A 249,699-nucleotide genomic window follows, 5' to 3' on the forward strand; every position below is an offset into this window, starting at 1 on the left:
GTCTTTCACTTGGATCATTCTTGTTCTTGATTTCTCCAGTTACTCCTAACAAACACTGTTTTACTCCAAAAATAGTCTTTACACTCTTTACTTTACATACTTCTTCTAGACTATTAACATAATTTACTCCACTAATGTAAGATCTCCTCCATATGGAATTCCAGCCTTATGGAAAGTCCTCCTCGCATGTGTTTTGTTTTCATGAATAATCCCATCACCCACCTCATCAACTGTATGTTTTTTTTTGTTTTTTTTTCATAAATTCATACATATTTAATTATTTGTTGGGTAGCATAAAAGAATACCACACATGTAGCATTGACAGTTGTCTCCAAATTTTCCTTTCCTTAATCCAGCTTGATGTGTCTCTGTAACTTGGCTTTCTTATGGACCAGAAATGTTTGGTTTTCAGAACATATCACCCCCTGGAGTAATTATCTCCCTGTTGTTCATTATTGGCCATGGTACATAAGCAGGATGATCTACTTTAAGGTGTACATTAAAGGGTTTTAATGCACCAGAGGCAATGAACCTGGTTCCTCTACGTCATGCACTAGAAGCCCAGACCCCAGTCGTGTAGATAGAGCAGAGTAGTGAAGCAGGTCACATGATAACACTTCCATTAACAACCTCTTGTCGAAGGGCTGTTAAGCGAGGCAGACCCCACTCGCTCCACAGTAGCTGCTCAGTGGCCTACAGCTTGCTGTAGTTGTGCTAGTTAGCTCCGAGTGACCAGCTTTGTAAACCAGACAAAACATAACGTGAAGCAACTGTATCACTGGCCTTGGTAAATACAAATATACAAGTGAATACAAAAGAACATAGCTGCTACTGAAAGCTCCACACTTTGTCTGTGTGACATGCTACTGGTTCCACATGCAGGCCTCTTGAGTCCTAATGGCCATTACAACTCCATCTATGTGACTGCAGGCATATTGAAGTCGAGTAAATTGGATGTTCCGGGGTTGACCTCTGCTGCCCTGACCTTCACCCGCTTCTCTGACCAGAAGCTTTAAATCAGCCACCACACCCCATTCACAATGCTAGCCGAAGGTCCATAAGAAAAGCCAGCATGCTCATTCACAAAGCTGGACCACAGGTCCTGAGAAAGGACAACGCTAGCCAGGTCAAAGCAGGCCCATTGTAGGAGCTAGGGCTAATGGCATGGCGAGTACTAAATGTACACATACTGCCATTCAGTTAGAAAGAGCTGGAGAATGGGAGAAAAACAGACAATGGATTTAAGGAGACATGCAACACTACGCCTCCTGAATCAGGATGTAGAATCGCTCCTTTACTCAATCAAGATGTGACGTATTAATTTGCACTCAAGTAGACAGTGATCATTCGCTCAGCAGAAGACCAAAGCATCTCCATGTACTGATGTGTCTAAAGGCATGTTTAGACCAAAAATTCACGACAAGACGCATCGCAATATGTAACTACTTGCAAAAGAATGTAGTCTGAAATATTCTCAAACCTGCCAGTTTACACAAAGACTATGAGACTGCGGGATTTTCATCAGGTCTTTGTTGAACTTCCATTGTCTGAAATGCCGCCATTGTGTTCAAAAGATTGATTTTTCCATTCACCACTTTGCTTTAAACATTGAAACATCTAAATTTTAATTATTTGTGACAAAAAGTATGGCCAACTATTGTCATTCTTTGTTAGTTTACAACATTTTTTGAGCAGCTAAACTGACTTAAGCAGCTGAGCTGATGTTGCTTTCTTTAGATTGAAAGGGGAACAGAGGAGCTGATGGAACAGATCTTCAGTTTCAATACGGCTGATGATGCTTACAACACAGCAACACATTTGTTTGAAAAAAAAAAAAAAAAAGCACAAAAATCAAATCAAATTTTAATATGCCAATGAAAGTGCTGCGCAGCATTTGGAAAAATCACCAGCACTTGTGTTTCCTCATTCTTAGGTTCTTTATTCTTTTCTTTTTTACATTTACACTAACAATACTGTATTCTTAGATGAAGAGAGAGAGATCACATTCAGCTGGTCATTAATTAGGTCTATATAGGAGCATAGGACGAGACAATCTATGAACTTTGACAGATTAAGCTGTCTTTTGTGCATATTACTGAGTTATAATTCTCAGTCATGTTTTCAACTTTAAACTGTGACCTTTAACAACATTTATCAGTGACCGGTTGGAATTACAGCCTCCTCAGCAGAACTTACCTTCTCCTGCACAAATCTCTTAATCATCATGGCCTGTAAGTGACATAAATAGTACAGCCATCTTTTCACACTAGGGAGGAGTAAGTAAGCTAATTAGAGCAGGGATACAACAGAAATGCCTCGTGAAGAGGTAATGTATAAGCGTGTCTCAATTCAGGGGTCATTCCTTTGAAGGTTGCATATGTTCTTGTCACTCAACAAGGCTGTCCCAATCCAAATTGTCACCCATATCCCAACATGACACATTCTCATTGCCAGGTCATCAAATACCACAGCTCATGCCCCTTTCCTGTACTGATATCGATGCCAAAGGTAGCCGTCGGCATCAGGATAAGACACATCAGGTTTTCTCACTTTTATCATGTCTGTGTCACGTGGTTAAGTTTAGGCAACAAAACCACTTGGTTAAGGTTAGGGAGGGGTTAGGTTCAGGCACTAAAACCACTTGATTAAGGATAGGGAAAGGTTATTTAGGCAAGATAATAGAGAATGTACATGGTCTTGGTCATAGACCAAAAGTCTCGCTGGAAACGGGAATCAAATTCTGGTCTCATGCACAGATGTCCTGTGACTTATACGTTCTCGATCCACCTTCCTTTGTCGATGTTCTCTCTCTTCATACTACATCACCACCGCCTGGAGAGGGGGGAACGTAGTGAGAATGGGCTGCCTAAAATCCATTTTGTACAGTTGTCATTTTGGAAAGATACAGGCAGCACTATAGGTGCAATGCTGCTGCATCTTTTCTAAGATGTACAAACAGCCAATATGTTACAATTCCCTTCAGGGTTAGACAGATACATTAGTAGGCCAATACTGGTATTTTTTTTTTAAAACATTTTCTAGTCTATAATTGACTAGTACTACAATGGTTGTCCAAGAGAAACCCTTAACATGTATAACTAAAGGTTGTATTCAAAAAAGTCCTAATTCCAGCACTAACACTAACACCAAGACTATCATTCACCTGCCACTTTCTAGGTCAAGATTTCATCCTTGGATAACCTTTGGGTAACATTTTGTAAGTGAGTGCAACAGTTGTTAGTTGCAGCAGCATCAGCATTTCATACTGTTCCACACAATGTAATATAGAACTTGCTTGAACCCAGTAAAGGTGAATAGCCCAGATTACAGCCAGTGTTGATACAAACATGGCTCAGAAATAAGCAAGTAGCAAATATTCTGCTAATCCTGGATGGCCTTAATGTAAATCCCACAAGGTGACTGGCAACTGATTTTTGGGAAGGTGATGGGTGATGAAGAGGTAATGCAGATTTTTGCTCAATGGCTATTGGTTATCTGGTTTCTACGCGCATACTCTGACTCTGGCTTGTAAACCTGCAGGAGCAAATTGTCGTGGATAAGCTAGAGGAGTGGCAGTAGAAAGAGGCTCCTATATTCACATTTTATTTTACACTTCTGTAAAAAAAAAAAAAAAAAATGACAAACTGAATGCAATTTTGACTATATGAGAGAAAAATAACAAAAACAAAGAGGTTAGATCAAATTTCATGGAGCTAAGCATGAAAGTACATTCACTGTGCGATGGAACAGTGTTTCTTGGCTAATGGCACTGATTCGTTTTTGAGAACACAAAACTCACTCATTTCTCCACTGGCTTTTGTTAATGTCTTAGAAAATTCTTAAACTTGTAGAATATCCTATTTAATTTAAGCAACTTGGGTATGTGTATTTGTGAAAGCATTTGTTTTCACTGACTCCCAGGACAACAAATTCAAGTCTCAACAAAACAGCCGAGACCCAGGAGTATGAATATTCATTGGCCAGCTGAAAGGCTTGATGAGACGAGTAGGGCTTAAATAGACCTGCACCTGTTGAACCTTGATCTGTTTGCGTCAAAATGTCCTGGAAAGATGAACAAGTGGAAGGCTCCGTTTCACAAGGGTGTGTGTGTGTGTGTGTGTGTGTGTGTGTGTGTGCGTGCGTGTGTGAGGACGATCTTTCTAAAAACACAGATCTATAATGGATAACTCATAAGATTAATGAAGGAATGATGAATATTTATTTGAGTCTGAAAGGTTGTTGCATAAAACATGGAGATGAGATGGCACATCAGTGTGTGTGTGTGTGTGTGTGTGTGTGTGTGTGAGAGAGAGAGAGAGAGAGAGAGAGAGAGAGAGAGAAAGAGAGAGAGAGAGAGAGAGGGAGAGAGAGAGAGAGAATGCTTTCTTATGTTTCAATATTAAGAGGACCAAATGCCCTCACAATAAATAGAAAGATGAGATAAAATCATCTAAAGCGATCACATTTTTCCATTCCTCACTTCTTTGACAGCTCCAGCTAGGAATGCAGGTTTACATCACATCCTCCAACCCATATGACCACATAGGTTGTTTGTTCGTAACCCTACCCCTAATCCAACCTAAATTAGTGCCCCCTACCTGCAGCAGGAGATATGCCACAATCCATGGTGCACATGCATCAACATGGTAGCAGTTTGGTTAAGTTTAGGGTAAGGTTGAGATTAAAGTTAGAGGACCTTCGTCGTCATGGTGACAATAATTAACGTGCAGAAACAAACAAAACAAAGGACTAGGAAATGAACACTTAACTTTGTTCATGCAGGGACTGAATTCTGGTCTCCACGCTGAATGTCCTGTGTTGGGGTGACTCGTCCACCACCATCTGCAAAAAATGTGGTTGCTACCCGCTGGAAACATTCTTTCTTTTCATGTTTGGGTTTTAACATATGGAATCAGTGGTACAGTTCAGAGGTACCATGTCTGAAAAACTTTAAACATTATTGGAGTAGCTTCATGTCAGGAACAGTGGCCTGGATCCCAGCTGGGTGGCTGGTTGGGGAGGTGGACGGAGGTGGATTTTTGGGTCCCCCGGCACACTGAAGCATTTTGATATCTTTTTCATACCATTTGCTATATTGAACCAGTCCTAATGTTGAGGCAGTATAAAAGTACCTTCCTCAAGTTTCCTCCTCAAGTTCCTCATGAGGGCAGTTCAGATTGACCTGTCCAGCTGAGTTGAGGCTTTTGTAATCTCTCTGGCCCTAATATTGACGTAGTGATAATTGGTCTGTGGGCTTAATGGGCTTAGCTGACATGACTAGCACTGATAAGTCTGTAGGGGATCAAGGGATTTAATACCCCCCAACACACACACACCCCCACCCCCCTTCTGTCAATATGGAAGCTTACAGCACAGACTTAGCTATCTGATACACAGAAGCCAGCCTATTAGTCTGAACAGATTATGCTATTGTTGTTTAACAAAAAGAAGAAGAGGAAGAAGAAGATGAGCAAGAATAAGAAAAAGAGGGCTAAAATATGTCAACAAGAGGAACATTGTCTGTGATGATTAAGGAAGGGAGGCAGGGTTAGGAAAACTCTTCGTTCTTTCTCTGTGATTCTGTCGTGAACCGTTGTGAGAGAAATTACAGACTATGAGAGGATTAACCCTTTGAAACCCAGGAACCCTTGTATTTTTTCCCCAATTTTTGAGTAAATTTATCATAATTTTCTAAATTTAATTCAATTTAATTTAACTTGATTCACCCCTGAGCCCTTGAAATTCACTTGAAAAGGAGAAAGGAAAATTACTAGAAAATTAGCAAAACTATTACCTGAAATTTTAAATTACAAGAAAACTTTGTTTATAGTTGTGAAATTATATATTTAAACATCAGATCAGTGATGCTTTTTGGGTTTAAATGCTTGTGCAGTGGTTTAATAGTTTGGTAATAGTTTCATAGTTTGGTATATTTAAAACATGATCTTTCAGAACATAATGTAGTGCAGAGTTTAGAGTTTAGAACTGTGATGGTACTGTAAAAAAGCACATAAAAAGCACATTAGTTAAACGTTTGACATTATCATGATGCTGATTTGAAGTCCTTTATTGCACATCGAAGAGCGCCTCCATACATCCAGAGTTACTGAAACCAACTATCAATAGCTCTGAGTATGTCATGTCCATCCATCACTCTGTCCCTCCTGCTTCTGAACAGAGCTTTGTTTGTGGTCCAAGTGTCTCTGTGTCTCCTCTGAGCTGAGTGCCACAATCAAGTAGAAGTCAACAGAGCTGACAGGGAGCGTGCTGGAGGGCAACAGGCCTTGAAAAAGCCACTGGTCTTCAGCCACCTCGACCCTGAAGGACACATTGTGACCCCCTCTGGCTGGTCGCCCACTATTTAAGAACCCCACCACCACCACATATGGACACCCTCAAAGAACTCGGGTGCACACACACACACACACACACACACACACACATTCACATTCACAACCTCCACAACCCAACCATGTGGTTGTTGGCCACCTCCAGCCAGGCCTCAACCTTTTCTTCCCATCCTCGGCCTCCCTCCCTGACCCCTGACCACCCCCACCCCTTTTCCTTCGCATAAACCAGGAGAATTTGGGCTCATAGATCACTGCTGACACGTCCGTAATTGAGCTGGGATAGATAAGGGCCAGCAGCCAGCCATAGCCCAGGTCTCAGGGTCCTGACACCGCTGAAAAGCCCTTAACAAACATTGGGTGTCACCACACAAGATTAGCTTGATTCTGCTGCCTCTTGCTTTTCTGATTTCACTCTTCCTCTGTTGCTCAGTTGCCCTCTTAACCCTTTAACACACATCCAAACCGAGAGGCAGAGGTTGGCAAAATATACCAGCAGATATACGATGTCCACTACAGTGGACAGAAAAAAAATCAGCCACAGGAAAAAAAACCTACATTAAATGGGTTATTGTGGGCAATGACCTGTTAACACACACACACACACACACACACACACAGACACACACACACACACACACACACACACACACACACACACATATGCATGGATCTTATGAGGTGCACCTGATTTTAGGGCATAGGCGTTATTGGCTCAACTCATTTTCAACTCATTTTCTGTCCTGAAAGTGCTACATATAAATTCACGTGGGATTGAGCCACAAATAAAATGGATTTGAGTGCTTATAACAAGTACAAAAGATTGTTTGTTTTACATAATCTTGGAAAAAAAATGTACTTGTTCTTTTAAAGTAAGTTTTTACCACAAATGGACATATCATCTATAAGGTAGACTTCTGTAACTCCTATAATAAACATCATAGTTGTTACTGGGACATAAATGATGTATTTAATGGTAAATGTATATTCATCAGAAATTGCTCTTTAATAGGGTTAAGCCTATTAAGCCATGTGATCTTGACCAGGTGCACACACTTGTGCCATGTTGTCACTGGTGGTTTTTCAATGAGATTGAAAAAACAGCTCAAATTGGTTCATTTCAAGATAGAATCCTTATTTTACCTGTGGTTAGCCGTTTGTGATGGCACCGGGCCTCTCTGTCTATCTCTGAGGCACCATTTCCCACAGTTTAACTGCTCACAAGGCAATGACTGCAGTGAACCTTGGATGGCGACAAAATTTTACCACCACTTCAGAGTCACATCACCATCATGTGAACATGTTTTCCCTTCACACTTTCTGAGGACCAAAATCAAAAGTCAGTAATGGTTAAAAGAGACGACGGCGTATAAAGGAAGGCGGGTTACAAAAAAAAAAAAAAAAAAAAAAAAAAAAAGAACACGTTGTTAGCAGGACGTACAAGCGTGATAAATTTCCATTCGTCTTTTGTCAGTGAATACGTCTGGGCCCATATGCTGGACTACAGAGCTACGTGAAAGCAGTGTTTAAAAAGCCAGGCCTACCACATTAAAGCCTATAACAATCTCTGTTCATGGTAAGTTATCACTCTCAATTAATCACCCCCCACAATAGGATTTCTGATGTGTTCAAGCCCCCTGAAAGCTGCAGGTCAGGCCGAGGGCAGACTGACTCTTAGTTCTCCATTCTCCATCCCCTCTGTCCCCTTTCACTTTATCACATCTCTCAACCCCTCCCGACTCAAGCCCCTTTACATTTTTCTTATTCCCAAAGGTCTATAAAAGAACGAGGAGAGAATCAAGCTTCAGACAATCAAAAACAAACAGAGAGAGATAGATGTAGATGTGGAGAGCTATGGCTTTATATGAAGGAAGGGCCCCTGTAGCCTGCAAGCCTTGCTGACTGACTGACTGGCTGGCTGGCTGGCTGGCTGGCTGGCTGGCTTACTGGGTGAGAGCCTTTCTGCCTGATCAAAACCCCTCCCTGGTCATTCTAGTGGAGCTGTGTCGGCCTGTGAATGGTATTGTATTGTTAGGGCTCTCCCCATTCCTGCACTGCTGAATGGGTTTAACCACTGGTTTAGATTCAGTTACACGGTTTTGGTTGAAAGTGTCCCCCTCCCACCGCTTTGGGCTCCATGGTTCCCTTGGCTGACCTGTTTAGAAGCTGCCGTGGAAATGTCATGTCGCCCCTCCCATGGGCCGGACCCGACATTCACTTTGATAGGTAACAAAAAAATGACTTGGGACGGGATGAAACCAATGCCTTTTTTACAGAATGAATTGCCAATTTATTGTGGGGTGTAACAATGTGGTGGTGGAGGACTTTGAAGTGGAGGATGTGGTGATTCACTGCTTGACCATACATGGGACAGGCATTGATGCTGGAAATGTGGGAAGCTAGTTATGCATGGGTAAAAAAATAGTCTGACAAGCTTTATGGCACAATTTGGAAAAATTGGTAACTTTTATTAATAATATACAACTATAACACATATATACATATTACACATGTACCCTTCAAATCACAGTTTTACTGTATTTTGTTGGGTTAAACTGCACTAAAAAGACAAGACCAGTGATTTTGAATTTTTGAATGTTTGGCCCATTTACTACAGTTTACTCACATTTGACATTTTGGAAATCAGATTTCACAACATCTAATCAAAAGCCCTAAATTTTTAGATATGTTTTTTTTTTTTTGTGGTTGAAACAGGCACCTTATAATGTTCTGTTTTTGTGGCAAACAAAGTCCTCAACATTCAGAAACCACACAGCTGATAATTGGCTGTGGAAAGCAAATGTGTCCTCAGGGGCTATTTTCCCTGGGGGAGGGAGTGTTTCACTTCCCCAGTGCTGCTGCTTTTAGGAAAAGTGATGTGGATGACTTTATTGCGGTGATGGAATACTGGTGTGAAGAAAGTCTGAAGTCTCTGAAAGTTAATTTTCATGTCGTAGTGGAATGAATGGAAACCAACAGCTGGATAAAAATAATACTGGAGTTCTAAAATGTGACTGTTGGCTTTGGAAAAAGTTTAGCAGAAACAAGAGGCACATACATTCTCACTCAAGGGGAATTTTACATCTGTTCGCAGTAATATAAAAGAATATAAATAAGAATAAAGCAAATATGCATATTAATCATAATATAACTGACAGCTATGTGAAATGAAAAGTATTAAACTTTGGTATAAGACAAATCTGAATCGTTGAAATGATGTATACCCTGTGCAAAATAACTCCAGTGGATCGTACTGAGCACGTGGAGAGCATGTTCATCATTGTGACTAAAGGAGGCTTAGTGATGCTGATGATATGTTGCTGCTCCTGCCTCACCACATCACTGTTGTAAAGGGTTCCCCACTAACTGTGGAACTCATGGAATGCCACTGAATCTTTAGAGAGATGTGTTTCAGCCAGGGAACATCAGGCATTTTGACTGATTTTGTGAAGAAGCTGGGGAAAATGTGTTCATAAAAATTATGATTTGAGATGATTTTTCTCCCAACTGCAACTCGAATCCAGACTGGAAAAAAAAAATCAGCAATTCAGGAAGGAGGAACAGTTTTAGGTTATGGAAGCAGTCTGACTTAGCTATTGAAAATCATGCAAAACCTTTTGGAATTTTACATCAGGGCGCTGGTAGAAATCCTCATTGGACCCATAATCACAGTGCAGAATGCACCAGCCTGGTATTATTGCTAATTGCTATATCAATTGATGATGGTGATGACTTCATGTTGCTGTTCTTTCAGAGCCCAGCCCTTTAGGATCTGGTGAGGTTGAGGATGATGATGATGATGATGAGAACCCTGGAGTGCTTCCTCCTCCTTTCCCTCCAGAGAAAGAGAAATAATGGATCCAGACACCTCACACCAGAAAATACAGGGCTAATTCTTTGCAGAACCTTACTGAGGAAATAACAAAATATTTATAACTAATAACAAAAGATAATGCATTTTCCTTAGATACATTGCATTTATTTGTAGCATCCTGCAGGATCTTTTTTAAATTTGCCACTTATTGTAGTATTGGCATGACCCTGACATCTGAGAAAAGACAATAATGTCTTTGAAACCATACTTGACTGTTTTGGATTTCACTCTTAACCATTTGAAACATTAGGAAATTAATTTAATTTCTTTCAAAACATGGGAAAAAGTCAACTAGCAAATTACAAGCAAAGTACCTGAATATTAGCAAAAAATAAAATAATAACAGTAATAATAGTAATAATAATAATAATAATAATAATAATAACAATAACAACAATAATAATAATAATAATAATAAAAACAAATACATTTAAAAAATCATAATATTAAGAAGAAATTATCTTAGCATTAGGGAAAAAATGTAAAAATTACAATAAAAATATATTTGAAAATAGAACTATTTATCAAAAATTAAATTATCATAAAATTAGCACAAAATCTGGAAAATAAAATACAACAAAATTACAAAAAAAGAGAAAAAAATGTACAAAATTGTCAGAATATTACCAAACAATTCCCCAAAATATTTAAAATAAAAAGACATGAACTGAATTGTGTTCAGAGGGTTCAACAAAGGCTAACTGCAGCATCTCAGTCAGCAAGAACGGGACATACTATGTGTATTAGGATGCTAAGATGTTACATTTTTACATACAAATCTTGCATAGGGCAGCTCAGTGGTAATTCAGCTCAAGAAGCATGAACAAGCATACATTAACTCCATCCATTCATCTGTCCACTGACTGTAATGAGCCAATGCAACAAAGTAAAACAGACAGAAGAATGCGGTATGAGGTGAAAACCTTGCTCTGCACCATTGTAGCACTGCTGCCAGTGCTTGGCTGGAGGAGTGGAGGGTAAACCTGAAGCACACAAAACACAGAGGAATGCCAGCTAGGCTCTTTAAAGAAATTCTCTCTATCAATAGCAGCCCATAGAAACACAATGAGGGGTGGGGAGGTGGGACTGATGTGGCTTTTCTTTGCATTTAGCCTCTGTTTGGAATAGAGAAGGCTAAAACAAGAAAATTAACTCCCTCACTCCCTCAGTTGGATGTGTGTCACTAAGAAGGAGGAAGTTTTTTTTCTCATTCAAATTGCAAGATGCACGAGCACAATAGCTGAGTATATCATTCTGTTATAAGTGGTTGGTAGTAATTCAGATCTTTCCCATACCTAATCTGAATCCTAATCTTAAAGGGATAGTCTCCCCATTTTGAAAAGTGTAATAAAGTGTAATATTCCCCTAGCTGTTCTGTAGGACAGTAGTGGTGCTATCTTCGTCTCATTGTTGCTGAGTGCTGGATACTGGCTGGATGCTCCAAATGCTAACTGTTAGCCTCCTGCAATTCAGGTGGACTTCCCCCCAGCTGACAGTCTGAAAAATAACTGCTTTAATTCACTCAAAGAAAGTTTAGCATCACTTTACAGGTGCTGCTCTCCAAAACTAGAATGCATATGTAATTACTGAGTGCACATGGATGTTACGATATGATTAATCTATATAATTTCAACCTGGATGAAGCAGCTCCTTAAACCATAGCCCAGATCCTAACTGTCAACTACCTTAAACCTTTACAGTTACCATAACCTAGACTTAATCCTAATCCTAAAGTAGCTCCACAGCAAAGTGAGGACAAGTCCACATATGCCAACTATATAAGTTAAAAAGACTACAACTTGAACTATTTTCTACAAAGGACTGCAAAACACCCACAAACACATTCAGCCACTATACTCTCCCCAGCCCACATCAATCCCCCCAGTGTGCTGAATAGGACAAGCCTATAATCAATTAGCTGTTCTCTCTTCATGTGGCTGTCAATTAGCCTGGCCAGTGATTGGGGATATGACTGCTTTATTAAGTGAGTCAACTGCCCTCCTCTTCTGGTTATTGCATTAAGTACTTTGTCATTGAACAACTTGTAACTTGATAACAACGGTTTTATTTGACATTTATGAGACAGATACTCCCACTCGTCCAGTGCTCAGCACAGCATGATGGGACCTCAGTAAAAACAATTTTCACTGACTCTTGTCAGATGGTTTCTAAGAATGCTTTGCATTTGTCAGTTATGGTACACGCAGAAAAATAAAGGTGCTAATTAGAACCAAAAAAGGTTCTTCAGAGTGATGCCAAAGAAGAACCATTTTCGGTTCCCCAACGAACCTTTTAGCAAGAGGTTCTTTAAAGAACCACCTACAGAAATGAAACCCCCCAAAGGTGCCTCAAAGAAACATCAAAAACATTTTTAAGACAGTTCCTTTTGGACCCAATTGGTTTAGTTGAGTCTTTAAAAAGAAAAAAAAAAAAAAAAGTAAAAGACTCTTTAAGCATTTGAAATCAAATGATGCATGTTGAAAACCAACATGAACATGTTGTCAGCCGTTTCTCTACATTCCTTTTTCCTTCATTGGGTTCCAGATGAGGTATTAACCCATTTATGCCCAAATTTTTTTCAAAGGTTTCATGCATATAATTATGTCAGTTGAGTCACTAACAATCATGTTATGTATGTATTTTTTCCATTTTGTACTCTGCTTTGAGGAAAATAGCAGTTTCATGACTGGCAACTATAGTTGCCGGTGGGCACATACCTTGTATCAAGGTCTAAACCAGTAAATCAATGGCTGGTAAGCTGCCACTGTATCTCCTCAGTTTGGCTTGAACAATTGATCTAAAACTGTACGTGGATATGAATTATTGGCCCAGGCAGATCGTGATGGGGTCACCCAATGATCATAGGGTTGCCGGTTCGAATCCTGGTTCCTCTAAGCTACATGCTGAACAATGGTCAAATCAAATCATGAAATAAAAAAAAATATTCCAGCAATTTTCTTTATGATAAACAATCTTTATGCTGGAGCTACATGTAAGCTCAAATCTGTTTTAGCACAAAATTGAAGATTAAAATATCAATTTAAAGGTTTAAAACATTAAATAACACTTTGTCCATCCAAAACTGACAAAAAATGTGGGGACAAGTTCGATAAATCAAAGCACCAATTGCAGCAAATGTAAACCAATTACAAGAACTTCATAAAGGGTCATTAACATTTTTTAAAAGTCCATAACAAGTTTAAAAAGCACTTAAAAAGTTAGAAATGATAAAGTGCATGTGAAATAGATAAACATCGTATAAAGCATAAACATTATGAATTGTAGTTCATGTCACAACAGTATGGACTTTTCATTTTTCAAACATGACCCAAAACCTCTAAAAACTGATTTTCCTCTCATGTCACCCATGGATATATACATGATTATTCATTTGGTACCTGATTATTATATGAAAAGTGCTAACATATAGCAGAGGAGGAGATTGGGGGGGGACTGGGGAGAGGTCCTGGGGAGAGTGTGTGTGTGTTAGCTACCAAATGGGGGGATTGGGTCGGGGGGTGGAGGCATTGGTTGGGGTTAGTACTTGTGTATGAAGGGAAAAGCATCTCCAATTGGACAACAGTCTTTTTTTTTTTGCCTCAGTTCAATACTAAAGCAAAGTAGGCTCGATTATGTTAGCAGCGAGCAAGAAAAGGTGTGTGAATGTGTCAAAATCTAGGGACATGTGACTTTTGAACACCAGTGTCCTTATATAGTTAGAAAAGGTAATCTAAGAGGATTAAAATGAGCCATTGTACATCATTCTACAATTTAAAATAAGTAATTCATGAGCAATATTGCAAACAGTGTTTTCCCATGGTAGTTACAAGCTATGTGCCCACCGGCAACTATAGTTGCCGCTTGCACAAATTTGCCCATAAACAAAAAACTATTCATCCCAGGTACAAAATTCTTTTTTGGGGTTATTCAAGAGACTCGTATGATTAAATACATATGTACATATCAAGGTTGAAAACATCATAATTTAAATAAAATGAGCTCTTTCTGGGAGGGTTTGCTGCCGCCATGTTCTCGGGAGGAAGGGGCAGGAAGTCGATGATGTCATTTGACAGGAAGCACTTGCAAACTTATTTTTTTTTCTTAAAACCTTTGTCTAAGTTGTCTAGTATCATATAATTGAAGAAAACTATATGAGTAACATATAGATTTTTTATTTTGAGTAGAAAATGACAGCCATAGACTTCGGCAACTATAGTTGCCGGTGGGCTTAAATGGGTTAAAAATGTCAGCTGTGACGCTGTGGTATTTCTCACTGTCTTCTGAGGGTTTATAGAGCGAGACATTAATCCATTCACTGAGAAAATAATCTACACATTAATCCACAAGGAAAAGCATTGTTAGCCGCTGCCGCCATCAAAAAACTCCAATGAAAAAATGAAGAACCTTTAGAACCACATAAAGTGTGTGAAGATCCATCCCCTAAATGAACAAGTTCTTCAGCTGGTGATGGTCCTCTGTAGAATCAGACAATATTTTGAAGAACCATTTAGGAAGCAGTATTTTTCTGAGAGTGACTTCATATAAAGGTCTCTTCATATAAAGGTCTGACACATGTAAGATCGTTGGAGTGGGTAATGTTGACCCAGGGTCAGTGTGCTATATGTCTCCAATGGCGGACCAATTCATGCCAGTAAAAAACAACAACAACAACAACAACAATAAATAAATAAATAAAAAAATAATGAATGAAAAGTTCCTACTAACATCAGTCCAAACAGTTTCCCTCAAAGACCAAAGACCTGAAAACTATGACTCCTGTTAAAACAAAATGATCCAGGAGCAATGAGGTATAATCCAAATTGTCAGACACCATGAGACTTTTACTAAATATTAAATCATGATTAAGATCTTGAACTTTCATCCTTAAGGGTACATGGCCTGGTATGATATTCAACTCAAAGACTTAAGACTCATAACAAAAACTTAAGACTAATACTTTTAGATATTTAAATGGTTTCTTGGGGCATTTTTATTGGCATTGACTGGGCACATCCTGCTCTCACAGTGGTAGCTAAAAGGAGGGTAAAGTAAGATGTCCATTTCCAGTTATTATTGTAAGGCAAACAACCAGCAGTATGATCAAAAAGCAGTTATATCTTCAGAGATAAGTTGAAGATGTATTGCATATATAGACTATAGACTATAAAACATGTGGACATCAAACTATGTCATCAATAATGTAGAGATAAACAAAAAGGGGGACAAACTATGTCCTGAACAAAGAAAAATTTGAGTGAAAAAAAATGTGAAAAAATTATGTGTATAGCATTTATATATGCCTTTACCCTTTTAAATATATCCTATCCTCATACAACTTATATAAATTGATGTGGATTTCCTATGAATATGTGCTGTAAAATTTCTGTACTCTGTATTTATGCAAATTAAATGGTGGGTCCACTACATACCCAGCAGCAACTGCAAAAACATGTTCAAGCAGCGATTCAGTAAAGGCACATTACATTTATAAAGTTGCTGTGTGTTCTCAGACAGGCGCTGAGTCTCCATAGAAACTGCCTCAAGGTATATTTTACAGCCTGTTGAACCAACTCAGGAGGGTTTCCTACTTCACATGTCTGCCTCCTCTTTCACAGCCATACTCTATTGGTCTGTAAGAACAACACATATACTGTCAGTGCCGACTCTCTGTGTAAAAGTAATTGGTTTCATTGGAAAGTGGATAAATAGCGGTGGCTGGTTGTGGAGGGCGTCCTGCCGAGTTTGACCGCTCTTGGGTTAATCACAGTCGCTCCATCGCTGGAAGTCTTCCCAGTCAGCACTGGCCACCAGCCACTAAAACCACTGACTTAACAGCCTAGTCTGACTGTTAAACTGCAGGGAGAAGAGGGGGAACTGGGGGACTGAGGAAAAATTACACTAGGAGATAGAAGTGCAGATTAAAAGTTTTCTATTGTGGTCTGTCAAACACTGATGTAATGGAGGTTAAGTTGGCTCACCCATTTTGAAAAATGTGATATTATGTCACATCCTCCCCAGCTGTTCTGTAGGACAGTAGTGGTTCTATCTTCCTCTCATTGTTACTGAGTGCTGGATACTGGCTGGATGCTCCAAATGCTAACTGATAGCCTCCTGCCATTGAGCTGGACTTCCCCCCAGCTAACATTCTTAAAATTACTCACAAATTGTTCAGTAAACACATTTCAATGGTAGAACTATTTTATTGTGCAGTCTAAGCTCTCTGTTCAGTTGCAGCAGTGGCTGGTTGATGGCCACCAGGTACGGGAAATACATGTCATACAGGGAATTGGAGGAAAAGAAAAAGCTAGCCACAACATGACCTACCAGCTATCTTTTAGTACTCAGGATAAAGTTATTTTGGTCCTGAAGAAAGCAAACAATAGTAAACTCAGGCAATTTACTTCTGTCTCTGTGCTGGCTACTGCTGCTCTGGTGCAGAGTAGCCAGCACAGAGAGAGGAAGATAGCATCACTACTGTCCTTGTAAGGGGGGTGGGGGGTGGGGTGGGGGGCACTTGCGAACTTGAAACTATGTTAAATCTGTTAATAGCACAGTTTTCAAAATTGGTTGACTACCCCTTTCATATAACGCTTCTAGATATTTAGAGGTAGCTCTGTCCATGTCAGCACAACTGCCAGGGCAATACTAATACTAATGTTTTAACATTTGCTGTGGAGCTGTTGTGGGCTACAGGCGAACTTGAAACTATGTTAAATCTGCGCACAGTCCCACATAGCCTTACTGATGAATACTCCAGACTGTATGGCTGTTTATCAGTCTCCTCCACTGTAATTTTACAAAAAAAAAAAAAAGACCGAGCTGCCGTTTCAATTCCATAAACTAACTATTTTCTGCACGCCGGCTTTTGTTTTTGATTGATTTGACGTCCGCATAATGCTGACTTTCTCCATCCCATCGGCTGACTGAAACGGGCTTTTTGTGCCATTTGACGCTCTCACACACACAGCTGCATTTGTCTTGCAAATCCATCCCCGCTGCGCCGCGTTCAGACGAGGAAAAGAGAGCAGTCGGACATCAGTGAAGTTCAAGCCAGCGAACAAGCGGAGAGGCTGTTCCATAGCAGCCGCTTTTGTCGATATCAAAACGGAGAGCTGGTGAAAAATGATGCATGCTTTTACACCTCTGAATCCTGGCAACTGACAGAGGGAGAAGAAGTGTGTGTGTGTGTGTGTGTGTGTGTGTGTGTGTGTGTGTGTGTGTGTGTGTGTGTGTGTGTGTGTGTGTGTGTAGGGGGGTGACTTCCCCCTCCCCAGAGGCTGAAGTCAGTGTTGGGCAGGAACAAAAGAGCCCCGGACACTTTTAACCCGGGCTGAAACGGGTTGAGTGTCCTCTAGCGCACGACGGGGATCAGCAAGCCCAGATTGTACGGAGATGGATGGAGACGCACACGTACAAACGGCCGTGAATTCAATTAGCATATTTGCAATTTATCACATTTTTTATGAAGTTATTCAAGGACATTTTTAGAGTGCTAAAAAGATAATCGATCATTTTTCAACGGGCCATATGGCCTTTAAGCGTTATTTTGCGCAGTGAGAAAGAGCTTTAAAAAAAAAAAAAAAAAAAAAATTAGAAGAAAGAATGAAAATAGTTCATATTTTGATAGTTGCTGTCGGAAAACTGGTTGTTCCTCCCATTCAAACTTAAAAATAATTAAGCGCATGAATTTAAATGTGAACTAATAGACTAAATTTAGTTACTGGAAGACCACAGCTTTTTTTCTTTTGTCTTTTTTATGCATTTAATTACCGAATAAAATAAAATTTAAACAAAAAACACAACCCGGTGTCCTTCATTTCCATAACTTTTCAAAAGAGCCTCCTCCTGAAAAGACTGTAATATTTCATGACGGGGCACGCAAAAGCTGTGCACAATGCCTCTCATATCCACCCTGCTTTCAGCTCGAACAAAGATCATAGCAAGACGTCTTTATGGCTAATTCAGTCAAAGGCGCATCTCCCGTCCTCCGGTGCGGAGGTCAGCCCGCCGTGTTCAGTCCACCGGGGGGCTTTCAGAAGCCAGAGGCGGCCAGCTGGCTCCGTGACACCGCCACCACACACTCCCACATCCCGGTACAAAACATTCGGTCGGTTCCAAAGCCAAGATGCACCTATAGGGCGAGTTTCATATTTGAATACAAAAAAAAAAAAAAAAAAAAAACTTTCCGTTTTGAGAAAGCTTGGATTGGAGCTAAAAAGCAACATTACCACTGCTCCAGCTAACTTCTTGAGGTGGGTGTTGACGGTCCCACTAGAATAACTAGCAGTAACTACTGGAAATATGCCAAAAAGATAAATCCAAGCCTTTTCCTCGTCATGAATTTCACACAATTTTGAGTTAATGAAACTAATAATAAAATCATAAATTGAGTTTAATTTAACAAAACAAGATTCTCCATGGAATAGGTTTTATTTTTTTCCAAAGGAATAAAAAATTGCAATAGCACTGTATTGCATCAGTGGAGTATAACGTCATTGCGTCATTTCAGCGCCTGCACCCATCGGTGGTGCTTTTCAACATGTTTCACTGGTTTCTAGTAAGCATGCTGGAAAGTAACACCAGTGTATACTGCAAAAAATAAATCCATTTTAACCATGAATAGAAGTAACTACTGATATAATAAGAGAACTACTGTTAATATTGTGCATGTTTAAGTTAATTTTTAAAGGAACACGGTGGCCATCGACATGATGGAGATATCGCAGCCCATCTATGAAATTCATGACACTGGAAGCTAATTCATTTTACCTAAATTATGGCCGAAACAAAACAAAGCTACCTTGGTTTTAGGCTGACTTCTGGCTCACATCACACACCTGAACAGACTGCTCAAAGTCACTCTGTACCAGCGCCCAGACAACCACTCACTGCTGCTTGAATGAGGCCACAGGACTGATTGATATGGTTTTTATGGGATGTAATCTGTCACTGGTGCTCCCATGGGTGACTGAGACAGAGCCCACCGCACGTGCGACTTCTTAGCGCTCAGCCGACGCACGGTTACGCAGTGAGCCGATACCTGAAATACCTTCATTCAGCTTTTACGCACGAAAGCGTAGCACAGACGTTAGGAGTTAATTAAGATTTACTCCTTTTTAGAATAACTACACTGCTGCATTTTTTCCATCCTGCGTTCTCTTTCCTACTTCAGGCGTCCCCTGCCCCCAAAATTTGACAATCCACGTTTGTACTAATCCGTGCTAAAATGAACTTGTATATTTTGACTCGTTAAAACACACTTTTAACGTGAACGAACTGCAAGAGCAAAAAATATTTTGCGATAATGTAGCTCCCTCTGCTCCGGAGGTTTTATAGGGCTGAAAATTACTCCATGCGCACTCACTGCAGTCCAAGTCTACCCATACGTTGCCATGGATATCCATGCGCAAAATGAACAGCCATTTGGAGCAAATCCAAGGCAAAATCTAACTCTTGAAGATTATTTTTTAAAATAAATTGCCCTCAAATGTATGCCAACGTACCACAGAAATGTGTTATTGTCTTCCCATTGCACGGCCACTATTGTTTTCCCCTTTAATCGACCAGATTTTCTGAATGGGAAACCCTGCCCGTGCGCCTCGGAGCCACTTGTTGCCTCGCATAAAGTTGGAGCTTTTGAGAAGTTAAATATCCCGGAAAGAACACAAGTTACCATCTCAAGGGCTTCTCTGGGACAAAAGACTAGCGCCTTAGCACCATATGCTTAATGGCTACAGCCGTCCAGCCATTATTAAAGGCAAAAAGTGGTCCTTTAAAAGTTGGAAAGGCTCCTTTATTTGAGTTAGATGGAGCACTTGCGCACAAAACCAGAAGCGCGCCTCGCCATTGACTCGCCCCTTTTTCTTTCTTTCAGGAGTCTGAAGCGGCCACCGTCATCCCCCGTTTCATTACAGCATAAGCTTTTCATCACCCGGCTTTGTTCTCGGTGAAAGTAATGCTGCGAATCAAAGAGATGACAATATTTTCCATCAGCTTGGAGACCCTGGACAAGAGCCCTCGAGCTTTGGCAAAAATCAGGGCCGGTTATTCATCCTGTCACTACGCACCTGTGGTCCCGCATTCAAAGTATACAAACCTGTCCCTATTAACATTAATTATTCACAAACAACACAAAGGCTGAAATAGAGCAGGTTGAAGTCTGTTTATGGCTCCTAAATGTTTTTTTCCTCTGAAGATGTGCCCAAAGCCTTTTTCTCTCTCTTGCTCGCAACCGAGTGCCCGTCTCTCTCTTTCAGACTTGAGTAGCCCTACAGTTTCATTTCTCAATCGCAGCATCTGCTTAGTCTTACGGATCAAAATATGACACAAAACATACCTAACAGAGGATTTGTTAAATCCCGGTAATGAGTGATCAACGCGGGAAACAATGATTCAGGATGGTAAGAGCCGTATGGTGACGGGGGCACCCAGATAGTTTGCTCTGTTGTGGAGAAAACGCCAGGTGATGACAAGAAAATCACCGTCCCAAGGAAGAGAACACACCAAATCCTCCTCCTTTCTCTCCTTGAAAAATTAGCAGACATAAATTTAATTGGCTTATCAAGGCGCAGCGAAAAGACCTCGCTTTTAATTGGCTAGGGGCGCACAAAACAAACCCAGGGAAATGTTTAGCCTGGCTGGCCCGCACTGCGCTTTCAGCCCGGTGTCACATCATTGAAAATGTGTTTTATTATTGCAAAACGTCATGCTTTACAGTTGCCATATTGTGTGTCGGACAATGGCCGATGGAACATTAAAGACGTGGAAAACGGTGCCAACCCGTCTCGAAGACACTGCGAGGGCCTCTCTCTTTGCTTGCTTTTAGGCAGCTGCTGTCCAGGGATTCAGGCGCAAGGAGAAGAAAAGAGACAAAGTTTGAAATACCAGGTGCATCTCCGGAGTGCAACGACGGAGACCGACACGGACTACGCTATAAAGATGTAATTTAGATCGGGAGACGCTCGCAAAGGCCACGTAGAAGAAAAGGGCGCAAGGGAAGGAGAGGATGAGCACAGCCTGGCTGGCCACCTCCCCTCCCCGCCGCACATCCCCCCTCCGTCTCTCTGGCTGCTGAGCGAGCTGACACCTGTTGATTACACCCAGAGAATACCCAAAACCCCGCATGAGTCCAAATGTGAGCGTCCTGGCGCCGGGATGGACTCACGGTGGCTGAGCTGGAGTCTGGGCTCTACAGCTGGATTCCCGGTGCCACCCCGGAGAACCGGCACCGAGGGAGGGGGTGCTGCAGAATGTGGGAGTGCAGCGATATCAATGACATCTATTAGTCAGTTATTTCCCAGTGAGATAATCTCTGGATCAAGCTTATTTGCAGCGTCTGCGAATCTTGTTTGGCGTCTCTCCCGGTGGCTTAACGCGGATTTGACAGCATTATCAACCGAGGCGATGGGATTAGCCGTCAACTTTCCTTTGATTAATGTATCTGTTAACCGGTCTCCCGGGCTATTAAAACATCACTCCTTCCTCTCCCCGTCTTGATACCGGATTAGACTCATATGGACGTCTTTTCTCTATTATATGATTGTCAGTTTTGGTTTTACCTCTGCAGACACACACTGCTGTCATCAGCTGATGCGTAAAGTTGCCAAGCACTGCAGTTTCCTGCATGCTTTTGAGACATCAAAATAAACCTTCGCCCTGTTAGAAAAGGACAGTTTCAAAGTGTTATGGCTCCGTGCACATGCAAATGCCAGCTCTGCCTTCCCATGCCATGCCATGCCATGCCATACAGCTCCTTATGACTCCTCTATACGCACACACACACACACACACACACACACACACACACACACACACATATATATATATATATATATATATATGATGCCTTTAAAGATGCATCTGCTGGCCACACAAAAATACACTGGTCTGCAGATTATTTAAAAAAAAAAATGATGCAATTTTGCACTTATGAGTAGAAGCCTCTGTGAGCGCTGCATGGGAAGGTGTAAATGCAGAGTAAATCCACTGATTAATTAATTAATTAATTACTTGCAAATATCCAGAGCTGGTTTTCAGTTTTTTATTTGCTGACTTTTTACTGACTTCGGGGAAATCCCCAAACACACACACACACACACACACACACACACACACACACACACACACACACACACACACACACCACGAAAACATCAAAATGACCCCACAAGCTTCTTTGTGGTGATTACGGTGTTAGGTTTTCCATTCTTGTAATGTGTTATTAGTTAGTTTAAATAGAGTGCCATTACTAGGTTTATTTCACGCTTACTTGTTGTCAGCACAAAAAGGAAAAACCCAGTGACATCTAGTGCAATAGATACCAGTAGATACCGCAATGTAAGAGTTTTCATGCTATTGAAAGTTGACTGTCATTAAGCAGACCCCAGTTTCAGGTGATTTTTCTCAAAGGGAACCCTGACAGAAGACGATATTTCGGTTTGTTTTAAATGGTGAGATTAAATTTAAAGAATCACTTATTATTTATTTATTTATTTGTTTGTGGATCATAGCTATGTCTAGCTCTAGTGAAATTAATTTACTGTGGACCCTTGGGAGACAGTCAACGACCCATGGGGGTTCCTGGATCCCACTGCAGTAAAACCACTGCAGTATTGGCTATAAGAGATTACCTCCCTGTTTCAAAATGAAATCGTCAGTATTGAGTTGCATTTACACACTTTGCAGCGCAGGTTGGGCTGCAGCGTTTTTAAGCAGTTGTTTCCAATAATGAGTAAGTTAATAAAGTAACGCTGCATGCAGCAGCAGCAGCACAGTACAGACTGCTCGCTCTTTTCTCTGTCCCTGTGTGTGTGCAGCAGGTAGTGAAAGCAGCGCAGCCTCTCTGTATGGTGAATTGCTGGCCTTTCAGCACAGCGCCAAGCCTTTCTCAACCAAATCACCGCTTGGCATGCTCCTCTAACGTCCAGCGCGCCGGAGAAATAAAGGAAATAAAACCTGTCAGACAGTAAAATGGTCGTCTCCTTTAAAGCCTTGCCAAGCCCGCAGCCGGAGTGACAAGATAGCCGGAGTATTTCAGCCTGTCCCTTCCGCTTGGCTGCGACCGCACCAAAGGATGTTGAGAGGCGTTTTGCGCGGCGCACACAAACCCATCAAGCGGCACAATGGCGTTTAGGTGCGAGATCCTACAATGCTACCACTGTTTTAACCCCCAGCCTCTGCTGTCGCTGCTGCACTCAGTCAGAGGGGAAACATCCCTCCTTGCCAAACACATGAAGATGCTGAGCATTGACGTCCTACCATTTGACTTTCTAATGGCTGTAATAGGATTACATGCTCTTGTCGCGCTGGTAATGAGACGCTAATGCCGGACAGACTCAGAAGACCCATGTGAGGGGGAAACACACCGAAAATAGTAGGCTGTTTGGCACATTCGGATTATGTCTTTAAACGCGGTTACAAAGCAAAATGATGCTGAAATGTTCAAATATAGACCCAAGTTCTCTCTTTTGCCTAATTTGTACAGTATGCCACTATACGCAGTGTCTTCCAAATGCACCGATGTTTGTTTCGTTTAAATTTCATTCCCATAAATATTACGTCGATAAATTCTGTTAAATGCTCTACTTTTGCCAACTTGGTCCAAGACAAGAAAAAAATGCATTTTTGCTGTCGCTGCTACCATACCCATGCAGCTCGTTGGGTTGCAGAGTAATGATAAATAGAAATGTCAATCAACCTACCTGCCATACTACACCTTTTTGTTTTAAAAAAAAAAAAAAATTCCAAACTGTCCATTAAATGCAAAAAAAAAAAAAAAAAAAAAAAAAAGTTCCAAGATGGCTCTTTGCAGCAGTGGCGAGTCAGAGGCAGACTTACTGGTTTTTCGGGCACACTTGGGCATATATGTGGCTGTGTGTTGTGGTGGTGGTATGGGGGGGCTGGACATAGAGGAGGCCAAGGAGACACATGTTGGAGGGATGCCGCTACCACGGGAAAAATCTGGCCCGGGAGCACCTGGCAGCACAGAGCGGCATTCAACAGCCTTCCCCAGTCTGACATCCACCAAACTGCTGCATGGGCGTCTGGCCTTTAAACACCTTCAGCTGTTGTGGGTATACAGTTTATTCTCATTAGCATCTAATTTGCATATTTATGTCATGATATTGTGCTGCGTTAGGACGGAATGAATTGTCATTTCACCCCCTCCCAACTCCCTGTCATTCATTCATTCAGCCTTCTGGGTATGTAGTAAATCTATTATAGGGCTGTTGATTAGGCCCAGTGACCTGGCTTATCCATAGATGATGATATTTGCTCTATATTTAATCATCTAGTCTACCAATTGCATAGACGCAATGTTATGTCGTTTCTAGATATCTCTATTTCTCTGTTAGAACATGCACACTGACATGCTGATGTTTATCCCTTTGCTCCTCCAGGCTTTGAAGAATTTGCACGGCTTATGATTCTTCCATAAGTAAACTATATGAAAAAAATTATGAATTAAAATATCTGATAAATTATAAGTTTTCAGAAGTCCCCCATTTGTCCTTATATGCAAATCAGAGTTGTTGCAGTGATGTAAGTAAACGATATTCATAGATTAATTTCTCCCCTTTCTACTGACATCTTTTTAGAATTTTGTTATAGGATACTCCCATTCTTTTTGATGGTTTGGATGTTTGTTTGTTTTTTTTTGTTTGTTTGTTTGTTTTTTTGTTTGTTTGTTTGTTTTTGCTTTTTTAGCATTACAACAACGATAACAACATCAACAGCAACAACAGTAATAATAATGGTGATGATGATGATGATGATGATAACAATAATAGCATCACCACCTACAACAATAATAATAACGCATATTTCAATCATTGGGAGTTTTTATTTGCAGATTGCATATAAATATAAATCGTTGTACAACAATATAAAAATAGTGTTTACTCTCACATTCATTGCCATTAAATTAAAACATATATTACCAAAATTACGAAGAAAAAAATTAAATACATAGCTTCTACATGATTGCCAGTTGCCTGAATTACAAAAATAAAGAATATCCACGTCATATAAATATTTACAAAATTATTGAGTATCAACGACTACACATAGTGTTCACATTTGTTTTTTGTTTTTTTACAATGCGCGCTTAAGTGCGCATTAACAAACATTAACATAATCCATTATACTTTTCACATTTACAATGTGCGTTTTGCAAGACTAGTCAAAGCAGCGAGACTCGGCTCAGTGTCTGTGCGTCTAGGCCACCAGGCTGAAGGGAGGCTCGTTTTCAATGTCGGTGAGGCCGGCCTTGCTATGAAGTTTGCGGGGGTCCTCCGGCGTCCAGACCTTGGCGGTGCGGATGATGTTCTGCTCCCGGAGCTGTTTTTCATCCGACCAGGACAGAGAGTGCCCCGCCAGGGGGGGCAGGCCGTAGTCCGGGTCGCTTGGGGAGGGAGACCCTGGGTGGAGAGGGAGGGAATGGTGAATTACGATCAGCATCATGTTTATTCAACATCATAAATCATTACACTCTTTTTTTGTTGTTGGTGGTGTATTTTTTCTCTGCATCCACCCCATTGCCACACAGGGCTCAATAAGGTTTCTCCCATTTTTTTTTTTATCATCTTCTGTTGCTATTGCTGTCACTGTAGCTCCTAGTAGAGTCTGGTAAATGATTCTCTGCGCTTCTAATTCTATCACAACTTTCCAGCATCTCCACAATGAGCTGTAATTAGCAGTCAAGGCAGAAAGTAGCTTGTAAATGAACCTACTTGTGCCTCTGTGACAGATGATGACTTTCTTGGGCTGAGTGTGCGCCTCGCTGTTGGAATTCCTGATGGGCAGATCCGACTGCACCAGCTCGGCCAGGAAGTTGATATAGCCGATGGCCAGGCGCAAAGTGTCCACCTTGGAGAGACGCTTCTCGTAGGGCAGGGTGGGGATGTGGGAGCGGAGCCCTTCGAAAGCGTCGTTGATGGACTGCATCCTGCGCCGCTCCCTGACGTTGGCCGCCTGCCTCAGCTGCTGCATCTCCATCTCGGACCTCATCCGCCTCCGCCGCTTCAGTAACGGGCCGCCGTGGTGACCGCCCATCTGAGGGGAGAGTTCCGGCGTGCTGTCAGCGCAGCCGTACGAGAAGGTGGACGACGAGGAGGAGAACGACAAGTTGCCGATGTCGTAGTCCCCATCGTGGGGCGCCGCTCTGCTGCCGCTATCCTTGCTATAATAGTCTTGGAAATGGCTGGTCAGGAAGTCGACGTCCTCGTCCAGAAAGTCATCCGTGTCCAAATGTCCGTCTCTGGAGGACTGGTCCGTAAAAAACTCATCATCGTCGAAATAAGGAGGGGAGGAGAACGAGTCGAGTGCGGAGAAAGGGTCCAAGACACTGTCCATCTTTATGTGCTTCTCTCTCCTGTCGCCAGTAGCCTAACAATGACACCGAGCAGCCGTTGTTCTTTTCTTTTATATTCCTCGCTGCTTGGATGTTGCTTGACGGTCAACAGTTAGTTTTAGTTGAAGAGCCGGCACGCGAGGGTTCTTTATAACAACATCCACAGTCGCGTGCCGGTTGCTAGGAGCGCCAACCAATCAGAGCTCGGTCCGCGAGGCGCACCTCAAGATAATCCGCGTGACGCCCCGCCCCCGTCGGCCAGAGCGCTGCTCGGACCTCTAACCTCCTCCTGAGGCTTCTGCACTAAACTCTGTTCAGAATCTGCCAGGTTTATGTTGTCTTGCGTATGTCCTGGCAAATTTACGCAGTCCTGAAATAGAACCAAACATGCCAAGGCCTTTCTGCGCACCAGAATTTGCCTGATCCTGCAAACAGCACAATATCCCTAAATAGATGTTCAGCTTTGACAGTCGGTTCCGCTGTTTGCGCACCATTTTCTCACAGAAAAAAAAAAATGCACTGCAGTGAGCAGTGTGAACTATACAAAACTACAAAACTGAAAACTGAAATTGAAGAAACTGATGCACTGATTGCATGCTGAAGTAAGGAGAGCATAGCCCACCTCGTCCATCCGGAAACGTGAAATCATATTCTCTCACAGCCTATCTCCTGTGAGAAAAAAAAATCTAAAATTTCCAGAATTTTAAATAGAGTTTGGTTTCTCTTTATAATAGAGGTTACCGTATAACCTAACCAACACATTATAAACAAACATCCTTGTGTGAAAGCACATTTTTTGAGAATCATTTTCCCATTTCAAAAAGCGACATTGTGAAACAGGCTCCTGCAAATAAAACCCGCTCACGATAACTGTTTAATCGCGAAGTTAGATTTAAAAAAAAAGAACAACCATTAACATTTTCAGTCCACAGCCAGCTCGTACCTCATTGTCCAATTATAAAAGTCTTATCACAGGCGGTGAGACTTATATTTCATATCATATTTCTCGATTTAACCTCTCTGCTCTCTATCTGCTGTGGTTTGTCAATTGAAATGTTCCCATTCGCCTATGCACAAACAGGCTTGATGAACTGCAGACACAGACACAAACTGTCAACTTCAACAGACCTTCCTCAATCACCTGCTGACATATCTTGTTTGATTATTTAATAATTTAATAGGCCTATTATCCCACATGCTGCCTTTATGAAAGCTACCTGTTGCTGTCAGGATCTGTCTGCTTGCTGGACACACACACACACATACACACACACACACACACACACACGCACGCACGCACGCACGCACGCACGCACGCACGCACGCACGCACGCACGCACGCACTTGAGTTTTACCTTTAAATGGCACATGGCTTTAAACTCCCAGGGAATCCTAGGCCTATTTAATTTCACAGTGTTATTGTTATAATATTGGTCTATGTCATAATCTTCATCATTAGTAGTAGTAATAGTAGTAACAGCAATAGTATTGATTTTGCTAAGGCTTGATGTGCCTTAAATGTATTTTTCCAAACAAGCACTCTTAAATCAGCTTTATTCACACAACGGGTTTAAAATGCAAAAGCAGTTTGTAGTGAAGTGCTTTACAAAACAGAGGGAAACACACCAAGGAGGATGGAACATCATCTGCTACAATTAAAAGCACCAAATAAGAGCAACAGAGCATAAAATAACATGTCATGACATAATGTAAAGCCAGTGCGTTTACAACACAGTTTTTATGTCTTGAGGGTCAAAGGTTACAACGAGGCTTGACATTCATCTTCTGCTTCGTATTAGTATTAATATTAGTATTTTTTGGTAGAAGTAGTAGTAGTAGTAGGCTACTAACTTTTTTCTTTTCTATCTGGATCTGTAGCACGGAATAGAAAAACAAACAAACGAAAAACAAAAAACAAAATACAAATAAACAGGCCAGCGATGTGATTTCTCCTTGCATATTCTTGCATAATATTAGACGACTTGAAAGCACTGAGCAGTTCTATCATTTTGCAGAATGTGAATGTTGTTGCACGTGGCTCCATCCTGCAGCGCGCACCAGAACATCCTGGCTGGTGATGTGCACAAGAGCCCTTACCTCCACACTCATTTATTTGGCAATAAGTGGGCAGTGCTCCTGCCATAAATACATGCACCAGTAAAGTGGTCGATGCGCCACTTGTGCCAGCCAGTCCGGTTTTATTGGGAGAACTGGTTGACAAATAAAAGCACAGTGGTGGCCCCGGGGCGCGCGCCTCACTGACACCTCACGCGACAAATTAATGCTCCCCGGTACCGGAAAATGCAAAGAAGGCTACCAACCGGTCTGGGGTCTGTAAGTAAGCATCTATTCACTCCTTTCAGAGGACAACTGAAGGGGCTCACTTTGTTCAGCCGAGAAAAAGCTCTTTTTTCAGTGACACAGAGCGTGCATGTGTGTGTGTGTGTGTGTGTGTGTGTGTGTGTGTTGGTGGCGAGATAGAAAGCTGCAGCACGGGCTACGGCCGTGGGAAGGCGGCCACTTGCGTCCCTATAGCCAGTCAATGCAACATGTCGCGTAATAAATGAGGCTTGCGCTGCTGTCGCCATAATAAAGCTGTAGCTGGGAGCCCGCATGCCTCAGAACAGACAGATGATGCGGTGTCCGACACGCACATCGCCAGGCTGGATGGTCCCAACCAGGTGCTGGACAGAGCACCTGTAAAAAAAGAGTTACATCCATCATAGCCTTTAATTATCTTCTTTTTCTCCAGAAATAGCCCGATACTTTAGACAGACTCACTCCTGTGACTTCATTCAAACAAAAAAAGGAAGGTTCTGCTTCAGTGTTTCAAGTTTGACAAAATGTTCCTTATCACTTGAAGTCACAAGATACAAACTCATTACTGCACGACTGCATGAAGCTGATAAGTAGCAGGCCTAACTATATTTACCAGTGTAAAAGTTTGTATGGTAAATGATTACAGAGGCGGTGTATTAGGCCCATAATTATCGCTACAAGACATCTTAATAACACTTGACAGTGGATTCCCTCCTGATGTTATTCCGAGTCTAACAAGGAGCCAAACTCGTCAAAAATTTAGGCTTGAAATCCTTTCTGAAAGTCTGCTTTTATTAAAATAAAATTTGCTTATTGTGATCATTATATTTACCTTGTAGTCAAACTTGCTATTTTTTCTCTTATGGGTTTGCGTATTATTCTTTACGTTCATTATGATTACATTTAAAGTATGTGGTGAAATCTTCCAAGAATTGAATTCTAGAGTAAGTTTTAAATGTTGTGCGTTCTGCAGTATTTTGTACAGAGCCTATAGTCTATATCCATGTCATAATCCATTTTTAAGATTCAAATCTGTTAACACGTCCTGCCCAAAGGCATGTAAGTGTGGATATTTTTAAATATATAGATGGTGATGAATGTATGGCTATAGGCCTACCTGAGGAACAGCCCAGAATCGTTACTGAAAATGCGCTACAAACCTTAAGTGGATTTTTTGTATGCTACTGGTTTAGGCCTGTAGAATTTTCAGGCTTTATAAAGAATTTGTACAGCATTATAGTGATCCTCACCATTCACTGAAAATGTGTGTGTGTGTGTGTGTGTGTGTGTGTGTGTGTGCGTGTGTGTGCGTGTGTGTGTGTGTGTGTGTGTGTGTTTTAGTTTAATATATTTCAGTTATACAACAAATGTGTTTCAGATGTAATAAAGTCATCATCTTTTATACAATTGCACTAAGAGCTTAACTGGCGTCTTTTAGAAATTGACGAAAACTTAAGCAGATCGAATTAATCGATTTAATGCAAATTATATGAGTGACAACTCATCAAGCCGAAATAATCGGCTGCGTATCAAGTATTAGTCAGACACTTGAGACAATTTTAATTCATATTAACCTTGTTGATGTTCATCTACACAAGTCTGATTTTGCTGTATTTTTAGTAATATTTTGTGTTAATTAAACAGGATCAAATTGGTGCAGCTTGTTTTCTAAGCCTTTGTGGGGACTTCTGAGAGATTTTCATTTTTTGCAGAACGGGGAGCTGAAGTGATAAGCAGTCAGTCCTCTGTATTTGTGTGTGTCCTCTCTGGGTTGTGTTGGCCACTCGCCGATTTACTACTAGTTCAAATAAATTCCAACAAAAGACAGCTGCTCTGTCATTCCATAAATGAAGTTTTTCTGAGATGATTGATCTGCGCCTGTGTGTGGTTTGTGTGTGTGCGTTCGTGTTCAAACTCCAGCTGATTGTCAGACTTCACTTAATTTTATCACTAAGGCAACAGCAACGTGTGTGTGTATGCTGCATTGCCATGTAGAAGAAGTGTGTGCGCCCCCAGCCCTCTCAAATACAGATTATAATTCGAACCGTGGGGTTTTTAACGCGCCGTGACCGCGCGCTCCACGTCGTCTCATTGATGAACGTGCTGCCATTCTGAGCGGCCGCCTGCACGAGCGGAGCAAGTGTTTCCGTTCCCATGCAGCCCCTCGGTCTGCAGCATGCAGCAGGCTGGACGGTGGATTAAGTGCACACCGGTCACGGTGCGCGGTGGGGGGTGTAAGGTCTTCAACACCGAGCCTATAAATCCATTTCACTTATGAGAGTTGTGGTGCAAGAAACACACTCTCACACACACCATGCACTCCCGTTTGGAATCAGCTCATCTGTCTTAACTTGCAGGGTAATAAGTGTACATTTGTCATTAAAGCCAAAGAGAATGCAGGTTGTTTATAATGGTAACATTTTACAATATGAATTAAAGTTGCCCTCTATAGTTTTGACATACACTCATCATGCACTTCATCAGCTCCACCTGTCCAGTCTAATGCAGTTCAACGCACCAGCTCTGCCATAAATTCTACCTTTTAACAAAGTTTATACTGTTCAGTTTTTGTTGACAGAGCCAGCTTCTGTACATGCAATTTTTAAAATGAAATTCCCAAATCAAAAAGGAAAAACACATTTTTTTGAAAACTCAAAACCAAACGGAAGCCCATCAAATGCTTTTTGAAGTAGGCCTAAATATGGAAATAGTTTTATAGTAAATATGCATGTAAACTGGTAATCTTTGCCATTTTTACTTCTGAGTGTAAAATGTATCTCTCAGTACTACATATTCCACCTTTAAGCATATGTTAATACTTTAACTACATGAATGACGATGAGTGAAGGCATGATCAAGCATGAATGACGTTCCTACCTGAGCTGACTGTGAGTAATCTTTGTTATATTGTAATAATGCCTTATGAAGTAATTCTGTTGATTAATACCATGAGTTTGGAGTGGGCACTCCACATGTAACTCATGTGGTACGGGGACTTTCCCCACCAAGTAAAGTCACGAGACGAGTCTATGTTTACAAATGATGACAGAATGCATAACTCTGTAAAAGTTGTAACACTCAATCATGTCCTGACTTCACTTGTGGCGGCGCATTCCTGCAGCTCATCAGGTGTGATGGCAACAAAGCCTCCTTTTCAGGTTAACAAGTTTGTTGATGGTCAGAGCGCACATAATCGAGATTTGCTTAAAAGGCTTTTTTTGTTGTTGTTGTTGTTGTTCATTTTATTTTTTAACTTTATGAAATATATCGCAAATATGAGCCATGTCAGCCTGTCGGCCTGTTAATTTCTTCTTTGCCTCAACGCGCTTTAATCTCTGCGTTACATACGTTTCACTTACATTCTACTTCATGTGTTCAAATTCTTGCCTACATGTATTTCCATAACCCAAAGTTGCTTTATTGTTGTATACATTTTGTTTGATGAGAAATTTCTGTTTCTGTTTGCGGCATTTATTTATTTATTTATTTATTTATTTAAGCATTTATTTAAGCATTTATTTAAGCATTTATTTTTGCTGCTATACCTCGATACACTTTAATTTATAGGCTATTCAGTGACTAGACTTACGCCCATATTCAGTATTGTCTTCATAACTTGTGTCAGTTTTATTTGACCTATATTCCTATGAATTTACTTCAACTGTATTGCCCTCAAAACGGTAAACTGGTTTCCCTATTTAAATTGTGTAAACTGGATGTGGGCGGCTGTACCCTTTACTTTCCTGCCTTATTGGCTGTTTCCTCAGTGCTGCTGCTGTAGTGCCTATGAGCTCTTTGGAGGAAAACTGGAAAAGGAAATCCAGAAAGTGAACTACAGCAGACAATTGTGGCGGATTAGGGAGAACTAATCCTCTCACAGCAGCGATTCAGCAGTAATCCCTGTAATCTGTGGCTATAGAGGATTATCCGATTGGATGACTAAAAGACAAATTAAAGTGATTTACTGAACAGTAATTTAACAACTTAATAAGCTGCATCTTCGACCACCACGATAACCTGTGATGCCAGCCGTTTGAAGTTATCATGAGTTACAGCTGGCTGATATTTTACGCAAATGAAAAATGTTGTAGCTTTAAATGTTGGCTAAATTAAATGACTCTGTTGAAATGTAAATTAAATGACTGTGTTGAAAGTCTTGGAGAAAGTATGGATTCATGAAATCCCCAGCCTTAATAACATGGAACGTCAAGGTGTGATTAAGGGGGTCCCAGAGGTTCTTGAGGTGGTTCTAGAGGTTTAGTTTAGTTTGGATTAGTTTATTTCGGCAAGTGTCATTAAAAATGCAACACAGATGATTCCAGAGGCTCTTGAGAAGTTTTCAGAGGGATTACAGAGGTTGTTGAAGTGGTTGTAGAGGTTCTCAAAATGGTTTCAGAGATTCCTGAGGTGGTTCCACAGGTTGTTGAGGTGGATCTAAAGGTTCTTTAAGAGTCTTTAAATGTCCTTGAGGTGGTCCCAGAGGTCCATGAGGTGGTTCCAAGCATGACTGGGTGGTTCCAGGAGTCCTTAAAAGGGCTTCTAGGGTCCTTAAGAGAGTAATAGGTCTACTTAAATTCAGTAATATTTAATTTTAATAGAAATCATTCCATTTAGATAACAGATAATCTCAAGTTCCACTCCACAATTCTACAGCTCAGTGGCTGACTAAATGAACAACCACTAAAATCTGTGGAACCAAAAATCAGATCAAAGTGCTATAGTCTCTGACAGATGACCTGCTCCACCTTTACCCACCTGTTACCTGAACACATGCATGCGCACAGCAATGATAGAGCACACACACATAACCTCCACTTGTCCTCTAACAACCTGCTTCCCTCTGTTTCCCATTCACATAAACACGAAAGCGGGTCACAGGGTGTCAGAGCAGGAGCTGCAGAGCACTGGGGAGCCCTGGGAATCCTGCCACATGCACATGGGACGCAGACAGCACACATAGTAGAGGGACTCTCGCTCTGCAAACTGACACACTAATTGTTCCTGTGGAGAGCTTGCAGGTAAACAGTCATATAACTGAACAATTACACACTATTTAAAAATGTATTACATCCTATACATTTTGCTTATATTTCAGCTAATTGGGTCACTGTAATTATGATTATCAATTTTTGGCTTACAGCAACAGCATGCTTCACATCGGAAACAGGATCCCTTAATTTTTTACACCTTGAAATAAACAGGTTTTGTACATGGATAGATATTTTGAACTACTAGAAAGCAATGAAATACACTTAATTAAAAACTTCAGTTTATGTAATTTTAGAGATCCCTTAGATAATTCTGAAACCAGAGAATCAAAAGTTATTAATTCCTTTTACCTAAAATTGATACATTTTATAATACTATTGATGAATTATCTTTGAAATGTCACTCAAAACATAAACACTTGAATTTCCACCTTAAGTAGAAGATAATATTTTTAGTACATTATATAGGCTATGCCATTTCACCTCTCCCTCAAATGCTATATTAAGAGATATCAAAACAAAGATTGAGATTCGATCCTACCTTAATTTTTCAAGTAATTTTCCTTTAATTAGTCTATGTGAAATGAAGGGGATTAAAATTATAATTGAGAACGTATTAAGGAGTGTGATGTGTTTTCAGTTAAAAACTAAGGGCATAATAAGGGTTTTGTGTTTGGTGGTGAATTCATATTGACAATACACATTAGGTATAACCACAGCATGTTACTGAGGAGCTCCACTGCAGCATTTGGAGGTTCAGTGCCTTGCTCAAGGGTTTTGACCGATTGAATTTGAGCCTGTTCACTTCTTCTCAGTTGCCCCCATGAAGAGACCAAAACAGCACTTGCCCTCCTCCCGCCTCCCCAATTCCCTTTCCCCTAAACATAACAAGCACCAACATCACACTACTGAAGTAAACACTGACAATCATAATCCTCAAAAAGTCCTGGTGGGCTGTCTTGGGTATATTCGATGGAGGGATGGAGGTGGGAGTTGAGGGGTGGGGGGGATTCCTCTGCGGCTGGGTCTAATTGATTCAAGCGTTAATCTGGTGGCTTCCAGACTAATAGCCAGGCTAATATGTGAGGAGACTGGAGAGAGTCCCGCTCTGCCCTGCGGCTGTTGATGGCTGGAGGGAGGATTGGAGGAGATTAGTGGAGATTTCTGTGTCCTGCAGGGCTACAACAACAACAGGACTGACCTGTCTGTCTGGTTAAGCAGCAAGACATGGTTGAGGAGTCCAGGGAGAGTACTGCAGATTCTTCTTAACCACATTTAAAGCAGAATTATGATTTATGAATTTGATAATTTATTTTTAATTGATTCATTGATTTAACAGGGACTAGGTACAGTTAAAAGCATAAATCTGCAAGCCATCTGATGCATTGTACAGTAGTATAGATAAATAGTTGATTTTCATCCCTAGTCCCTGCAAGTGAGCAACCTTTTCTGGTTTTGTAAAGAACCTTTCAGACCATGGTTCTTTAAAGAAACATTTTCCTAAATGGTTCAAAGGTGCATCAGAGCCACACAAACAGCTCTTTGAGGGACCAGCGATAGTTTTTCAAAGAAGAGAGAAGAGAAAAAGTACCTGGAAATAGCAGTTACTTCATCATTTTAAATGATTGTTCATTTTAAAGGAAAATAAAAGTGGCAACTGCAACTGGAAAAGTTCTTCATATGGTACTTTAGGAGATCTATTTCTCTTTCAATTTTTTTTAAAGAACCTTTTTCAAAATAGTTCTTGGCCAAGCCAGTTGCTTCAATTGTTCAATTAGTTATTTTTAAAAGTTTTTTTTTTCTATCAAATGAAAGACTATCTACTAAATAATGTGGCTCTCTAGTAATTAGTGGTTCTTTATGGAACCACAGTCTTTTAAAGAACTAATACAGAACCATTTTTTTCTGTATGTAAGATTTATATCCTGAAATCTCTAAAAAGTTTGGAATTTGAAACATTTTAAAAAGGGGACAATGAATTAGTCCATGAAATGTTTCTAAAATGGTTACCCTTTATGTGGTCAATTTACTTGTAGCCAGCTTTTCAGTACAACTGAAAAAGTGTGGAAATCTGAGGTCATTTTGATATCAGTCTTTTTTTTTTTAACATGTTCAATAAAGAAGAATAATAGAAATAGAAATAGATGATAGAGAGTTCCAATTCATTGTTGCTCATACAGAGAAAGCAATCAAACTAAATTTGGTGAATTTATACAGAAGAACACAATATCTCAAAGCCTAAAATCTTGTCATTGAAGTATTTCAGAGAGAGTTTTCCTTCATATGACTCAGATAGTAGTTTATAAATGTCTCACTGTTTCCAAACGCTCAGTGTTGGGTAGGTCTTTCCTCTGGAAAATCGGAAATAAAAAATAATGCTACACAGAGTGTTTTTACATGTTCTCTTTACACAGCTTCAGCTAGCAATGTGATGTTACTTATGTAGTTCTTCAGCTGTGAAGCAACTGAGATCCTGAAAAAAACTAAAAATTCTAATAGTTTTGACCCAAGAATAGAAGCCTATATTGTCATTCATCATTAAGGCAGCTTTGCTAAATTATGTTAGATACAGGGACTTGGGTTTACTGAAGCTGCATCTTGTGCAATTGTGTTTATTTATCTATTGTATTGTATTATTCACTACATTTGTATCATTTATTTGTTTATTTATTTATTTTTTTTCTGTTTTCAGTATATCTCATTGTATTCTAAAAGCCTGACCAGGGACAAAGACTGCAAATTAGCTGAAGCTAGACGTCTTATATACATCACATTTTCCCTTTTTTGTGGCAGTGTTGTATGTATCGCCCGTCAAATAAATATTAAAAATTAAAAAAATAAATAAATAAAATAAAATAAGCATAAAACCAATGGCTATCTACCCAAAACCAAGACAAAACACTGGTAGTCTAAAAGGGAAATTAGTCAGGTTATTGTGTTGCTAAATGACATATGAATTTAACGGCAAAACACTATGGGGAATTGAAATATTTAACACTTCTCTATGGACCACAGGGTAAGAAGATGACTGATCAATGTAACTGAGAAAGTGAACAACAACTTCCTGGCTGTTGCTTCTTAATCTACCATGTGTCTATAATTGGCAGGCAAAATACATATTCTCACTATCCACTGAAAATCATATAAGTCCAGTTTAGGGTATTTTCATGTTTGAATTTAATTCAAGGATGGGCATGCACCTCTTTAGGTCATGAAAGTTCTACAACCCTTGGGGATATGAAACCTTTCTGAAACAAATTAGATAATCTGCAAAATGGATGGTCACAAAGCTAAAAGCAAGACATTTTCTTCGTTTCTGAAAAGATGACATTCCAGAGATACATGTTTTTCAATGGACAACAACAATATTAAAATTCGGTGTCATTATTTTAAAACAGCCCTTATTGGGGTTGTAAAGTTGGGGATTTGCTCCATAGGCTCCACCTTTATCTTTGTTTAAAGCTGTGAGGTCATTGTAAATTATAGAAGGTGATAAGATGCAGGTGAGATTAGTTCCAACGATTCTGTCACTGAAGTGATTCTGAGCTGAACATATAGGCTCCAACAGGAAATATATACGAGATGATCTCTTTCTGGTAGTTAATAGTTCATTTATAACTTCTTGCCTCTGGAGCACATAGGCCTCTGCAGCAGGCATGAATTCCTCAATACTCAGCACATTGACGCCATCATGTGGCCAAAGTGAAGAATACATTCAAATTCACAATGCGTGCCCATGGCCATCATGCCTTGTAGTCTTCTGTTTCATATAATTTGACAGCTGGGTATCAGTGCCTCAGAGAGAACAATTTCCTAATTCTAGTGCTGAATATGAATGAAGCACATAGTACAGGAACAATATTCTCCAAAAAATAGCAGAATGAATTCACATAGTTCCATGAATTCACATTGTGAGATAAAGTGGACATTGATGTCATTACAATTAACAAAAATAACAAACAAAAAAGCCATTTGAAAATGTCTGTGGGATACTGCCTATGATCATACTGTTTGTTTTTAAAGACTATAGTTTTATGATAATAAATGCATGTATTGGTAGACACAAACATGAGGGCACCAAAGAAGGTAGGATTATATAGGCAGGCACTCACTCTCTCCAGTGGCTCTATTTTGTGCTTTTTTAATTCTAGGGTGGTACAGTTTATTGACTGGTCTCATATGAAGTAAAATAACTTTTAATTCTATGGCCAAGCATTTCATTTTATGTCAAAACTATAAAAACAAACAAAACAAAACGAAACAAAACGAAGGCTTCTGGGTTCTGCATTCCCAAAATTAAATAAAATGTGTTCAAATGTTGATATTATTCAGTTGGATCAATGCCCTGTGAGTGGTGTGAATGCAAATACTCACTTTATCAAGAGAAATTATTAGGAAACATTTGGATTAGAAGATTGGATTTTTGTTATCACATCTGCACTGTAGTTCAGTTTAGGCTACAAGACTTAAGTTTACACAAAAAGCTTTATGCAAATCTGGGTTTTAATCATGTATGAATCAGTTATGATGATTCAACAGTCATTTCTTTTGTCCAAATAAAACAAAATTATCGAGAAAAAAAAATCACACAGGGCTAAAATTAACATTTTATGTATTGTGGCGCTGTAGGGATTTCAGTCACAAAGTCATCAAGAGTTGATGGTTAATTTTATTCTGTGTTCATCAATATGTATGGACATATAATCATCTCTTTACAATACAACAGAAGATCAGAAAAGCATGACAGACCACTTCAACAGAATCCCAAACAATAAAAAAATGAATAAATAATAAATCAATAAATAACATAATAAATAGCAGAAATTAACCAAATACATGTTTTAAACTTAGATATAGGTTCATAAGTAGTAATAATGTGTCTGCATGCTTCATGAAACACCCTCAGCCGTTATCTGTACAAACACAAGAGACTGGTTCCAGGTATGAGTGGAGATTTGGTTGTAATGTACATGATGACTATATGAGGCTACTAGACCGTACTCAAGAAAGGCCTGACATATAAACCAAGGAACTTAGGAAGCACTTCATAGAGACCTCAAAAACACACACACATACACACAGTGCCTGGAGTTATACAGATGTAGGCTATTAACATTCAGAAACGCACACACATGCACACGCACACAGAGTGCTTCTCCCATATGTTAACATACTTATGTATAAACATTGAAACATACATACAAATGTAAAAACACACATTCACATGCGCTCACACAAACACACACACATACATACTGAGTAACAGACCGTCATGACTGGGAGACCCTGATTTTATGGACTACATTTCCCATCTCTTCCTGAGGAAAAAAACACAGAGCCAGCTCAAGCATGTCATTGGTTGGAGTTACACAGGCTTTCAGCAGCATTCCATCCATGGTCCTTCCTGTATTTTCTTCACAAATTTGACATCACAGCGTCCATGTCTGGCCATTCTGCAGTGGCCATTTTGTGTCCCAAACGGGAAAGCTGGTGGTTCTCAACCATGAGCCACTGAGTCCCAAGAATCTGCAGTTTTTCATTCTAACCAAGTGATTTTCAAACTGCAACCCATTGGTGGGTCCCAGCATGGAGATGAGTGGGTCCTGGGAAAGCTGCTCCAATGCATTCTTGTCTCAACAACAGAGTGGAAAAATTTAAGGGATGTAATGTAGTACAATGTAATGTCACTGACATGATGCCCTGCAAAAGTGACTTGAGAATGCAGCCTTGGACCTGATGGTTTTGAGGTCCGCAAATTTGTTCTTTGCTTGCAAACTTCAGCTTTAGTACAGCTGTGAACCCTGGCAACTGAAAAGGCATCTCATTACCAAGTATTTAGCCAATGTAAAAGGAGGGATTTTTTTTCTTGTGGGTCTTGTGATAAACAGTACCTATACATGTGGGTCCTAGCATGAAAAAGTTTGGAAACTCCTGTTCTAGCCAAACACTACAGCAGCTGATTTCTTTAAAACATCTTAAACTGAGGGCAGGAACCCATCAACAACATCTGTAGCATTTGGCTGGAATGACAACCTACAGGTAGTGGGGTCATGATGGACCACAGTTGAGAACCACTGCAGTAAGCATTCATTTGATCTTGGGATACATAATGGGACTCATGGTGCATAAAGACAACTCAGAAGTGAGAATGTTACAGCTGTTCCTGAAAGGGCGAAGAAAGAGGACGGTGTCCAGAGCCTGAAATTGGTCACTGACTGTTCACAATTTGGGTGTCTTCTTCTTTTCCCCCAAGTTCAAACTCTCCTAACCAGATAGCTCCTGTCTTGAACACTGCTCTACTGTTCCTCCCAAACAAACAAAAAGACAAACAGGCAGACAGTAAGCTTGCTACTGGAACACTCAAGATAAGAAATAATAAGATACTGTTGAAACTACATACTCATTCAGCAGTTGTATGGCCCTTTCCTTATGATAAGGGTATTTCAAATTGAGTATGGCTCACTGTCATTGTCACTGTCATCATTTAAACACAGAGGTAATCAGATCCTATACAAAGTTCACCCCCACACGCACAACTAAACTTTACAAAAGAAAAGAAAATACAATATAGTTTCAATATAACACACCATCACCATCATAATCAAAGTATAGTCTCTAGTTGTCCCGTGAGTCCCTATTTTTAATGTCCAGTTATTTTTCTCTGGGTCAATGAATGGCAGTTACAAGTCATGATAAACACTGTCATTATACTGAAAATGGCATTTTCACAGATAAATACCACAGGATGGCTCTCAGAAAATCATCTTGGTCTCAAGATCACTATTTCTCATGTCATGACCTTTTGAATACAAGACCCAGACATTATTGAAATGTCTTGTTACATGATACAACCCATTTTCCATTCCATAGGTTTAAGCTACAGTAGGCATTTGTGTCTTCTTTTTAGCCTAAATCACAAAGTAGGTCACAAAGTATCACAAAGTAACCAACTGAGACACTGTATATTCACCATACTTTATCAAATTGAATTCTGGTCACTGGTGGAAAATATTGTCCACACACAAAGACAAAGACAAACTTGAGAGTGAAATCCAACAGTGTCTCCTAGATAACAGCAAAAGAGCGAGTCCAGAGAAAGCTGGACACACCAGTAATGGCAGAACCTCTTCAACACCTCCACCCCCCCATGTGCTAACAAGACATTTAGTTTACGGATGTCAGCACACAGGACTTTTTGGGTAATTAAGTAATGAAGAAAATTAAAGCAGTCGCCTCTCGCAGTCATTTGGTGCCACCAGTGTGTGAAATTACCTTGTGTAGCTTAAACCGACAAAGCAATGGACCAAAGCTGATATTAGTGGTCAGATGGTTTTAAGGAAAGCCATCAGGGTATCTTTTTATATCACAAAGTAATGAGTTTCTATTGAAGGGATTCCATAGGTGTGATTAAGAATCAGTCAAACATGCAATGTGGTTTAAAGCAGCCTCATATCTAACACTGCCAACACAGGAATGGGTTGGATCAAGCAATTTTCATGTCACAGACCCCTATTTGATATAATTTACTCCCCTGGACCGATAAGGAAATGTTCTTTCTTCGGGATAATTTATAGTGAAAACATTCCTAGTGACATGTTTCTATTCTTCAGCCTGAGACTCCCTAAAACCTTGGCCTGACAAAGTTCTTGTAGTTCCTTGAACTTCTGGTTTTACCAGATGAAGAGAATCTTCAGGTTTCCATCTCCTCTTCCACTCATGCTGCAGAGTATGCTTCCTGAAATATAGAGCTTTTGGAGGCAAGATTCACTCACACTATTGGAGAGAACTATACAAATTATTGGGAACATAAACAAGTTGAGATTCCCTGTTCAAATTCAGATGGACAGCTTGAGTAATCAATGAGAGGATGGTGGGTGTTTCATTAGATTCCCTGTCTTTCCACAATAACCAGGGACCTTCTTCCAGGTTCTTTTTTTACTCTGTACAAGGAAAAAACCTGGAAACAAGGTTACCTGAACAACCCTAGGGGCCAAGCAAGCACCCCCTGTAGGTCCACTGCAGAGACTTACGTTGCAACAAATTATTTTGTAAATAATAAGATCTCACAACATAGTGTCAAGTTCCCTTGATTTTCACATTTGAATTTTTGGTTGACACCCCCAACTTATAACAAAGACACTGGCATTCATAAACTACAAAACTGATAACTGGCTGTGGAAAGCCAACATTTCCCTTGGGACTGTTTTTTGGTGGAGAGACTGTTTCACTGCGTCCAATTTCAAGTCATCAAAGCACAGCAGTGCTGCTGCTTTTAGGACAACTAATGTGAACAACTTTATTATGGTGATGAACACTGGTGTGAAGAAAGTCTGAAGACTCTGAAAGTTCATTTTCATATCATAGTTGAATGAATGGAAATCAATATCTGAATTCAAAAATACGATTGCTTTGGGAAAAAGATGAGCAGAAATGTAAAGTTTATATTTTGTAGATGTTACACTAAACATGCAAAATCACTGGTATGGTCCTTTAATTGTTTGTGAAACAGTGGATAAGTAGAAAGACCTTTAGGGAATTCAAGCACAAAGAGGTCTTGACTCTTTTCCAATAACAAAACTTTATGATCATCATTCTCTGTGGTTTCTGCTGTTACTTTTTGAGGGAATGCATCCAGTGATGCAGCAATCAAATAAAAAACATTAAAATAGTAAGAAAAGCTCAGTTACACCTCCAGTGTAGTCAGGCTATTCTCCTGAAATCTACTCCACAAGTATACTGAGGATCAATACCACATTGCATGTTTGATTCAATCTTAGTCTGATTATATTCTCATATCTTCTATAATAAATCTGTGAGCAGTTAAATAAAGGTCACTATCTCGTGAGTATTGCTTATGCATAAATGTACCCTGTTATTCAGCCAAATCACCTTGATATTCAAGGAGAAGAGACACTCTTAGGATTTTGTGAAAATTACAAACAAGGGAGAAAATGTGTGACCCATGCTTTGGTGGTGAATATACAAACATCCAAAAAAACTTAATTTCCAAACATTATCAGGCATTATGCTTTTTTTTTTTGTTTTTGTTTTTTTTTTTCTTTTCATTTTTCTCATTAACAATATTCTCATAGCTTCTCTGACAGTATTCAGCACTTATTAATTCCCAAGATGGCTTTCTATGTTACACAGGGAGGGTTAAAATTCATAAAACCTTTTTTTTATTTTCATTTTTGTAAAGAGGGATCACCAAAGAAAGGAGGCAGAAAATATTCCATTTGTTTGTTACATAAAGTTTCTGCGTTCCATAGAGAACTGGGATGAAGTGAAAAGACAGGGCGGGAATATGAAAGAGAAGAAACAGTGGTAATGGCATTCCCTTCTTCATTGGGAAGAGACACTGTTTTTATATTACAATGGCCTGCATGGATCCTGCAGTGTTCATATGGCCACAGGACCTGAAATAATTATGTGTGATTGTGTGTATGTGTGCGTGTGTGTGTGTGTGTGTGTGTGTGTGTGTGTGTGTGTGTGAGTAACCCAGTGTGCAAGTATATTCATGATTTCACTGGAGAGGCTTATGAAAGTGTGTACAAGTGTGTATGTGTGTGTTGTGTGCACTGAGTGTATGAACATCCATCAGCCCTGTATGCATCTGACTGTGTGTATAATGTGCCAAGACCAACAATATCCAAGATAATTCACACCTTTAACCTGTACCTATCAGACCAAGACTTATGAGATCTGAACAAACCTCTGAGGTGCCACTGAGAATTTCTATAGACTTACATCACAGATGCAGGAGTGAGAAATATGTAGCAGATGCAGGATAGGCTCAATAGAACCTGTCTCTGCAATAACAGAAAAGGCTCCATTTCATGAGCACAGAATAATTTGGATTTACTGACACAAAGTTTTTTAAATTCTTCATTGCTAGCTCCTGTGGCGAGTCCCCATGGTCTGAGGTCTGGCTGCTAGCCCTTACATACAGAAGTGATTGGAACATACATTGTTTCATGGGTGGGTCAAAAATGACCCGTACTGATTTCAATGTATTTTCAGTAATTTGAGATTTGAGAAACATATTTGGCCTGCATAAGGATGATCTTTCATTTAAAATATGGATGTTTGTGTAACACAAGTATATTTAACTCGTGGATAACAGGTACACTTGCCATCAAAACAAACAAGCATCCCACCTACTATATGGACTTTCAAACTAGTTATGTATTTTGGCAGCAGGTTAGTGGCTGTGCCAAAATCAAAAACACATGTCATAGCAGCCTAAGCATCTATCGCTCTCTTGTTGTTCTATTACATCTATAAAACATTGAATTGAATACCTAGAAACATGAATATTAAATGTTTTCATTGCAAAGATACAGTAAAAAACAAACAAACAAACAAATGCACAAGGGTAAATTCTGACCCATTTATGAGTTAAAATTATGGCTAGTTGGCTACTTCTCAGAAAAAAGTGAAAAGGAGCACATGTGATCAGCAAAAAACAACATTTTACACCACAGCACACACAAATATTTCATCCCTCCACAACAGAATTCAGTTGTGGAACTATGGTCTTAAAAGTGTGTGTGTGTGTGTGTGTGTGTGTGTGTGTGTGTGTGTGTGTGTGTGTGTGTGTGTGTGTGTGTGTGTGTGTGTGTGTGTGTCTAGATTGAGTAGCAAAGTAGGAGAGCCATAGCTCTAGCTACCAGTTATCATTCACTCAGCCGGTGGTTTCATCATGAGCTGTTATTATTCTACCCCTGAAGTAAAGGGGGATACAAAGCTTATCGTCACTGTCACTTCAATAATGTTTAAAAGTGCTTATCCAGTAAAGCATATTCAGGCATTCAATATTCAAATATTCAATTTCAATCCTGTAACAATACATTTGCCCACTACTCTATTAATCCATCTCACTGGGAAGGTGAGAGATACAAAATAGAGATTTTCAAAAGTCAGGGGACACTAGTGGACATAGCACCCTTGACTCAGACCAGTGATACATTTTGGAACTATTCTGGGAGTCAATGCAGAATGCACACGCAGTATTACTACTTACTGGAGTCTGTTACCATATCACAACACCTACCAAGTGGTGGTCTTTCATTTAAAAAAAATGACTGATGCAGAGGCAACAACTTCTGTGCGACCTCTGAGGTCGAACAAGAAGGTCATTGTTTTTCAATAGTGGACCACCTTGGAATGGACTGTCCTGCTTATTACTCAGTGTGTAGACTTGTCTCATACAAATACCAGTGGTAAAAGCGAAGAAATTACAAGGACATTATTGGACTGGGGGAAAGTATCTTGCTCCATTTTTCTCTGTCTGCAGTGGTTGGAGTCAAGTAGTTAATGTAAATGAACAGACATAACATCTTTTTGCCATTGCGTGTTCCCAGTCAGCTACTGAACTGACTTCTGTCTGTACATGGAGCTAGTCTACAACATGCACAGCAGCAAGGCTTTCTTTGGTGAAGCATATTCATCTGGAACAAACAGGTACAGTGACTTGGTCACAGCTTGACAGTGGACTTGACCATAATTGATTATTCTGAAATATTGGGTTGCAGAATGCTTGGATAAACTAACCACAATCAAGTATTAAATACAGCCAAGTAATCTGTAGACTGACCTGTAACAGGCTTCAGTGCATAATAGTACAGCTATGTAGTGCAATACCTAAACAGTTCCAAAATATATTGTGCATCAAAGAATAAGAAATTGCAGATCCAAAAGCATATTGCATTCTGTTGCTGAAGGATGAAATATTCGTGTATGCTTTGTTGTGATTTAAAATGTTTTTGTTTGCTGACCCTATGTACTCCATTTCACTTCTGTCTGACAAGCGGCCGACTAGCAGCAACATTTCAGTCAACATGGACGCACAACAGGAGCTACAATCATGGATCACAAATACTAGTGATGAGGAACTCATGCCACTTAAGAACTGGCTGCTATACATCTGAAGGTGTATCATTTGGACAGAAAATTTTCAATTTTCAATTCTGAAAAGACTGCATATGGCTTTGAATAACTATGCTTAACAGTTTGCACTTTACACAAAACTGACTTAAAGTCAATTTTATTTGTATAGCCAAATATCACTAATTCTCTTTGTAGGGTTGCCACTGCAGTCTGACCAACTGGTGCATTATCCTAAGTGCATGTATCTATGTTAATAAAAGAGGGTCGTACTCAGAAATAAATCATGTCATAGATTTACCGGATCATTTGTCTGACACTACACAAAATGTTTTCAGCCATTCAGCCTTCAGAAGTGCCAATGTATAGCACTTATTTACTTAAATCAGTGCTAAATCAGCCCATAAACTTGATTTTAAGGATCTCCAAAATCTTGGTGGATAAGATAGCGCTCACCAAATAACATTAAATAAGAAAATCCCATTTGTAACTGTGTTTAGTATCCTAAGACCGCACAAGCACATATCAAGATGTTTACAGACCTTATCAAGATCTTAAAAGATCCTTTGGGATCCTATTATGATACTTGCACATCCAGTTAAAGATCTTTCAAGATTGTTGACAGGCTCCTAAGGATCTTTAGGGATTCTATCAATATCTGGAACAAGATCTTAACTGGGAACTTTAAAGATCTTTGAAGATCATGGAAAGATCCAGCGAGCAAGATAGAAGTAAATGCTGTTTTCTTAGGGGTTAGGTCTGTTCTAACAGGGCATGGCCAGATGCTTGCTTGGTGTTGAAGGTACTGATTGCTTGGATATCATTGGTCTCCGAACTTCATGTGCCAATGTGTCAGCAGGTACTTGTGCGTGTGTATCAGTCTTGTGTGCACTACATGTCAACCCTGTGTGTGTCCTTGATAATATCCTCATAGCCTGGTTTGAGCCTCGGGGATGTAGATCTCGATGCTGTCTGCACTCTCGGTAGCTGAGTTTTGTCGTACCGATGCCGCTCGCTTGGCAGCCATCAGGCGCTTCCTGGCTTCCTGCCGCTGTTTCTCTGAGCTCTCCAAAGACCGATCTCTGGCCAGTGGGGGGTGGTGGTGGGGGCCCTTAGGTGGCTTTTTTGGCACTGGAGGTGGGAGCCGCCTCTCCTGGTGGGATTGGACGGTAGGGAGGGAGGGGAGAGTATTTCAGGAGAAAGACAGACAGAAGTGTGTGTGCTCTGTGTGTTGGTGTGTATTTGAGTTTGTGTAAGTGTATATGTGTGTGTGATGTGTACTGCAGCTACCATCATTAATGCAGCAAGTGTACTGGTTACATGTGTGTGGGGGAGGATGAATTATATAAACTGTATCATAATTTTAATATATTTCTTTTATAATTCACTATCTTTTTCACAAGGAACAGATCTCACATTGATTTTTTCTGTCTCAGTAAGTTCTACTGCTACTGATACAGAATGTTGCAACTGTTTGAGGAGTATGTTTATGTAATCCCTGTTTGGTCTATTATTATTTCTACCCGATCTATTCCTCTCTGCTGTGTCCTTTTACTACTGCTGCACTGGCCCAGTTCCCCACAGGGATCATTTAAGTTTTAAATCTTAGTTAACCTGCAGTAATATGTGTGTTTGTGCATGAAATGTGAGCTTTTGGGTGTGTATGTGCATAGCCTTCAATAGACATTTCATTTCTATTTCCATATGTGTACTGTATGCTTATTATGCACAATTCATAACTAAGGTGCAGAGAGATGCAGAGGGTATATTAGTCATCTCTTCTGTCTTCAGTGACACTGACAGTTAACTTTTGCATTTTTGAACACAACAGAGAAAATCACACACGGTGAGTCAGCAGCAGACGACGGAAGGAAGGAAGGAAGCATGGGCGGATGGATGGACAGACAGACATGATGGATCTATGGTGGCCCAGAGGTGTCAAGGCCCCGTGGTGGTGTTGGTGTTGTTGATATGCTGATTGATGCGTGGCTGTTTGCAAAGGCCTTCACTGTCAACACAAAAAAGCACAGGAAAGAAAAAAAAAAAGACAACAAAGAGAGCAAATGAGGAAGCCGTCAGAGTCAGTAGTCAAAATGATGCAAAGCCACAACAGATATTGCTGTTGAGAAGCAGCAATACAGACCCAAGCAAGACAAGAGATTTGAATAATACACTGGTTCCCGGGTCCACTTAAAGTTTGTGGAGGGAAGAGCGCTATACCACCAGATGACCAAAACTGAAAGCCATGCTAGCCAAACTGTACTCCCCGATTGGAAATGTGCCAAAAAGTGTTGGTCAAAATGTAAAGCCTATTTCCTCCTGACATCGTCATGCATATGTAAGTTATACACAAATCTCACTATTTTGCCCCCATAACTGATATTTGTAGGTGAAGCCATGCAGATCAAGACTGTGCCCAATTCATGTTGCAACATGAGCTCTATGTATTGTCACCAGCAAGTCAGGTAAGCAGGGAAAGGGTTTTACATCCTACAATTTCTGATTAGATCAGATAAATTTCCAATTATAAAGGGGCTTCAGGGCACAACAGCGTCAGCGCTAGTGGATTAGTCTTACAGATAAAGCAGTTAACACTTGAAGTTGGTGATGAAGCTATTCACTTGCGCAATGCTCTTTTAGTTTGCTTTTAGTGAATAAGACAAAACCTTTGTGCCCTTAGTGCAGACAGATTTTGAGCATTTCATCCAAAAATGATTTCAGAACCCAAAAAGTTGGTTCCCAGTTAGTACCAAAAAATTGTAGCATTTGAAGTAGGAACCCTGATGACAACAAGAGTAAGTAGGTATTATTCTACAGAGAAAGATGAGACAATGGATAAATTGAAGAGCATGCAATTGTCTACCAAAGAAAAAAACTATTGCTTTAACTATGGACACCTCCTGAATTGAAATAGTAGAATGAAGTACTGGAAAGTAAATTTTATCTTAAAATTGCTGTAGTTGGTTGGAGTGTTGGATTCATTAGGCTTAAATTATGGAATTATATTAAAAAAAAAAAAAAAAAAAAAATTAAAAGATTACAGAGACTCCAAAAAGGACATAGCAAAAGGTGGACATAGCATGATATGGGGGAGTATTTTGAATTCCTCAATGGTGTGCTGGGTCACAGACCAGCAAACCAGCAGACTGGGTCTGAATTCATCCCCAGCAATGTGGAGCCAGTGGTCAGCCATCTGGCGATACACCTGTCCCAATAGTTCCACTCTAAACTGGTGCAAATGCTGGGTAGCGAAACATCACACAAAAAGTGAGGAAATTTGTGTATGGTAGATTATTTATTTGTTGTAACAATGCTTGTTGGCAATAAATCTTATAGTGTTGGAAAGCCTGTTTATTTCCCTTTTAAATGGTGCCACATTTGTAAGGAACATGCATTTGTGGGATGAGCAGCAGAGCTGAGAATGTGGGTTGCGCCCATGAAAAATTTGTCAAATCTTCTCTGCCAGTGCCTAACAACTTATTTTGCTGTTGCTATTGACTCTTGTTTTGAGCTTCTGGTACCCCCAGTGGTCAGCCACCTGGCGATACACCCGTCCCAATAGTTCGACTCCAAACTGGTGAAAATGCTTTGTAGCAAAACATCGCACAAAAAGTAAGGAAATTTGTGTTTGGTAGATTATTTATTTGTGAGCATGGGCCCTGCTACAGTGGTCACTAGGTGTCTGCTCCAAGAATCAGCATGCCACGTTTGACTGATCTGGATAGGGCCCGTGCGATATGGCAACTTCAAGCTGGTGTTCCGCAAAACCAAGTTGCGGCATTATTTGGAGTGAGCCCTAGTACCATCTCCAAAGCGAAGGCCAAGTTCCATATAACAGGGGATGTCAGAGACAGCCGCGAAGTGGGTGTCCCAAGAAGATGACACCCCAAGAAGACCATTTCCTCACCCTGTCAGCACTTATTATCTACAGATTTGCAATCAAGGTTTGCAGGACGATATGGCCGACGGCTCTCTGCCCAGGCAATCTGGAACAGACTGCACACAGCCAATCTCCGGTCTCATAGGGCTGCCAGGAGGCCTGCCATGACTGCCCTTCACTGTCAGGCCCGTTTGTGCTGGTGTCGGCAGCACGTGCACTGGAACCTGAATATGTGGAGGAACGTTATGCACAGCGGTGAGTCCAGATTCTGCCTACAGCATTTGGATCGTAGGGTCAAAGTGTGGAGAAGATGCGGAGAACGCTATGCTGATTGCACCGATAGAATAACATCTTTTGGTGAAGGCAGTGTGATGGTGTGGGGCGGCATCTCCCTCACTGGAAACATGAGGCTTGTCATCACTGGAGGCAATCTCATTGCAGAGAGATATCGAGATGAGATTCTGCAACTAGTGGCAATCCCATATCTCCACAGTCTGGGACCAAACTCTATCCTCCAAGATGACAACGCTCCTCGCCCCCACAGAGCGGGATTTATCAGACTACCTCCAGAATTTGGGAGTGGAGAGGATGGAATGGCTGGCCAGCAGTACTGACCTCGACCCCACTGAACACTTGTGGGATCAGCTTGGGCTGCTCGTGCCAGAGTGACCAACACAACCACATTGGCTGACTTGCGACAAATGCTGGTTGAAGAATGGGATGCCGACCCACAGCAGTGTGTGAGCAGGCTAGTGACCAGCATGAGGAGGAGGTGCCAGGCTGTTGTGCTGTGTATGGTTCTTCCACACGCTACTGAGGCTCCTGTTTGTTAAATGAATGAATTGTTAAATTGCCAATATGTCTTGTCTTCAAACTTCAATCATCCACTCCCCCAAACACCAAACAAGAATCAATGGCAGAATAAGCCGTTTTGCATTGGCAGAGAAGATTTGGCAAATTTTTCATGGGCACAACCCACATACTCAGCTCTGCTGCTCATCCCACAAATGCTTGCTCCTTACAAATGTGGCACCATTTAAAAGCGAACTAATCTGGCTTTCTAACAGTATAAGATTCATTGCCAAGAAGCATTGTTACAAGAAAGAAATAATGTGCCAAACACAAATTTCCTTATTTTTTGTGCGATGTTTAGTTAGCACCTCGGTTCCAAGAATCTCAAACAGAACTTCAGGAAACAGAACTGTTTTGGTCAAAAAGAGGCATTAGTAAATCTGGATTTTACTATGCAATTTGAAATGTTTCTATAATGTGTTGTGCTGACTTTTGAGCATCTTCACAGACACTATCTTCTCGATTTAGGTTAATTTAACTAATACAAGTGACCATAGCTTTCACATGGATTCACCAGGTTTGTCCAGTTCATGTAAAGAGGACATGGTCCTAATATTTTGTTCACTAACTGTAATGCATTCATTCAAATATTCCCATGATTGGCAAGTCACCTGATTTATATGACCAGGCAGTCTGACAGCTTCAAAAGCAGATTCCTCAATAGTAAAGATGAACATACATTAAAGCTCTTGCCCCACAAGATGCAACACCCCGCTCTGAGTGACAATCACAATTTACATTTTAAAGGAAGATGAATCAATCATGCACTGCACATGCTGCTTCAAATTACTGAATTCAGCAAAAGACTTTGCTAAGATGTCAAGCTGTGACATTCAGGGATGTAGTGGAGGGGGGATCCACACGTAGTTTATGTTTATATTGTGATCTTCATATGGTAAATTCATCAAGTACTACCAGGGTTGAACAAGGGAAGCACCTGAGTAATGCTTTTCTGAAAATAAATCTAATTTCTGTGTGTGTTGGTAATTGTGTGTCTTATTATAGTCACTGACTGGAGGTCATAGTTTAATGACCTTTCTATTTATCACTATATCACTGATAGTGTGGCATAATTAATGATATCCAAAAAAATGTTGTACAAAACATAATACAAGAAAAACTGTAAGTACAAAAAGCTATGTGCATATGTTTTTTAAATGGATATTTCATTTGCTGGTATTGTCATTGTTATAACATTTATAGTTTGATTGCTGGTAACTTAAACCTTTTTTTTAGTAGTCTAAAGATGAGAGTTCTCATGGGGGATTCAATTCAGACTGTGGAATGTCTTAAAAATTCAAAATCTAAAATATACAGAATTGTCATAAATTATCTAAACTGTCTAAATTATTAAGAACTGACTGAGAGTGAATGACGAATTACTTATGCAGTCACTGTATTACAGTTTCTTTGGCCTGACTGAAGTATCCAGCCCTTGTAGATCCAGGGTGCTCCACTGCTTAACCCATCATGGAGGTCTGCTGAAGAATCAACTGTGCTCAAATAATGTCATAGTTCATAGAGTAAACTGGCCTGTTTGCAGCCCTACTCTTCACTCCAAAACAGTCTTTTGTAGCTTGTGAGGAGTAAGTAGCCTGAACTGACACAGGTTTTTGACTTTGTCAGCTACCTAGCTAACTGTTAAGCAACAGTCAGGCAATGTAACACACCCTGTGGTGGCCACATTGGATGTGTTTAGCTCCAATGTTGACGGCATTTCTAAGCCTATGCCTTGATTGTTCAATCATGCGTAATTTTTATACCATTCTGGAAGGAGAACCTATCAATTAATCATTTAAACATCTGAATTTATGTTTAGTCAACTTGTTAGCCAGCGAAACTACGAGGCCATCACGGTCATTTTGCAAACAATATTTGCATTTTTGCCACTGTATATAGCTGTTATTAGTTATGGCTAGAAGTTATATGCTAACATTAAATGCTTGGGCAAATTAGTCGAGCCATTGTGCCAGTCAACTGGCAAACAAAATCAAAACCATTGTCCAGATTAACTGGGAAGATTCTTGTCAAGCTCCATCTATTTTAGAGTACAGACAAGGGCTAAAGACAAGACAGTTTACTCTGTCACAGTAACCCAAATTTGAAATTAAAAAACTTATCTATATGAGTATTCTCAATGGATCCACACCCACACTATGGCAATTAAGATCAAATGTTTGAAAAATGGAGAATGCATGTGAAAAATCCTCTTTTTGCTCTAGACTAAAAGACGAGGCAATGTTGACAATGAGACATTGATATAATGAGTTATAATAGTCATTGAGTTCGTGAAGGAGAGTGATTTCACAGCAGCCATGCAGATGTAAGCAACATCTTTTAACACTGCACAATGCGATAGGAGTGTGTACTGTCTGTGCCCTGACAAAACCTACAGTAAATCCATTTTTATTAAATGGAAAGCTAACAATGTATGTATTGTGATGTATGTATGTTGTATTTGACAACAACAACAAAAAGTTGCAAAAAATGTAAAAAAAAACAAAACAAACAAAAAAAAAACACCACCAAAGGAGGCTTTTATTTTTAAATTAGCAAGTGGCTACTTCCTGTCATCAGTTGGTGAATTTCTCTTTCTGTTTGACTGACCCAGAACAGACAGCTAATGGCTTTTTGTTTTACTGTTGTTCAAGGCAGAATGTGTAGGATTATCCTAAAAACAATGTATAGATTTCATATCAAAAATCACATATGGCCCAGTGTGCATTGGTGTGTGTGTCTGCAGAGACCTATAGTGCTAACATTGTCACCAGGTATAGAAAATGCTTCACAATACTGGCAGTAAGATGTTTTAGCTGAAAACACAGTCTTTTAAAATATCAATAATGTTTTCTGATAAGAGTTATTTTAAGTTTTTTTTTTTTTTTTTTTTTTGGAAATATGAGGTTTCCTCAGGTCACTGGCAATATGTATCACATTATTTAACTAATATCACATTAGTTGTGTGCGTGTTAGTATCTGGCAAGAAAAAAACACCACCAAAGGAGGCTTTTATTTTTAAATTAGCAAATGGCTACTTCCTGTCATCAGTTGGTGAATTTCTCTTTCTGTTTGACTGACCCAGAACAGACAGCTAATGGCTTTTTGTTTTACTGTTGTTCAAGGCAGAATGTGTAGGAAAAAGCCTATACCATTGTATTTCTTAGATAAGGTACAAATACAACACAGCCAGCCAATCAGACAGCAGGAATGTGATTAAAAAAAAAAAAAAAAAAAAAAAAAAAAAAAAAACTGGGAAAATAGGAAGCAAGAGTACTCTTGCTTTACAGATAAATGGGGGGTCAACCAGCCGGCCAGGTGGCTTTACTGGGAGCTTATATTTGTGTACCTTTCTCTCCGGGGGGTCCAGGGGTCTCCAGCTGTTGGCTCTGAGCTGGTGAAGCTCGTCAAACTTGAGGCTGATGTTTTCAATGGAGAGCTGAAGCATGTCCCAGAACCCAGCTAGGTCTGAGGCAACTGGACGAGGGTGGGCATTGGGGTTCTAAGTCAGGCAGAGGAAGAGAAGCAGGAGAAGAAGTGATGGTAAATGCAGAGGAGAGGTAAGCCAACTGGAACAGAAAGACTCAGGACAGGACAATTCAAATTTATTGGTACAGAAAGTCAAAAGGAAACTTTGCACGCCTATTCTATGAGATAGGTGCACAGGAGAGCATTGTGTAGGTCAGAAGTTACAAGAACATTCCTACACAGTGTTTACCTTTCAATAATGCATTAATTTTGCAGTGTGTTTGATGCTTGACCTTCAGGCAAATGGTTTGTAAAACAAGCAGAAGCCGTCTAAAAGGAGTAGGGAGTGGTCATAGGCCTACAACCGCTGCCATCCAGTTGGATTTGGAAAATGACCATTTTAACCTTGACACTATGCAATATACCAGTATAGCAAAGACAGTGTGAGGAAACTGGCAGAGGATCTAAAAGTGCTTTGAAATCAAGATTAAAAATCCATTACAAAAGAGCTGAAGATCTCCTAGTTTCCCCATCACTCTGGGACAAATTGAGGACACCATCAAAATCATGAAAACTAGGAAGTCACTGGGCTTTGACTGCATCATTCCAAAAGTTATTAATTTAATTATTTTTATCAATCATACTTATTCTATGTTACATGATTTGGCCTCTGCTACATGTTACAGTTCTACAGAAATGCTAGAAAAAGATGCCACATGCTGTTCAAGTGACTAGCTCTTGTCACTGAAAGGAAACTATTTGCCCATTGCCTGGCAAGGTGCATTCATGACATTTCTGGTACATCACAAACAGGATGGCTTTCATTAAATTAGGTCTAGCATCTGACAATGTGCCTTGTGTGGATCCTTGAGGGTGTGATTCGAGTTCAAGTTCATTCATTTATGTAGCTCTTCACCACAAGCATGTCTCAAAGGCGTTTTATACACAGTGAAATAGTATGTGACCACAACAGCAACCACTAACACTGTGCTCACACGTAGGTATAAGCCCCTGTCCTACTTTGTGCTCATTTAAAATTACATTCTGGGTCTCTTACAATATTTTAGAGAATAGATCACACTATTTACCTTGTGGGTATTTCACAAAGTAGGATTAGCAAGTTCGCCAGATAACTTGGGAAAGTGTTATGAAATATAGTCTGAAATCCTGTTATTAGTGATCATCAACATGCATTACTAAATCAGACTCCTACATTTAATATTCAGGTTTTGTTTTACAGATGCAAACCAGTATCATCGGGATATATATAGCATCATCTTTTCACAGTTATCTGGCTAACAGTCTAATCCTGCTTCGTGAAATACCCCCCAGGTGTCTTGCATCCTCTCTGCCTCTCTCTGCCTGGCTTTGGTTTTAGTGAGGGTGAGGAGGAGGCTGTCAGTGTTGTGCATTAAGCCAACACATGAAATATTCTTGCTGGATCTTGTTCTATCAGTGTATTATATGTTGTGGGGGTGGACGATGATAGGGACCAAGGTGACCTGCATTATAATGAGGCCAAATTTACAAAGAAAATAACAGAACTTATTATGCTCATAGAGCTCAACTCTTTTTTCCTGTTGTTTAGAAAAGATTTAAAATCTGACAAACATTAAAGGAATAATGTGATATTATCCCCCGCACCCCCCACCCCCCACCCCACCCTCAAGCTTTTCTGTAGGACAGTAGTGGCTCTATCTTCCTCTTATTGTTACTGAGTGCTGGATACTGGCTGGATGCTCTAGATGCTAACTGTTAGCCTCCTGCCATTGAGGTGGATGTCCCCCCAGCTAACCACCCTAAAAATAACTAGTATCCAGCACTCATTTACAATAATGGAGGATGATGGAAAGAGGATGTGTCTCTCTTCTGTTGCAGACCCGCCTCTTAATTTAGGTTGATGGAATGGCTATATACTGCTGCAGCTTTAATGAAATATAGCAGAATAATGATGGATTTTTCAGTATTGTATTTTCCAACAATGTCTCCCCAGCTATTTTGGGTTTGGCTGTAGGATCCAGGTGTAGAAGGTGATAAGAGGGACGGGAAACAGAGAGTCAAAAGCTGGTGAAGATACAAGGAAGAGGAAATATGGAGGTGGAAGAAGCAGAGAAGACAGGTGGATTGGGCAGAGAATGTAGGACAAAATGTAAGAGGGAGATAGAGAAAAGGAAGATGTGAAGAGAGTGGAGGAGGAATGACAAAAATGAAAAATGGTGACAGGAAGAAAAAAAATGGAGAGGACAGAAGAGACAAAACATGGTTGAAGGAGATAAAGAGAATATTAGAGGAAATGTGGCTAGAGAAGAAATGTTACACTCTTTCCATTTTAATATTCTCAATTGCTGTTCTCTGGACTGTGTGTAGCACTTCTGTAGGTACACTCAATTTTGATCAAGCAAAACCAATTAGGGACTTGTATGTTCCCAGTGTAAATAAAACTGGTAAGACTTACCAGATTCTCCTCACACAGATCCTTGAACTGTTGAAACTTCTGGGACATCAGAAGCTGAGCACTTCCTACCGCACTCCTCATCTTCCCCAAGACTGCAAGCACACAAATACACTGATTCAGCAGGGGTTCACCTGCAGCTATGTACTCCTGAGGAAAATTTGAGGGTGGTTCAGTGGTTAGGGGAGTACTGTTTGAACCCTGGCCGGCAGTGGTCCTTTCTCTGTGGAGGTTGCATGTTACCCCAATTTTGGGTTGTTTCTGCCATGTGCCTTTCCTCCTACAATCCAGATGAAACTAGTTACTCTCCTCCAAATTTGGAGAATTGGTTTCAAATCCCACTAACACACCATTAATACAGTGTGGTGTTCTAATGATCAACTTCAGATTTTTTTGTGTAATGCCTCATTTACATCTTCATGCTCCTTAGGTTTGAAAGACACCAGAAGTCAATTATTCCAATGGAGGTTGTTTTGGTGGACAGTAATGCATTAACACTTCTAGTAACACCAAAGGTTACTGGATGAAGGACACTTTAGATTTTTCTATGTCTGCATTGTTATAATATTGTCAAAACTGACAAAAAATAACTTTGAATAGAATATTATATGCAAATAAGGCCCGATATTCATCCATCAAGTAGTATGGCACAAAGCATGGTTAAATGCCCAATATGCTGGGAGCATGACAAGGAGCTTTTAGTATTTTTTTCTGACAAGACTGACCTGACATATGTGGGAGGGAGTGAGGGAGGGAGTAATAATGCATTATTAGTGTGTGCAGCAAGGTCTGGGATTAAAGTATGCAGGTATCATTTTTTCCTTCCCTTTGAGGACTGTGACCTACGCACCATGATGCAGTGCCATTTCTGTGAATTAGTGAGTGACTGACAGAGAATGAATGTACATACAACACTGCTGCAAACCCCTTTCACCCCCTTTCTTGTCCCTCTATCTTGTAAATGAATATCTGAATAAAATAATTTCAGAGTAAACCTTCATTACGCTTGTCCTCTGGGCTAAATAGAATAAAAAAAAAACAAAAAAAAACAAACATATTTGCCACATGTCCAAGCCAAACTTTGGCTTTCATGATTTAAAATGTATCAAAGCCAAGTCATGTGTATGTTTGTATCAGCACTGGTTATACTCTACATTACAGCTGGAGTCAGCAATTCTGGAAGAGGATTGCTGATATTTGAAATAAACAAATTCAGCGAGTATCTCCTCACGGACTGCTAGCTGTCTGTTCTATGTGTGCACTGGAAAAAAAAAAAAAAAAAAAAATGTGTTCATCCACAGTGTTCATACACAGTTGTGGCTGTGTATGAACATACACAGTGGCTCAGATCTGGCCACACAACACTATTCCAGCCAATTAGCAACAGGCACAGTGTGAGCGAGGGACCTCCTAATACCAACAATCTTTCTCTAGAATCGCTGAAACGCAACATTTAACTTTTAACACTTAAACCTTCAAGTGTTTAAAAGTTAAATGTTGTGTTTTTACTCAAAAATGTACAGTTATTGCGTTCATGATAGTAGCTACTATATTCCACTGTGTAGAATTGCAGGAAATGTAATGAAAAGTTCCAGATTTCCTTGTGGTATTTGTGTCTTCAAATCAGACCTACATGCTCTTACACAGTGTAGTTTATTGACATAACCAATCACTAAGCCTTTTTTTTAAAAGATATAGATATAATTTAATTACAAATGACATATTTTTCACTCATCACTGCACACTGTGTAAAAATGTTAACTGGGCCTCGTTGTCACAGAGGCGTGAGCAGCACTGTCTTCTTCTTATTTGCAAATCCGTGTTAGATGTGCTGCCCCCCATTTTAATCGCCTCCTTCATTATCGAAGCACAACATACCCCACCCGCTCTCAGGACTACATTCTACTTGAACCACCATGTATATCATCACATTGGGGTAAATCTGCCATTAGCTGCTTTGCACCTTTTACATGGAATATTCTGCAGGATATTCTTAGCTCACTTATGTCGTCATTGTCACATGCTACATGCAACAGGTTTTTTAATCAATCTTATTTCATTTTATTCTTATTTTACTTTATTTTGTTATCCATTTCATTGTATTTTTACTGTATTTTGTAGCCTATTTTGTGTTTCTTATATTATAAGTCTTCAATTATACTTACCTCTAATTTGAACCCTTGCCATCAGTATCATAAAAAATGCCAAATTTTTTTTAGCTAAGAAAAGATGCACACAGGAAGGGATGCAAAATTCCTACAACTGTGAAACTCTGAAGACTTGTAATTTGTTTCGCATGAAAATGGTAAGATACTGAATTCTGGGCCAAAATATCAGCAATTAGTAGCTTCAAAAATCTATATTGATACACATTTAACATTAATATTAGGTTTCAGACAAAACTGTGACTTTCCTATAGGGATATATGAGATTGGAGCCAGGTAACAAATATGACAAACACACACACACACACACACAAACACACACACACACACACACACACACACACACACACACACACACACACACACGGACATACTCTCATCTGGCAGGTCATTTTCCTGTTGGTCGAGCTCCATCTGTCGACACCAGCCCTCCATGCGGTCCGTCTCAGCCTGCAGCAGCTTGAGAAACCAGCGTCCATCTCTGTGACAAACTGACCGCTGCACCACCTACCATTCAACAATTATACAGATTACCTCTCAAACATATAACAATGATGTCCTTTAATTTAACAAAAACTGATGACGTAATAACATTTGAACAAAAATTTGAGTAACTCATAACATTATGACCTTCTGATCATCATAGAGTAGTAAATATCAGGTTATTTACTCAAATTATTGTGAGTGTTACTCCACCTGATTCAACCGTTATAACACCATTGAATGGATGGCCATTTAATTTTACTTCATTTCACTTCAACATGCCTCTGCTGTGCTCTTTATGGAGAAAAGGAAGACTGCATAAGAAAATACTTATGGGGAAATGTGTATCCCTTAAATACTAAATAGGTAGTCCTTGTCAATGAAGACTAAGAGAATAAGAGACCCCAGATGTTGTCTGGGCTCTCTAAGCAAATCAGTGAGTTAGTGACATGACATTACCACCAACACAGAGCTCAAAATTTGGCAATATCTAATTTTCTCTGTAAAGTAAGACAAGCATGGTATTTCCATAATTTAGGTGTTCTGGGAGGAAATTACCCTGGTGTGAATATCTTCTCACTGCTGCAAACTTAGTTTTTACCAACAACACATGCCTCCAGACATGGTAATGTCACTAACATTTGCTCAGACAGCCCACACAACCAATGTGGTCTCTTGCAGAGATTTGCAGAGGGATTGTTGGTCTTGGTGTATGTACAGTTTCTATATTCTATTTTAAGGCCCTTTACATGCCAAAATAACCAAAAAACAGCATTTAAATGATAATTGTAGTCCTATCCGAAATATGTTAGGTTTGCATGTGATTTCTCATAAAAAAAAAAGACTTTTAAAACTGAATTTTTAAACTTAAAATACAACACTATTTGCTTACACTAAAGTGAGTCTAAATGGTCCTCACTTAAATTGTTCATTGACAATTTAGATTTTTGTAACTTTAAGTTATTTTCACATTTAGAAAGATGTACACTAGTTCAAATGCTGTTCCTGGTTTTGAATAGATGCCAGTTTGCACTGTACTCTGTCTTGACCCACTTGGGATCTGATCTAGACTTGAACTTGCAGGTCTTGGAAATTGATTTGGACTCAACTATGGTGGTCTTGATCAGAGCCCTGGTATTCCCATTTAGGATATAGTATAGACAATAAATTGCCACGTACTTCCAAGATGGCAGAGCTGTCGAAGCCAGCCTCTAATGAGTCATCGTTCACACTATCTATCCAGGGGTCCGGTGGGGGGAGAATGGATGGGTCAAAACCTACGTCCTCATAGTCATCTGAAGCACAGGCATGGTAGTGGTTCCCTGAGCCCTGGATGCTGACAGTGGATGTGGCGGCATCACGTGAGTATTGCCGGGAGATGTTACCAGAAGATGGGATGTCCATGTCAGTGTCCGGTGAGTCTAGAGGGGTGTCCAGTAGGTCTGGCAAGTCCAGATCTGCCTGGATTTATTAATTAATTGATTAAATGATTGACAGAATGAGTGATTGCTTGGTCGTGCTACTAAAATCCATCAAGTCCGGCAGGTTTATGATCAGTTAATAGTGACTGATTGATAATGGCCCTTTATTAAAATTCAGATTGGGCAGTCAGTGTTATCCACCTGTGATATGATGGAGGTTCCTTCCTGACCACAGCTACATAATCAGTCTGGACAATCTTCAATGAAGTTACTCTGCACATATTTGCACATATTCTTTATTTACTCAGTTAAAAGTTCAATAATGATGTTTTCTGTCAATTAATTCTTTAATCAAAGGCCAAATGTATTCCGGAGCTTCCTTATCACTGATTATTTGTGGTGAGCCAACCTACCTTACAGAGTTCCTAACCCTCAAAGTATTTCACAACTCTTAGTCTTATTGAAAAGTTGTATTGTCCAGTGGTCTAAATGCACACTACATCACTGAAATTGGCCTTCAAAAACCTATACACGCCAACCCTAACTGACCCAGGTAAGTAGGCACATGATAAAAATACAGTATTCATGAAAATCACTGGAACAAACAAGGCTATTTTAATACGAAGACTAAAAAACAAAACAACAACAGACAGATGAAAACTTACCTGGACTGCTGTTGTCACGCTGTTGGAGCGCTGGAACCGACGATACCTGTCCACAAGGGCAAGACAAACGCACTAAATACCACAGAGCAAAGTTTCTGAGTTTCCATGGTCTCACTTAAAGGATAACTCAACACTAAATCTCAAACGGCAGAAAACCTATGCTACACTGCCCTCTGGGGGTTGAGGTTTTCAGGCATGTTGGACTTGTGGCCATACACAATCAGTAATGTGGCAGTAGGTATTTTTAGCAGCTGTACCTGCAACTTCATCACTGATTGGGTATAGCGAGAAATGCAATTTCTCTGAAAGTTTTAATCTCTAGAGGGCAGTGCAGCAGAAAATTTCTGCTGGTGTCGAGTCACTCTATAAAGGACCAAAGATCAAAATACCAGTGATGCTGCATGTTTATTGTATGTTTCTGCTAATTATTTCCCAAGGCAAGCAGTCGTAAGTATTTTATCCAGCCACTGCATGGCACTCATTCAATTACCATATGAAAATGAACTTTCAGAACCTTCCAGATCCTTCACACCAGTAATTCATCACTGTAATAAAGTCATCCAAATTAGTTTTCCTAAAAGTAGCAGCACTGCTGTGTTTTGATGATTTTGTTAGCTGCAGAGACAGAACATCATAAAGGAGAGTGCTTCATCCAAAAAGTTAAGTTTGAAAAGCAAAGGATTTTGACTATAGGTTGTGAAATCTTTATTACCCCTGCATGATTTGCAAAATGGCTTGCGGTGATGTAAAGTGTGGGTTAACTGTAAGTTCATGGGCCAGTCAAAATCATTGGTGGACCACCTCCATTAAACTGGCACAGAAGTTTGAGGGCTGTTACACACAGTGTAGTACCCGCTTCAATGCTATGCTTAGATACTTGAGCCAGGGAATGTTCAACCAAAGTTCAACCAAGTACAAGTTCCTCATTTGACATGGAGAAATTCATTTTAAGAATGATATGATCACATTACCCGATAGCTAGCTTCTTGGAGACATTGGCATTGCTGTACTTTGGATATATTTTGGAGGTGCTGATTTTTGACCACACTGTCATAACATGGAATTGAATGGAAAGAGCAAAAACACCCCAAAAACTGTTTCTCATGGTTCACTGGCTATGGATCTCATATGGAAGTAGACATGACAAATAATCATATCAAGTATTCTGTTGAAACATGACTTTAAGAGTAAAAGAATGTCCACTTGTCCTCAAAAGAGAAATCTTAAGAGATTATGTGTTGCATCTCTGACTTATCAAGGCCATCCACCCTCACTAGTTTATTAGCCAAGTTTGAAAAGTCCTTTCATACCTCTTATTATATTCATTTCTGGGTTTTTGTTGACTCTAATATTTGGGAGGTGAGGTACACTGAATGAACTTCCACAAAGAACTGTGTGGGAGGCATAAAGAGACATGAAGACAGAGAAAAGGAGGCAAGAAGCTGAAAGGGAAGGGGAAAGAGAGAGAGAGAGAGAGAGAGAGAGAGAGAGAGAGAGAGTGGAGACTGTTGTGTAGGTAGAAGGATAGGCCATGAAAATAGACAGTGTATGAAATATTAAATTCCCATTGCACTAGTCACTTATGCAGCATTTTATGCAATTTGGTGGACGTTTTAATCCTCAGTACCTTCCAGTACTGTGAATGTGTGCATTTTTAGCAGTGGAAGTACTCTGGGAATACTCATTTCTGCTGTGCTTTACACAGTAAACCAGACATACTTTATTTAGCAAGGAAAGATTCAGTTAGCACCCCTGCTTTATTCAGCAACACTCTGCTTTTCATTTACTCGGTTACACCAATTTCCTTCAATGGGCAACCACAGTTTCTTGCTACTGTCCACTGAGTGATTTACTGTTGATTCAGTGCCTTCATTAAGCAGCTAGGGTTGCCTGATATCAAGACTGAACTGTCATTTTGAGCTGTATTTTAGCCAGTTTGCTTACCTTTATCCACCAAAACGCTTTGGTTAAGGCTAGAGAAAGGTTAGATTTAGCCCCCAAACCACTTGGTTAAGATTAGGGAAATATTAGGCTAAGGCATAAAAAACACTTGGTTAAGGTTAGGAAAAAGATTAGATAGAGACAGAGAAAGGTTAGGTTTAGGTATAAAAACCACTTGGTTACAGTGATGCAATGTAACATGTGTAATGTTTGCAACAAATGAATGCCACTGTCGCTTTGTGCTGGACTCTATTAGGGTGAAAGCCAATGTTATGATATGTTATGTTATGTTATAAATTAACAAAATCCAATAGCAAAATCCAATTAAGAATGCAGTTTAGTTGCATGTCAACACAATTTTTAGGAGGCAGGGCTTATCCCAAAGTATTCAAAGCACAAAAGTAGAGTTAAATCCTTTTTCTACCCCTTCCCTCTTATGTGAGATTGTCCCCAGCGTTTTCCTCTAATTTTCACCAATCAATTCTTTTCTCTTGGTTTAGCTGCTTCAGTCGTTCAGTTGCCTCTCTTGGGATACACACAAATACACACCAATGTACACACAAAAGTGCACACATGCATTTACATGCACAAACTTCTTTCCCAATTCTTTGAGTTTGTTCCATGATTGTTTTTTGGTCCTTATTTTATTTGTGCACTTTGCTTTCAAAGTATTTTGAGTCCAGGGCGTTGTTTCCCAATAATAACTTATCTCAGATGAATTTATTTAACTGTGATTCCATGAACATCCTTCAAATTTTCTCCAAAAATAACACTTTATCAAGGAGTTGCAGTGCATTACTGCAGGGCATCATGACAAGTAGCATGCATTCTTATTTTATCAAGGTGACTCACCGTAGAATCACCGGAGGTTTGCAGTGCTGAAACAATGCTAAAAATTGCATTTGCAGCCTAATGTATTTAGAATGGTCTGATGTAGTATTGCAAAAATATATAAGAAGAGAATTATATGTCTATACAAACTACCTGCTAAGGCCGATTTATCATGATTGGTGGCTGGTGCAGCAAAATGCCCTTCTTATTTAATTCCTTGAATAACACATCGTCAGTCGCACTTTTGACCATGGCTTTTCAATTTGACCTGGCACAAACAGTCATGCCAGCTCACATTAACAATCAGGTGTGTGCATTTTGAGCGCACTGAAATCGGCCACCAGGGACTCCTTCAGGGTCTGCGCATAAAGGGTGAGTGTTCTGCTGCTTATCTCAAAGCTGGAGATAAACAAAGTTACAATTTAAACTTATTCAGACACAGTTTCTGAGAAGACCTCTGAGGTGAAGCTTGTCTTGATTAAAACTTTTTCAAAGCTGTTCTCTCTGGTGCTGAAAGCCATGCTGCTTTTCAGACTTCTCAGACATATCCTAAATAGCCAAGCCACAGGTACCCTGACATCACACTCTCACTGGCCCTACATCGTTTCTCATTGACCCCTACATAGTACTTTTGTTAGTACAACATTGGGCTTTTCTGATGTATTCCTTTTTCTGGCAAGCGGTCTCTGTAGTAAAGCTCCGATTGAATGCCTACACTGAACCTAAGCAGGAAAGATACTTTTTCCAGTGATCAGATGATTTATGATCTTAGATCTACAGCCAACATTGGGCTGAAGTATGTGTACTATCTAGTTATTAGCGCCAGTGCATTCATATCTATACAACTGCAGCTGTGCTAATTTACATTGTCAATCTTGGTAAATCCCCTGCTTAACTAAGAAATTGTGGCGATGCAAAATTTGGCAGCCCTGACAGTAATTTGCACCATGCTTAATGCATCAGCCCCAAAGTGAGGCAATGGAAACTGAAGCAAATCCAGAAAAGTGGCTTTTAGGCTAGATGAACTATGTGTCAGTTTACATCAGGTAGACACAAATTTAAAAAAAAAAAAATGTATATATATATATATATATATATATATATATATATATATATATATATATATATATATATATATATTTTTTTTTTTTTTTTTTAAACATTTCAGGGTGCACTCGCAAAAAAAAAAAAGTCAAAGAACATTGCATAAAATTTCTTATACTCTTTGCATGTAGGATGTGCTGTACAAAAAAAGAAATAAATGAACAAGCACATTTAAAACATGTTGAAAAACATGTTGAAATGATGCCTGCGCGTGTATGGGTTTGTTAAGACGATGCACTCTGGTAAGAATTAATCACATATCTATGGTCATATTCAAGAGTGCCTTGACTTGAGAGAATTTTGGGAAACACCATCAAAGTAAAAGGAGCTTCAGAAGATGAACTCTAAGGTCATCTTAGCCTTACAGCACCATATCAATGATTTTGAATGTTTGGTCCATTTACCACAATTTTCCCCACATTTTACATCGCCACAAACCATGCAGAGGTACTAAAGATTTCTCAACATATAATAAAAAGCACATTACTTTCCTGTAAAGAGGCTGTTTCATGTCTTTATCACAGTGATGGAATGCTGGTGAGAAGACTGAAGTCTTGGAAAGTTCATTTCGTATCATAAAGAAATGAATGGAAACCAATGGCTGGATAAAAGGCAGGAAAAATGATATCGGAGTTCTAAAATACAATGAAAGAGATTGACAGAAACAAAAAGTTTATACATTTTGTATGCTTAACATGCAGAATCATTTCTGTGGTACTTTCAGAGCCTTTTGGGAAACAAGACCCACGTATCTTTTTAGTGAAGCATTAAACTTTGTGTCCTGTTTCTGGTTTTGCTCTGGATCTCTATGATTTTTATTCATCCATGACATATAGTGATGTTACTGTTTTGTTGATGGCCCCATATTCATATTCATATCAGTGTTTTCCCACTAATAAAAACAAATGTGACATAGTAACTACAATTCATCAAGATAGCATTACCCTATCTGCCCAGCCATCACAACAACCATTGTGTCTGAGGTAAATCTGAATGGCTTGCGCACCTTGACATGAAATACTGAAATGAATTGGTACTTTGGTTCACCATAAGGGTTTCACTGGAATATAGAGACGAGCTGTGAATAAAAGTGGGTTATGCACTATATAACATGAAATGACAGACTGGGGAGATTATTTACAGACTTCAGTGGCATCAGTGATGTTGTTTCAGAAAATAGCTGTCATATCCTCCACAAACCTACAGTAAATCTTTTTTTTTTTTTCTAGTACCTTCCCTTATTTCTACTCTTCTTAATGCAGGCAAGAGTTTTTCTTCATTTCTTCTTTTCCTCTAACATTTTGTATATATTGTAGAGGGTCTGCACTAAAGAAAACTGCAGGCTGAAAGTCACTCAAACACTTTAATATGTCAGGTAGTTATTACCCCTTCACTTCATCCCAGAGGATAACCTTGGCAGATGAGTGCGTGGGTGTTTGTTTGCGAGCAGAGAGCCAGACAATTACCGGACAAGCAGGAAATGACTCAGCTAGACAAGCTTTGGTTGAATAAAAGTTTGAGGGGTAACATCTGACATGTAACAGTATTTCAGGGACAAGAGCTCTGGATCATATGTAACCAGGTCACAGAAACACTAAAAGACACCTGGTAACTGTGGACTAAATCCTCTATGTCAGATAGATATAGAATGACGAATAATGAACTCTAGAAACCTTTTTTTTTTTTTTTTTCAAAATTGACAAACATTTTAAAAATGGAATCAAATGTAATCTGGTAATGATGCACTGTTAGTGTAAGTATTAGCTTACTAGTGCAGCAAAAGTTAGCAAGTTCAAGTTCATGTTTATTTGGAGCCCAGTCTCACTGTTTACAGTCTCAAAGGGCGTCATATGCACACAGGTAGCAGTACATGATATGTATGCAAGTACCCTACCTCAATTTTGCACATGTCACTTTATCCAGGATATCTGCCCTTGCGGCAGATAGGCTGATTGTGCAAGAATAATAAAGGCAGACATGAACTGTGACAGCTCGTGTTATTTACATTTGTCAGTGGTTGTCAAACTGTGGAGGCCCCATGAGACAAGAGAATAAAATACATTTGGGATTATCTTGGAGGATCCAATTATCTAAATTCCATATTATTCCAGATTATTGCTTTTGATATCTATAATACAAGCAGGGGAAGATTTATTGGAACACTTTCTTGGCCAGTCCAGATCACTCCAGTCTACCTGAGACAGCCTTGCGTATTGTAAGTCTGCAGCCTGGCATGCCCGGAACATTTTTTAGACATGCAGACAATGGTTTAAAGGATCAAATATTTTGAAGGATATTTGATTGATCTCATTTTGATGTCTATGGTAGGCTGCATTTTGGATCTGTTGTACACTATATGGACAAAAGTATTAGACCACCTACATATAATACCCTCAGGAGCTTTTTTGACAACTCAATCTAAATCCATTGCCATTTATATGGAGTTGTCTGCAAGATGTTGGACTGTGTCTGTGGGCATTTTTGCCCATTCTTCCAGGAGAGCATTTGTGAAGTCAGATACTGTTGGACGAGAGGGCCTGGCTCACAACCTCCATTGTAGTTCATCCCAAAAGTGCTGGATAGACCTTGGATGGACCTTGCTTTGTGCATTGGGGTACAGTCATGCTGGAACAGAAAAGGGCCCTCCCCAAACTGTTTCCACAAAGTTGGAAGCAGAGAATTGTCCAAAATGTCTTGGTGAGCTGAAGCATTAAGATTTCCCTTCACTGGAACTAAGGGACCTTGGACAACCCCAGAAAAACAAGCCCATAGCATTATCCCTCCTCCACCAAACTTTACAGTTGGCACAATGCAGTCAGGCAGGGATCGTTCTCCTGGCATTCAACAACCCAGACTCGTCCATCAGACCGCCAGATAGAGAAGAGTGATTGGTCACTCCACAGAACACGTTTCCACTGCTCCAGAGTCCAGTGGCGGCGTGCTTTACACCGCTACATTTGACACTTGTGCTTGATTATATAAAGCTTGCATGTGTCACATGTGAAGGGTAGGTAGGACCCCGATGCAGGAGCCAAGGCAGGTTTCTTCAAAGAACCCAAACTATTTAATAACCAAACTACAAATCATGAGAAGTACAGGGAACACTGAGAATACAAGGAACACTGAGAGCACTAGGAGCACACATGGCAGCAAAAACAATAACTGGACAAAGAACTGAATTGAAACAGGACTTAAATACACTAGGGACTAATTGGGGAAACAAGACATACTTAGAGAAGGGGCTGGAACTCCAGACAGGACAACACAGAGGATAGGATGAGATAAACACTGGGGACAGAACAGAACAATCAGGGATAATCACACGACTCAGGGCATGTGTGGCACTGAGCTGACACAAGACTGGATAACACAGAGGACTGGCTGAGGGACACACTGGGGAAGGAACAGAACAATCAGTGCTGATACACAAGTTAGGACAGGTGTGGGAAGCTGGGTGGGACAAGACTGAGTAACAAGACACAGGTGAAAACACTAATGAGCATGAACAGAACTCAAAGAACAGTCTACAATGTCAAAGTCCACAAACAGAATCCAGGGGGAAACACAAGAGACCAAGAATACACACAAGTGAACAAAGTCCAAAAATAAAGTCCATGGAAGCTCAAAAGACAAAGACAAAAGTCCAAAACCAAAGTCCAAAATACAGAACCCTGACAGCATGGGGCTGCTTGGCCATGGAAACCCATGCCATGAAGCTCCCGGCGCTCAGTTTTTGTGCTGATGTTGATGCCAGAGGAGGTTGGGAGCTCTGCAGTTACTGAGTCAGCAGAGCGTCGGCCACTTTTACACACTATGAGCCTCAGCGCTCGGCGACCCCGCTCTGTAACTTTACGTGGTGCTGCCACCTGGTGGCTGAGTTTCTGTGATTCCTAAATGCTTCCACTTTGCAATAATACCAATACCACAGAAATTTCACGAATTGACCTGTTGCAACAGTGGCATCTTATTACATTACTATTACAGCACCACACTGGAATTCAGTGAGCTCTTTAGAACGAGCCTCTCTTTCACAAATGTTTGTAAAGGCAGACTACATGGCTAGTGGCTTGATTTTATACACCTGAGGCAATGGGACTGTATGAAACACCTGAATTCAATGATTAAGAGGTGTGGCTGAATACTTTTGTCCATATAGTGTATACCTTTCCAGTCAAGGTTATATACTAAATATGATACAGTGAAGTAGGGGGATGTGGAGGGCAGACTGTGGGCTGATGGCAGGCTTCAGCAAAAAATTATTTGGCTTGCGGGTGGGTGCAGTGTCAAATCATGCATGAGTGAGCAGGCCCAGTCTTCAGATAACAGATCCACACAGACGTCTACATTATACTGAATGCTTCTTTCTCACACTTTTTTTGTTTTTTTGAATAGTGATTTTATGATTTAAAGATATTGGAACATTAAATATCAGCTATTGGAAAAATACATGAATCAGTATCACTGTTAAAAAATAATCACTTTTTTCAAAAAAGGTCTTAATAAAATTTTAAAAATCATCTGAACCCTACTTTACAATATGTACTGCAAACGATAATCTTTTCCCTTACCATAGCATGCATTTCCACATAATAAAGATAGTACTTCTCATGCCTGAATGCTGCAAGACGAGTGCTAAGAAAAAGCTGTCTCAGTATTTCCTCTGAACACACAGCAGACTGCATTGGAATGCAAACACTAGATTGCTCTTCTTGCGGTTGACTTCACACCCAAACACAAGGAGAGCAATCTATTGTATGTCCACTGCAGCAGGGAATACACAGAACTGTATATCGGTGAAACTTAACAACCATTAAAGAAATGCATGGCTCAGCACAGGAGGACCCACTCCTCAGGTCAAGACTCAGCAGTTTACCTGCATCTGAAAGAAAAGGGACTCTCCTTCCAGGACTATAAATTCATATTTTCGACAGGGAGGAGAAATGGTTTGAAAGAGGAGTCAAAGAGGTGATATGATTAGATAGAGAGACCATCTCTCAACAGAGGTGGAAGTCTCAGACACCATTTGCCTTCAACCTACAACCTACAAGCTACAACTTCCCAGGAAGCTGAACCATTCACCATTGACTTCCTATGACCTTACTGATCATCATTCACTCATGGAGTCAGGAGACCCCAACGACACTAATGTAGGTCATCACAACAGGAAGAAGCACTAATGAGCCAACGACCTGGATAACACTCCCACACAGGTTAAATACCCACCAGTCTGTCAGAACTAAAGAAGTCCAGTTGGCCTTGATTCAGCTGTATGTGGGTAGAACTAGGAAAAAGAAGGCTGATTTTTCCCCCCACCTGTCTGTGGATAAATGTATTGAGATGGCATTTTTTACCCATTTTTTTTTTCATCTATTCTGATATCAATACAGCGACAGTTAGAGATAGTTGTATCACTAACTGTAGTAGTATCACTGTTTCAGATAAACATGGGAGAGAACAGAAATGACAGATTTAGATAAAAGATTTTTTTCATCACCAGTTGTTCATGCTTACATTTTCAAGGTTTGCTTTGATTCTGGGCAATTTATTCATACTATTTTTTTTTTTTTTTTTTTTTTTTACAACATTTATTAATGTTCATTATTTTTTGAACATGTACTCTTGCTTGGGACTTGGACAGAGGTTTATACATTGCTTTGACAAAAGGAGTTGGGTTTTGATGGGCATGGAGAGAAGGGGCCCTATCTTGTGCCACCCGCTATCCGCTGCCACTACCCGCTACCCGCAAATTGCGGATTTAGGAGCTTCCGCTATCCCTAAACGGTATCTTGCGCCACCCGCTACCCGCTATCCGTTATGCCGACTGCATCATTTGCGCCTGGAGGTGCGTCGTGGGCGTGTTTCATGCGCTATCCCTAAAGTTGCTATCTTGCGCACACACTTTAGGGAAAGCGGATAGCGGGTGGTCAGGACCACCCGCTATCCGCTATCCCTAAAGTTTGGGCTGTTACAAGAGCGCGTCCAGGCGGCTTCAATGCGCGCCCCGACGGAGCCTCGCCACGCACACGGTCGGACTGATACCGGGACGCCGCCTGAATGGACTGAGTATATTACTCATATAGACTGTTTAGAGGAAAGACTGTTTTAATTGGACACTTAGGCCAGCACGTTTTATTGTTTTATCATAAGCCAGTAGCTGTGCTATATTTTTATTTTTAATATTTTATTTGCCCAATCTACCTTGTCAATAAATTAGTTTACACATAGTTCCACCTCTGCCTCTTGTGTGTGTGTGTGTGGTGTGACCTGGGGATTTTACTCAATCAGTACAACCTTGTGACACGTCCACTTGGACACATGTGGCTCCACCTCCCGAATTAACTCGCCTATAATATAATATATAATATGTATATAAAGCCAACTTGCTTTAGCCTCAGTAGAAGCCCTGAGAAAATCTACCTCCCTCTCTCCATCGCGGGTTTAGGATTTAGGATTTAGGATAGCGCATCCTGCCCTTAAAGGCAGTGGCACCTGGCACACTGATTGGTTTAACTGGCGTAACGCCCAAAACACGCCTATTCATAATATAGCGGGTAGCGGAGGTGTTTTGCGGATAGCGGGAGGTGCACAAGATAGCAACTTTTACGGGGGAACGCCTCTTCCTAAATCCTAAATCCGCAAATAGCGGGTTTAGGGAGTCTGGCGCAAGATAGGGCCCATGAAGTCCAGTCTTTATGTTAAAGTTGCCAGAATGCTCTCAAGAGCTGTTCTCTCTCCTTTTCTTTTGTATTTTCCTGTTAACCCTGTGACGATTTAGACATATATGCTTTTCTAAATTCTTTGTCTGCTGAACCACTGTCTGAATTTACACACATTAAGTAACACGGACTTTGTCCAAAATCAGATGCATCGAGCCAAAACCAGGTTGCTGCATAACTGTGTCAAAAGGGGAATTCCTACACATGTAGAAATGCAGCAAATGGTGGTTTAAACCTGAAACTAGATTGTTCTGATCAAAGAAGCAATTCTTAAAGAGGCAACCTGCATCCAATCAAATTCTCAGGTTGTTACTATGTAAATGAGTTAAAAAAAAAAAAAAAAAAGGACAGTAAACAAGTGTCTCACCCTCCTCTGTCATCTTCCACCTGCACACCTATAGATGTGAACTTCAAGGGGTCATCCACATCCTGAGGATCTTCTGGTCCATCCACCTACAGGAGACAGAACATATAATGAAGAGACGGGATAAATCTCTACTATATTTAAGTAATTCATCCATTTATATTTATATATGTATTTTCCATGTATATAATTTATATATACTGCATATATCTACATTTTTTGGTCATTTAATAATGCCTAGATAGCTAACATTTCATGTGTACTATATATATATATATATATATATATATATATGCAAGTGTCAAAGAGATGCAAGGTATAAGAGTTAAGGTTAAGTGTTTTGAGGCTGTTAGCAGTCTATTACAACCAGACACCTTGCCAGTTCTATAATTAATGAGGATCGAAATGAAATCTATTGAGGACTGCTGATTGCCTTAGTGCTTGGAGGATACAGTTTAGCATGTTATCACTGTGTTAAGCCCTGACTGAATAGTCTTTCAATTATTTTGAAAGGCTGCTTTCAAACTGTATTCTATTTAACATTACAAATTACCTGCTTAAAATGGTATACAATGAAGTCAACCGTGTAAACCAAACTCGTACATAATCATAACATAATCTGCTTACTTTCAGTCATTTTTGGATAACTCTATCTTCAAAAACTACAGAATATTAACAAAAAAAATGCTACTTTATATACTCAATGCATCTCTCATACAAAGATGTGGCTGCAAGATTACAAGAATACAGACAAAACATTAAAACTAAAAACAACAAACACAACAACAACAACAACAAAAAATCAATAAAAAATGCTGTTTCTCAGTTGAGATGTCCTTGCTCGAATACTTCTGTATCTCCTCCCTGACTGCATCAGAGTGAAGAGTCCGTGAGAGGGGTGAGAGGAGTCCCGGATGATGCAGTGCCCTCTGCGCGTGCATCTCTGGCTGTAGATCTCCAGCATTGATGATAACGGGACACCAATGATCCTCTCTGCTGTTCTGATCACTCTGCTCAGTCTCTGTCTCTCTTCTGCTCTACTGTTCTTGTACCAGGAAGTGATACAGTAGGTGAGGATGCCCTCGGTGCTGCCACAATACAACACAGTCAGGGCTGACTTGGAGAAGCCTGTCCTCTTCAATTTATGGAGGAGGTGAAGACGCTGTTGTGCTTTCCTGACTACAGCTGTGGTGTTGTCTCTGGAGGTCAGGTCTTCCCTGAGATGGATCCCAAGGAATTTGGTGCTCTGGACTCTCTCAACAACAGAACTGCAGATGATTAGTGGGGGGTGATGGGTAGTCTGAGCCTTGCTAAAGTCGATAATCATCTCCTTTGTTTTTCCTATGTTGAGAGAGAGGTTGTGGGAATTGCACCAAGTCATCAGAGTCTCCACCTCATCCCTATATGCTGACTCATCTCCATTTTTGAGAAGACCAACAACGGTAGTATCATCAGCAAATTTAATTATATGGTTGGTATTATGAGTGGCAGTACAGTCATGTGTCAGCAGAGTGAAGAGCAGTGGACTCAAAACACATCCCTGTGGTGATCCAGTACTCACTGTAATGGTGTTGGATGTTCTGTTGCTGATTTTGACAGTCTGCCTTCTCTCCGTTAGGAAGTCCAAGATCCAGTTGCAGGTGCTAATGCCGACTCCCAGCAACTGCAGTTTCTCAACCAGCTGCTGTGACAAAATTGTATTGAACACCGAGCTGAAATCAACAAGCAGGATTCTAGCGTAGGTGTTCTTATCTACCAGGTGAGTGAGGGTAAGGTGGAGCAGGGTGGATATGGTGTCCTCCATAGACCCTGTATGCCCTGTATGCAAACTGTAGAGGATCAATGCTGACAGGGAGATGGGATTTAATGTGGTCCATCACAAACCACTCAAAGCATTTCATGGCTACTGGAGTTAGGGCAACAGGGTGATAGTCGTTTAGACAGCAGGGATTTGAATTTTTGGGCACTGGAACTATGGTGGCACTCTTGAAGCAGGTGGGCACTACAGCTTGACAGAGGGAGGTATTAAAAATGTCTGTAAAGACATCCTTTAGTTGATCTGCGCAGCTCTTTAGGACACAACCTGGTACATTGTCTGGTCCGGAGGCCTTCCAAGGATTTATCCTCAAGAAGGCCTTCCTAACACTCTCTGCAGGCAGCTGCAGAACCTGGTCAGTGGGTGATGGTATCAGCTTTTGAGCACTCCTGGTGTTGGGGGCCTCGAACCGGCAATAAACCTGTTGAGGTCATCAGGGAGTGATGGGTTGTTACATTGAGCTGTATTGGCTGTAGGTTTGTAGCCCGTTGCTGTCTGAAATCCCTGCCACAGGCTCCTTGTGTCCCTGGTGTTCTCCAAATTCCTCCCATACTGTTTTTTCACCTCTCTGATCCCCCTTATCATCATCCACTCTCATTAGGGAGATCAAAGTTTTTCTATCTTCTTGCGGGAATCCATGTTGGTTGCAATGGAACACATTCAGAGTGGAGGTGAGAGGTTGTAACTTGGAAGTCAGAATATCCAACGGTCATGAAAAGCTCCATAAGAGATAGCCAAAAAACGTGATCTATTGCAGTATTAATGCTGTGTTCCAGATAATTTGGAAGTGGAGATTTTTCCAACCGCCAACTAGGAAACGTGCAATGGAATACCCTCAAGGTACGAGTTACTAATTGTAACCTCAAGGCAAATCCATCTACCCTGACTTCACAAGAAGCAGCAGTCACACAGTCTTCAGCCATGACAATAAAAGATAATATTGTAAAACCTGTTTCTGCATGTAAATTATTGTCAAATGTCCCCAAAGCTATTTGTTAGCTAGTTTGGGTACAACTCATTGCCACAGAGGCAAGAGTTTTTCATGGTCAGCTGTGGTTTTTGTTTGCTTTTGGTGTGGTGCATCTGAACACTTGGAAGCCAGAAATTTTAACAGAGAAATTGTGACCGCCTAGTGACCTTTCCTAGTGCGACTAACATCACTACCACTACCACTGCCTCTATTAACACAGCTATCACTGCTAACACTCTTTCCACAACTAATACTGCTACTACTGCCACCACTATTACTACTGCCACTACTTACAGTAATAATCATTACATCTCAGTAATACAGTCCTGATAAAGTCACAGAATGCTATTGGTCCTTGTCACAGTGCTGCCCACACTCTGGTGTGGGTATGTTGTAATTGCCACATATTATAAATACTTGGCGAGGTATCATGTGTAGGTTGCTCTGATGAAGGCATTTTTGCTGAAATGCGTTGGCATGATGTTGGCCATCAACAAAATGTGGCATAATTGAGGTCCAGTCTTGTCATCTTTTCGAATGAATCATATATCGAACAATTTTTATTTATAGAGTGCCAGCACTCCCATAGTTTTCATGCAATTCTTGAAATAATAACAGCCACATCTGGACAATAAAGTCTAAATAAAGTCACAGAGTGCTGGAAAAGTTGAAAAACAATAGACCATTAGGTGTAATAAAGACCACACTTGCACAGCAGGGCCCATTATGGCCTATTCAACTGAACAGAAATAGCTCCAGTGTAATTAATGGTAATAAATGTGGTTCCCATGGGTAGAGGGCACACACACATACACACATACATAACTCTCCCCTTACATTATAGCATCTTCTCTCTCCTCCTCTACCTGTCTCTCTACCTCCCATCCCATCCCATTCCCACCTTAGTCTCTTCTCATAAATACCTGGATGCCTATGGAGAGACATTTCCCCTTCCTGAGTGCATCCTTCCTGTATTCATCCCGATGGTCTTCAAGCATTGCCCCCCTGTTCAGGACTGAGGAGGCGGGGGTGCTGACTGTGATGGTGCTGTTACTGACGTGCTGACTGGCCGGTCCATGGACCTAAAAAAATATGCAGAGTGCTTTAACGGATAGGTTCAGTATTTTTCTACCTATACTGTAAGAAAATGTTGATTCCCATCATTTATCATTTATAATAATACATAGTGCAACCTCTAATAACTACTGTTCATTACTATGTTTGGAGCTACTTTACAGAATCACCACATGTGTAATCTTCCGCAGTGCACCACTGATATGTCTTTTCAACCAAAACAGTGTAGTTCTTGAACAAATTCCGTTCAGGATTCTTGGAACCAAGGTCCTGGCTCGTGAACCGGCCTGAATTTGCACCAGGCTGGGTTGAAGCCACAGAGGTCTTGCTTGATTGCTGAACACTGACTCAGCTGAATTCAGTACAATTCAGCCCACTGTTGAGAAGTTCATAATACTGGCCCATATTATGCCATCCAGTGCCACTTTTCACCATGTCCTTTTGGAGTGTCTTTACTACTTCAGTTTTTTCCATAACTTGTTGATAATGTAGGCCTGGCAAACCAAGCACTCACCAACTCTAGCGTATTTTTCCCAGTAATTCATTCTACTATTGTCCATATATCCAACTTGAAAGTAACAGTTTTGTTTCTTTGGCAGACCACTGCACCACTGCATAGGCTTCGATTTCATCGTCATCACCACACATCCCTTTGGAATAATACACACCCACTCTTGTTGTCATCATGGTTCAGACTTCAAGTTCTACTATTTTTGTTCCAGCTGGCAACAAACTTTTCAGGTTCTGAACCAATTTGTTTTTGATTGACATGCTGAGAACAGTTCAAAATTATAGCTGCTGCACAGCAATGGTCGGGGCTGGGCAATTTTAGGCAAATTTAGGCAATTCTGAGCAACAAGTGGAGAATAGGAAGATGAAAAAAGGTGGCATTCTAATGTGCATTTTGCATCAGTTGAGGCTTGAACTCACAATTTCTGGCATGAAGGACAATGATCTATCTCACTGAGCTAATTGGCAAGTGTCAATTCATGTTAGGCTTCACAAATTGACTAAGCCAGTCACATGATAGCAGCCGCCTATGCATGGAAAAGCAGATTTCAAACCACTGTGGTAAAAAAAAAAAAAAAAAAAAAAAAAATCAGTCATCAAGAAAGAAATATGAAAATACACATATTGCATCTAGACAGCATGGAGATGTTGATCATTTGTTTTTTAACAATCATTGATTTGCTCCATAAGTGAAAAACTGATGTTTAAGTGTAAAGTGCACAAAAGTTTCTTCAGTATTGGAGCTACATTTTGGTGAAAGTTGCAAAGCTGTAGCACATATGGTTGATTTGTTATGAATTTTCAAAGTTTTGAAATTTAGAGGCTTGCCATAGCGCCACCATCAGGACTACTGGCTTGTGTTTGCAGCTGAGAAAATCTGGCATGGGACTAGACCTTTGTGCAAAATTTGGTGATTTTTCGTGCATGGGAAGTAGGATTTCCTCAGAAGAAAGAAGAAGAAGAAGAAGAACATGCAGGAATACAAGAGGATCCCGGCAGCTTAGGCTGCCCGGCCCCTAATTAGGTTTGCAAACTGGAACACAAATAGTTCCCTGTCAAAAAGACTTTGAAAGAAGTTCATAAAGTTATTGATAGCACATTCAGCACTTTGCGTATGTATTATCTTAATGGTGCAGTTTATACTATTTGAGGTTAAAAAAAAAATAGATATATATTTCAAGGACCATAAAGGCCTATAATAATTTTTTGATTCTAAGAAACTAAAAATGTTCCAAAGCACTGCATGTGCCTACTTTCCTTTTTCCTAGCTGTTTGTAAGCTAGAATTTTGAAGCTTTTAAGCTTTCCCTCTTTCTGCATACCCCAACATTAACCAGATTGCTAGATGGTGCAGTTGCAATGTGTTTCCTGGACAAGTACTTATGAAACAGGCTAACTGCCAAGTGAGACAATGTGTGAATAACTGGTGAAATAGCCAACTACACCTTGGCCAGCATTTGCAAATGCAAGCTTTTTTATGGTGTACGGACAGGCAATAAGTTAGCTGCTATTATTCAAACTAATATACTGTAAGCTAATGCTCATCACACTTACTTTGTTTATCATATGCCCTGACCTATAAACCATGGCATTTCTGACATTAGTTTGCTGCATGTCTTGTCAGTTTTTGTCTGTAATTTCAAAAATTAGATGGAGAATTCTTGTCAGCATGGTTTCTATACTGCTAAATTGCTTACACTGTCACACACTAGTATGAGCTGGGCCAGGTAAGGGGTCGCCTCCTTGGATGGGTGCATTTCCACACCATGTATGTGACAGCTGCTCAACAAGGCTGACTCCATCCAAAATGTCCTCCAACAACAGACCATATATGTAGCCTTCTTAAAGCAGAATTTGGAGGACACAGTGTGTGCTTTGCTGTTCTCTATAAGCCAAAATCCATTTTGTACACTTGTCATTTGGGAAATATACAGTGGCAGCAAGTGTAAGGGAAAGAAAAAAAAAAAACTATATACAAATGTTATACAACGTAAATGCATGTTGCTGTTCATGATGTCAACCATTTTAATTTAGAATAAATGCAAAATTAAAAACTGAAAATTTTCATCTCATATTTTCACTAGCCACCTAAGTTAAGCAGCAAACAGCAAAGTAGTGACTATAATTTCAGTTACATCCTTTTTTTTATGTCAGCCTTTAAAAAGTAATGATAAATAGCTGTTTAATCAAGCATGCTGGGGGAAGCCCTGATAAGTCCACAGCAGTCCTCAGTAGGCCGCCTCAGTTAGTGACCGTTCAGTCGTCCGAAGGCCACACCTTCACAGACCATGTCCTTTGCATGAGGCAGCCCCTAAATTGAGACACAGCCATTATACTGCACATATTTTGACAGCAGATTTGGCTGGCAGTTGGAGCAGGCTGGAGGCTGAAATACCTGGCCGCACATCATTAGAGAGAGGTGACTCAACAAGTGTAAACACTTCCCAATCACCTGGCTCCAGACTGGAATGACATAAAGCATAAAGGCTTTTTCAGAGGTATGTGCTCAGTTTACGAGAGCTATAAGTGAGTAAGTGAACACCGAGTACAGAGCATTAGGAAGTATGTCCATTTTATGTTTTGTGAGCTTCAGACTTCAATATTTGGTTGTGGCTTTACAGTATTTCTGTAACTCAAACAAATGGAAGTTGTGTCCTCTTGCTTCCGTCCTTGCGCTTTATCACAGTGCAATCACGTTTGCCTCTCCAAAATGTTTGGTAATTTGGAGACTTTTTTTTTTTTTTTTACCTTTATAGCTACACACAATTAGCACTTGGAACTGTTTTTTTGTTAAAATATCAGTCAACTTAACATTATTTCTCTTGTATGGTAGCTATGACGGAGGTCCAAAGTCTTCACACCTCACAATAAGGCTTCCCTGACACTTCTTCCCCCAGAACTCACAATTTGCCTGAATACAAAATGAAATTTATTGCACAATAGGGTTGGCAAACATTTTTTTCAGTGGGCAATTTCAAGACAAATTTCACTATTAAGAGTGATCTATGGAGTGCCGCATTGCTCAGTAGGAGGGACATTCTTTTCTTGTGGAAAAAGCCCCCACCCCGACACACCTCTAGGTATTGACATAGATACCAATGTCTCTAATGACAGAGCACTGAATACATATGTACACAGATATATATGTACACAAACACATACACACACACACACACACATATATATATATAAACACATAAACATTCTTGTCTACAATCAACCACATCATGCACAGTGCTGACCTCATTTAGTCGAGATGATGTCAAGGCAGATGCTGAACACGCCAACCAAGCCAACATAAACACACGACCACAAACACACAAACGCACTAACCTGTGCGTTAGCAGCCTCTATGGCAGCTGTCAAGGCCTTCATGCTGTCGATGCTTTCTGTTGAGTTACTGAGCCCTGATTGGATGGTCATGTCACCTCTTGGCCCCTCCCCTTCCATGTATGCATCCTGGTCAATTTTAGAAATTGCGGAACATTGTTGAAAACACCTGGTATTAAGTAAGATCATTTCATCTGCTGTTGCTTGTAAATGATGAGGTTCAGGTGACGACTGAATAGATAAAAAACTGGCAATGAGTGCCCCATGGATGATGCCTTCTTTCTCTGACTCAGACAGTCACAAATATGCCACCCGGTTTTTGTGGTGAGTTGCATTATGGTAGTTCATGTGGCAAGCACAATGCAGAGTGCCATAGAAACAGAAGCAAACTCATGAGCAGTGCTGGATGAATTTACACCCCAAAATTTGCCTGCTTCGATCCACTTCCTCCAAGCAGCAATTCAGACACTGAATATAACAGAAATCTTGTTCATATAGCTGCTGTGTGAATATCAGAAATGAGGAACTGTTGGCTATCACATGACAAGATCTGCTCCCTTATACCTGTAGGTCCTTGTGTTTCAGAGTCATTTATTGTAGTTAATTATATTCTTATACCTAATGAAGATGCACCAGAGATCTCTTGGAAGAAGGCCGAGACTCTAGCACTAAATATGAGCCACCTGAGTTCAGATGGCATTGTTTTCACCTGGAGAAACTGACCAGCCCACAGGAACAAAAGCCTCAGAGTTCAAATGAACAGCCCAACCTTGCTTGATGTGAATGCGCTCTTAAAGGACCTTCCCCAACAGTGGATATGACAAATAAGTCAGGGAGGTGTACATTAAAGTAAGGTTCCAAGTAATGGTTAATTTTATTGTTGATTAATCTATCAATATGTTTTCAGTTATTGATGTATGTATCATTTTGTCTATCAAATAATGAGAAAAGCCCACCCCAGGTTAACAGAACCCAAGTAAGCTATTCAAACTGCTTCCTCAGTGTGATCAGCTGCCATAAAAATGCACAAGTAAAAGCAAGTAAACTTTGACATTTGTGACGCTGCAACCAGAAAATATTTGGTCTATTTACTTGATAAACAACTAAAGCAATTACTCTATTATCAAAAATTGATAATTGAACTGAATGAATATTTGGTTGACTAACCAATCAACTTATCGTATCAGCAAACATTAAATGCACAATGTAGAGGCAAAGAATGACTAGATGCAAAGTGGAGGGTGACTGCCTCTGCAGAGTTTTAGTACACTGCTGTCTGCCTGCACTAGTTTGGTGTAGTTTAGACTGCCTAGCAACAGAGGCTTAAACCAATGTATTATAGCTATCATGGATGTGCTGAAATGCATTAAATATGGCACAAATCTACATAAAAAGCCACAGCTATCTTTGTGTTAGTGTTCATGTTAAGTAAGTGTTAATTGCTGGAAAATTATCACTGTAGTTTTGAATAAGTGTGTATTGTAAAAACGGGGCAGAGTGTGGTGGCTAACAGCTAACTTAGGCAAATATAGTTCGCTTAATGCTAAAGCTTCAACTTGTTGCTATTGTTACATTGGTTGGTTCCAATCTTTATTATGACCAGCGCATGACTTGAGAACAGAACCGAATGTGCATTCCAGAGTTTTAACACACTGTTTCCAGACCACGGTATAAAGTACATTCATTGACAGATGAGCGTACATTACAAGTTATGTGACAGTACGAGGGACAAGTTTTGAATTGACAAGATGGAGAAATGAAGCTGATTGCAGTACCTGTGCAGACTCTGTGCTGCTCTGGGCCGTGATGGAGATGTAGGGCTTTGATGCTGAGGAACAGGTGGAGGTTCGGGGCGGCACTGGTGGAGGGGTTTTCTTATAGGTGGTGATACAAGATGAGACTACAGAGAATGAGAAACAGGGAGGGGAAAAAAGAGAAAAGAGGAACAAAAAGAGAGAGATCAAGCTTTTTGTCCATCCTAGAATGTTCATCATCTCCATGTGCCGAGGTTTCTAATAATACTGAACCATATGTGGTCTGCAAGATATGTGGTCAAGATCTCCTCCAAGCTTTGCAGTGGGGCTGAGTTTGAACCACAGACTGTACAAGACAGGATGTAAGGAGTGTGACATCACCAGTTGTTATTAAAGTGTGTGGTAGGCTGCTAGCTTTGTCACAACACTAAAAGTTCTGAATTCAATACGATACCCAGGAAAATACTGATATTCAATTCCATTTTCCATACCACAGGGGGAAAAATGACATATAAAGAAATTTTAAGGAATTATTTGCATTTGTGTATTAATAATTTAACTTTAAGGGGTTGTGTGTTGTCAAGCGCCAACCCGGTCTCATCAATCTGTGTACAAATTAATCAAAATTACTTTTTCAAATTGTGTCCAGTGCATACTCCAATTTTGTCCAATTTTATATGCAGATACGTCAACTTGTGTGGAGAGCAGATGCTGTGTAACACCACGCATCACCCTGAACGCTCATGACATCGCCAGCGAAGCCACTATGTAACATTCATGTGTGCACCAACCTTAGCTTGTTAGCTATTCTTAGCTGCCAAAACTACTTGATTAAGGTAAAGGAAAGGTTACGGGTAAGGGTAAATAATGTTAACCAACAAGCTAACATGAGCTTGCTATCTCATGTTAAAAACACCTAACAGGGAGCTTGACCTTGGGCCTTCACTGGGAAAGTCCTTGTGTTTGACCCATCTAACACCCCACCTGCCTCCTCATGTGCTGTTTGTCGCTTCCTTTGAACCACATCATATTACCAGTGACATGCTGCTGGATTGGTGTGTCAACTGCACGCAAAATTGGACTTTTGCGTATGCACTAGGGATGAGCGAGTACACCACTATCTGTATCTGCTTAACCATCTACATTATTCGTATCCATACTCGGAGTGGGCGGGGCCGAAACTGGAAGTGGGCGGTGCTTAACCGGTATGTTATTTTAAGCCTTAAATTGATACGAGTTGATCAGAAGTTATATTTATTGTTTGTTGGAAAACTATTTTCAGAACAGCCTCAGAAGCTTCAGATCGATGTTTTTGATCACAATAGTAAATGAACTATTTACAGAACAAATTCTTTATAAACACAGAACAATAAATATTCTTAAGTGCATCAATGAATACAACACACACAGTAGGCAATTATGAAGTACTAGAGAGAGAGAATGTACATATATATCTGTAATATATATATATATATATATATATATATATAGCCTAATTTATAATATTTATACTACTGCTATATTTATTTTTTATGAACTACAGTGAGAAAGTGTCAGACTCTCAGTGCATGCAGCCAAAATAAAATAAAAATAATAAAGCGAGCTGAAAAAAACCTGACCACTACTGAAGAGAGACATGACGCGAGCTGTCACACCTGAGTGAGTGACAGAGAGGCTGTTCCTGTGTGCGTGTGTGTGTGTGTGTGTGTGTGTGTGAGTGGGGCACACGGCATAGGGGTGGGGCACTGTGTGTGACTGGCCTATCACACAACGTGGACACAGTCAGCTACCCAATGAGGAGTTTCATTCATCACGAGCACAGATATTGACTCATATTACTCAGATCATACTTGTACTCGTCAAAAGTGCTTTATCCGTACTGGATACTCGTTTCAGCCGAGTATCCGGCTCAACCCTAGTATGCACTGTACACAATTAGAAAGTGTGTTGTCATGTTATTTGTATGCAGATTGAAGAGCTCTGCCTGCAAGCACAACAGCATCCCATTGTATTTAGCCTGCTACAGAATAGCATTTTCCAACTGAAAACCCAACTCAGCGGTCAGTCTTAGGTAGGTTAGCCTAACTAAAACTGGCTAATGTGTTGAATAACATTCAACAACACACATGGAATATGAGTTTACCATGAAGACTTGCGAGTAAAGCTTTCCTCACCAGGGACTGAAAGCAGCACACGGAGAGTACTTGATACAAAAATTATGCATTATGGGGGAAGTGTCCCTTGAAGACAGACATTTAGGACTACAACCAGCCATACTTCCCTCATCTTCCTCACTGAGGCAATCAAGAGGTGGTTTCAGGTGACAGTTACAGCATACGTCAGTCAGATGCTGGCTGCTGAAATTCACTCTGACCTGTGTATGTCTCTGCATTCGGCTAATAAAAAGGAGAGAGCACATGGCAGAGAAGCTCCTGCCGTGCTGTATTATGTGCTGTGAGCTTCAGAGCTCTCTGCGCTGTGTGCACAAGTACTTCGAAGATTTGATGCCTTTTATAGAACACCCTTGTGTGTCAGGTTAGACCGATACATGGGGCTGATATTTGCCTATTCAGTCAGTCACTATTGTCTACCTCCACTTTTATATGGTTATTGACATAGGACTGTTGTTCATGAAAATGCTTTAGTGACTCCTAATTATCCACTAGCAATGGAAGCAGAAAATGCCATACAGTATTCTTTAGGAGAAAAGATAAAGCGTTTTCTAAATGATCTGATGCCAAAATAGATTACTGATCTAAGAAACACATCTTTTTCTCCTGTCTTGCACTTTTATCATTGGTTTGCCTGCCCTTTCACACCTTCCTGCCTCTACATCTGAGCTCTCCATTTCTCTGTAAAGATGACCAGGAAAAGAAAAAAATCTTCATGTCCTACTGTATTTTTTTGCCTGCCTGTTTAAGGATTTTACAATTGGGGTAAATTAGATTTCAATAAACAGACTTGAACTTCAATTTATTTTAATTGATTTTCAATTTACATACCACAGCGGAGGAGATTAGAAAGGGTAGAAAAGTTAAATTCATGATGATTACCCTCACTCAGTTGAATGTTAATCCATTTTGTGAAGTGGATGAGTAAAAGCGTTGTTGGATTAAAGTTGAAAATTGCTTTCGAACTGAGGCCTGTCTAACACAGTCCCTCTGGGGATGCAGTTCCTGTCCCCACACTTTTTATGTACACCACACTGATCTCGTCTAATATTCATTCCACTTTGCACTGAGCAAGCTCCACTATATCTCTGCTGCAAATCTACATCCATTCCTCCTATATACCCACTGGCTTCACAGAATCCAAATATAGATGTGAAATGATATTTATTCATGCCTCTGTGTTCATAAACAACACGTAGCCCCAGGGCGAAGTACACCAGCTTGTTAGCCATGCAGCTAGTTGCTAATATATCATATCTAAATATCAATGCCCTGCCAGGAAAAAAAAAAAAAAAAAAATCACAAAAAAAATCACACCCATGTACACTGAAATCTGTTTCTCTTGCAGGAATTCATAGCACACACTGCACATTTCTCCTTAATACCCCATGAGTTATTCATTATTGTTGTAGTTGTTGTTGTTGTTGTTAGTCGTAGTAGTATTATTATCATTATTATTATCGTCGTATCATATTGTATCATTATTTAGATGTCCAGGCTGTCCAGTGAAGCTGTTGAAGCCCTGTTGTTTTTGTTCTCATTATTTCTTTGTCTACTTTATTATTTTTGCCCATAGAAAATGGTGCTCATTGATCTCAAGGTGGTGCTATCATAATAAAAGTTTCCATTGTCACAATTATCTCGAGAATGGCTTTCATCATTTTAATCTCTCAAGTCATCTGCATCTTTGCTCAAATGGCCCTCTACTCTAAAAATGGCACATTTTGCGACTTTTTGATTTTCTCCAAATCTTCTCTACATCTTGTCTGAAACTGCTGGACCGGTCATCCCCAAACTTAGTCAGGATCATCTGTGGATTTGATATGGCTGATTTTAGGCTGTTAAAGAAATGTCAGTATGTCAGTCCATTACAATTGTACAAGCTGAATATTTTTTTTTTTTATCTAAATAGCTGATTTTCAAAAATGTGCAGTAACTCATTAACGCATTGAAATATCAACCTGGTATTTGACTCTGTTGATGTATAAAATTTGGTAATGATTGACTAAATTGGGTGTGGCTTATTACAACAAATTTACATTTGTAGACATTTCACATTCGAAGCTCCAAACAACAACAACAACAACAAAAAGAAAATTAATTAATTTAAACAGTCACCTGTATGTCCTATGGAGCTGACATTTTTCCATTTTTACTACACCATGCTGCACCTTTTTCAAAAACATGGAGTCAGTCAGTCAGTCCTTTACATCGAGAGATCTAGAGCTGGTGTGCTTAATTGGCACAGCTAAAACAACAACAACAACAACAAAACACTACTAAGCAAGGCCAGCAGGGGATCAATAGGTGGCACCAATCTGGTATTACAGTATAAGTCTGGTGTTTCTCCTCTGTGGCCTCCTTTTGATAGGAGCATGCATGGTTTAACTATCATGCTCATTTTCCATTTCTAACTGCATTGCAGTTCACTGAATCTGTTACATTAGAATTACCCTGAGGACAAATACATTCGATGGACTAAAGAGCATATTTGAATACAGATAAGGAACAATTTAGTGCTTTTGTTGGTTGTGTTTCAAAGGTTCTCTCCAAAACCTCAAAAAACTCCAAGAAGGCAAAGGGCTTATGGTGACATCAGAAGAGAAGAAACAGAAACCAATCATGTTAATGGGATGTGCTAGTTTGTGTATTTATGCATAGAGGGCCTTTCTGTTATTGTATGCACAGTTATTTCTGCTCACAACATCTGTCTTCAACACCCCTGCCTCTGACTGTACATTACTTAGACCTATACACAGAACGTCATTGTTGGGTGTATGTGAGCCTGAGGGCTACACTTGGCCTCCCTCTATGAGGATAATCCTTATGTTAACACGGATAGAAGCAGCCTTCCAGGATAACACTCTCCTCCAGGGATGTATGATGCACACACAGATTTAAAAAAAAAAAAAAAAAAATGCAGATTTAAAATGTCATTCAAAAAGAGGGGGCACCCCAGTGGCTCAGTGTGTAGAGCGCATACCATGCAATGCCCAGGCCCTTTGCTGCATGTCATCCCCTCTCTCTGCCCTGCCTTTCCTCTCTCTCTCTCTCTCTCAACTGTGACTGTCTAATAAGAAAGAAATGCCCAAAAAAAATCTTTAAAAAAATTGTCATTAGAAAGGAGAGGAAAGGATGAGGCATGGGAGTGAATAGTATTTGCAAGATGTTGAAGCCCACCCCTCCTCCTCTCTTCCTCTGCTTCTTCAGTGTTCTGTAATTCCTGCACTGACTGCTTCTCCCTCTCCCTCTCCTGCTCCTCTCTCCATAAGGAGATGAGCTGTCACATTTCTAAGTGTTTCAGCAGAATATTCAAGTTGTTCTTGGACAGGGTCAGGGCACCTCATCACTTGTTTTTCTGTTGCATCAGCAAAACGCTAGAGGTTGGTTGGAGGCCATTTTTAAAGCCGGAGCTTTGGCCCATGCAGACAGGCACTACTGCTTCTGGAAGTCGAGTCTGTCTCCCTGACTTTGAGATGTGCTGAGCTGCTGCTTGGTTGAGGCACAAAAAAAGCAAAGCTTCCTGCAAAATCCTGGTATAGTTCACACTGTCTTTCTCACATGAAGACTGTGGTTCCGATCCCAGTGCAAGGGATTCAAAAAATGCAACAATGAAAAATGTCAGCTGTATTTTAAAGATTTCTGAGGGAGAGAGGCTTCTGGTGGATCTTCATGCTTTTCCAATATGCTAGAACTGCCCTTCCTTTCTCAAGTCGACATTTTACCACAGTAAGGCAGCCTTCTAGCCATAAGTAAGACTATATTTAGCCATGCATCATTACGTCAGTGCAATACCAGCTCCCTTCAGGATTTTGGAGTATTGTTTTGTTATCATCACAACTAAAAATCCTCAATTTTGAACTTTGAGTGTCCTTCTTTAAACTGGAATTAATTCAATTTGAGGGAAAAAATGGGCAAAGATGATCATGAAGTTGCTACAAATGACAATACTGTTCTTGCATTCTTGTCTCAATAAATAATAATATATAATATATTTACTGACTGGAGAGTCACTGGTTGGAGAAAAAGACCAAGGCAGACAGTTTGTTAACATTTACACAAGCACTTTTCAGTTCTTTGCAAAGTTCTCACAAACAATGCAGGGATTAGCTGAATATAGATTCATTAGTGAGCTTTAAAATCACAGAATCCAAAAGGGACTGATCATCATCATGTCACTGCATAAAACACTCTCCTTATTCATGAACAGATTTGAAGATTGACTAGATTCCCCAGAGCGGAGACGCAGTGAAATCACTTTGAGTGTTCAGCTGAAAAGTTCCATGACTTTCGTTGCCACAAGCTGACTATCATTAGTAGATTTGTTTGTTTGTTTTTATTATCATTTGACTTGATCGACAAGGTATCTGACAAGTTTCTAAAGCATTCTGTATACTTTTGAAAAAAAAATCTCTCTTCCCCAGGATTTTTCTTGACTGTGTCTGCTCCCATCATTTAAGCAGATGGTGGTGGTAGGAGGGGGGCCGAGCAGGAGTACAGCTGTTCTCTCAATGTCACAGTACTAAACTAACGCCCTGTACCAGCACATATTCAGAAACATGCACATAAGCACATATACATAACTGCGTTTACTTGCGCTTCAGACACTTTTACAAACAGACATGTGCAGGCAGATATCAATGAAAACATGTACATAAAGACAAAAGACAGTAACACAAACACAAGGGGCTCTGTGGCGTCTATGCCAAATACCAATATCAATGCCAAGCACCCCAACAATGTATCAAGGACATGTCAAGATCAAATCCATAGCCAAAACAGCAACAGACAGCAGAGATGGGGACTCAAGTTTGCGAGTTTGCACACACAGTTCGACCTCAGACTCAACTTCAGGCTCATAATGAAAAGACCTCAAACTCGACTCAGACTTGTGATTCATGAACAACCTTCTTCTTTATGCAGGTACATTAAGGAAATCAGCGCACTTCTTTTTTCATGTGTACTTTTACATATGTCATAAGACATAAGAGCATGAACAACACGGTAGGACACACATTAATTCTGTAGAAATGACTGGGTTCATAGCTGAATTCTAGGCTTACAATTTGGTAGCCATGAAAATACTAAGTCCCCAGAACAAAGCTAGAGCTATGAGCCAAACTTCACTGAATCATTCATCCAAATGTTTTTCATTGGCCTTGGCAGTATAGAGCTATTACCGATTTCGCCAACAAATTGACTTGGCATAAGCAGCACCAAGTGTCAGCTGACTAACATTTCTGTAGTTGGTTTAGGCTGAGCTGATTTGAAATAACACTGTAAACTGGCTTAAGCAGCTTCCATATTGACTGAAAACGACGTCACAGCAGCTGGAGCCGTCAGTCGCTAGTGACTGGTTAGCAGGATTCCAATCCCTCTGCCAACAGAAACTGGCACAGAGGCAATTTCAGATTGAAAAATGGAGTGGAAATGAAATGGTCATTGAGTCTGAGTATCAGTCTAGTACGGCACTAAAATGTGTCACAGATTTATAAAGGCACTGAGTAATGACATTTTGCGAAAAAGCTGAGCTTTTCCTCCAAGTCAGGTTCTCATTATTTACATATTATGTATTACATATTACGTAATCTCTAGGGCTGCTTGTGGTCTGTGAGTGCGTTGGGTATAGCCTCTGCATCAATTCTGCATGTCTGGCAGACAGCTGTCACACTCCTCTCAGATGGCCTGTCTGCCTAGAAGAAAGTCAATCATTATCAGAAAAGCAATCTCAAGGCTGATGTGAGAATACTCAGTGTTCTACTTCAGATTTGCATTTGCAGTTGTCCCTCGGTTTTACAAACTTTAATCCCTCTCCTCTGCCCGGGGATGATGGGATGCTGTTGCTGTGTGACACATTTGTGCCAGCAATTCTTATGACACAGCTGGCAGAGATGAATGTTTTAGGTAAGTTCATTCTCTCATTTACTGGATCATGACAACCATGCCTTTCGCCAGTGACAATGTGATTTTATAATCAGGCTTTAGTTTGCAGGATTTGGAATCGGTTATTGCCCTGATACGAGAGTATCGCCACAAGACTCAATCCGGCAACTGTCCACACAGAAAAATCCACCAATGAGAGAGGAGAGCCACCCTCTGTGTCTGACAGAGGGTGGCTTTGTGTCAGTGAAGTGAGAGTAATCAACTGAGAGGCTCTTGGTTCATTCACTGAACCACTGAGAGAGCAAGTGGTTTAGTGACACACAGCCGCTGGTTGCTGATTCAGTGTAGTAGTGGATCATAAGAAGCCTACATCACCACAATTGAACGGGCAGTGAATGTAATCAACATATTCCTGTAACTAGCATGGATGTGGATGTATTTTTATTTATTTTCTTGTTAAGCTGCAGCACAGAATTTACATGTATGAGCGGAAACTAGCATTCTGCAACAATATGACTCAATAAAATCACAGTGCAAATCTGAAAAAGCTGGGGTTATTGGGTTTTTATAAAGTTCTTTTCTTTTTCACTTTCTGTCACACATGTACAAATTTCTCCTTGAATACCAGCAGTAGTCCTGTAGAGAGGACATCTGGATCACCCAAACATCCTGCCCTCTCCTCTGCCCAGACACATTCATTTCCATCCTGGTAATGTGCCATCAGCTCACCAGGCCAGCCTGAACACCACCATCAATATCAAGTCAATGTCAGCTGCTCTGCCACCTCCATCTGTGGGTAAGCAATTCACATTTTGATACACACAGAACAGAGCAGTGCTGTTGCAAATGTGCATGTCCTTAGAACAATCAGCTGAGCTCCCAGCATCTCCCAAATGGAACAAGTCCAAAGGCAGAAAATACAGAGTACCTACATAAAAATCACAGATACCTCTCTTCAACCAAAACAATTCTGGTTGTTGGACCAGTTCCATTCAAGATTCTTGAAACCAGCGGCCTAACTGGTGAACCGACCCATGTTTGCACCAGTTTGCAGTGGAACCATTGTGACAGAGGAGTCAGTGAGTCACTGGCCACTGACTCCAGCTCTGCTGTGGCTGAACTCAGCCCCAGGCTGCTGGGTTGCTGGTCTATGACCCACCATGCTGTCGAGGAGTTCATAGCACTCCCCCATATCACCCCACCAAACATCACTTTTCACTATGTCCTTTTTGCAGTCTCTGTACACTGAACCCAGCCTTCACCAGTTCTTCAGCAATTTTGAGATGCAATTGACTTTTTCTGGTACTTTCTCCCATCATTTCCTGAAATTCAGGAGTTGTCCAGATTGAAATTAAAAGCAATAGTTTTGTTTCTTCAGCAGACCACTGCATGCTCTTCAATTTCTCTGCCATCTCCATCTTTTCCTTGGGATTAATACGCACCTGCTCTTGTTGTCGTCACAGTTCCCACTTCATATCCTACATTTTGTGTTTTTTTTGGCAAAATGCTCAGATCAATTCAAAATTATGTTTTTGAAAACAGAATGGAACCTGTTCCTTTTTGATCATAGAAACATATAAGTAAATGAAAAAAAAAAAAAAAAAAAAAACTAAAGTATTGTCCATTTCACTGAGAGAAATGCTAGTCCCATCAAATGCAATATATATCGTTTGAGCTTATTCCATCTATATCTTACCTCTTACTTTTGGATATAATAGGACATTTATGTTTAGTATTTTGCAAAAAAGAAATGTTGGTAACACTTAGGGATGCACCAATCCACTGTTTTTCAGTTCCAATCCCATTCTGATACTTGAACTTTCAATACTGGCCGATACTGACTGCCAATCTGATAGCAGAGCTCTTTCTTTTTGATCATAATTTTATATAACTATTATTATTATTACTGTTAGTAGTAGTAGTAATAGTAGTAGTAGTAGCAGTAGTAGTAGTTGTTGTTGTAGTGTTCTCATTGTCATTATTAGCACTATTATTATTATTGCTGTTGTTGTTGGTATTATGTGCATGGTTACATGAGGCTGTAGTAAAGAAACTTTTTATTAAAAGAACAAAAATATACAAAAATGTCCCGTACACTTCACATGGAGTGTAACTAGCTATGGAAACCCCTTTAATGTTTTGAGAAGTCCACAGCAATGATTTATCAACTACTCATATAAGTACATTTCACTCATAGTAATGACCACAACAAGAGAATTTTGTAATTTGACTTTTTTACATTCACTTCTGGGCAGTGTCACAGAGAGTGTATCAGTCATAGGGCTGGGCAATTCATTGAAAATTAATTAAAACCGACATTCAGAACCTTTAAGTGAAGTAATCTGTTGTTTTTTTTTTTGTTTTTGTTTTTTTAATCTCTATACTTTGGCCACTGTGAGTGTTAATGTAATGTCCTAAAGACGTACTACCGTGTGTGTAGTCATGTGACTCTGCCCTATCCAGTCTGCAGAAGTGACATGGAGGAGAACTGAAACACCAACCCTAACCCTAACCCTAACCCTAACCGAAACACCAAGCCGACTGAGCAACTCAGGCAGCTTGCACCAAAGAAAAATGCTGTGTTTGCTGTTAGGACACATTTTGGCTTTAGAGAAGACGACACCGAACAAGAAGTAGTCAAATGTAAACGCTGTGGAAAAAACTGTTTCAGTGACCAAAGGTAGGACCACCACTCTGTTTCAACACTTGGAGCACAATTACATTAGCAAATATGTACAGTGCATGGCTTAAAAAAGAAAGACTGACAAGCAACAAGTGCTTCCACAGAGCAGGTTGCAAATGTTCAATAAATAACCATCAATAGTTCATCTGTGAATGTTTCTTTCCATTCTTTTAAAATCACAAAGATAAGATATGCACTCTTTAATTAGAAAAAAAATATTCCCGCTTTCATAGTTGAGCATATTTGGAGTAAAAACTCTTGTCAGTGAACTATGAGAGAAGAAAACAAAACAAAACAGAACAAAAATAATTGTTCTTTAATTGTAATTGAGGTAAACTGTTCAATTAATCGTGATATTGATTTGAGGTCTTATTGCCCAGCCTTAACCCGTCACACCACAGCAGTGCCAGCAGAGATGTGAAACATTACGACTAATCACATATTACTGTGTGGAGAAAAGTGATCTAAATAAATCTTAATTTGTACCTTTTACCTCACACAGTTTGAGAGATAATTTGAGCGTCTCCCCTTTTGTCTGTAGCGAGTGATATGCCCTTTTGCTTTTAATTGAGTTTGATATCCTTTCAAAAAGATCAGGACTTTGAGAATCATCGTCCTAAATCCTCTCACTGGTTTTTGAACTTATTCACACCAAGGCTAATCTTTCAGTGCTCTTTGTTTATGTGAATATGTAGAAAGAGTTTTACGGCTGATGTCCAGTGTGCCCTTTGCGATTTAATGGGAAGCAGACAGAGAGAGAAGGATGGTGGGAAAGTTGGATATGTGAGAAAGCACAATGAGAGGTGATTAACTGGGCTTACACTGCTCATCGAGATGCTCTGCTTCTTAACGGAGGTTGACCTCATTTGAAGTTACTTTAGCACTGGAACCTCTAACACTGCCTCTTGCTCCGTCACTTTGGTTTTCAGTAATTCTTTCACCCTGGTACTGTGTTACAGCCTCTAATCTTCATGTGTTTTTGCGCATTCCTATGTTTGTATTCACTCCTTTTTCCTTTGATATTCCTTTCTTTCTCGCCCCCTCTTTCTTGCTTTCTCTCCCTCTATCTTTGGCAGTTGTCTCTCTCCCCATTCTTTCTCTCTCATTAAACAGCAACTTCATTATGCTTCAGCTGTCATGCTGTTCTCCTCTGCTGTCAAGGACAAGGACATTAGCTGAGAACTACTGCGCGAAATCAACATTAAAATGCATAATGAGACACAAACACTCTCAGCTCATTCAGCTCTAATGAATTGCTCTGTCAACACATCAATCCAATTTGAAAGTGCACATGCTTCAATATTGGTATTACAGAATCACAAATCCACATAAATGGCATCTCAAATTGTGCAACTGCGTCGTTAAGTCCTAGAGTCTGAGCTACATGCATGCTAAGGATCAAATTGCACCAGAGTTTTCTCTCCTCTGCTGTCCTCCCTACTTTCTTGCTGTCTAAATAAGGAATGAAAATTCTAAAGCTGAACAGCAGGGTGTCAGAGTGTCTCAGTGACTTCACACAAAGTGGGATGTGTGTTCAATTCCCCATGCAGGTCCTTTCTGATTGGATTGGTCTGCATTCTGTTCAGCTGGCTTTCCTCCCACCTAAGGCATACCAAGTCAGGTGGAGGGGAGGACTCTGAATTGTCTGAATTGTCCATAAGTGTACAGGTGTCTGTTCTGTTCCATTTTGCAAAACTAATTTTGAACCAATCTGAGCATTCTGACCAAAAACAAACTGGATCAGAACCTGTAAAGTTGGTTCTCGCCTTACGTGAGTATGATGACAACAAGAATGGGTTTGTAATATTCTACAGCACGTGTCAAACCATGTGCCATGGAGGGCCAAGAGGCTGCAGGTTTTCATTCCAACTGAAAACTGGAAACTGGAATGAAAGCACCATGGCACATGGTTCAACACTCCTCTTCTACAAGGAGGACAGAGAGGACAGAGAAATCTAAGAAGTAGATTTCTCTGCTGAAGAAACTGTTTGGACAATTTTGATCTCCTAAAGATGATGAAAGGAGTACTAGAAAAACTAAAATTGCTGAAAGGACAGGTTTGTTAGAAGCTGTCACTGGAAAATCCAGCTCCTCATAACCCTCTCCTTCCTGCTCTGTGTGTCCCCACACTCCTTCCTCACCCCCTCGTTTACTCTGAAGTTATTACCTGCCACCTGTTCCCACCAGTTCACCTGATGGGAACAGGTGGCACCTGTACACCCACTGACCTACTTATCCAATCGTAGCCAATCATCCACCAGTCCACCAACTTCACCACTCACCTGTTGCTTGTTGCTCATTAGTCTCTCTAGTACTTATACCAGTCAATTTGCAATTGTTGTTTGCCAGGTCATCATTAGAGCTGTTGCCAGTATACATTTACCACCTACCTTTACTCTGTCTGCTTGTCTGGTTTTGGACTCTGGAACAAACTGTTCTGTGAACCTTTCAGTAAAGTTGTTGTTTTTACTCTACTCCTGCCCTCTTCTGTTGATTCTGCTTTTGAGACCATAATGACCCATGACAAGAACCCAGAATCAAATAAAAAAAATGTACAGAGACTCCAAAAAGTTGAAACATGGCAGTAGACAGGGAAATATGAGAGAGTATTGTGAACTTCTTGATGGCGTGCTGTGTCATACACCAGCAAACCAGCAGACTGGAGCTGAATTCAGCCACAGCAGTGCTGGAGTCAGTAGCCAGTGACCCGGCAACACCTCCATCACAACGGTTCCACAACAACCTGGTACAAATGTGGGCCAGTTCACTATTTAGCCCATTGGTTCCGAGAATCCCCAATGGAACTGCTTCAAGAACCAGAGCTGTTTTGATTGAAAACAGGTTATTTATTAGCTCTGTGATGGACTCTCAACCAGGTGAGCTACCGGGGCACCCCGTGTAAACCTATTTAAACAAGTGAAATTCTAACCCAAATCCCTTTTTAACATTAATCAGGGTAAAACCAAAAGTAAGCGGGGTGTCCACTTTGTTTATCCATTGCAGACCTACTGCACATATAACTATGGCAAGCAGGCTGCAAATGGGGAAATAGTTGTGCATTAGGATAAACATGTTTTGGGTGAATAATGGCCAACTTCTACAACTTGATAAGTGCAGTTTGACTCTTTGAACTCTTACTCTTTGAGATGCCTTCAAATTCCTACGGTGCCTAGAGCTACTTATTTTTCTGTATTTAGTATTACCAGTTGTGCATTGAATTTAAGATGCCATTTAAATATCATAGGAGATGTAATATTAATCTAATAGATATAGTGAATCTACCCCCACCCCCATGCCCCGTGCACACCCACCCACACACATTTGTTACACAGCTGTGGGAACACTCAGTGCGCTTTATTATTTCATTGATTTAGGCGTACTTATTTGTTTTTACCCTGATACAGTTGTGATGTAAAGCCATCAGGGTTTGTGAACATGATCTGTAAATGCTTCTAGGAAAGTGCTGTGCTGTTAGTTGGACAATACACAGTGGTCCAGCAGTTTGAAATGCCAGCTAGATGATGTTATCCTCAGCTCCAGGGCATCCTGAAACATTTACAACTACCTACCACACAACCTCGCTCTCTTCCTTATGCCTGAGCCACTCCACTTCCCTCTCATCTCCTCTCTTTGCATCTCTGCTCTCTTTATAACCGTGTTTTGCTCTTTCCCATCTCTGTCCTCCTTTCACCACTTCCTTGTGCTCTCCATTTTTTGTTTATGGGATTACATTACATTTTCTCATTCATTCCTCAGCTATTTTAAATACCTCAGAGACCAGTAATAGGATTTTGATTAAACTGTTTTCCACCACTGTTTTCCAGCATTTTCATTTTGGAAAATGCTCTCTTTACTGAGTGCTGGGTACTCGCTGGATGCTTGAAATGCTGTTAGCCTCATGCTATTGAAGTGGACAAGTGTTGCTTTCCCCAACTAAAATGGAAATACCAAGTGCACACTGATCATCATTCTGCTCAAATTCCTGTTTATAACTGTTAACATTGTTATCATCATCTGTAAAGATCCGTTAACTTCTGCACTTCCTGTATCATCTGAGCCAGAGGAGTAGCTACCAGCCACTGTTGTAACTGAAGACCAGCACAGAGAGCTTAGACTGCACAAGAAAACAGTTCTTTGTTTTTTTTTTTTTTTTTTTTTTTTTTAAATGGTCAACATCGTCATCATTAATGGTTATTTTAAGGAAGCCAGCTGGAGGGAAGCTGGTAGGAGGCTAACAGTTAGCGTTCCAGCACTCATATCCAACACTGATGATGATGGGAGGAAGAGAGCACTACTGCTGTCCTGTATATCATCAAGGGGTGAGAGAAATAATGTCACATTTTTCAAAATGGGTTAACTATCCCTTTAAGGTCAGGGTCATTGTTTGACCTGAAATCCATGTTATACTGAGGATAAGCGAACAATAAAAAATTGTTGCCAAATAAAGTCTTTCAAGTACTTCTGTGCCATTTCAGTTTTACAACAGGCCTAAGTGGACAGTTCAGTTCACTGGACATTGGAACACCATCTACTAACACAATGTCCACTCATCTGTAAACAGAGCCAAGCCTCATCTTTAGTCTGTGTGTGTGTGTGTGCGTTTGTGTGTGTCTGTGTGTGTGCACGCGCAAATGAATAGATGTGCCTCAGTGAATATGCATATGTGACAGTATGTACATGTATGTATAAAACAATGTCCACTCATCTGTACATAAAGAGGAGTGGACAGTCTTTATGCACATGCAAATGTGTGTATATATGAGTATTTGAGCAAATATGCATGTAACAGTGTATGTGTGTGCAGAATGTTGTGTGTGTCTGTATGTGAGTGTCTATGCCTTTGTGTAAGTCGTCACATAACCCCTTGGTTAACAATATAAGAATCCCTAGAGGAGTAGCAAATGTAGGCCACCTCGACTTGAGCATTTGAAAATAAAGTCAACCAACCCTAATACCAAACACACTAATACACTGCACTTAGTCCCCCATGGCATCCTCTCTGGCCTATTCTCTTCTGACTAGCATGGATGAAGACAGCTCTTTTCTTTTTTTTTTTACAACATTATCTTTGTGACATTTCTGCTTCATGTGATAACATACAGCAGAGAGTGGAGAGTGTCTGGAAAGATGTGAAAAAGACAAAGGCTGCAGGTTGTGAGCTGTTATATTTTGTAGTGTCACTCCCTGAGCAACCAAAACAATTAAAGGCATTTCGAAATGTGAATAATCTGGACAATTTATAAAATGAAACAACTACAAAAAACTGAACTGAACTGAACTATTTAAACAAGCAAGCACAGAACTGTGCTGCTATTCATATTTCCAGGGTAAAAATCCATCTTTTTTCATCTCTCCATATGAAACAACTTTCCCAACTGAAGACTAAACAAGCAATAACAATAAAATATGTTAGGCTATACGTCAGTGTTTTCCCCAGTGAGATCTCAAAACTGAAAGCAGTGTAATCTGTTCGTATAATCTTCAGTGCAGCAGTCCAGATTAATAGGGAAGAAAGACTCATAATATGAGACTTCCACTGAACGCTGTTGAACCAGTGGCCTACATTGCCTTCAAGTGGCTGTCCATTTCAAGCTGAATCTGAAGCCAGATTCACATACAACAGCTCACATACTCAGATACATGTATCTACATGCACCGACATAGCAATAATAATGGTAAGATGGTATTGAGGTCAGGAAGGAAACACTCTCATATTGGCAGTGGATGACACTACCACGTTGATATTGGATTTTTCTGTTTGTCAGAAGGTCTAACATCTCCATGTGCTTTTGTGCTAAGGGCCTTGAGTATGTTCATTAGGTCCTTATTGAATTGCCATATCTGAAATGCCTGTGGCAGTAACCTTTATAGCTCAGCTGGTGGACTGTAAAGGCAGCAGTGAAATACAAAATGAAACTTGTGCTGCTGTTGAACATAGCACTGTGAGAAAATGTATGTATACTTGCTGCAACTTGAGTTCTGTTGGTTTAATGGCACTCCACAGCAGATGGGTGGAGCTGGAAAATTATAGGGTTAACTATAATGGAGTTTTCACATTTGCCTAAGTCCAATTAGATCAAACTGTGGAGCGTTTATACACATGGTGCCGTTTCTTTGGGCAGGTGTGAAACCAGCCATAGTACTCAGGTGTGGGCCAAAACAATTTGACCGAAACCCTGTTGAGAGAGGATGGTCTCTCTCAGCACGGTTACAAACCAACACGGCAGTCATTCGTTTGCAGAGTGAACCCTGATTCCTAGATTCCAGCTGATCTAGATTCCACCCAACCACAGGAAGTGCCATGCAATTCCTCCTAACGCCGTAAGATCAGGTGCACATTATGGTCTCATAATTAATAACAGAAAGATGCAACTCTGTAGTGTTAGCAATTAGCAGTTAGCAACATAGGAACCAAATGAATTGAGGGTTGACATGGAACAACAAGGAAATACATTTTCCTCTTGATATTTAGCCCACATGAGCACTGCAATAACAAAGAAATGCTAAAGCTGCTGATGGCGCTCCACGCCCATGTTGGATACCCTAACCGATGAGCAGGCTGACGGCTCCTACGAGGATTTGGTTGATATGTTATGGTTTGTTTGAATTTTTTTGTTGTGCGAAACAAAACTAAGACAAATGGGTTATGCAACAAAGTATCAGCTGTTCCAGTGATTTGAACTTACAAACCTTGTGTCATAGTTGATAACTGAACATTGTAACATTGTCACCTTGTAAAAAAAAAAAAAAAAATGTTTTTTCAGCAAATCTTTTACTCACTATATTGTTCATGTGAAGTAGCCATTTCGAGTTAGTCTTGGATTTTTTTGAAATAAAACACTTGTATGGGGCTCTGGTAGAGAAGGGAAGAAAAGCTAGTCAACACGCCTACAAGCAGCTGGTGGGGCTTCACCGTGAGGAGGTACAATCTGCAATGGAAAACAAAATTCAGAAAAAGGAAGGTGAGTAGAGCCGAGGCGAGTAGAGCCTATACTATCCGACTAGGATGTAAATAACATGGAAGTATCCGGAATGACTGGTAAACATGAATAAATCCACATTTAATACTACTTTTATCATGCATGTTCTTTTAACCAGTAAATCAACTCTGGTTGTCAAAAACCTGAGCACATTTTAAGAAATAAGTGGTTTAACAGCGTTACCTTCAGATATAGACTCAAAAAAAAAAAAAAAGTAAAATCACCTTACTCTACTTTCCTGCTCACTTACTTTACTTTCCAACAGACATGAACACTTACAAGTCATACTGATGGGAATCTCTCTGACCTCGACCTTCCCATATGACATGAACACAGCATTGGGTTACTGCTGCCTCCACTTTTCACTTTCACTTTAAGATAGATTTTTCCATGTCACATTTCTGTGACTGTGACCCTGTGTCTTGAGGCCCAATCCCTGATGAAAAGCCTGAAATTGGCTGTTTATTGGCTGTTATTGGTTGTGGGCTTTTGGGGCACATACCATCTTCTGTACATGTGGTCAGAGGTTGAACTTTTTTTTGGCTATCAATGTGAGACTAGTAATGGTAGATTGGTAGGGTCAGCCTTTCTCTCACAAATGTTTCAAAAAAAACAGGCCCCATTCCCTGTTAAAGGCTAGTCATCAATGCCCCAACCCATCGAAGGATTCAGTTTGGTTCAGACATAATGTGTCATCACACAAATGTCTTTTTTTTTGGTGGGCAGAGCCAGAGCAGCACAGTCTGCTCTGGGAGTATACGCTGTCAGCAGCTGTTGGTCTGCTGGATAAGTTATATAAAGCTATAATGGTTCTAAATTTATTTGCTATAGACAGTAGCCTATTTTATGATAACAGTCAGTACTCTTGATTCCTGACAATACATGTCTCTCTGAGAAACAGATCCCTAGTCTCTGGAGGAGGGGAAATCATTCAGCAGAGAAATTACTTAATAACAATTTCAGGTTTATTTAAAGCTCAAGGGTTAGGTTAAGACAGAAATTCTTCCTGTAAATGATGGGTTGGGCTTAAAAAGTTGAACTCCAGTTTAGCTCTATCCATGTATTCCTCTTCATTCCCTGTGACAGCTTTATAGATACCGGTTATCTCAGCCTCAAGATAGAGGAACCATCAATGCAAAAAGCTGTACTCACAAACACATCCAGACCTATCAGCATGAGGGGGCTGTTCAGGCCGTCCTGGGTACTTTGATCACAAGTGCACAGTGCCAAATACAGGTGTGAACACACTCAAAACATTTTGAAGATGCATTTAGCTCCAGTCACTACAGCCACATTCAGAGGTGGCCTGGGATGCATTTGTCCACATGTTTTGTAGGGGGAACGCATATGAAGGACCGCCTTGTCAACTGTGTCATCTCTGTAAGCAGATGTACGTACCTTGTCCACAATATCTTCAAAATCCGAAAAAGTAAAATAAAAATTAAGAAAGAGTGCATGAAACCTGGTCTGCTGTGGAATTTAACAGAAGTAATGTAGTAATGGAAACGATGCATTATGTGCATATAAAGTGGGGAGGCATTATCCAAACACACTTGGTCTCCAGTGGTCAGTGGACATTTTTAAAGCCAGATGTGAACTATGATCCATTTAAACTGAATCTAGACACAATCTGGACATATCTGGATTAAAAAAACAGCAGGTCTAAGCAGGGCCAGAGTTCTTCCACTGCAGTGCCCACCAACCTGTGCTGCTCTGGATGGTCCTGACAGTGGTGGCAGAGGTGCGTGGTGGAGAAGATGGCAGCAGCAGCAGTGGCGTACCCCCCTCTCCCTCTTCCTCCCCGGCACAGCCCTGGTCAATGGCCCTTACGTAGCTGTGGCTCCGCATCCGAAAGCATCCTGGCATGGGCAGGGTGTCCATGGTGTCCATGCTGTCCATAGCAGCATCCATGGCCTGGGATTGCATCTCACTGTAGACCTGTTCACATACCTGCTCGATCTGTCCATTCACCTCCACCTCACTCACCTGTAGGAAGGAGGACAGGGAAGATTGAGGCAAGTGAATATACGAAGAGTAAAAAAGATCAGAAAGAGGTGCTGGCAGAGAGGGAAGAAGGGAGTGAAAAGAGGAAAGGGAGGAAGCCACAAAAAGCACTGGGATAGCGGAGGAATTCAACAAAATTACATACTAGTTGTCATGCAGAAAAAACACAGAAATAAAGGCGGTCTACTACTCTAATAGAGGCTGAAGTTGCAAGAAATTCTCTGGCTGTGTAGGTCAAGTGAAGACACATGCACTAAAAAGATGAAGCTCACACACCAGTATTTGAAGGTACAAAAGCTCTTGAAAATTAAACTGTCAGCAGAAAAAAAAATATCAAGAGACATTAAAGGCTCCCTCGAAGTTATTTCATGACCTTCATCTTTTTCAAAGCTCTTCCCGAAACAGTTCATGTCAGAAAGCGGTGTACAATTACCTTATCAAACATAATTTATCTCAAATGTGCATCAGCTTAATCAGGGCCTGGATAGGTTGTGCCAACCATTTGTAATTAGCTGCCACTCCGATTTTACCTGGTAAACCAGTGATTGACTTGTAAGACCTGTTTGAAATCACTGGAAGTGTTGTGAGGACACCTGCTGCACAGGTGAGGCTCATTTTAATTGAGATTCTCAACAGAGGAGGTCATCATGCATCACTGAACTGTTTCATGGAGAGTTTTGAAAAAGACAGAGGTCATGAAATCACTGGAGGGGGGCTTTAAAAGCCTCTTTGGAGCTGAGGGCAAAAAGTGACCACTGACATAGCATGTGCTGCTTTTGTAACGGCCTCTACTGATTATTGCTCAGCACCTCAATGGCACTTTCCCAGGCAACTATGCAGGCTCTTGGTTGATAGAATAGAATTGGGTAGTACTGGCAAGAGCCTTTGGTTCATGGCAAGCCAGTATTTCCAGGTGGAAGAGTTTGCTTGTGTTCATGAGGGCCTGATACACAACTAATGGAAAATATTTTATTTTGTCACAGGACTTATTTAACTTTTTTTTTTTTAACAGTCATGCAGATGATTAGGATTATCTGGCCTCATAGCTATAGGTAAATGTGCTAGCCTGGATCCAGCCCTTGTGAATCATCGCACCCACATTTTTTAATTACGTGGCATTTCCTAAGGTTTGAAACTGCTCTCATTGCCAGGGGTAGATTTAATTGGAATAGTGCAAGATGCCTGATTGGCCGGTTGATAGATTCTCTGATGACACCTTCACAGTGTTCGGTGAGAAGTAAACAAACATGGTGGCAGCCATGAGGAGTTATGAGTTACTGACAGTGAGCTGAATTTCTTCTATTCTCGAGAAATGTTACGGCATTGATACATTAAAATACAAACAATTTCCTGATCTAAGAGTTGTTGTTGTTGCAAGGATTCCTGATGACACAATCAATAAACCCACTATAATTGGTTTAATGTGTACCAACGGTCTTAGCCCATAGATGGGGCAAGCAGTGACTACAGTAAATCATTACTGATTTAGACATGACAAGAACCCTCTGATTTACAGAGTGATTAAAGGGGGAAGAAAGAGTTTGGCCATATGCTGACACCTCAACTGGATATTTGCCTGTGGAAGTGTCACCTGCAGAGGTAGAAGTAGTGGTATCCCACAGTCACTTTTCACACTTGCTGAAAGGGAATATGTAACCTCCTGAAAACATGCTGAAACACACAGGAGTCACTGCATCATAGTTTGAGACATGCAGCATCATGGTTTCTTTGATTTCCTTGTTTGTGACATGCAAGGGTAACAGAGAAAGGCTGCTGTGATCACAACGATCCATGGCGGAAAGGGACCTACAAATAACCTCTCACATTGCTGGAGTCATTTGTGTCAATTCAGCGGCTTTCAAAACTTGGTAATCAAAGAGCAAGGACGTCTCCAGCACTGGTGAGTGCCTCCAATTTTTCTCGACCAAATACATCTATTCTGCAGTTTAAAATCTCAATCTTTATTTTGTTTTTAGTTTTCCTCAGTTACATTAGATGAAATTCATATGTAGTGGTAATACAATGATGCATGCATGTTTTTCCTGTCATATCAACATCATCTATGTCTGGTAATGTTTATTATTATTATTATTATTTCATTTATTTTGCCCCCTTACTTTTCTGATAGTAATAGTCATCTGTTCACATTGATCAAAAGTACTGTATGAAATGGTCAGTAGTATGATTTTTTAGACACAATTCAAGAGTAGACTGACTTGATTGTTCAGTTCTTATTTTCTCGTATTTTGCCTTGGGAAGTCTTGGGGTGCCTTGTGGTGCAAATGAAAAGGCAATTGTTGAATTGTTGCTCAAAAGAATCTCTTTAAACTAGTTCCTAGTTCATAGGTAGAAGTTGGAAAGATTTCCATTCACCTGCTTCAACATTTTTAGATACAGACTAAACACAAAAATCACTGGAATGGTCATTTACGGTCAGTTTATGTTGCTGTATCAAACTGCTGCTGTAGTTACACTGTAGGTTTCTCCAAAAATGTAACTACACATAGGGCAACGCAAAACCACAAGATCTTTGATTGGTCCACTAGACTGCTATATACTTCTTCTTGGGGATTTGATGAGAAATATCCTAATACTACTTTATACTAATACTACTACATTACTTTGGACACAATGTGTCTGAGAGGTGACTGTTTGTTTTCACACAATGTAAAGGAAGTGCCTCCCTTTTTAACTTGTGTTTCATTATCATGGACTTCATAAAATCTTGATATTGCTATCTAGTGTTTCAGCCAATGGTTCAGAGTGTGCTCTGACTGGCCTGCCAGTTGTGTAATGACCTATAGTCATTGCTGAGGCCTGTGATAGGGAACATACTTCCCATTAATAATTCTATCTTTAATGCTTTCGGAGCGTAACAATGGGAAATGAAAGAGTAGTAGCATGGGAATCAGTAAATTGCCAACTGTGCAATTTTAAATGTGGAAATGTTTCTTATTTATGGATTAAAATGAGTTTAGCATCTGTATGGCGTCAATAATTTTTTTGTACAGTTTACAGCTAGCTATTAATCCAAGAAAGGGTTACACAGGAAGTGGAACAGCAGAAAACAAGAGTAACAAGAATAATAAGGTTCCAAGGGAATTTTTTTGTCCACATTAAAGGTTTTGCTATCACTACATATCATCTAGGAAATCAATATTGGCTTTTGGGAAGACCAGAATATTACCCTCTTACTTTTTTTTTCTTCTTCTAGCTGAAAACTACATACACCAATTATGTTTATGTATATTCATTGTTTCACAAGTTTACAATTATTGAGATGGCTGACAGAGGTGACGGAGGTGGCTGACAGAGGTGAATACACACTCCAAGGGGCAGCGACTGTTGAAGTTGGCAGGTATTGAAAAAAAAACCAAAAACAATATTCAGCCATGTGACACATGTTACATTTCTCTGGCCAATCTAGTTCTCACACCAGATGATGATGTGTATCACAGAAATATACATAATTCATTACATTTGCAGCCATATTTGCAGCTCATACTGTGCTGTACTTTCTATGATTCAATAAATATTAAATTAGTTTAAATTAGCTTTCAAAAATAACATTTTGAAGGCTTAACCAAAAGGGCCAAAAAAACAAACAAACAAACAAAAAAACAAGCACAGTTTAGAACAGATTATAACTGATAACAGATACTGAATATCATGAATTGTTATAAATGGTGATGTCTTTGTATTTCTTTGCATGCAAACTAGTAGCACTGGGCGATGTGAGCAAAGTCAAATATCACGATATCTGTTAATACCTTGATAACAACATAATGAAGATGTTGAAGGGATGGCTATTGGATCCTCCATAAGATATTTAAACACGAGATTTTTTTTATAAACAATGTTTAGTAATGTTGATGCGATAATCTAACAGTTAAAACAGTCTGAGTTCAGAAAACTGCATCCCTTTACTATGCAGCCTTTAAAACCAGGAAATATTTTATGCTATATCAAGGTATTACAATATCTAGCCTACATCACAATAGATAATATTGATATTTCGCCCATTACTACTAACTACATTAGTAGCACAAGTTTTCAGATATAAGCAGTGAATGGCCAAAGGAAGAGGTGCCACAGGAGGACAGAGAAAGGCATGGAGAGGGTAGAGGGTATATGAGCGGGAACAGTAAAGGACAGGTGATTTACAATGGTTTTACATGAGTGAACTCTTTGAAAGGGCAGTCACATCCATTTTAATTCATTTTCATGTTCATTTTTTTATGTGGGTTCTCTCTCCTCTCACACACACAAACACACACACACACACACAAGCACACACAGCACCGCCACTGTAACATTCTGTTTTTGTCCTTACCATTTTCCAATCACTGAGTTTAATTTTCACATTGACTCCATAATTGAAAGCAAATTTAAATTGAATGTATTCCAACTGGGAGACAAAGGCCTATTTAGGAATGTGGTAAGTTGCTTAATGGGGGATTTTATAGCTAGATCCATGCTGGGTAAGACATTAACACGGTTTATAAAGGGGATTCAATGAGTTAATGATTATTACAGATAGGTTCAATAGGATTAATACAAGAGGGGGTTCAAGGTGAGGTTAAGGTGGGACGAAGGGGGTTTGAGGGTTATGGCTCCAACATGCAGAGACCACAACCAACTGAAGTAACATGATTAGTAGTATATTGTAAGAGAATGTTTTGGGAGTATGGTTAAATTTGTGTGAGAGCCAATGAGCAGCATTTTCTTCTCGTGCAAGTGCTGAATCTGACTCCTGCAAGTCTTTTTGTCACTCTGGTTTTCAACTTCGACGACATCACAGCTCTACATTAGGATAATCAGCTTTATCCATAAAGGGCTGTCAACTCTGGAACACATTATCAGCTGAGATCAAATTAATTCCAGGTATAAAATTGTTTACAATGAAAGACAAGTGCTGGCTAAAAGCAAACCAGAGCTGTGTCCACTTACTGTTTTTTTCTCCCATTGCTGTTTTCGACAATCCAAGTATTTTGTTGTTTATTTTATTCCATTTCCATATCCATAGTATATTATGATTTTATGAGTATTGACTATTTATAATTATGAAATCTGTATATTTCTAATTCCGCTGCACATATAAAAACCCAACTAGGGACAAGAGTTGAAAATTACCTACAAACTTTATGTGCGGCACATTAGGTTTCATGCTCTGTATTGGAACTATGTTAAATGGCACCGTCTCTATCAAATGAAATTCAAATGACTGGGGCCAGGGTTTAACATGAGACAACAGAAGGTGAAAGAAAAGATGGGGAGAGAGGGCTAGATTCAAAGGCATACCAAGCTTAGGGTTGTTTTTACTAGGTGTTTTTGTTGTTGACAAGACAAACAACATTTGGTAAAGTCTGCCTTAAATCCATGTCTCAATCCCATTTTAGTATTGCTGATTTAGAGATGGTCACATAATTCCTCACCAGCCATGGAAAGTAGAGGATATACAAACAAAATAGTATGATCGGCCACTCCCTCCCATTTAAAATATGCATGTAGTGCATTGTTACTACAGCTCAAAAACATTTCTTTGTGTTACTGAATATTTTCTACTATCTTAAACTACATTGAAATTATCTGTTAAAACATTCATATTTTTATAAATAACTGAATGCAATCCTACATTTCTATTTATGAGGCATAATCAGCATGAAACACATTTTTATGTTAGCACTGAAAATTATTCTTAGTAAATATTTTGTATACATTAAGTTTTCTCATATATGTTTTAAGATATGGAATGAAATGGAAATGGCTGAGTGTTTTCACATTGCCGATTGGTTTGGAGCTTTTTATTCAAGGCGAAACATTGAAAAAAGGTCAAATCCATGTGGTCATGGCATGGATGAATCAGTGGAGTCTAACACATGACTCTCTTCCTTAGTATGGTCCTTATGGGCTGGACATGCCGGTAGTGGACTGCATATACAGCTGAGCTCAAAGAGTATTTGAAACCATTTTCAAACATTTAATAATGCATATGATCTTATGGCATAAGGAAACGCTATCATTATATCATGTCTTGAAGATCAAGTAGGCTTAATTTTATTGGCAAAAAATGGCCACCTCAAAATGCTAGCAAACAGGACCTCAAGTGAAAGCCAAGGTCTATTTTGCCTTGACTCTGACACTTGACAGTAAAGCACATGAAAATGATTTCAAACACAATCATGCCCGTCAATACTCCTTTGTGATGCCATGACAAAGCGGTTCGGCGGGGCCGATGGGCACGGTGATTGTCATCACGGGAGCAGTGTTGCCAACCAACCTGACTGATGGTGCTCATGGCCCTCATGTAGCTTTCATTGCGTGAGCGGTATTGGGGTGAGGACAGCAGCGATTTGGGGTCGAGGAGGGTTTTGGGGTCCAGGGTGTCCAGGCTTCTATTGATTGAAACCTCACTCACCGCACGCAGGTAGCTGTGGCTCCGGATCTGCAGCTTGGGGGAATGCTCCGTTGAAATCCTGACAAAGAGTTAACAGGGAAAAGAAAGTTCAACACAAGGTCATATCTAAGCAGCAATCAACACGTTCATCCATGGCAGACATCTCCAACTGTGTGCATATGCCGTGGAAGGAGAGAATACAAGTTTTCATTCCCGCCAAACATTACATCAGCTGATTTTGGGTAATGTGCTTCTGTTCTTCCAGAAGCACATTACCTGCTGATATGTTGCAGGATAAATCCTATTTGCTGAGTTACCAAATCCCATCTAGCAGAAACACAGAGCCACACTTCAGGCTGAGGCAACAATGTGACTTTGCACATTAGATGACATAACAACAAGGGACTGCATTGCCTCAAGTGGGCCAGACTTGAGGCAATGCAGACACTGAAGTCTTGCATGTCTGGAATCGCAGGACTAGAACCAACAAGATGGACAGCCTATGACAGTAAAGTCAACAACAAACACAGTCACAAGCAGCGCTAACGGGGTCAAAGCAGTTGTGGAAAAAACGATTTGGAGAAAATTTAAAATAACAGAAAATCTGTTTCGCATTTGTGACACCCCCTAGTGACGAAAACAAACATGCTTGGATACATGAGCTTAGTGAATGCTCCTGAACAAGTGCCTCAAATAACTCATGCACTCATGAGTTATGGCAGGTTTTGTAAAATTAGTCCTCAAAAGTTACAATACAATTTTTGGGGAAAATGTATTTCATATCAAATATCTAAAGAATACATTTTCTGGCTTGGTCCAGATATGCTGTGTACAAAATAAGAGGCCATGCTGAAAAATTTGTTGGGAGACAGACGAAACAAACTGTTTTGACAAAATGCAAAATAGTTGAATGTCTTCTCTCACACATGAATAGATTTGTCTGGACCCACAGAATATATATAATACATATACATATATTCTTTAATATGCCATAGGTTGTTTTTTTTAAAATTCTCTGAGTTTCAAATTTATCTCTCAAAACAAGCTTTTTAGAGATAGGCTGCTTATTGCATTTTATCCCATAAAATAACACACTGTTCATTTGGTGAAAGAGACAATAAGGAGCATTTTCAACTGTTCAGTGATGAAGCATGAAGTTTTGTTCTCAGGCCAAAACACAAATGACAAAGTGGAATTAGCTCGGATAATCCTAGCCTGGCACAGCCATATTCTGATTGGGTTACTGTGTACTCTTCAAGAAACACAGTCTCACTTTGGGTTTTCATTCAGCCAATCAGACCAACAAGCCATACTGTTCAGCAGAAGCTGAACAAAGAGCAGCTTCACTTTCACTATGATGGTGAAAGTGATGTGATATTGGTAAGCATACTGCTGGTGGGGCGTCTGAGCTTCATATCACTGACAATTTGTTTGCTTTAAATCAATCTGTTTTAAAGGTGCACTGTGCAGAATGGCCAAGGGTCTGTTTAAGTAAGCAGTGCTCAGACTCAAAATATGGAATAGACACATAATGTGATGGTTGAGTGTGCATGGTTCTCATCGTCATGTGTCAGTGATAGATTACGTGCTTATTCAATGTTCTCATCAGGCGAGTCTGAAGCAGATGTGGCAGACTCATAACAGGTGGTGGGCCACATTCATTCAAATTCATTCAAATGAGACCTTCACAGGGGCCAGATTATTTTTTGTTCATGTCAATATGACCCAAGTCGACGCATGGATATTTTAGGCTACTTTCTGATTTACAAATTAAATTTGTATATTTTTAAATTTTAAAATGATGAGAAATGAGAAGCTGCATGTTTGCTCATGAAAATAACACATAATGCACAATTACATAGAGCAGAAGAGAGGAATGCAACAAATACATAGTGGACAGGTTTGACATTTACCTCCCAGAGGAAAATAAAAGGACTGCTCTTTCCATCTTCCTTGCAAAATTCTACAGTCCATGTCAACCTTTTGCTTGTTTGACAGCATGTTTGCTAAACTAACAGAAGGCAGCACCAGTCAGTTGCTGGGGCACAACACTCAGAGAAACGTCTTATTTTTTCTTATTACACACAGTTGATAATAATTCAATGCAAATATTTCAGTTTCAAAAAATATTTTGACTTAAAAATGTTTTTTTCCCTCTTGGGTGCTGAATGTGATGTGCGTGTGGGCCACATTTGGCCCCAAGACCACATCTCTGACATCTCTGGGCTAAAGGGAAAGAATATTATTCAGTTCTTTCTAGCTCTCCGCTTGATGCCACCTCACCACACTAAGTGTGTCTGTTGGCCTAAATAAAGCTTGTCACAGAAAATGGTCGTTTTCTTGGAGAAGTTATCTATTCTTGTCTGTCTGTCTATCCAGTTTTCTCACTCTAACCTCCCCTGGCCCTTGGCATAATAGATGCTGTTGTCCTGGAGCAGAAATGCTGTACTGCAGCATGGCTAGCTGCTGTCAGCGGCTCCTCCAGTGTAGCAGCACCGTCTGTCCAGCAGAGACTGGCCATCCAGCAAGGAACCAAAAACAACACAAACCCACTTCACATCTCCCACACACTGCCTTATTTACAGTCTGATGGCTGACGGCTTGTCTGTGTGTGTGTGTGTGTGTGTGTGTGTGTGTATTTGTGAGTGTAAATATACATGCATATGTACATGTACCTTAATATGCATGTAAAATGTTACCATTTCTTTACTATTCCTTTCCTCTACAAAGCACCTTTGAATTGAACTGACCGAGCTGAATTGAATTTAACTGTGAGATAAGTTAAGGCGAGACAGAGGCACTAGAAAAGAGAAGCAAGGCAGACAGATACCTGAGCACGACCTCCATCCCTAAAATTTCCACTCCACTCTGATGGAAAAGTACTCTACATAGGTTTTGGACCAAAATAAAATCCCAAATAAATGTATTCTGAGCTAATTTTGTTGCACTGGAGAAATGCCAGAAGTCAAAGAGAATGAGTACTTTTTATGGCTGCTGTGGTTCCACTCTGCAATAATGAACAGAGAGTACTCCAGCCCCTGAACAGAGGTATGAAACCTTGACCACACAAGAGTGAAAGCTTACCATTTAAAATGTGAATTATAGCAATGATGTTTTAAATGGATTTTATCAACTCAATCCTCATTTTCTCTTGCCTGGTTTGGAGAGCCAGGTTTGAAAAAACAGAAACCAATTTGACAGTATTGTGTTCAGCTTGGCCCTGATTCTTCAAGTGCATTCAAGTTATGCTTTGCCACAGTCTGTTATCATTGCATGTAGGTGGGTTTTTTCAATCAAAATTATGGAAGAAGAAGAAGAAGAAGAAGAAGAAGAAGAAGAAGAAGAAGAAGAAGAAGAAGAAGAAGAGGAGAAACAACAACAATGACAAAAGTAACCCTTATTTAACCAGGTTAAATCTGGCTGTGATTAAAGGGATAGTTCACCCATTTAGAAAAAAATTGAGATTATTATTATTTGATATTATTATTTGATTTAAGTGATGTTAAACCTTCTTTGAGTGGATTAAGGCAGTTATTTTTAAGAATGTTAGCTGGGGGGAAGTCCACCTGAATGGCAGGAGGCTAACAGTTAGCATTTGGAGCATCCAGCCAGTATCCAGCACTCAGTAACAATGAGAGGAAGACAGTACCACTACTGTCCTACAGAACAGCTTGTTCTTAACCCAAGTTGAGAATGATGTAAAGGGGCTACTGCAAATATTAAAAAAAGGCTTTTTTTTATTTTTGGTATTTTCTTTTATCACAGGCATGTGTATTGAATGATGTTATTTTTCATACCTTGACATGTTTCGACGGCAAGGTTGTTCTCCTGTTTGATGACTGTTCATCAAACAGGAAAACAACCGATACCACCGCTGGATAAAGGAGGCGATTGAAATAAGAAAGCGGAGCCCGAGGACAATGAACAGGGACGAGGGAACGTACATGCTCCCCCATACCTGGAGTGCCGTCCTGGGGGGGTGGACTGACAGTGGGAGGCGTAACCCACCTGTCAAAAACTGACAGGTGGGTTGCACCTCCGTAACATCAGCTGATAAAAACACGTCACACAACTCCACCCGTGTGACCTTGTGATGAAGACAGAAGCTTGCTGTCGAAAGGTATGAAAAATAACATCTTTCAATACACATCTGTGATAAAAGAAAATACCAATAAACTTACCATAAGTGAAGACATAATGAATCTCATACAATTATTAAAAAAGGCTTTTTAAAACATTTCTTATTCATTTTTTCTATCACCATGCCCTTGGTGCGTTTCAAAATTTAACAATATGGGCTTTGCTTTTCACCATTCCCTGATTTATTATGGGTTCTATGCATTAGAGGCCAAGTAAGACTGTTTTCATAGTTTGTTTTCCTTGAATCTGTTTTTGCATAATGAATGCACGTTTTCCCCTTGTCACTGCTTATTAGTGTTAGGGCAATTTAACAGGCTGCAGCATCCCACCACCTATTATAATACAAGGTATATAATGTCCATGAAAAAAGAAGGAGGACAAAATAGGGCAGATATTGGTATGCCTGTCATCTGTCTTTAGAGGAATTAGATATCATAATATTGTGGTCTTAATTGAAATTCCTCATAGAGTACTGTATTTTATTTTTATTGCTGTTTCTTTCCTATGTGTGCAGTGTTTACTTAAAATGCAACTGATGCAAACTGCTATTGGGTCATCATAGCAACAATCAGTGATCAGGACTGATAGAAATGAATCAGAGAAAAACAATATTGCATTGGAAACAATGAACAGCTGTCAGGAAGTATTGCCATCCAGTCTGTCTTCATCCCATATGGGTTTCTGAAGGGTGATGTTAATATTTTCAGATTGAAGTTGCTGATAACTGAGATTTATTATCTTTAATTGATGGTGTTGCCATTTTTCTTCATGTTAGGGCAGCTTTGTATGACTGCTGTGTATTATTTATTTATTTTTAAATTTATTTTCACATTCATGTGATGCACAAATCTCTGTGTACTAAATACTACCAGAGATGCATTCTTGTCAGAGTGCTCCAGCATTTAGACCATTGTTGGATACTAAAACCCGCCACTAAAACAAACAATACAATTCATTAAAGGTTAGAGGAAACTCTGGGACACAGTGCAACGAGTGAGGAATCAATCTGAAAGAATCTTTATCTGGAAAAATTCATAATTAAAATATGCAAATGTCAAACGTTTCAAATTGTATAGGGACGTGGTTGGGGAAGGACCTCCAGACATGGAGAAATATAGTAGTAGTAGTGGTAATTTATTTTTCCAGGTGTCATGCACTAAAAGCTGGCCAGCCTGCATGGGCTTACAAGACACTAGAAACATAACAGATGAGAACAAGCACGCAGTGAGAGCCAAAGGACAAGTATAATCCACCTTCATTCATGTTAAACAATGTCCAAACCAAATATGCCCACAAGCTCATCAGACATCACAGCTCTAAAACAGAACTTTGCCACTTCTGAGGCACACACTGCGCCCTGAACTCTGAACACTTTCAAACATGAAGAGTCCTCATATGCTGTTGATGAGCATTTAACACAAACTGAGCTAGATGGAATACTTAGTCTGTGAACAGGAACTGAACTCTAGGACACATTGCTACAAAGAAATGAAGAATCACTTTAAAAGAATCTTAATTTATATATATAAAAAAACATAAATAAAATGTGCAAATGTAAAATGTTTCAGATTGTATACGGCTGTGGTAAAGATGCGATTTCTAAATGTCAAATATTTAATAAATAGCCAAAACCAGTGTACCCAGAAATAATACATCACCCAGTGCCAGACAAATTCACCATTCAGTGAATTCAGTGAAAATGGAAAATATCTCACTATATACAAGTGCAACCTAGAGAGATGCATCTGCATCCTCATTACCTAAGACAGTGCTACACTGTCTGCAGCAGTGTTTCCACAGCAACCTAGAGATTACAGTCATCAGTGCACACATTTTATACTAACACTGCATGAAGCAGATCAGCCGGTGTGACGTCTTCCTGCAGCTGCATACAAACTAAATGACAGCCAGGGAAGCTGCTTATCCAAGACACCTTCTCTCCCCACCAAGCACAGCAGAGGCTCCACATCATGCACATTACGTACACTGCTGAATCCAGCTTCCACCTTGCCATATAGAAATACAGTGAATTGTTGGGAAATTGGCCCAATGGTCAGGTGATGAGAGTGCTACATCAAAATGATCCATGTGTCCCTGGTAGATCCTCAGCTCCAGTGTTCTATGTAAAGGTTTGAACAGATGGTAATTGGCCAGTCCCATGCAAATCACTTCACTCCATGCGTGGGCACACGTTTTCTCTGCCTCTCAAGAAGGGGAATGTGAAGTCTGCAAATGTTTAAAGGGGGTCACCATAAAGATAACTAACAGTAGACAATCACATGTATAGCTCTATGAAACAACAGATTTGGAGGGGGGTTTTTGGAAGCTTGAATTTTTGGAAATTTGGAAGGACAAAAAAGAAAGAAACCAGATACTTGCATATGGTGATTATCTGTATTAGGTAAACATTTTGGTCTGCAGACCTTTCTCAAGAAATGACAGGATACAATGACAGCATTAAATATGTATGAATCACATGAGTCTCAAGAAACTTAAACATGAGAAATCTAAAAGCTTTGAAAAAATGATATTTGTCTGGCTACTTCATAACTGAAAGCATTTTAAAACCTGATCTTTGTCCTCTATATTTGTAAGTCTACTTTGGATTTAATGCTGTCATTGTATCCTGTAATGCAGTGGTTCTAAAATTTTTGGTGTCAAGGACCACAAAATTAAAACACATAAGGCTGCAGTCCCATATTTGATGCGATGTAGTCTCAGGGACCTCCATCTGATGAGATTTAGTTATTCCATAACTGTCTCTGCTGTAGAATGAACAGTGAAGAGTGTGAGACCTATGAACAGAATAGCCATTCTTATACCTTCTCTCATTGTGCTACCTTCTAGTCAATGAAATGATAGTGAAATTCAAATATTCCCCACCTCAAGGACCACTTGTTGTAATGTCTTGTGAAAGGTCTGCAGACTGAAATGTTAACCTAATACATATAAAATCACCATACGCAAGTCTCCAGTTCTTTGTCTTTTTTATGATGCATTAGCCCCGCATGGAGAGTGCACCCGATGAAGCGCTGTAACACTCACTTTTTTGGAGGGGAAAATAGATTTAAGGGGAATTTATTAAAAATAAATCATTCAGCAATCTCTACAAAATGCTCTACCCAGCTCCCATGCTGCAGCTGTTTTATTTATGACCCAGTATGTAGTTGAAGAAACAACAAGCCTTAAAGTAAACTCCAGACCCAAATCTGTGTGAAGTCTGAAAAGTAGGGAGCCTGGTGGCAGGTGATGTCACCTCCTGTTTCTCCTCTGTGGGTAGTGACATCCACTGCCACCAAAGACCAGACAGCCTAATTTTCACCATTAGAGGTCAGGCTTGACACAGATTTGGGTTTGGATTTAAGTGACTCTTTAACTCTTCAGCAAAAACTGATTTGCTACTTAACCCAGATTCAAACCCAGGACCTTGCTATGAGGCGACAGTGTTAACCACTGAGCCACCATGTGGCCCCATCCTTCTTACATTTCTTTAAAGGCCCATACCAGTGATTTTGAATGTTTCACCCATTTACTACAATTTAGCCACATTTTACATTGCAACTAACCATTTTGCAAATCATGCAGACGTACTAAAGATTTCACAACATATAATCAAAATCTCACGATTTTCAAACTTGATTTTTTGGTTAAAACACCCTCCTTATAATGTTGTGGTGCATTCATAAACCACAGAACTGATACTTGGTTGTGTAAAGCAAAATCATCAAAACCCAACAGTGCTGCTGCTTTCAAGAAAACTAAAGTGGAGGACTTTATTGCGGTGATGGAATATTAGTGTGAAGAAAGTTTCTCAAAGTTAATTTTCATATCATAGTGGAATGAATGAGAGATGATATCGGACTTATAAAATACAACGCCATGCTTCGGGAAAGGATTAGTAGAAATGTGAAGTATGTTCATTTTGCAGATATTACGGTACAATAAATATGCCATATCCCTGGTATGGTCCTTGTGTTTAAATTGTTTCAACATTTGAACTGAAGAACCTTTAGTTATATCAGTGTTAACAACCTCTAGGTGATCAAAGCAGACGGCTGTTTTCTGTTGATTGCCAATGAGCCTCAGGATCACACATAACACTATTAAATTACCACCTGAGGGGCAAAGGATGGCACTGTCAGCAGGGGGATAGTAAAACTTCTCTCTCGAACATTTACACACACACACACACACACACACACACACACACACGCACACACACACACACACACATAAAGTTAATGACAAAAAAAAAAAAAAATTCTTAAAGTGTCTATCGCCTGTCTGTCTGCGTATGCACAAGAAACAGAATCCAGTCAGTACGTAAGTGAGATGACAGGAGAATTATAAAGACAGAGCGCTAAATAAATAAAGGAGGTGTGGAAAAGGTGTACATGAGACAAAGCAAATGAGAGATGACAAGAAAAAAATAAGTAGAGCGGGAGAGTGAGAGTCCCTAGGCTACTGGCTGTAATTACTCTCACTATTTAGAGCACTGTGAGATCTTAATTAGAGAAAGGTGATATTTCTGGTTCCCTGCTGTAATACAGGCTTTACAGTAGATGTGATTCACAGCTCTCTTTGACTGCCTCTGAAACCACAGAGCAGTGCTTTTGTTTGCTATATTAATACTGATATGCTATAAGCAACAGTATGTTTGCTAATGGTTTAGTTGTGTTAGCTCACAAGTAACATAAAGGACTATCTCAGTGATGCATATTTCGCATTATATCGGCAAAATATATATACTTCACATTTCTGCTAACATTTTTCCCAAAGCAAGCCGTTGTTTTCTAGAACCCCCATAGAATTTTTCCTGCCTTGTATCCAGCCACTGGTTTCCATTCATTCCACTATGATATTAAAATGAGCTTTCAGAGAAATCAAACTTTCTTCAAACCAGTATTCCATCACTGTAATAAAGTCATTCACATTAGATTTCGGAAATGCTGTTTTCAGGGATATTATGGATTTGCCCTGATGACGCCATCCACTGCTACAGATCCTAGCTGTTAAACACAATAACTTAAGCAGCGTTTATTCCATTTTTTTTTTTTTTTTAAATGCTGAGTACATTTTTCATTTTTTTGTATGGACATGCTCGGGGTGGTTGGCTCCAACACATACAGTCCAGTTCAGCCACTGAATCAAGAGCTTTCTTTGAGCGTTTTTGCTCAAATCTGACAAATTGGACCAATCTGACAAATTGGACCAATTATCTACTGCCATTACCCAGCACCTCTATACTCAACAGGGTTTCACCAATTTTTCCTATGTTGCAATTAGACCTAGCTGCTGGCTGTTATTTCACTTCCATTTGCTCTGTGCCAAAAACATGGTATGCACACAACACAGCAGTTTATCTGCCTGAAAAGTTATTGTAAAAAAACAAAAATAAAAACATAGCCTTCAAATTAAAGCAAACTAAAACAAATTTGACTATAAAGGAAATGCTGCATGTTTTGCATGCAACATGTATGTGCAATTGTTCAATGCTATTTTATGTGCATTGTTTCAGAGGTGAGAGTGGAAGGAAGGGAGGATAGAAGGAAAGAGAGACAGAAGGGAGGAAGATACATTTTGCAGAGGAAAGGAATAGATAAAAAGTCTGAAGTAAGGGGAAAAGAACTGATGGAAGGGAAGAATGAAAGGATAGAAAGGAAACAAAGGAACGTTTATGGTTAAGATTACCAGCATTAGGTTTCAGTTAGGGTAACAGCTGAGCCTTGATTTTAGGATTAAGACTAGGATTTAGATCAGATTATGGTAAGCATAAGCATAAGCACACAATGTTAGTTCAACTGAGAAGGCAAGGGAAAACAGAGTCAAGCAGGAAAGCCACAGAGTGGTAGGTCTTACTGTAGTGTAGTCATCTCAGTCAGCGAGGGCTGGGTGGCTTTCAGGTAGCTGGCACGGCGTGCCTGGATCTTGGGCGAGGGCTTCGGACTCCCATCCGAGTCTCCGCTGTCGTCCTCGGCCATGGCTTTCACGTAGCTCCCACTCCTCATCCTCCTACAAGGAATGTCATCGTCTTTGCCCAGCGGGGAGAAACCACTCCAGTCATCCTGAGGTACCTGGCGGTTGGGTGGAGGGGTCGAGGAAACACCATCAGGAAGATCCACAGACGAAAACAGGTCACCATGATGACCCCATCCACCCCAACTGCCATCTGAGTCCAAGCCACCACTCTGGCTAGCTAAACTGTCCTGATGGTACATGCAGTCTAGTCACACCACACCCCATGCAATACAATGCTTAGCAGCATGTACAGCAAGATACAGCATCCAGATACATAGACTAGACTGGTGGCTGGCTACGGCTGGTCCTCAGTCACATTTTTCACTCTCTTTCACTCACTCTCTCTCACACACAAACACATGGTGCTTTGGTACAATCTGTTAGCCAATTAGCATGGGGAACAGTTATGTGTATGGTGTTGCATGGTTATGCTTGAAATTCCTCTCTGGCAAATTAATACATCTGTTTCCCAGGAGTTACCTGAGTTCACTGGGACATCCAGTAAGCACATGAACTGAGCACGCATATCCCGAAGGGTAGAAGCAGCTTGAATAATATTGTACAATCGGTTCTAAGATCACTGGAACTAAACAAGGAGACCTGGGTTCTTCTTCTGATCAATAAATATTAAGGTTATCTCAGAGTATTGTGGGTCTTTCAGAGCCATCAGGGAAAGGGCATGCACCTCCTGCATGTAAAAGCAACCACTATTCCCAGTCCTTTATCCCCTCTGCTGTCCAGTTGCTTAGTATGTGCATAATATTCACTGCTATGTATTACACAGGTTACACATAACTGCTCTCCCTTGAATGTTTTTGTGTGTATTGTATATGTATTGTTTTGTGTTGCCATGAACTGTCATATTCAATTGCCCATTAAGAGATTAATGAAGTTGTCTTGAATGTTGAATGCATGCATGTGTCCATACATGCCTAACCTGATATACAATGAGTGGAAGGTCTGTTTGTGCATGTAAAAATGCATGTAATTGCAACTGCAATCATGTAGATGATCCTACCCGGTAAATAGAATAATTTTAGTAATTTATGTCTTGGTAATTATTCAGGTATGAAATCAAAGCCATGTGTGTTCTACCTGAAACTACTGCTGTTTTCCTTCCTAAAATTATTAATGCCACTGGAGATTGTGCCAGTCTATGGCACTGTGCTGTTTATTCCAGTGAAAACAAAGACCTCCCATGTGTTGTGACAGACTGTGGGATGGGTAGACCTTAGGCGCTAGGGCTAATTGGTTACATTAAAATTATTTGAGCATCACTGGCTGTCCTAGGGGGTTTGGTCATTTAAACAAAGCTTACTGCGTGTTCAGTATCTAACAGAAGTGGAAATAAGTGCAATATTTTACTCAGTTTGAAACACCGCTACTTCAGCTAAGTGTTCATTAAGTAAAATCAAGAGCGCTTCTCTAGAAAACTGCTTGTGTAAATTAATGAATTTATGATTTTGGACTCTTGGGTCATTGAAAATAAAATGGAGGATATTGTTTGGAGGATAGTTCTTTTTTTGGCTCATATAAACACAGCTTTAGTATCTGCTATTGGAAACACAGAAATGGAGCTCCAAAGGACTTTCTTTCTTCCCCTGTTTTAAAGGTGTTACATCAGGGCATTGTTGTCAAATGAACTGTGATGCCATTATAATTCCACTAATTCATTAATTACCACTTGCTTCCTGTTGCAAAGAGGATGTCATAAACAGAAAGGTTTTGGTTGCCTCTTCTTGTTTTGTGCTGTATGGCAGTGTCTTTAGTGTCATAATCAGTGTTGGGTCAGTTACTCAAAAAGTAATCAAGTGCCTCATTACTTTCTGCAAATTGTAATTATCTTACTCTATTAATTTCTCTGTCCAAAAAATAATTATGTTACTAATGCATTGCTTGCAAACTTAGATCAGCCCTTAACAGAAGCCAGAAGAATATACGACTGGACCCCAAATCATAAAAGTACCGATCTAGGGTCTCTGCATTCATGATATATTCGATATAAAAATCTGTTCCTGGACCAGCAGGCAGGAGGCAGACTTGTCAGGACAAACCTTCACCGGATTAGGCTGACACTTGAGCTTAAATAATAGTATATTATCCCCACTGTGTCTGTCAAAAAATAACATAATTGGGAGGAGCCAGTGGATTCTGCCAGGTTTTGGATGATCTTGAAAGGTTTCCTTAACTACCCACCCAGCACTGCCACCACATCCTCAGGTGTTCATTGGTCCAACCTGCTGCACTAGACGACATCAAAATGCAGCTGAGTGCTACTTGATCTTTGTTGACTGTTGTTTTTGTTTTGATTATGACTTTACTCCTTTATTTCATGCATTTTTGACATTGTACTTATTTTATTCATTTTTAACTGTACAGCCCTTTGGTCAACTTGGGTTGTTTTTAAATGTGCTTTATAAATAAATTTGATTGATTGATTGATTGATTGATTGAAAAAACAAAAAACAAATGAAAAAAAAAAAAAAAAGTAGGCTACCTGCTTCTCAAAGTCTAGATGGTGGCCAAGGAAGGCTGGTCCCTTGTTAGAAAGGCTATGTAGGCTTTGCCTTTGAAACACCCAAGCAAGATCAAATGTGTGCGTCATGTGCATCGCTAGAAATATCAGTGTTGACATCATGCTGTCATACCTGCAGAGCGCGATGGAGATGACACTCTTGGCTTTGAGGAGATGGAGGAGGAATATAGACTAACGTTACACAATAGAATGCATTCACGCTTACATTTAAGGACGTATTCCACTGGTGCAGCACTAATATCATTATCTTTTTAACCGGCTTCCGCTTCCTATCTATGCCCAGGATTGTGGGACACATATGGCTGGGAAGGATTTACATCTTATGCATCTTTGGAAAACCACCGCATGAAGATTGCATTTCTTGGCTGCATTCAAAGGATCCTTCCATATGGAACAACAGCCTTCGATGACGCTGCAGTGCGGAAACGCTGCCGACTTCGGCTGCAGCCTAGAATCTGAGAAGCAGCTACTGTAGCAGCTGGGGGGGGTGTCTTATCTTTTCACCAATGGTCCCTTTTGTTTGTGGTAATTGTGCGCACCAATTCATGTGCAAATGATTTGATCTTAAAATACTTCGCATAGCACCTTCAGATGTGTACAGACACGGTGAAACAAACAGGCCTTTTAAGTTATGAGCACCCCTTTGACTGGCTTTTGACTGTTTTTTCTGAAGGCACATGTTGCAAAGTAAACTTGCTTGAGGATTTTCAGCGACTGCATCTGTGCACAGAGCTGATCCTTCTTTGATCTTCTCGTTTACAAATCCCAAGCCAGTGTCAACTCGCTTTCACTGTCACCATGAGGTAATTTTCATATTTTTCCCCTGCGTGAAAGGAAATCGCAGACGGAGGCAACGCAAAGGAGCAGAAAGTGAAAAGCCACGTTCAGAGTTAGAGCAGGTCACCGAGAGAAGCAGAAATAAAAATGAAATGAGCTCTGAGTGTGAGGTAGAATAAGACAGAGACGGTAAGAAAGAGAGACAGACACCGGGAGAATTCCACTGCTACTCTGACTAATTATATATGAATCACCAAGGGAGACTGAACAGATCTGCTGGGCTTGACGCGTTCGTGTATGTGTGTGTGTGTGTGAGTGTGTGTGACGTCAAACAGACACAAATGAGCAGGTTGGCTATAAAAAGAGAGTGCGGGGAAAAGACCAGCTGCAGTGGCATCAGCAGCGCCTCTCACCCACGCATAGGCCTCGCTTTCACTGCAGCTCTACAACAATTTCGATGCAAGGAAAGAGGAACATTTTTTTTAGCGTTGTGTAACGTTAAGGCAGTAATTGGTGTATTAGACTGTCTGAGTCGCCTTGATACAGGCTGTTTGACAGAGCACTGATGTATAATTTCCTAAGTCTAAATTTAACCCTTGGCAGAGGATTGGCTTTAACCCAAGAAGGTTAGAAAGGGATCTTAAGCTGCATGTATGTGTGTGTGTGCACCACACTGCTGGAAATACTAGAGATCTGGATACAATGCTTTCATACAAGCAATGCCGGATCTGTCCACTCAGAAAGACCTTTAAATAATAATGACATTGAAATCTAGTCTTACACATACTTACACAGTATGTTCAAAGCATTGACTATATATCTGGAACTGCAGCTAGCAGACTGTTTCCTTGGAGACTCTCGGGTGCAGTGACAGCCGATAGCGAGAAACCAGCAGCCAGCAGCCAGCAGCTCTCCTGTTGTGGTGTTTTGGATTAAATAAGTTGCAGCATGAGCAAATGTGAGGGGGGGGGGCAGGGACCGCTTTAACATGTTGCCGTGACAAAGCTTATACAGTGGGGGAAAAAAGTTCTCGGACACTCCATGCATTTGTGAAATATTGCATTAAGAATCACTCTTAGGTCTTCAAGTGCAATTTCTTTTAGTACAGTCACAGCCAAAATACTAAACAAATCCTAAAAAAGCCATTAAAAAACTTCAAATTGATTGGTTCCATAAAAATACATAAGAAATTTTGAGTATTGGGTCATTTTGGTACCAGTGATGAAGGTCGTTCTTTTTATTAAAAGACATTTTTGTTGCCAAGCTTCGTGTCTATATAAAGCCAGCACATCTGAAAGTTCTTCAGACACAAAAATGGCTAAAACAAGGAACCTAACGCAGGAAACACGCCTGAAGATAAAGATTCTCAGCCAGGAAGGGTCCAGCTGCCGCCAGATAGCCAGGAAGTGCAGATGCAGTCCTTCAGCAGTTGGATACACTCTGCAGAAATACAGACGAACCAACAGCTTGGAAGACAAACCAAGATCTGGGCGTCCAAGGGTTTCTTCAGCAAGAAATGACCACATCCTGATCCGCATGTGCAGGCAAAACCGCCGAATGACATCACAGGAGCTTCAGCAGCAGTGGTCAAACCAAACTGGTGTCCAGTGTTCCACCTGCACTGTACGTGGCCGACTTTTAGATCATGGCTTAAGATCCTACAAGGCTATCAAGAAGCCCCTGATCAATGAGAGACAGAGGTCAGCCCGGCGTCGTCGGGCCCAGGCACACAAGAACTGGACAGCCAGGAACTGCAAGAAGATTCTGTGGTCAGAAGAATTTGTCAAGAATTTAGTTTTGTTAGTTTTTCTTGTAAACAATAAACAAAAAAAAATATCATTTGTATTTGTTTGTATCTGTCTAATGCAGCCACACCTTTTGAAACACAATAAAGATTTTTCCACAAATATTTCATGATAATATTTGAGATTGTGTAAAATTTTAAAGGTGTCTGAAAACTTTTTTCCACCTGACACCGACTGTGATGTGCTGGTTGACCTCTGTAAACTGCAGACATCTTGGTCTGTCCACTCAACTTTAAACTTGGCAGGTGTGTTGCTGAGGACTCTCTGCACTGATGTGGCCAGTAGGACTACTTATGGTTCAAAAGTGGCAAATCGATTTTATTATGTTATTCTTAATGTGATGTTGACCGACAGTGAAAGGCGGAACTCCAATATGAGAGCTATCACCCGCAGATCATTATTATTATTATTATTATTTATTTTAATTTATAGGCCTTCTGCAATAAAAATGCATGGTCACAAGTGTCATTGTGTAAAAGATATAACTGCTTAGACCTACATGAATTCCCAGTCCTTGTTCCCTAGATGCGATCAAGTTACTATAGGAATGCTACACTGATATTACAGGCAACTGTGTGAATGTGCACATCTGTGGAGATTCATGACTAAAACTGTTTTGTCACAGTAGCATAAAGCCGTGTGTACACATCGTTGTGTTTTATAAAACTTGGTCACTGAGGATTTGCCGGCATATTGTGCACGAGCCTCTTCTCCACTTCCACAATTAACCAGAGACGTATGAAGACACAAGCTCAACCAGCTGTTTTCATATCAGTTCACCGCCCGCTCCACGTCTTTACACCTGTCAATCAAACAAACAGGAAATAAGAAGGGCCGTTTCAGCGATTGTGTTGTGTTCTCCAACCACAGCAGCTGTCATGACACACGGCTCTGTGACTCTCTGCCGTCCATGTGATGACCTCATCACATGTGATGACCTCATCACATGGACCTGAAGCAGCCAGTGCTCAGAAATCTATCAATGATTAGTTTGAAGCGCTCAACTCTAAACCCACATTGTGGCACAACTAATAAAATGAGTCAGGCAGGCTCTGGCTTGACGCTGGTTTGAGAAGCAGGGGTGGACAGCCAGTTTTGTTAATCGTACACTATATCCTGTTTTGCTTGTTTGGGACATATTGTATTTCAGTTTTTGCTTATTTCCTCCTAGTTCGAGGGTGTTATTGTTTATTATTTTGACCTTAGTCCACCCCAAAGTCATAAGTCATCACTTGAAGTCTCATCACCTTAATAATTGTAAATACAGCCATCCTTGTGAATAAATACACAGTTCCTTGCTACGACTGTGTTGAACATTTTGTCTCCAGGTTTGGGGGCTGAGGAGGAGGATGCACACTCCTGTAGTGTCCTGCTTGGCCCTGCACGGGGCAGAACACCTTTGAGACTCATCTTGCAGCACCCACAGTTACATAACCCACGGTGAGACATACACATTTTTCTAACTTTTGAGAGGAAAGCCTTGGGTAGAAAACTGTGTAGTAAGTCCCCCTGTTTTCCCATTAACTATTGCTAACTACTAGTATTTTAATTATGCAACACAGCTGGTAGGTTCATTAGCAAGCGAAGTGTCTTGTTTAGTTTCAGAACGCTATCACTTCTACAGCAAAATTCTCTTTTCATGGAGAAATCCCTGTTATGTATTTGAAACAGTTCAAATGGAAATTTCGCCTTGCTTCAAAAGATGCTCCAAAAAAAAAAAAAAAATTAAATAAATAAATAAATAAATGTGTGTATATATATATATATATATATATATATATATATATATATATTTAAAATAAATATATTTAATCATGAATCAAACTGACAGAATTCCTCCAAAATCAGACCAACAAGTATCACTTTGGTCTTAAACACACGGGTGCCACCAGCACTGGGCCTCCGGGCTTTATCCATGTTTTTGACTAGCCCTAGATTTTTTTTTTTTTTTTACAAAAGAAAAATGCCATGATATTCATTCATTCATTTTCCAAACTGCTTATCCTTGTAAGGGTCGCAGGGGGGGCCGGAGCCTATCCCAGCGCTCATTGGGCAGAAGGCAGGGGAAACACCCTGGACAGGTCGCCAGTCCATCGCAGGGCAGACAGACAAACCAGCACATTAACACCTAGGGGCAATTAAGTATGTCCAGTTCACCTGACCTGCATGTCTCTGGACTGCAGGAGGAAAGTGGAGCTCCCAGCAGAAACCCACACACACATGGAGCATGCAAACTCCACACACAAAGGACCCTGGCTGGCCAGCTGGGAATTGAACCCAGGGCCTTCTCGCTGTGAGGTGACACACTAATCACTGCACTACCTAGAATATGAGGTTATGAAATTCCATTCATAACCAAAAACCTCCATACCACCGCTGCAGATGTGGATGTGGAAACAAGATGGGGCTTGGTCGAGGTATCCCTTTCCCCACGACTACTATGATGGTTGACCTTGAATTAATAATGGGCTCCAATCAATTTCTGATGACTTAACATGTTACTGGGACTGAATGTGGATAAAACTAATTTTACCAGACAGGTACAGGTCAACTTAACCCATTTACTAGGGTAACATTAGCGTTTATAGTTTATTAGATACCTAGATAGATCCCAAACTGGGAAATGCTTATGTTACAACAGCATCAATAGAAAAATAAAAATAAAAATAAGCAGAATTATATACAATAAAGACTATATATATATATATATATATATATACAGTAAGGACTAACCTAAGAATATAAGATATGAGATGTGAAATATACAGATGGTAATAAATAAATATGAAATCTACAGATGGTATGGAACAGAGTTAGCATGAAAGACCTAGTTAGTTGCTGCAGTATTTATCAGTGCAGTGTAACATGAACCACCAAAAGATAAGATAAAATCTAAGATAAGATAATTGAGAGCAAATTTAAACACATTACTAGGAGAGAACAGGCTCATGTCACTGGATGGGCACGTCACCCTGGCTAAAATGATATTAGCGCCTGGATATCAGCCAGCTAGCTGATACTAAGTGCTGCAACATGTAGCAGTGCAGTGTATGTTATTACTGTGTTATTACTATGGGTTTGCCTCATTCCGAACGGTATGAATGGATTTGTATGAAACTTGGTGAAAAGGTGAGTTATGGGCCAAAGTGGGCATGGCAGTGGCCGAGGCCTCTCATAAGCACGAGAGGTGCCTTTCATTTCTGGCAAATATTTGGCAGACACATGTGGAAATAACATATCTTGATATTTGCATAGTGTTGTTGGAGGTACTGCATACATTCTATTGTGTGATTTGGAGTTAAAGGTTGTTGTGTGTGTGAGTGTGTGTGTCTCTCTCACTTCCAACTAGTAAACCCTAATGTAGTCAAATCTTGGTGACGCCCTGCTTTAATGTATTTGAGAATATAGTTTAATTACAGTTGTCCCTCGCTATAACAATTTTTAGTGCAATTTTGCATGCTTTTTTTTTTTTTTTTTTTTTACAGCGCATTGTGTTCTGCGTCCTGATTGGCTAAGGGAGAACCCGCACATTGTGTTCTGCGTCCTGATTGGCTAAGGGACTGTAGACCATTGTCAGTCAATCTCCTCCGTGCCGTGTCTCCTGTACAGTACAGAATGCGTTCATTCTATAATACTGGACTTATTTTTCTACCAAGGTTTGAACTTTGAGAGTTTAAACAAGAGAGAAAAGTGAGAAAATGTTAATGCCTGTCTGAGAAAAGTGTATAAAGTGTGTAGTGAGGGGTTTTACAGCCTTAAAACATCTAGAATAATTGTAAAAAATAAAGCTGACTACTTCGCGGATTTCTCCTATTGTGGGTTATTTTTAGAACGTAACTCCCGCGATAAACAAGGGACCAGTGTATATCAAATAATCTGCTGGAATAGACAGGAGTAAACCAGAAACAGGCCAGGACGACATCAATGTCAGCTCCCTATGTCTGCCAAATGTATTCAAGCATAATTTTCTGTCAAACTGCTAGCATGGCTACAGTATATATTTTTTTTATGTCTGTAATGCCTTTTTTAATTGTCAGTTGACAAATGAGTCATACTGCTGTTTGCTGAGCGCCTGAAAGAGGGAAACAGACAGAGAGAGAGAGAAAGAGGAGAGAGCAAATGTGAAAGAACTCTAAGTCACCCAATTATTTCTTCGTCTCCTGCCCACACATGTCCACTGCACCCGGAAATACGTAACATTTAATGATCCATGTCGCTCAGCTAGGGTCAGAGATGACATATTGATGCACATTATAAAACGCTGTACCAATTATCCCTAATGAATATCATATTACCTACAAAGAACAGAAAATCAACAATCAAAGCAGGATTGAGATTCCACTCAGCAACAAGGAGCAAGTATTTGTTATACAATCAGTAATTTCAAATTTGTGATTTTAGTGTTAGTGTGAACATGTGCACTCTCTCTCAAACATTCACGCTGGCTCTCTTTCTCTCTCTCTCTGTCACACAGACGCGCACAGACACACACACACACACACACACACACACACATTACACACTAGATCATGCAGCACAGCACAGCACAGCACGGTCAAGCAATAATAGCACTACACAGCCAGTGTTGGGGAGGCTACTCTGAAAATTCAGTTTCCCAGCAACCATTTATTTCACACCGGAAGAAACTGAAATACAGCAAAGCCTCTCAAGAAAAAAAATGTTATTTGTTGGCTAAACTTAAACAAAAAAAAAAAAAAAAAAAAAAAAAAAAAGCAGCAGTAGTTTGTAGTAGCAGAAGTAGAGAAAGTTGAAAAAAAAAAACTTTTCTGCATCTGTAATACCAAATGACATGATTACATGTGAACAAATAGTGCATTTTATTTGAAATAAAGAAAAAAAATCTTTACTACGTTTATAATGGTTTCATCACAGGAAGCTGCTGCCTTTCTGTCAGATATAATCACTTCTGCATTCACACCAGGCGGTTCAGAAGCGAGATGGTCCAAAATTTCCTGTTTTTTTTTGTCACTTGGTTTTCAGTGTATGCCGTTTTCATATCTTTGGCACAGCTTGAAACATGTTATCTTCCTTTATTGGAGCATCTTTGTTTTCACTTAGTCTGGTCCTGAAGCTAGTTAACTTTAGTTAACTTTATGTTATATCAAAGAAAAAAATGTGCAGCTGCCTTCCTTTCTTTTATGGCCAAAATATTTGAACAACTGCAATGAACCAAATACTATTAAAATTTGAATTTTAGTTGGACGACAAGTGAGTTGCCTCAAAATATGCTTTAAGAAGTTTAGTGAAACTCCCCAACACTGAACACAATACAGCACCACAAAAGGACAATACAGCACTGAACCACAACCAATCAATAAGGGAAATAGAAAGAAAAACCAGGAAATCTGATTGAGAAGCAGAAAGGGAAACTACTAAATTAAAAATGACGTCTACAAACAGGAAAGGATGCCGGTCTTCATGAATTCAAACCAAACTAATGTTGTTACCTAGCATTCAGAGAGTAAGGCTGCTACTGGCTCTGCACTTACTTCTCTCTTCAACTCAAAAGGGAGAAAGGAGGAAGACGGAGGCTCTCCAAACCAAGAGGGAGTAAAGGGGTCGGGTAGGGGGTTGGGTGTGTAAAAAGCGTGTGGGTGAGTTGGGTTGGTGGAGGAAAGACAAGAGGGGAGGAAGAGTGGTGGAAGGAGAAGGGGGAGGTGGCGGTAGGATATTTGGGAGATGAGAGTAGTTGAGTGGAGGTGAGGAGCAATGTTCCCTCTAAGACTGTGGACACACTAGAAGACTTAGTAATATTTTGAAAATGTATATCACTCATAATAATGGATTTCACAGATTTTTTTTTTTTTTTTTAATCTTTCGGTAGTAAATGCAATAACTCTAGATCAAGACTAGGGAAGGACAGGGAATCACTAACATAACCATAGAGAGACTTTGTCACTGCGTAACCAATGAGTGAAAAATAATATCTATAGCGAGACAAAAATAGGTACTTAAACTTTAAAAGTTACTGTGACGCTGTAACCTTTCTTGTCTTTAGCTCTACTTCTGCTGGTCTTACTTCAATTCACCTACACAAAAATTTGTTTTCTTGGATTTGTTAGCTTGCTAACTAGCCAGCAGGTTAATTTTGCAATGTGAATACTAGTCATCATTGGTTGCGGCGTTTGTTAATAACGGAATCGCGTCAATGAGGGCAACGTGACTAGGCTTTATGTTAGATAGGCTATTAACTTACATTCCTCAGCATGAGCAACCCTAGGACCCTGTTTCTGTCAAACATGAATGGAACTGAACCTTTCTTAATGGCATTAGTAATACCTATGTTTACCCTCCTGTTAATGTCAAAATGGCTGCTGTGAAAAAGGTCTATAAGGCTGCATTATAACTTATTATACCATGGTCTGAGTGAATTCTAATTTCTGATTAGCAAAGCTTAACAGCCTCTCTGCCTCACCTCACATTGGTGTCATTAGCTACTGGCAATCTGTTCCTATGTAAACAGGGCTTGCTCAGGACCCTGCACATTTTGTAAATAACAATCATAATTGATATTGTCACGACAGCTTGGATTAGTCTGTGTGTCAGTCAGTGTGGTTAAGATTTAACTTTTGATCTCACTATTGAACAACATAATCTTTGCTTACCCTTGGTCCCGACCATGTTTCTGATCTAGACCCCCCCCACCAATGATTGCCAGGATGGAAAAACCTGGTTGTAATCAGTCTGATAATCCTCTAGTGTGTCCCAATGCTTACGCAGTGATGCCCAGCCATATGCTATGAAGATCAGCAGTTGATTTCACTGCAACAACACAAAATACATTCATTTTTTTCCACCTCTCTGACTGAAGATGGCAGTGAATCAGAATGAAAACCTGCATGACTGCTGATTCTTCAGTGGCACAGGACTGGACACTACTGACTTCAAGGAAACATCGGTGGAAAGCAAACTGTGCAGAAGGGGGAGTCAACAGAGGGTAGGCGGGTGAATTAACTGGATTTGAATGGGGATTGAAAGGAATTATTTACCTGTAAGAAATGGCATGTGCGCTCCTGCTGCTGACTGCCCTTAGATTTGACTAGCGCTCTATCTAGGTTTAGGTTACCGGATCCTGCACCGGTTCGTGGCTGGCTGTGGCTGCTGTTGGTGTAGACCTCTCGGGCCCTGCTCACCGTTAGGCTTGATGACCATGCCCCTTTCTTCACCATGGACCCGTCCACCAGACCCAATGGCAGCAAGGGGCCGCCTACTCCGCCGCCGCCGCTGTTATTGCTGTTACCACTAACTGTCACACATGCCGACGTCGCTGCATACTTCACATCGTTGTTGCTCCGGGAGGCTTTGAGTGCAGTGTGGTGATGTGAATGGCCATGGTGTGTGTGGGTGTGTGTGTGTTCATTGATTGTCCCATAAGGGTCCATCAGAAAGTATTGTTGGGATTGCGAGGGTGGGAGACTGGGGAGGGGAGACTGGGGGTACTTGTCAGGGTTGTTGCCAGGATAGCGAGTCATTGTCATGCCAATGGGTGATGGGGACATGGAGGGTGTGGGTGAGGGTGGGGGGTGGTGGTGGTGGTGGGGGTGGTAGAGACACAGCTCCCGCTCTAGATTGTCATCTGAGCTCCAGTAGCCGGAGCCCGGTGCTGATGCCGAGCCGTGGAGCTGGTGGTGGTGGTGATGGCTGCGATGCTTGGGCTCCGCTGATCTACAGCGCTCTCGGCTCTTGCTGCGCTTCCGGTGGCGCACACCCACTGGTGGAGTTTCACCTTCTGGGCTGGCCCTTGAACCACCACCACCACCACCGGCTCCACCGCCGCCACCACCACCATTCACGCTCCCGTTACTGCCCCCCTTGGTGGACTGTGTGTGGTGTGGCCCTTCCAATGAATGTGACTTAGTGAAGAGTTTCTGGACTGAGTGGACCAGATGGCGAATCCTTCCTGGACTGTCGTTGTTGTTGTTGTTGGCCCCCATTCCCCCAGTGTGAGCAAGCATTCCACGTTTGTACTGCAATGTGTGGTAGCCATCTCTTGCAAATGATGACTGACGCTCAAAGGAATCCGCAAAGTTTGCAGGTACCCGGGTTGGCGTTTTACCTCCATAGCCTCCTCCTCCTCCTCCTCCCCCTCCTCCTCCTCCTACATACGGTACTACAGCCATACACTCGTCCTTCATATCAGCATGGTGGGATGAAGAGGTGGAGTGGCACCTCCTTGGGAAGGTTCCATACGGGACTACACTGTTGCTGTCCGATGGGTATGAGGTACGCTGAGCATTGTAGTAGGTCATCTCAGATGGATGTGGCATAGGAATGGGCACTGGCATGTCCATCTGGCTGATCAAATATGGCTTACGGTCAACATGGTGACCCAGTGGATCATATGATTGGTCGTAGGTGACCACATGGTGGTGGCTCCGGTTACTGGACAGGCCTTTCATGATAGAGGAAGGGATGGGTGGATGGAAAGAGGAATGATATGGATGAGAGATGTCAGACAGGCCCGTGGTCAGAGAAGGGCTGCAGAAGACTTTCCCTGAGACAAGAGCTGCAGACTCTGAAAAACAGGAAGGAAGAGGAGAAATAAGGGGTAGAAGAAGTTAAATTAGAGGGGAAACTATAAATAAGTCATCCAAAATTATGCAAAACTTATGCAATAATATCTCCCAAAGGGAGCATATAAATAGAGAATAAGATAGGGCCCGGGACTGACCCCTGAGGAACAGCACACTTAAGCTCTCGGTACTCAGAGGTCACATTAGTGTTGTAGACACATTGATCTCTTTCTGACATATAGGAGTTAAACCATGAGAGTGCTGCAAGACTGTTAACAGTTTTGGGGCTTTAAATAAACTCAAACTATGCTAACCCAATCAAACTGGACCAACAGTGTTAGCAGCTATGGTAAAATTTTGAACTGTAATGGCAGTCCCATCAGCCACTTCTTTCAATGGGCCCAAGGTCTTGTCCCATGCTTTCCTTATGGTTTGATGTTCTTCCTCTTCCCATAGTGGGAAGCAACCAAACATAAAGATCTGCTAAGATGTTCGATAGGGTTGGTAAACTCACAATGCACTGTGGGATGAGCAAGGCTTACAAAATGACAGTCAATCAGGAGGCTGCAACCCTAAGCAGTGATTAGTTACTTTATTATTACTTTTATTTTACCTATGAAGCCAACTTGTCATGGTTCTGTGTTTGGACTCTTTTGTTTTTGTTTTGACTTGTATTTTTGGACTTTGTTGACATGTGCTTTTGGACTTGTGGTGTTTGTGGACTTTTGTGGACTCAACTATTGTACATGCACTGTGGCAACACAGAAAATAGATTGAGCTGGCAGAAAAGAACGTACATTTTTCACTGTGTGTGTGTGTGTGTGCGCACGCATGCGTGTGTCTGGAAGCATCTCACCCACAACAGGAAAAGGCGGAACTTGACAGGACGTAGTGAGATTGACTAACCAACTATATCATTACTGAGCTTTAATTGTGTCATTACTGAGCTATTATCGGCTGGTGGGGCCCACAAATGGCTCAGGGGATGGCAGCTCTACCACCACAAGGCATTTAGTGCCTCAGGGGGTTGAAGGTTGTTCTAGATTGGGGCACAATGAACCCCCAAGTTTCAAGCTGCTTTCTAACAATACTGTAACATCATATGGGAAGAAGCAGAAGAATGGGATGGCAGAACTTTGAACTTTCACTCATTAGAAAAGCCAGCATCCAAAATGACAATGTCAAGGTTAGTTTTTGCCACTGATACATTGCTCTATTTATCATCACTTATTGGGTGAAAAACCAGCATGAAATTGCAAGAATCTGACATCTTTTCTATGCCAAGAGAAACCTTAATTTCTCCACCTCAAATGAGTAGTTTACTGGGTTTACCACCCCTTTAAAACAAACCACAGACAAATTAAAGCAGACATTGCTCACTTATTGAAAGTAGCGTTGATAAGTGTATATTAATATGAAGGTAACTAATATTTTTTAATTTTTAAAAAATTTGTAACGTTGATATCAGTACATTCAATGCCATGTTTCCTGCAAATCTACAAAACTACACTTGGTCTCAGTTTACCATTTTTATTTTGGCCTCATCAGACTAATATGTTCTGGCAATGAAGACTTCACTGGGGTATCATTTCAGCTCATATTTTGCTGAGACAGGCATCCAGCCAGAGGGAACATGCTACAGCAAAATATGAGCTAGTTCTTTCTCATGTGGCTAAGTCAATCCAACACATCTATTTTTATTTATTTATTTATGGTTTATTTGATTGGGACAGCTACGGTGCACATCAACGAACAGCTACCCAGTGCAAGCAGATAGTAATTTGCAACATCCATCCCCAGAAGGGCTTTTGTGAATATAAGACATTAAAGCAGTGAGGTTAGAAAACACAAAGAAAAAAACATGTAAGGTAAACTGAGTAAAGCAATATACAAGAAAGCACGCAAGTAGTAGCAAAGCTACAGAAAATTAGGACAGGACATAGTTGTGCACAGAGAGAAAAAAATAGACATGGGTACAGGTGTATTGGTGAATTAACCAGGATTTGGTAGCTCTCTTAAAAATGAAAAAGCTGCTTTTTGTCCACGATTTTCAAGGCCTGATTGCAAATACACTCTATGGGGCTGATTACTGACTGGCTGGCCTGGAACCAGGTAGTTAACCCAAGACAGATTAACAATACTTCTGAATTTAGAAACAGCAAAGCACATAAGATAAGAAATTTCTTATCATCGAAGGTTAGCCTTGATCGTTTTACAAATCTTTTTAGAATGACTTAGAGAATTTAAAATTACCTCAAAATACTACTTTAAAACTTGTTAAAACTCATTCTTTTTAATGGGAAAACAGATACATTTTGTTTTCTTAGTGTTTAGTGTCAAACAGGAGGTATCAAGCCAAGCTGATACTCTTTCTAAATTGTTGGTTAGCTTATGTGCAGCAATATCACAGGTTTTGCCAGACACATGCAGAACTACAGACATCTGAAGACCTATATCAGGGCATGTTTCTGGCCAGTCATTAATATACAAACTGAAAAGGATGGGACCCAAGAAAGTTCATTGGGGATTCCTGTTTTAGTTCTGGTGTTATTAATCACAACACATTGTTCATGACCATTTAAATATGAATTAAACCATAACAGTGACCATTCTGACAAGCTAAATCAAATCCAGGAACATTATGCCAACTACATTTGCTTTAGCAAATGACTGTTTTATGCTTTCTAATAGTAAACAAGTAGCTGACTCTGTGGAATGGTTCTGTCTGAAACTGAACTGTTAAGGATGCAGACAACGGTTTGTTTCCAAGTAATGTGGCAATTGTTCTGAGACAACCATCGGCACTTTATAGTGGGAGTGGACTAATTGGTCTGTAGTTGCTGATCTTTTCAGCATGCCCGGATTTTAAAATAAGGATTTAAATAAATAAGCATCCATCTGGAAATTGTCCAGTTTTGATTGAAAAATGAATAAGGTAAGTAAGAGACTGAACCAGAGTGCGGCTGTATTTTTCAGGAACACATAATCAAGGTAATATATCCTTACAGCAAGTGGTATTTTAATCATTAATAGCTTTCAAGATAATTGATCGGTCACCCTCCCTTATTTCAAATGAGTTGCCAACATCTGCAACATAAGTTCTAGCATTTCTATTAGCATTAATATGGGAGAACATCCCTGCCTTGAGGTTCATATTTGTGGATTACACTAGCCTTCAGTTTTGTTAAACTACTTCAATTATATTACCATTTCCTTTAGCCTGTGATAGGACTTGAGTGCAATTATTTGCATTTGAAATTCTTGAAGTTCTTTAACTACCCCATTTCTCAGCCCTTGGAATAACTGTAAGTCGGTATCATTTTGAGTTTTGAGGAAGATCTTTGGGGCTTTATGCTTCACTAACTTACAGTGTCACTTAACCAGAGGAGTTGTATTTTTCCCTGAGGGCTTTTGGTGTAGTTCAGTAAACTTGACAATAATATGACCAATGCTGGACATCAATTTATTGTAGCACTCATTTACTTGGTGGTGTTGTAGTATCTCATCCCAGCTAACTCTCATTAACTACTAACCATTTTTTCTTCTACAGTGCTTGTCCAACCACTTTATATTAAAATCTACAAAAACAAGCACCTCACAATTGTGTTTTAAGGTCTTAAACAACTCTCGAAGATTTTCATAGAATGCCGCAGCACAACCAGGATATTAAATTTGATGTAAATTTGATGGGACAGTGAAACATTCATACACTAGCATTCAACTGAGACACAGAAAGATTGGAGCTAGCTAGCTGAGTTCTGATCTCACGTTTGGTGTATGTCTCCTGCTAGCAGAACTAAAAGAGAAAGACACATTATGAAAATTGCCCATTTTGATGTGGTTTGAGTTGTTTGCCTTGGTGTGCACAAAAATACATGCAGATCTGGATTTCAGAACGGAACAGTAGATGGTAAAATGACCATGTCCAAGGTAACTGACGTGGAGTATGTTAGGGACGAGAGGGTTCCTAAGTTCATCCTGTTGGATCCTTGCTGAAGAAATGCAGGGTGCCAGAAATCCAAGCATGAGTGAGACACAGAGCAATGCAAAACAGGTGAGCAGCAGGTAGAGGCACACGTGTTGACTGTCTGATGCATGCTGGCTTTCTTGGTGTTCTTTCTGAGCATCATGCTTATGAATCTTTTGCTTCTTGCCCAGTAGATTGAGCAAAACGCATTGATTCCATGTTCATTCACGTAGGTAACAGCACTGTACAAAAAAACCCTTCTCTCTGACCTTATATAATAGAGTGGCTTCAGATCTAAGGCAAGCCTGGAAAAATGCTCTAGGGATCAGACTGCTAAATAGGCAGTTTCATTACAGATGAACAGCCATGGAGTACCACACTTTGTGTTTAAGGTCTGTGTGTGTGTGTGTGTGTGTGTGTGTGTGTGTGCGTGCGTGCGTGCGTGTCTTCTGTCCTACTTGGCCTGACCCATGACTGCTTAACACAACTTGACAGCTCCACTGGTAGAGGAGCTGCTAACAAGCTATGTGCTACAGTATCTCCCAGTCAGCTGAGATAAGCCACACACACACACACACACACACACACACACACACACACACACGTATATCTAAACCCTCTGTTGTTCTATCACAATAATTCTCACAGCTATCTTAAATATTTGTTTGTTCATTTGAAAAGAAAATAAATTATTACTAATTACTAATACACAGTGACATATTCCATCCTATTACTTTCATACTAAAATGTAATGTGCAGTAGCTGCCGCTGGCCAGAAGTTTTGGTGAAGAAGAAGCAACCCTCCCAGGTTCCATAATACTTCTCATAAGCCATTACAATCAAACAGGGCAATAGTTCTCTTTTGTTATGAATATTGCCCTGCGTTAGACTGGTGACCTGTCGACCTGCCCACTGAGGGCTGGAGGCTATTGTCCTATCTGTCAATCATCTGATCGCAACTGAAAAGACTCGTGAAGCAGTGCTTCATTGGAGAGCTAAACTCTCCTGTTATATTCAAATTTACCAACAGTTTTTATCCCCGGGGTCAATTTGACCCGAGCAACTTAAACCTCCAGCAAATGATCATACTTAAGACTGTTACAAATGATCTTTTCCCCTCGCCAGTGTTGTGTGAACTGTCAGTGGCTCTCGCACTACTATGCGTATGGTTATGTTTGGTTAGGACCCTAAAGCAGAGGGACATTTTTTAAGATTATAATTTGCATATAATATTTCCCTCAATATTCCCCAAAACAAATGTGTGTAAAATGTTGATTTCTTATGTTTTATACAGTTAAAACAGTCTGGGGTTAAATAATGCGCTTTCCAACTACAACTGCCAAGTGATCCAAGGTCAGAGGAATACTGTCCAAGAGGCCAGGCTGAGAACATAAAAAGTAGACTTGGCTGGTGATTCAAGGTAAAGCTGCTGCTTTAGGCCTTTGTGAATATAGTCTGAACAAAGTGGAAATACAGGGAAGCAGCACATCTCATCAGTCAGCTTTACTGCCAACGCCGTCCACTTAGCAAGCATTAACACTTGCTGGGTAAATTGGTCACATGCCACACACACACACACACACACACACACACATTCACATAATGTACTGACTTACATTCATTCTCCACAGCCTTTCCCTTATCTAATTCTAATTATTCTAACTTTTTTTTTTTTTGATTATATTTTAAAAAAAAAGTTTTCAAGTTTTATAATGACTTGCACCTATATAAATCTAACTGTCAATATGTTTTGGATGGATGACCAATTTAAAGGGTAATATTTATTGAACTGCAACAAAGGTGGACTTCCCCTTTGTTAACACTATTAAAATAACCCAAAACAGGTGAACTATTCCTTTAAGTAGAAAATATGTCATTTTGTTTTGAGCTCTATCAGTGTAATTTTGAATGCTGGAATGCGGTGGTGAGCTGCATCATTTCCCAAGCATCATTGACAGTGTCCAAGATGCTATACAGATGTATAGACATTTAAACAAATGTCGTAGTGCCTTCCTTTTGCCAGTTAGTGTCATTTTGAAACTGTCAGACAGACACCTCTTTTGATTTGACTGCAGGGGACAATAATCCATTCCATCAGTTAGCCACAGGCACAGGCCTAGTTGCTGAGTGGATAATGTGAACCAGCATGCCACAATTTCAGCAGTTTCCAGATATTTGAAAATTACTAGCATATGTGTTAATACTTAAGACTTTGAAATCCACATGGCATAAAATAACTACTGCATGAGCATATACAAATAAATAAACAGAGGAACAGGTTAGAGGAAAAAACAAGAGTAAAACACCAAAACATCACACTAAAAACCCTAACACCTTAAAACACAAAGACTCAAATGCCTGAGAAAACATGTAGGTCTTAAGTGTAGCCTTAAAATGATCAATGGAGGAGGAACACTTAATTGAAAATAGTAAACCATCCGAAAGCTTTGGGACTGCTACTGAAAACTCCTTAGCCTCAATCCTGTGACAACCAAGAGCAGCTGGTTCAGAATTCTGAGAGATCTAGAGGGGGCAAAGAAGCTCAGAGGTGTACTGGAGTGCCAGTGGAAAGCTTTAAAAACATAACAGAACCTTGAACTCAACCCTATATTTGACAGCTAGTCCGTGCAGGGACACCGGTACAAGAGTGATGCTCTTTCTCTTCCTTAGACCATTTAAGAGAGTAGCTGCAGCATTCGGTGCCAGGTGAAAACGCGACAGGGATGACTGACCAATTCCCAAATACAGAGCATTGCAGTAATCCAGGCAAGAGGACATGAAGGCAGCAGGGACTGTCTTCAGGTCAAAAATAAGAAGAAGAATTTAAGTTTGGCAATATTTCCTAGCTGGAAGATGCAACCTTTCATAGAGTTAATGTTTGTCAAAGTTTTCTGGCATTGGCATGAAGTTTAGGCATCAGAGGCCCTAAATGATTAGCTATACCTCCTGATTGAAAACATTTCACATCCTGGAGGTAGTCAAGGAGGGACCTAACTTTGTTATTATTACCAGGTTCCAATGGATGGATGCAATGGTTGGAGGTAATGTGTTTTTGGAAAATAGAGCCTCGAGGGTGCATGCACAAGGCAAATAATATGAGCCCTAAAAATTAAGCCTTATATTAGATCATATGTTATCAATCTCACGGGTTAGAGAAGAAGCTATATAAGCATCTGAGAATTTGTTAGCTTTAGAAGGGTTAACTGAGTGGGAGTAGAAAGCAGGTAATTGATGTTGGGGGACAATGTGAAGTATGGTGGAAAACTTGACCCACAGATGATGTGAGACCCCCCACCTCCTCCACAGCCAGAGGGGCAGAGGTCAAACCAAGCATAAAAGCTAAATCTTATGTGTGGCCACAGTTATGAGTTGGGCTGGAAACATGCTGCACAAAGAGTCCATAATACCAAAAAATTCAGTGGCACTGACATTTGTTGAGAGGTCAACATGAAAATTAAAATCCCCAGAAATTAAATTTTTTTCATAATTCACAATAACAGAAGATAAAAACTAAGAGTCCTCAGTGAGGAAAATGGCTTTCAGCCTGGGGGGCAACACACAACTACAGAGAGGACTGGACTTGTACCACAGGTTTAAACATCAAGACTTCAACGCTCACGTAATCATTTACACCAGTGGAAGTACACTTATGTCAGTTTCTGAAAATGACAGCCAAGCCTCCCCCACGGCCACAGGGCTGGGGGAAGCTGTAAAAGTCACAGTCAGGGGGGCATGCTTGCATGAGCTGGCTGTGTTCACCAGGTTTCAGCCAGGTTTCTGTCAGGAATAGGAAGTCTAGGTGGGTGGAGGAGATACAGTCATTTAAAATGAAAGCCTCCTTGAAACAGACCTTCTATTTAGAGGAGCCAGATTACACAGGGTATAGCAGGAGATGAGGAGGCAGAGACACTATGCTTTATGTAAACAATGTTGTTTTTGTCAACACCTCTGGAAATACTCTGTGGACGAGAAAACCTGTGTGTCACAAAAGTCTGAATGGGAAGAGCGACAGCTGAAGGGGTGAATGACAGGTGAGGTCAGTAGAGGGAGTTATCACAGCAAACAGGACTCTGAGATGGCACCACAGAGGAAGAAGGAGACACTGGTGTGTGTGTGTGTGTGTGTGTGTGTGTGTGTGTGTGTGTGTGTGTGTGTAAACAGTCAGTCATGAGGAATTGTAATTGGACAACAAATGGCCAACATTGTGAGCCGTGCAAGTGGACTGGAGCCAAGTGTGAAGGCTGAGGGCTTTAGCTGAACTGACCTACCACACAGCCATAGGTAGGAACTGGACCACACAGTTTTATTAAAAATTGATTTGATGAAAAAAAAAAAAAAAATCAGGTAATTTCATGTTATTTATTTCGTTTTACCTGGTCATCAAAACAAAGACCAGAGTCAGATAAAACATCCAAATGTCTTGTAGTTGGTTTAATATTATGTGAAAGGGCCTCCAAATTGCAGACTATCCAACTAAAAGAACTGGATTTGGCAAACAAGAGAATTTCTGTTGAGTTTGAGGAAGTTTTGCATCCAGCAATTGATATCAGAAAGGCAGCTGGGAAATTGGCTTAGGCTGTGTTGTGGACTGTAACAGGAAAATACAACCCTGCACTGCTGTCAGCACAACAGTAATGGACCTGAGTTTTACCCTTTAGGAACACCATGAGGGAAATGGGAAACTGAAGATTGAGAATTGAGAAAAGGTTCTGTCAAAGAAACAGGAGCGCAATAAGTTAAGCGCAGACCCTTTTAGACCAACCCAAGTTTCAGGACACTATAAAAGGAAGGAGTGATCTACTGTATCAAAGGCTGCACTCAAGTCTAGCAGGACCACAATAGAGCTTTCACCTTTATTTGCAGCAAGGAGTAAGGCATTTGTTACCTTGACTGAGGCTGACACAGCACTGTGTAGAGCTCTGAGACCACACTGAATGTTATCTAAAATGCTAGTGCTCATATAAGCAATCAGCCTAGAGGCAGTAACTTCCTCAACACCTTAGATAAGAAAGTAATTTTAGAAATAGTGTGGTTATTCCTGGGGGTGAGCAAGTGCAGATTAGGTTTCTTTAACAGGAGCTGTACACTTGCATGTTTAAAAAGAGAGGGAAAAATACCAGTGGCCAAGGACCAATTAATAATTGATAAGATGGAGGAACTGACAGTGGGCAATATGTCTTTGAGGAGACTGGAGAGAATAATATTGAGATGGGAAGAGGATTTAATATGAGAGACAGTGGTTTTTAGGTCTGAGAGGAAAACTGAGTGAAATTGAGTTAGCACTGCACAGTGTGGGGGTGGGGCAACAGACAGGACATGGGTGTCTTGCCTCTTTAACTGCAGTCTGATAGTTGACCATGTGACTTCTCAGGATGTCAAAAAAGACTTGCAATGTATTACATACTTTCAGCTTTTCTGTGTTTTTTCTTGAGGGCCCAAGTGAGCTCATTTAGCCATGGAGAAAAATTTAACTTTTTCTTTGACTTTGAGAGGAGCAATATGGTTAAGGACAGAGGTGCAGCTATTGTTGAAAGAATTTGCCAAGCCATCAGGGCAGTTTTTTCCCGCATAAAAGAGGTTGAGGTCAAGGTGTTGGAGAGAGCTTCACAGAATTTATTGGCAGAATCAGCATTAAGGACACATGACAGGGCTGTGGTACAAGGCTTACCAGTGGATGGAGATAAAGGAACATAAAAAACAATGGCCTTATGATCTGAAATGTAAAAGAAGTTATAAAATCACTTCAAATACAGGACCTATTGGAAAGGGATTGGACTTTTACCAGGCCACATTTCACAGAGTCAGGTGAGAGGACAGGGAGTTGGGGAGCAGGCACAGTTAATATAGTGCAGTGATCTCTTATTATGACCACCCCGAGACTGGTGAGTTGAGGCAGAAAACAGGCATATGAAAAACAGGAGGTCAATGGGGGAGCCATCTCAAGAGACGGTGGGAGAAACAACCCGGTCTCAAGTCTGGGCATGATTCCCATTTACTGTGGTAGTGGATCGGCACGGGGTGCTACAGAATGGAATAGTGATTACAGAGTCATCTACTGTGAGAGACGAAGACTTTGTGACAAGTACTGGAGAATTAAGATAGTCACACAGCTGGGCTAATTAAAGTGTTACAGAGAATATTGGCAAACAGCAAGTAAGAACCCAGTCGGTTTCACTCTAAACCATCCCTTTTAAAAAGTGTAGCTTGCTCCAAGAACAGATTAAAATTGTCAATAAGTGACGTGAAGTGAAGCTGGAGCCAGGCATGGATTTGAAGGAGTCTGATGAAGCGCCCCACTCCATGGCCCAGAGTGGGAATGAGGCTAGAGATAAAAACCTCTTTCCCACTGAGTTCTGGGAGCTTCGAATGTCTGACAAAATCTTGCTTGAGCACTTCAGATTGCTGCCAAGGAATGTCATTAGTTCCAACATGTATAACATTGATAACATGGAAAAAGAACCTTTGTGAACCTGAGTTTGATACCTCTGATAATGGAGTGGGGGGTGCTTAGCTCCCTAAACTCCACCCCTGAAGCTGGACAGAGGACCATGCTCAGAGTGAGGAAGCGATGCTGTACCAGCTTGTGGCTCAGGGTGGACTACAGAGTTTAACGAGCTTTACTGACCATGCATTTTTCCTGATTTTCCTCTCAGAAGTCTCCAGTGCAGCTAAAACCTCTCCCTTTTCAGGAAATATGATTTAGTAATCCAACAAGTGCTCACTGCTGTGTGTTTTTTTTTCTTTCTTAGCTCTTACCTTACTCTCCATCTTTGGTGGTTAGCACTCACTGCTGTGGTGTCTTTACAATGCAATTCTCAGTTCTACTACATATTCCAAAGGAGCTGTTACATAAACCGTTTCTCTTACGTGCATCAAAGGATTCTTCTGAGAAAGAAAGACCTGCCCGACATTGTGTTTTGAACAGCAAATAGAAAAGCTTTCATGACCTTTGCATATGTTAAATCACTATTACAGTATAATTTATCAACCAGAAATAGTGATGAGCAACATGGAAATTTTTCTGAGAGACTGGATTGCCTAGATGTGTTGTTTTCAACACATCCACAATCCACCTGTGTCCTTCTATTAACAAGATGTCTGTAGGCAACCCTGAAAACACAAAATTAGGCTGACAAAAGAGAACTTTGATGGGCCTGGTGTGCCAACTCATTTTCAGTTCTAATGGAGTACACAAGTGCACAAATGGAGTGCACAAACTTAGGTTGAACTTGATCATTTTTGCTATTCATCTTGTAAGCCGTGTTGCCAACTGATACATCCTAAATATTTTGTCAAGTAAGCTCCCAAGACCTTTATCAATCCTCACTGTTCATTTCTTTTGGAATAGGAGCATGGTGTTACATCAAATGTGTCATTGAGAATAAGAGCAGAGAGGATCAAACACACAGCAAAACAACTGTAAAACATCAATCTATCCATGAACCATGACTAAATCTGCATTGAAGAGTTGGTATACCACATTAAAAATGTTGATTTTCTCATTTAGCCTAGTATTATTCTTGAGTACTATCTTCATCATCAACCAAGATTTGGGAGATCCTGAAAGTCAATGACCGTAATAAAATGGAGATTTAGGGGCTGCATTTTCAGTAATCCATTCCAGCAGGGCTGAGTTGGCTTTAGCTCCCCTTGTAGGGCGATAATATCGATCCTGGTAAGACCATCAAAATATTCTGCTGGAAGTGAAACAGCTGTGGCTCTAGTGCTGCAACAATATATTGTTTTCATTGCTAACAGCACTATAGAGCTCACTTGCTAAAAACTTCAACTTTGGGAGCTTGTAGGGGAGTTGATGTGAGGAAGTCCACAACTGATACCATCACTAGCTGAATGTATATGCAGTTACTGTTACTCACTACTGTTAGATGAGCCTAATGGAGGATAAAGGGGTGCAGCTGAAACGTCAATCAAACAGGGGTAGGAGACAGTGTTCTGTTTGGGTCGATCCACTCTTATATATCAAAGTAGTTTTTTATCCTCTGCTGGTTTGACTCAGGAGAAATCAGCTGATAGGCCTCTCTTTGCATAGAGAGGACTTCAGATTTTCACAGTTTCATGATGTTTTCTAAGTGAAAAGTGAAAAATTACATAATTTAATTTACTATCCCTTTAATATGAGTTATGGAATCCCGAGAGTCACAGTTGTCCTTGATCAAGTGTAACATTTGTTGTCCGTGGATGCAGTTCACACCTTTCCATTATTACAGATCTGGTTTTATCTGTCGCACACTGATTCATCTACACATTCATGAGCGCAGACACATACTCAAAAACATAGACAAATATAGTTGATGGGCTTCAAATATCTGCCGTTCAGAAGGCTGTTACATCATGACTAGTCTGACTCAACCTATGTTAATTTCTACCCCAACTTCTGAACATTCTGAATTGAACACTGGCAGGTTTTTCTATGATAATGTGGGCGATAAGTCCAGAATGACTATTTCACTGGAACAAACGGATCCCATTGTACTCACAAGACTTGCATCTAAAAATAATATTTACTTGAATAGAGGGTGAAGTGATTAATTTGAAAAAAAAAAAAATACTCCAGAGGAAGTGAAAGTATAGATGCAATTAGTAAGGAGTTCAACATTAAAAGTACTCAAAGTAAGTGTTGCAATAAGTATCTTTTTTCTGACTAGTTGGACGTGGGCTTTGAATTTGATTAATCTACATACAATACATGTACATGGAAATATGAATATGTAAGAAGAACAGAACAGAAAATCAGCACAAAACAATGACCAGCATAATATAAACAAGCAGTCAAAGTAAGATACAAAGACTATATTAGTATTTAAGTCCAAAGTGTTAAAAAAAAAAAAAAAAAAAAAAAGTCTTAAGCAAATTATCAGCAAAGTAGCTGACAGCTAACAGGGTAGCCTGCTGTTAGCCCAGCTCTAGGCTAACAATAGGCCAGCCATGGAAACCAAGTCCCTGAAATAGAGCTAGAATTAGCTTGACTTCACTGAATCATTTGTCCAAATGTCTTTCAGCAGCTTTTGGCAATACAGAGTTCTTGCAATTGTTATGAGAATATATAGAATATATATAGAAGAAAAAATATCTCTGACAAGATCCAAGATGGCAGCGCCATCACTTCAAGATCAAGATCACTTAAGGATTGGAGTGCTGTGTGGAGAATTGGATTTCATCAGGAGCTACTGCAATGGGAATTTTCCACCAGGGATCATCTGACCAGCAGGGTCCCAGGAGCTGTTGAGCTCTTACACATGCAAGGCTAAAGAAAGCTAAAGAAAGGGGCTACCTAGCATCTTTCTCAAAAATGCCAGATTGCCCAGCAACAAAATGGGTGATTAAGGACTTTGGATTAAGGACTTTTTAACAGATTGCCCACAAACCATTAGGATGGGGTCTTCTCACTCCTCAATCCTGACTCTCAGCACTGGAGTCCGACAGGGTTGTGTGCTGAGTCCTATTCTCTACACCCTACTGCACACCAACCCACAGCACAAACCAAATCATGAAGTTTGCAGACGATGCGACTGTGGTCAGACTGATCGGAAACTGACGGAAGTCCAAAAACTGACGGCTTGGTGCATTGTTTTTTTTTTTTTTTTTTTTTTTTTTTTTTTGGTGCATTGTTAATATCCTGGGACTAAACCCTGGCAAAACAAAAGAACTGATGACTGACTTCAGGAGTGAGGAACTTGTTCCTCTATACATTAAAGGAGGGATGGTGGAGAGCCACTGACTTTAAATTCCTGGGCACTTCCATCTTCCAGAACCTCACATGAACTGTCAAGAAGGAACAGCAGCAGTTCTGTTTTCTAAAGACTCAACAGGAGAGAAGCTCTCCCAGCAGGTGCTGCTATCCTTTTACAGACATTCTGTTGAAAACATCCTCTCTTATGGCATCCTAGTGTGATATGTGAGCTGCACTGTGGCTGACAGGACAGCATTACATTATACATACATACATTAAATAGCACAGGACATAATCAACTCACATCTACCTTCTCTTGAAGACCTGTTGTTTATAACGGGCCAGAAACAAAATCCAGGACTGATCTCACCCAGCCAACCACCTCTTCACTCTGCTGCCCTCTGGAAGGCCACACAGGTCCATGAAGCCCCGTACTTCAAGACTCTTGAACAGTTTGTATCCATGTGCCATCAAAGAACTGAACTCTATTAAACAACACCAGGCTGTTGAGAAATCTGGGGACTCTGCAATAATCGTTGTCTCAGGCCTACCAGCAACATCTGATCTAAACATTTACAAAAGCTAAATCCCTAAAAGAATACAATCATGGTGCCACTGCCAAACCTTGCATTACAGAATTCACAAGCAGCATGGAGTGTAATTCTGAAATAGAATTTGGACTATGAAAGAGCATTGAGGCCAGAACACTGATTTGTTTTTCCTTGGAAGAAAGTACGAATCTCAAAATTCCCAGAATTCTCACTTTATTCTTAAAATTCTGACATTAATCTCAGAACCTTTTTGGCCCCCAATCCTCTTCCATATTCAACACCTGTTTCAGCCAAAACAAAGTCAACTAAAAACACTAACCATAATGGCTGATAGAGAGATGTCAACCAAAAGCAATAATCCTAACGGAACTATACAAAGATGCCAACCAAAGCTATAATAATGGCTGGTCTGTCACCCTGCTGCCTTCTGCTGTGTCAGTTGGTGTCATAAAACCTGATTGCATGTCATCATGACAATTTTACCCTGCTTCCTGGCTGAATGTAGAGTAACATTTATGTATCTGCTACCTGTCTGTCTCTCAACCAAACAATGGGCTTAAACAAACAGCACCCACTAAAGTTTCCCACAATCAAAACACATCAGGAATAGCTGGAACTTGCAATACCAACCTGGTGACAACACATCATTCTCTGCACTGGAGATTAGCTATTTATACAACTGACACTTGAATGTAATTTCCAGAAGGAGAGGAGAGAAAGGAAAAGTGACGTGGGGAAGGGATAAAAGAGGGGGAGAAGGAAAGAGAGCAGAGAGGACAGAAAGGAACTCAAGGAGATGATATGGAGGGGATAAAAAAAATACAGATAAGAGAGATTGACATCCGAATCCCCCTCTCCCTCCCCTTTTGCCACAACCTCCCCCTGCATTTTTCAAAGCACCATATGTGCCAAGCAGGCGGGTTTGATGCTGTGTGTGTAGGCGGAAGGAGAAATGAAAATAGGGCTGAGATCAAGTTATTTTGGGCTGAATGGAAACCAGCGAACAAAAAGCCTTTGAGTCACCCTCTGAGGGTGGATAACAGCACTGGAGACAGGCAGAATACTCTATTTAAATGTAGTCCAATGAGTGCACACGCACACACACACACACACACACACACACACACACACACACACACACATATATACTGGCATGCTACCACACATAAAACTGAATGGATACAACCCCCCACACATGTACACATACACAGCTGTGTGCCTCAATGATAAAGGACTGCAGACATGACACTATTACTGTGACAAAAAAAAAAAAAAAAAAAATTGAGCATTATAGGCATCATGAAAGTACAGTTGTCCCTCGCTATAATGCGGTTCACCTATCGCGGCCTCGCAGTTTCGCGGATTTTTTTTAGTGCAATTTTGCATGCTTTTTTTTTTTTTTTTTTTTTAACAGTGCATTGTGTTCTGCGTTCCTGATTGGCTAAGGGACTGTAGATCATTGTCAATCAATCTCCTCTGTGCCGTGTCTCCTGTACAGTACAGAATGCGTTCATTCTATAATACTGGACTTATTTTTCTACGAAGGTTTGAACTTTGAGAGTTTAAATAAGAGAGAAAAGTGAGAAAATGTTAATGCCTGTCTGAGAAAAGTGTATAAAGTGTGTAGTGAGGGGTTTTACAGCCTTAAAACATCTAGAATAATTGTAAAAAATAAAGCTGACTACTTCGCGGATTTCACCTATTGCGGGATATTTTTAGAACGTAACCCCCGCGATAAACGAGGGACCACTGTAAACTTTATGGCACAACATTTGGATTGAGCTGCATTAGATTGTACAGGTGTATCCAATAAAGTGGCCACACACACACACACACACACACCCACACGCACACACACACACAGATGTACAGACATATCAATATAGAGATATATTTATAGAGATATATTTGTTCTCTTTTTCTAGGCAGCAATCAGTGCATCATACACATGGTGATCTTCTGGGATTACATTTTAGAAGAATAACCTGTAGCTACGTTTCTGTGGGAGAAGGCCCATCACTGGTCCGTCAGAAGACACACAACAGGCCTGTACAACACTCAGGAGAATAAACACACAATATACAATGCTCAGGAGAATTTTTCTGTTCTGCATGTTCGCTGAAGGTTATTCCATTTTATGGCAACATTAACACTGGGATAAAGGGATAAAGAAATGGAATGAACACCACAAAATTTTTGCACATTTTTTACGTGCAAAATTTTCCATGCAGCTGCAGCCCACTAAATAGATGCAAGCTGATCGTCTCACACCACCCACAGCCAGACAGAACAGAGACCATCAACTAAGTTAGCGTCACTGTAAACAAACAGTTAGGTTAATTCTGTGCAGATGAAATGCTATCACACTGCTGTTCTCATGAGTCACAGAGAGAGGCTGGATGCTGCTGCACTCAGTACTCATCACAGCTACATCCACAACCTGTTCAAGTCACATTAGTTGATGTATTAGACTGGCTAAAGTCTAATGTAACAAAAAAAAACATTCATCAGTTTTCAGGTGTTTTCTTACTAATTTCTTTGCTTATTTTCTGACCATATTTATTTATTTATTCATTATATAATCATTCATTCATTTAATTAATTACTTTACTAACTAACCTGTTTTGCTGATTTTCAAGTCATTTTCTTTTCACTATTTTTTTTCTTGAAATTTCTATTTCTTGAAAATATTTTTCAGGTCATTTTCTGGTAATTTCCCTGTTTGTTTGTCCTAATTTGTGGTTTTTGTGCAAATTTTAGGGTCATTTCTTGCTCATTTCTCATCACCTTTTTCCCATGTTTTTGAAAGAAATCAAGTGACTTTGTTCAGTTTTCAAGCCTGACAGCTCTGTAACCAGGCTTGAATGTAGTATGTCGAAGTTGTCATATATTATTTTTCACACGCAGCATTCTAAAATAAGCACCATGATCAACAGGAACAATATCGGCTATCTGCTCTGTTCTGTATGCTCTGAGCGATTTTTGTCCACAGCTTAATGGAAAGGGCATGAATATGACATGTTTTAACTTTGATAAAATATTAGAAAGACATATGACTTGTATTCTGTCATTAACTGTATGACTGACATTCTGTCATATGATTAGCCAAGTTTGTGGGCCAGATGTCATCTTGTTACCTCTGTTTGCACTACACCCTGGACCATCTGACAAGCCTGAGGCATTTCCTCCACTGTCTCGGACATAACCTGCTGACAAATTTTGTATCTTATTTCATTAATGTGCTAATGCGCTGTTTAATGGTGATTTCTGTTCATGAAATAATCCAAGCAACAACATTTATCTGCAATCGCGACCTATACAAATAATTTGCTAGTCACAATTTTAAATCTAGTTATGTAAGTAAATCACGTCTAGTAAACATATTTTTTTTCTTATTGGTTTGAGTTTTTTGTACTGTCGTTGTAGTATTAGTTGTATTGTACAAATACAGTATAAATACAGAATGACTAGTACAGGAAAGGTAAACCAACCAGTGACTGAAGATTTACAATTTAAATTCATATAAGTTCAGTTGCTACTTTCACGATTTACATTTTAAAAGGAGAGCGGTAGAGGAACAACAGAAGAGTCAGTACTGTTTATACTGATGTTATTAACTGTGTAAATGAGATAAAATCACCTTAAACCAAAAAAAAAAACAAAAATGAAATGCAGTATAATTATGTCATAGCTGTGATAACAGCTGTGACCCAGAAAATGTTCTAATATTGCTGGAAAATGACCCTGATTCTTTTCATAGTGTCCACAGTGCCGGTCTCTCCCAATTAGTGTTGGTGAGTGCCTCTAAGCATACTTTTCACCCTGTCTGTGACCTGTAAACAGTTACAATACCCCTTTAGTTGGTAGAGGCCAAACTTGCCACAACATTTTGACTTGATGAACAATTTTTGCACATGGTCCTCCGCAGCCTCTGTGGACCTTCATTTGCCAGTGAGAACAAAAGGTACATGCTAAACTAGGGATGGGCTACTTTTAGGGGGGTAAGGGCCACAAAATATTTTCAGTCATCATGAGGGCTGCAGGGACTCACAAGGCAACGAACCCACAACCACTTATACCCATTCTTTTGTTTTTTTGAAAGGGCTCTGCTGCTTATTTACTTTTTTTTTTTTTTTTTTTTTTTTTTTTTAAAGCTCTTTAATGACAGCAAGTCTGGAGGCATGGGAGTATTTTTCCTTTTTGTCTCTATGGGTGCTGTTATAGTGCCGGTTAATGTTGTATTCTTTCATCACTGTTACAGTCTGAAAGCTCACCAAACAACATAGTCTACCTTTTACCTTTGTGAACAGGCAGTCAGTCTCCCATGTGTGTTGAAACACACTGTTTCTGTTATCAGTTTCTCTTTTGCTCATGGTGTCTTTAGCTCTCCACACCACAGAGTGGCATGCAATCTTGCGCTATGACATCTGACCTCCTTTGACAAAACAGAGGTAGCAACATTATGTAAACAAACACTTGCTGGTTGGCATGAACCTACAGGGTTCCCCCAAGTGACCAAAAAGAAAGCAGCAACTTTTAAAGTAAATGAGAGTCAAAGTTAATAATTTCTGCTCAAATTTTGAAATTCACCAGGGGGGCCACAAAGTTCAAATCCAAGTTCACGTTTATTTAGAGCCAAATATCACTCCCCAAAAAACCAACACAAAATGAAAGTTGAAGGGCCCCATGTGGCCCACAGGCCACCAGTTGCTCATATCTGTGCGAAACAGGGTAGAATATGTGGTGGTCATTGAAGGGTAAATGCTATATCACCATCACTACATTTGATTCCGAATATTTACCAGTAACTGGACAATTACTATCATTGTTACACAGCCCAATACTTCTAATGATGACAGCATTATAAACTGACCTGAAATTGATGGTTGTAAAATTTCAGAAGATTTCAGAAAATTTCCACTTTTTTTGCCACCAAAAAAAAAAAAGAAACTTCAGCTCAGTTTTAGCGCTCCATGTCACACCCTGGAGGTGGAGCCACATATTCCTGGAAATGGCATTTCTCCATGTATAGACTGTCTCTGGCTGAGTGTCTCGGTTGAGCTCCACATCCTCTCCTCTCATCCTGACCTATTGAACAACACACACTGTGTTGGCATTGTTACCCACCACATCATTTAATTAGTGAGAGCTAAAGGATGCCGCACAGAAACATTTTGCTCAGTAAATCGCCATATTGGTCCATGACAAATGGCACAGGTATTGAACACCTCATGAAAACTCATAAAAGGGCTGAATGAGTATTGAAGAGTGGTTCTTGTAGCAGTTGTGAAGCTGTTGTTCAGGTTTTACAAATGAGCTGTAAACCAGAGAAAAGCATTACTGCCACACACTGTCAACTCTGATTGGTTTTCCTCTGCTCCCTTGAGAAAGCCACAACATCCTTCTAACATATGCACCAGACTAAGCCCATTAATGCTGTAAGTTTGTGCACTGCGCTGTATTATGACCATCTGAAAAGATACAAATCGTTTTTGTGAGACTTCCATCAAACTGAGTGGAGGCTATACCCCCTGCCCTGTTTGTGTAATCCACAAAGGCTGGGGTCTAGCAGTTGTCATTTTTGTCATCAAGGGCATGTTGCGATCAGTAGTGTCAAATAATTTCATTTACCTGGTGCAAACTGCTTTCCTGAATAGCTAGGGGAATGTCACTGCTGAGTGCATTTTATTTGAATCCACTCAGCTATTTATATCCCTGAACTTCTCACAAGGTCTGCACACAGTGTGCAGAACATCAACAACTGTCCTTTCAGTGAAACAGACAAACCAAGTAAAAGCTATGATCCCTTACCTGTTGAAATCAGGACTAATGACGGGCAGAAAGACATGAAGGAGGGGAGACAAGATAAAGCTGTGTTCTATAATATTATTTATGTGAAAATACAAAACTTACCCCCTTGAGATAAAATGTCCATAATGCTGTGTGTTTTGCCTGTCTCATTCATTTGACATACATTAAAATAGCTCTACGATATAGGTTTGATTCTTCAAATGGCAGTTCAGGTGCACCACATTTATGTTTGTATTGCATCCAAGAGTGATGCACTACTGACTTGAAAGAATGCAAACTGACAATAGAGACTTTGAGTCCCAACTGTCTGAATAATCTGGGAAGATTTAGACCAAGCATACGGCCACTATATGGCCCTGGGGCCGTATGTGGGCCTGCAACATGATAATTACTAAGTCATTTATATTATCAATGTGCTCCTCTATATCTGTAATTACTGGCAAAACAGCGTCCTCTTGCACTAAAAGAGTAATACTTCAGGCATTAACGACTGACTGCAGGTGATGTGCCTCAGTTCCAGCTGTATTTTAATCGGCAAAGTGACGTTAACACTGTTGCCACTGATAGAAATTGGGTGTACTCCATCTGGATGTGCCAATGTGCTGCTTACTACGTAAGGGTGGAAAAAACGCCTCAAATATTCAGTGTAGGTGGCATCTATTCCACTTGAATCCTAATCAGCTGAACAAACACTAGAAAAGGCTGTGGAAAACAGTGATGTTAATGAAGCTTAACCTTTGCAACCATCATTTACGCCAAACTTCAAATTCATTTTGTGAGCAACAAAAAGACCAACAGACCTACATTAAGCTTTTCAGTGACACTCACGCAGTACAAGTGTGATTTACATTAAGTATTTGTTTCTTTCTGTTGTCATTGTTTGCCATGCAGCAGCACACGTGGTGTTTCAGCAGACAATGGAATGGACTGGGCGATCTAGCTGTAAGTAGTCTACGTTTCATTCATTCATGATTCATCCAAAAATTTGTTTGTGAAACAGTGAATGGACTGGATTATGCAGTTTGTGAGGTGGCTATATTCATTCATTCATTCATTCATTCATTCATCAATTAGTTACACAGTCAGTGGATCAATTTGGGCAGTTTTTGAGTAGCCCATGTTCATGAATCAAGCTTGCATCCATTTCACTCACATATTCAAATGGACAATTTTGAGAACTCATTTTATGGCATTGTTATTGTTATAGTTGAAGGTCTGAATGTATAGTAATGCCAAATTATTATTATTATTGTTAGTAGTAGTAGTAGAAGTAGTAGTAGTAGTAGTAGTAGAAGTATTAGTAGTACTAGTAGTATTAGTTGTGCACCCCTGATTTAGATTGTTTGTCAATTAATTGAAGACACTTTCCTCTTATAGCAACATCTTAGATTTGATCCCTAAGATTTCTTTCACATGTGCAGTCCTTAGTCAATTTCAGTTGAACCCTGGTCCATTTACCCACTCAGGACCTGATTCATAAAGTACACCATGATTTACCAATTTAATTTAAGGTCAGATGGCAATGTGATAACATGCTGCCAAGTCAACAACCTAGGCTGGAGAGATTCAGAGAACCATGGCTGTAAGTGTAACCTTCTATTCTCTGTGCCTGGTTGATTTCCATGATATGTACGCACACGTGCAAAAGGTTTGCTTACATGTTTGGTCACTATATTTCTAACCAATGAATGACATACATTGGCGAGCATAGACCTGCCCCTTTCCACGTACCCTTCCCACGTACCAAGTACATTTTTTTGTCCCACTTAAAAAATGGCATAACCCTAAGCTCCATGATTTACAAACCACCATTGTTAGATTTTTTCCTGTCAAATCCATCAATTTATGTTTTGCATAAGCCGCAATTTTGTTCTAAACTGGACCTAAACCAATCCAAACCCTAATCTTAACCATTTCAAAATATGATTGCAATTATATATTAGACCCTAACCATAACCTGGCAATAACATTAATGACAATGGCCCAAACCAGCTCTGACCCTAACCTTGAACCTTTTTAGAGTAAAACTTTAGACCCTAACCATAACCTGACCCTAACCTTAACCAAATTCAGACCCTTAATAATTCTTAAACTAGACTGAGACCAAGTTAAAGCATAGCCTAAACCTAACCATCTTGGAATAAAAAATAAAATGACACTGTCAACATGACTGTCAATATGACCTGACCCTAACCTCAACATGGCGCAGTTAGCATGAGGGGGAGCATCTCCTTCTTAGACATAACCAAATTACGCCTAACCCTAACCGTTCCCCTGACCTTCCCCTGACCCTAATTCTAACCTTTACCAAAATTAGATCCTGTTCTCCCTCATTAGCATAGGGGAGAACAATTCCTTCTTATTCATTTCCCTAATAATAAATTACTAACAGCCAACAGTCAGTGGCAGTAGTAATAGCTTTGGGCAACAGGGGAGGGGTCACAGGGTTTTGTGATCCACACAGAACCCTCACCACAGGCCCATTCTTCCTAACAACCTCCTATAACTACTCACAATATGTGTAGCTGATCTGACAGGACTTAGGGCCTCAGTTTGCTGCAGCAGGTAAAGACTAAGGGGACGAGGTGATTCCATAAGGCTGGGCCAAGTCTGACAGCTCCTGCCACCCAGTCCCAGGCAGCAGGGGTCGCCACATGGCTTCACGTTAACTCGGAACCGTTAACATGTTGAGGCGTGTTGTTCTTCAGAGTTGTGGCACAGAAGTCACGGACAAGGGCCAGTGCCTTTTCTCTCTAAAACTCACTCTGCATGGCGGCTGCACTACTGAAGTTGGAGATGGGGCAGGTGTGAGATATTGATTGTATCATTTGTAGCACCTAAACCTAACCCCCCGGCTTTTTCGTTCTCTCTCTCTCCCTCACTCAATCTACCTCTCTCACACACACACACATGCACGCTGCTCCTCCCAGTCACACATACACATGCAAACACACACTGTGTTATTGTAAAGCTAGGACTATTATTGCGATGTGTTGCTGTGTATAGCAACACGCTTGTACTCCTACTTTAAATTAACATTGTTGCACAGTGACCTGTTGTTCTACCAAAACATGGTAGGGTGACTCAGGCAACAAGAACACATTTGTTTTTGAGAACTATGCATCATGTCCAAATAACAAGGCTGCAGCGTACAGTACAAACCCAGTACAGACAGCTGGGAAAATAAACAGCAATGTCTCTTAACTGTGACCTCAATAACACCATCAATCTCAAACAATAGAGATGTTCTACATTTTCAATTCCACATCTAATTGTAAAAATGCTCTCTTTTCTTGAGAGAGAGAGAGAGAGAGAGAGAGAGAGAGAGGAAGCTATCATGAACCTCCTCTCCATTTCTATCTCTCTTCCTTTGCTTCCTATCACCCGATCCATATGACCCCCCCAGTCAACAGATGATATACGTCAGAATCTGCGCAAAATAAAGAATTTTCTTCTCTTTTCGCCCACTCACTGTTATGATTCAACTCAGCCTTTAGAGCCGAGTTGAGAAGAGACGAGCGTGGGTTTAACCTGCTTCTCCCTGTCTCTTTCTCTGTACCTGCTTCCCTTATGTACACTGCTTCAGAGCTGCTTTCTGCTGTGAAATTAAACTGTGTTTGAGTATCCACAGCTGCCTCAGATGCCGAAAGTCTAGAATAGACAGATAGAAGGGAACAGCTCGACAGTGGGACGTGTGAAGGAGGTGGGGACCGAAATGACCAGCTGACTGTGAAAGAAGCGTGAATCATATCCTTAACACCTATCCACTCCTGTCATATTCCTGATAAAGTATGTTTAATTTATTACATAACACACTATTTATGACAAAGCTCTTTTAATTCCTCTACAATAGGCCACCACACAGGGAAAATTACAATGATACAGCCTTTCATCACAGCATGTCTCAAAGGACTTTAAAAAGAACGAGCCTACCTAGATCTAACTAACCAACAATCCACAATCAAATAAAACAGAGCTGCAAAGTATCCAGCCAAACAAACCATGAGGAAGTATGACACAATTACCTGACTAGCCAGCTCAGCCTGGCACCACCAACCCTCTGTGAAGACAGAGGAAAGACAAAACAATGAGGTATCCTCTGCCAGAGCAGGTGACCTTGCAGTAGGTTCTGAGTTAAAACAGTAACAGGGATAATAATATGGACAATGACGATGAAGCAAGAAAGTACATACACGGACTTTGGACAGGTAAGCTGGCACTGCACCAACTACCAGGTCGACTTTTTTGTGTGGTCCAGGTGCATGAATGAGAGGAGGGACAGACAGCTAGAATAATAATAATAATAATAAATTTTATTTGTAACGCACTTTACATTTAACAATCTCAAAGTGCTACAGAGGAGAAAGAAGAAAGATTAAAGGATCAATAAAATGTTAAAAGGATTAAGAGAACAATAAAGTATTAAAAGGAGAATCGGGCAGACACTAACAAAAGGCCTTTTTAAATAAGTAGGTTTTTAAAGTTCTTTTAAAATCATTTGTAGATTGTTGGGCCCTCATGTGGTCAGGGAGGGCGTTCCACAGCCTTGGAGCAGCAGAGGAAAAGGCCCGATCACCCATGGAACGAAGCTTGGTTCTTGGAGCTTGGAGGGTGATTGAGCTTGCTGAGCGGAGGGTACGTGGAGAGGTCTGGAGAGTGAGTAGTTCCTGGAGGTAAAGGGGGGCATGTCCGTGAATGCACTGGTAAGTGAGGAGGAGGACCTTATACCAGTGAAGAGCTTTCAGGATGGGAGTGATGTGATCATGTTTGCGCATTCTCATTAGGATCCTGGCAGCACTGTTCTGAATGTATTGTAATCTCTGAATGCTCTTGCCAGAGATCCCAATGAGGAGAGCATTGCAATAGTCCAGCCTGGAGGAGATAAAGGCGTGGACGAGCTTCTCAGCGTCTGGCAGAGAGAGTGTTGGGCGATATTCCTGAGATGATAGAAAGATGTTTTACAGAGCTGTTTGATGTGGGTATCAAAGGTCAGTTGGGGGTCTATTTTAACACCCAGGTTGGTGACAGACTAGACTGACCTTATTGTCAGAATAAAAATGCTGCCGTTTTATGTTTCTGCAAACCACCAAATAACACTGAAAGGTCAACGTTTCTGAACCAAAAACATGTTGCATATCAAAATTAAAACTTATAGCCAATGTAGTGCAGCCTGCTTCAGTGTCACGTGACTGCTAACATTTCCGCATTCCTGCAAACACTATCTAACGTTAGCTCATTATCTACTTTAGCCACTTCCGCTTTCTTTGTTAGCTGTGTTAGCCAGTAAATTACTTTGTTAGGGTTAGGAAAAGGTCATGGTTAACATAACGAAACGTCAGCCAATGTTTGCTAATATTACCTCATTGCCATTACCTAAAAACAAAGAGTTTGACATGGGACGTAAACCTCACTCTGCATAACCATAGTCCTGTTTAATGTGCCATCCACCACCCCAGCTGCCTCGGTAACACTTTACAATAAGAGTACAACAATTAACATTAGTTAATGCCGTAATGGGGGGGTAGGCATGGAAGGGCACAAGGAAGTAATTTTACCTGCTGCCTTGACTATCATGACTATCACAGAGTGGCCGTATGAGCAATTCGAGTATATGGATAAGAATGTCAACAATCACTCTGAGTGAGAAAAATAATCCTATAATTTTCTTTTTCTTTTTCATTTAACTGTGAACAAAGACAGTGTTTTAAGTTTGGATTTGAAGACCTCTAAAGAAGTAGCCTCCTCAATCACAATATGGAGTTGATTCCAAAAATAAGGGGCACTTAGGGAAAACCTGCCTGCTGATTTCCTCGTTTCTTTGAACAGTAAAGTAGCCAGCGTCCTGTGATTACAGGGCACAAGGAGGTACATAACCCTGATAGCACACTCTCATCGGCTCTACATCTACCCAGCATTAAACTGATGAATGATTAAATCCTATTTATGTCACCCCCGTGTTGTGGTCGCCCATAAGTCAGGTGTCTGTAGTTAAACTCAGATGGAATGTCTACAATAGACCTATGTAGACAAGACTGTTTTTCTAATGTTCAGCTTTACAATCTTAAATCTACAGGTTACATCAGTATGTGTACTCTCTGGGAAGGGACAATGAGGTCAGATAAATAAGACAGTGGGAGCCGGAGTAACAAGAGTGACTGCAGACAGGTATCGACATGCTCCAAAACAGGACAAGAAAAGGAAACCATTGTTTTGAGCGTCTCACAAAGATGCCCAGACTGTCTACGCAGTTGGTTTTTGAGTTAATACGTCTGAATGTGTCATCCAGGTGATGGCACTTAACCCCTCTTAAAGAAATTAAAACTTGATGAAACAAAAATGATGCTTTTTAATGCCCCGAGGTCACATTAACAGATTCTGTTGAGATTTTAAGGTATTAAAGTGTTTTCCTACTTAGTATAATAAAATAAGGTACTTTGGGATGTTTAATCTGTGTTGCAGTTAAGCCACCCCATCAAGTCCAAGAAAAGCCACAACAAGGGCTTCCAGTCGCTCTTACATTTTAGATTTTATGCATTTAAGCTAAGGCCCTATCTAGAGCCACAGTTGCCAGGTCAGGCAACATTTTTAAGCCTAAAAACCACTGAAAACTCAACCATTCATTTTTCAAAGCAGCCCAAAATACACCAAAATACTGTGTAGAAAAACATGTATGATGTGCAAACTGTTCGTATCTGTTGGGTTTTGGGTCTACTGCAATCTGAAGTGGTCTAAGGTAACTGTTTCCCTCGAACGATCTTTATCCTTAACTTCTGACGTTTGATCCATGCCACAACATAAACTAAGAGTCACCAAATCAGGTGTTATTTATCGGTTCAGTATTGTCACAACAGAGTTTTGATGACCATGTTTACTAGTTTCGTCGTAATGATGTTATCTTATGAGAGAGGCAGGCAAAGGGGTAGCAGGCACAGTCCTCTGCTGCTTCTCTACTGACTTTAATGATGAGCTATGATGTATTCTGGGATGGCTTTCTGCATACCACTGTTACATTAAACTGCATTTGCTCGAGGTCTGCCAGTTAGCTTGGATCAGTCTTGCTGTTTTTGTCATCTTCTTCTACTATAGTACTGATCAATGTGTTAGTTAGATAGCTTTTGGCAATGGTTCATTCATAGTAAAGTCAAGACAATGAGGATCATACCATATTCAGAGCATTCAGAGTCACTTGAATCCCATCTCTCTTGCATTATATTGTTGATTTATTTTTAATGTGACTTAAATGCATTTTTTATTGCAGAAGGCCTATAAATTAAAATAATGTTGGCAATAAGACTCCAACGAAGTACAGCCTTATCTTTCTGCAGTACATCCTCTGCCTGTGCAGCTAACTACCTTACATGTAACATCTAATGCTCATATCTTAACTAAGAGGAGCTGAGCTGCCACTGGCTCCCCTGTAGCCCGCACCTTTTGTTTGGATCACATAGTTCATGTACTCAGGTTTTAGTGACATAAGCGGGTCGCAGTGCCATGGTTGCTGACATGTAGATGGCATAAACTCAATCTAGCAGGAGAATTAATCTTTAGAGGTGTTTGGCACAACTGTAAATGAAGATAAATGAAGTTGAGCAAAATGAGGAGCCTAATAGGTAAGTGAAACAGCTGGAGGTGAGAACAAAATGAACTGATGAAAATGTGGTGCTGCATCTATAAACTGGAACTAGCTTGGCTATAAATTATGCATTGACCAAAGAACATGATACCATGGTCTGGGTGAATACTCTTTTCTGATTGGCCAGGAAATGTGCGTTAAAACTGTGTAATGCTCATGTCATCCGCTACCCAACATATAACCATAGCAACGATAAAAAGCATAGCTGTCAAAGCTTACTCGTTATCAACTGTGGTAGCACAGCTGAGTTATTGACTTGATAAACTAATATTTTTTCCTGCTCGTTCCTTTATATTGTTGGTAAATAACCATGGAATAGGTGAGAAAATCAACTGACAGGTGTGTGTTAAACAGTTTTAAGGCACAATCCTACCTCCACCCTCGACTTCATGTTCTTTGCCTAGACCTCATGCCTTAAAACCATTTAACACACACCTACGAGTTGATTACACCTTACATAATGTAAGAAAGCATTACAATGTTGCCCGATTGGTACAGCATAACCTGAAGGGTTTAGTTATTTATTTATTTATTTATAGTTTGATCATTTTAACTGCATTTTGAACTAGAGGTATCATGCCACGTTACATAATTCATAAAGCACAAGGCATCTGTACCAATACAAAATCAAAGAACAGTCTGTCACCTGTCCCTCAAGTCCTTCTGCCCGGCAATACACCCCAGTCCAGTGCTGAACTGCCAATATGTACAAACACTTCAAATGAACATTGTACATTTCCAGCAAACATTATGAACTGCTACCCTGCAGATTACTCACACATAGCATTTCACATTTTTTCATCATGTCATCACATAACACTCTTCAAATACACCACCATTCATACAGCTATGATAAAACCACGTAAAAGCCATATGCACATATTCGAACCCCCTACAAGTACAAACTTATAGCAAGTCTACATACACCATCTGTGTTTACACATCTATCAAGTGACACAAAAACATGTACATGCATGTACATTATCCTGTATAGCTCCATATATAAAAATACTGCCATTAATTAAATGGTATGGTTATGCTTTGGATGCTTTAGATAGCATGTCAACAAATTTAAATTAAACGTATTACCCAATCTATACTATTATTAGACGAGGATATTTTCCATCCACTCAAAAACATTTTTAGGCATGTACTGCTCAACATATTATATGGCCAAGTATTGGAGATACCTCTTAATCATTAAAATTAGGTGTTTTTCTGGGGTTGGCCTTGGCCCCTCAGTTCCAGTGAAGGGAAATGTTAATGCTTCAGCTCACCAAGACATTTTGGACAATTCTCTTTTTCCAGCTTTATGGGATCAGTTTGGGGAAGGCCCTTTTCTGTCCCAGCATGACTGAGCCCCAGTGCACAGAGCAGCTCCATAAAGGCATGGCTGGCTGAGTTTGGTGTAGAAGAACTGGACTGGCCCGCACAGAGCCCCGACCTCAACCCCATCCAACACCTTTGGGATGAACTAGAACAGAGATTGCAAGCCAGGCCCTCTGGTCCAACATCATTGTGTGACCTCACAAATGTTCTTCTAGATAAATGGGCAAAAATTCCCACGAACACACCCCAAAATCTGGTTCAAAGCCTTCCCACAAGAGTGGAAGCTGTTTTAGCTGCAAAGGGGGGCCAACTCTACATTAATGCCTATGGATTTAGAACGAGATGTCATAAAATCTCCTTAAGGTGTAATGTGTAGGTGGTCCAATACTTTTGTCCATATAGTGTCTATCTATTAACAAAAACAGTGATACCTTGTCTCCCTCACATTGTGTTGTTGAATGATGACTCATCCCTAAAACCCACAAAAGCCCAGAAGAGAATATGGCTTGTAGGCATGAAGATTGGCCACAACACTGCGGATGGTAAATACCCTATTCTCGTAATAGTATAGTTTGGGAAAAACCCTAACCCTAACCCTAAAATGGAGAAAATTAAGAGTTTTCTTTAATTTGTGATGAAGTGTTCGGGGCATTTGGAATCAGATATGAGTCTCGGGTAAAAATCCCGGATACTGATAGACCAATGATAGCCTTGTAGCAGCACTGATGCACCCCTACCAATATCTGGACGGATTGTAACAATGTGGGAACAAACTCATCCTGAGAGCAAGGACCCTAATGCATACCTATTTAAATTAAAAACTTTGGAAACCTCCATCATACAAAATATATTTTAGGTATCTTACATTTTTTTCTAACTTTTTACCGGGTTAAAGCCTGTTCAGCTCAATACAAATGTTGATGCTGAATGAGTGATATTCCCCCCTTACATCATCCTGTAATGTGAGCATTTATACAACAGAGTTAAAAAGGTCCCATCTGCTGTGCGCTTCTCTCATGGAAAGGACCAGATAGACACGGAGAGAGAACCTGCCACTGCGCTAAAGTAGAAAAGGAAGCCCTGAGAGAGTTTTTTTTTTTTTTTTTTTTTTTTTTTTCAAATATAGTACCAACAGTGCACCTGCCTCACCCTCACACACACAGAGGCAGGTAATTGACCAAGAGATGGACAGTTACATATTGATGATGGCAACAGACAGCCTAGCAGATCCTTTGGACTGGTGGTGAGTACATGACACCAGCTTCCTACCTGTGAGCTGTCTGAATTCTTGTGCATCCCTACCACAACTTTTTAATGTGGAAGGGCTTTCAGTACTAGTGACAATGTACGAAATAGTAACTTACAGCTATCACCATTTTTTTTTCCTTTATTGTTTTTTGCATCTTGACACCACTGAAAAATAAGGATAGCCCCTCAGAAGTCTTTCGGGGTAAAATAATGGTTGAATGAATGAATGAATTGTATATTTAACATTAAAACATGAGGGAAAAAGAACATTTAAAAAGTATGGAAAAAGACCGGAACATTTGGGGGAAAATCAACTGGAAAATGACCTAAAAATTAGAAAGATTAACAGAACAGCCTTTTTTTCTTCAAAAAATATATTGGGAATATTGGGTGAAAAAATAAAGAAATAAAACTACATGGAAATCACCAGAAAATAGAAAAATACAGCATAAAATTATTTTGGGAAAAAAAACAGTAATTACAAGAGAAAAAAAAACAAAATTACAGACAAATTTGAAAATATTCAAGTAAATTAATACAAAATTACTGACTTGGTTGATTATGCTGGGAGCTCACTTTTGTTGCGGTGGCACCAGGGTGCTGTTATATTCTAGTTAAAATCTTCGGACAGGAAAACACAAAGGTCTACACATATGAACTCCTCTCCTTTTTACTCAGTGCATGTTATTGTTCCAGAGTCCTCTGCCCCTTTTGCTTTCATTGTGCTTTCTGTGCCTTGTAGGTCATACTGTCCTGCTCATCCTGGAAGCCCCATGCTCGCCTTACTGGCTTTGAACACAGGAAAAAGAGAATATAATATATTTTCATGTTGATGAGAAAGAAAGAAAGAAAGAAAGAAAGAAAGAAAGAAAGAAAGAAAGAAAGAAAGAAAGAAAAAGAAAGAAAAAAGAAAGAAAAAAGTTCAAATATATATATACTCATTCTAAGTGAGAAAGTAAAAAAATCTAAATTATTTACAATTAGCACTTCATTCAATAACACTGAAATCTTTTGTTTGCTTGTTATTCTAGTCTTCTAGTATTCTAGTTTACTCTTCTTCCACCAAAATACAACCTGTGAGCAATAAAAACAATTCTAAAAGTGTATTTTTTGTGTTTAAATGGAGCTGTCCCTCAGTGGATATTATGTATACTGTATTTAAAAAGATTTCTATAAGGTTAAATGGTTATGCTCGCCGAGTTATGTGCACATGCCGATAAGTAAGGCAATGATAAATTACCCAGTTCTGAATAGTTTGTCCTGACGTTCATCCTCACTAGAGAATGACATGAATCAAGGCTCCCCTCTCGCCTTCCCACCTAGTGACACACTTGTCCACCTCATTAGACTGTGAGAGTGTGTTTCTAAACAAGAGCAAGACTTAAAAGGAGAGAGGTGGTGAGAAAGTGCTATTGCATTTGTCCATGCTTGCATCACATCGGCATTCCTATCACCTCTCACCACCTGAGAGACAGTCATCTGCTGTTGACAGCTGAGAAACAAATGACAGCTCATCTGTCTGTCTGTCCCTATTTCACTAAACAGAACTTTAACCCACTGCAACCCAGGAGCCCGTGGGCAGGCTATCATTTTGAAAGTTTTATTTCACTATCTGAACAAAAATGGCTTTATGAATGTTTATGTATCATACATACAAACAAAAAGATGGTGGCTATCAGATGTGCTGTTGTGTTGTCTGTCTTTAACTGGCTTATTGATCAGGAGTAGCGCTCCTAATTTCATTATACTTGTACAATGACAATAAAGGCTTTCTATTCTTATCAATTTTATTATGAATTTTTAAACAAAATTTTGTCTTTTTTCACAAATTTTATGGTAAATGGCACCTCCTTCAAGCTGGGGTCCTGGGAGCCTGAGGGTTCTGTGCAGTATCTTACCTGTTCTGAGGACTGTGCTCTTCTGGACAGAGATCTCAGATGTTGCTCCTGGAATCTGCTGGAGCCAGTTTGGGGGTCAGGGCCCTGAGAGCTCCGATTACCACCAGCACCACTGTAGCCTTCACACCCCACATCTCTAGCTCCTCTTTCAGCCCTTGGTATTTTTCAAGCTTCTTGTGTTCCTTCTTCCTGATGTTGCTGTAGCGCAGGGTCACTACATCTATCACTACTGCCTTCTTCTGCTGTTTGTTGACCACCACGATGTCTGGTTGATCAGCCACCACCAGTTTATCAGTCTGGATCTGGAAGTCCCACAGGATCTTGGCTCTGTCGTTCTCAACCACCTTTGGAGGTGTCTTCCATTTTGTCCCTGGGACTTCCACCCCCCATATCGGTGCAGATGTTCCTGTACACTATGCCAGCCACTTGGCTATGGCACTCCATGTAAGCTGTACCTGCCAGCATCATGTACCCTGCTGTGATATGCTGTACTGTCTCAGGGGCATCTTTGCATAGCCTGCACCTGGGGTCTGGTGTCAGTGGTAGCTACATGCCATGCAGAGGCTTGTCCTTCCATGATAGTGCCTCTTCCTCTTCCTCCTCCTCATTGGGCTTCTGCTGCCTGAAGTATTCACTTATCAGGTGATCACTGGAGGCCATCTTCCCAATGTATTGTTGGATCTTTGTTGTTTCATTCTGGATGGTGGCTTTGACACTCACCAGTCCTCGGCCTCCCTCCATCTGCTTAGTGTACACCCTGAAGGTGCTGGACTTGGGCTGAAACCCTCCATGCATTGTGAGGAGCTTCCTTGTCTTGATATCAATGGCCTCTGTGTCCTTCTTTGGCCAGGATATTATACCAGCAGTGTATCTGATCACTGGCAGGGTGTAAGTGTTGACAGCTCAGATCTTGTTCTGTTCATTCAGCTGGCTCTTTAGGAACTGCCTCACTATAGGGAGGTACTTGGTTGTGGCTGACCTCCTTGCGGCCTCCTCACGGTTTCCGTTTGCCTGCAGAATTTCAAGGTATTTGTAGCTGTCCTGCACGTCTGCATTCAGGTAGTTCAGCCCCTTCAGTTGCGACCATCTTCAATGCCAACATATGTGTGTGTGTGTGTGTGTGTAGATAGATAAATAGATGGTCTGGCTTGAATGGCAAGGAGGGTAGAAGGTAGGCAGACTCAGCAGACTTCATTACTTCCGAGAGTTGAAGATTTACAGTGCTCTCCATTTACATAGAAACTTAAGCAGACTGGCAAACAGTACAAACAATTAAAAGGCACGTGTTGGTGGTAGCACACCTTCACCTCTCTGCCCAAGAAGCAAACCCAGACTGGCTTTATAGGGTGATCTATTCACAACTCCATTCCCCTTCAGCCAGTACCATCACCTAGGGTAGACTTCACAATACCTTCAATACAAGATAATCAAAATAACATTCTGAAACTTACATATACAAGCTCACTCACATAACTAAACGGCCTTGTATAAGGATAAGTAATTCTTTTCCTCTTGTCTCCAACTGCAGATGACATTGATGACATTGCAAAAGACAAAAAAACCCTTCACTTAGTTTGGCCCAGTGACATCACCAATACCCAAAGTACCAAGAAAAATGCTAGGCGGCTCCTTCCCAAACACTAGTCCTGCATGATGGCTCTGAACAAAGGAACAGACAATGGTAAGCATGAAGAAAGGACTAAACAATTAAGGAACGTTCAAATCTGCAACATAAATAAAGGTAACTAAAACTAACTTACGGTTGTGTGCTTGGTTTAACTTATTCCAATGCTTTGATGTAAACTGTAACCAAAATGCTTAACACAAACAAACCCGGGATAGTGAGAGAAGCAAAGTTACACAAACACTGGTAAATTATGGCAAAATCAACACAGCAGAAAATTATGTGGTATAATGAGTTAAATTAATACGTAAGAGACAGGTGGTGTGTAAGTAGAGTCTCGTCCACTTTGCCACATACAGATAGATAGATAGATAGATAGATAGATAGATAGATAGATAGATACACACAGATGTAGCTAGATAGATGGATGACAAGTGCCTGTAAGCACACGTTTTCAGCTAATAAAGCAGCAGTGCACTGTGGTCTTGGTACTGAATGAACAGTGGTCATCTGTCCTATTTGTGAGAATAGAAGAATGTAGAGATCACACATTTTAAAATTACTGACCAACCACGCACAACCTTGCTCTGTTAGTTAAGAATGAATCATCGTCTGAACTGACAAATTTGGCCACTATATTTGTGATGAGACACTCGGCATTGCAGACAGCCTGGATGTCGATGAGGTACGTGTTTTCTCTGTTCTGCTAGATGTGGTGATTGTGAGATAATGGTTTTATAAGGGAATCCAGCTGAAAGGAAATCTACTTTTCTCTTGGCATTCCTCTCTTGTATGTGGGAAATGTGTATGATGTTCTGGCCATCACAGTGTTGCCCTAGGTTAGTCGGTGTATGACTGTCCGCTGGATTGACCCTGAGGCCAAGAGATGAAGGCTAGTGAGGAGCTGATTTAAGGCTGGGATGGTAAGTCTTTAATACATCAACCCAAGATAGTATTAGGTGGCTTGGAAACCTAATGTCATGGAATAACAAGGGAATAGGCAACACCTGGCCATGGAAATGCTTTTTAGTCAAGTGTCCAATGACTTTTGAGCCTCTGAAAATGGGGTGGCAATGCATAAAACTGCCTGTAATTCCTAAACGGTTAATGACATATTTTTGGTCAACCCCTTAAATTAAAGCTGAAGGTCTGCACTTCATGCCAATCATGCCTTGATTATTCCAGTACAAGGGCAAAATTATAAATATTGTGTCATTTGCCCAAATACTTACGGACCTACCTACATGAGTGAGGGTGTTGAATGCAGGGTGGTGGTACAAGGAACATGTCCACTACAACACTAAAAAGGACTAAACTGTCCTCTGCAAAACCCTAAATATCTGTGCATGAATCCCATCAGGGGCAGCTGATTTTTATTGTGACATCTATTGTGAAATAGATTTCCCCACCAGAAAGTAAGATGACCGCCTGCTTCTTCTCATATGAGTCAAGCATGCTTGTAGACAAAGTCTACAGTAGTGTTGGACCAGCGATAATGAGTGGATTACAAACAAACAAAAGAAAAATGCATGTTTTTGAGAAAGAAATCTGCTCTCATTAATTAGTCTCTCTATAATACTGAGTAGAGATCTCCCAAACTGTCATGCATTCGCATTCACTCAGTTTGATAGCTGCATTGTTTTCTTAATTTAGCTTCATGTTCACAAAGTAATACAAATTAGACTTCAGATGCAGGAGATACGTTCACATGTTCATTTTTAAATGTTTTGAGTGATTCTGCAGGTCTGATATTGCTCAGTTCAACTGTTACTTCTTGCCTGAAAAACCAACCGAGCCAATCAGCATCATTGTAGGGCAGGACAAACGTTATTGACATGATCAAGCTGTGCCAGAGAATGAGACCCAGATAGCATATTAGTTAGCATTCCTCCAGGACCACTGAATCAACTAATAACCAAATCATTTTGGTAACCAGGACAAAATGAACTGAATCTTCCAAATTAATAATTCCCACTCCCACTCCATTCTCCCATTCAGTGCTCCTTGTGTTTTACCGAGGGCAGATCTTAGCCCCTCCACACACACACACACACACACACACACACACACACACACACACACACACACACACACACACACACACACACAGTCTCTGAGCGGAGGAGAGGAGACAGGTGAAGTGAAGATAATGTTACTCAAGTTGACAAGTCGTTATGTTACTGTCAGTGAAATAAAAGCTTTCCAACAAGAGTCACTCATTAATGTAATCCCTCTAAAAACAAAGATGGTCAGATGTCAACCCCAACTGTCTATCTTAAATAATTATGTCCCATCCCAACAACATGTCGCAAAATGATTTTCTGTGATTAAATCTTAAGTTAATGAGTTCAGCTGCAGTTAACTATACTGCAGTAAAATCTGTTAATTTTGAGCTCAGGTTCATTCTCACTCACCCCCTTTAGATCCCCATCATTGTAGAGAGTTGTTAACTGGAAGGCATTGACATCTCTGTATGAGTAGCCTCACATTGACTCCAGTAGTCTAGGAAGAGAGACAGAACATGCAAACATACAGACACACAGAAAGAGAGAAGGAAAGAGGGAGAGATAGTGTTACAAGATATACACGTCAACCTTCATTCAGTCTTTTAAAGTGATAGTTAATAATATATTCCAGCATCTATACAAGCCACTTAAGCAATCATATCTCGGATGAATTAGTTATTAATGGCCCCGGTGAGTATTTCCCTTCCCAAATACATTTGCACACTTTACACTTTAGCACGTATCAGCGGTCATATGGTGATATTTTAATATGGGACACTGAACCCTAGACCTCAGAATACCAGGTTAAAGTTTTCCTCTGCAGTGATAGTTTCTAATAGCTGCTTTAGGTTAATGAATGTTTATTTAAGGGATTCTAGTGCTTTATATGCTCTGTGCACATGCAGTTGTCTTATGCTACATATGACATAACACTGACTAATTTCAGAAAACTTTGCAACTGCTGAGGCATCAATACAGCCTTTCTTGATGAAGTGATCTGATCTGATCTTTGAAGTGGAAATAGGGACGTCGAGGAAAACACAAAAATGATCAGAAATGGTTAGGTCAGTGAGAGCAGTGATATGTATGTCCATACCCTTTGATAAAACCAAGTCAAGGATGAGGTGGTCTCTATGTGTTGGGTAAAATCGAAAGAGTCAGTGAAATTTTAAAACATTTAAGCCCTCAAGTCTTCGCACTGATCTATAAATTAAAATCCCCAATGAATCCCCAACCTTTGAGCAAAGGAAATTATTTGAAAAAATTGTGGCAACACCACCACCTCCTCACCCGGTAGTTCTTGGAGAGTGAATGAAACTGAAATCAGAAGGAGTAGCTTTGATAAGAGTGGCAGAGTTTGCAACCAGGGCAACCAGGTCTCAAAATCTAAATTGTGTTCAATAATCATATCTTGAATAAAACAAGCTCTTGTTAGTGAGGGATCTTACATTAAAAAGAGCCATTTTAAGTTTAAATCTTGAGCATGTTCAAAAATGGGAATATGTTGCTCTGTAATGGGCACAGTACAGACAAATGTAAACATTTGCTTAAAATTAAAGCAAATGTTTATTAAAATTTTTAGAAAAGTAGGCTAGATTTTTCTCAACATTATTATTTTTCCGTGACTGCTTGTTGTTTATCTTGACAGGGATATTAAAAATATCAGATGGTCCTACCCTGATGGACAGTGTGACATTGTGCTAGGGGGAAGACTGTGGTAGGGACTGGGACCAGGGAATATCAATTTCTGGTCAGCACTGGAGTGACGATGATTTCATGGGCAGCAGGTGGGCATGGGAGTACAGGAATGATAGATGCAGTATGCCAAATTGTGAGAAAGTGCTCGGGTGCAAGCTCTGTTCAGGTGAAGACCGCCAGCACCGAAAAAAATGTCCATGGTTCCAAAAGAGGCTAAAATTATCAGCAAAGCGCACACTGTTGGTGTCCCAGGCTGTCAGGAGCCAGGTGTTCAGGCTGAGCAGTCACATGAAGCACCCAATGCTGCGACCATGAGTGGGAGTTGCTGTAGGACTGTTTGAGGATCTTAGGGAGATGGATGACGTCTCGGCATAACAGCTCGGAATGCTGTTTTGTGATGTCATTTGTGCCAATGTGAACCAGGACCCTGTCAACCACGGGGTAAGATTTTAAGGTGTCTGGGACTTTATCAGCAATATCACTTACGGTAGTGCCAGGGAAACAGAGAATGCACTCTGCTGACTCTAATGTTTCTGAGGATGAAGTCACCAATAATGAGTGCTGATGTACAAGTCTGAACCATTTGACTGGGGCTGTGGGAGTGGACAACAGCTTCATAGGTTACTGGGCTGGTTACCTGCTTAGCATGGTGATGGTGAGCTGACAATCCATTAACGGCATTGATTAGCAGCTCTTTTTCCATGTCCAGTTTCCAAAAAAATATGTTTTTAATTTAAACATATAAGGCTGTATTTTTAAGACATTTAAATTGAACCCATCTACACCTGGCATTAACACGGGATCTGTATCCAGATATGCTATTCAGATAATGAACAATCCCATATGCCTGTTGCATTTCCATTCATTTTACAGTTGCAGTCTCACATGACCAGATCCATGAAAAATTTCGGTCTATTGTGTTTCTTGATTTGAGTGCTGCCCTTGACACAGTCAAGCATGGTATATTTCCAAACCGACCTGAAAACTGGATTGTCTCTCAGGCACACTCTGGACTAGTTTAATACTTATCTTACTGCGATATATTATATTAATATTTTGCTGGCCTCAGTGATCATGTTTCAGACCTACTTTATGATCTTGCTTTCAATCAATTCTACATTCATTTTGATATTCCACAGGGTTCTATTCTTGGTCCTTTACTGTTTTGTCTGTATATACTACCACTTGTTAAAATGTGATTTTCATTGTTATGCTGATGACACTGAGATATATTTATCTGTAGTGATTATCTGTAGCTTTAAATTGCATATCAGCAATATTACAAAGATTGTTTTTTTTATTATTATTATTTAAGAAATATTGCAACAGGTAAACCCCACCTCTCACTGGCAGCCACAAAAGAAAAAAATAAAAAAATAAATTGACCTGTGCCTTTATATTCCCTCACCTGGATTACTGCAATGCACACTATACTGCATTACCTAAATGTAAAATGGAAAAAAAGAATATGTTACACTAGCTCTGGACTCCCTTGGCTCCCTGTAACATGGATGATTGGTTTTAAAATTTGTTTACTTGTTTAGAAGGCTCTAAATGGTCTAACACCTTTATATATCTGGGATAGCTTATGCGAGTTCCAGACCATTTCCTTAGGGTGTCTAGTGCCGGCTTGCTTAATGTACCAAAAAAGAATTACAAATTCAAATTCAAATAATCCTTTGGTTTTTTTTGTTTTGTTTTGTTTTGTTTTGTTTTCTAACATCATTATTTCATATTTCATTTACATTTCTCATAGTTGTTTTATACATTTTATACTTGTTTTAGGCTTTTATATCTTAGGACTGTTTCTATTACTGTTAACTTATTTTATTACTACTATTAAAGTATTTTTTTATTTTTTTAGAATTTGTCCTTTGTACATTTTGCTCCTTTTGTCTTGTTTTTTTAATACTTGTTATTTTTTTCTATTCTTTCTGTAAAACCCTTAAAATGCGCCATATAAATCAAGTTTATAAAAATAATTACAAAAACAATAATAATATCATTACATGTATTCTGAGGTATTTATATGTGTTCTCATTCTGCGCTGTCTCTCCACACTGTGATCAGGTGTCATTTTCTGCACGCACTATACAAGGGGTAAGCAGAAGGGGGAGGCCTTGTCAAGAAAGCAAACATGGAAGGTTCATTAAACATAGTACCGTGAAAGGGGAGGAAAGGGCTTTTACAACTATTTTGCAGAAACCAAAACAAAAGGAGGACTGGTCATTTACATTAATGTGTGCAAACATTTTGGTCAGTGTCAACAATACTACAGTAACTCCATCAGTGCATGGCTGAGGAAAGGAGTGATGACTAGTGGGAATGGATAGTGCTGCAGCCCTTCAGTGAAGCTGAGTGGGTGGCAAACTGAAGAGTGAGTCATGACGTTTTCAGCCCGTGGGCAGTACTTTCTCACAAATGTGATCACATTGTACAGATACACCTGGCTGACTGGCTGAGATTTGATTGCGGTGTGAGCCAGACTGCCAGATCCAATCACATTCCAGTTGCAATGTGTACTGTCTGAATGTAGACCTTGAAATTTTCCTCATCCACATACAGATTCCATTTTAACACCAGGTATATATGGAGTCTTTAATGCCCCTGTTGTCGGGACAAAATGTAATCTTGGTGGTATTGGCATACTGATCTTGGGGTGTGTGAGAGCTTCATCAGGGTAAATTTAAGACTATTGGAACGTTTTTAATGACAATTAGAATGAAGACTAGTTTTGCCCCAGACAAGAGCATGCATTTGGGAAAAATAGCCACATCTTCATACACGTCTGCGCGGCTGGATCATTTCTCACTATCAAAACATTTAAAGACTTTACGTTGATGTTGTTGAGATCTCAAATTCTGTAAGCAGACAGAGTCAGCTTCTGGGTTCACAGTGCATTGCTTGTACAACAGTTCAGTTGAAAGAATTTGTTTTTGGGATGGAAATGAGGGATACATTTCATTCACACAAGGTTCTTGTTGGATTACTTGGATTATTTTGCCTTTGACCTCCAATTCGCAATGTAGTGAAGTTACAGACCAGACAGGGTAGGCTGCTTTGAATGAACTTTTCTGTCACAGATAGGCAGATACAGAAATGAAGAAAGTTAAAAATCACTTTACTGCAACAAAATCCATGTACTATTGCTTAATGCAGCTTTAAAGGTGTTTTTGAGACCTGAATTTATAGACTCACTGTGACTGTTGACTTTCAGTGCCAAAACATTAACATTTTTCCCTATAGTTCAAAAAAGCTTTTGAATAAAATAATGGTCAGGAAAGTTGCTAAATGTGCTGACAAAGACTGGCAACAACTGGCAACAGTTACCTTTATTTAGCCCGTCTGCACAGACTCAATTCCTGCATACTCTATTAAGAGCTGTCTACTGCTGTTTCTTCTGTTCAGCCAAATAACCAGTTCTGTTACTACTGCTGTCTGGTGATCCAATAGGTGCAATGCTGTGCTGAAGTGGAACCATTTTTTTCCCAGTCTCAAAGTTCCTCTTTCATTTGGTGCTAAAGGGAAAATCTTAAGGGGAGGTGCCTCAAGATTTCCCTATGCAGGAGGAAGCCTTACATGGTGTGTCCCTTTATAACTTTTTTTCTGCTATCGTGGAGGGTGGAATTCACAAAAATATGTCACACACACTCATGGTCACAGTCATATGCAAAGACAAATTATCCCAATGTTACGAACACAAACAAAAGTGCCAGCTGGTATATCTACAGCAGAGGTTTTGTTCTTTTGTTCTCTGTGCTGAACTTAATGCTATGCTCCCTGCTCACCTTTCTATATTGTCTGCTCTGTCAAGGGAGGGTGATTGATTAGGATAATTTATGAGTTTCTTAGCTCTATTGTATCCAAGTGCAGTGATCCATGGAAAGGGCAAAAAGAGTATTATGCTGCTTGCATTATGCGCTCACAATAAACAGACCCCTGAACACTTTGTGCACACGGTAAAACTCACATACACAAGTACGTAGAGACAGACAGGCACAGGTTAAAGGGTTAGTATTGATTCACCTTGAACTTTTAAGTGTAAGGCTAACCTGTCAAACAGTCTTCCCTACATCCCTTAGATGCTTAGTGGGCACTGAAATATGCATCCATTATGCTGACCTTAAGGGAAATATTTAGCATCTACAAAATGTGTCTGTGCTTTTGTGGGGATGTGGATGTCATAAGAGTTTGGTTATGCCAATGTGCTGTTCTTCAGAGAAGAACACCTGCATTTTCAAATGTTATGCTGCTGCTGCTTTCTATCTAAAATATTAGTGGATGGGCTACAGTGGAAATATTACATTCTGAACAGCCCTGTACTTGAGTGAGGTGTCCTCTCGCTGGATTGTTGCCTGCCCACAACCCTCCAGTTGCCTAGATGACGTTGCAGGAACAATGCTCAATGCTGCTGTTGAATGCTCTTGTGCCATCTCATCTAAGACACTGTCCAAAGTGTTTTTTTGCAGGCTCAAAGCATGGTATCCTTATAGGTGGTTCCCCAAGGTCTTCCATGATGTCCCTGATGTGTTTTCTCAGTTGCTTTAAGTTCCTGTATTAACTTTAGCTTCTGTCACAATGTCATGGTTGGAGAAGAAGCAATTACAGTTGTCGCATCTTGTGTCTTAAGCAACTCAAGATGCGACTATGCTGATCATGGACGAAATTTTGATTTCAGAGGTGGGGGTGGGGGGGGTGCTTGAACTGCTTTAACAGTGCCATGACATCTACCCTACACCTCAAAGCAATATGAAGTTCAAAATATGTATACAACTACAGCCTAGAGGCTTTTAAATACAAAGTTGTCATACAGAAATTTCACAGACAGAGGTATGCAAAAAAATTAACTTTTTAGTAAAACTCAAACTCTTTCAGTTCACTGTGTTTTCTAGTAGTTCTTCTAGTTTTCTATTGTTACTTTTCATTTCACTGATCTCCTTGTAGTTCACTGTTCCCTATGTGGTTTGACTGGTTGTAAAGCATATAGCATAAAATTATCACCCAGTTCTGTGTTTGACCGTGTTAGTCAACTTCACTTCAACTCATTGCCACCAATTTTACACTTATTTTTGAACCTAATTTACATAAAATTATACCTCATTTTTGAGTAAAAATAAGCAGAATTTCTGAATTATTTTGACTATAGTTAAATATAAATGGATGGATTATCGCAGACTGGTATATGTGAAAATGTAATGAAATCATTTCAAATGTTTGGACCACCACCCAGCACCACCCAGTGGTGGGCGGATCATATTGACCAGGGAATATCACAGGAGGGGAGAAATTGAAAAAAATATCCATAATTCAATGCAAGTAGTGATCATCAATTTTATTTGAAGTGAGTGTAACAGAGAACCATCTGCCATTTTCAGACAGTTATATGGAAGAAAATCAAATTTTAAATATAAAAGAAAAGTGAACACGTGTCAATTTGACTCAAAGACCACAGAATGGTTAACTATTAACATTTAACATAATCAACTTAGCCAAAGCTTCCAAACACATGTTGTCTTCGATCATTGGACTTACAGTAGCAGACGAAGATGGACTCCTGGCCAACTAGCTAAACACCGGTGATGTGCAACGCTTTTTTCCCCTTTTTTTTTCTCACCAGAGAGCAAGTCCAGGCGCTGTTTACAACCAGATGGAGTGACAGCGGGGACGGCCAATCATACATTAGCATGACACGGCAGAGCCAATCGAAGAGCTTGTGGGCGGTCTCAAGGGAAACAGGCTTCAGCTTGAGCAGCCTTTTTCCGCTGGGTCCTAGTGCCTGACCTGTCTCCGTTTAATATAGCGTAACATTGTTTTTGGACGGTAAAAACTGCAGGGGACCAAAGCTGCCTTTGAAAAAGTGGAGGGGACATATATGTGCTATATGCTTATAGTTTGGAAATTGAAAACTCTTATCCAGACTCTTTTGTTTTGAGCCAGAGTTTAAGGAGCGAATCTTTACAGCCACTAGAAGTGATGAAAAGTCTTGATCAGTGTTACGGTAAGTATCCAAAAGTGATAAAACCCTGTAGGAAGACAATGGTCCTCTCAAGTGATGGACATGTTGAGAGACTGTCTAGTTACAACAGACTAGACCGCAAAAGGAGCCAGCAACAATCTGGACTCTTTCACCAATGTGGTCACATCTTAAAATTGCTGAAAAAGTTTGTATTCCATCCAAGTCAGTAATGCTTTACCATAACAATACTGCTCATGGTTCAGCAGAGATGTTAAACCAGTATGGAAGAAGAAAAATTAAGCTTGCAAATCAGATGACAGAAATCTTCATAATGCATCGAAATATGAATTTGAAAAGGTACATTAAAGATCTAAAATAGGATATTAAAAATAAGCTAGGAAAGAAGTTCAACTGTAAGGCCAGTGGAGGGCTATGGCAGGGATTTCAAATGATAACCAATTACAAAACAAGTCGTGTCACCCTGAATACTGAATCCAACCTGTCTGATGATTTGAAAAACCTTTAGCGCAGATTTGAAACTAAAGCAGACTCACAGTCTTACCATGTGATTCTCCACCTTTTTAAGTAGAGTAGATGAACTGAGAACACTAGTGCACGGGAAAACTAGGAAGGCTGCAGACACTGACCTGGTATTAACCTCTACCCTGGAGAACAGTGCATATGAATTTAACCCTATCTTAACTCTGATTTTTGACTAGCAGGGGGACCTCGCACATTTAAATCAGCTGTACCTGTATCTGACAAATCAAACCGAAGTCGCCTGAAGGATGCCAGATCAATTGCCAATTTCCATTTGTTATTATGAGAATCTTTGAACACTTGATATGTAACCATCTGTTAAGTGTTGTTCTATCACTTTCCATATATAGCAAACATGTCTGATGATGATGTGGTTTTATTATGCCTGCACTGTACTCTATTCCAACACCTGGAGGCCGCTTGTTCTGATTTGTCACTTATAGTTCCATATTTAATTGCTTCAAATAGGAATTGTGCCAGAGATAGTTTATATAGGGAGATACTCCACCAACAAGAATATCTGAGGCAATCTCCAGGAGGTGACGAAGAGTGCTAAAAGTGGGCTAAACAGAGCAAAATCAAAGGTACACAAAACATTAACAATAGAGCAAAAAACTCTTATGTCTTTGGTCATGATGGAGTGAAAGAAGCTGTGGCTACACTTGTTTTTTTCAATGCGACTTTTGTGATTGGATGCACTAGATCAGAACTGAGCTGTGTCCACATTATGTGTGTTCAGACTTGACACTTCAATGCAACCAGCCTGATTGGATAGTGCTCATATATATTCCCATGTGGATGTATTCCACTATATTGATAAACTGTCTGAATTGTGCCAACATGCTGTCCACACCTCACTAAGATCCAAACTCAAGGTGAGCCAGGTCACCTCGGCATGCGGTCTGGCTGTTCAGATCGAGTGTAAGTGTAACCACAGTCAGAGTTGCCCTGAAGAATATGAAGCATTAAGACCACAACTTGAAGATACTGGAATAGCTCATATCCACAGGCTGTTTGTCAATGTAAGACTCCAAGCATAACACTGCAGGCCAGTCGGCAGGTTTAAATCATGGTGATATATGGCCGCAGTCAGATGTTCTTTGAAGCACTTCATTTTCTTTTATTGCACTTCAAATTAATTATAAATGCATCTGAAGTAGTTAATTTCTTGGGGGTACCAGTATTCCATCTTATCTTGTTTTCATGTTCTGGATTTTACAGTTTTAATCCCTTTTGCTTATTTTATGGCTTGGTCTTTACTTGTTTTCGTGCTTTGACAAATGCATTATGTGCTTACCAGAGTGTCAGTGCTGTAGAGTTGCTCCCTTTCAACACCAGTGTCTCTTGACCACAGAACAGAGAGTGACCTTCATTGTTTTGAATCTGTGGTTTTGCTTCATCTACCAGACAGTACTATCTGAAGCATGACCACTTTGCAGATTATGTCTGCTGTGGAGTCATAAGGCTCACCTGAGGCATGAACTCTTCAAATACATTCAAAATAGCTACCATCTTTTTTTTTTACTAAGAGTCCACCAGCTACAACAAGTACAGGCTGATCAAGGACCTTATGGCCTGCAGACTGGGGATGCACTACTGCTTTGCATAGGCTTTGCATACTGTCACATCCAAACAGAGTTAAGCTCAACTGACCACATAATATCTTCAGGAAGGGAAGATGCTACGATTGAGTGCTAGAAGTGACCAACAAGTTTTAACAACACACTGGCCACACTGATTGTAATTGTTAACAGGAGTACATGTACAGTGCAAAGAAGGCTTGGTTTCTTGCTTCACCTCACTTCTTCACAGTTTCACTTGCTTCATGTTTTTGTGTTTCCCCAGACAACTACTTGCCCTGTATTAGGGCTGTCCACATTGTCCTTAGGCCAGGGCTAAGCACTTCCTTTGCCCTGGGCCAAGCAAGTGTTCACAACTTCACATTCTAAAGTTTGCTGGCACAATGTCAGCACTGACTTTTCAGAGCTAACCACTTAAACGTCCCAAACCACAGTGATAGCTAAACCAAGTGTAAATCCGGGATGATGACTACAACAGGGCATAGATGAATATGTGCAGAATGTCAACAGTGGTTTGTGTCTGTGGTCTGTTTGTGGAAGAGACATTAGCCCAGGTCTCCAGGATGCAAGTGTTAAATGTTAACTCTAGCACATAGTGCAGGTTTAATGAATGTTTGTGTGAGCACAGGATAAGGATAATTAAGCAAGGATAGCCAAGGGTTTAAAGGAAGTTTCAACACTCATAATGCTGAGGTAGATGCAACCACATATAGTGATTACAATTAATATCCCACAAATGCAAAAAAATGTGCCATGTAACCATTTAATATGAAAGCAATGAAAAATAATTTTGTCATCTGAAACTGGAAAACACCATTTCCCAAGGTCGTCCACTGTGCCAGTGGCAGGAAAGGCATGTGTTTGGGTGGCAAGCTCTGCAGCTGCATGGTTTGTTTCAGAGGTCAGAGTGACAACACAATGCAACAATGGTGCCAAAAAAATTTTGTTGTTTAAGGTCTGGATTTAAGTCCTTCACCTCAGTTCCCCCTGAAGTCGCTTAGATTTGACTTCCACAGAATTATGCAATCCTAATTTCGGCGCACACCACAACCACGAGGTAAACGGGCTTACTTGTGTTTAAACAGTGTTAATATGTTTTATGGTTGCATCTTCCTTAATGTAAGTGCAGTATTTTTTCAAACGCAGTGGAAATTCCCCAACCAGTGTGCAAGCCAAGACAGTGTTTGGTGTGTAGTAGCACTCTCTGGACAATGAAATCTGGTTGCTGCATAAGCAGGGTCTTACATAAGGCTAGAATGTCTGTCATGAAGCTAACTGCAGAAGATGTCACACCTTGGATGTGTTTCTGGACAAAAATGTTTTAGCAAGGCTGTCTCTGTCATGTGGGAACTGGGAACTGAACAGCGATGTTCTAGAACATGCAGGAGTCACTGAAGACTACATCCCTTTGACATACAGTAATATCCTTCTACACTTGCTGGGTGAGGCAATGCATCCCAAGTCCATATGGTCTCAACTATGTCATTTGTATATGAGAAGCCTTAGTTCAGAGGTAGGTAAAATGCACCCACATGTAGTAATGTATGTACATTGAGAAAAGCCCCAACAGTAGCTATAATAATGGTAATGGTACCAAAGGTAATAATGGTAGCTCCCTCACTGAGGAACAGATGACTTGCTTCCAAGTCACAGTGTGGGACTGCAGTCCAATCAAACACATTTACACAGACATACACGCACACAAACAGCAGGTACCTAATTGTCTACATACAAGCAATTTACACCTCTATTATTTCCCAAACTAATTTGTTTCCCAGCTAAGATTTGTCTCTGTTGACACCCGTGGGCCCCATTAAGATGCTTTTTCTTAAGAAAGCACAGTTAAGTTGTTGCCTAGAAATAGGCTTATTAAAAACAAGCTGCTTTTGCAAACATGGAATTTGCATGTCAGACATGTACGGTAAGCCCATCTAGGCCTATACTCTACCTGATAAAAGGATCAAAGAACCGCTGAACTTCAAACAGGTGGCTCAAAGCAAGCTATAGGATAATAAATATCTCACACACCTTATTTACACATTAAAGAGATAGCTTGACATTTTGAACCAGGTCTTTTTTTTTCAGTTGGTACCTATCACAATGTGAGGTGAGTGTATAAATCCCTGAAATACAGTTTGGTTGTAAAACACTGCAGCTAAAACATTTTGTTGGTCCTCCATTCTAAAAGCTTGTCTAGTTACAATAATGGCATCTCTTAGTTAAACAAAAGAGCAGCCATGTCTGAAAATGAGTAAATGCATGTTTCACATTTTCTATGATCTGTATCAGTGTCTGTGGTGGATGGTCTTGATTTTTTATGGTGTTTTTCCTTTGTCATTTTTCTGAATGTGTTTTGATCTAAGGTATCTATAGAAACATTGCATGTGAATGTCTGCATGATACAGGATTAATTAAATAAAAGAAAAAAATCTTATTAGCAATAAAGAACAATTTCAAAATACTGTGCATATACCTACCTGGCTGCATTGGTGAAAGCTCTAAATCCAATCTGCTGAATATAGCAGAATGTCTCAAATAACTGTCAGTCTCTTAGCAGTCATCAAGCAGAGATTTGTCAACAATTAATGCCTGATTAAAGAACTCATTTACATTTATGGCAATTCTAGTCTTAATGTTAAAAAAGGAGGCTGTGCACTTACAAATTGTAAGCCTGTGTCAATTTTATGTAGCATTTAGCCCTTTCAGGGGCCGGATTCTCCAAAGGTTCTTAAGATTAAATTTCTTCTTAAGTTCCACTTTTTTTCTTAAGTTTGGGTTTAAGAAGAATCTTAAGATATTTTCGAATTCACAAACAAAATATCTTAAGAATCCAAACAAAAGATCTTAAGAATGTTCTCAACTTTATTCTTAAGATTTTTCTTAAGAGTAAATGGGATTCTTGAAAGAAATTATCTTACTATTTTTCTTGAATAGTATCGTAACTTTAAGACAAGTAAAGGTCGTAATAAGGTCTTAATTAACCACATGCTGTGTGAAGGTAAGCTATTTTTCAAACATCTTTGATTAATTTAGAGCCAAATTTGATTATATAACATAGATTAATGTAGTAGGCTAATACCTTAATAATTTTACATTGTATATGTTAACATAGTGATAATCGTTATCTAAACTGTAATTCAGCCTAATATCTAAACCAGTATTTAGACACATATAGGCTATTGTTTCTGAGTCTATATGAGGACATTTTGTTTAGCCACCAGTGACCATTCATGTGTCAATTATATTTAGATTCCATTAACTAATAGGTTAGTAATATCGTCGCTGTCCAATACAAAGTATGTATCTCAATTTTTGAGAAAACACTTTTATAACATCAAATCAAAGTTGAGACTATAATGGATATTGTTTTGTTGGATTTTAGATGGAACTGCTGTGGGTTGCAGCTAGAGGCTGTTTGTTTACATAAAGGTAGATAGTTGAGAAGTTCGTAAGTGGAAAAAATTAAGAAGTTCTTAAGATAATGTGCAGTTCTTAAGAAAATAATGGGGAATAGCACTTGAGAACATTCTTATGAACTTCTCATTTTTTCCTCTTACGAAATGTCTTAAGATTATTAGTAAGAACTTTTTGGAGAATCTGGCCCCAGGTGTACTAACCTTTTTTAACAAGGGTATGTACCCTTGCATGCTTGCTTTTTTCCCCCAGCATACAGGCTCCAACATTAAGCCTACACACATTCAGAATTGGGAATTGACCTTGCAGTAATTTTTAACAACAATAATAATAATAACAACAGAAATACCATACATAATTACTACGTATTTACATAATATAGGAATGCTAAAACAGGGGCATTTATCTTCACAAATTTATAGTAAATAAAAAATTACCCTGTCAAAATCCCTGAATTGTAGACCTCACAAATTTCATCTGAATTATTTCAGGATACTTCCAATGAATCATATTTGGGCTTTGCAGTCTTTGAAGCTATATAGTTGTTAGTGTAGTTAAAGGGAGACGACTGGTCACTAGTTTTACCAGCTGAGTTACACTACGAATGTGAGCAGACTGTGTCACCATAACTGTGTGCTGGCTCTGCACATAGATCACAGAAACATCGATATGACTTGTTAGAATAATTGGCAATTGCTAATTCATTGTCTGTGGGTAATTTCAGGGTTACATCATAAAATGGCTTGTGTGCAACAGCTACCTACGCATGGGTATATTTATGATGCAGCTCACAGAACGATGTGGCTTTTTGGGTTTTTAATTTTTACGACTGACAGAGAGAGTGAGTTACCGGCTGCTGTTTGCTCGTCACTGACAACAAATAAAACACCCGAAAAAGATATATTTGGAAATGCAAGAGTTCATGAGGTCAGTGATAGTGCACACTCGGCACAGGATGTGGCATGGAAGTGATGAGCAAAGTGATGCAGACATGACCGACTGTATCACTGTATTATTACAGTGATTTGGACAGATGGAGGAACACTGTAGAGGTGGAATAATGGATGGGAATGCAGATAAATGCACCAATTAACTGTGGCTGACGAACAAAAGGTGCAGGGCCAAGAGCAGAATGGTCTAACTGAATCTTAAAGCTTTACTGCAAGAAATATTCTAATTTGGTATTGAGAAACAGTAAAACTGGAACTGTAGAAAGCAGCACTTACAAAGATGATTGAGTAGGGAAAAAACAAAGGCGATGTATAACAAGACAGATGCTTATTACAGTATATTAGAAGAGATTTTAAGCCCTGACCCTGTTACAGGAAACAACAGAACGCTATAAATTAATTAGGTTCCACATTGAGGAGCTATGGAACAGGCCTGAAACAGTAACTAAACACAAAACCCAAATCTGTGTGAAGCCTGTCCTCTAATGGTGGCAAGTAGGGTGCCTGGACTTGGGTGGCAGGCGATGTCATCACTATCACCTGCTCAAGAGCTCTGTGATCTGCTTTGCCTGATACATCTAAAATCATTTCAGCTTGCTACTTGGCCACAAAAAAACAAACAAACAAGAAAAATAGAGTTCTCATATTCTGCCCGAACCCAACCCGACCCGACATGACATTTTCAGGTCGGGTCGGGCCTAAAATTTACGTGAATTGGGCGGGTCGGGTCGGGCTTCAGGTTCTATGGGGGATTTTTTTTTTTAAATAAATAAATAGAAGTTCTGCTGGCCCTGGAGGACAAGAGGTGAGTCGGAAACTCAGAATGATGTTATGCAGGCTCAGGGGTTAGAATAAAATCTCTAATTCATACAGCACTTTTCTGAGTACCCAAAGACACTTTACAACAGAGAAGTAGAGAACGGAGAAATGAATAGCCTACTTTTTTTATGAACAACTGAACATTTGAAGCTGCCTTTCACCAACTATTACGTCCATTCTCTCACTGCTACTAGAATTTGAGCCACCGGCGCTGCTAAATAATGGCGAATTTGGCGATTTTTTTTTTCCCGGGCTTTATCGGGCTGTCGGGCCTAAAGTTCGGCTAATTAGTCGGGTCAGGTAGGGCCTCGGGCTGGCCCAGTCGGGCCTGGTTCGGGTCGGGTCTTAATTTTCTGTTTGTTCAAGGACAACAAAAGTATTTAAAAAAGGAGGGAAATCACTGCAACTCAAGTCATGTAAGATGGCTAACAATGGGTGGGTAATCACTTACTGACCATTTGTGTTATACTGGTGTTCGGGTTATAAAAAAGTTTTTTCATGTAAAAGCAAATGTCCAATGTATTTTTAAAGCGTCTCATCCACATTCATCAATTGGGAGGGAGCTGCAATCAATACAGAGAGAACTCCATCACGCAAAAGGTATAAAGACCAGTTTCTCCATCAATGGATCAATAACTCAACAGACCTGGATGTGATGTCGCCACAAGATGCTGTGAACCACAGCCACAAGTCTAGCCCTGTTACTCAACCCATTCTCAGGCATCATCCACAGCCATGTTGGGTATGTACGAAATCACTGACTGAATTAGAGGTAGACATGCATGTGTACTGACACAATCACTTATCATTCAAATGTCCGCTATGAAACAGCACATGCACAGTTATCACTATCCAGATATTTTTTGTAAGTATTTTATCCCAACATTTTCAGATTTAGTCTATACCTTTACCCAAAAACTCATTAGGGGGTCCTATATTATTTATGTAGTAACCATGGTTTTACTATGTTAACTATGACTACTATACTATTAACCTAGGTGTTACCACAGATTTTTTATGGTAGTTCATGGTAACATTAATACCTATACCTAATACCTATACCTACTACTACCATGTTTTTTAAACAGTATTTTATAGTAACTATGATTAAATGGTAGCAATACTGCAGAAGAATGGTGTTTAAACTGAAAATGGAGAAAAATGAATAATGTAGTTGGCTTTCCATAGTAAACCATGGTTTATTTGCATTCAGGCTTTGTTTCTGTTTGTACTGACAGCACACACAGACATACCGTATTTCCCCAATTAATCACCGGGCCGCAAATAGCCGCCTGGTTCTCATAAACGCCTGGGGTCCGCACCCATTTTGCGTATTAAACGCCCACCCGAATAACCGCTGGGGCGATTATTTGCATTATATTGAGGTAACCCAAAATAAGGCTATTCACCTTATTTTTGCAGAAGTAAACAGTTAGCCGCACAATAACTGTGTGGAACTTCCGTTTTCTGTCAAAATAAGAGAGCTAGCTAACGTAAAAAAAAAAAAGGGTGCGCCGTAATCTTAAATCGACCGACTATAAATATGTTGGACAGTAGCCTAACTGTCATCACAATAATGGCCTGGTGCAGGTCTGTGCAAAAATAAATAAAGGCCTGCAGCGAATAGCCGCCTGGTTCTTTTAAACGCCTGGGGTCCAAGTTGATTTTGCGTATTAAACGCCCAGGCGATTAATTGGTGAAATACGGTATGTTGTGAGGTTTCCAGTTTTATCAGATATGTCATGCTTTCTAACAGAGAAATATTAGTTATGAGCAGCTTCACAACAACAAAATGATGTTTCCTGGTTTACATATAACCCATGTACAAAATATGCTGCTTATCCTCGGAAGGGTCGCGGGGGGTGCTGGAGCCTATCCCAGCGCTCATTGGACGGAAATCTACAAATAAATATTTGCATGGTTTTTGTTCTTGGACACAGATTTTTTTTTTCTTTTGATGCTTGTTGAAGCTTGAGTAATCACAGTCAAATTTGGTTCAGGCAGAGTTTTGACAGTCAACAGACAGTTTTGTTTTATTTACAAGGAGGAAGGAGACTGTTGGGAGCTCATCATCCCAGTGGTTTAATATCATAATCCAGTTAACCATTTTAATCCCTGCCCTCAGCCCAAACATCAACACCAACACTGCCATGAAAACATTACAAAAAAAAAAAAAAAAAAACACAGTCTGAAACTCAAAGCTTCCAAAATCCTGTCAAAACACTTTTAAACTATGTAGAGATCATAATTGTCTACGTAAATATGACCAGATGCAAAAGCAGCACAAAAAAGCAAAAACCTCAAAGTCCTTCTATGTCAAACTCTGAGACTGAATGTTTATCCGTTATGATTTGTTTCGCTTATGGCTCTAACTTGAGGTCATGCTTTTTTTGGCAGATGGATGCACAGAGGAACACAGTCCTGCAATTACTGTTCAGTTAGCAAGTTACACTTTCACAGTCTGTACTTAAGCAATTGGCAGAGGTGGGTAGTAGCGTGTTACAATTACTCTGTTACATGTACTTCAGTACCTATTTGGAGCAATTTGTACTTCTAGGAGTAGTTTTAATGCAGCATACTTTCCACTTTTACTCAAGTTCATTTGAGCGTAGCACTGTTATATTGTTAATGTTTTTTTGTTGTTTTTTTTTTTTTTTTTTTAAACACACACTGTTCTCAGAAACGTCCAACAGGCTAACTGTGTTGACTCTCTGTCATAGTGAGAGATTTCATCTCTCCCGCAGACACTACAAGAGAAACTGATGATGAAACATGGCAGAAGCAGCAGCAGGTGAATCACATGAGGCTGAACATCTTTGTCTTCACAAACATTTTCCATGGACAGGCTGGCAATCAAGAGTTACTTACCTACTTACTTACTTACTTACTTACCTACTTATGTATTATCATTAATAACTTAATTCATTCATTATTAAAATATTTAAATTATTTAAATTCATCAGTGCAGCCCAGCAGACAGCCCCACAGCCCCTCCCAGAGTGGCAAAGTCAGCTACATCATTGTAAAAGCTAAGATAATGGAGAATCAAAATAAAAAGTGAACACATGGAGCAGAAAAACTAAGAAAAAAAATCTCTTGAGACATCTCCAGCCAAAGGCAGAAAACCCTCTGATCTGTCCACTAGCTTTACTGCCACAGTCAGTCCTGCAGAAGAGACTGTGGAGAGGAGTACAGCACCTGTGACCTGGCAGGTAACTATGCTATCTGAGTGACCAACAAAACCTAATTACCAAGTATTTCATTAAATATTATATTGACAGTATTAAATTGAATATTTATTCTATTTCACAAACTTTTGGGGTTTTTTTTCAGTGCACTGGAGAGTGGGAGCGGGCATCAGCCTGAGGGTAGCTATTGATGGAGTGATGAAGACCAGAAGTCCTTGTGGTCTTGTATACTGAATTTATATTTACTGACAAGTAACTTGTGGTCCGATCGACTTGCATGAAGGTTTGCTGGCTTTGAAGTTTGTTCTGCAGCCAGCCTCTAGCACACATTAGAAAACCTGCTCCTGCCACCACTTGCATACTGCGTTCAAAACTCAGCCATGGTGGTTGCTGCTTAACTTATCCCCAACTCTCAATAAGGTTTCTATCCGCCCATGCCAGTAAGACAAATTTGGACTTGAGCCTGAGACATACAGGAGAGAGGGAGGGAGAGGGAGGGGGGGAGAGAGAGAGAGAGAGAGAGAGAGAGAGCAGTTAGTGAGAGGCTGCTCTAAGTCAAGCCGGGAAGCAGGTAAGGCTGATTGACAGCTTGGATTCCATCTGAGATCCCCTCATTGATGTGTTTCATTGCATAAGATGGCCAAAAAAGGCAGCCAAATAGCAAGGTCATTTTAAAAAACAAGCCTGTAAAACTTCAAACCACGGCTGCCAGAATCTTAAAGTGACTTTCAGAAAAAACTAGCCCCCAGTCACTTATCAGAAGTGGACATGGCACATTTCAACATGGGCAAAAGCAGAGCCACTGGAGCAACACAGTCTGTCTCAGCCTTTACTCTTGACAAAGGTGTGAAACCAATGGGACTAATGTCACTGACAGGGCTGGGAACCTCCAGTGATCACATGATTTGATTTTATTGTGATTCCTCAGTCACAATTTGATTTAAACGTGATTCTTTAATGAATCAGGATTCAGTTAACTGCAATTTGTCATACTACTACATACAGGACTAATTTTCAAACATACTAGGCATTATTCAAAAAAAATACTTGAATCAATTAATTCAGGACTAGATCTGATTTTTCCTAAAATGTGACAAAGTTCTGATTTTTCATGCCAGTACGAACAGCGTTAAATAAATAAATAAATAAAAAGCTGATTTACTGCCACCACACCACTGTTACCACAACTAACTATTCAAGAAATGAATACCTGCACCACTGTTTGTGAGGATGAACTGCCCTACTAATGACAGTTTCTGTTGTTGAGCAGCATGCTTGGTCTCACAAACATGTCTCACAAAAAAAAAAAAAAAAAAAAAAAAAAAAAAACTTTCAGCTGCTGTGTGAATGTAGCCTTGGTTTTGTGGAATTTATCAATATTATCCATCATATCTCCTGCACATTAAGTGCAATGAGAACACCCTATAGTGGTAAATCTAACTGTGAAAAAATGTATGAAAATACAAGTGGCTTCTACAACATTTTACTTCTTTAACAATACAATCTAATAAAAGAAAGTGTGATCAGTACAAACAGAACAACATAAGTTCATAAGCGGCACAAGTACTAAGATACCAAGCGGCAACTTTTACTTCTTAATGACATGTTTTGTCAGTGAAGTGGAGAAAAAAAGAGCAATTTTTGTGATAATTGTTGTGAGAAAAAGAGTCACAGTCTTTGGCTGAGATCTGCCCATCTCCAAAAGAGGCTGATACGCTGAGGAATTATTTGAAACTTTAACATGGCTAAATTATCAACACTGTCATGAAGTACAGAGCCATCTGTAGACTTGTTGCTGGCGGTGATAACATCTAACAACTGAAATGTGACATTTGGAACTGATGTACATTTGAACCAATAATGACAAGGAATACAATACATAGGCATTTCAATTGAATTGTTTGATTGTCAATGAGAAAATACATTCAGTCATTTCTCTGCTTTGGTTTTTTTGACACTTGAAGAAAAAGACACGTTATGGGAATGTGGGTTCTGATTGGTCAATACGGAAACCAGAAAAAGCAGAGATGTGAACTTTCCACAGTACAAATGCATAGTTGTACTGAAAATATGTACAGAAAGTATGGCCTGGACATGTGCATTTCTCAAAACTTGCACAATTTGCACATACATTCACATACAAATGCATGTAAAAATTGTGGTTAAATGTGTATAATATCAGCTGTCACCTTTCGGAAAGTCAGCTCATGGAGAACATACGGAAATATGTAACATAATACAATATTATGCAATAAGTAAAAGGCCCGAGGCTTGTTCTGCCGAAATGAAATACTGCTTGAAGCTAGAAGTCGAGAGCAGGAAAAAACATTTCCCAGAGTAAGTCGGACCTCCGGTGAAATTGCTCTACATCTCCCCCTTTCCCACTGGCAACACTGAGTTTCATGATGATAACACATTTGACCTGAGATGGTTTGTAGCTAGAAGAGCTCGTTGGTGGGAGGGAAACGGATGTGACTGCAAGACGATAATGTCTGACACTGTCACATGGACAGCCTTCAGCTACAAAACACAGAAAGACCATGGATAATAATCCTCATACATGATAACTGCACTCTGTGGCGAATGAGGAGAGAGAGAGAAAGAGAATACATTCATACAAAATACAATGGAATGGGGTGTGAGGAGAGGAAGTCAATGTATGATGAGTGCCTTGAATTAGATTTGAGTAGTTTAACTTTTGGTATCACACAGGGGAAACTGTGAAACTGAAGTAACAGGGAGCCACCCCCACTTTTCTGGTCCGCCTTTGTTTTGTTAACTTCAACTGTGTATTTTCTCATAGGAGGTATGTTCTGTCAATCCCTAAGGACAGCATTTGTAGCATATAACAACTACACTTCCTGAAATTCTCAAGTAATAGCCTATGTCAGTGGAAGTAAAGAAAGCATGTGTTTCACAGTAAATGCTAAATAAAACTTGCTAGAAAGGAATGTTTGCCACCATTTCTAGCATGGACAATCTCAAAACGTGTGTTGCCAGTTTCCTTCTAAGGAAATAGTGGACTGCTGGACTGTGTTAAAAGCTAGCGAGAGGTGCTGCAGCAGATAGGTGAGTTTCTCTTCACTAAAGCTAGATAGGGCTGTGGTTAAAAATACTGCACATCAACAACAATCAAGGGAAGGACAGCAGAAGGACAAAACCAGTACCAGCCGACCCCACCCGTGGCCGACTACTTTTTGCATGTAACTGTTGTGTCAGCAAAGGGACTGTGCAAGAAATAACAATGGGAATCATTTTGTCAAATAAATAATTCAATGGTTCATTGCATGGATAAGTTTCACTCTGCGACAATTCATAATGGCTTGTAAACCCTGATATAGTACAAGATTAACTGTAATTCATTCATTCCTGCCTTGGTTCTCATTATGCCCACCTTCTGAACAGTCATGGACAAGAGGCTAATGAGAAGGGATTTTCTGGATGCTGAGTGAGCATGCTGGTTGAGTTACTGGAGAAGATAATGAAATCAGTGGTGATAAGTGGATCTAGGTTAGGAAGAGATTAAAAAAAATGAGCAGGTTGGAGAAGGAAAGCAACAGTGACAGGACTGGCCATCTCAAACCCAACAAACCACTATAAAAAATAACTACTGATTTTGATGGTAAATGGTAACACCCACCTCATACATCATGTGAAAGACACTGGTCTCACAAATGACAGAGAAAGTAAATGTTAGCAGTATCATGCCACCCTCAGTCAAAAGCTGATCTGTTAATGCTGCTTTGACGCCCGGCAATGTTGGAGCTAAAGTCAAGAATCCAAAAATCATGTGAGATCTTTGCACAGGTACTTCAAAATCAACTTGCTTGAAATGCACAGCATGTTGATGAATTTAACTTAATTTGTTCCATTACCTCTGACAATCTTGTGACTGGCCCAGTGAGCCAGGGTGGATGTCAGTAGGATATCTCAAAAACATATGGATTCTTATTCAATTTGACAGATGGATAGGTCTTGTGCCAAGATTGTTTTGTGCCAAAACAACTGATTAAATTTTAATAATCTGGACCAGGGATTTCTGCCATTAGATGTATTATTGTTTTATCTCTAAATATGAAACTAATGGAGAGAAAGACTAAGTTCCAAATCCTATGAGGATGTTTGCACAGTAAAAAAAAATGAAGGTTTACCACCTTCATTTAAGTAGATTTTTTTGATGGACCTTACCTTTGTGGTAACAAGTTGCTGAAGTGTTCAATTGTGCATATTGTAATTATAATCAGTATCATTCAACATGAAAAAATTAAACATCTTAAGACTGTACTTTTGGCCATTTTGCCCAGCTAAACCCTTCAGTCTCTAAGCAATGTGGTGCTGCAATGTCCACACTCATTGGCCCAAAATGTCATACATTTCTCATTCATTTTCTCCTGTCTGATTGAATCTCCAAAGTCAACAGCTGGATAAACAACATGTTTAACTATAGTGCGGGCAGCTTAAAGATGTCCCTGTCATGTACCTAAGATAGTTTGACAGAGATTGTCCAAGGGAAGAGGACCAGTAAGACCTTGAATCGTCTTGACAGTTGGTCATTACTACAGTTGGTCTTCAGCATAGCATCTGGCTGAAGACAGCTAGATGCTATGCTGAGACCAACACACACCCAAATACAAGGTGCTGATCATAGCAAATCATACTTGAAAACATGTGCAGCCATTCTGACATCATTTTTTCCTTGTTTTCAAGTGAAGACCACTATCCTGAAATTTCATTTCATTTCAGCTGTCCATTCGCTCATTCATTTCCAAAACTTTACTTTGTGGCTCAACTCTCACTACCAAGATCTGATATAGCGCATTACTGTACCCACTGCACCTAACTGGCATAATTCCTTTGATAGGACAGGTAGGGCTAGGCGATACAAACAAATTCACACATCACAATATCTCTGACTAATACCTTGATATCACTATTGTGACGATATTGTAGAATGATTCTTGGCTTGTTCTTAAATATTTACACACAAGAGACTTTTGATAAAGTCATTATTAATGTAGATATAATGACCAAGCAGGTAATGGCAAGTAACAGAACAGACTGGCAGACTAATAAACTCAGAAAACTACATGTCCTTACTGAAGTTCAGCCCTCAAAATGAGGGAAAGACAACACGCCATATCATCATATTCTCATATCCAAAATCCCAAACAATATCTCCTCTCATTTCACAATATCGATATAATATTGATATATTGCCATGCCCTAAGGACAGGTGTTGTCAGGAAAGAAACATGGTCAGAGATGTGTAGGCGTTGACCCTCATTCCAAACCACTCTAATCTGCCATCTGCAAACATCATCAACAAACTGGGCATTCTCTAGATCACCAGTTTGCCTTAAGAGTCTGTCCATAAAAAACATGCACAACAGAAGGGCCAAAGTGCATCCAAGTCAGAGTGCAGTGACAACTTAAACAAGCTTAACTGAATGCCAAAAATACAAACACAGTGAATTGACAAAACACATGCAGAGAGGATTAGTAAACTCCCTAGAGTCCTCACTTATTTATGACATGGAATAATGTTCTGCCACCAGGATGGAAACCGCATCATTGAATCTGAGGACAGACTGCTTGTTCCAGCTATCCAGGAATCAAACTGCTCAGCCTCCCTGGGAAAGTCTGTGCTTGGCTGCCGGTAAAAAGACTCTGATCACACTTGATTGATAAAGATGATAGGGAAGAAGGAATGAGGCATCTTGATGCTGGTTGTTTTGAATTTGCCTGAAGCACATTATGCAACCAAATGTTGCAGGACATCTCACACTGGCCAGGCTATTGAATCTCATCTTGGATCAAAACAGTGAGCTCTCAGTGCATTCAGATCCCAGCACTCCTCGAACTTCTGATTATTCTTTCACAATGAAAGTAGTACTGAGTCACTGTTGTCCCTACTATAGCAAAGCTATAGAGGGACAATAGTGGGATACAGTTGTCTCTCGCTATAACGCGGTTCACCTTTCGCGGCCTCGCAGTTTCGCGGATTTTTTTTTAGTGCAATTTTGCTTTTTTTTTTTTTTTTTTTTTTTTTTTTTACAGCGCATTGTGTTCTGCGTCCTGACTGGCTAAGGGACTGTAGACCATTGTCAATCAATCTCCTCCGTGCCGTGTCTCCTGTACAGTACAGAATGTGTTCATTCTATAACACTGGACTTATTTTTCTACTAAGGTTTGAACTTTGAGAGTGTTTAAACAAGAGAGAAAAGTGAGAAAATGTTAACGCCTGTCTGAGAAAAGTGTTTAAGCGTGTAGTGAGGGGTTTTACAGCCTTAAAACATCTAGAATAATTGTAAAAAATAAAGCTGGCTACTTCGCGGATTTCGCCTATTGCGGGTTATTTTTAGAACGTAACTCCTGTGATAAACGAGGGACCACTGTAATAGTGGGATAACAATATTGTTATCCTGCATGTTTCTTATTAGTGCCTCGGGGTAGCACCGAGTCACTACTGTCCCTCTATAGCTTTTTTAGCGTTTTTTATAAAATCACAGTTTAAAGTTTGACACATTTTCCCGTCTGTTTTTAAGTTTTCAATGTGTGTGTATGTGGAAGTCGTTAAGCGGCTAGAGTGGGGCTCTAACTGACAGAGTGGGGAGCTGCGGTGAGGATTAGCCAAAAAAATAAAACGTAAATCGCCCTCACGGGCAGATAGTTTGAGGTACACACGTCATTTTTTCCGAAGTGGTAGAGATTTATGTCCTCTTTCACACGATGCATTTACTTTTACCGTGAGACTAACAGAATTTGAATGGCGAGCCTCTAAAGACAACATGCCCCTTCATTTTCCCCAATAGGCTTCAATGTTATTTTTCAGAAGAACAGAGCCGTTTCTGTTTTTCACTGTTCTTTACATCGCTCTCCTGTCTATATTTTAGACCCTAGGAGCACAAAAATACACACAGTGCTTAAGGAACCCCTTGTGGCGCTCAGCGTCTGCTCGGTTTTCTGATAGGAGTTACCGTTATGGCACAAATTGGCCCAGAGTAAGTGCTTCGCCAGGCACAAAATCTGCTCTCTGACCGGCATTTCTGTCAGCGTTGCCTAGCAACATAGGTGCACTCTACATGCACACAGATACATATACATATTGCATTGCTCTTCTGTAAAATTTCGGTTTGCTACTTCTCCCACAGTTTTGAGCGCACTCATACAAATTATACTTCAAAGCGTGCGTTGACAAAAGTCTTGGCTTTTCAAGAATGTATGAATGTATTGGTCAACTTTGATAGTTTTTGATCAGTCCTTGTTGAAGAATCATCCTCAATTTAGAGAGCTTTTTCACTTTTTAATGGGAGGTAGCATCACATGTGCACACTAACATGCCCACACACAGACACACCTATTCCTGTCTTTATATCCTTGTGAGGACATTTATAGACATAATGCACACTCTACACACTCTTACATAGACACACACCTTCCTGTACTTGTGAGGACATTTATTGACATAATGCACACTCTACACACTCTTACACACACACAGACACACACAATATCACTGAATGCAGTTCACTTTGTTCATTGATCACTGTTCATACTTTTTAGTGGCACAGACACACACACCACCATGCAAATACACACTCTTCCAGGCACATACACTACATAGCTGAATGTAATTCAGTTTGTTCATACATCACTATTCTTACTTTTTAGTGATTCAGACAGAGGTCAGACGCGCACCCCCCCGGTAACAGCCCCCCGGCAACAGCCCCCGAGGCACTCTCAAAATTTCTGTGTGGGAATTTTCTAGTTTCATATGCTGTGCATCAATTAGTTTGTTTAGCTATGTCCTGTGTAGCTAAGAGGTTAATGAAATAAATTCCTAAACTACACCAAGCATGGACACAGTGTATCATGTGGACAGAGCTCAACAGTTCTTTTTTGTTTGTTTTTTTCCTGCTGTACCAGCTGCATCTATGTTGCTTGCAGGCTTTGTGTCAGCCGTGTTTTCCCTATTGGAGAGCTGCGTAGCTGCCCATAGAGTTAAAAAAAAAAAAAAAAAAATAGACCAGCTGCACAAAAATAGAGATGCAAAGTCCTGCACGGATGTGTGTGGTTCCCATGGTCAGTGTAGCAGCTTCAGTTGATTATAATGGGCGCGTTCTGCTGCAGCGGCTGTGTCGCACTGCATCCATGTCTGGTGTATTTTGGCCGACTTTTGGCGCTTCAAGATAATCCAAGCAAAAGCCTCGATGAAATAATTTCAAGTCATCAAAACACAACAGTGCTGCTGCTTTTAGGAAAACCACTGTGAACAACTTCATTATGTTGATGGAATAAAACGAAGAAAGTTTGAAGTCTCTTAAGGTAAATATTGATATCAAAGTGAAATGAATGGAAACCAATGGCTGGATAAAAGTAAGGAAAAATGATATCAGGGTTCTAAAATACAACTGCTGTCTTTGGGAAAAGATTAGCAAAAATGTTAACTACATACATTTTTTTGAAATTACATGTATGGTCTTTTAAATCTGTATATTGCAGAGTAATCAATATCAAGAGTTACTTAAGCTCTCAGGACCAAGCTGTATGCCACTGACAGTATGAGCCAACCTTTATCCCACAGTGTAAAGGTCAGGCAGTCTTTGAAATTCAACAGGAGTCTACAGTACCAGAGGTGATCTCACAGTGTTCAAAGCTCTTATTATATACAGTACATCCTTCATTATTACATACACAGAAAAATTATTCGTGTCTTGGGAGTTTTAAGTGAATGTACTGCCAGTGGGCAATGTCTCTTGATAACAACGGTGGGCTTTGCTATTGTCTTGACTTGACTTATTCAAATGGGGCTGTTGAAGTTTTCATGTATACTTTTTTTAATCAACATATGTTGAAAATATAACATTTTGCTTTTGCACTGCAGCCATTAGCCCAAACAACAAAATCACTGAATAAGAGGTGTTCAGAAAAATGCATGGCTGAACCAGGAGAGGAAAAGAGATGAGACACACACATACACACTGCCCTACAGATACACAAACTCTCGCTCTCTCTAACACACACACACACACACACACACACAGAGAGAGAGAGAGAGAGAGAGAGAGAGAGCCCCGAGGCCCACACACTGTTCTAAAGGCAGCGGGTGAAACTTTCTCCTCTCAGTTGTTTTCAGTCAGTAAAAAAATGAGGTAAGGCTAGTTGGTGTTGTGTTTTTGAGGACAGTTACAGGGGAAAAAAATCATTTCAATGCTGTTTTCCCCAAAATGTGAAACACAAGGAGAACTAGAACAGTGCACACAGTCGACTGCAGATCTCAGCCAGGTGTATCTCCCCATTTCCGGACTTTAGGCTCTATACCCTGTGTGCTGAGCTGTAATATACTGTAGATCTCCCAAAGTCAGTTTTCACACCCAGTCAAGAGGTCCATCAAGTTTTACAGACTTGGATTTATCAAGGGTGATGCTGGCCACTGCCGTGCCTGTTCACACGCTGCATCTGCACTTTTTCAGGACAACAGGTGTATTAAAGTCCTACATCACGACTCGAATCATTCATGTTCGTTGCATGCAAACAATTTTGCATGTTTCCAAAAGTCCAACTCAACAAATTTAGTGATAATATCATTTCATGACAATGAAATTTGACGATTCCCTCAAGCTTCCCACAGCTTGCTCTGTTTGGTAAAAGTACTGATGTCAAAAAATGTGGATCTGATTTTTTAAATTAATTTATTTATTTTTTATCCCCAGTGAAGGACTGAGACAAACTGGAGCAACAGGGTGTGCCTCTCGTAAAATCCAGTTTTTCAAACATAACTATAGGTAAGAACAGGCACAAGAATTGGATGATGCTACGGTTACTGCTAGGGGTATAATGGTTCACAAAATTTTTGATACAACATAAACTATAAATGCCAGAGAAATTTCCTTGATATTTTAAATATGTAATACATTAAAAAATATGAGTAAGATATGATAAGTATGATAAGTATGATTGTTTCTTAGTTATACCTGGCCTATACTTGAGCTATCACTGACCCATCTTCTGGAGTATCTTCTTAGCAGCATATTAAAAAAAAAAAAAATCAACAGCACCTTATTAAAACTAACATTATAAAGTATGATCTATTTGATGATTATGATGACTATGGTAGTGACTTCCCATTCAGCAGAAAGGTTATGTGCCATTAAGTAGCTTTGCGTAGCCTTTGATGTCCAGCCATCTGCAGTCAGAGCAACAGCGGCTGCTTCAGACAATTCATTCTCTATTTGGGCTTTTGTTTTTTGTACAAAGCAGGAATTCCGGTCTGGCTGAAATGAGCTCATGCAGGAACAGTGTACTGCTGCTCAGTTCCTCTAAACATGTTCTGAAAGCCTGCATATTCCACTACAGAATAGGATCTCATATCTGCAGCTATAAATATACCAACTGGTGATTTTTTTTTTCCCTATTTGAAGTATTCCCACTGGTGTAACCTACTCGTGTAGTAGATGCTACATACTGTTGTTTTTTTAATCCACCACTTCTCTCACAAGTGGCATTGCCAGCATTTCTGTTTGTGATACACACCGAACCAAAAGCCTTGTACCGAATGGTCCAATACGAATACATATATTGTTAAACCCCTAGTTACTGCCATTAGTGGTTGGTAGCCTTGTGCCTGAGAATGAACCCTAGTGGGAGATTTTAATGGACTTGAGAAAAGTAGTTGAGTTGCTTGTCTCTCCTGAGTTCTCAGAAGCAAGCCTTTGTTTCCTAGAGAGCAAAATTTTAGATCACAGAAATTTACTAAGAGAGACCTTCCCTAACAATAGACTTAGACAAAACAACACCACATAGAACAGTATCCACACTTGATATGCAGCTTTGGGCCCTTGTTTGAGCTAAGGATGATGAGATCTGAGGCCAAGCATTAGGTTTTAAGAAGGTAGTGCATGATGTTCACAACTTTAAAAAATATTCTCCTCACCTCAGTAACCAAACACAAGCTTAGGTTTGGCCCACTATCTGGACGGTCCAAGTCTGCTTTCAACCTCCCTGTCAGTCCATAGAGTCAAATGTCACTGGCAACAAGGTGGCTTTCCAGTGTAGAAAGTTTTCTTTGTGGTATGCTGAACATTTACATGTTATGAAATTTCTGAAACAACCGCAGCTGAAATACTTGAGCCAGAAGACCTTAAGGAGCAACATCTAGACAAAACAAGGAAAAGCAATTGTAACTTAAGGGGTTCCTTCTTCACTGACTGAAAAAGTATAGCATAAATAAGAAAAATGTAACTGTGTGTCATCTTGCGGCCTGATAACATGAGGATACTCAGTATTTCAGACAGCCTTAGTCCAGTGGATCAGCTGAAAGAGACTCTTCAAGAGAAACTCCAATATAAAGATGACTTCATGATTCAGGACACTTCAGAAATGAAGTCCATATTCTGACGGACATGACAGAGCAGTAATAAAATACACATTTTACAACCAATAGGATATTTATTGTGTAGGCTACAGATACTATAGTGACAGCTGATGAAAAGTCAGTTTACAACAATGCTCACAGATTTTTTTGCCATCTTCCTTGCCTGAATGATAATGTGCTGGCATTGAGTAGCCTGCAAGCAGACCTCATGGTAGAAGTGAAATTCAGATTTTAGAAGTCAGTGGTCCCTTGACACTGCAATACTGGATATCTGATGTCTGTCAAAAATCACTCTCAGTGCATTTTGGTATTTAATCAGTGAAATCGCCTGATGAAGTCTTTCTCTCAGCTGGTAGAGCACATACCACATACCAAGATCCTCGCTGCAGAGGCCTGGGCTTGAGTCCGGCCCAAGCCCTTTACTGCATGTCATCCCTTCTCTCTCTATGGTCAAAAAGCAGATATGCCCAAGAAAATAACCTAAAAAAGTCTTTAATTGGAAGGAAAGCCTGCATATACTTGGCCCTTAACGGCAACAATTTGATGCCCCTGATCTAATGGTTAGAAACCATTGATCAAGCTGTGTGGTTCTTGGTACTGGTGATGTAAGCACCACTGATGGCTAAGATACTTCAATAATGAAGGAAGGACATATCCTAGAAAATGACCACCTTTGCAAAAGGAGTCAAACTTGGAATAATCAAAGTTATTGAAGATGACGTTGCCACTGTCCACTCCAACCCATCCACAGTCAGCATTTTCCTAGCTGTCGAGGAACAGATTGTTCTGGATGATGAAGGTGATCTGTCCACTGCATTTGCTCTCCCCTTTGGCCTCATCTATGCTCTAAACATCGACTATCCTTAGACCTGAAATACACATTTGAGGTGATTCAAATTTGTATGTGACAGCCTGTCTGTGACATTGTTGATGGTGTGCTAGGACCTTGCACACTGGCTGAGTTTTGCTGCTTTTTTGTTGGAAACCAGTGGTACAGTTATAACAGACTATGATTTGGGACATCAAGAATCAGATTATAAGTTGATTTATGAAGTAAGTCACTGCAACCTTGACTGTTGTGCAAGTAATCCTCATTCAACAGGAATTTCAAAATTATGTCTGGAATTTCAAAATAGCTTTTTCAGACTATGAGGTCCCTACCCTCCACCTTTGCCCTAAACTTAACCCATGAAGTAAGTCTCAAATGAGGTAAGAGTGTATAGCTGGAGGTTTCATGATTGCCCCCCTAAAACACTTGCTTTTACTACTGCACTGTAAAAATGTATTGGAAAAATACTGGGAATTTCATACAGTATTGCACTGTTCCTCTTTAACACAGCTGAATACTGTAAACTCCGAAGCCTTTGAGGAACCAAACATCAGCAAGATACAGTACAGCTGTACTGCATAACACTGAATTTTTTCAAAATAAATTCAGGGTTGAGCAACAGTAACTCAGCCTGCTCCTGTGGTTCATAAAATAATAATACCTAATAATACTACCAAATAATTAGCTCTACCAAATGTCTAATGTTAACTTAAAACAGTAGCTGCTTTCAAAACTAGCTGCCAGTCAACAAATATGCAGTTCCTGTGTGCCTGTAATTGTAATCTGACTGAGCAAAAAACTTCAAGTAGGCTAAACTAAGGAATTTATTTGACCTTCACAATAGCAATTTGTGTCCTGTGCCCAACCGATATGGGATTTTTTTAGATCAATACCAACACCAATATCGGCGCATATCGGTCAACATATGCCAGTTCTAACATATATCTGGCAAATATCAGCCGATAATATACTGATAATACTGACTAGCCTATATACTAACTGACATATCGGTCAGGCACTAATAGTAATGTTGAACTCAAAAAGGCTGTAGCTGGTTGCAACTGGTTTTCACATTTTTTTTCTGGATTTTTTTTTTTTTTATAATGGCATAGACAGTGAATGAAGAGAGAGTGGAAGTTGCAAAAACATGTTTTAAAGGTTCTGAATCACCACAATGACAAGAGGTTCTTCATTATACAGTCATAACTGTGCAGAAAAAAAAAAAGATATTTTGCTAGGCCCAATAGTTACTGAGATTAACTGTAGACAGAGACATTGACACATACCCACACAGACACACAGGATCAAACCCATGATCTCCTCCAGGCTGCCACCAGGCTGAGATAAAGAAACATACATTAATGAGGCAGGACTACCTCTCACCCACATCCTGAAGAAACAGCCTGGTCTGTCAGGCAGGAGCCTCCTACGAAGCTAGAAGCCTCCTTCAGTAAATGTTTTAGCAGTGACAGTACACCTCTGAGGTGGGTGTGCTTACATATAATCATTGTAGCTAGGGATAAACCAATCACAACTTTTAAGAAGAAATTATTATGAATTACGAATATTATCATAACTGCACCAAAACTTAACTATTAGGTTAGCAGTAAACTTACAGGGAACCTTTTGTGCATCTAGAATAATTCTGAATTGAATTGCAGGGCAACCATGTGGTGCTGTTTGCTCCTCACTTGCAGCTGGCTGATTGCAGAGATGGACACACTGCTGAGTGGCAGCTGTCTGGTAGGCCGTATTGAAGGAACAAAAGTTCCTTGGGCTCCTTGCCCCCGATGTCATCAGCCATCGAAGATGCTTGATTGGGCGATGTGACAGCGTGTAAATGCTGGGCCTCAGCCAACTCAAATTTCAGCATTGTGAGTCACCACCATCTTCAAGCTCACATGGTTATCTGTGGCCTTAAGGGCAACATATGTCACATTTTCTTACTGATATATGGCTGAGAAGTCAAGCAGTGAAAATGCTTGCTTACCAGAGCAATAAAGTAAAACACCAAAGGTCATTATACAACTGAATTTGGCACCGACTATTTTGAAAAATATATTTGCAGAATGAGATACCTACCATTTCAAAGTTAAGTCTTGAACGAGTCAAAATACTGATAACATACAATAAAAAGGATGTTACTCTATACTAAATGTCAAAATTGTAGCACATTTACAAAATTGACTAAATATATTTAAAATTTAGAGACTGAATGATCAGTTTTTATAAAGTTGAACCAATAAACAAATTTTACAAATAAAGCTTTCATCTTACACATACCATTTTTTGGCATTTGTGCTTTTTTATTCAATAGTGACAGCAGAGAGAGACAGACAAGGCAAGACAAGAGGGAGAGAATGAAATGCAGCAAGGGGTCTGAGCCTGATTCAAACTCAGGCCACTGAGGTAAGGACTCAAAGTGAGCTACTGGGGCACCAAACACATCATTTTTACAAGCCGTCTCATCAGTTATGTAACTACCCTTCACTGTTATTTTTCCACTGCTTTGGAATCCTTTAAGAAACATTTTCACAGTGATCTGACGCTCATTAGAGACGATAAAGAAACACATGCTCCTGTCAGTTTTGTCATTTTAAAGCAACTTGTCAGGATCTAAAGGTAGTAGAAGTAGCATTAAAGGTAGCATTAAATAGGGGGTAGCCTACATTCTTAATTAAAAAAAAATAATAATAATAATGATAAATTAAAATTTTGGCAAAATAATTCTGCCTTGACTCTGAGGGTGAATACAATAGTAGTATTTGTTGTGAAAATAACAATAATAACAATAATAATAATTAAAAAAAAAACAAAAAAACATTCAAATCAACATTTCTCAACTCTTTGAGATCATTTGGGCCCACTCCTTCTGGGTAATAACTTCTCCATAAAGAGAGATGGCCTTGGGCATCCACGTAGATCAGTCAAGAATGCACCATTAGAGCTCAAGCCCATCAGACTTTGCATAGATTATGCAAGGCATGCATACACAAACGCAAGCTCTTGACCCATGCAAGTTGTTTGCTTACATAGGTGGACTCCCATGTGTCCAGCAGTAACACTGACACATGAATCTGGGAAAAAAAATTGTTTCGAGGTGACTCCGGAAATTGTCGGGTACAGCCCTGGACTAGTATGTCATGATGATCTGGCACTGTTTTTTAAGTAAAGTTTTCAGATTAGGAATTGTGTTTGTTTAATTTTCAGATCGATTTTTTTTTTTTTTTTTACATAGTCATGAATATAAGCATACTTATAACCATATAACATCAAACATGAGTTGAAAAGTACAACTTGTCAAAAAACACACATTTTATTGGGGTCCCACTCAAATTCACTCAAACAGCCTGTGGATCCCAGGGACTCACTAGACTGAAAGTTGTGGACATCACTGGTCCAGTCTGAGTTTATACACATTTTTTCCACAAGGAGAAACAAAGGTAATGTTATGCTGGAGTGAGGGGTTTCATTATGGCTGCCATGGAATAACGTGCTTTCCTGAAGCTCTGTCAACACCAAAAAATAATTCTTCAAGATTCATGTCAAAATCTGCTAACATCCCCCTTTCTTTATACAATAATATTAAAAATATTGCTCTTTTTAATTGGTTAATTGTTCTTTACCAACCATTTTCATTAAGTGCCATATCGTGAAACACATGATACTGAAAAGTTTGTAGGCCTAAATGGTTTAACGGTTTGTTACATGATAAGTTACAAGAGCTTTATTTAACCCAACATACCTGTGCACTGTCACATTACTGTGACAAGCCACGTGATACAAACCGGTTGGCAATTCAAATCTTAAAGCAGCTCAATAAATCTACCAAGTTAAATATGTTTGTATGATTGTTCAATGTGATTATAATTGATTAAGATAGAATTGCTTTAGCTGTTATTAATGTGGTCTATCAACATTGTGTTAATGCGTTTTCTTGATTGTCAGAAAGATTGAAAATAAAAACAAAACAAATAACAAATAGTTGACCACCGCCATTCTCCCACTATTTCCATTCCCAACATGCGGCAAGCCAGCAAGGCACCAGTGTCTGAGGGAATCACTCATTCCAATCTGCACATTGAGATCTTTGATCACATGATTCAACCTGGGACTGTTTCATGGAATGGAAAATGCAGATTCTCCTTGGGGAACGCAGGATATTCTATTTGCAAATATTTCAATTAAACAAAGACTACCACTTTGGGACAGTTAGTTCACATTTCCTACAAATCTGGAGCTAAGGAGAGAAATTTTGGGATGTTTTGTGCAAGTAGTAAGTACTATAATTCCCCTGTTGTTAACAAAAAGGACTTGCTAATTGGGGGCATCATGTGTCTTGGAATGCCAAGAATGTGTGCTAATTATTGAAATGAGCTGGGACCGTATTTGGTTGGAAGGAAAGCTTAAAATCATGGAGGTATTCATTTTTTAAAAGCAACATTTTGCATCATATTTCATATTTCATTTTCTATGCACACAAGTTTATTAAAACAACCCATCCCTCTAAACAACAAATTATATATGAATATAGCAAAAGTATCAAGTATGCACAGAAGGTGGGCGATTTCGCTTACTCGTCAACTGACTGCCATTGGCAAGAGGAGTGATTCTGGGAGTGCTATCCTGAAAGTTAAAATATCTTGCTGAAGACAGAAGATAGACGTGAATGGCAGCAGACAGGCCACAAGTACGCAAATTATACCTCTGTGCAACAGTGCTGGTCAGAAGGCATCCAAACCACAACTAACTAAACCTGCACGTACAGCAGCAGACTGACAGGTTCCTGTTGGCAGAAAACAACAAGATGACATGTGATCCCCCAAACTGGATGACAGGGGAATGGCCAATGTATTCTGGTCTCTGTTATGTCAGGTTGGCGGGGGATATTCTCTTGTCTCACTTGAAGCCCCTTCGTACAAATGCAGCCTCATTTGAATGCAGAGCAACCCGGTCATTGTTACTGAGCGGGTTTGTCCTTTCATGGGTATAGTCTGACCTGTCAAATGGTTTCTTCCAAAAGCATTGTGCTCTGTATCCAACAAAGTCAGCGTCAATTAAAGGCAGTTCCAGAAACACAACAACTAGGAGGTTGCTAAGGTGTTTTTAGGGAGTTGCTTGGGTGTATAACATGGTTGGTAGGTTGTACATAGGTGGTTGCTACGGTGCATTAGATGGTGCTAGGGTGTGTTTTTTTTTTTTTTTGACAGTTGATAGGGTATATCTGGTGAATGCTGGGGGATTCCGAGGTGGTAGCTAGGTTGTACAATGTGATTGTTATGGTGCTTTTAGGAGGTTAGTAGTTGCTAGGTTGTTGCTCAGTAGATGCTGGGGTGTACTAAGTGGTTGCTAGAATGTTTCTGGGGGGTTAACAGGGTGTACTTAGTGGCTGCAAGGGTGTGTTAATGTACTATCAATAATCTGTTTATTAGTTATGTATTGATATTATTTATTGTTTATTAATTTATTTGTCACATGTAATCATAAAAGGTACAATCACAGGGAAACATAATCCCACCAGTTCTTTCAATTTATGCATTATAGCTAAAACGGGAGCAGTAATAAATATGTGTGTGTGTGTGTGTGTGTGTGTGTGTGTGTGTGTGTACATATATGCTGTGACATAAATAGATAGAGAGACAGACACACAGGTAATATATTAAACATACTCTATGCATGCACACGGTCATGCATTTCGTACCCAGAAGATCGTGTCCACATTTACATATTACATCAACATGCTTTGTGCTTTTCACACTGAAATCAGTTCACTCTTGCCCATCACACAGATTGTCTCAGAGCTCATTAGATGCACTTTGTCTCACTTTTCAAAACAGCGGAGACAAGACAGCAGTGTCATGCAGCAGTTGTCATTACTGTAATTGTCAGTAGTTTAGTTTCATTCAACCAAACTGACAGCAGACATCTCTCACTTGTTCCACATGCACGAGCATGACGGCTATCAATTTTGATTATTGTTTGATATACCTATAACTAGTTTTAAGTTAAGATCCGAGCTGCCTGTTTCTCTTCACATGCAATTTGCATACACTTTGCATACAATTTGCATACACTTCGTGTATGCTTCGTAGCTGGATGCGTGCAAGACGGGTTATTTGACTTGACAGTTATGGGGAGTTTATAGGGTCTGTAAGAAGCAAAACTAATAGCATTTCATCTTAGTGTGTGAATATAGTGAGGTAAACAGAGTGACTATACCACATGTTGGTACATTTCAAAGTATGCCAATCCCCTGTCACTGGGAGCACATGGGAATGCAAGCAACATACGAGCATCTACATACATAGTGCAGCCTCACTATTGTGCCATTGTAAATAGCATCTTCCCTGGCATTACTCTCAATACGCCATTTTTGGTGCTTCAGGGTGTGTAAATTAGGGAGGGTACACAACTTGCTTCAGGTCACAATGTGACAACAACACTTGTCACCATAATGTGTGCTGCTGTCAGATCTTTATATGGAAAAATACAAGTACAATGAGCACTATCAGGTATGTTGAACATTTGTTTTAGACTATAAAGGAGAGGCTTGGATAAATATCGATAATGACCATTTGAAATGGTTCCAATACTTCTTTCCAACACCATCGATAGCAGTGTTTTCTCTAAATAAAAGGTAATCCTTTCCGACTCCGCCTGCCACACAGACACACACACACACCAAGGGAGCCAGAGAGACACAGACCAAACCATTAATTATAGACCCTCCTCTCACCAGCAGTCAGGTAAAGAATTTAGAAATTTTACTTTCGAGGAGTTCTCTTTAAGGAAAAAAAAAATATCCAAAAATATGTAAACACTGCTATAAAACACCTTAAGGATCATCATCCCAATCTACAATAAGAATTTGGAGAGGTTTGTGAAAGCACCCTTTCCAGCATCACTGAAGCATTCAATGTAACACTAAAATGTATTTTGTCATGAAATGTTACCCGCCATATTTGCAATTTTTGGTTAATCTGACCTGTCTAAAATGATCATGTCTGCCTAAGTAACAACTGAGCTGGGTCGCTATTGTAAAAATGCATTCACAAGTAAATAGAGTGAGATGTTGTTGTGCTTGACAACACACAACCCCTCTAAATAAATTCATACTATTACTACTACTACCACTACTTTTTCTGGGTATTGTATTGAAGTTAGAAACTCTAGTATTGTGAAAATTCTGGTACATTGTATTCTCAAGCAATACTTGTAATACTTCCCCAACTGCTTGTTACTCAGTAGTGGGTGAAATGTGCTGTCACCTCACAACATCCTTGGACCTCTTGTGAGATTTCAAGACTCTTTTTGCAAGTACTTTAGCCCATGCACAATCCTGTTGTGCAGACAGCAGCTGCTGTATAATCTACATGACTCATAAGAGAGAAATATGAAGATACACATAACTCTTTCCTTCCCTAAAATTGTTCAAAATTGTTCAGATTTCATGATTTAGCGTGGAAAAAGACAGTCTGCTTCCTCTTGGGGATAACACACACACTTAGGGCAGGCAACGCTTCTGCCATGTTACACATCATTGTTGTTACACGTCCATTTCGGTTGTGTTTTTATGAATATCTGTTGGTGTCTGTGATATGTGTAACTATGAGTATTTGTACAATACCCTTTGTATTTTGCTGGTTTTAATGTTATTTTTTAATATTTTGCTTGTTGAAAATTTCTCTCGTTCTCTGCCTCTGTATAAAGACAAATGACACATTGAGGTTTTTAAGCAACTTGTGATTAAGGTTCTGTAAGAGTGTGACCAACAGGCATGAACTTAATAATTAAGGCATAGTTTTCCACTGATAATCAATAGAGCCCATAGACCAGATTCACACAGCGGCCATGTTCCTCTGAGGTCACGCTCAGGATGGGAAGCTCAAATGCTGCTATTATGTGGTACTGCTGTGTTCCAGGTTGTATGTCATATAAACGTAGGGAATCTGACAAATTGTTGTCATTTCAGTGCTTCCCACTTGATGGAAAAACTTAAAATACAACAGATACTGAATATCTGGAGGGATATTGGGCTGTATTTCAAACTCTAATAACCTGTTAGCTACCATTAGATAACAGCTAACTTTAGTCTTTAGCCACTTCCTAGCTAACGTTAGCGTTTAATGATACGATAGGAAAAGTGGAAATTAATTATGAGATATCAGCAGGGGCGCCACCAGGAATTTTGGGCCCCATGAAAATAAATAAATAAATATATATATATGTCTGTGTGTGTGTGTGTGTGTGTGTGTGTGTGTGTGTGTGTATGTGTGTGTGTGTACTCGATGATGATTTCATAATTTTATATTAGTTTTTACCTATTTTTTGGGGCCCCTGTCAGGCAAGGGCCCTTGGAATTGTCCTAACTTTTCCCCCATATACGGCGCCCCTGGATATCAGCAAACATGGTGAACACATGTATTCTCACTGGATAGCATACGTATTTCTGTACAATGTTACATGAAACACTCGATGCTACAGTGCTTGGAGCACACTTTAGTGTTGGATGTACCAGCATTATACAGAAATCTGTTCCAGTGAGCAGAACATAACATTACTGAGTTAACCAGAACACTGCTGACGTCAGCTGAAAACACAGCAGGACATTAATTAATGTGTCCACAATGTTTTGTTGATATTTCAGAATTAATTCATGCCTTACCTATCGTATCATGTACCACAATTAAAAGGTAATGTTAGCTAAGAAGTGGCTGAATGCTAACGTTAACTGTCTAACGGTAGCTAACAAATTAAATATATAGTTATAACTTGAAATACAGCCCAACATTCCTCCAGATTTTCACTCTTCATTGTCTTTTAAGTGTTTAATCAATTGGGAAGAGGTGAAATGACAACTTTGTCTGATTCCATACATTTACATGACATGCAGCTTGGAACACAGCAGCACCACATGAATCTGAGCTTCCTACCCTGAGCGGGATGTCAGAGGAAAATGGCCGCTGTGTGAATCTGGTATATTAGCTATATGTACCTCTTAATGTTACTTATCAAAAAGCTTCTTTAAAAATAAAAGTATGTTGTTGTGTACATTGTGTGTAAAGAGACATGAGAAAATAACTATCAGGAGCCACTCATGTTTAGCGCAATTAGATTTGATTCAATATGTCTGTGTCCACACGGAGACAATATTTTTTTGAAAATGGAACTCTTCCTGTCCATGTTTGTCTGCACAAAAATGGCGCTTTGGGTCACCGAGACTTTTGGGAAACAAAGTTTTGAAAATGGTGGTTCCCTTTTCTTGTGTGAAAAGTGAGAACATAACAATTTGAAAACGCTGATGGTGTGACCAGTGAGACATTGATCATGCAGTTATTTGCAACAACTTGTATTAATTTGTGACATATAGAAGGAACTCAGTCTCCTCATCTGTCCATATAAACCTCTCAACCTTGTTTTTATTATTCATCTTCACTTTCCCTACAGTTTTGGACGTTGTTATGTCGTTTGGATGTTTTATCAAATTTGCTCTTGCATTTGTTGCCAACTCATGTCAACAAACCACTGCAGCAACTCCTCAGCTTCTGTGCAAATGCTCATATCATGAAGGATTTTTGTTTTTTTTAAATGGATGAATGAAATTGCGTTTTCAAAAAAAAAAAAAAAAAATCTGTGTAGAATGACTACCTGAGATTTGAACAGCCTGTCACTCAATCATGCATGCAAAAAAATAACATATCAGTTCTACAAATAATATCCATATAACACCTCCATTACCCAGAATTCCTGTATGGTGATGTCAGCAAACTGTGCTTGTGCTTACCAATCCAGCCGGATTTTCATTGCTTTTTTCCCAAAGGATAAAAGGGGGAAAATATCTGATGTTTTCCCCAAAGAGAAATATCTTCATATGAGGTTACTTGAAACATGCACAGTTTTTGTTATGAGAAATTGTGCATGTTTCAGTTTCAACTTCTCACTTCCTGTGCATGGTGAAGATTTATCACCTGTGATCACATCCAACATCAGAATTTCGCTCGGCCAAGTCTGCAGCATGATTTTCTATTGTAGCCCCACTTCATAATGTCTGAATTTTGAGACTGTCCAGCCTTGCTTTCACAGCTCAGTGCTGCTCTTCCCTGGAAATTCTTCTTATCTGAAGCTTCTGCGCTTTCATTATCCGCACATTCTCACACTATACTCACATTATACTCACAAGCTCTGTGCCACATGGCAGTCACACACAACTCTGTAATCGTATCCTGACTTACACAATGTGTCAACATTGTCGGCTAGCAGCGACTCAAAAGGACTTGCACAGCAGCTCATGATGCTGCCGGCTCATGTGAAAAAACTGCATTCTGACTCCTGACAAACAAACAAGTCCTTCTGACATCCTCCTAACAATAGCAGAAGTCTTCTACCAAATGCACGAGGAATTTGTCAGTGTGAGGGTATAGTTTTGGTTTCATTAATTTCTGTGAGGATTTTCATTTGTTTGTTCCTGTTTCCATAGTGATCCTGACAGCTTAACGTCCGTCCACCTGCCATCTGAGAGGTAGTTTAGTGCATGCCATGTACTGTGCAGACAAGACAGAATATTTCTACTTAACACTCTGCCCTCTTTGCAGAAGATTAACATTTTCTCACTGTGTACAAAACCTTTACACCTCTTTCAAGGACCATACCAGGGACTCTGAATACTTGGCCCACTTCCTACAACTTACCTGCATTTTACATTGCAACAAACCACTTTGTGAACCATGTACCGAAGATTTCAAAATATATAATCAAAATTTTAATTCATGTTCGGTTAAAACAGTCACCTTATAATGTTCTGCTTGTGCAGCTAACAAAGTCGTCAACATTCATAAACCACAGACCCAATAATTGGCTGTGGAAAGCAAATGTTTCCCCAGCGACTCAAGAGTACAGACCATTTCACTCCGCCCAATTTCAAGTCATCAAAACCCTACAGTGCTGCTGCTTTTAGGAAAACTAATGTGGCCGACTTTATGATGGTGCTGGAATACTGCTGTGAACAAACTTTGAAGTCTCTTAAGTCTTTTATTTTCTTACCAAAGTGGAATGAATGGAAACTAGTGGCTGGATAAAAAAGTAGGAAAAATATTATTGGAATTCTAAAATATGACTGCTTGCTTTGGGAAAAGATTAGCAGACTAATTTCTCCATTTGTGGATATTGTATGTGAATCATGGAAAATCACTGGTATGGTCATTTAATTTGGTCAGTCCTACTTTTGGTGAGACTAACACTGCACTGTTTTTTTTTTTTTTCCTTTTTTTTTTTTTTTTAAATAAATCAGTGCACGCAGTGCATGTGTGAGAGCTCCAGATGGAGAAGAGCTGAGCAGAGCAGAGAGCTCATCTGTCAGCACACTCTCTAAACCTCTAAATACTTCTTCTCATAAAACAGCACTGACGCTGCTATTGTGGCCTTACACACAGCCATGCCGATTTGTAGTGCTCATACCTATCTATCTATATCTATCTCTCTCTCTATATATCGATATTTATATATCTATATTAATGTATATGTGAGTGTGTGTTTATGTGTGTGTGTATCAAAGGAACACAACAAACACATTTTCCATTTTTAAAACAGCAAAACCTGCAGCTGACTGTAACCTTTTGTGTTTCCTTTGAACTTCATCTACAGTATGCTCCTTTGCCTATGCAACAGAAACAGATTGTCAGACATGAGACTGCAGGTCCTGACAAAACTTCAATAATTTAACTGGCAACCGTTTGGGAGGCAGTATAAACCAATAGGACAGACCAAACCCTAACCCAAAACAGAAGTTTGGGAGAGAAACACAACTTTATTTGAAGGGACAGTTGGATGAGAAAGGATGTTCAAAGATATTTACTGGTTGAAATTTTCGCCCACTAATGTAGGGTGATGTCACTATTTAAAATACTCAGTTTTACAAGAGATAGAAGTTATGTGAGGTCATTTCATGCGGTCTTTAACTGCCCAGACAATAGACGGCAAAATGATACTTATGCACTCCTATATATGATAACCTTTCAGATGATGCAGTATGAAAATGTATTCAACATGGCTGAATGTCACTTTATTTTTATACTTACTAGCCTATACTGTTTTCTGGTGCTGGGAGTTTTGAGTTTTGGGCAATCCTCAGATAAGATGATAGCAATTTGAGCCCTGACTTAATTGACATCATCCATATGGGGCGGCGTGGCTCAGGGGACCAAGGTAATCTGGTAATCAAAAAGTTCCTGGTTCGATCCCTGGCTCCTCCATTGAGAAGTGTCCTTGAGCAAGACACTGAACCGCTAACCGCTCCTGATGGGCAGCTTGGCACCTTGCATGGTAGTCTCTGCCATCAGTGTGTGATTGTGTGTGTGAATGGGTGAACGTGATTGTGAAGCGCTTTGAGTGGTCGGTAGACTTGAAAAAGGCAACACAAATGCAATCCATTTACCATTTATATGCAGGCAAGTATATTTTACAAAGCTGTGCAGTGGAGATTCGATCATCTTTGGGGTGACCAAGCTTGAGCTACTTGGAAAACTGATGCTAGCGATGAGGTACTTGCACTAGCAGTGTTGCTTTCCAACAATGCATTAATGTCACTATGTAAAGGAAGAGAAAATGTAGTAGCTAGTTGTTGAGCCCTCAAACAAAATCAAAATTAGGCAACATTATGGCTGCACCAATGAACTTAATATGTTTATCAACTTTTAATTTTTATCTTTAATAACATTAATGACGGTTAATTGATAGTTTTTCACCATGCCATTTGTAAATGAATCTTTGTTAAGGGTTTTTTTTAAAATGGTGAATTAAGTAACCTTTAGAATTTTATTATTTTTTTCTGTTTGTTTATTTATTTATTTTTTAATGATCACATAATATTGCATAATTTCAAAGGTTCGCTGTGTAATTTTTGAAAAATGTACTTTGGATTTCTGGGGGGCCCGAAGAGGATACTGTTTGAGCATGATGTGTATTTTTACCAACTTAATTATCTAATTCAAAAAAATAACATTAAGTAGTAGCTGCAGCCCTCGCATAACAAGCAAAAGGAGTGAAAAATAAACGTTTAAATGTGATTCTATAATAAGCAAATGGACTAACTTTGCCTCTGTAAGCATAATCAGCTGTCCGGTGGTTACACAAGCTTGCTCCCATGCACACCCTACACACAAGCATGCACAGAGACACTCATACAGTATATTCATAGGCACACATATCTTAACAGCAACATACATGAACACAAACATGCTTACCTTGCTTTCAAAACAAGTTTTCATCTATACATGCACTCCTCTCCAGTCTTTACATGTGTGTGCATGTGCACAGGGATTTATGTGTCACCACATCCTTTTTCCCTCAGTGAGGAGATTGTGGCTGTCAGCTGGATGATTCAGCAGGGCTGCTGGCCACACCATGCTGTCACAAACTCCTCTAATATGCTAGCTATCCAACACCCACTCTCTCTCCCTTTCACTTTTACCTCTTTTTTCATGTCTCTGCTCCTGTTTTTTTTTTTTTCTTTTCTTTTCTTTTCTTTCTGGCTTCTGATTTTTCTTCCTCGGTTCACATTTCTGATCCCCTCTCTCCCTAAATCCCTCCCTCTAAATCTTTCAACCCGACACCATTAAGAATGCATGCAATCCGTTTACTCATGGTCACCTGCTAAGCACCTGGTTTTCTGATGGTTCTAACACACCATCAAGTGTTTGTAACACTTCCCCATACTACTCCATCCAGTGCCACTTTTCACCTGGTCCTTTTTGGAGTCTCTGCTTCATTTTTTTTTTATCTTTCTGGTAATTTGGCTCAGGTTTTTAACAGGCAGCTTCGCCAACTCTTCAGCAATTTTGAGATACAATTTACTTTTTCCTGTACTCCATTACATCTTTTCATGAAATTCTGGAGATGTCCAATTCGAAAGCAATAATTTGTCTCCATCTTTTCCTGTAGAATAACAAACATCTACTCTTGTTGCCGACATAGTTTCCATTTCAAGTACAGTTGTCCCTCGCTATAACGCGGTTCACCTTTCGCGGCCTTGCAGTTTCACGGATTTTTTTTTAGTGCAATTTTGCATGCTTTTTTTTTGTTTTTTTTTTTTTTTTTACAGCACATTGTGTTCTGCATCCTGATTGGCTAACGGACTGTAGACCATTGTCAATCAATCTCCTCCATGCCGTGTCTCCTGTACAGTACAGAATGTGTTCAACTTGCCTAAAATGTGTAGTGAGGGGTTTTACAGCCTTAAAACATCTATAATAATCGTAAAAAATAAAGCTGACTACTTCGCGGATTTCGCCTATTGCAGGTTATTTTTAGAACGTAACTCCCGCGAGGGACCACTGTAGTACTATTTTTTTGTTCCAGCTGGGAACAAACCTTTTTGGTTCTGAACCAATCTATTTTTGGTGGAAATGCCCAGAAACTGTCCAGAATTATCGTGGCAAACCAGAATTGGACCAGTTCCTTGTTGGTCTAAAAGGCCTAAATGTGGGGTCTGTGGACAACTAGGGATCCTTGCAGACTTCTTTTGTATTCAGAAAATTGAGGAATGATGAGTAGAGAATTGTAGGGGAGGACTGGAATAACAGAACGAGTACTGGGATGCTCCTCTCCAATCAGGAAAGCTGCTTCAGCTTGCTGCTCCTTACCCAGGCTGCAAGGGTGGAGAAAACTGCTATGAAGTGTCTGTCAGCCAGCAGCAACAAACATGTAGTTGTCAGCACTTTGGATAAGCTGAGCAAACAAATGACAATGGACAACAGAGCAAAAGCCATGTCGGAGCTGCCCAAGCTGACATGAAGATATCCTTTGAATCACAAGGTAGACTCAGAGATTAGATACACAATGGAACTGGAAGATACCCTTCAGGCTTAAAACATCACTTCCAGTTTAAACCACACCCAGTTCCAGTTTAAGCTATGCCAATTCGCAGTAAGGTTATGGATAATTTAGTTTGTCAAACAGATACAGATAATGGTGTACTCACTCACCCCTACGAATGTGGTCTGTGTTTCAAACATACACTTACTAATTTTATGATGCTTTAGCACCATCTAATGCCTATTCCCCATAGTTAAGTCACATTTCAACATAAGGTTAGGAATGTAATTTTGACAAAACACCATTATACACAGAGAGGCCAAGCCAAAGTAAATGAGCTGAGCTGGGCCTGTAATGTCATTTTTTTAAAAATGTGTTTGGGACAAATCAAACGGCCAGTCACCTCAAGGAAGTATTGTTTATCTCAGTCCAATCAAATCTTGTGCACATGTATGCATGTGCACCGCTGCTGTGCACGCTCGCTCTTCCTCCCCTAAAACGCTCTGCCCTGCCAACCTTAGCTTTAGTAATTTAGTTTAGCTTACTGTAGCCACAGTTCACCTGTTCCAACTTCCTCACTGCATTGGCACCAGAGCCACAAGCACGAGCGTACATGAGCACGAGTGGCCTGGAGCTTCTCAACACTTAGCAGCGATATAACTTATACAAGCCCTGACTGTTATGGTTCAGAGACTCCTCCACTGAACGTGTCCCAAGCGATTCTGCCTACTTTCTGGATGAGATCACTTGCTCAGCAGTGTGTACGAAGAGGCAAAGACCGCGTTGGTTGAGGAAGCAGAAGCAAGGAGAAATGAGCCAGGTGGCAAGCTATGCTTAACCCTACACAGACCTGCACTGCTGAGTGGATTTTTTGCCAATGCACACTCTGTTGTTAACAAGCCAGATGATCTGAGACACTGGATTATAATCACTGCTCAGATAGCTGCTCCATGATAATAACAGAGTTCAATGAAAACATCCCATACACAGCTGTGAAGCTAGCAGTCCGCACCATCTACCGAGCTGACTGCACCCTGGACTCTGGTAAGAAGAGAGGCGGTGATGTGTGTAAGTACATTAACAACAGATGGTGCATGGACACAACTGTTATTGGGCAACACTGCTGAGTTTTTAATGCTTAAATGCAGACCTTTTTACCTGCCAAGGGGACTTCCAGCAGTTTACACACAGCTATCGACACTGAGCACCACACTGTTTTGCTGTCACATATTAGCCTAACTAACAGACACTGTCACTGAACATCAAGGTGTCACCAAATCAGAAGCGTTGGTTCAACAACAGAGTGAGGAGGCTGCATAAAAGGCAAGGGCTGCTGCTCTTCAATCAGCTGACAGCGTGGCCTACAGGAAATCTAGGGTAGACCTGAGGAGAGGTATTAAAAACTCAAAACAAACAAGGTATTGAGGATGACTTCAGGGTCAACAACCACGGTACTATGTGGCAAGGTGTCAGGAGAATCACAGATTACAAGCCAAGCCACAGTCCTCCCTCCTCCATTGATACCTACTTCCCAGATGAATTCAACTCATTCTTTGCCCCTTTAGGACACCTAAAACAAAGGACCACCAACCATTCCTAGCCACATGGAAAGGGACAGCCACTCACTTTCCATCAGTATCAGGTGAGGCAGGTTCTGCAGAAGATTAACATCAGAAAGGCAGCTGGTCCTGATGGTGTTCCAGGCCGAGTACTGAAGGCATGTTCCAACCAGCTTACTGCAGCCTTCAAAGACATTTTCAATCAATCTTTACAACAAGCCACAGTTCCTACCTGTCTGAAAACTGCCACCATCATCCCAGATCCCAGTTCCCAAGACCGTAGCAGTCACCAGCCTAAATGATTACCGGCCCATTGCCCCTCACACTGGTAATCATGAAATGTTTTGAAAGGCTGGTACTGACTAATATCAAGACCTGCATCCCCCCCAGTCTGAACATATACCTGTTTGCTTACCAGGCAAATACATCTACAGATGACACCATCTCACTTGTGCTTCACACTGTCCTCACACGCTTAGAAAACCCAAACACCTATGTGCAGATGCCTTTTATTGACTTCAGTTCAGCTTTCAATCCCATTAACCTGAGCCAACTTGTCAACAAGCTGCTGACACTAGATTTAGACTCCTTCCTCTGTCTCTGGATCAAAAACTTTCTCACAAACAGATGTCAGAATAGTCAACCATACCTTCTCCACCATCATCCTCAACACTGGCGCCCCCCAAGGCTGTGTCCTTAGTCCACTCCTCTACTCACTCTTCACACATGCCTGTACTCCCATCGACAGCTCTAATGCAAAACTCAGATTTGCAGATGACACAGCCATCGTGGGGCTAGTCACAAACAACAATGAAATAGCCTACAGAGAGGAGGTGAACAGACTGGCTGCTTGTTGTAATGACAGTGATCTGATGAACACCAAGAAGACAAAGGAAATGATTGCTGACTTCAGGAAAAGCAAGGGAATCCACCATACAGAAATCCACATAAATGGAGGTAAGGTTGAGCAGGTGTACAGTTTCAATTATCTTGGAATGCAGATATCTGAGGACCTGACCTGGGGTGCAAACACATGGTGAAGAAGACCCAGCAGCGCCTATTCTTCCTGCTAACTCTGTCAAACTCATCCGGAACCTCCTGTAAAACTTATACTGCTGCACAATGCGATACACCAGCTGCACCGCAGAGGAGGTAAAGAATCTTCAGCGGGTAGTGAAGACGGCACAGTGGATTATCGGCTCCCCACCTGTTCACCACCACCACCATCCCCTCACCAACCTCAGGCAAACTCAGACATTTTAGTTCAATTAGGTTAGACAAAATGGACTTGAAAAGGACTAATGAACCTGTGATGCACCTTACTATTTCTGTTTTTGTAGCTCATTTTTACTTATTCTATTTCAATTTTATTTATTCTATTTATTTAAGTGATTTTAGGTTGTTACGTTGATCGGTGTGCTTCAAACTAAATTTTGTTGTATACTTATATGCAATGACAATAAAGATCTATCTATCTAATATGAAGGACTATTCTCTGTGCAAGAGGACATTATGGCTGCATTCCCAGGAACCAAGACCCATCCTTCCAAGTTATTAGGACTGGACCGCAGCAACAACTGCTGCTAAACTTTCTTGCAGAGATATGAGCAAACTGCAAAAAGGCTGTTTAGTGGGCTAAAGAGATCAGTGCAACAGATGGAAGGCAATGTCACCTCTGCCACAGGCTTGATCTGGTGGAATTTCATGCTGGTGTGCGTAGACATGGATACACATGCTAAAGGAACGTGAAACAGCAGAGCAGAAATTGTTCAGTTTCAGTGATTCAAGCTGCTGTGGCAGTCTGACTTCAACTAGACTGTTGCTTATATCATGATTTGTCAAATTTTGTTCTATAAAAAACAAAAAAACAGTATCATCAACAGTGTAATATGGCTCATTCTTGATAGTTGCATCCCTCATTAAAACCAAGTGATACAGTCTCTTCCATATATAGACTGGGGAAATATAACTGCTATTTCAAAATGTGCAACACTGACTGCTGTAATTCAGTGATATATACCACCACTATTAAAATAAATAAATAAATAAATAAAACAATCCTAACTTCTCCCTCCCTCCATCTCCCCTCCACTGCCTCAGTTCTCCCCATGGGAAAATATTCCCCTAGTCTCCTCCCTGAGGAAAACTGCAGTGTGGCCTAGTTAGACTGCACACACACACACACACACACACACACACACACACAACACACACACTCATTCACTTCCTTTTTAAAACATATCTATCACTGTGTCTTATGAGTGTAATTTTATAAAGCAACAGATCAGTTGTTTTTTCTGTTTAGTTGATTATTTGCTTATATTAACCACATGGTATTATATGTTTTTAATATGTTTTTCCCCTACTGTCCTTTCCTTTGTGTATGCACTATACACTATTAGTCATTGTTATAGGCAGCTCTTTGGATAGGACACTTCCCTTTTCTCAGAGGTCGGTGGGGAATACAAACAGCATCTGACAAATGGGGAATCCTCACACACACACACACACACACACACACACACACTCTCTCTCTCTCTCTCTCTCTCTCTCTCTCTCTCTCTCTCTCTCTCTCTCTCTCTCTCTCTCTCTCTCTCTCTCTCTCTCTCTCTCTCTCTCTCTCTCTCACACACAAACACACACAGACAGAGAGAGGGAGAGAGAGAGAGAGAGAGAGAGAGAGAGAGAGAGAGAGAGAGAGAGAGAGAGAGAGAGAGAGAGAGAGAGCTGCACTCACGCACAGTATCCTCCATTTAAGTGATTCCATCTGCCTGGGCTATCCCTCCTGAATCACTGTCCCACTTTCCATAGTAGGCACTTTTCCAATAATACAGTTCAAAGCAAGAGTAGCTCATTGTTTTCCCATCACACTGTATACACACCTAAGCCATACTGCACTAGCAAGAAGGCATTTGAGGTAGAAGACTAAACGGGAGGTGGTGGCAAACGCACCATTGCTGAACACAAACTTAGTGTCATGAGTTAAGGTGTGATTGTGATGGCAAAGTAATAAAGGGGGTCTCAAAAATTTATTTTACCTTCTTACATGTGGAGTTCATCTGAAAATACTAATAATATTAAATAAACAGATTTTTTGCCAATCATAATTAAATCCCTTCTGGATTTTTTTTTTTTTTCATTCTTCATAGGAAGCCAAGGTCCTACCCTTCTGTAAGCTGGAAAATGGATCCGGCAAGGTCGTGTCTGAAGGAAGCTTCTGCATAGTAATTTTGCTACAGGAAGTAACAACCTCATAGTACTTACCGTATTTCACCAATTAATCGCCGGGCCGCAAATAGCCGCCTGGTTCTTATAAACGCCTGGGGTCTGCACCCATTTTGCATATTAAACGCCCACCCGAATAACCGCCGGGGTGATTATTGAAAAAATAATCAGTGATTATTTGCATTATATTGAGGTAACCCAAAATAAGGCTATTCGCAGAAGTAAACAGTTAGCTGCACAATAACTGTGCGGCACTTCCTTTTTCTGTCAAAATAAGAGAGCTAGCTAACGTTAGAAAAAAGGGTGCACCGTAATCTTAAATCGACCAACTATAAATATGTTGGACAGTAACTGTCATCACAGTAATGTCCTGGTGCAGGTCTGTGCAAAAATAAATAAAGGCCTGCAGCGAATAGCCGCCTGGTTCTTTTAAACGCCTGGGGTCCAAGGTGATTTTGCGTATTAAACGCCCGGGTGATTAATTGGGGAAATATGGTAAACATATAATTGTAATTACATACAAAAATGGATACAAGGACTTTTATATTGGCATCATCCCCCTGTTTGCCTTCATTTATTTACTAAACCTGTTGTTTTAGGAGCTGTTTTGCCACACTGTGTAAGTGACTGGAGTGACACAAATGCTGGACTGCCAGCCCACGGAACAATTAACAAGGGTATTTCACCACCATTTGGAATCATGTAATATGCATGTAACTATACAATGCAACACACTTTCAATATTCAACGAAATAATTGATTGGGAGTTGAAAATAATATAGTCATGAGAATGGAGCTGACCCGCATCCAGAACAGTTCAGGGAAAACACAGTTAATACCCCTTCCTACCTGACTGCATGTTTAGTGAGAGCAGTTTGTCTACAGTGTTCTGATGTAGGGATTTCTTGGTGGTCTAATGTGTTGTTGTGAGTTCTTCACGTTGCATATCACGTGCAGCAACAAAACGCTTAATACTGAATTGAGTACATTTGAATAAAGCACAATTTAATATTCCATCACAAAATATTCCTCTGATGTTGAACAGAAGAATTTAATTCTGAAAATGACAAGATAGAAGGCCTTCCCCAGGCTGTAATCCCTTAAATCAAAGAAATAACATGAATTGTCTGAGGGTGGATTCTGCTTTAATTTCTTCACAAGAGCTGAATTTAACCGGATCAGGCAGAAATGACAGCAGGGGAAAACGGAGGGTGAAACCTCCACTGTCCCACCCATGTTGTCCTGAAAAGCTGAAACAGGGATGTTCTTGGCTGAGAGGGGAGAGTAGTACATGTCAAGTATGGGAGGAATATAAAATGCAAGAGTGTTTCTGCTGGAATGCTCTGCTAGCGGTTATGTATAATTTATCAAAGTACACCACAAATACTCCCACAGGCAGGAGGAATGAGAGACAATCTAAATGGAATATGTATCAGGTCGCCGTTTTTACACTTAGAAATTATATATTTCCTTCGATTTTTCATGTATTTGTTTGTATTAGCTCTTGTGTTGTAAGTCTCATTTTAGGAGGGCCACCTAACAAGCCCTAATGGCTTTGTTTTTTTTTTTTTTTTTTTTTTTTTTTTTCGTTTCTTCTGCTGAAGTTATTGTTTTCTCTTCCTAATCTTGTAAAAATGCTTTGCATGTATTATGCATTCTTTTTTATTATGTTTTTTTTTTCATATAGTAATAAACTAATATAACGAATAAACTAAACTACACTTCACTTCACACACTCTTCACTACACATTCTATAAGGAGCAGGCTACAAGTATTAAATGACAAAAATAGAGGAACTCAAAGGAGTGATGGACGGGCATGTAAATTTAAAAACTGAGCGATAAACTGTCAAGTGATCTGACAAATCCCAAGAAAAGTTTATCAATATGGCAGTTCTTTGATAAGAAGAGACAATTTTTACAAACACGTTCTTTTAAAACATACAAACGTACAGAGACTTATGGCTGGTTTTCCCTGGGTTGACTGCTGATAATGACCCTGGGCATCTGTATGAGGCACACCAGTCTTTCTTGCCTCTATCGCGTGTCAGTGTCACATGATTATGTTTAGGGACCAAAAACAGTGGGTTAAGGTTAGGAAAATGGCTTCACCTCACGTGATGGATGCAATGGAAGTGTTTAGACTCACAGTCAAAACAGGAGCAGTCTGCCAACCAGGGTTTCAGTGAAGATGCCAATGAGATAAGTAGATACTGTCTGACAGTATTATATTCCCCAAATATGATCAACATGAGAAACTTTGCATTGAAATGTGTTTATTCTACTAATAAACTGAGTGGGATCAATAGCTGAAGCAACCAATCAATAATAGTCTGTTAACATAGATCTGCTTTGTTTTTGTGTAATCTCTATCAACCACACACAAAGAAAGGGCAGCTTAAAGCAGCTAAATCTTTCTCTCCTCAAGTGTGAAGTATATAGCCATTGTCCAAATTGTTTGTAGTAATGCACAGTCAGTGAAAACATGGCCAAACAGGGCCTAAACCTCTAAAGATTTCTCAACACGTAAAAGCACTAGTGAAATGTTGACAGTTATAAGAGAGAAGGTGGCAGTTTACATTGACTTTAGGGTTTTCTCCAACTGCAGAAAGAGAAATTTGACTTAATGCTCTGCTACTGGAGTTGCATTTACATTAGCCTTGATACAGGACCCTTTGGAAGTCAGAATCAGAATCAGAATCAGAATACTTTATTGATCCCCAGGGGGAAATTACTTTTTGTTACAATAACAACTCCCACTCCAAGTGTAAAGTAAAAAGAGCAAATAGTCAAGAAAAATAAAGAAAGGAATATAAATATAAATATATATATAGAATAAAAAGAAAGAAAAAATATATGTACAAGTGCAAACATGGACAGGAGTTATTGCACTATAGGTTATTGCACATAAGTATGGTATTGAATATGGATTATTGCACAAAAGTCTTTGGTCGTACAGGCTGTTGACTCTACCAAAGGGTCCTATGCTGCTCCATACAGGATTTTACATCCAAAAGTCAGTAAGGCCTGTAGGAAAAAACTACATCTACATCAACTACAGTTTTACTAAACCAACCAGGTTGTTGTAATCCCTCACATGTCTACTTTCACCATGCTAACATCTGCCGTAAGTAAAGTGCATCAATTACTATGCCTGTGGGACTTCCAGAATATGGGGATTAGTGGCAATTTATGTGTAAATTGGAGAGTAAATGGAACCAATAATACAGAAGCTATATTTAGGTTTGGAAAAATCTGTGAACTTAAAACCTGACCAGTAGCACTGTGATTGAGTGAGCTGAAATAGAAAGTAATAAAATGATAAGATAAGCAGAAGCACTGGGCTGTTTCTGAGTGGCAGTCTTATCTTAATAATGTCGGAGCAATTATCAAAATGAACCTCCACACTGAACTGAATTGGGCATGTTACAACTTCTCTCCAGAAACAGAAGGAGTACACAGAGGTATTAAAACACTGCTGAAAATTAAGTGAATCTCTAAACTCACTGTGATGAAAATCTGAAGTGGGAGAAGATTCTTAAGTAGAAATGTTTTGCAGGTAAAACAAACACACAACATATCCAAGTCTACTCTTTCCAAGAGAATGCTGTGTCAAACATGGCAGATACTCTTGAATACTAATTTAAAAATTTCTCCCTAACCAATTAATATTCTATTCTTTCCCATGCTTAAATCTCTGGTACACTGCAATTAATATTTCATATAGATACTAAAACACATTAATGCATAATGAAAAGCCTCTAAAAATTATCAACCCATCCCACTTCCCTCTCCGCTTTTTACCATTTCTGATGCAGCATATGCAGATATTCAGCATGTGAAAAAAATATGTAGTTGAAAAGAAGCAAAATATCAAGTGATACTGCCCCATTTTAATTTCACTGTGTGCATGCATATGTGAAGTCATTAAGTGAAAGTTACAGTGAAAGCAACGTGGCTCTACAGTCATGGTTTTAATACCGGTGCACAGTACACCACCCAGTAAACAAACAGATTGGAATTATTACATTTCAGCATTTTATTCAGTGATGCTTTTTCTCTGACTCCCAATAAATGCTAACAGTAGGAGAAGAACAGGAACAAATGTTTTGGCAAATGTTTGCTATAGTCTTCATCAGAAACCAAAGTCTCCCCACATTATTCTGGCAAACACACAAGATATTGCAAAATGTATCAGCTGTTGATTTAAGACAGTGTTGGCTGCGACAATGTAAGCAAAAACAACAAAGCAAACAACAATTATGAATACTATAACAAACTATAGGCAAAAGCATTATAAACCAATATGTCTTAGTAAGGTATTAGGCCACCATGAGCTGCCAGAGCAGCTTCAATGCTGCTTGGCATTCTACAAGTCTCTGGAACTCTACCAAAGGGATGGAGGGATTCTTCCAAAAGACCCTGTACATAGAGAGGGATATTATAGTAGGGCTGCAGTGCATAAAGCCCTAATTACAAAGACAAATCCACATTTGAGAGTTGTATGGCACTGGTCAACAGAGATGTGGAGAAAAGTTTTGCTGTAAGATGAGTCATTCCTCACCATATTCTGGGCAAGTGGGCGAGTCCATGTGTGGTATCCACCAAGGGAATGCTACAGGCCTGAATACTAGACCCCTACAGTGATGTGGCGCGCTGGCTCTGTTGGCTCACTACAAATCAATACAAAGTTATTCTGAATGACCACTTTTAACCTATGATGAAACAAATCTATCCTGATGGGAGTGGTCTCTTTGACGATGAAACAAGGCATGAGGTCTCACTGAATGGTTTGATGAGGATGAAAATTATGTATTTATGTATATGCTATGGCCTTTGCGGTCACCAAATTTCAATGCAGTTGAACATCTATGGGAGATTTTGGATCCACATGCAAAACAGCCCCAAGAATCAAAAATCGAAACACCAAAGTAGAGAATATCTTTTGGAGCAATAGTGTCCCATCCCTCCAGTAGAGTTCCAGAGACTTGGAGAATCTATGCCAAGAGCACTGAAGCTGTTCTGGTGGCTCACTTTGGCCCAACATCTTACCAGTACATTTTATGTTGGTTTGCAGTGGACACATGGGACATAATTCACCATAGCATGTCATTTGTCATGTTTAGTATGTACAGTTCTGTTATGTGCCTGTCTGTGTGACTCTGTCACTTTGAGAAGGTGTAGCTAAGGTAACGTACTGCATTATGGGCAGCGCTTGGTGGTAAATATAAGCAGCATGTGGTTTTGTGTTTCAGTGTCATTTTACCAGAAGCAGCATGTGTGCAGCATGTCAACACACAGCCTGTCTTGTCAAAGACAGAACCTGGACATTTTCCAGAAAAGTTGCAACATGTCACCAAATTCAGTCTTGCTAATGAAGTTCAGGAACATTCAAACCACCATCTGGTTTGCTCATCAGTTCCTGTCTCCGCACAGCCTGGGCAACGACACTGCCAAGCCTTTTAGAGTTTAGAGACTTCGCAGCACCCTGGTGTCTTTTTTGCCCAGCACCCAAGTGTCCTCTGGCACTCGACTCTCTAGCTCGCCTGTGCATCACCCCCTCAGCTCACTGCTCCCTGCCTGAGCACTGCCAGCCTGGCTCTCCGTGCTCTTCCCACTTGTCTGAGCACAGCCTCATTGGTACTTTGCTTCCCAGTTGCTCAGCACCTGCCGGCCCATCCAGCTCTTCGACCGCCGGTTCAAATGCTTACTCTATGGTCTCCTGCACTCTTGATGACCACCAGGTTTCTGTTGGCTCGCCTTGCACTTTGCTCAACTGGCTGTGATCAACAACCAAACTGACTCAGTGTTCATTAGGACTGGGGTAGCCCAGTCTGGCAACCCCTCTGCCTTGTCCCCATTGGCACAGCCCTGGATCTGGTCTCAGTGACAGTCCATTCTCCTGGTTGCACTGACCTGCTGGCTGTTGGCGGTTTGCAGATACTTCTGCTCCGAAACCCACCAGCTGTCAGTGGTTTGCGGATCCATCCACCCCGACATTCACTGTGTACCCCTTTGAGTCTTCAACAGGCCATTCTGCATCCCGACTGAGGAACATGCCAGCTAACCAGGACTGTCCTGTTTGGAATTGTGCAGCAGGTGGTAGGGGTAGCTCCTTACCTCCTATTTTCCATGGCATATCATTTGTCATATTTTAACCATGTACAGTTCTATTATGTGCCTGTCTGTGTCATGTACTCACTTTGGAAGGGTAACACACTTCATGAAGGTTTTTCCTTGTATTTGTCATCAATTGCGAAAATACTGATGTTCAACTACAAGTTCTGAAACATTTGTATTTCATTCCAGTTTTACTTTGTTTTTGCATTTCCTGTAGGCAGAGAAATGCCAGAATATCATTTTGGGCAAACAGTATGATTTAGACTGACTAGATAGGTGTATTTTTACATTTAAGTTGTTTTAGTACCACTCTAATTATAAACCAAAGACTGCAATGAAATTCCCTCCCCCCTCCCCCCACCCTCTCTCCTTCTCTAATATTCTTACAATTTTCACCTTTCTCTATTTCTATGTTTCTTCCCCCTTCAATCTCTCCCCAAGATGTTATCTCTCTTATCTCCAATGTGGTACTTTTCTCACTGAGCCAATCTGATTTTAATCATTTAACAAGCATAGTGTAAGAGTGGGCATCTAGTGGGAAAAAAAGACTGTATTGCGTTTCTCATTTCTTTGGAGTGCTTCATGACACAGAACAATATAGATGAAAACAGCAACAATGAAGAAATGATTCTCAAAGGAGGGGAACAGATCATCTGCTTTATAGGACTGTAGTCAACCAAAGAAAATTTTAGTTGACTGAAATTTGACCTACTCTTCAATCAATCAATTGGTCAATGGGGAAAAAACTCACATTATCTCTAGAATAAAGTACACAAAGTACACTGTGGCTTATGATGTTAATCTAGAGTATAGTGCCCTTTGGCCTACCTGATAGCCTAAATGAATTATAAATACACATAAAAAGCAAGTTGTAGCATATTAAGTCATTTTAAATTAAATTATTTTTTCATGATGGTCAATATACACCTGACTTGTGGCAATACTCGCTCTTACAGAGCTGGTGAAAGGTTCCTGTTTTTCAGTCTTCTTGGAATCTAGCAAACTCAATGAAATTCTCCTCCTCCTCCTCCTCAAAAATGTCTCTCACCCACTGAGCCTTGGCTGGCAGGTCAACAGTCACATTATAATCTGGTTCTTAATAATCTAATTCATTGTCATTTTCATCCTGATCTACAGGAGTTTTCAGCTGACTGAACCCTGATTCAATCCTCCTAACAATCAGAGGAGGAATCTGAAATCTGTAATCTGGTCAGGGACCTTAGTCGGTACCAATGTTCAGCCCAGATTATCTGGTAATGTGAGGGACTTACAAATCCAATCTCAAGACTCTCCAAGACTCAAGAATGTCCTTGACTCATCAGGGCCGCCCTTATAAATTCAAACACGTTTGATATCTTGGATTTAAAATCTGGATAATTACATCACTACTTTCTGAGCAAGACCACAACATCCAACAACAAGCTATTGTACAGGTGTGCTGGACAGGTAAGATGGAGGAAAGGCTTGTCGATATGTGGCAAGAACATGACTGCATGTAAGTGTCTTTCAAGTAGTGATGCGCAGATTGGCTCTGACGCCAATGAAATGAACTGAATCTTCCAAATGAACCAAAGCAGCCAAATGGATACCATCAGATCAGAGCCTGCACATGTTTATGTCTCTTCTGGGAGGGCGCTGATTCATCGTATTGAAATGTCAAGTCTGGATATTGTGAGTCGTGTATACCTGGTATGCCATGATGATGTGACATTATTTTGTGAATAACATGAGTTAAATATAAAAATTCATAGTCTAAGTATTGGCCCAATGATACTTATGCCCTTCACTTCACCCACTCTCTGAACTTCTCTGAAACTGCATGTTCTGGAGATACACACCCAAATTTTAGATCAGTTGAGCACATGCCTCATAAATCAGCAATGCAGTGACAAAAAAGTTAATTTAAAGCTTATGTTGAAAGTCTGCAGTTTCACATTTTCAAACTGAAGCTCAAAGTTATCCAAGTAGTCCAACAGGAGTCTTGCAAGAATAAAACCTTTCCCTCATTTCCATGAAAAAAGCTTTTTTTTCTTTAAGTTTCTACAAGCAATCCGCCAGAGGGAGGAGTGGCTTTGTGTATTTGCAGATAGAGTTTGTGCTCTCGAGACCCTCCAGTGGTCAGAAAAATCGTTTTGCAGCTTTAAAATGGCAGACAGAGAGGAGGAGCGAGAGAGAAGGAAGGGCAGACAGATCTTTTATATTTCTCCAAGAGATGGAGGCAGTGGATGAGTCACAGGATGAGTGATAAATTCACAGAGACACAGATGAAGCCACTGGGTCGCTGCAAGCTGAGGAGTCAGTGAGGACCATCCCATGAGGAAGTCATCACAGTCAACTGGCTCACATACAGGAGTCATTCCACACCACTGGACTCCTATCTCCTCTGCTTGCCTTCTCTCCTCAATTAGCAAAGAAGTCATCACACTTCATTAAGTCCCCTCTAAGAGAGAGAAATTCAAGCAGTGGACGTTAAAGCAGTCAAAAAGCTCTAAAACATGTTTTTTGAGCTGTTAACTGGAATCTATGCTTTGCATGTGATGACATTATCTCAGTACTTGGGCGGGTAGGGCAAGTTTCCAATAATACAGTGTTGCCTTTGCTTACTTGCCTTAAGGACAGAAGGTTGACAATTTTCTTTTCAGCTTTACTGGATTGAGATGCTTGAAAGGAGTCTGAACACAGCAGATGTCTTTCACAAGCATTTAAACATTTGAATGAATCAATACACCATTTAAATATGATGATATGAATGATAGCAAAGGCACATGGAACATAATTAATAAAATTATTAGAAATTCTACTAATAAACCAAGCTATCTTAATCACTTCACTGAAAAGGAAAAGGACATAACCAACATGGATGATGTGGTGGAGGGATTCAATAACTTCTTTGTCAGTGTAGGGCCGGATTTGGCGAAAAAAATAAAACCTCCACGGGGGGAGCTACTTCCAAACACATAATTGATAGGGACCCATGTAACTAGAAAATGATGTAACTAGAAAAGAAATAATATATATAGTTAAGAATTTAAAAATAAGACATCTACTGATGAAAATGTCATAGATATGGAAATAGTTGACCCCATTACTCATATATGCAACCTACCATTCAAACTGGGTACCTATCCTGCAGAAATGAAAACAGCTAAAGTAATACCAATCTATAAAGCAGGAGACAAACATTTCTATACAAATTACAGGCCGATCTCATTACTACAACAGTTTTCCAAAATCCTTGAAAAACTCTTTGTTCCAAGATTGGACACTTTTATTGATAAGCACCACATTCTGATCGAAGGCCAGTATGGCTTCAGAACCAACAGATCCACCTCAATGGCTCTCACAGAAGTAACAGAGGAATTAACTAATTCAACAGAGTATGGAGTATGCGGTTGGAGTCTTTATTGACTTAAAGAAAGCTTTCGACACCATAAATCACGACATATTACTACACATACTAGAGAGATACGGCATCAGGACTTAGCTGGATAAGGAGCTATATAGAAAATAGAAAACAATTTGTTCAAATAGGAGATTATAGGTCATCATGCTCAGACATTTCCTGTGGAGTACCGCAAGGCTCCATATTGGGTCCGAAATTATTTATTTTATACATCAATGACATAATCATGGCATCTGACATACTTAAATATGTCATTTTTGTGGATGACACCAATATTTTTTGTTCAGGTAAGGACCTGCAGCAGTTGCTGCAGGTTATTACAGTAGAATTAGAGAATCTGAAACTGTGGTTTGATAGTAATAAGCTTTCACTAAACATAAGCAAATCTAAATTTAACCTATTTGGCAATAAGAAGGTAGGCTACATCCTGGCACTCAAGTAAAGCTAAGCATTGAGAATGTAAAACTTGAAAGAGTCCAGGAGTATATTTCTGGGGGTCGTAATCGACCAAAACCTGAGTTGGAAACCCCACATAAACTATGTTAGATTGAAAATGGCTAGCGGTATGAAGGTTTTGTGGATTTTGATGTGTTCATGTGGCTTTAAGGCTTTGTGTGTTTTGATGTGTTGAAGGCTAAGTTTCCATATAGACTTAAACTATTGTATTCTAAGTTATAATATTCATTGGTGAATCTAAGTTATCAATAATTTCTCGCTTTTCATTGTTTATCTTTGTTTATGTAATTGCTTTACTAAGCTATAGTAAGCTATTCCTCATTTCTCATAAACTGTGATATGAATGTAAGAATTCTGCAAGAACATCTTTCAAACATGTTTCAAATTGGTCTCTGTATTATATGCAAAGTAGCCTAACGATCTTCTCTCTAACACCAAGATTGATTGTAAATGTAAAAGTTGCAAGGGGTAGGTTTACCATAAGCCTTTGGCTTCTTACCTATCATTCATTCAAATACTTATAAACACAGTTTTCTTGTATTTTTTTTTTCCAAAATTTCTGTGTTTCTAGTAATTTCTAGTATTTTTTTTTTCTTTTTCATTTTCCCCATTTTTTTTTTTTTTTTTTTTTTTTTACTGATGTCATAATGTTACTTAAACATTTGTTAATTCAAAATTCAGGTTTTGGGATCACCCTGGTGGCTCACCACATAGAGTAACACTAAGGCTTTGCCGCAGTGGCCTCAAATCCAGCCCAGACGCTTTACTGCATGTCAGCCCCGTTCTCCAATATGATTGTCGAATAAAACAGAAATGCCCCCCAAAAATGATCTTTTTTGAGGCATTTCTGTTGGTGTTTCTAATGCTGAAAAATTTGACACTGCAATTTTCAAATTTACTACAAATTTACTTAATATTCAGTATCTGCCCTTAAAAGTCTATATTGGTCAGTCCTTTATGTGGCTGTATAAAAGGCAATACATTATCATAAATACTGAATAAAACTGTTGCTGAGTATTCAAAAAGTAAATTTATAATGGATTCACAGACTGAAAACAAGTGCCCCTTTGGATTCTGTTGAAGGCTAGCAAGAAATTCTTTTTTTTCGGCAATGGACGGAATCCATTGCGATTGCCAGTTTAGCTGCCGATGCTGTACGATGACGCAAGCCTACTGAGAATCTAGAGTCCTTTCAAATTGATTTGGTTGATTTCTCCTGACTCTAACAAACGCCCACAATCTCATTTTAATCCTCCTTTCCGGCTCCACAGAAATGCCAGCTCCATTTTAATAGTTCTGGATTTTCAGGAACTCTCACATCTTGGTGAATGAGCATAAGTATGAATTGACTTGCCTAAAACTATCACGCAGCATTGTACTACAGTAATAAGTATGGGTACAACTTATTGTCTTGGCTTTTGTGTACAACATGTAGTGGCAGCCTCTGATGTGCATAACCAGCCATCACTCTCCAGTGCATTGTTCAGCGTTGCACTGTTCTCAACCAACAAAGCAGCCAAAGAGCAACAGAAACAATATTTCCTGTTTGTCTGCTCAGCTGTGGTGAAGAGGGTGAATCATTTTTGATCATGTTCATAACAACCTGATGGTAGATGCACATTCTCTCTCCGCAGTCTATTCTTATTCCTTGTCAATCGCTATTTTTTCTCTGCACGCATATATTGTGTATGCATGTAAAAGGATTTTATGTATGTGCAAGCGTGTGTGTGTGTGTGTGTGTGTGTGTGTGTGTGTGTGTGTGTGCGTGTCTGTGTGGGTTGATGTGTGGGTGGGGGATATATCAGTATCATAAAAGCCATTATCAAGTTTATTTAACTTATGAAGGCACTCGAGCACTCAACAGTTGAGGTGTGACATGAACAATGCAAATATATGACCTGTTTGTTTGCCCACTTTGCTACAGTTTTCCCACTGATATTAGTTTTGATTTTGCCTATACCCAGTTCATTAAAGTTTTAAAATATGCTGTTCTGAACAGCCAGTACCAAGTATGTTTGTCCCGGGAAAAATCATCTGACAAACATGAAGTGATGCATTTTATGTTTCAACCACTGTTTGTGTTAGAGTAGACCTTTTCACAGCAGTCATTTTGACATGAACCAGCAGGCTAAACCGGTGTTTCTCCCTACCATTACCTTGGAGGGGCAACCCCCCTCCAAGGCAATGGTAAAGGGGCATGGTAAATCTAAACTGTTTCACTTGTTTGCGTTGAACAAAAGGAAAAAACAACTTTCTTAACTTCAAAAGCATAAAGCAATTCTTTTTAGCTCTTTCAAAGGCCATTTTTTCATAATAACCCTTGACGCTGATAGTAAATTGATTGTGGAACAACCCACCAAGCAACAACCAAGGCTGTGGCGTCGAAACACCCGTCACCAGAGCCATTCTAATAACAGCCGCTGCTTAAAGTCCCTTAAATCAGCAATGCAGACAAAGAAAAAAGGTGATGTGAAAATAAAGAAAAACAAGAATTTTGCAGATAATCACTTAAAGGTAAGACATTCAATAAATAATAGTATCAACAATTGCCAATTCTAAAGCAGTTTTTATAATTTTACATGTTAGGTGATTTCTAATAAGCCATTCATGGATGTTGAATTGGTGCTTGGTTTTCATTGTTTTTCAGACAACTCAACAATTCACAGAATAGTTTGTTCTATGATTATGTCATTAGGACATGACGATTATGTTTTTTGTTTAGATGGCGCCTGGAACGCAACATTAGTCTCCGCAGCTAGCGCGACTTGCCTAGATCACTCGTCTCCATGGTAACCATCAGAGTCACTGGAATTCGAAGAATCCTTTCTCACGTTTACTACCGTCTTACTTCTAGAGTTATGGCGACACATACTCTGTTCTAGCGTGAGCTGCCTAAACTTGCGACGTTGCAACATTTTTCTCTCTATCTGCCTTCTCTCTATCATCTCTATCCTTTCTGATGCAGATAGGAGCACAAACTTCGCCACCCCTTCCTAGCCCACCCAACTGAAAAGTCTAATTGACGTCGCATGCCGTGTTTGGCAGTCAACGTTTGGATTTGAATTGATGTCTATAGACGTCAATGGCAGTCAACGTGTTAATAACTTTGAATTCTCTATCCCATTCCCTATGCTATTGTTTGAGCTGTTGTCATTGCAATTATGAAACAGTGCCAGTGGTCTAACAAAAGGATGAAAATGTCTTTCTATCCTACCCTGCTTAATAGAGGCAAAACAATCATTATTGTGAAGATGATATGAAAAACCATTAAGGTAAGTGATGAGGGCCTCTTGGGGCAAAAGCCCTCCCTAAGCCAAAGTTGTTACAGACCCAGGCCCAATTTCCACCTTCAGTCAAACCACAGACTAAACCAATAAAATTTTTATTTCAGAAGGCTTGGTATTTCCTTTGACACATAAAAAACAAATGTTTTACAAGACTACAACAAAACTGCCCTCGTTTTTAGTCTCCCTCAGTGGGTATCTTTCTTCCACAAAGCTGGCTTTCAGGTAACATCACAATTAACTGAGTTTAGAGCTACAGAGGTCTTTTACTGACATTTCAGTAAGTCAAGTAACAAATGTTCCTTCATTAGTACCCATATAATAAGTCACTTGCCAAATTAGTCCATTAATTTATTTAGAAAATAAATTTATTAAAAAGTAAAATAGAGAGGCTTTACCTGGCCAGGGCACCGAGGTCTGATTGTGCCCAGTAGAGATGTGCTATCTTGCCTCTGGCGGTGGAAACTGAACACACCTATTCAACTCCAGAGGAGGACAGAAAGTGTCACTTGTGTGATCAGGGAGAGGTTGAAAATGAAATGCACTTGTAGCTCTACTGTCCATTATATCACAATCTTAGATACAGGCTTTTCTATAATGTCTGCAGAATGTCCTGACTTGTCTTCAATGACTTAGGAACGCAGACCTCAGCGCCTGTTCGCAGACAGTGTTTCATCTAGCTCAGTTTGTGTTAAATGCTTACCAATAGAGCATGACGTTATGTTATGTATAAAGTGTTCAGATGTGCCAGAGTTATATTTTTTAACTTGGATGTCTATGAAGCAGGCTTGTGTTTGTATTTGATTTGACATTGTATGACATGTGTGGAGGTGTATTACAGCACATATGCAAATGGAATCGACCAGCTAGCCTACATGGAAAATGTGCCTTCTCTGGCTTCTACCTCAGATATCATAGTTTTAATGATTTTTGATGTGGAGCAGCATTTGACTAGCTAATGTTGTCATACCAACTATTCAATCAACCAGGAACTGATCCATATTTAGAACTGATTTCTAACTATCATACACATATTTTCTGCACTGATACTGTATAGGGCCACTGCATAAGTTGGGCCACAGCAAAGTTGATTTTTCCTGATGTTGATGCTTTTATTATTATGTCATGTTTCATTGTTTAAATAAAGCAACATCCTGTCAAGTTGTGTGTGTGTGTTTTTTTTAATATATTGTCTAATGTAATGTTTTTTAGGTTGGACCCCAGGAAGAATAGCTGACACCCACGTACACAGCTAATGGTGATCCTATTAATAAACAAACACCCCTCCGAAACAGGAAGTGGTAGGATGCTAACTGCCAATTGCAGGCGCACACCCATTAATTTCGAATGTTCCTGATTCACTAACATACACACAGAGGTAAGAGCAAAATTGGCTGCTACATCCTAGCTATGAATCTGGCAACAATTCTGCATGCATATTCTGTTCACCAAGAACATTTCTACATATTAGTGAATGAGGTCCATTGAATCTGACACTGAACACTTCATAAGACATGTAACTGTGTCATTAAAGCACTGATATGAGGAAAAAAACAGTCCCAGGTCTCATCGCCAAAGTGACAAGGGAAGGAATTTCATCAAGTCATTCACATCAATAAAACTACATTTGAGAGTGCTCGGTCAATATACTGGAAACTCTTAGGCAAAAGATGCTACTTCACCAATCCTTTTTTCTGTAATGACCAACATTACAGCTGTCATATATATACTGACTCTTCCATTAAAAAAATTTCAGAGAGCCAAAACTGCATTACAAGACAAAAATCACATCATGTCCATAAAACACTAAACACTAAATTGAACTGAATTGCTGTAACCCTGCTTCAAGCTATTTCTTTTTCCGCTCCTCAAGTCTTTCTCTTGGCATTTTGTTCTGTCTTTTCCAATCCAGCACCTCCCAAGAGAAAGAAGAGTTCCCTCTACATCTCTATAGAAGCTGGGTCGTTGCCTCTGCCAGTTCTCCAGGCAAGGAGAGAGAGAGCTGCCTTCAGAGCTGTACTGTACTGAAATGTAGCTGCTATTTCTATCCCACTGCCTGTGAAGTCAAGAACATGCATGCATGTGTGTGTGTGTGTGTGAGAGAGAGAGAGAGAGAGAACAGCATGTGCACACATTCAGAGGAAGATGGAGATAGATACAGGGTTTCTCTTGCTTTAAAATTGATCTTTGGTGTGTGTAGTGTCTGCAAGTTTGGCTTGCTGTCTGCAGGTTCCACAAAGGCCACAAGCACATTACATGGCCAAACAGGCTATTACAGGACACCTCACAATCGCCAAGCTACCAAATCATATTTTGCATTCAAATAGTAATACACGTTAGGATGAGGCAACAATGCAAGTTTGCACATTTCAAGACTCAAGGACAAGGGACTGTAATGTCTTCACTGCAAAAATTAGAACTAAATATAAGAAATAAATACTAACTTAATTTGAGAAGATACAGGATAGAAGTAAGGAAAATTATCTGCCAGTGCAGTAAGATAATTTCACATGGTGAGATTTCTTGAAATAAACAAAACAAATCTAGGCTTTACAAAAGTGAGATATCTCTTGATATAAGTAGTAAAACCCTCATTCCAAGCATTAAGTCAAATAATACTAGCTTGTCAATTCTTCTTTCACTGTTTGTTTCTTTCCTGATTCGAGTGAAAAGACCTTAAAACCAGAGCTACTAAACAAGATTCATTCATTCATTCATTTTCCAAACAGCTTATCCTGGTAAGGGTCGTGGGGGGTGCTGGAGCCTATCCTAGCACTCAAGAGCTGTCATCATTAACGTTCTGTCTTAAAATGAGACAAAGAATTTATGAAATCAAGCACACAGAACTGACATGGTCAACACTTATTTGTTCGACTTAATTTCATTCTGAAAGATTATAACGACTGAAGGAGAATAGGCAAGGACTCAAAAGCACGACTCAACACCAGATTAACATTAGCGACAACACAAACAACAACAATAATGAAACTATGGGCCTATAAAGCCTTTTGAGTCTGTGACCATGAGTACAGAGAAATTTAATTAACTAATTTAACCACTGAGGATCTTGGGTTGTATAGTTACGTGGGTGTGATATGAGTTCACATGGTGGTGCCGTTCTCCATGCTCCCCTGGGCTGCTAATACACACCTGTATTTCTATCTCTCCAATTCACTTTCAGAGCACGATTAAGCCTGCCCCAAAATAACAAAGCTGATGATGCAAATATTTAAAAACTAGTCCCGGTACCCTGTTTTTCTATCAAATTACAAATACTTGACAGAGTACTATCAGATCATTTCTTCCTGGTGCAAAGCTACTATGTGTAAGTTTCCAGCAGGAAAATAGTAAGAAAAAAAGATATTTAATTTTCTCAAAAAATGGGTACTGGGATTACGGGGAGAGATGGAAACACAGTAGTGTAGACTATGGGAGCAATGAGCAATTAATGAGAATTTTTCACCACCACGTGCAGTCATCTTACACCCAGGTAATTATACAACCTAATACTCTAACCAAAGTTCAATTTTGCTCAAAGGGCTCTACATAAACTTGAACTTGAACAGAGTGATGACATATCCTGCTGCAGTGTCACTGGCCAATGTGACAAATTGGCTCGTTGTAAATACTAACATGGTTGAAGATGATCAGACCATTCCAGACAGTCGCAGACCGTACTGCAAGATCAGGACATGACGTGCTCGCCTTCTCATCAGCAATGACATGCCGTTTTTCCTCCACATGTGATCATTTGTCTGGGGCCATCTGGGATGGCTAAATCATCTGTGATATCATATGGCGTTTGTCTGGACCTACGTGAATCTGGGACTTCTCAAAACAATTTTAATGAAGTAGAAATGTGACTATTTTGCAATGGAAACACATTTGAAAAACATGAAATGTCCATAGTTCTGTATGACCAAGCTGATTTCTCACTTAGAAAATGGCACATCAAGTAATCATGACATTATTAGCATTTTGATACTTTTACAGGACCTGAAGACACTGAGTATACTGCCAAACTCTCTGGTAGTCGACACATCAAAGCTGCACTAGGCAAATTCACATGTTGGCACCTCCAGATGGCAGATGGCATTTTGAGAATTTCACTACCAAGAAAAGCTGTAAGGTGATGTCAAAAACTAAATGTGACGAGCTTCAGCTATCACTGGCAATCAGGCTTTCTCTGTGGTTGAAGCACTTTTGGATTTGATTCTTAAAAGAGTAACTAAACCTCCAAACCACTTTTTCAGCTGAAAATCAATGTAAATGGGGATTCAGTAGTGTTACTGATGGAATCAGGTCCCAGTCTCGACATTTTAATGCAAAGTATATGGTTTCTATATTTTACTCGGCTAACAAGGTAAACCCTGTAACATGGAAGCAGACTGTTTGGGGATGATGAGCCGGGCACTGGTGCTAACCTAAAGTCTAGGCTAATGGAGAAATGGAGGAGATATAAGCCATCGACTCCGCTGGTCATGATGTGGAATGTGAACTGGCGGGCCAACAAGACCAACGAGTGAGCGGCACTGATCAGAGGACTGACAGGGACAGCAGTCTGAGTCTTGTTGGCCAGGGGAACAGTTTTTATTGGAGATACATCATCTTGGCACGACACCTGCAACACTCGTCCCGATGCTAACGTGGAAACCCCTGGATTCACCACCATGAGAGCTGACAGGGACACTAAACTACGTGGCTAAAGCAAAGGTGCAGGACTTTGGACTACATCAGAGGGTGTAACCCAGGGCATGTGACAGTTAAGGAGATGAGAGCATTATCCATCACCAGAGGAAGCCATGGCAACGGGAAAGGAGTACACACACAAGAAGGATGGAATAACAAAAGGTGTCTAAGCCTTGGTATAATGTTTTGGCTTGCCATGCTTTGTCAATGCTATGTCTGCGTGATCGCATGAAAACAACTCCGTATCCGCCCATCCAGACAACTATGGAACCCCGGAGTTTTAAAAGTTATAGCTGTCGGCTGCGCATCCCACAAGCTCCATCTGGCTTGGATACACCGGAGCTTTGTGGACGCTCACCCCAAATGTAAGTTACACTGCAAAAACTCAAAAACTTACCAAGATTATTTGTCTTATTTCAAGTCAAAAATGTCTTATTACTAGTCAAAATATCTCATTACACTTAAAATAAGACATGATCACCTCAGAAGTAACTTGTTTTTAGACAACTGTCTCTTGTTTCAAGTGAAAATTTGCTTGTTTCATTGGCAAAATTTGTTTCTTGTTTCTAGCTAATTTTCACTTATTTCAAGTGAATTTTCACTTTTTCCACTGGCAAATTTTGCCAATGAAACAAGCAAATTTTCACTTGTTTCAAGTGAATTTTCACTTGAAACAAGTGAAAATTGTCTAAAAACAATTTACTTCTGAGCTGATCATGTCGTATTTTAAGTGTAATGAGATATTTTGACTAGAAATAAGACATTTTTGACTTGAAATAAGACAAATAATCTTGGTAAGATTTTGCAGTGTAGTGTCTTTCAACCAAAATGTATCAGCACAGAAGGGGTGGGGGTAGCAACAGCTAGGGGAGCAGGCATGGGGGAATGACAGGGCGCCCCATGCCTGCTGATGATGTTACTTTTTTCACCTTCTAGAGGCATTCTTTCAATTTCCAGTGTAGAGGCATCTCAGCCTAAACTCTTCTGTTACTCTTTAAATAAGTTTTCAATTGCCACCTCCTGTCCACCAAGAAGATTTTCTTAAAGTGCCCATATCTAACAGCAGAATTTAATATGGACAAATAGACTTTATTTGTTCAGGGGGAATGGGACACTTGTCTATTGTAACTGCCTTAGGTGATTTAGGCTGGCAATAGGGGTGTACCTTTACAAAAAAAAAAAAAAAAAAAAATCCAACATAAACCAAAACAGTTGTGTATTTTGTTGCTAGTCAGTTTTAAAAATAACATTCTCCCAATAATTCTGCTTTGTGCCAAAAGTCAAATAAAAGTCATTTAATTTATTTATTGTGTTTGGTGTTTCGTTTCTTCAAAACCCTGTAGATGATATGGAGAAAGTCATGGGGAGAACCATTTTTCCCACTTCACATGGCTCTCTGACCCGGCTGGCTCAGCTCTAATGAATGCCATTACCAATTCTTATCATCTTTTCCTCTCCACCTCCTTACCCTCCTCCCTATTCCCTTTTCAACACGGATAGACGAGTCTCAGTCTGTCATTCTCTGTCAGTGTCATCATCCCTGTCCAGCCACCCCCACCCATCCCCAACACCCACTCTGTATATCTGTCTCCTTTCATGCTGTCTCTCTCTCGCGCTCTCTTCAGGACAAGCTGTACTGTATATGAGCTCCCTTGATGGTGGGCCACTGGCTAAACAAAGTGATATTAAAAAAAAAAAGCCATTCTGTCGGTGGCAAACGGAAAATGAATAATACTATCTTTCTGGCCAGCTCGAAAGTACACAGTATGAAATAACACCACCCAGTGAAACAGAACATGAACAAGTTTGTATATAAAGGCCAACATAGAAAATGTACATCAGCTACAATACTTGGCACATATTTACCAGCAGTACAGATGACCTTATCTGGGAAAGGATTTGCACAGGGACTGGTGTCCACGGCTAGCTGTGCCCCACTCATATTGGCCTCATCAGGGCCTCCTTCCCTCCCTCATCTACCCCGCTGACTAGAGTTGAGCTGACCCTAACCCTAATGTTTCAGCTCACCAAGACATTTTGGACAATTCTCTGCTTCCAGCTTTGTGGGACCAGTTTGGGGAAGGCCCTTTTCTGTCCCAGCATGACTGAGCCCCAGTGCACAAAGCAGCTCCATAAAGGCATGGCTGGCTGAATTTCATGTGGAAGAACTTGACTGGCCCACACAGAGCCCCGACCTCAACCCCATCCAACACCTTCGGGATCAACTAGAACAGAGATTGCAAGCTGGGCCCTCTGGTCCAACATCAGTGTCTAACCTCACAAATGCTCTTCTGGATGAACGGGCAAAAATTCCCACAGAAACACATCTTGTACAAGCCTTCCCAGTAGCATTACCAGAAGAGTGGAACCTGTATAGATAGATAGATAGATAGATCAATCTATGTAATCTTGATTTGAGGGCAAAGTGTAAAATTTACACAAGTAATCACAATATTGAACTTCGATGTTGCACCCCTACTGAAAATGCACTTTAGTGACAAACATGTCTAAATAGTCCACTGAGCAGCAGAAAATAAGTGCAGAGGAATACATGCATGGTACATTCCAGAATAAATCTACAAGACTGAGTGGTTCATATGAGGACTGGCTCTGGCAAGGTGCATCAAAGTCAATGAGTGCACCATTCTGAGTGATCATGCTCATGCTAAACATTAGGCATGTAAACATACCAATACAGATTCAAACTTTTAAAAATATTAACATTCAGTACACTTATGGAACTTTCTTGTCCCAAGAGTTGCACTCCCTAACCTTCATCTGAACCATAGCCCTAACCATAATCAAACACTGGGAGGTAGCGCTGCATGACGGTCAACAGCGGATGCAAAACATACCAGACTGTTGCTGCAGTGCGTATTCCTCAATGACACTTTTTCCAGGATAGAAACAAAACAAAAACTAAACAAAAATGAACCTTTGTTGACCAAAAGTATGATGAAATATCATATTTTCGTCAACAAATATAAAAAGAGATGAAAATGCAAGAAAAGAACAACACAAGTGACCTGGAGAGGATCAGATATATGACCAAATCTTTCTTTTGATATTAAGTAGACCAACAAAAATAGAATGAGCTACAATAAGGAATGTAGATCAATCTATTCATAAAAGTTACTAACAAATAATTTAATGGGGAATTAGGAGGAAAAAAGTGAAAATTTAATCTGTAGAATCAGAATAAAACTTCAGCTAAAACACTTAAGTTTTTGTTCAAGTTCAAGTTCAAGTTTACTTTATAGATACCAGAAGGTAAAATTGGCTTGCAGCGAGTCATTCATACAAGACAAAAAAGACAATAAAAAACACATAAATACACAAGTTGCATGTTGACATGCATTGAATAAAACTAAATCAAAATTGGCTGTCAACATTACACATCACACACACACACACACACACACACACACACACACACACACACACACACACAAACACATATGAACACACATCCTTGCAGTGAAGAGACAGAGTGGTGGCCAGAACATCCAACAGTCAATGGAATGCCATTAGTGTCTAAATGTGAGCATATACATGTTAATATGAGCATACCACAACAAGTGGATTTCAATTTGTCTTAGTTGAGCTATGGGCTTACCCCAGTTAATGCAAACAGGACACAGCATTAACATGCATAAATAAATAGATAAATAGAATACTTAAATATTATGAATATAAACAGAATAACATGCATATCAGCACATTCTGTGTTTCTTTAAAAGAAGCTTTTTACATGTTATGAAATGTTACTTATTGTCAGGTCCTGCCCCCACAGACTGCATCAACTTCCAAACTAACCCAGCGGTACTGTTCATGCATCGACATTTTTGTATCCTGACTTCATTTGAGCGGTTGCTGCGGTAACAACTGTACATTTTGCAGGCACACAGTTCACAAATCAGAAACAAAATGCTCATATCACAACACTCGCCTGTAGTTCTACAATTGTTGTGGGCAAAAAAAAAAAAAAAAAAAATCAAACAAAGCCACACGATTCTTTGCCTGGAAGAGGTTAAGAATCCAAATTTTGCCCAAATGTGTCTTTCCGGTTCTCACACCATGATCACCATGCTGACTCACATAATATCAGACTTATTGCACCTACACTCATTGTACTGCTGCTTTGTATCCATGCGGTAACTCACTTTACATAGACAATTAATAGAGGTGAACCTGCATTAACGCCTCTATTGGGATGACATCACTCCCATTCAAAGGCAACCAGCAGCAACAACTGCTGAATCCAAATGTCTGGAATTCCCTGGCCTTTCAGATGGGTGTCACTATCTTTGTACTGGACACACTTAAATGAAATTGGTGTCAATGTTTTTGCTTGGCTCTGGGTAAGACAGGCAAAAAGTTGGCGTGTTCCTTTAAAATGGTTAGGCCTAAATGCTATTCAAAGTACGTTTGTTTGGTGTCAGCCATATCCACGGCAAAGAACAAGTTCTGAGGTCTCATCTCTTTAGCAAATTTTCATGCCTTGCAGCCTGGCACCCTTGCAGAGTTTACATAATGGCACTGAGGGCTTCATTCTACATCACATTACATAAGACCAAAGTCTGTGAGGGTCTAGTCTGCAAGTGCTGATTACTGACATTTGGATTCACCAATTGGTTTGATGAGCATCAAAAACCACACAAACCATACAGCGTGACAATCTCAGTCACCTGATCATTTATAAATTGAGTGCAAAGGAGAAATTATGCAGTGGCAGCCAAAACGGCGTCATCGAAACACCAGGAGAAGAATGGTTTCACAGCCCTTCAAAGGAGTTCCAAATACATGCTAAGCCAAGGCACAACAAAGAGCTTCTGTAAACTTATCAAGGCCAAACCCCTTCTGAGAGTTTGTGTCAGCCTTTCCTTTATTTTGGTAGTTACCTGTATCTCCACCATACTGTTACATGTAGGCATGAAATTATAAAGGAAGAACTCTGTAGGACAATTCCAAATGTGCCTCTTGGGGGCCACTTACATTTAAGTGAGGTCGCTTACTGAGAATTACACAGCAATGATCCAAGATTCTCAGGTCATTTGTAGTTTTCTGTGACAGAGCATACTTATCTCTTTCACCCCACAATTTATAATTCATTTCCACAACATGGCTGAGTGAATATAGGGTGGTCAGTCAACATCTCGGCAGTTCCGAAATCCATCGGCTATAGATAGATAGATAGATAGATAGATAGATAGATATTGCCTATATGGACTATAGAATCTGTTTTTAAAGATGTAGAGTTTAACATCTTGGTAAAGGTAGCAGTGATTTTTTTTTTTTTTGTTTTTTTTTTTTTTTTTTTGCGTTTTGGGGTGTTGGTGGCGTTTTCAGGCCATCCTCTTGTCTTTAACAGTTGCTCTTTAAGTAACATCGTTGGACTGGCTTGTCTGCATGCTCCCACATGTAGCCCTAATGTTACCACTTCCATGCTCCCTACTCACACTTCAGCGAAAGATGAAGGCAGCACGTCATTGCCGACTCCACACATCACTTTTGTTATAAATAGAATTTGAACACTGGAATATTAATAAGCAGTAGGTAAGAACAGCTGCAGGACAATTCTCCTGTTCTTTGCCCTGCTCCCCCTGCCACTCTGTCCAGCTGTGCTTTGGTGTTTGCACATTCAATCCTACAGCATCTGCTAGGGTACCCCCGTTGCATACCGCTCTCTGTTACACGGAGCGAACTTTCTGCCAAACTCTATTCAATTTTACGACCTTTTAATGTGGTCTTTTTACCAGCAAATACAAACCATACAGCGTACGATTCAAGACCATTTCTCAATAATTAGCATCCACTCTTCGTTTCGGCATGCATGCAATACACCGTGCAGCATTTTGTTGCAATACATATCCAACGATTAGCTGCATGTCACCATAATCTTCTTCCATAATAACACGATAAACGTGGGCGGTAGCGTTCGGCATTTTTCTATCCTAAAATTGCAGTTTTATTAAAATAAAGTGGTCTTGGTGAATTATGTGTATGCCGAAATAAATAGTCGCTATTATTATTTCGAAAAGGTCTAGAGTTATGTTTCAGGAGTTATGTGCCTTGCAAGACAGACAATGTCTTTTACAATTTCCATAAATTTAAATGGAAATTCGGCCTTAGTGTCTCCACACCAGAGAACGGCGAAGCGCTATCAGGGCTGCTGTTAGGGCACGCTTCCATTAACGCTACAGCTGAGCGCAAAATGAATGAGACATACAAATGACTGCTAATGCTGGCTGCAGTCAAATTAGAAAACACACCACTGCCTGGAGACAATTCATCAGACAGAGTCGATACATCTTATTGGTGGCGTCATTTGTCAACAGGCAGTGGTCATATTGATAAGCTGTTGAATCTTGGGCAAATCACGCGTTACAAACCGAGCCGATCAATAGGTTTGAGAAAGCTTACCTCCACGACCTCTTCAGATCATCGTTTAACGGAGACACCTGTAGGTAAATCCAAAAGGACGTCCGTTTCTGGAAGCGAAACGATGATCACGAAGTGCGACTGGTGGAATGTGTGTGTGTGCGCGTGTGTATATGTGTGTGTCTACGAGTGTGTGGGCATCAAGTGGCGCAAGCCTGCGGTCCATCAGCTGCGTCAAGCTAACTAGAGTTGGCTGGAGCACGACCGGAAGTTGAGGGATTTTACCTTCAAAACAAAAAACACAAAACAAAACAAAACAAAACAAAACAAAACAAAACAAAACAAAATAAAAAAAAAAAAAAAAATATATATATATATATATATATATATATATATATATATATATATATATATATATATATCTACAGTACAGGCCAAAAGTTTGGACACACCTTCTCATTCAATGCGTTTTCTTTATTTTCATGACTATTTACATTGTAGATTCTAACTGAAGGAATCAAAACTATGAATGAACACATGTGGAGTTATGTACTTAACAAAAAAAGGTGAAATAACTGAAAACATGTTTTATATTCTAGTTTCTTCAAAATAGCCACCCTTTGCTCTGATTACTGCTTTGCACACTCTTGGCATTCTCTCGATGAGCTTCAAGAGGTAGTCACCTGAAATGGTTTTCACTTCACAGGTGTGCCTTATCAGGGCTAATTAGTGGAATTTCTTGCTTTATCAATGGGGTTGGGACCATCAGTTGTGTTGTGCAGAAGTCAGGTTACTACACAGCCAACAGCCCTATTGGACAACTGTTAAAATTCATATTATGGCAAGAACCAATCTAACTAAATAAAAACGAGTGGCCATCGTTACTTTAAGAAATGAAGGTCAGTCAGTCCGGAAAATTGCAAAAACTTTAAATGTGTCCCCAAGTGAAGTCGCAAAAACCATCAAGCGCTACAACGAAACTGGCACACATGAGGACCGACCCAGGAAAGGAAGACCAAGAGTCACCTCTGCTTCTGAGGACAAGTTCATCCAAGTCACCAGCCTCAGAAATCGCAAGTTAACAGCAGCTCAGATCAGAGACCAGATAAATGCCACACAGAGTTCTAGCAGCAGACCCATCTCTAGAACAACTGTTAAGAGGAGACTGCACCAATCAGGCCTTCATGGTCAAATTGCTGCTAGGAAACCACTGCTAAGGAGAGGCAACAAGCAGACGAGATTTGTTTGGGCCAAGAAACACAAGGAATGGACATTAGACCAGTGGAAATCTGTGCTTTGGTCTGATGAGTCCAAATTTGAGATCTTTGGTTCCAACCACCGTGTCTTTGTGAGACGCAGAAAAGGTGAACGGATGGATTCCACATGCCTGGTTCCCACTGTGAAGCATGGAGGAAGAGGTGTGATGGTGTGGGGGTGTTTTGCTGGTGACACTGTTGGGGATTTATTCAAAATTGAAGGCACACTGAACCAGCATGGCTACCACAGCATCCTGCAGCGACATGTCAACCCATCCGGTTTACCGGATGGGTTGACATCATCGAGAGAATGCCAAGAGTGTGCAAAGCAGTAATCAGAGCAAAGGGTGGCTATTTTGAAGAAACTAGAATATAAAACATGTTTTCAGTTATTTCACCTTTTTTTGTTAAGTACATAACTCCACATGTGTTCATTCATAGTTTTGATTCCTTCAGTTAGAATCTACAATGTAAATAGTCATGAAAATAAAGAAAATGCATTGAATGAGAAGGTGTGTCCAAACTTTTGGCCTGTACTGTACACTACTCACAAAAAGATAGGGATATTTGGCTTTTGGGTGAAATTTATGGAAAATATAAAAAGTTCACGCTACAGTGATATTATATCATGAAAGTAGGGCATTTAAGTAGAAGCATACACTGGTGATTTCCTCGTCTCAAACAATTTCTTGAAACAAAAGCCAACAACAGTGGTGGATATACCACAACAAAAAATGTCAGTGTCAATAACTTGTCATGTGCCCTTGAGCATCAATTACAGCTTGACAACGACGTCTCATGCTGTTCACAAGTGGACTTATTGTCTGCTGAGGCATGGCATCCCACTCTTCTTGAAGGGCGGCCCTCAGGACCTTGAGGTTCTGGGGTACAGAGCTCCGAGCCTCTACACGGCGACTCAGCTGATCCCATAGGTTTTCTATGGGATTCAGGTCTGAGAAAGTGCAGGCCACTCCATTTGAGGTACCCCAGTCTCCAGCAGCCATTCCCTAATGATACGACCTCGATGAGCTGGAGCATCAAACACCTGATGTGAATTTTGCTGTTAAACTCATTGTTAGAGAACAGCAACTTGTGCAAAAAGTACTGAAACATTGAACAGTTGGACATGTGCATTCAAATGTTTACAGAAGGTCACATTAAGTTCACCTGTAAAGATTATAATGCATTTTAGGTTTATCCTGAAATTTCACCCGAAAGCCGAATATCCCTAACTTTTTGTGAGTAGAGTATTTTACACGTGTAAAATGACGTGGGTAATAGTTTATAAAATTTGTTTCTTATTCAAATAACAGTAATTACGATATACTATGTAATTTGTGTTAGGATGTTTCGAGCATGTGTAGGCCTATATATCAAACACAAAACTTAAGTGAAGCAAAACGCATGTCAGACACAACTTGTTAGAAAACATCGTTGAAAAAGTATAATTTTTTTATTGCAGCAATATCTGTGTTTGCTGTGAATGTTATCAACACTGTGATGGAACTAAGGATGCTCACGCTAAATTCCCTTACAGGACCACTGCAGTGACTTTGAATGTTTGGCCCATTTAATACAATATACCCACATTTTACACTGCAACAAACCATTTTGCAAATCACATAAGAATATTAAAGGTTTCACAACATAAAATTGCACATTTCCATATTTAAGTAGTAGGCTACTCGAATGAACAAAACATTTGTGAAATTGGTGTTCCTACTGTATTTCTAGGCGATAGCCAGGCTACAGGAATGATAGCAATTTTACAGACCTACTGAAACCAGTCTCTCAAATGCAACTAAAACTGGGACTGACAAGTATTTTGAAGATTGTCCAAGTAGTTTTTTTTCTTTTTCTTTTTCTTTTTTTTTTTTTTTGAATTGCTGAATCAAACCAATAGGCAAAACATTATGACTTCTGGGCTAAATTATCAGTCACTTTCAACGCGTATGAGAGCAGAGATTTGATTTATTCTGCTGACAGTTTTGTGATAGGTCCGCACTTCTAGTTTGTGTGCACCTAGGTTGTAATGTGATACTTGCTGCACTATGGAAATGAATGGAGAGATAGAAATACAGTATTCTGGCCCAGGGGATTACAGAGCAACTACTTAGGATATATTGCCGCCAAACCCAGCACTCTACCAAAGTTCAGTTCTGCTTTAACGAGGAGGAGTGAAAGCGGCATAAAAGCAGGCACAGAACAGCATCTTACCTTTTCCACTTCATCTTCTGTTGCCATGGAGAACACTATAAAAGACTTTTAGCTGCTCATCAAGCCAGCCATGTGTTTGTGCATGCCAATAATTTGTGTAAAATAAAGGCTACTTAAAGAGATAATAATAATAATAATAATAATAATACTAATGATGATGATGATGATGATAAATATTACTTACATTTGTAGATGGCTTTGCCTGTATCCATATTTGCTATCAATATATAAGGTTTTGACATTTTAGACCATTTTTTACTTTCAATTTGCAGGTCAGGAAATTGGCTACAGTCTCCACCTGAGCAGACTCCAAGAAAGGGTGGGAAATTGAGGGGGAGGTAACTTCGATATGAATTGCAAATTAGATTCAGCCATTCCCTTGGCCTCATAGGAGAGGGCTAAAATGCTTTTTATTAACACATTCTGCCTCTTGTGAAAGAAATTTCACAAGAGGCCAAACTCTTGTTTTTTCTAGTTTCCACAGATTAGGCTCTATATACCAAACCAATATCCATGCTTCACAGTTTCACCACAGGACAATCCTATCGATACATTTCTCTCCCCCAGTCCCTCACTTAGGAGTAATTTGTGTGATAATCTTAACTGCTCCTCCAATCCAAGTATCAGAACAGCTTGGGAGCAGGACTATTGTTTGACACATGGAACAACATCTTACACCAAGTGTGTTCTTCACCTATGCGTGCCTGCCATTCCCTTTTTCAGTTATGAGGTACTGCATCACACTACTAGATGTCCAAGATGAAAATGACTGGCTTGTCATAACTAGACTGTCACAGTACATCAGACTCAAATGCCCCACCCAAGGTTATTAGAGTTCACTAAAACTAAACTAAGAACTAAAACTAGGAGTGAAAAACATTTTAGTTATCTGAAATAAAAACAAAAACTAGACTTTAGAGCAAAACAAAATCTAACTGAAACAATATTGTGTTGTTACAAAATGAAACTAAACTCAAAGTCTGCATAAAATGTGTTTACTTCTGCTGTTTGTCATTTTGGTCAAATGTGTGAGCATAACCAGCCTGAGTTTGCATTGGTGCTGATGTTTACTGAGACTGGGAAGTCGACATGACTGGGAGTCAATCAACTGCCTACATAGAGTGTTGGCTTTGGATTGGAATGCCCATTCTGAACTTTTAAATCTTGCCCCTGACAAACACCGCCTTTATCATAAAAAAGGCAGTAATTTCGCCTAGGGAGGCAACATAGGCAGAACCGCCACTGATACCCACTGGGTAATTTTCATGTTTTAAAACAAATTTTAAAACATAAAACAACACACACACACACACACACACACACATATATATATATATATATATATATATATGTTGTTTCAACTTATAGATAGATAGATAGATAGATAGATAGATAGATAGATAGAACAGTGCAACATGTCTGTCAGTAAATGTTTTATTTTGAAGGTTACAACAGGAAGATGTGCTTTTTCATTCCAGTAGATTTGACACTGGTGGCTCCATGTAACTATGAGAGAGGGAGAGAGTGAAAAAGAGAGTGAGAGAGAGGGAGAAGGGGTGTGGGGTGGAGGGGGGGACCACTTAAAGAAGGTTGCTGGTTGGATCAGAGATGGAATTATTTCAGTTCAGTTCATTTCAGCTCAGTTCAGTTCAAATGCAATGAATTACATTCAGTTCAATTCAATTCATGTCAGTACAATTCATTTCAGTTCATGTCAGTTCAATTCAGCTCAATTCAAACTTTATCACAGTGGCTTACGTATGTAAATATGCCAAAGAAGAAATTCGTAACATAACCAACACTTTGGCTACATAAAACAAATTATACAATATCCAGGTGAATATTCATTTATGACTGGCTGAACATTGTATATTCAAACTATGTGATGCACACATAGTCTGGCTCAAGTTTAATCACTGTTCCAAATTCACATATTGGGCATAGTTTCAAATCAACCTATATAACCATAGCAACACACAACTTAAATCCTTAAGCTAATGCAGAAGTCAAGACTGAGGTGGCATGGTTCAGGAGGTAGAGTAGTTCCTGGTTCAATGCCCGGCTCCTCCAGAGAGCATGTTGAAGTGTCCCTGAGCAAGACACTGAACCCCTAACTGCTTGGCACACTTAGCCTTTGCCGTCAGGCTGTGAATATGAGGCAAACATTGTAAAGCACAAATAATAAATTTAAATCATCTTAAATATTTGCACATTGCAGTACCATAATTATTTCCTTTTTTTGGGGGGGGGGGGGTTACATATAGAAACTTCAAATACGAGACATCACAATCAAATACAAGACGTCACAATACATCACAAACATCCAACATGTATCCTCCCCCGCACCCACCCATACCCACATACAGCACGTACCCTATGCCCAGGGGTATCCGGTAAAAAAAAAAAAAAAAAAAAAAATGGAACAGAATATCCTTGGGAGTTCCAGAGACCCATACATTTCACTTTTGGGGAAACTCAGCCTCAAAATATGACAGAAAAGGTCGCCAGACTCTTACAGACCTCTGCCTGTCTCCTTGAATAGTGAATCTTAGTCGTTCAATTTTTAAAAAACGCATCACTTCCTCCACCCAACGCTTGTGAGAGGGCGGTGTAGCCTTCTTCCAGCTTAACAGAATTAGTCTCCTAGCTAACAGTGAAGAAAATGCAATAGCTTTACATTGATCCGATGATATTAGTGTATCCCATGGGACCACACCAAATAAAGCAGTCGGGGTTTGGCTCAAGATCCGTACCACAAATGTAGGAAAAAGTATGGAATATTCCTGACCAGAAATCAATTAATTTAGGACATTCCCAAAACATATGGCAATTACCATAATTTCAAATAATAATTGGCTTAACATGTAGCTCATCATAATAATCACTACAATTTAAATCAAATTATCTATTCACCTTCATGTTAATACTTAGATACGTCATAATGGCAATAAATTAAAGGGAAAGTAATACTTACATTGAAGGTTTGTCAAAAGACACATGGCAAACACCTAAAAACACTCCATCAGCAAACAAAGAAAAGAGGGAAGTCCCTCTCCAGGCCCCTATTTATAAGGTAGGAGCAGAGGTCGCTACACTTTTTCGTTGTCTGTCATTTTGACTGACAGGGTCGTAAAAATCCCGTCATAATCTATTTTTACCAGTCACTTTAATTTTTTAAATGATAAGGACATATTCAATAGCATTTCATTTTCATTCATTTTTAATTAATATTCAGTCCAAAGTTAGCTGAACAGAAAATCCAAACCATATCTTTTTAAAGAAACTTCTGCCACTCAACTGCCGCGACGTTTTGAATGCGGCAAATTTAATCATATAACATATATACATTATTTGAAATATTAACTATCTTGTAACTATCTATTGCCATTCCAAGCCCATCGCCATTTATTCTTATTAATCCTGCAATTAAACTAATTCCGCCTTGATTTATTTTGCTTTCTATGGTTGTAGAATTGTCAGAATTGTGCAATGACTGAGTGATTTCGCACACCATCGGAAAGCTCCGGTTCTCTGCTCTCAGAAACCGTCTCATTTTTTTTCGGTCGCACCATTGGTTCAGGACTCTTCTGTGATTGGACGGTTGAAGTGTCAGTAGTCCTAAGGAGTTACCGTAATGGCACTGTATATAGGCGCAAAGCTCCGTTTCTCCGGTTTTAGACGTTTTTTTTTTTAAGTTTCTGTGTGTCATAAACGGTCTAGGAGATAAAGATATGTAGAGTAGGCATGCCGAATCCTGTCGGCGCCGACATCATCGGTTTAAGAGATGTCTTTGCTGTCTTCCCCGGGCTTCATTAACCTGCGGTCCATCCTGTGGGCTGCAGTGCGTCACTGAAGGCTGACGAGGCTCACTTTGGACGGTACATGGAGCACCTCACTGTCAACACCCAAGTCCCGCCCCCGCCCTACTTCTGATTGGCTAGGAGGCCTATTGTTAGTGTGGTTGAGAACGAAAGCTGCACTTCTATTGGATCCAGAGATATGTCTGTTAGATAAAGCTGGGAGAACCCAGATTTTTTTTTCGCAGTCACACCGGTAAGCCGGAGAACTGGCACCGCACCGGACTGCTATCAGCTCTGTCATTGCCACCAAGTGGTCAGGGGTGTGAACTGCAATCTGTCAAAATGACAGATGGCCTTCAGATTTTTCCGTCACCGTTTAAAAAAAACCGTCAATGACGGAAAATATTCGGTTAACGCGACCTCTGGGTAGGAGGTACTCCCAACAATACACCACTTGGTGGTCCCTTGTGAAGATAAAGGGAAATGAGGTTACAGTTTCTAACAACCATGTCATGTGGGACGGAAATCAGATGGGAAAGATTCCATCACCACTTGTAAGTGTTGGAAGGTGGAACAAGACTTTGTTCAAGTCGTAGCACTAAACTTTAGACTGTAAAACATTAAACTTAATTTAGCAAAACCACATTCAGTTGTATAATAGGCAGAGTCTGTGGTTAAAAAATCATGCACAATATAAGTAGCGTTAAATTGTTATTTATTTCCCTTGAATGCTGAGATGAGACTGATGCAGGACGCCATTTTCAAGATACACATTATTGACCGCCTTACAAGAAATTTCAGAGCTTTCCCAAAAATATGAGCAATTACCAGTTGGATGTTGAGGTGAAGTATACTATAATAGTATTTGATGTGAGCACAGCATAACTATGTTAGCTGTTAGCCACCACACA

The 249,699-nt window shown here is 40.0% G+C and overlaps 2 protein-coding genes across 4 annotated transcripts; both read right to left on the reverse strand.

The window, feature by feature from the left end:
• Positions 1 to 25,437: 25,437 nt before the first annotated feature.
• Positions 25,438 to 26,574, reverse strand: ptf1a (pancreas associated transcription factor 1a). Its single transcript, XM_030075075.1, has 2 exons — positions 25,953 to 26,574; positions 25,438 to 25,640 (listed from the first exon to the last, which is right to left on the reverse strand). The coding sequence occupies exons 1-2, from the start codon at positions 26,572 to 26,574 to the stop codon at positions 25,438 to 25,440; spliced, it is 825 nt and encodes a 274-aa protein (XP_029930935.1).
• Positions 26,575 to 38,530: 11,956 nt separating this feature from the next.
• Positions 38,531 to 241,678, reverse strand: dlgap1a (discs, large (Drosophila) homolog-associated protein 1a). 3 transcript variants are annotated; one of them, XR_003929704.1, is made up of 17 exons: positions 241,558 to 241,678; positions 167,652 to 167,739; positions 130,106 to 131,487; positions 117,675 to 117,889; positions 107,697 to 107,754; positions 100,978 to 101,260; positions 81,579 to 81,703; positions 79,807 to 79,932; positions 75,814 to 75,972; positions 72,108 to 72,193; positions 61,149 to 61,194; positions 60,242 to 60,523; positions 58,954 to 59,086; positions 56,418 to 56,509; positions 53,844 to 53,996; positions 47,611 to 47,773; positions 38,531 to 46,918 (listed from the first exon to the last, which is right to left on the reverse strand). XR_003929704.1 is itself a non-coding variant. In XM_030074735.1 (16 exons), the coding sequence occupies exons 3-16, from the start codon at positions 131,369 to 131,371 to the stop codon at positions 46,694 to 46,696; spliced, it is 3,387 nt and encodes a 1,128-aa protein (XP_029930595.1). In that variant the 5' UTR covers positions 131,372 to 131,487; positions 167,652 to 167,739; positions 241,558 to 241,678; the 3' UTR covers positions 38,531 to 46,693. The 3 variants fall into 3 exon arrangements, 1 of the variants encoding a protein (XP_029930595.1); XR_003929703.1 differs by having other exon boundaries at positions 107,559 to 107,754; XM_030074735.1 differs by lacking the exon at positions 47,611 to 47,773 and having other exon boundaries at positions 107,559 to 107,754.
• Positions 241,679 to 249,699: the final 8,021 nt, after the last annotated feature.

This window comes from Myripristis murdjan, chromosome 17 (assembly GCF_902150065.1).
Source record: "Myripristis murdjan chromosome 17, fMyrMur1.1, whole genome shotgun sequence".
Lineage (NCBI taxonomy): Eukaryota > Metazoa > Chordata > Actinopteri > Holocentriformes > Holocentridae > Myripristis > Myripristis murdjan.

Coding starts and splice junctions, on each gene's coding strand:
- ptf1a (XM_030075075.1), bottom strand. CDS start 26,574: ATGGACAGTGTCTTGGACCCTTTCTCCGCACTCGACTCGTTCTCCTCC. Junction 25,641..25,952: donor CATCTGTCACAGAGGCACAA/GTAGGTTCATTT, acceptor CTCTCCACCCAG/GGTCTCCCTCCCCAAGCGAC.
- dlgap1a (XM_030074735.1), bottom strand. CDS start 131,371: ATGAAAGGCCTGTCCAGTAACCGGAGCCACCACCATGTGGTCACCTAC. Junction 72,194..75,813: donor GTCTCTCCATAGGCATCCAG/GTATTTATGAGA, acceptor TGTCTCCTGTAG/GTGGATGGACCAGAAGATCC. Junction 60,524..61,148: donor GCGTGACAACAGCAGTCCAG/GTAAGTTTTCAT, acceptor TAATAAATCCAG/GCAGATCTGGACTTGCCAGA.